Here is a 288,358-nt window from a genome sequence, read left to right on the forward strand (position 1 = left end):
AGACCATATCTTGGGTCACAAATCAAGCCTCAGTAAATTTAAGAAAATTGAAATCACATCAAGCATCTTTTCTGACCACAATGCTATGAGATAGAAATGAATTACAGGGGAGAAAACGTAAAAAACACAAATACATGGAGGCTAAACAATACATTACTAAGTAACCGAGAGATCACTGAAGAAATCAAAGAGGAAATCAAAAAATACCTAGAGACAAATGACAATGAAAACATGATGATTCAAAACCTATGGGATGCAGCAAAAGCAGCTCCAAGAGGGAATTTTACAGCTATATAAGCCTACCTCAAGAAACAAGAAAGATCTCAAATAAACAATCTAACCTGACACCTAAAGGAACTAGATAAAGAGGAACAAACAAAACCCAAAGTTAGCAGAAGGAAAGAAGTCATAAAGATCAGAACAGACATAAATGAAATAGAAACAAAGAAAACAATAGCAAAGATCAATGAAACTAAAAGCTGGTTCTTTGAAAAGATAAACAAAATTGATAAACCATTAGCCAGACTCATCAAGAAAAAAAGGGAGAGGACAAATCAATACAATTAGAAATGAAAAAGGAGAAGTTACAGCAGACATCGCAGAAATACAAGGCATCCTAAGAGACTACATAAGCAACTCTATGCCAACAAAATGGACAAGCTGGAAGAAACAGACAAATTCTTAGAAAGGTATAACATTCCAAGACTGAACCAGGAAGAAATAGAAAATATGAACAGACCAATCACAAGTAATGAAATTGAAACTGTGATTAAAAATCTTCCAACAAGGGCTTCCCTGGTGGCGCAGTGGTTGGGAGTCCGCCTGCCGATGCGGGGGACGCGGGTTTGTGCCCCGGTCCGGGAGGATCCCACGTGCCACGGAGCGGCTGGGCCCCTGGGCCATGGCCGCTGGGCCAGCACGTCCAGAGCCTGTGCTCTGCAGCAGGAGAGGCCACAGCAGTGACAGGCCCGCGTACCGCAAAAAAAGAAAATCTTCCCACAAACAGAAGTCCAGGACCAGATGGCTTCACAGGTGAATTCTATCAAACATTTAGACAAGAGCTAACACCCTTCCTTCTCAAACTCTTCCAAAAAATTGCAGAGGAAGGAACACTCCCAAACTCATTCTATGAGGTCACCATCACCGTGATACCAAGACCAGACAAAGATACTATAAAAAAAGGAAATTACAGACCAATATCACTGATGAATATAGATGCAAAAATCCTCAACAAAATACTAGCAAACAGAATCCAACAACACATTAAAACACCATGATACACCATGATCAAGTGGGATTTATCCCAGGGATGCAAGGATTCTTCAATATATGCAAATCAATCACTGTGATACACCATATTAACAAATTGAAGAATAAAAACTATATGATCATCTCAATAGATGCAGAAAAAGCTTTTGACAAATTTCAACACCCATTTATGATGAAAACTCTCCAGAAACTGGGCATAGAGGGAACCTACCTCAGCATAATAAAGGCCATATACAACACACCCACAGCAAACATCATTCTCAATGGTGAAAAACTGAAAGCATTTCCTCTAAGATCAGGAACAAGACAAGGATATCCACTCTCACCACTATTATTCAACATAGTTTTGGAAGTCCTAGCCATGGCAATCAGAGAAGAAAAAGAAATAAAAGGAATACAAATTGGAAAAGAAGAAGTAAAACTGTCACTGTTTGCAGATGACATGATACCATACATAGAGAATCGTAAAAGTGCCATCAGAAAACTACTAGAGCTAATCAATGAATTTGGTACAGTTGCATGATACAAAATTATTGCACAGAAATCTCTGGCATTCCTATACACTAATGATGAAATGTCTCAAAGTGAAATTAAGAAAACACTCCCATTTACCATTGCAACAAAAAGAATAAAATACCTAGGAATAAACCTACCTAGGGAGACAAAAGACCTGTATGCAGAAAACTATAAGACACTGATGAAAGAAATAAAAGATGATACCAACAGATGGAGAGATATACCATGTTCTTGGATTGGAAGAATCAACATTGTGAAAATGACTATACTACCCAAAGCAATCTACAGATTCAATGCAATCCCTATCAAATTACCAATGGCATTTTTTATGGAACTAGAACAAAAAAATCTTAAAATTTGTATGGAGACACAAAAGACACAATAATAGACAAAGCAGTCTTGAGGGAAAAAAACAGAGCTGGAGGAATCAGACCCCCTGACTTCAGACTATACTACAAAGCTACAGTAATCAAGATAATATGGTACTGGCACAAAAACAGAAACATAGATCAATGGAACAAGATAGAAAGCCCAGAGATAAACCCAAGCACCTATGGTCAACTAATCTATGACAAAGGAAGCAAGGATATACAATGGAAAAAAGACAGTCTCTTCAGTAAGTGGTGCTGGGAAAACTAGACAGCTACATGTAAAAGGATGAAATTAGAACACTCCCTAACACTATACACAAAAATAAACTCAAAATGGATTCGTGACCTAAATGTAAGACAGGACACTATAAAACTCTTAGAGGAAAACATAGGAAGAACACTCTTTGACATAAATCACAGCAAGACCTTTTTTGATCCACCTCCTAGAATAATGGAAATAAAAACAAAAATAAACAAATGGGACCTAATGAAACCTCAAAGCTTTTGCACAGCAAAAGAAACTACAAGCAAGGTGAAAAGACAACCCTCAGAATGGGAGAAAAATCAACGGACAAAGGATTAATCTCCAAAATGTATAAACAGCTCATGCAGCTCAATATTAAAGAAACAAACAACCCAATCCCAAAATGGGCAGAAGACCTAAATAGACATTTCTCCAAAGAAGACATACAGCTGGCCAAGAAGCACATGAAAAGCTGCTCAACATCACTAATTATTAGAGAAATGCAAATCAAAACTACAATGAGGTATCACCTCTCACCAGTTAGAATGGGCATCATCAGAAAATCTACAAACAACAAATGCTGGAGAGAGTGTGGAGAAAAGGGAACCCTCTTGCACTGTTAGTGGGTATGTAAATTGTTACAGTCACTGTGGAGAACAGTATGGACGTTCCTTAAAAAACTAAAAATAGAATTACCATATGATCCAGCAATCCCACTACTGGGCATATACCCAGAGAAAACCATAATTCAAAAAGACACATGCACCCCAATGTTCATTGCAGCACTATTTACAATAGACAGGTCATGGAAGCAACCTAAATGCCCACTGACAGATGAATGGATAAAGAAGATGTGATACATATATACAATGGAATATTACTCAGCCATAAAAAGGAACGAAATTGAGTCATTTGTTGAGATGTGGATGGATCTAGAGACTGTCATACAGAGTGAAGTAAGTCAGAAAGAGAAAAACAAATATCGTATATTAACATATGTATGTGGAACCTAGAATAATGTACAGATGAACCGGTTTGCAGGGCAGAAGTTGAGACACAGATGTAGAGAACAAATGTATGGACACCAAGGGGGGAAAGCCACGGCAGGGTGGGGATGGTGGTGTGCTGAATTGGGCGATTGGAATTGACATGTATACACTGATGTGTATAAAATTGATGCCTAATAAGAACCTGCTGTATAAAAAAATAAATAAAATTCAAACGAAAAAATTCAGGAAGTAAATACAAATTAATAATAAACATTTTATAATAGCTATCAAAAAAAAGCAGGCCAAAGTTAATACATCATATTTGGGGGATGAAGAATTTCATCAGATATGGAGGGTAATCAGATATCAACGATGGGAGGATTCTCTGTAAACTGACTTAGCAAGATTCTTGCTAAAACTGTGCAGTGCAGGCCCAGGAAGGACAGACACAGAAGCCCAAGGTCAAAACCTAATTGAGAAAAGGGTTCAAAGGAGCCTGACTAAAGTTCAGTCAAGGAGCCTGCCTCTGTCAATAGGTGGGTGAATAGAGAGATGATAGGTCAGATAGATAGATAGATAGATAGATAAATAGATAGATAGATAGATAGGGACATAGATAGAGACATAGATAGAGACATAGGTAGGTAGATGGATGGCTAGAGACATAGATGGGTATATAGGTAGGTGGATGGATGGATGGATGGATAGATAGGAAAATAGGTAGATAGATAGATAGATAGATAGATAGATAGATAGATAGATAGATAGATAGATAGATAGATAGATAGATAGATAGGGACATAGATAGAGACATAGGTAGGTAGATGGATGGCTAGAGACATAGATGGGTATGTAGGTAGGTGGATGGATGGATGGATGGATAGATAGGAAAATAGGTAGATAGATAGATAGATAGATAGATAGATAGATAGATAGATAGATAAATAGATAGATAGGGACATAGATAGAGACATAGGTAGGTAGATGGATGGCTAGAGACATAGATGGGTATGTAGGTAGGTAGATGGATGGATGGATGGATAGATAGGAAGATAGGTAGATAATAGATAGATAGATAGACAGGGAAATAGATAGACAGATAGATGTAGAAGTGCTTGTAAATGTTCTTTGGGAAGGGCGGGGATCCCCGATCTGTAGCATGTGTTGGTTTGCTTAGTGTAAATACCCTCACTGTAGCTGGTTTCAGGCTACCAACATGGCGTCAGGGACACAGTGCTGGGAAGAAATGCCCACAGTTGACCACAGTGGACAGTAAGAGCAGGCTCCAGCCCACCCCTGCATAATTCTTTGTGCTACTTGTGCAAATCTTCTGTAAGTCTAAAATCATTTCAAAATAAAAAGTTAAAATTTTTCACATAAATTACCTATAAAATAAATGGATTATAAAAAGTTTTCCTAGGGATGGGGTAAAGCAATCTTTTGAACCTTAGTTCTTTTTTTTTTTTTAAAGTAACAGTAGAATACAGAATAACCACAATATCTAAATTAAAGAGTAATTTTTTTAGACTAATAGACAAAAACCAAACAACAAAATGTTAAGGTCTATCACAGAGAAATACGGGTAGAATACATGCTATTGATCATTCAATTCATCAAGTGATATTGCTGAGAAAGCTTCAGTCATGGATTCAACCCACCCTGGGGCTCTCCTGATGCACAGAAAGAACACGCTGGACTGGGCTCCCACTTCCCCATCACCATCTGGATCTCATCCCGCCCCGGCATCACATTTGTATATCAAAGAAGCGAGGCAAGGGCTTCCCTGGTGGCGCAGTGGTTGAGAGTCCGCCTGCCTTTGCAGTGGACATGGTTTCGTGCCCCGGTCCGGGAAGATCCCACGTGCCGCGGAGCGGCTGGGCCCGTGAGCCATGGCCGCTGAGCCTGCGCGTCCGGAGCCTGTGCTCCGCAACGGGAGAGGCCACAGCAGTGAGAGGCCCGCGTACCGCAAAACAAAACAAAAGAAAGAGCCGAGGCAGGAGGGAGGGAATGATTCAGCACAATTTGCAACAGTAACTCTCTAAAGCTACATCTAACAGTGTGGTCAGCTGTGTCCTCTACAGATACTCCAAGGACAATATGCTTTTCTGGCCATGAAAAGATGTGAAAAGCCACCAGACATCGTGTCGTTGTTGGAACTCAAGTTTTTATTCCCAAAATTCTGCTCCTTGTAATTAAGTCTGTTTTCCCCAGATGCTGACAGAGACTTAAAAGCCCATTAAGCTTCAGTTGTGTCACAGTGACACCTAAAGAGAAAAATAACAAAATGTTGAAGTCAAAATTTTGTGACCCTGGTATCACAAACCAGACTTTGAATATCAGGCCACCCACTCAAATGCATAGCATTCTTAAGCATAATAAACATGACAAACTTCCAGCATCATTCTGGGCTATGCCTTTGGCGAGCTTAAAGGTTAACTCCAAGTGCTCGGCAAATTCTTTGGTGCTTTATAGGAAACAAGAAAATAAAGTTTAAAGTCCAAGATCTAATTTATTAGCAACGCAACCAGGCATATAAGCCCTACCACTGTGATTGCTGAATTATAATATCTAAAACCAGAATGGACTGAACATTTTAGGTGAACACAGATGTAACAGTTCTTTGGTGTAAATGAATGGACGCCACAAAGATCACATGGCTGTTTTGCACTTGGTCCAGTCTGCGTACTGTAACTCATTCAGAACATTTCTGATAGTCTCAACACAAACTTCTCCTCTGTGGTGTTTTTTTGATGCAAGATTCCATACATTTTCAAATTCATCCTCAGAAAGCTTGACACCAATTTTACATAATATCTCTGCAATCTAGGGGGAAAAAAAAACTCTTTCAAAGTCAGGCTAATATTTATGTGTTTTTCAGTTTGTATTTTTAAAAATGTCTTTATAATATCTAAGACTATGGACATTTATCCCCAAAAAAGATGTGAGGATGTGTGTGTGTGGTGGGGGAGGAGGGCTTATTACGTATAATAAGCCAATATTAAAATTCCAGGACTTTCAGCTCAGGAATCATTTTGCTAATATGAGTGAATATAGCGTGTTCAACTCTATTAGCCAATATATAAAATTACTTTCAACTCCAAGTGTTTCTGTTTATTTTAAAGGGAAGTGGCCAAATTCAAGCAGAAAGGGTAAAAGAGTTAAAGATAGAAGACTTGCTGGATTTGATTTCCGTCCCAGTCACCTCTTATATATGTTATCTAGACCCCTTGCATATTAGTTTCTCTTCTTTAAAATAAGAATATCTATGGGACTTCCCTGGCGGTCCAGTGCGCTTCCACTGCAGGGGGCACACGTTCAATCCCTGGTCGGGCAACTAAGATCCCACGAGCCACGTGGCCAAAAGATAAAGAACATTTATGGAGTGTCTCTAACTGGCCTGTTGTAAACTTTAATTATAGCTGGGGGTGTGCAAATGTTGCAGAGATAGTGCACGCGCGAGCGAGTGAGCAGACTAAAATCTGAGCATATTGAAAACCAGCAAACTTTCGTTATTAATCATCTCTCTGCAGTGATAATTAGTAAAAGAGATAAAGGGAGGGGGGAAATATGCTTTATATGTCCCAGGGAAAATATAAGAAAGGAAAGATAAGAACCAGTAGTGGGAAGAAATATTAGAATGAGTAGAGGGAAGAAAAGATTTGAGAAAAAAAAAAAAGAAACTAAATTTAAAAGAGGAAAGACATTTACTATGAAGCATACAGGAGGGAAGCAAAGAGGGAAATGGAAAGAAAGGTTAGACAGTGAATAGGAAAGCCAAAGAAATAGAAGACCTTCAGAATACCTCTATTAAACTAAATCTTAACAATTAAAAGGTCCCCTAGATACGATGTGCCTTGTGGGAAATTAACAATATAATCAAATACACTTGAAATTCAGGAGAGCAGTGCTGTCAGCAGCAGCAGTTACACAGCAGAAGCACCTCAAGGCACCCGTGCATAGTTGCTATTTTCCTCCACCCGGTGACAGGTAAAGAAAGTCCCTGCAGGGACTTCCCTGACGGTCCAGTGGTTAAGACTCCACGCTTCCACTGTAGGGGGCTACGGTTCGATCCCTGGTCAGGGAACTGAGATCCCGCGTGCCATGTGGTGCAGCCAAAAAAAAATATGTCCCTGCAGAGTGAAGCCCTGAGGTGTGTTCTTGGGCATCCCAGCCCTTCTCCCCTGCTTCCTTCCCAACACTTTGGGAGGCATTCCTACCCTCATTCAGTTTTCCATCCTCGTGTATTGATTAGCTAACACTTTTACGGAAACCCATCCATTCTCAAGGTGACGTTATTACTCCAAGCAGGTCTCTGGGTTCCTTTTTTTTTTTTTTTAATAGACTTTATTTTTTAGAGCAGTTTTAGGTTTCTAGAAAAATCGAGCAGAAATTATCTAGAGTTCCCGTATGCTCTATCACTTGCCCCCTCTTTTCCCCTGTTAGTAACATCTTGCATGAGTGCGGTATATTTGTTACAGTTGATGAGCCAATATTGCTACATTATTGTTAACCAAAGTCCATAGTTCACATGAGGGTTCACACTCTGCGTTGCATAATCTATGGGTTTTGACAAATGTATAATAACACGTATCCACCATTATGGTATCATACAAAATAGTTTCACTGCCCTAAAGATCCTCTGTGCTACACCTATTCATCTGTCCCTTTTTCTCTCCAACCCTCTGGCAACCATCGGTCTTTCTACTTTCTCCATTGTTTTGCCTTTTCTAGAATGTCATTTAGTTGGAATAGTATATGTGCAGGCCTCTGGGTTCTTACTTCCTACCTAGAATTGTGAGATAAAGGATGACTTCCTAGTTAAAAGAATTTTAGGCATCAGGAAACAAGCAGGAGATTTTTGTTTCTTTTGGTGGCCCTAAAGCCCTATTTCATAGGCCCTTTAGAGTGACTGAGGGAAGAGAAAATACAGTCTGCGAATGTCTCTTCTCTAACCCTCTGTGGTGGATCCTGGGTTCCTTGTTTGGGACCAGCCAGGAGGCATCTTCCTCTGAGTTTCTCCCCTCCTCTACCCCCACCTCAGTGGGAATGAATCATTGGAATGAATCTGTTACTAAGTTTGCAAGTTTGCAAGCCATCAACCCTGCATGTGAAGTCCCAGAAAGCATCACACGTCTGTTCACATCATTTCTAGCTCTGGATTTGAAAGCTCGAAGAAGCACTTGCTCCCTTGATCACAGCCTGCTTTCCACAATGACAGATCTAGACAGGCTGCTCTGACCAAGACCTGCCGTTACTCCTCGGCCCTCAGAAACCCAATGGCTATTCTGGCCTAGCCGGTTGCACCTGCTTTATAACAAACCTAGGAAGAAAATCACCTGGGCCATGAAGACCATGTTTACCAAGAGAAAAAACAAGACACATGGGCTGACACGTGGCAACAGGACAGAACATTTTAAATCAGTGCTTGTTGTAGATAATCTGAGATAGCAGCTCATAAGGATGGCAGAGTGGCCCTCCTCACACTTACTCTTTGGTTATGGAGACCCAAGACTACAAGGGTACTTACACAAGGAAGGGATTGAGCCTCTTTGCTTTTACTCAACGAAGAATAGTGTTGAATATCTTAGGAAAACAGTTTTCTTTTTATACATAGGTCATAGTGAATATATGACGTGAGTGTAATGCTTCTTATTAGAGTAAATTCTACTTCAAGAATTATACCAAATATCACAACCAAATTGAACATTATCCTCAAGAATCCTAATGGGGGGGGGAACGGGGTGCTCCTGATGACTTTTGTAATATAAACGCTCAAGCAAATAAACATTTCCACCTTTGTGTGTCGTTGGCCTTTCTTTCAACCCTTTTGAAATCACATGTTGTACCTCTTTTTTGGATCTGGTCTTGAAGAAGTCTCTTTCAAACAATCCTTTCTGGCCAAAGATGGTAGGATACAGCAATGAATAGGCATTTCCCTCTTCACCATAATTGGTTCTGTCACTGATACGGCGAATTTGGGGGGCGGGAATATCGGACCGAATGGTTGGAACACCGTAGATGGGGTAACCTAGGACATGGATGGGGGAGGAAAACAGACATTCTAAATACAGCCGCCACCAACCATGTGCCTACTGAGCACTGGAAATGTGGCTGGTCCAAACTGAGCTGTGCTCTGAGTGTAAAATACACAATTTCAAAAATGTAGTACCCAAAACAAGAATGTGAGATATTTAATCATTTTATATTGATTCCTTGTTGAGATGATAGTACTTTGGAGATACATATTGTATATAAAATATATATATATACTATTAAAAAAAATTTTTTTTATTTTATCTGTGCCACGCAGCATTCAGGAACTTAGTTTCCTGACCAGGGATTGAACCTGGGCCTCGGCAGTGAAAGCACCAAGCCCTAACCACTGGACTGCCAGGGAATTCCCAATATACTATTAAAGTTAATTTCACCTGTTTCTTCTTCTTAATGTGGCTACTAAAATTTTTTAAATATATATGACACCAGGACTTCCCTGGTGGCACAGTGGTTAAGAATCCACCTGCCAATGCAGGGGACACGGGTTCGAGCCCTGGTCCAGGAAGATCCCACATGCCGCGGAGCAACTAAGCCCGTGCGCCACAACTACTGAGCCTGCGCTCTAGAGCCCGCGAGGCACAACTTCTGAAGCCCACATGCCTAGAACCTGTGCTCCGCAACAAGAGAAGCCACCGCAATGAGAAGCCCGCACACCCCAATGAAGAGTAGCCCCCTCTCGCCGCAACTAGAGAAGGGCTGCATGCAGCAAGGAAGCCCCAACGCAGCCAAAAATAAATAATAAATTAAAACAAAAAAATACATACAACACCAATTGTATTTCTATTGGGCAACACTATTCCAAAGCAAGTAGCAAGCTCTCATCACAACAGAATGTAAAGCATGTCTATGAAATCCAGTTGAGAAAAATATGTAAATCCTTAATCATGGCCTTAGTCCAAAAAAGGGATCTTGACCAATATAAAAGAGTCTTCTAAATTCATCATGCTTGATATTGAGATCTGGGCAGTTATGGGTTGAACTGTACCCTCCCCAGACTTTTACGTTAAAGTTCTAACCCTTAGTACCTCAGGAGGTGACCTTATTTGGAAAGAGGGTCATTGCAGGAATAATTAATTAAGATGAGGTTATACGGGAGAAGGGTGGACCCTTAGTCCAATATGACTGGAGTCCTTATAAAAAGGGGACATTGGGACACAGATGCTCACACAGGAGAACATCAGATGAAGACGAAGGCAGAGATCAGGCTGGTGCAGCAGAAGCTGAGTAGCACCAAAGACTGCCGGCAAACCCCCAGAATCCAGGATAGGGCCTGGAGCAGATTTTCCCTCACAGCACTCAGAAGGAAGCCACCCTGCCAACACCTTGACCTCGGACTTCCAGCCATCATGAGACGATCAATTTCTGCTGTTTAGCCATTCAGTTTGTGGTATTTGTTATGATAGCCCTAGCAGACTAACAGAGGGGGAATAAAGATGTAAGGAACCGTTCTGTAAGAGCTCATCAAATATTTGAAGGCAAATCCGTTTGTAGCTAAGAATCACGTGGTTCAAAAGTCTCCTAGCCCTTGGTGAAGTCTGAATTACGACGAGGTCTAACATTCCGGGTTCTGAGCTATGATGGTTTCAGTTTCATTGATACAGAGAGGGTCATTTTACTTGGGTCACCATGAACACTAGTTCAATTCAGCCTACATTTATTGAGCCTTCCTGGGTGCTTAGAATACAGAACTTAATGAAAGGTCCTGGGCTTTGAGAAAGTTAGAGTCTAATAGAGGCTGGGGGACAATGCAAGGACAGACAAAGGACACTCCCCTTCTGTGTTTGTTGATCCTTTTAACACTCCGCAAATTATGTGACATACTCACAAGTAGAAGGAACAGCGCCTACAACTGCACTGATCTCCGAAGAAGTGGTCTCATAGTGATTAGAAACTTTATCGCTTGGCCTCAGAAGTGTCCGCAGAGTCTTTTCTGAGCTCCCTGGCTCTTTCAAGACAATATCTTCAGGCTTTATCGGGAGAGCTGGTTCAGATTCTTCTACATTAGCCTCAGCAGGGTTTGCACAATCTGGTTTTCCACCTTCAAGCAAAGACAGAAAGGGGGAACAAAAAGTACAGCACAAAGTTACTACCTGGTGCTCGCCCTGTAACAAGATGAGTTTTCCCATTTAGCCTCTTCTTGCTGGTGGAAACAGAGGCTGAGCTGGTGTAGACCCTCCGCTGACACCAGTAGCCACTGTGGAAGCACAAGTTCAGTCCAAGGTCATACAGCAGGAAATCTGAACAAGGTCTAATGATTCTGCTCACCACTGCACTCATTTTATTCTAGAACGAAGCTTTTAAATCTGAAACACCAAATGAAAACGGAGAACTTTTTCTTTCTTTCCTCTTTTTTAAAATTAGAGCCTATTTTCATATTTGACTTGAACTGCAGGATTACCAGAGTTGTTCCTAAGACTGTGCCCTGGGGAGGGACAGGAGAAGAAATATTTGGAGCTGTAAATTCCACACATAACCTGATCGCCGCGGTAGGGAGGGAGCCCCCGTGCACTGTGACATTTGGAGAAGCGACGAGAGCTCGCTGTGAGCGCAAGAACTGATTCTATAAATAACTCCCTTCCAATCAGTGTATAAGAGAAAACCCTGTAAGAGTCTGTTCTCTTTTGCAGATTTGCTTTGCTGAGTCAGTTCTGAAGTTGAGGAGGAAATTCCTGACACAGCTTTTTCATGGAGCTGCTAAGTACACAGCTAGCACTAGGCGGCGCTGTGGTCTCTCGAGCGCTGGAGGAACTCAAGGTGCTGGGGAAGGCCCAGCACCGGTTACACAGGCGAAGAGTGCCCCAGTGCCCGATCGGGGTGGCAAACCAGAAAAGACAGACCCATCTAAAGTCTGCACCCCCCGACTCAGCCCCTGCCCATCGCTGCAGTGAAAGCGTCGGGCCCAGTGTTCCAGACCCTCTGGACCCAGTCCCTGCACCCACGAGTGGGTGGGCGCAAAAGGCAGAAATCTGGACCAAGTATGAAAAATAGTTTCTCAGAAAACTGCTCGAAAGCCCCTGCCTTAAAGGAAGCACCCCCTTTTCTCCAGCCGTCAACAGTAAGATGGAACTTGATATAAGAAAATTCCTGGCAATACATTCCCGAGTCCCTTCTGACTGACCCACCAGCCACTGTCTTAGAAGAAGAGGAAAACCTCAAGAACTCCGTTGAAAATGGAGCTCAAGTCAGGACCCCGCAACCGGGAACAATTAGAAGAACCACCTGGTTTGAAAGCAGGCTTTTGCTTCATGAATTGTTCCAAGAAGGAAAATACTCTGTCACCCTCTATTTATTTCTGAGAGAACTAGGGTAGAGTTGTTTTCTATAAAAAGCTTCATTAGGTAGAGAAGATCCTCCTGCTTTCCTAGTGGACAGCAGAGAAAAGCCATCCCAGAAACTGGTAAGGGCTCCCGTGGTCAATAAAGCCCCAAATGTGGTACTGGCTTTGCAGGAATAAAAGTGAAAACAGGAGTATCTTCACGTTTTAGAGGAGAGATATTCCAAGAGGAGGTAAGCATGTAGACAATCTTTCAAAAGTTAATCGTCTGTAAGAATCAAGACTTGAAAATTAAAGCAAACGAGGTATCATTATATAACAACTAAATCACAAGAATGTTTGAAATAACACTCAGTGGTAGCAAGATTGGAGTAAAACCTTCTCACCAACGTGACTGATAAAATTGCAATTTGGTGCAATCATTTAAAAAAGCAAAATGAAAGAGAGAGTTACTTCTGGGACAAAAATAACATTCATAAGAAATGAGATAGAAATAGAAAGCTTTCTCAGAGATGATAATCATTATAACGTCACCCATATTACTTTTTAAATATCTGGAAATAACCTAAGTTTTAAAAAGTGAGGAAATGGCTTAGTCATTCATAATACCTCAGCTTAAGGGAACTGAAAATAAAGTTTACAGAAACCATAAAAGTATCTCTTCGTTCCATAGAAATTTGAGAGCTAAGTTTTTTTTTTTAGCCAAATAAAAATGGTACAGTCCCCGTGATTTTAGCTATTTTAAAATATTTCCATACATGGACTTCCCTGGTGGCACAGTGATTAAGAAGACACCTGCCAATGCAGGGGACACAGGTTCGAGCCCTGGTCCGGGAAGATCCCACATGCCGCAGAGCAACTAAGCCCGTGCGCCACAACTACTGAGCCTGCGCTCTGGAGGCCGCGAGCCACAACTACTGAGCCTGTGTGCCACAACTACTGAAGCCTGTGCGCCTAGAGTCGGTGCTCCACAACAAGAGAAGCCACTGCAATAAGAAGCCTGTTCACCGCTATGAAGAGTAGCCCTTGCTCACCGCAACTAGAGAAAGCCTGCATGCAGCAACAAAGACCCAACACAGCCAAAAATAAATTTAATTAATTAATTAATTTTAAAAACAAAGAACAAGCTTATTAAAAAAATTTTCCATATGCTCACACACATATGTATATATGTATATCTATATATGGTTAGTGACGCAGGAAGATAATGTGTAAACATGAAGATATTTGAATAATAGTAAAGATTATGTTTTTCCTTTTAAAAATTTAACAGATCGGGCTTCCCTGGTGGCGCTGTGGTTGAGAGTCCGCCTGCCGATGCAGGGGACGCGGGTTCGTGCCCCGGTCTGGGAAGATCCCACATGCCGTGGAGCGGCTGGGCCCGTGAGCCATGGCCGCTGAGCCTGCGCGTCCGGAGCCTGTGCTCCGCAACGGGAGAGGCCACACCAGTGAGAGGCCCGCGTACCGCAAAAAAAAAAAAAATTTAACAGATCAAATTCTGTTTTACAATTGACTTTTCCTGGGGGAGGGGAGCTAATTTCTCTAAGAAAATGGTTTTCAAACAGCTTTCTGAGGAACTCTCTTTCATATTTTGGGCTTCTGTGTAAATTGTTTTGCTTGTAATTGTTTTCTTTTGAATGAGTAATACACGGTTCCAAACTTAAAAGATACAAAAACATAGATTGAAAAGTGAGTCTCGCTGCCGCTTTGACCCTCAGCAACCAGTGTCCCCTCCCCGGAAATAAGAAATGTTATCAAATTCTTTCCTAACCTTCCACAGATATTCTATGCATAAAAATAAAAACAAATATATGTATATGTATGTATCTTTAAATATATAATATTAAAGTTGACAAGAGTCAAACTCCCAAGAAAAAGAAAATACTAAAGTCCATTTAAGAATTTAGCAAGGCTTCAGAAATTAAATACCTTTAATAATGACCCTCTCTTCATACTCCTTAAGGGGGGTTTTATCTTTCCAGTTAAGAAAATTTGCAAATTCAAGGTAGTTAATCAGCCCGTCGTTATCCACATCACAGTATTCAAATAGCTGGTCCAGGAGCTTCTCATCTATGTGCACACTGGCCTGGTCACATGCTTCCCGAAGCTCAGCTTTATCTATGGCCCCATCTCCCTTCTGTTAGACACGAAGCAAAAAAAGATGACGTGAGCATTGTCTTCACGAGCAGAGTAGGCAACATCTGTTATTTCCTTTAAGAAAAAAAGAAAGAGCTCTATCACATAAATTCAAAGAATCGGTCCTATTTTTCACATAAGGAGAGTCAGATACTAAGCGAGATTGGTCCCCATCGTGTCCATCTGATATGTGCCCGGTAATTTCAACCCTGGTTGGAGTGGAGTGTGGCTCACAGCCTTTGTTCATTTTAATATCTTTCTCATTATTTTATTTTTATTTTATTTATTTTTTTTTTTGTGGTATGCGGGCCTCTCGCTGTTTTGGACTCTCCCGTTGCGGAGCACAGGCTCCGGACGCACAGGATCAGCGGCCATGGCTCACAGGCCCAGCCGCTCCACGGCATGTGGGATCCTCCCGGACCGGGGCACAAACCCGTGTCGCCTGAATCGGCAGGCGGACTCTCAACCACTACGCCACCAGGGAAGCCCCATATCTTTCTCATTAAATCATGTTGTTTACACTCGGGTTGAGAAGGCCTAAGCATGATTCATGCTTGACATTTCATTTGACCAATGTTGTGTACTTTTGACAGCTTTCTGCAATTTTCAATGCTTTCAAAGTTGGTGTTCCAACTAGGCAGTCAGGGACTTCCCTGGTGGTCCAGTGGTTAGGAATCCACAGTTTCACTCACAAGGGCCTGGGTTCAATCCCTGGTCAGGGAACTAAGATCCCACATGCCACGCAGTGTGGGAAAAAATTAAAAAGTCAACTGGGCAGTGATTGTCCTACACCCCATTGCCTGGTGAAAAGAAGAAATTAGGGAAGTGGCTGCAGGCCAAGCACAGAGAGTGGATTCAAAGGCAGCTGCCGCTGGATATTAACGCTCCCGTGGACAACAGGATTCACTCAGATTCATCCTGGAAGCGGGAGGAGGGGAAGTTTCCACCCCTTTCAGACAACAGTTAAAGACAGAAGCACCTACGCTGAGCGTGAAAGGAGGGAAATTTAGAAAGACTCTGGGCAGAACCCGGCTGATTCACTTGCAGGGTGACGGGCCGGAGCACATAATGCTTGTTAAGGAAGAATGGCCAGAGCTGGGCGTCTTACCACTCAGCCCTCCTGCAGCCCGTCAAGCCAAACTTAGATCCATCGGAGATGACAGGGAAAGGTCCCAGTGTTTTCAAAGTGGGTGCCAGCTGCTATAAGGGAGTTTGGCCCTCTCAGAGAGATTTCTCCGAGATAGTTAAACTCCCAAGGGAAAACATAAATGACTCACCAACAATCAGCTCCTAGACCCAGGGTTGGATTCACAACGCTGGTGAAGACAATCCCCTTGAGAACAAGAAACTGACCCAGTGAATTCTAGAGAAATTCCTGCAGCCAGACCCATAGGCCTGGAGAATGTTCCTAACCCTCATGTTGAAAGAGAATGAGAATTTAAAATATATTATATGGGGCTTCCCTGGTGGCGCAGTGGTTGGGAGTCCGCCTGCCGATGCAGGGGACACGAGTTCGTGCCCCAGTCTGGGATGATCCCACATGCCGCGGAGCAGCTGGGCCCGTGAGCCATGGCCGCTGATCCTGTGCGTCCGGAGCCTGTGCTCTGCAACAGGAGAGGCCACAACAGTGAGAGGCCTGCGTACCGCAAAAAAAAAAAAAGTAGACTGCTTTATGAAAGTCTCTGCTGCCAGCCCAAGTCAACCAAAACTACGAGCCCCACAGCCTTAACTGAAAAGCAAAGGTGGGGTGGTGGGCTGTTGAATCGAGGGTCCCCAAATCTGAAAAAGATGGTAGCGATAATGAAAGAAAATGCTTCTTATTCACTGGGTACAGAGCCACTCCTGCCTCTGCAGCCTTGACGTTTCCCTCCCCCCATACCCCAACCTCAACTGTTCTAAGGAGGACTAGGTATAGGACAAGATCTCCTTGTCCCCAAGGGGAATCACAGGCCACAGGTATCTGTCCCAGTATGTTGTGGAACTTCAGGGGGGTGGAGACTGAAACCACTACGGCTTCATTGGCTGTGGGTGCCAAAGTCGTCACCCTACTGAGTGTGCAGCAAGAAGAGACGTCAGGAATCAGCTGGTGGCGTTTGGGCAGGGTTTGTTCAAAGTGGAGAAGTTAACAATATATTATTTCTGTGGCTTCCACTGCTGAATGTGTCAATTGATATTGATGCTTTCCATACCTGTCTTATGAATGTTCAGGCACTTATGATCAAGAGAAGCCACATGGAGAGAATGCTAGTACCTTTGGGGCCCCTCAACCCTCATGACCCCTTTGAGCTGCAAGTCTCTATGAATAATGATTTCACCACGTAGAGACGCTGGGCCTGGTTCACTAACCTGAAACCCAATGGTCTTCACTGGTCTGCTGTGGCTTTCAACCTCAGTAAGAGCTAAGGACCAAAAAAGGGCATAGTCACTCTACTCAGTGGGCAGAACTCAAGGTTGTTCTCACAGCTCCGGCCAATCCTGCCATTGATGAATCTGTTATATTTTTACTGACTCTTGGACTGTTGCCAATGGCCTGCGTGCTTGGTTGCCACTTGGAAAACTACAGACTGGGGACTTCCCTGGTAGTCCAGTGGTTAGGACTCCATGCTTCCAATGCAGGGGGCATGGGTTCGATCCCTGGTTGGGGAACTAAGACCCCACATGCCGCCTGGCATGGCCAAAAATATAGAAAATTAAAAATTTTTAAATTTAAAAAATTTTTTAAAAGACCACTACAGATTGGAAGATTAAAGACACCTCTTTTTGAGACAGAAAACTATGGATCAACAGAGGAATGGATAAAGAAGATGTGGTACATATATACAATGGAATAAAAATGAACAAAATAATGCCATTTGCAGCAACATGGATGGACCTAGAGATTGTCATACTGAGTGACATAAATCAGACACAGAAAGACAAATATCATATGATATCACTTATATGTGGATCTGAAAAAGAAGGAGGTACAAATGAACTTATTTACAAAACAGAAATAGCATCACGAATGTAGAAAACAAACTTATGGTTACCAGGGAATGGGGGGGAAGGATAAATTGGGAGATTGGGATTGACATATACACAGTACTATATATAAAATAGATAACTAATAAGAACCTGCTGTATAGCACAGGGAACTCTACTCAATACTCTGTAATGACCTACATGGGGAAAGAATCTAAAACAAAAAGTGTGGATATATGTATATGTATAACTGACTCACTTTGCTGTACACCTGAAACCAACATATTATAAATCAACTGTACTCCAATTAAAAAAAAAAAAAAGAAAACTATGGAAACAAATCACGGCTGCTGAGTGAACCATCCAGGTAATTCACATAGATGCCCAGGATAAGGGTCCATCCTCTGATGTGGATGACAGGAATCAAGCTTTGGATTGAGTCTGCACCACCCAGGTGGCACAATCGCTGCCTGGATCCATCCTTGTAGCAGACACGACAATACACGCACCATTAGACAAAGTGCCAAAAAAGCAGTCGACGTTTCTGAGGCAGAGGCTACCACCACATGCCTAACTTGTGACTCCTGCCACAAGCTGACCCATTTGTCTCATGGTGAGGGAGGACACATCACACACAAGGCATTGTCCCATGCTCCTGGCATACTGACTACACGAACCTTTGTCCCCACTCAGAGCTATTGATGGTACATCTCTCTGTTGACACATTTTCAAGTTATAGAATCGCTATTTCAGTCCAATGAGCCAGCTCCAGACACAAAAGTGTGGCCCGTGCAATTCATCTGAGTCACATGCTTTGCTTTCTGGACCACTTTCGGTCTGACAGTGGTGTGACTTATAGCACAAAGGCTACTCAACAATGAGCTATTAGTCAAGGTATTCAATGAACCTTTTCTGCCCCCAACCATCCACAGCAGCCTGGTATTACTGAGCTTTGGAACAGCCTTGCTCACACGTCTTAGTAAACCAGTTTTGTCAATGAATGCAACTGTCCCCCAAAAGGAACCATCCCATCTCAGCTACTTCCTGGATAATAGGCAGAATAAAAGGAGCTGGAATTATATATACCTATTTTGAAAATTTGAGACTCTGCTGTGACCATTCTTGGACATGATGAGTCTTTATTTCCCCCCCCCCCCACTTTAGATTTTAAGTTCCCTGAGTTAAAAGCCTGCACATTATCTGGGATAATGTTTGATGCGCTGTCAGTGTTCAACAAATAACAGAATTAATCCTCTAAGCCAAGAAGAGTCATTTAGGAAATCACAGTTTATTTGTTCTGTTTTGTTTTGCTTTTCAATTAAATTAAATCTGGGCATTCAACAGTATAAGATTCTAATCATCAAAAACAATCCTACAGCTGTACTAGGAAGACCCACATCTTATTACCCACTCAGGAAAAAAAAAGCTCCTCAAGGGTACTGAGCACTACATTGTACATATTAAAAGTTAACTATTCAGGGGCTTCCCTGGTGGCACAGTGGTTGAGAGTCCGCCTGCCGATGCAGGGGACACAGGTTCGTGCCCTGGTCCGGGAGGATCCCACATGCCGCGGAGCGGCTGGGCCCGTGAGCCGTGGCCGCTGAGCCTGCGCGTCTGGAGCCTGTGCTCCGCAACGGGAGAGGCCACAGCGGTGAGAGGCCCGCGTGCAGAAAAAAAAAAAAAAAAATATATATATATATATATACTTGTTTTTCTTAAGTAATTTAATTCTGAAGAATAATTTTTAAATTACCTGTAAATAGCAATCGGTCTCTACTAAAAACCAGAGAAACAGTTGAATACTTACATTTTCTTTAAACACAACTTTGTGAGAAATGTCGTTGATGACTGATTGGTGTTTGTCCCAACATAATTAGTACAAACTTAACTGAGATATTTAACCCACTTTTTATTCACCAGTACATCACAGGTACACAGGCCCCTAATCTAAAATCAGATAAAACGCATGGGCTTAAAATGAATTAGCCAATGAGTGATCAAGATTTTTTCATAAGATAAAAATTGTGAGGTGTCACTTTTCTAAAACTGTAGTCAACATTGGAATGGAGATAAGAATATTATCTTTTCTTCCTTTTGAGATAAACTACAATTATTCTGCTCTTTCTTTTCTTCTCCTATCAAGATTATGATGCACTACATCATCACGGGTTTATTTATGAGCTTTTATTTGTTTATGTTAGACTTATTCTAAAACGGTTTGAGGCTGCCTAGAAAAAGAAGTACAATGAGAGCCAAAAACAGTGAGGAAGTCAGGGCAAAGAGAAAATAAAGTTGGACTAAAATAAGATGAAACCTGAAATAAAAAGAGTGCACAAATGTATACTATAAGATCACATTCACAAACTAGATGTGTTTCTCTGTATTGGCTCTAAGCTTCCCGGCAGCCAAGTCAAAAAGGTATGCACTATTGGTCCAAAGTCATGCTGTACATGAAGCAAAAACAAACCAGATACTTAGACAAAGCACAGTTATGTGCTTTAGAAAGACTGGGTTTCCTTATAAAGAGGATGCGTGTGACAAAAATAAATAACAGCCACGTGGGCGTACTAATAAAAAATGTGCCACGTTTCACAAACTGTTTGTGTAGTAGCGTTCCTTAGTGCAAGCCTAAGGCACTGTGCAGCTTGGTAAATCCTGTAATGGCCTAAAATGATGTCAGGTAATTATGGAGCCCTGGGTTGATCTGACTTGATCAAAGAATAAAATTTAGAGGAGCTTGAAAATTGAGTGATCTTACTCTCAAAACTGAAACCACACCTGGTGCCCAGGGGAGAGCGTTCTAAGTTTGACTTGGACCAGACTGACAGTACCGTGTGTACACATTCAGAATGAGGCAGAGACTGTCCATCCCCCAGGCTCCCAGCACACTCCAGTTTAATGATCTGCAACAGTGGTTCTCAAACCTCAGCCTGCATCAGAATCACTGAAAACCTTGTTAAAACACAGTTGCTAGACCCCAACCCCAAGTTCCTAATTCAGGAGGTCTGGGGTGGGCCTTAGGACCTGCATCTCTAGCATGTTCCCAAGTGACACTGATGATGGTGAAAGAACCACATTTTGACAACGCAGGTCTACTCCAGCAAACATTTTCTGTCAAGGGCCAAAAAGTAGGTATCATAGGTTTTGCAAGCCATTCAGTCTCTGCATGTGTAGTTGCAAAAGCAGCTGTGGACAATACTTAAAACAAATGGGCATGCATATGACCCAGCAATCCCACTCCTGAGCATATATCCAAAGAAAACTCTAATTCAAAGAGATACATGCACCCCAATTTTTTTAAAATATAGGCATGTAAAACTATTTACAAAAACAGGTGGTGGACTGGACTTGATCCTGATCTACACCAGCCTGCTGGGACCTGTAAGCCCATGCGTAGACCAAAAAAGCTTCACTTTACTACTGGCCTTGTCATAGTGTCTGAAGGCTGCCAGCAAAGTGTCAAAGTTTTGGTAGTTAACTTTCTTTAAGTGTTGTCGCACTGCTGCAACCAGGGCTCTCTGTCTGTCCTTGCCTCGGAGATATTCTCCCGGAAGTCTTCTGTGGGTGAGATCACCAGCTCCTATTGAAGAGAGGGGGAAAAAAAGTCTTTTATCTGAATTTAAAGCCTGTCACAATTATTCCCACACTAACTAAAACAGAGAGAGATCTAGCAACTTCTGTGAATGAAAAAACCTAACTCCAATACTATTATGCATCATGACAGAAAATTCTTTTTATAAAAAAAAGTACAAAGTAATTGATAAAAATGAATACTTCTGCTTTATGCGACTTCTTTGCTCAATGAAAAAAATCTGAAAAAATGAATTTTATGGGGGAATCGTGAGCCCACTCAGCTGTCAAATCCTTTCCTAAGACAACAAAGTCCTTGCCTGACACCCTCTTGGCAGACATTTGCCTACAAGGCTGAGGATCTGAAAGCTGGGGCTGATTCCACGTGGGGGTCACTCTGTGTGCCTCAAGGTTGACTAAACATCTGGGAAACCTTGTAAAAACTGGACACAAGTTCCCTACTCCTTCCTAATGTGAGTTTCCAGTCTGCCTTCAGTCTGCACACCAAGTCCCCATTTCTGTCCTGCTTCCCCTACACTATTACCAGCACAGAAGACCTCCATTCACAGTCCATTAAGTGAGTCCTGACCCACAACCCCGAGTAATAACCCCTCCAATCCACCTGATGCCACTGCCAGACCCAGCCCTTGCTTCTACTTTTCTTTCATGACTTAAAGGAACTTTCCTGAATTATGACACAAAGAAAGTACAAACACACTACCTCTAAACCCCATTGCTTGGATGTTAATGGTGACACAGATCAGACCAGAGTTGACCATGTTGCTTCAGGTGTGACGGCTTGGTGGATGTCACCAGAAGAAACCTTCTGCCTCTGTTCTTTTTCCCCTGGCCTGTACCCCTCCCTTCCTGCTTTCTTGCGACAGGGTCATGCTGGCAGTTGGCTGTGATATCCTGGGTAGGTTAATTTAAATTTCAACATTGATGGATGCAGCTACAGAGGATCATACTAAGTGAAGTATGTCAGAAGGAGAAAGACAAATCCCATATGATATCACTTATATGTGGAATTTCAAATAGGACACAAATGAACCTATCTATGAAACAGAAACAGAATCACAAACATAGAGAACAGACTGGTGGTTGACAAGGGGGTAAGGGGTTGGGGGAGGGAAGGATTGGGAGTTTGGGGTTAGCAGATGCAAACTGTTATATATAGAATGGATAAACAACAAAGTCCTACTATATAGCACAGGGCAGTATATTCAACAGCCTATGATAAACCATAAAGGAGAATAATTTTTTAATGTATATGTATATGTATGTATAACTTTGCTGTACCGCAGAAATTAACACATTGTAAATCAACTATACTTCAATTTTTAAAAATTGAAAAAAAATAAATTGCAACATTGGTTGCAGTTCAAGGCAACTAATATTCACACCTACTTTGTACAAGGCCCTATATTATTAGGCTCTGTCAAGGGTCTTTTTTAATAGGTGCTCGTAGCACCTCTAAGTTTATTATAAAATCAGGAGTTAATCCTGCATATTCTGACAAAAGCCTTCTTTCTAAGGGTAGACCCTAAATGTGGGTGAAAAGCCCACAACCAGTGCTAGTTCCAGGAACTGGCCAAGTGCCTCAGAACAAGATCATCTGAAACAGGGTCAGCTATTATCAGACCATCCTAACGTAGGCAAAACCCAAGTAAGGCTCTGCGAGAGGAAATCAAAGTGATTAGGGGTGATTTTTGACACATAAGTGTGGCTTCCTTTCCTCTTCCACATTTCTTCCCCTGATGTCAACCCTCTGGGGGGCTGCTCTGTATAAGGACCTCCCCCTGCCCCGGCTCTTCCACAAGATGGCTCTTGGTTGAGTTTTTTTTTCTCTTCAGAGGCCTTCACTCTCCATTAACATCCAAAAATAACCATTTGAATGGTTGTATCTCCAACTCTACCTGCACAACCCTACCAGGTATGACTGCCTAGTGGATGAGAGGTACGCTGATACCCTCTTCTGGCCTGGCCCTGAGAGAATATTTATGAAGCTCATGTCAAATCACTGACAACTACTCAAGAGCCACCTCTAAAGAGCTGAAATCAGGAGTACAAGCTGTGGCCCTAAGAGAGAGACCCATGACCTTGCTACCACGCCAGGGACATCAGAAAAGCCACGCCTGCTCCTCAGTTGCACCCTGCCTGCTACCAATTCTCATGATGCACTACTGCCTATGATTTTCCTCCACATCGCATCTGCCCTGGTGCATTCTGGGAGCCGGATTCTCCTCCACATCGCCTCTGCCCTGGTGCATTCTGGGAGCTGGACACAGCCCTTGCACTCTTCCTGGAAGCATCGTAACATAACAAACAACCCCAGGCCTGAGGGATGAGGCATTCTTTGTGCAGTTGCCTTTCTTTCCCTAAGTAAGGGTAAGGGAGCAATCCAGGCCCAGTAAAGAAACCAATATGTTCTCGGAAGCAGGCAGACCCTGAAGCTTTCCACGGAATAGATGCTGCTAGTTAACCCCAACAGTAGTCACAAAAGGCCACTGGGGTTAATCTGTGTCCATCCGTGAGCTCCAGGAAAAGTCTAGAGAGGGCTGACAGTCCCCTTACACAGTTACGCTGTACGGTGCCAAGGCCAATACTGACACATTTTTTAAACTTTTAATGTCAGTGTCCTTCCTTTTCACTTTATAGCTCTATCTTATCATTCAACTTTTAAGGGTAATGTAGCTCAACTATTAGGAAATTTGTCAATGTTGCCTAATTGTCAACATGATAAACTATGTGTTAGATACATTGATTCATGCTATGGATACCGGGGAAAATAATGTACTGTGCGCTAGACCCCAAGAATCCAACAGACAGCAAGATGGGGCGCCAACCAGCATGAACCTGCCCTCGAGTAGGCAGCTGAGCATGATTATCTACTTGTATTTCAGGCTAACTGATGGATTTCCTGAATCATCCCTTACCCACTTCTAGAGGTATGAAGAGCCTCTAAGATGGGCAGGCATCCATTAAACATGTAACAGTTGATCTAAAAACAGAACCAAAATATAATCTCCTAATGTGATGATTCATGGTGCTCTGAAACACCATGTTGCAGAAGCTCAGTAAATATGTATTTTATTTGTCAGTGAGTGGACTTTAACACATTTTTAGTAGCAGTTCTTAAAGTTTAGTATACATGAGAATATAGGAGCATGGGTCCCAGGAACCTGCATATTTAATAAATTCTCTGGGTGATTTTAATGCAGGTAGACTGCAGACTGTATTTTGAAAACCAGTAAAATACAGCCCAATCCTGATAAGTTTTGGCAGAGTTTTCCCTTTGGAAGTCTGCTGTTTAGATCCCTTAGCACTAAAAACAAAATCCTGGGAATTTTCTTCTGCCACTTTATAGGTTGATTAATTGATTGGCTGGTGGGAAGAGTGGTTCTTAAGTATGTGGTTGTAGAGTACAGTGCTTTCTGGAACTTGAATGTCCCTACAGTTCATCTGGGTATGTTGCAGTTTCTGATTCAGTAGGTCTGGGGTGGAGCCTGAGATTCTGCATTTCTAAGAACCTTGCAGGGACCACCAACACCGCCCATCTGCAACCACATTTTGAGTAACAAGGGCCTAGTACAATATTGGAATTCATTAAAAAGCTGCCTCACTTCACTTTGGCTTGTTTAATACAGGCCTTATTTATTTTCTAAATAAAATTCTGAGCCTTAAATACACTTAAGGAATTCATTACAAGGGCTTTAAACTGTTCCTATTCCAAATATAATATGAAAATTTTGTTTCTTTCTTGTGCTACAAATTGTTCTCTTTAATGTTAATGTAATATTTTAAGCCATTAAAATTAGAAGCTTTGAGAGAAGGAGACGGTGAACTTAACTGCATGATTTGGGGGGTGGGGGGGATTTTGTTGTTTGTTTTTTAAGAAGAAAGTTTGTATATTTACCATACTCCTCAGGACGGAGACAAGCCCCAAATGTGTGGTCTGGGGGAACATTCATTGTTTCTGCAATGCTATTAAAGAAAACAAATATTTTAGTGAAAATTCCCACCACATGGCATCCCTGGAATTTAAAATATGTTTGCCATATGTTTTTAATCGCCTATATTTTCTCCTATAACCAAACTATGAGAATCAAACAGAAGTTCTCCAACAGATCTTTTTCCTAATCTCCCACTCGCATTAGCAATGGCTGAATGCTTTCACTGGCTTTCAGTGAAAAAGTCCAGACTGAAAAAGAAAAAACAGAACATACTCAAAGCAGAATTATGGAAGTACATATATATACATGGGGGGGGGGGGGCAGGGACAGGGAAGAGAGAGGAAAATATAATGCAATAAGTTAAATTTCTGAGATCTCAGAAATAAAGCTTTACACAAAATTCTTCCACCCTGTTCTCCAAAGACCCTGTCCATTTTGGAGACTCAGTACTTTCCTGGAACCCCAAGCGCTATAGAGGCTAATAAGAGTTCCCTGATTAACACAAAAGGATGATCCTTATTTAATTGATAGAACCTAATAAAACACAAACCAAAATTTACCACAAGAGTAGTTTGTAAATTTGATCCAAAAACATTTTCAATTCTAAGTTAATCATGAACTTACGGATCTAAAATTCTTCCAAGTTTATGTTGAAATTTTTCTTTGAAATCATCAACTCTCTTGGATACAACCTTAGCTCCTCTTTTCCTATAAAATTAGAAAATTGTCAGGTTATCTGTATTACCTAAAGTATTCTTGGCTACCAAATATACATATGGTGAGGAATACCATAGTATCATTTGGGCCATCACAAAATAAATCCAGTTTCAAAAGAAATTATATGCTAAAAAGAAAGCTTTATGTGTTCATTCTTCTATCATGTATATTCTATTATAAAGATAAGTTTATAATAGAATATAAAATTTTGATTAAAGAATAAGACAAGCAAACAAAATTTTTTTCAGTAAACAAAAAGAGTTAATATCATTCTTATAAGTGTAACTCCTAAAACTGCTAATGGAAAAGTAAGCATAAAAGAAAGAAATAACCAAAGGATATAAACAAATAACTCAAATCTAGTAAGCAAATATATGGAGAAATTATAATACTCTCCAGTAATAAAAGAAATATAAGATAAAAGAACAACAAAGTACCACTTTTAAATAGTACATAAGTAAATATATATATATATATATACACACACACGTATATATATATAGAGAGAGAGACAAGAGACAGAGAAAGAGAATATCTAACATTGGCAAAAAGTATGGTAAAACGCTTGTAGATTGCGAGTGCAAATTGCTATAAACCTTTTGGAAATAATTTGGTAACATGATTCAAAAAGCATAAAAATGTCCATCCTCTTTTATCCACATCTGAAAACCAATCATAAGGAGATAATCCACATAATTAAGTGTGAAAAGAAGTTACATTTATAAAACTGCTTGTAGCCTCACTGTCTACGATGGGGAAAAAAAAAAAAGAAAAGAATCTAAATGTTCAATCCTAGAGGGTGATTATGTTGTATTAACAAGAACACACTTTGTGTGCATTCAAAATGTTGGTTATTTAGAATACACAGCAATATAAAATTATTTTACGTTAAGTGAAAAACCAGGATATAAAATGTTATTGCACTCTGATTAAAGCTATGCAAAAATCAACACAGGAAGCCACACTAGAAAGAAATAGATTAAAAAGATAATAAAGGTTGAATTAAGGTGACAGGATTATGGGTGATTTTATTTTGCCAATTTTCTGTAATATAATTTCATTACTTCTATCACTGTGATTAAATGACTAAGAATTTCTTTTGAGAACTGCAAAATTACAACACCGCTATTTAATAACATTAAAATTAATAAATTCTCTATTGTTTTGCTAAGACTAAAAACAATGAACATTAAACTCTTAGATTCCATTTGCTTTTAAAACTATTTCCTGTACTGGAGAAATATGGAGTTGAATAAATTTCTGGAGAAGAGTGACACTCTGTGGAGAAACAAAAGATGAAATATAAAGTAATTCATCTTTTATTTCTTCATTTACCTCCCATTAGTTCAAAAAGGGAGAAAAAGAACAATATGGGTAAAGTCAGAATAAATCAGAGGCAGTTTAAGGGCTGTAATTTGAACAAATAAAGTTGACAATCTAAAACCAGCTCCAAGGACTTCCCTGGTGGCACAGTGGTTAAGAATCCCCCTGCCAATACAGGGGACACAGGTTCGAGCCCTGGTCCAGGAAGATCCCACATGCCGCAGAGCAACTAAGCCCACACGCCACAACTACTGAGCCTACGCTCTAGAGCTCGAGAGCCACAACTACGGAGCCCGGAAGCCCACGCGCCTAGAGCCCAAGCTCCGCAACAAAGAGAAACCACTTCAATGAGAAGCCCGCGCACCGCAACAAAGAGTAGCCCCTGCTGGCCGCAGCTAGAGAAAGCCCACATGCAGCAACGAAGACCCAACGCGGCCAAAAATAAAAAATAAATAAATAAAACCAGCTCTAAGGGGCATGATTAGGAACATGCCTGGATGGTAAAGGTAAGGATTCTAAGTCATGGAGCCTTCGCTTCTCAGCCTAAAAGTGCCTGGGTTATGTTTCTGGGAGAATCGGGAAGTATTTCTGAGCAGCCAAGTATGTCAGAGTATCAATAACTGTAACATCATTACACACCTCACAGTATTCACTAACCAACTCAGAGTAAAGTCTCTGTGTGTCAATCAATTTTTTCATTCAGACACATACACCCACACACACACACACCCCATTTCAACATTCTAACTGATTCTTCAGACCAAAGGTCATAAACAGAATATAGATAGAGGTAGTTTTATGGAGGAAATATATTCCTTAAAAGTATATATCCCTAATAACTCTCAAAAGTTAAGAGTGAACCAAATTTATGTTAAAATAGTGCATATCAAAGTGAGATGTAAACAAAACAGAAAGAGACTCATAGACATAGAAGACAAACAATGGTTACCAAAGGGGAAGGTGGGGGAGAGATAAATTAGGAGTTTGGGATTAACAGTTACACACTACTATATATAAAATAAGTAACCAATATATGTAACAGGAATATATGTAACAGGAATATAGTTCCGTGTACTATACAGTAGGCCCTGTGCCATACAGTAGTCCCTGTATAGCACAGGGAACTATACTGCATATCTTATAATAACTTAGAATGGAAAAGAACCCGAAAAAGATTAAATTTATGTATATGTGAATAAATAAATCACTTTGTCGTACACCTGAAACACCTGAAACTAACACAACATTGTAAATCAACTATTCTTCAATTTAAAAATAAAGACAAAAAAAGAAGAAAATAGGAACAAAAAAAAAAGAGATGTAAACGAATATACTTCACTCCAAGTTTATAATAGAAACCACACTGAAGAATGAAGTAGTGAGTCCTTTTTGAAATACAACAAATCAAGGGAATAAAGAATCTATCATTTCAGCAATAATTTTCCAACTAAGTTCGAAATACAGAAAGTGATCAAATAAAACAGTGTTCCATAAATGATGTTTCCTTGTGGGTAGAGACAAGTTGGTGGGAAATGCATCCTGCATATGGCCTGCTTTTATAAATTCAGTGTGGTTTTTTATGACTATCCCTAATGTGCTTGTTAATGACCCAAAAGCTCTACTCTTAGGACCTCCTTAAGGACCACCTTGTGAATATGTTTATTTCATATCTTTAAGAAATGGATAGTAGGTTTAATATTTCTAAGCTTTCAGAAGTGGATAAACCATATTTGTCACCTTCTTTTAAGTATCAATTTCTATGTTATATTTAATTATAAATATCTAGTGAAATACTTAAATCATTTCTTCATGTTTTCCTTTATGTATGTTTTAACAACTTTAATAGCGATAAATTCATGAATATTTGTTTTATAAGCTCTTCTTCTATACCCTAAAGAAAAACTATCTCATATGGGTTTAGTGTAATATTGAAAGAATTTCTTCTGTGTTTGTGTTTTAACATTATTGTTTTCAATAATTCAAGTATCAGAAACTCATATAATAAGGGAGTGGGAGAAGAATGGAAATCAAAATTTCAGGCCTGGGATCACAGAATCCACTGTCTATACCCCTGGTGTAGTGGTTAAAGACAGCCCCTGGAGACACACTGCCAGGGTTGCATCCCTACCCCTAGTATTTCTCAGTTGCATGATCTTGGGCAAATGATTTCATTCTCTGTACTTCAGTTTCTTCATCGGTAAAATGGAAAGGCTAAAATTCTAGTACACCTGAAGTATAGTTGAATTACAGTGTTGTTAGTTTGCTGTATAGCAAAGTGACTCGGTTATGCATATATATACATTCTTTCTCATATTCTTTTCCATTATGGTTTATCACAGGACACTGAATATAGTTCCCTGTGCTGTACAGTAGGACCTTGTTGTTTATCCATCCTGTATATACCAGTTTGCATCTGCTAATCCTAAACTCCCAATCCTACCCTCTCCCACCCTCTCGCCCCCTTGGCAACCACCAGTCTATTCTCTGTGTCCCTGATTTTGTTTCTGTTTCATAGATAGGTTCAGTGAATAAACTTTTCCATACCCCCCTGAAAAAAAATTATAGTACACCTACCTCACAGAGGTGTTGGTAGTATTAAATTAATCATATATAAAGTACTAAGCATTTGGCCTCTATAACTGGGAGCTGTTATTTCAGCGACCAGACAGGCAAATGAGGGAGGCAGGTGAGTGCCTGTGGGAATGTGCAAACTCTGTGTGCACCCTGGGGGCCTGTGGAAACTTGGAGGGCCAGTGTATCCTTTAAAGAGGACAGAGGGTGTAAAAAATGGTACAAATGAACTTATTTACAAAACAGAAATGATGTCACAGATGTAGAAAACAAACTTATGGTTACCAAGGGGGAATGGGGGGGCGGGATAAATTGGAATATTGGGATTGACTTATACACACTACTGTATATAAAATAGATAAACAACAAGGACCTACTGTAGAGCACAGGGAACTCTACTCAATACACTGTACTGACCTATATGGGAAAAGAATCTAAAAAAGAGTGGATAGATGTACACGTACGACTGGTTCACTTTGCTGTACAGCAGAAAGTAATGCAACATTGTATTTGTTTTGTTTTGTTTTGTTTTGTTTTTGTTTTTGGCCGCACTGTGCAGTCACGTGGGATCTCAGTTCCCTGACCAGGGATCGAACCCGCAACCCCTGCAGTGGAAGCTCAGAGTGGATGGCCAGGGAAGTCCCAACACACTGTAAATCAACTATACTCCAATAAAAATTTATTTTTAAAAAGTTACAAACTAAAAAAATAAAGAGGGCAGAGAGCAAAGCAAATCCACTCTCACCATTAATGTATAGAAATGCAAGCCCAGTATATTCGTTTCCTGTGGGTGCTAGACACATTACCATGAACTTGTGGCTTAAAACAGTAGAAATGTATTCTCTCACAGTTCTAGAGACCAGAAGTCTGAGATCAAGGTGACAGCAAGGCTGCATTCCCTCCAAAGGCTCTAGGGGATAATCTGTTCATTGCTTCTTCCAACATCTGGAGGCTGTTGGCATTTTTTTTTTTTTTTTTTGGCCTTCCTTAGCTTGCTGTCACATCATCCCAGCCTCCTCCATCTTCACATCACCTTCTTCTCCTCTGAATGTCTTCTGCTTTTCTGTCTCAAACCTCCCTCTGCCTTTCCCTTATGAGGACACTTGTCATTGGATTTAGGGTCCACCCAGATCATCCAGAATGATCTCTTTATCTCAAGATCTTTAACTTAATTGCATTTACAAAGACCCTTTTCCCATATAATACAACCTTCATAGGTTTTGGGAATTAGAACATGGACATCTTTGGGGGCCACCATTCAACCCAGTACCTCAGTATTTTCAATCTTCTGATTTTTTAAACATAGTAGGAAATATAGGTTTTTATTTTGTTTGTTGGCTTAGATATAAAATGTAAGGCAGGGAATGAAAAACTAAGGAAACTTATTTTAATTTCTTAGGAAAGTAGTCAAAATGTAGAATGCAGGTGTAAAAAGGTCACAGTTTGTGAGAGTTAAGTCAGATGCTCAGGTGCCCAAATAACTATTAAAGAAAGCTGAATGATAAATGACAGGTCAATTATATGTCACATGATTGTCTTTGTCGAGACTTGAAACCCCACTATCTTTAAGAAACATAGTAGGGTTGATCCCATAGATTAAAAACATTCATGTATGTCTTCCAATCTGCTGAAAAGACATGAAATTACTTTAGAATCACAAACACACACACAGGGAATTCCATGGCAGTCCAGTGGTTAGGAGTCTGCACTTCCATTGCAGGGGGCCTAGGCTCTATACCTGCTGGAAGAACTAAGATCCTGCAAGCCACGTGGTCAAAAACAAACAAAAAGTCAAACAGAAAAAAACCCAACAACAAAAAGACAGTATCATGGTTATCTCTGGGGGAACTGGACAGTTTAGAAGACATATCACTGTGTATCTTTTTCTATTATTTTTATGTTTGAACCATGTCACTGCATTACCTCTTCCAAGAATAAACGTAATAAACTTTCAAGTCCATATGCCATATATCTAACACTTGTTCCAAGACACAACATACTTAAACTTACATTTGTAGTTCGTGAAGCCAATGTAAAGTTTTTGCCATGTTTCGTCCATCATTAAAATGTGGTGTTGGGATCCCATACAAGTTAAATCTATGAAAACTTGATGGATTATACTTTCGGTGCTTTGCTTCTCCTAAGAAAAGAAAAGGGAAGACTTCTGACTTAAGCAACACAACTTTGTGCAAGAAGTGCATGATGTTCTCACTGACAATGAAAATGAGAGTGGGAAAAAGAATGGAACTGTCACAGCGCAGGAAACTGCACACATTTGGCTACAGATGACAGACGCATTCTCCCATGTGAGCTGGGAGACTGGTGGAACAAGGGTTCCTTGTGTTAATATTTGGAAAGTAAGTAGAAAAATGATGTAGGAGAAAGACATATAACTGATGAAAAATTCAGGGCCCATCAATGTTAAAGAAATCCTTAAGATCAGGGGAGGTACTGCAAGGCTTTGTGACCCCAGCGGTGCTTTAAGCTATGCTAAGATTTGAGAGATTGGTGTTTTATACTTGCTCTCACTGAGATTTGCGTTACAACCTTCACATTTCGTTATAATCACTTGTCTCGTATTAGAGACATTCAAAGCGTGATAGAGGGCTGAGAACCCAACAGGGAGGTCTTTATTTTTAAGATCTAGTACTGTACCATGATGTGGTATTAGTTTTCTATTTGTAGTTAAGAAAGTAAGACTGAAACTAGAGATCAGCTATAAGGTTATAAAATGATGGAGAAAAGATATTCAGCCTCACCAGCAACCCAAATAATGTAAGCAAAAACAATAGCGCACAGTCATAATTCGACTCTCAGTTAAGCAAAAATAAAGAAGATGGGCAAAGTTCGCCTTTGGGGAAGATGCAGGGAAATGGAAATTCTCATACACTGTGCCTGTGAGGGCAAACTGGGGCAGCTATTCAGGTGGAGAGTTTGGCTCTAAGAGTGAAATTTTCAGATGCTCAGAAATGTAGGAATGTATCCTATGGAAACAAATCACATTCACAAAGATATATAAACAATCCATTTTTGTAATCCTGAAAAATACAATATTGATAACTGACCTGAAAAGACAACCAAGAAATTTCATATTTGGGGGGGGGCAGGGAGAAAAAGGGAAAGAAAAAAGTGTGTACAGTAGGATGCAAAACACACACATACACTCATATATGAATGAGCAAAGAAAAACATATATGAAAGTATCACCTATGGCAGACTGGGAATTGTGGGAGATTTTCTTTGCATTTCATATACTTCTATACAACCTGAATTTTATAAAAGAAAATATGTATTACTTTAGTAATAATTTAAATTAAGTGTATTTAAAAGAGGTTGTTATTGTTATTGAATGATGTCCTTGACATACTATTTCAAGTAAATGCATATAGCAGTTTCTCCAAAAGCATGAAGATTATTGTCACATTTAACTGAAGATAGCTCCATGGATGGGGGTTAGAAAGATGTTTGATGTATCAAATGTAGTTATCTCTGGCTAATGGGATTCCAAGGTTACATTTACTTTTTCTTCATTTTTCCATGATATTTACATTCTCTACAATTATATTTTTATAATAAAAAATAGTGCTTTCATTAAAGGGGAAAAGTAAAAAATAAATATTTAAAGGATTGGATTCTATTCCTTTTCAAGAGGCTAGTGAGACTTTTGTAAAAATCAGCAAATGAAAGTAATTTCAGTCATGTGATAGTCCATTAGAGTCTTCTAAATATTAAAAAAAAAAATTGGACTGGGAGTTTGGGACTAGCAGATGCAAACTACCATATATAGAATGGATAAACAACAAGGTCCTAGTGTAGAGCACAGGGAACTATATTCAATATCCTGTAATAAACCATAATGGAAAAGAATGCACATATGTATAACTGAATCACTTTGCTGTACACCAGAAACTAACACAACATTGTAAATCAACTATACTCCAATATAAATAAATAATTTTAAAACTACACTCATTTTCCTCCAAATTTTCCTCCAAATGCTAAATGCATGTAAAGGGTGTCTATATACATATTCACTGAAATAGTTCTTTCTTAAAACAATTAAATGGCATTGGATTAGATTGTGCTATCGATGCTAAACTTTTCTAAAAATGAATAAAATATTTTCACAAGAGAGGAATGGAGGGAAGGAGGAATAAAGAAAAGAAAGACTAGAAGGAGGAAAAGAAGAAAGGGAGGGGACTTCCCTGGTGGCGCAGTGGTTAAGAATCCGCCTGCCAGTGCAGGAGACACGGGTTCCGGCCCTGGTCCAGGAAGATGCCACAGAGCAGCTAAGCCCGTGTGCCACAACTACCGAGCCTACGCTCTAGAGCCCGCGAGCCACAACCACTGAGCCTGCATGCCACAACTACTGAAGCCCACGCGCCTAGAGCCCGTGCTGCACAACAAGAGAAGCCCCCGCAATGAGAAGCCCACGCACTGCAACGAAGAGTAGCCCCTGCTCACCACCACTAAAGGAAGCCCACGCGCAGCAACAAAGACCCAACTCAGCCAAAAATAAATAAAATAAAATAAATGTATATTAAAGAAGAAGAAAGGGAGGGACAGAGCCAGGGACGCGGCGGCGGAGGAGACACGGAGAGAAGCCTTGTCAAGGCTGTGAAAAAGCGCGGTGGAAGCAGCCGTGGGAGGATGGAGATGATCTCAGGACCGGGGTGTACCGGCAGCGTAAGGAACCAGCAAAGACTGGTCATGGGAGAAGGGAATGGCTGACTCCAGCCGGGGAGCAATGGGCATAGCACACAAGCCCCAGAAGGAGTATGATGTGAGGGGGCGGTGGAGGAGAAAAGTAAAGAAATAAAGACGGAGAGAGGGGTCTTGTGCTGCAGTGAAGGGCTAGTCTTACTTCTAACTAATGCAGATTAGTTCGTGAATCATGCACAGGCCATCGGCTTTCTCAGGACAGGTATCAGAGTCTAATTGTCAATCCTCTGTTAGATCAAGATTCTACTTAGCACCCACACGTCAACAATTAAATTGTAGTTTACAGCAAACATCCAATGCCTTTTAGTTATGCTATAGAATAATTCTAGTAATAAGGCTTTTAGTCAAGATCACTTAATAATAATAATAATAATAATGATAATAGTTACTGAGCCCTCACTATGTTCCAAAATGCTTGGCATTTTGCAGGCACTCACTTCATCCTCGCAACATTATTATCCCTATTTAATAAATTTAAAATAGATGGTGATAAGTAAAATATTCAAGGTCTAAAAGATAATAAATGGACAAGCTAGGCCTTGAACTTGATCTGACTCGAAAATTTCTGCACTTGACCATTATCTAATATTCCTCGTGTAAAGCAAAGCACTTAGAATAATCCTATTTGAATAAAAAACAAGATTAGACTACCCAACATTTAATCTTACTTAGCTATTTTTTTCATTTTAATGAAACATATCTTTCTACATTTTACACCCAAAATGCATAAGTGTATGTGTTCCCAGCTATCGGGGTTTATAACCTTATAAGTAATAAGTTATTATTTATTGATCACCTATTATATGCCAGGCATTTTAACTTTAAGCACATCATCTCCCTTATTCCTCTTCACAAATCTGAGTCTCATATTCTCAGGCCCATTTTACACTGGAGGAGACTTACCTGCATAATAATCATTGTGAGATACAATATACAGATCGTGTCCTGCCTGTCCTTCTTCAAATACTTCTTGATAGGATTTTGGTGGATTCACCACCTCTCTAGCAGATAATTCTGAAGGAAGAATTAATGAAATCAGTTTTAAGGCATTTTTCAGCTCTTTATAACATATTTAAGTTGACTAGAGCAAATGACAAACTGGTATGCTAACTACATAAGCTACATGGGCAAAAAGCCAACATACATAGAGATTTATCACCAAAGACAGGAATAGCCCAGGCATCATTGTCTTGAGGATCCCACTTGAACAGATTCAATCCCTAGAATTCTGAAGAACTCCATACTGGTTAACCATTTGGTTGTCCTGAGCTATGTGCCAAGCCCAGTTAAATTCCCAGTTTTGAGGATCTCAAAAGGATACTTTTTATTTTAGTTTGCTCCAGACTTCCCAAGATGATCTAGGCAAATTTGAATCACAAATCAGTTTCAGAAACCCTGATGCCCTGTGGGGAAGACTTGATGCAAATGTTGGCAGCTGTAGACAACAGCACACACCCTGAATCTGTTTAGATGTGAATATCCATCTTCAAAGTAGCCCGAAGTGCCGGGGAAATCACTGGCATCAGAAAGAAATTCTTCTTCTTACTGCTCCCAAACCTAGAGCTAGAAGATCTTTGTTGAACAGCTGCTTTCCCAGGACTGGTGGTCCCTGGTTTTATATATAGCGAATTATTTTCTTTTTATTGTTTCATGTAATGATTTTTAAATATAATTCCATTTACAATTTCACTCTTCTCTTTCAACCTAACAACATACATTAAGATGTTTTCTTTTGGACTTTCTGCCAAGAAGTGGGGTCTGTAAACAGTTAAGAATACCAGAAGGTAGCCCTACTCAGAATAATCCTGTAAAGCAGTGCTTCTTTTTGATGTGGGAACCATTACACCTATTAATACACATATATACATTTTAGAACATTCTTTCTATTACATATTTAAATGAGGCACACCTAGGCAGTACTTTGCATATTAAATTCTTGATAGCGGTTATGATATAATTACTGTAATTCTGTAATGCCTGGTGTACTTAAATACAATTTTTAATCCTATTTAAAAGAAAAAAAGATATTTTATCTGTTCTAAAATACATTTTTCATGTTTCAAGTTTTAACAAGTTTTAACTTTAGATCTGATAAACTAAAGTACAACTGCAGATTTTGCATTCCAAGAGAAAGGCATAATTTATCTCCAGAACGGATGTTACTATGTTAAGGAAAGTAATCTAATGGACATTTTGGTGAAAAAAAGATAAGTTCCTGGTGCAGAGCTGCAGTGGGTGCAGAAAGATAAAGAAAGAAGCGAATTCCTCTGCAGGATGATAAAAAGATGGGATTTGAGTTTTCCTGTAATAAGATCCCTGGAAGGAGAGGGTAAGAGACCAGAAAAGGCTAAACGTGAGAAGGTGTAAAGGGAAAGCACCCAACAACATGGCAGGATGCTGGGGCTGCAGAAGAAAAAATGGCCTGTGACCAATTCTATTCTAAGTCATTTGTTGAAAGATTGCTTCACTCCCTCTCAAGATGAGAGGGGAATCTGCTCTGATACTGCCTGTTAGGTTAATAAGCAAGTGTACACATCATGGATCTTCATGAATGAGTGCTGTACACAGCATTTACCTAACATCTGTTTTGTGGTCTTTGTATGAAACAGAATTTCATAAAGAGTTAAGCACAGACGTAGAGAACAAACTGGTGGTTGCCAAGGGAGAGGGTGGGTGGAGGAGGGATGGATGGGGAGTTTGGGGCTAGCAGTTGCAAACCGGTATATATAGAATGGATAAACAATACGGTCCTACTGTATAGCACAGGGAACTAACTATATTTAACATCCTGGGATAAACCATCACAGAGAAGAATACAAAAAATTATGTATATATGTGCATTACTGAGTCACTTTGCTGTACAGCAGAAATTTACACAATATTGTACATCAACTATACTTCAACACAAAAAAATTTTTTTAAAAGAATTAAAAGTTATGAACACATTAGAGGTTTTGGTGGAAATAAAACACACAAATAGATGTCCAGGGGAAAGAGATAGCAACCCTCACAGCTGGTCCCAAGATCAACTTCCCGGAGTCTTTTTCCTGTCTTTACACCATCTCTACTCTGCTCCCTGAATCTCCTCTCCAAACCCTGAACTCTTACTGCCTTGACATACATCAACTCTAAGGCTTCTGGGTCTGAGAGTAACTTTCTTGCTATGATTCCCACCTTTCATTCTGGGATCAACATTTACACCAGCACTAAATAAATCCCAACAGGATATTTAATCCCATTTTCTAAGAAGACATTTTATCACTCCTGCCCCACCCTTTATTTTCACTACCTCTGATGACTGCCGTCCCAAATGTCGTGTTGAGTATATCCAGGCCTTTAGGTAATCCTGGCGTCTGATCATGAGATTTTCCTAATGGTGCCCGTTGATTGCTAAAATATACTGATTCCTTCTTATCTTTCATTTTCTGTTGAAAGGTTGTAATAGGCTGTGGGTTGATCAGTACCTTTGCCTAAAGAAATCGTACAAAGCAAAGATGTAACAACCAAAAAAAGGAAAAAAGTCTGAACACTGAAACTCAATAGCTGGGGAGAAGACAATATGATTGTGGGAAAACATTTCATGATAGTTGTCTGGGCTCACCTTCAAATGAACCATCAGAATTGGGGTTATGCAGCTTAGACATATCTAAACATGACTTTTCATTGGGGCTAAAGCATTTATGAGGGCAACTCCCTGGTTACTTGACTCAAAGGTTCCAGAAAAGTAGGAATGACAAGTGCAAGAGCCACGTGATTCCCACCAGCTCCCTCCAGGTATAAGATCAGGTCTTCTGACCCTTGACTGTCCATTCAATCTGTAGCAGGGAACACCGGGACCCTGCGTGCACACAATGCATGTACAAGCGCTCTTAGCATCTCCAGCAATATCACCCAGCCTTTGTCCCCACCATGCTTTAACAAACCTTGACAGCACTTCTCTTTACTGTGAGAAAATTAAGTGCAGCTTGGCTTTTATTATCTGAGGGGAGAATATTAGTCTGTGGCTTAAACCATTGACTTTTCTACACTCACCCTCTTGGCTGCGGCTGCTTGGATTTTTTTCACTGCCCAAGATTAAGAGTGGGAAGGAGATATTTCACTAATACCTCATTTGTTCATTTTCACCTTGGTAAGTGAATAATGTACAGGGAAAAATAGAAAAGACGTTACCGGTGTTGAAATTTTAGATCTGATTCCATGTGTCAAAGAAGGTGCAATTTGGGGATCATTTGCTCTGCCGTAAAATACTCTTTCGGCTCCAGCAGGTGGATATCTGAAGTTGAAAAATTTTTTTGCTTCAGGTGGGGTCATTAGCTACCAACAGGGAGAGAAGAAAATAGAATTATTAAGTACAGTCGATTAGATATTAGCAAGACTGATCTATACCAATCAATGAACACCCTTCATTACATGAGTTTAATCAGTACCTGGGGATCTACAGCTCCAAAAAATGAAACATCCTGAAAATTTTTTAATAGAAATAAACAACATATTTTAAAAGTTATATTTAGAAAACAGCCAAGAAGTATCCAGGTTAGGAAGCATACCATAAATGACTATTTCCCATCGAAATAAATGGAATCTTCTGTAGTTTTTGTAGAGCTGGAAATTGTAAGCCTGGAATTTTCACTTCCTCGGACAAACTCAATAGAAGGCCCCAAAATACAGTAAAAATAATCCAAATTGACCACGTTAAATTTATGCAACTCTCAGAAGGAATGTTGAGCGTTGTTTATCTTATGTTCACACAAATGCATTTTTTTTTTTTTTTTTCAGTATGCGGGCCTCTCACTGTTGTGGCCTCTCCCGTTGCAGAGCACAGGCTCCGGACGCCCAGGCTCAGCGGCCATGGCTCACGGGCCCAGCCGCTCCGCGGCATGTGGGATCTTCCCGGACCGGGGCACGAACCCGTGTCCCCTGCACCGGCAGGCGGACCCTCAACCACTGCACCACCAGGGAAGCCCCACACACAAATGCATTTTGAAAACACTCACCCTGGGAAGTTTTTCAGTCAAGCAGTTTGCAGCTCTGTATCCAATCGGAAGAACTTTCCCTGCCTAAAGAGAAAAAAAGCAATAATTGGTCATTGTCAGGTCCAGGGGTAGTGTTTTGAAGAATGGAATGTATTTCAAATTTGGCCTATGTATCTAATGCTAAAAAGTTACTTTCAACTACTTAACACAATTAAGAAAAGTAGTAAGAACAATTAGCAAATCTAAGACAATCCTGATGTATAATATAAACGTTAGATGCTACATATATTCAAGCATACCTTTTTTTTTTACAGTGCAGCATTATTAGTGATCCATCAATTATAGGACCTCTGCAACATGCTGAGGGATTCAACTTTCAGAAATAATCCCGTCATAGTTCACAGGTTAATTATCGGCTGTCCTATTGTCATCAGTACAATGAGTGTGTGGCTGAATTCAAGCTAAACTCAAAGTATTAAGTATTTCTGAGTGGGTGTGGGTGTGTTTGCACTGTGGGTGTGTTTCACCAACACCCTTTTTTTTTTTTTTTTTTTTGCGGTACGTGGGCCTCTCACTGTTGTGGCCTCTCCGGTTGCGGAGCACAGGCTCCAGACGCGCAGGCTCAGCGGCCATGGCTCACGGGCCCAGCCGCTCCGCGGCATGTGGGATCTTCCCGGACCGGGGCACGAACCCGTGTCCCCTGCATCAGCAGGCGGACTCTCAACCACTGCGCCACCAGGGAAGCCCACCCTAACTTTTGATATATGCGAACATGTCACCCCTGGCCAAGCTCCTTCAGTGAATGGCCCAAACCTCACTTGGTTTTGTTCACTTAATTCTAATTTGGGTCTTATCTGCCCTTCCCTTGCCCAAGCAAAGATTATAAGAGTTCATTCCCAGCAATGCACCTCTCATCTATTTCCCGTTTATCATTTCAAGCCAGCTGATAGTTGTTTCTGCAAAGCATAAGTTTCTCTTTAAAAAAATGAGAGAAAGAAACTTCCCATACAGAATGTTCTAGGTCTCTGGAGGAGGATGGAGGAAATCAGTGAAAAGCAGAGAGGCTGAGAGCTGGGTGAATGGATGAATGTGTAGGTGTTGGCAGGGGGATGGATTAATTAGACAAATGAGGGATGACTGGATGACAGTAAAGACGGATGGATATAGGTGGGTAGGTGAAAGTTTTTTATTATGTTAAATGTTAACTGAGGAATTCCTCTTAGAGGGAGAACCATCAAGGATTAAGAGAGTAAGGACTTCCCTGGTGGCTCAGTGGCTAAGAATCCACCTGCCAATGTAGGGGACACGGGTTAGAGCCCTGGTCCAGGAAGATCCCACACGCCACAGAGCAACAAAGGCTGTGCACCACAACTATTGAGCCCACGTGCCACAACTACTGAGCCCGTGTGCCACAACTACTGAAGCCTGTGCACCTAAAATCCGTGTTCCACAACAAGAGAAGCTACAGCAATGAGAAGCCTGTACACTGCTACAAAGAGTAGCCCCTGCTCTCCGCAACCAGAGAAAGCCCGTGCGCAGCAACAAAAACCCTACACAGCCAAAAATTAATTAATTGATTGATTGATTGAAAAAAAGAGATTAAGAGAGTATCTTGATGACACCTCTGTGTATAAAAGAGGAAGCCCATAGACATGGTCAGACAGAGAAGTTAATTGCTTTGCTAAAAAATGGGAGAAAATATGAACTCTTGATGGGATAGACTAAAGAAGGATTAAGAGAGATGAGAGAAAGGCTGAGAAAGAGGTGGGAGGAGGGAATGATCTAGCAACAAGGTCAGAGGCCGGGGGGCCCAAGATGCGAAACTGGCCAGTCACAAGCAATCCAACCTTAATGCCAAATCTTGGGTAAATTCTACTTACACAACTACACAATGGGAGAAGAACCTTAGGTTAAAAAGGAAAGGGGCTGTGCTCTAACGTGAGCGGAACCAGGGTGGGGAAAAGAGAGGAGGGATGCAAGTGATTTTTTTAAATTTCTTTTTGTTTGTTTTTTATTTTATTTATTTGTTTGTTTGTTTGTTTTTTGAGATACAAGTGATTTTTAATTCAGCTGGAGATTGTAAGAAATCTCAGAGATATCAGGGAACGTAAAGTCTCTCTTGCTATACATGTTATAGAAGCTCCAGCCATTCTTTTAAATATTTAATGTAAAGATTAACTCATAAGGAATGGAGATGTGGTACATATATACAATGGAATATTACTCAGCCATTAAAAGGAATGAAATCATGCCATTTGCAGCGACATGGGTGGACCTAGAGATTGTCATACTGAGTGAAGTAAGTCAGACAGAGAAAGAGAAAGAGAAAGGAATCTAAAAAGAAGTGATACAAATGAACTTATTTACAAAATGGAAACAGACTTGCAGAGTTAAAGAACAAACTTATGGTTACCAGGGGGAAGGGTTGGGGGAAGGGATAGTTAGGGAGTTTGGGATTAACATGTACACACTGCTCTATTTAAAATGTATAACCAACAAGGACCTACTGTATAGCACAGGGAACTCTTGTTCAATATTATGTAACAACCTAAATGGGAAAAGAATTTGAAAAAGAATAGATACATGCATATACATAACTGAATCAGTTTGCTCTACACCTGAAACGATATATCACAACCTTGTTAATCAACTATACTCCAATATAAAATAAAAAGTTAAAAAGAAAAAAGACTAATTCCTAAGGCTGGGGGTACCCAGGGCAGCTACTCGCCAGGTGCTACATGATGAGAGAGATGGAAGGAAGATGACTTTACTTGTCCGTCATCTGCTGACTTTCCAAGTGTTTGACATTGGATATTCCAGGTTTCTATCACTGTAAACATTCTGTTGGACAGAAATGCCTTTGGTATTCCTCATCGAGTTGCCTACTTGAAAAGCAATTTGATTCCAAATCAGTAGCTGTAATCAGGTTTGGATGTTCTCAGGCCATTTGATTGGGGACACAAAGATGGAAGCCATTATGTCTGATTTCTATCTACAGTGTCATGTTATGTGTGACAAGTCTCGCTCCAGTCATGGATCTCTTTTTGTCTCTTTTTATTTCAGTTGTTTTCAAGGATGCCTGTTCATCAATTTGAGATGTGAAGGATAGCAGAATTTGCCACCCCCAAATATGCCTCTTTGGCATAAGGATTGTTTTCAACCAATTATTTTAAGAAACAGCAGAAGCTCTGAAAACAGAGTAGAAGTTACCCTTTTGTAAGGGACATGTACATTTTACAAAGGAAATCTCTTGTAAAGGTGTTTCCCTCTCTGTACTAGAAGAGAAGGTTGACTCTAAATGTCCAGGAACTCTTATCAATGGAGAAGGCACTGATGTAACCTGCATAATAAACCTTACCCTTGTTTACCATGCTTTCCGTGGTAACCTCCCATAGCTGGCCTTCTTTTTGCCCCAACATCTTTTTTTTTTTTTTCATAGTTAGATGAGTTTTCTTCTTTTGTTGAAGTATAGTTGATTTATAATGTTGTGTTAATTTCTGCTGTACAGCAAAGTGATTCAGTTATTTTTTTAATATTCTTTTCCATTGTGGTTAATATAGTTCTCTGTCAACATCCTATTTTTTATAAGATTTTTTTTTTGATGTGGGCCATTTTTAAAGTCTTTATTGAATTTGTTACAATACTGCTTCTGTTTTATGTTTTTGGTTTTTTGGCCTCAAAGCATGTGGGATCTTAGCTCCTCGATCTGGGATCGAACCTGCACCCCCTGCATTGGAAGATGAAGTCTTAACCACTGGACCGTCAGGGAAGTCCACCAACATCCTTTTTTGTCTGTAGCTAAAGATGGTATTTAAGGTGGTGACTTGGGCCATCTTGGGACTTACTCAATTTTCCTGGGTATCTTCCATGTATACATGAGGTATACGTGTTAATAAATGTGTTTGCTTTTCTCTTGTTAATCTGCCTTTTGTCACAGGACGTCTCAGCCAAGAACTCAGAAAGGTAGAGGGAAAATTATTTTCCCTCCCCTATTATTTCTCCATCAAGCTTCACAACATGGATATACTCTATTCTTCATAGCCTACACTTTGAATCTGGCTATCGCAAACATGCTTCCCAAGTTTGATGAAAATCTGTTGTGTAATTTTTCATGTGGTCCAGTAAGAAACAAACGGGGGCTTCCCTGGTGGCGCAGTGGTTGAGAGTCCGCCTGCCGATGCAGGGGACACGGGTTCGTGCCCCGGTCCGGGAAGATCCCACATGCCGCGGAGTGGCTGGGCCGGTAAGCCATGGCCACTGAGCCTGCGCGTCCGGAGCCTGTGCTCCGCAACAGGAGAGGCCACAACAGTGAGAGGCCCGCGTACCGCAAAAAAAAAAAAAAAAAAAAAAAAAAAAAAGAGAGACAAACGGAATGAACTTTTGTTTTATTTATATAGATATAAACACACTAAATACGCAACAACAGGCAAATGGTTAAATAAAATATGGTACCTTCAAAAGATATGCTATTGTGGAATCATTTAAAATGATGTATATACATCATTTTAATGGTATAGGAAAATGTTCATGAATTTAAAACAAAGACGTAAATTTGCATCGTACAAATTCAAAGAATCACTAACTGCAATATGCACAGGACACCATAGACAAAAAGTTGTTAGTTGTGATCGCCATTTCTGAGTGGTGAGATTCCATGTGCTTTTATTTCCTTCTTTGTACTGTTTTCTCAATATTTTACTGCGTACTGCTTTATTACGCAAAAGAAAGCAATGAAGGCGTTCAAAAAATCTATAAACAGTATCAAATAGAAGGGAAACAGCTGCAAGAGCACTAGAAATAAGAATGAGAATCAAGTATATGCAGAGCCAAGATGGAACTTAAGAGCAGCTTTAACGGTCACCTTAAGTTCTACTTCCTGAGCTCTAAAGGGGGGACCTCTGCTGATCCTAGGGACCCCTTAACCCGAGAAAGGGAACAATGATCTTTTCTGAGTCTTTTTCCTTTTGCCTCAAGGGCATTTGTTTTAATGTCTCGGAAATGTCTTTGATTTCATCCTTCAATCCTCTACTGAATTTTTATTTAGACTCTCTAAATAACTGATATTTAAGTTCTAAAATGTCGTTTCTTCTTCTCTGGCTGTTCTTTCCTTTTTATTATATTTATTTATTTATTTATTATTAATTTTTATTGGAGTATAGTTGCTTTACAATGTTGTGTTAGTTTCTGGCTGTTCTTTTAAAAGTTCCAAGCTTGTCTTACGAATGCAACATCTTTTATCTCTCAAATAACTTTCCTGTGTGCTTACATTTCCCCTGCTCTCTCTGGGTTTTCTGTTAGCTTGTTTCGGCCCCTCTCTTCAAGCTGGCATCTGATCATCACAAAGTTTAAGACTCCACAGAGATGATTATGGAGCTCCGTGTGTTACAGGGCTTGTTGACTCTCAGGCTTTCCTATAAGATGATCAGTTAATGAGGCAGCCTTTATTTTGGTAGAGTCCCCGTATAAATTTTTTTTTTCCTCTAGGCTATTCAGAATTTCCAGAGACTAATAATAATGGTAATAAAAACTGACGATAATAAAGCACATCACATAGGCTGGATACCATTCTAAGGGCTTCCTATGTATTATTTCATTTAATACTCATAATGGTTTCCACAAGGTAGGTACTATTATCATCTCCCTCGTAAGCAAACTGAGGCACAGAGAGGTTGAGTAACAGGGTTACACTGCTCATATATTGGCAGATATCTGAGCCCAAGCAGGCTGGCTTCTGAGTCTCTACTCTTATGTGTCATGCCCTCCTATCTCTCTAGTCACTGCCTACTGGTGAGAGGGTGGGCTTTACCCCCCAGCTGCTGGCCCTTGAAGGGCCCACTGGAAGAGGAAGCTAGGGAAACTGCACTACAGAAACTACACTTTTACTTACTAATGTCCCATTTTCAGCCTGGAGCTACCCTCCTGCCTTATCTTTGGCTTGGAGTCTTTTGACAGTTTTGGTAGAATGGAGTGGGAGCTGGTGGAGAGAGGTGGGAATCATGGGAGCATAGAATGGAGGAGGGGAACTGGAAACCCAGCTACACTGAATTTGGACCTCCAACCAATCCTTCAGTTTTCAGATCCAAGTTTTACTACATCTTCTTCCACGGGCTGAGCTTCTCAGGGATTATTCCAGGCAAATGGGATCATTTCTGGTGGAAATTACCACCTGATTTTCCCTCATTTCTGGTGGAAATTACCACCTGATTTCATTTCCCCCTGCAAAATCAGTGGCCATGTCTCCATCTTCTTATTTTCTAAAATTTATTGAAATTTTTAAACTGTTGTGTCCTCTTCTATTTTCTTTTTCCTCATGGTTTATTATCTTAAGAAAAAAAATACAACAATTACAGGCCACAAAAGTCAGGAAATTAGCATGGATATAATTCTAGTATCTAATATAAGGACCACATTCAAATATCACCAGTTGCCCCAGTACAGTCCTTCCTAGAAAAAGGAGTAAATCCAAGGTCACAGCGTAAGTGCTTGGTTCCTCTGAAAATCAGACACCCCCGTTAGCCATACAAGAGATTTATGAAGGGAAACACCTGTGAAAGATGAAGGGGGAGGCGGAGGGTAGGCAGGGAGAGCTTTCAGACCATGTGACCTGTGAAGGGAGAGCAGGAAGGAAGTATTAAGAAGAGCTTCAGGCCACAGCACAGTTCTGAGAACACTTTGGCCAGGCCAGTGTGTGGTCTCTGAGACTACGTTTCCCATTAAAGGAATCTGTGTTGGCCAAACAAGTTCAGTTCTAGAGTCCCTGCCTTGCTCTGTCCTGGGGAGTGTGGCCTGGTGAAGGAATGCTGCAGGGAATCCATGGGGCAGCAGGTGGAGGCTGTCAACTGGCTACACTCTTCTCCCCACCCCCGACCCCGGCCCAGACCCCCACCCAGCAGGTCTTCTTGAGGGGATTCAGGATCCAAGTGCCTCGGTAACCAGCACACATGCATAGCATTTACTTGTCATGTCTGTTCTGTCTTCTTTGGTCAGGAACAGTTCCTAATGTTCTCTTGTCTTTTATGACCTTGACAATTTTTGAGTATAGGTCAGTTATTTTGTTAAATGATCCTCAGTTTGGGTTTGACTAGTGTTCTTTTATGATGAAAGTTATACATCGTTGTCAGGGCTATCAGAGAAACAATGCTGTGTTTTTCTATCAGGAAGCACACACTGTCAATTTGTCCTATTAGTGTTAACTTTGATCACTAAAGGAAGGTAAAGCCAGCTAGGTTTCTCCACTGTAAAGTTTGTAATCAATAATTATTCTATGTAATGTATAAACAACAAGGTCCTACTGTAAAGCACAGGGAACTATATTCAATATCCTGTGATAAATGTAACGGGAAAGAATATAAAAAAGATTTATATGTGTAACTGAATCACACTGCTGTACGGCAGAAATTAACACAACATTGTAAATCAACTATGCATCAATTTAAAAAGTTATTCTGTGTAAATATCCAGTTCCTCACTAAACTTTTACCTACTGTTTTAATATCCACTGATGACTCTGACCTAAATCATTACTACTATGACGGTTGCCAAATGGTGACTTTCTAATTCCATCATTCCATCTGCACTATACTGCAAGGAAATTTTTTTTTCTTGCTATTTTTTCAATCACTCGTGTATTTATATCAGTATGGGCTCATGGATTTCTGTTTTATTCAATGGTAATTTCTTAATTGAAGTACAGTTCATTTACAATATTGTGTTAGTTTCCGGTTTACAGCAAAGTGATTTGGTTATTTTTTTTCAATTTTTTTCCATAGTTTATTACAAGATATTGAATATAGTTCCCTGTGCTATACAGTAGGTCCTTGTTCATCTATTTTATATATGGCAGCGTGTATCTGTTAATCCCAAACTCCTAATTTATCTCTCCCTCCCTTCCCCTTTTATTCAATGTTAATTTTATTCAGTGCTCAAAGTATAACAGTTTAGGCCACTGGGAGCTTCTTCAAGCTTGTTTCTGCACCCCTTTGACATATCTGCATTATTCTTTAAGCACTTTCTTACTTTATAGTTCTCAAAGGTGTTCCAAGTTCATATCGTACTACACCAGCCCTAGAGTCAGCCATTCTCCCAAAGAGTCCTGATTCCTTTTAGTAGAGAATGATATTTAGAAATCAAGATCCCGGTTCTGGTGTGCTCATTGCTACTAAGTAAACATTGTTTCTAGATCCTCTTAGAGGATGGAGCTAGGAAATGTGTGGTGTATACACACCCCACACATTTGCATCTATATCAATTCTATGATACTCTGTTTAGTTAAATGTTTAGATATGGACATAGATGATATAGATATAGATATAGATATAGATATAGATATAGATGATATAGACATAGACATAGACATAATACCATGAGTTTCCACCAATACCTCCAATCACAATCCAACACAACAGGATTCCTTCTATCCTTCTCCTTTTCGTATTAGTAAGTTTTTTCTCTACCAGTAAGAAACCTGGCTTCTACTGTCCTCGGTCTTTACTTATCGGCTCAGGCCCCCTGTCTGTAATCAAACTCCCAACTGCACTGACCACCTCCTCACTCAGGCACCTCCTTCCTCAGTTCCCAGCCACAGCAGTGCCACCTCCCTTGGCCAGCTCGTCAGTTGGTCCCCAATATTACAGGTTTCAGTGACCAAGTATGATTCAAGTTAACTCAGGAAGGTTGATATGAGACCATTTTCAGCTGCTAAAGACCCACTGACCCATAATCATCTACTCTCCAAACTCCGTGTGGGCTGGCATAATGGTCCGATCTCTCCCTTGGTCAAGATCACTCTGTTTTGCTCATAGATATCCCTAACTCGGAAAATCTCAGCAAAAGTTTAGGAATGATGGCATCAATCTTTCTGCCCAGAAGGCCCTGAACCCGTTAGGCAAATAAAACCACCCACTTCGCAGAATTCTGCAGAGATTGGCTCTTTGCAAATTCAGACAAAATGAATCTTTGTGACTTTTTTTTTTTTTTGAGTATCAGGGCTTGCATGACTATCAGGTTCTCACAAGATTTACAAATAGGTGACCCCTTTGCCTCTACCCATCCCCCAAATAGCTATCAGGGTCTCTTTGTGTAGAAGAGGAAAAAAATAAGGCATCCCATTGCATGACATTTACCACATTGTAAAATCATTGGTCTATTGGTCTCAAGTCTCTAGACTGTAAGGTTTTTGGAAAGCCAGTACTGTATCATTTTTCATCTTTGTAGCCCTAACGCCTAACATACTGTCTAGTCATTGTGGACAATATTATCTTTTTAAAACCTTTCTTTGAAACTTTCCTTCCTTCCTCCCTCCTCTTTGTACTTCAGGCTTCAATACCATTTATCAATGCACTTTGTAAGGTTCAGTTGTTTAGTCTTAATAACCCCAAGGTTTCTGCCATAGTCAGTGCATTAATGTCAATCAAGGGACAGTGTCAGGATGTCTTGGAGAAATGACCATTAGAGAGATTTTGATCTCTACCAGAGTGCTGTCCAAGAGCCCTTCCAAGGGTCTACACAGAGAGGACCTCGTTTTACCAGACTCTTTAGTTCTTGAAGAGCACTCCAAAAATCTCCTCTTGGGCCACCATTTCTTGGCTTTTCCTGAATACAGGTCCTTGCTGCTATGTCAATGACTGTACCAGCAGTCATTGCTGCTATACCAATGCTGCTATACCAATGACTGTACCAGCAGTCATTGCTGCTATACCAATGCTGCTATACCAATGACTATACCAGCAGGACTAGAAGGCCTAATGGGGTCTCATAAATCCATCAGAGCAGACCTTCACTTGCAGCCAACTCTGGGCAGCAACTTCAAACCACAGGATGAGTGTCCTTACAATGAGATGCAGCTGTTCCCCTCCCTCCAACACTGGAACGGCCTCTCGTGGAGATGACAGTTTCCTGAGTGCACCCTGATGAAAAGCTAGTGTCCTCGCAGGTTGATTTTAGCAGGTTCTTCACAGAGGTATTTCCATCTGAACTCTGCTCACTGTCATACTTGAAAATGGGTTTTGACCTCTCCCAAATGAACTTCTTCCCTTCTCTGAAACTGGATGAACTCAGGGGCACCAAATACTTCACCATCCCATCCCTTGATCAGGATGCTGGGGATCTCCTATTCTTTTCCTTTCAGTTGTACGCGTTCCACTAAGCCTATGAGAAGTAGATAATGCACACAATATCTAAACTCTTACAAGCATAAAGAAAATGAAAATATGGAAGTCTTCTCAATTCTTTTCATGTGCGAGCATTCCCCTAATACCAAACTCCAAGAAAGATAACCCAAAAAGGAAAACTGTGTCCAATATTACATGGGATCGTAGATGCAAAAATCCCACTAAAAAACTGGCAAATCAAACCCTAGAATATATTATAATAATAGTATATCACAACCAAGTAGGGTTTAGCCCCAAAATATGAAGATGGTTTGTTATTAGAAAGTTAACCATATTAATTCAGAAAAAGATATATTTCAACAAATGTGGGGAAAGCTCTTCATAGTTCAAGCTCTATTCCTGACTTTTAAACATACTTAGCAAACTGGGAATGGATATGGCAAAAATAATACTTAATGGTGAACCGTTAGAATCATTCCCATTAAAGTCTGAAAAGCGACCTTTCAATATTGTATTATTGATCGTAGGCAATGCAGTGAGATAGGAAATTGAAATGAGAGTTATATATATTAAAGAAGGAAAGACAAAATTGTCAATATGATTGTCTACCTAGTAAATCCAAAAGAAATAATAAGCAATTAAGACCAATCAGAGTTCAGCAAGATGACCAGATATAAGAATTAAAAAAAAACAAAACAATGAAAACAAACATATGAAACAATTTTCAATCTCATTATAAATCAAAGAAATGTGAATTAAAACAATGCCTTACAAATCATTATTAATTTTTAAAACTTAGTGGTACAATCTTTTAGGAAGGGATTTGGCAACAAGAACTAGAGAAAGATTCATCGTTTGGCTTCTGTTGAAACTCTATCCTAAGGAAATATTCTAAGACATATACATAAAGAAGTTCATAGACTATTTTTACAGAAAAACCTGGAAAAAAATCTATTGTCCAAAAAAAAAAAAAAAATCTATTGTCCAAAAAGAGAGGGAATGAGTTATCTAAAGAATCATATATGGTATACACTACCAAGCGTAAGATAGATAGCTAGTGGGAGGCAGCTGCATAGCACAGGGAGATCAGCTCAGTGCTTTGTGACCACCTGGAGGGGTGGGATAGGGAGGGTGGGAGGGAGGGAGATGCAGGAGGGAGGAGATATGGGGACATATGTATATGTATAACTGATTCACTTTGTTATAAAGCAGAAACTAACACACCATTGTAAAGCAATTATACTCCAATAAAGATAAAAAAAAAAAAAGGAAGCATATATGGGCTTAAAGAAATATTGCTTTTATCACTAAAACATCTTTTAAGTTCTCTGTAATAACACTGAAAAATTTATTAAATAATAGTAAGTGAAAAGTCAAGACAATTTTTATGCTTGCTGTAACAACTACGTAAAAATGATTAGGAGAAAAGTGTCATAGGAAGTATAGTACAGTCTAGAACTCAGACTCTTAAATTGGAAGTGGTGACTTCAAATCCTGGGGCTACTACTTCTTAGCTGTAAGACTTTGGCCAAATTATTTAAGTTTCCTCAGTTTCCTCACCGGTAAAGAGTTAATACCTGCAAAGCTCCATGGGTAGCGATGTTGATATAGTAAAGCCACTGATAACAATTAATGTGAGGGCAGCAAAGTGCCAGTAGGCATAGTGTTAGGGTGATAAGATTATTGTGTTTTCATTCCTGTTTTCTAAATTTTCCATGTTATTATCTTTGTTTTATAGTGAAAGTAGATATTTTAATATTTAAGAAATTATTTTAAAAGGAACCTTGTTTCTAATCTAGGCTAATCTCTCCTCTGGCCTGTGATCCTGTTTCCACTCCCTCCTGCTTATCTGGGGTCTGGTTACACCCATTATCTCGTTTGTGTTATCTCAAACTTCCCTACTGATTCACTAAATAAATAAAATTATTCCTAAATGGAATCTTTACTCTGTTCTCTTCACTGTCACACTTCTTAGGGGAAAAAAAAAGTTACAATAGTTTTCTCCAATTCTAATTTCACTCTTCAGTATATTGGAATCTGCATTCTCACTATGTTGCTAATTCCCTTAATGCCCAAAGCTAATTCATCTTTATTCTATTTACCCTATCGGAGACGTTTTAACACTGCTGGTCACTTTCTCCTTGAAGCTCTCTTCCCTGTCCTCTCACATTTTTTTTTTTTTTTTTCCTCTCACATTTAGAAAGGAGGACGTGAGAGGTAGCAGGAAGCAGAGGTTTTAGAACTGCCTGTATTGGAAACCGGAAGCTGGTTTCTGCTTGTACGTGAGATCAGGTCTGAAGCCATAGACCCATAGACTGCAGAACCGATCCAGAAAGGAGAAGCAGGTATGGTCAAGTGAGAAGAGAGTGGCTGGGGAAATCCAATAACGGAACCAGAAAGCAAAGTGGGTCAAAGACAAAAGAACACCCTGACTCCCAAGGGGAACAAAAGTCTGCAGATGCCAAAAAAAAAGTTCTGCAGAATCCCTGTGACCACTTCAGCAGAATTGTGTTCTCTAACGCCTCCTTTACTCCCAGAATACTTTAAGGATGCTCCCTTTACGTTGCTCAATACCACCCTCTCAGACTCACCTCTTTCTTCTCTGACTGTTTTTTCTCCCACTTAATCATCCAGCCTTCCTTCCACTTATCAAACATATATTTACTGAATGACCAGTATAAGCTGGACATCATGATATGCCATGAAGCTACATGATAAATAAGAGAAAATCCTTGTCCTCAAGAACTCACCTAGTTGACATTTCTTTCTCTGATCATCTCATGTGTTTCCCAAGGTAAGATCTTGCCTAGACCTTCTTTGTCCCATTTCCACCCATGGCTCCAACTGTCTGCCTGGCTTTTTCATCTGATACCCTGTAAATAACTGAAACTCAGGATGGCCAACACCAGATATTCATGTGTCACCAAACCAGAAGATGTCTCATTATCAAACTAGAAACTCCTAAGTCATCCATCAACTTCCCTCTCTTTTACCACATCGATCCACAACTGGATGGCAATTCTTAACAATACCATCTCCTAAAAGGTTCTCAGAATTGCTCTCTCCTCTCCAATTCTTTCCAACTCTACGTTAATTTCAGGCCATCATTACCTTGAAATAGCCTTCTAACTTTTTCCTGTCATCCAATATCTTCCCCTTGCAGTCCACCATTATTATTGATATCAGAATAATCTTTCCAAAAGGCAAATTTTATTCATTTCTTCCCTCATGAAGATCCACCATTGCTTCTGTACCCATACGTTTTACCCCTGCATTCGGGACCTTTAGATTTCTTCTTCATCTCTTACCACCATGCTGGCTAAACAGAATTGCTTATACCTCCCAACACAAGAAGCTTTGGTCATACTCCATGCCATTCTTTGCCCAAGATGCTCCAACCGTTTCCATCTGACAAATACTGACACCTTTCTAAATTAGCTGAAATATTACTTGCTCTGTAAAGCCTTTCCTATCTCCTCCAAAACAATTGTCCAAACTCTCCATTGCGCTTCATATTTAGAGTGTACTTCTATTAAGGAAGAATTTGTTTTCTATGCATTTAGACATCTATATAATATTTGTTTAGTTATTGCCTCCAACATTGGAGTGAGAGCCTAAACCCATGGGATTAGAATCATGTGCTTCTCATTTGATAGTGCCCTGGACCCAGCATAAGGACCACCACAAGTCTTTGCTGAAAGAATAAATAACTCACAGAATAATGAATAGAAAAAGCAAACTGTTTTTGAAAAAAGTACATGAATATTAGGATATAACATGTATTACAGTTGGAGGGTTGAGAAAATGCAGATTGAGGAATGAAATGTAGGTCAAAGGAGAAAGGAGGGAGAAATCAAGAGGACCCATGCGTGTGCACAGAAAACAAAGCTGACATTAGAAAAGAAGGCAGAGAGTCAGAGGAGATCGGACAGAATAACAGCTGGAAAGAGTCTCTTGGGACAAGGAATATCAGAATCTCAACAAAATCTCTGCAATTTGACTCTGCAAATCCAAACAACTCTCACTCGTTTATCATCTTGATAGAGACATGGCTATACATAGTTCCTACGGAAAGTACTAGGAAAAAACTTACACTTGGCCAGCAAGGCAACCGATCAAAAAATTTCCCAGAGTATATGGGTCTGATGCGATCTGGAGGTTCTACTCCTGGTTCAATGTTCTCAGTCTCCCTTTGCTCTTCAGGTTGTTGAGCCAACTGGCACTCAGAAGGTTCTATCACCAAGCCCATTTGGGGTTCTGTAGGCTTAGTTTCATCTGGATCCTCTGGTTGGGGGAACCCCATGTCCACCTCCACAGGAGGCTGCATCTCCATGCTGGGCTTCATCACCACACAGGTGGACTCTTTTTCCAGTCCCTGTCTAGGTTCCATACCCAAAGTAGGTTGCTTCCCCACTGAAGCCCCTAACTCTTCAGAGTCACCAGCCACAGGACATCTCCTGCTGCCTAGAGCCTGTGAACTTTCACACACCAGGCCCAGTGGAGACTGTGTTACCCTTCCAGGACAACACCCTGCCAGAAAACGCTCATTTTCTAAACCTGCTCTTCCTGGCAACATTCTCAGAGGACATTTTGTTTCCTGTGAGGCTGAGACCCTGCTGACTCCTAAATTACTCCCGTCCATGAAAGTCCTAGAAATATTCTGTCTTTTTAATCTTATATCAAGCCCATTGCTCGATGGATATTTCGTTTCCGGTGAAGCCATCCTCTCCTCATATTTATTACTGCATGGAGAATCTTCTTTTCCTAATCCCACTCTGAGCCCCAACTCCGTGGGAGATGTTGTTCCCATGAAGACCCTTCTCTCTCCTAAGTCATCTTTTCCTTCCCGGGTGAGTGCCACGTCCATGCTCAGGGGAGATTTCCTCTCAGATACCCTCATTCCTCCAAGGGCACTCATCTCTAAGGGGTAAGCTGCACCTGGCTCGAGGGAAGATCCCAATCCCTTGGAGCGCCCCAAGCCTTTGGGGGACCCCACTCTTACGAAAGAGCACATCTCCACTCGGACTTCCTGCCCACTGCTTCCTGCCCGCCACTTCACACCTAGCAGAATTCCCTGGGGAAAAGAAGATGGAGGTCTGTTTACCCAGTTACCAGGGAAACGGGGGCGGGGCTTGGAGCGCAGCTCTTTCCAGGGCAGGACCCCACCCATCTCTCTCCCTCTTTCTCCTCTCCCCCACTCTCTCCTCTTCCTCTCTCCCTCTCTCCCTCATTCCCCCTATTCTCCCTTATTCCTTCTCTCTTTTTTCCCCCTTCTTTAGTAGATTTGGAGGGCAGGAGAACTTGAAGGATGTGGTCTTGGGATCCAGATCAAATGACCCCATACTTCTCTTTGGTTTCCCAAGCAACGCAGTCCCGTTAGGATGGGTTCAGCCAGGGGCCTACTCCTGGCCACGGGCCTATTAATTTTACTGGCGATCAGAGAATAAATAACCCTCTTTCTGGTGGTGACCACCAATTTTAGATCCTTCCTTGTGAAAGTACATGCACACTGCATGTAGTTCTTTCAGCACTTAAGACATCCTTTAAAAATTCTGTAAAGTTACTATATTTGGCAGCTGTGGTAAGGAACATCTTAAAGTCTTTGAAAACACACTCCAATAAATAGGCTTTAAATAGCATTTCAAGTAAATATATTAAAATTTGAAATGCGTTACACAATAATGCATATTGACTTTTTAAAATAATGTGGCGAACTCAAAATTAAGTACGGGATTTTTTTTAAACTCAAGTTTTAATGAATGTGTATTTGGTGAATATTTGTCATGTTCTACACATACAGGGGATACAGAACACCTCGCTTAGAATTTGAATGAAATTTATGAGATTCCACTTTTTTAAGAAAGCCTCATGAAAAACTTGCAGAATCCAAATTTTTTTTTTTTTTTTTTTTGCTGTACGCGGGCCTCTCACTGTTGTGGCCTCTCCCGTTGCTGAGCACAGGCTCCGGACGCGCAGGCTCAGCAGCCATGGCTCACGGGCCCAGCCGCTCCGCGGCATGTGGGATCCTCCCAGACCGGGGCAAGAACCTGTGTTTCCTGCATCGGCAGGCGGACTCTCAACCACTGCGCCACCAGGGAAGCCCCCAAATTTTTTAAAAAAGTGGTTAAGGGATACTATTTTACATTTGTAAAAACAGTGTACTGTAATTTTCTAGATAGCTAGTATACATATTCTTCTCCCCCTAAGCAATTTAAATGACTTGATTGTGTGTAAATCAAGGTATGTCTGTATAAGTGTTCATTCGATTCTTTTGTTTACAACTATCTACAGTACTGAGTCCTCATTTTGTGTCAGTTCTGGGAATACAATGGACTAAGCCAATCCCTACCTCATAGAATTTATATTCTAATAGGGATAGATAACCATCAAGTAAAGCAATAAATAAGATCATTTCACATGATGAGCGATGAGTACCATGAAGAAAACAGAACACTTTGATATGGAGGGAAGCTACTTTAGAATTGATGGGCTTAGAAATCCCTTAGGTATGTGACATTGAGCTGAGGCTTTCATGATGCCCTACAAAGACACTAGCTTTTAAACCTGAATAGCTCAAGTTTCCATAGCCTTTTTCTCACTGCCTTGCCACCATGCCTACAATTCCTTATGCCAGAATTACCTTTCGGTTTGTCTCCAGACAGTCCCATTTAAAAGTGAATGTTACCATTCATTACCATCTATGCAGAGTCATTCTTCAACTACACAATGGAAAGATTTCCTGGAGGAGAAGGTAGAAGACATGGAGTGTTGTGGATGATTGAGAGATGCAAGGTGCTGGGAATTCCTGAGTCGGTGTTTAGAGATTTGAGGGCAAAGGCAGCACTAAGGGCAGTGTTCAGTTCTGCATGACTTTATTTAGGCTCCATCCATTTTGTAGCTTCCTTAAGAAATTTTACCACCTAGTAGTTAAACAGGAGAGAAGCGGGCCAGGGCACAACCTTTAAAAGAATAACATAGCCCAAGGACACGACATAAACAGATTAGAACCAAATAGGTCCAAGATGGTGGACAAGTCGACTTCCACTAGACCTAGAGCCTCAGTATATGATCATTGTAACACATCAGCAAGCTGATGACACACCCACAGGCGCCATGACAGTTCCAAGACCAACCATAAAGGTCAAAAAGTGGGCGGTGGCCCCATTCCTAGAAATCCCCACCCCTTCCCCAAAATAGCTGGAATACTCCTCCCACTCTTTAGCCTATGAAATTACCCACCCCTATAAAAACTGACAACCCCCCTACCCTGGTGCTCTTCTCACCTTCTGAGATGGCCCACACTCTGTCTGTGGAGTGTGTTTCTCTCTAAATAAATCCACTTCTTACCTATCACTTTGTCTCTCACTGAATTCTTTCTGCGATGTGACATCAAGAACATGAGCTTCATTAAGTCCTGAGACTAGGTGTGATCTCCGTTAAAAGACCATGGGTTCAAGTCCCAATCTGGGTTTTGGCTGGGTTTGGATCCCGGCCTGTGGGTTCAAGTCCCACTCCAAGTTACACGGTTTCAGTAGGATCTCCCATTTGCCAATAGAATGTATCCAATTATCAGTCCTCCTCAGTTATCCAGAGTTAGGGGGAAAAAAACACAGGCCTATTGTGAGTGGCAGTACAAGAGCAAAGCTTTACTGTGGCATTTCCATCTCTCCAAAATTACTACTGGATCTTAGAGGTACCAGCCACTGGAGCAGAACTCCCCAGGCAAACATTATGACTAAACTATAAAATACTGTGGAATATATTCATGAATACAGAGAATTGGGGTTTTTTGGCCTTGCCTCACAGCTTGCAGGATCTTAGTTCCCCGACCATTGAACCCAGGCCCCAGCAATGAAAGCACTGCTAACCTCTGGAAAGCCAGGAATTCCCTCACGAAGGAAGTGAATTAAAAGACAAAATTGGTAGAAAGTCGGACTCCCCTGCTGGTCCAGTGGGTAAGACTCTGCTCTGCGCTCCCAACGCAGAGAGCCCGGTTTCGACCTCTGGTCGGGGAACTAGATCCTGCATGCATGCCACAACTAAGAAATCTGCATGCCTCAACAAAGATCCTGTGTGCCTCACCTAAGACGCGGCACAGCCAAAATAAATAAATATTTTAAAAATTGGTAGAAAGAAATGAATGAGGAAGCAATACCCTAGAACAATGATGGGGAGTTCCTAACAATGTATAAATTTCAGCATCCAGGTGTTATTTGTGAGGACTTAAGTCAAATGTTCACCATTCTAAATGTAATTAAGCTTGGGAATTCCCTGGTGGTTCAGTAGTTAGTGACTCAGTGCTTTCACTGCGGAAGGCGGGGTTTGATCCCTGGTCAGGGAACTAAGATTGCACAAGCTGCATGGTGTGGCAAAAAAAAAAAAAAAAAAAAAAAATGCAATTAAGCTCACAAATTTGGGGGAGTCCCTATGATATCAATCAAAGTTCCTCTGAAAGGAAGTTAAATCATGAATAAATTATGGTCCTGGTCCTTAAGAACTTTAAAATCCTGATGGGAATGAAAGCCTGAGGAGGAAAGTCTAGGCAGGTACTAACTGTAAAATAAGGCAGATACATATTAGAACTATTACAGACAGTAAAGTATCATGAAACTACAGGAAAAAGATCACTAAATCCAGTAGAAGTAGCCTCAGATGCCATCCAGAGGAGTTGGCATCCTGGCCAAGGTGAGACCTACAGTGATGAGAGGTAGTGGTATTCCAAGGTGCAGAGAACAAAGTGATCAAAGATGCCAAGATGGAAACACACAGGCGACACTCTGGGAACACAGAGTAGACTGGTATGATTAGGTCACAAGGCAAGAGTTTGGGGAGAGGGAGGCTTTAGAAACAGAATGAAAGAAACATGGGTTGGGACCAGAGTTGAAGAACTTTGTACTCTATTTAGCAATTGCATATTTTTGAGTAGGAGAGTGACTGGCCAAAGTGTAAAGAATGGGTTGAAAAGGCAGAAGTGTGCATTAATTTCAGCTTGTACAAATACTACTATGGCCCAGGCTTTGGGATTAGAGCTTAGATTTGGGATTAGAGAATTTTGGGTGACAGAATGGGACAACGAAGAGCTGAAGATGATTCTGCTCTTTCAAGTCTAGGTGACTGGGAGGCTGTTAATACCAGTCACCAAGCAGAAGCACGTTTGGGATGGAATAGGTTTGGTTTGGGGCATACTGCTGACATGCCAAAACTGATGTGACATATCCTATTTCCTGATTATTCCTGGGATTGTCCGAGAGGTATCACCATGACTAACATACCATATTGGAACCACCCCTTGGGATAAAGTGCCACAGACACCGTTTGCACATGACACATAATGTTCTTGGGGTAACTGGGAGGTTGATCTGAAAGGCTGGCTGTTCAAGGGTTCAAATCACCTTCATTGCAAAATGTTGACTGAGTATCACCATGACTAACATAGCATATTGGAACCACCCCTTGGGATAAAGTGCCACAGACACCGTTTGCACATGACACATAATGTTCTTGGGGTAACTGGGAGGTTGATCTGAAAGGCTGGCTGTTCAAGGGTTCAAATCACCTTCATTGCAAAATGTTGACTGAGCACCGACAGGATACCTTAGGCCAAGTACACATCTAGACGATCAATACTGATGGCCACACGGCAGGGCTATAAATAGTAAACAGCAAACTGAAAAAGCAACCCTCATCCTGAGGAAAAATCGATTTAACATTCTCCCAAATTCCGAAAGGAATTTTGTTTTGTTTTGTTTCAGATGCCCAGCCAGGGACTGTTGTGTGAGATGGAGCCAAAACAGCTTGCCTTAAGTAGGTCTGCAATGGAGGCTAATGAATGTCTTGGGTTCTTTTACTGGAACTGTGCTTAAGAACTCAGGTTCTGGAGCCAGCCTGCAGGTTAGAACACAATTTCATCACCTACTCCGCGGTGATTTTGGACAAGTTACACAATCTCTGTGCCTCAAATTCTTTACCTGTAAAACAGGCACGGCACATTCGTGAATTCCACAGCCACGACTGAAGACTCCTGGCTGCCAGCCGCTGTGCTAGACAGCGGCGAGGACCACTTTGGGTAGGTAATATTCCAATGTTGAGGGAGGCGGACGATAGAGCTAGTTTCAGAGTGAGAGCCTCATAGCGTAGGAAGAAAATGGGATAATTCCTGTAAAGCGTTTAGTGCAGTAAACCGCGACGGGAAATTCTTTATAAAAGCTACCTATTATTTTATAACTTGCCCCTTCGCACCCAAAACAGGTAGGCTCTCAAGAAAAGCAAGTTATTATTGAAAATGTCCCCGCCTAAAGACAACTTTCGGGGGTCGGGGGAGGATCGCATCCTCCTCCCTGGAGTCAATGCCCCTTACCTATCCACCCATCCCTAGGGACGTGTTGGAAGGCTCTCTTGTGCTAGAAAAGCCCCCACAAAAAAGTCCCTGAGCCGAGCTGGCATTGTTGGGGTGTTGCAGAGGTAGGGGAAGGGGAACTGGCAGCTAATATTCACAGAAGAAACTTCGCCGCCCCACACCGCCCTGGAGTAGCAAACCCAAGCTCTCCTGGGCTCCCCCTAGAGCAGGCCGGCCAACGAGTGCCCCCGCCCCGTCCCCGCCCTCGGCCATGGGGAGCCACCGACCGCCGCCCAGATAACAATGGCGCCGACGGGGGCGGGGCCGCACGCGCCCCGGGGAAGCGGGTAAGGGGAGGCGGCCCGCGGCCGTAGCCGACCCCGCGGCTCGCTGGGGTCACGTGACGCGGCCGCCCCGCCCCGCGGCCCAGCCCGGACTCTTAAGGCTCTGAGAGGGGGCGGGGGAACGGATGGAACGGGCGGACGGGGAACGACCGGAAGTGACGAAGGAGCGTAGTCCGCGACGTGCGGCGACGTGGCGGCGAGGCCGGCGCCGGGCGGCGGAAGTGGCTACCGCGCTGGGACTGGAGTGTTTGTGTTTTGGTTAGCGAAGGAGCCGGCGGCCGGCCTGAGGGGAGGAGGGAGGAGGAGGAAGATTTAGTGGGAACTCGAGCGCCGGCGGCGGCGGAGGAGGAGAAAGCAAAGAGGAAGGCGGAGCGGCGAGAGGCGGAGACGGAGACCGACGGGGGCGGCACCGCGGCACGAGCCCCGCACCGTCCAGTCTGAGGGGAGCGGCGAGACGAGGAGACGCGCCACCACCGCCGCCTCAGCCTCAGCCTCCTCTCGGGCTCCGCCTGGGACCTGCAGCCGGAAGCTTCGGCGCCGCGGCCCCGCGAGCTGCGGACTCAGGTAACCGAGCCGGCCCTCCGCCTGCGCGGAGCGGGTCGGGACCCCGGGTGGTCCGCGGGCCCTGCTGGCGCGGAGTCCTCCGCCCTTCCCTCTCGCGCGTCGGGGCCCGAGACTGGAGATGGGCCGAACCCGGCGTCTCGACCCGCCGGCCCTGGTGACTCATCCTTCGAGGGGCTCCGGAGGCCAGGATTTGGGGACCGGCCGAGGGAGCGACGGGTGTCACCCTGTTCCCTTCTCAAGATGGCGCCGCGCGAGAGGGCCGGAGGCCGCGGTTCCGCCTGCTCCGTCCTGGCAGCCCGGAGTTGGGGGGGGGGGTGGTCTCCGGCCAGAAGCAGGCCGGATTCCGGGGAGGAGGATGGGAGAGACGGCCCAGGGGCCTGGCGGAGCCTGCCTGCTCGAGCGATCGGAGCTGGGTGTTAGTTGCTCAGGTGCTCTCGGAGGAGGAACTGGGGCTTCCAGCAGGTGTGAATTTGGGGAGCTCCGCCTACCCCCCGACTCCCTGAGCCGGGTAATGGAGGGAGGAGGCGGCTCGGGAAGCCGGGCTGTCTAGGGACTCTTGTCTCATCGTTGGAAGGTGGTGAAGCGCAGCCTTAAACAACTCGGCACAACTAGGTCGCTGAACACACTCAGTGGGTAGAGCCCTTTAAACGTGCTCTGTTGTTCGCCTCCCTGGAAGCTGGTTATCCTCCTGAGACTCAGACTTTTTCAAGCTCTGAACGTCATAATTCACATATTTGGTTTTTGTTTTTTGCTGAAGTGGTGCCTAAGTGTCCAGTCAATTGCCTTTCACATAACTAGTAGGGGAAAAACCCACATGGACACCACTGCGGTAATTCAGGACAGCTCAGAAACTTTATTCTTAGTGTAAAATGGGGATAATAAAAAGAGCTCGTAGGGTTGCTGTGAGCAATTCATAGGATGGTGCTTGGCACAAAATAAGTACCCAGAAATGTAAGCTGCTGTTAGTTTTCATCAAAGAGCACCCAGGAGGACTTTAATTCTAGAATGCCAGGTGTTTTCAAAAGATGTAAAATGCACTTTGTGCAAAATCTTGTGCTTTTGTGAAACAAAAGTTTTAAGTAGTGAATGCAGCTATTACAAAATGTAACTTTTAACCTTAATGTTATGCTAACTGTATATTTATAATTAGATTTAGGTATGTTTTGTTTGAGATCCTTGGAGGGAACTATAATGCAAGGCTTTAAACCTTAAAAGACAAAGCTAAATCATAATCTTTTTTAATGGGCATCTGATGTTTTCCGTGCAGTTTTGGGAGGAGGACTGTGGAAATTCGGAGCATGTTGTCCTTGATGAGTAATTCAGTTTGCTGTTTTGTAGGTAATCAGACAGTTGGGAAGTGTTTTAGTTGCTATCGTATGTACTATCTGAAGGTGTGTTGGTGCATTTTCAGTCTACCTGACTTTCTTTTGATACTTGGTCATTATTTCATCAAAGGGGCACTTTAATTGCCAATTTTAAATCCCTGCTGTGTGTTGACCACTGTATTAGAAACTTTTTACATATATAGTCTCTTGTTTACTTCCCACAGCAGTTATGAAGGTTAGGTATACTGGAAATAGAGGCTTTGAAATGAAAGCACTTGCTCCAGCAGAAATTGGTATAGCTAGCCAGGATTAGATCCCCAAATCTGATATGTTTTTGGGGTGGTAGGAGGGTGGATGTGGGGTTGGAGCATTTTTTTATTACAGAAAATTTTTTAAATGTACAGAAGTAGGAAGAATAGTATAATGAACCCATCACCCTAGCTTCAGTTATTTTATGGCCAATCTTGTTTTATTTACGCCCCCATTGTTTGGAAGCAACTCAGCCCTATTATTTCATTTGTCAGTATTTCAATACGTATTACTAAAAGGTAAGGACTCTTCAAAGCTGCCGTTTAGGTAAGGCAGAGGTGATTTTATTGCCATGAATGTAAGGTCTCATGGATATGTTTATTAATGAGTTCGTGGTCAAGAGGGATTCTTGTATAAACTAATTTCATGGGTAAGGCAAATATCTTATTAGGTACCTAAATGAAATAGAACAGTGATTTGAGAAGGGGAATAATCAGATTTAATGTTATTAGCACATGATCAGGTTTTGATTAAAGATAGAAGAAAACTATTATGATTGATTTGTGAATAGATTGGAAAAGAGTTCTTTGAAAGTTCCCTAATTCTTTGAGAGTGAAAATTAGCGTTCTTAGATAATAGTAGAAGACATAGAAGTTGCCGTTCAGGCTAGTTTTTTCTAAATGTGTTAAATAGAAAGTAACGACACATTTGTTAGCTCCAGAACTACAGAAAAGTATAACTAAATAAGACACTAATTCACTCACCACATAGAGAACCACAGTTAACAGTTCCACGTCTGATGTACTTGAGCACATCAGAAAACAGTTTTAAGTCTTTTAGGCACCAGACACACCACCTACTTAATATATTTGTTGCTCCAAAACTACCGTTAAATAAACAAAAAACATGTACTGTTTAACAGAAGCCTTCAAATAATAATGGCCAACATTTATTGAGCTGTTACTGCGTTCTAAGATCTATTCTAAGAGCTTTCCACTTATTAACTTAATTTTACTCAAAACTGTTTTAACCTAAGTACTTGAGTCACCTTTCAGGTTGCCAGGGTTTGAAACTCAGCTCTGTTGAAGCTCTGTCACAGTAACTGTGTGACCTCAAGTTACTTAACCTCTCTGTGCCTGTTTTCCTCATTCTTGAGGATTGTAATAGTCAACTTTATAGGATTGTTGAGTGGCTGTGTTAAGTACTTAAAACCAGCTGGCACAAAATTGAGTCTTTGATAAAGGTTAGCTTTAAAATGTTTTAAAAGCCTTGATTACAGCATGATTTTAGGCTCAAATCTCATGCCTTTACAGTACTGACAAAGGTAGTGAATTAAACTAAATGACACTCAGTGTTTATTAGAGGTTATAATTGTCATGCAATAATGTGTTACAGGCAGAATTTACCAAAGTGATTAATAGTAGATTTGCTTTGTTTTGCTGATTTGTATACTTAATTACTTCTTTTTTTTTTTTTTTTTTTTAACAGGTTTCTCTACCTCCAGAAAGAAAAAAATTGACATCTTGCATCCTGGAAGTTCATTTAAGAGACTGAAATTAGGGACTTCTTTCAAATTTGGACATGGCTAATCGAGGAGCAACAAGACCCAATGGGCCAAATACTGGAAATAAAATATGCCAGTTCAAATTAGTACTTCTGGGAGAGTCTGCTGTTGGCAAATCGAGCCTGGTGCTTCGTTTTGTGAAGGGCCAATTTCATGAATTTCAAGAGAGTACCATTGGGGGTAAGATTTTCTTTTATCCCTTCTTCATTTAATTGAATCATACGTTGACAAATAAGATTTTGCTGTTCTGATTGTATGATGATGGGTACTGAGTAGGTCACAGAGTGAAGAGCTGAGCAGCAGGCTCAAGCTTTATAACTTGGTTTTTGTTAAGGTAATGTTGTTTAATATTTCGATTTACTGGTTATCCCCAAGATGGTTATATGGAAGCTAAAACACAGATGCAAACATGAGTGGAATCAGTGTCCCCAAGTATAAGATTTGATTGATATCTTTCTTGATAATGATTAGAAGCTTCTTCAAGTTAATACATGTTTGTGCTGAATTATACTGGCTTTAGAATGAATAGTGAAAATAGTAAAAGTAAATCGTAAAAGAGTTAACATTAAAATTCTAATTCTAAATAACTGAGGGAAGAGAAAAAGTGAGTGATTAATGAAGAGGGACATGAAAGGGAAATGGGAGCTGGAGAGAAAGATGGAAGGAGAGGGGAAAGAGGTAGAGTAAGCACTGCTTACAGTGTTTTTGGTAAGACTGAGGCAAGGGGACAGTAAGATACAGGACAAAGAGGAGACAACTAACAGAGCATTGCTGTGAATAGAAGACAAGAAATTAGATAATTGAACCTCATCAGAGAAATCCACAACTGTATATAGCAGCGGGGCAAAACAGCCTTTTTTGGGCGTCAGTTTCATCTGCCAAATGAAGCTTTTGAATTAGGTACTGTGTGGACAGCTTTAAGATTCGCGGTATTTTGCAAGGGGTGTGTAACTAAGCAGTACCATATTTTTTCCAGGTATTTTATACGTTTTAAAGTCTTTTGAAATATGTAAGGCAGATACCCATTGGCATGTAGCAACTTCTTGGAGTCCGTCTTTCAGGAGCATAACTTTATGCTATACATTGACTATATGTTCTCAAGTAAGTACACTTGAGAATTTTATTTGTAGTTTCAGATCCTCCCAATAAGATAAATTACAGAGCTCTAGTATCTCCTGGCTTTTCCCTACATACAAGAAATGTAGTAGATAAGTGGTATTTCCACTTTAATAGACTCAGCAGTATAACAGTGATTGTCAGCCCCCTCCATTTGTATATCATGTTACAGTGTGATCCCATTTTAGTATTTTATGGTTTTTATAATGGATGAGCATCAAAAGTATAGTCCATACCATGCAGCTTTTATTTTGATTCAGAAATCTTGGTATTTTAAAAAACTTTAATGAAGTGTATCACACGTTCTTTGTGGTTTCTTTGTGAATACATTTGTGTGTGTGTATACCGTTTAATAATGAAATATAAAAATATGTATACGTATGATTTAATAATGAAGTATTACCTCTCAAGCTTTAGCCTCCTCCAGAAAGCAAATTGGGCCAAAGTTAACTAGCCCACATGGTAGGAAGAGTTTTAAAGAGTTTGAGGTTATGTCTACCCACCTTAAACTGGTGCAAAAAGTTAGTCATTATAACTGCTTTTTGGCAAGTGATTGTCAGTTGCAGCATTTTCCAAAGTACATATGCATCGTAGGCAAAATACCTGGGCCGACATGTTTGGGACTTGCTATGTGCTAACCCTGCCCCCCTTCACAGTGCATATTAAAATAACAAAAACACTGAAGTACTGTAGTAAAGAACTTAACTCCTGGGAAATGTAGCCTAAAACGAGAACTTTGTTTTTGTTTTGGTTACTCCCAGTTATCTTCGAAATGTATTTTTTCCTAATGACATCTAAGGAAGGACATTTAAAAGAGAAATTTAACCCCTTATCAGTTCATCAACATAAATATACATATTCTCTGATATGTGTGTATGGGAGTGTGTATATATATATATATATATATATATAATCTCCATTTCCATTTAATACCAATTAGATTGTCTACATTTCATTAATGAAATTGTCAAAAGGTTTTCATTCTAACACATAAAACTTCCTTAATATTTTCTATGAGTACAGATTGAGCTGGCTTTTTAAACCAACTTTAGAAGGACTTTACATCCCAATTTCTATGTTCATGGTTACTGGCTGGATACCTTTCCACTATGTTGACCACATATTAATATCCTTAGGAGGTATGACAGTGCCATTATGATTACAGCTGTGAGGCCTGGTTTTTTTGTTTGTTTTTTAGAGATAACTGACATAATATTGTGTAAGTTTAAGGTGTAAGACGTATTGGTTTAACTTGCCTACAATTGAGCACTGTTTTTTTTTATGCTTTTTGCTAGCAGCTCTTCACCCTTAAGGACTAGAGTAGAATCTAAGCATTTAAGGATCTCAAGGTGTGAGGTATTTAAGGTCTATAACTTGTAGGTAATATGTCTTTTTGTTTTGGCTGATGTGTGGTAGGAGCTATCTAAAAATGAACCTGGCCAGATGTTTTACATTTCATCTGTTCTTTATTTTTCACTTAACTGTTGATGTTTAATAACATTAGTTGCGGTCTGAAGAGCTCACTTAAAATTTTAATCTCTGGTTGTGTTGTAAGGTGGAAATCATATACTGCACTCTTGAATTTGTGTATTCTAGAACCTTATATTCATCAAGAACATCAAGGTTTCTTTAGTTTATGTGGTTCTTCCTAAACACGATAGCTTGATTTAAGAATCCATGTTGTCTCACAGTACCCCACACCCCTGCCCCTTGGCTCTATAGCACTCATAATGAGATAGGTAGTTAGGTGGTGGGTTTAGCGCTTTGGGGAGTTCTAGCTTATTTGTAGGGGTTTAAAGTCTGCATGACATTTACGTTCCCATTGTTTGTCTAAGACTAGCCCATAAGATTAGCAGGGAGCTTTAGGCTCACAGGGTTGTCATCCTTCCTGCTATTTCATCTGGAGGCGCATAGCTCTTCAGTAAATGCTTGTTGGGTGTTTGGACTGGCCATCTTTCATTTAACACCTTGAACACCTAAAGATTTATCTTAAGTTTTAACAAGTCTTCCACGTGATTCTAGTACATGCCAAAGTTTGAGAACCTCTGCTTTCTGTGTTCTGAGGAGCCAGTATTACATTTACACTACATATTAAAGTTCTCCCACAAATGGAATAATTGCTTTTCTTTTTTTTAAACTGTAGGATTTTTTAAAAACTTACTGTTCATCTAACTCCTCCAGTTTGAGAATTTCAGGTATTATGTACTTGGTTATATTACGTATTAACCTGTTATTTCTTTGTATGGGAACCCCTTCCTGTTAACCTGCTAGGCCTCTTTAAGAGAGCATGGCTCCTTCTCTGTTCCATCAAGGATACCCTGCCTTGTCTTTACTTACGGGAGTTAGAATATCCATAGTTTTCAGTTATCTGTACCGATGCTGCTCCCTTTTATTGCCACAAATAATCAAGGACTGGTTATACACGAAATTAAAGAAATAAGTGCCTTCTTTTTAAAGCTATTTTCAGCAGTTATTAACCCTAAGTAGAGTTGTCTAAAATAATTATTTCAGGGTTGTTTTTACTGGAAGAACAAAGTTTATTCTATATTTAACATCCGTCCAGTTTCCTCGAAGGGGCTACCAGGACTTGTTTTTCTATTCAGATTCAAAAACATCTGGGGGAAAAATTATTAAAATTAAGAAAAACAAGGTTGGTTTCAAAGTTATTATTAACAGTCTTTTACCTTACCTTATCAATTTACAACCAGGACCTTCTTAAGAGTCGAGCATTGTGGTTAAGAAAGGGGTGGCAAGCGGCTCTATATCCACATTGTTTGATTTAAAATTCTAGCTCCAGCACATACCACGTATCATCTGAGGCAAGTCATACCCAGCTTTATTTGCGTCTTACATGAAATGGAAATAATAGTACCTTACTTGAGGTTTTTGGTAAGGATTAAATGAAAGTGCATATACATTTCTTGGCACAATGCCTAGCATTGAGTAAAATGCTTATTAAATATTAGCTATTACCATCACCACCATTACTTTTTGCTGAGTCATTTTTATCACTGTTGATATTTTTGTTGTATTGTCATGACATGACATTATTTTAGAACCGTGACTTTTCCACCTAGTGCAGAGCATTCAATTTAGGATTTGACAGTGTTAAAGAATTTTATGTCCAGATTTTCTCCTCTTGGAAGATAAAGTTTCTTATTAAAATTTATAGGAACAAATAAGATGTAAAAAACTTAATGAGCAGGTACTTCTTAAATTTGACCCTTTCCAAAAATGGAGTTTTTGCAGATTCCTTCAAGTAAATAGCATGAACATATACAACTAAGTTTCTTTAAGTTCTGTATGGTAGATTCTTGCTTAACCCTCCCACCATTTGTTGATTTTCAAAAAAGCAGTTATTTATGTATGTTATATTAAATGCCTGCTCCCCACATCAACTAAGATATTTTGGAAGTTTTCTCAGAGAGAGAAATTACACAGTTAGATAGAATATGACATGTATGTAGATACTAAATTTGCTTCCTAAACTGAAAAATAAAAGCAGCTAGAAAACTTAAATCTGAATAACTCATGTTTTTCCTGTAGTAGTAAGCTTTCTACTATTGCCCTTCACTTGTTAACTGTAAGAAAGACTTGTTTGTGTAATTGTAATCTGTGCATTTACTTCCTTTATCTTTTTGTATCTGCATATTGTTTTCAATTAAAAGTTCTTTTGAGAAAGGATAGAAGACCTAGGGACAAACCACCAGCATATAGTTTTCAATTCATGACAAAAATGCTTTTTGAAATGTTCATTATTCTTTCTCTTACAGTGAGAGTTAAAATTTGTGGGAGTTTATCTTTTGGTTCTAATTGAAAGAATATTACCTTTCTGCATAATAATATTTCCTTCTAGAAAGTACATATTCAGTATTTGAGATAGGTTGTATTACTAGGAGAAATCGGTAAAGATTTGGTATTTTATATGTTTGTACCAGTTCTGACCTAAAAAATTTTAATAGTCTTAACATCAGTTATATACCCCAGTGTTCCAGTTTAAAATGTTATCATGTGTGGCTACTGAAGCATTGCTGTGAATTAGGAGCCAATAAGCTTAGCTTCAATCCTGGCTTCCTTTTACAAACAGCACTGTTTACACATTTATAAAATGAGAAGAGTAAGCTAAATAAGGATTCTTTTAGGGCAGACTTTTTTTTAAAGTGTGTACTCTCCTCCACATTAAACAATGCAATCAGTATAGTTAAACCTTTTCTTCCTCTTAAAATTTATTCCACAATTTGGGATCATGAACGTCTGTTTTTGCCCTGTCTTACTTAATTCATCGATGCCCTCTGGTGTTGCTGAAGTGTTCAAAGCTGTTTGGTAGAATGATTTTGCAAATTAGCTCTAAGTATGGTGAACTACTTCTGTGGATTCACTGATTTGCTGCTTTTATTCTCTTATTGCTGGGAAATAAGATTATCAGGCTTTTCAGAAATTCATTTACTCAACAAATTTACCAAGCTCCTAGCACTGTGCTAAATATTAGAAATCAGAGTTAACCTTTCCACCTTTTGGGTCTTACACCATAGTAATCTGAGGTTACTTATATGCAGTCTTCCTTACGATGCATGCTGAATTAATTCATCATTTGGAGTTATCATTGAGAGCCTTTTGTTACCAGGCCTCTTGGTGGCAAATAGGGATGTATTAGAGTGAGAAAGGCAACAGGAGTAATTCCAGAGGCATTTGATTTTTGATCATTGGCTATTTTGATGTAAACATGAACTGCAACTACCAAATTACTAAATTCCTGGAGATGAGAGTGAAGTCACATATTGGATTTTGAAAATAAGAAATAATCCTTAGAATTTTACAAGTGTTGCAAAACAGTATTTGAGGGAAGTGCTGGTAAACAACATTCACCCTCTTTTCCAGGTAATATAGATGAGGAAGGGTAACAGCAGGATGAGGAGCAGTCATTCGTGGTTTTTTAGCCTGTTTGCAAAGCTGAAGATAGCAGTCACTCTTTGGATTCAAAAAGAAGAGATACCTTGATGATATGGGACTGTAGTCACTCTAATGATCAGACACCTTCAGCGTTTCTCAGTTAAAAAAATAGTTACTTAGGGATTTCAGTGGTTCAGTGGTTAGGACTCCTGCTTCAACAGCCAGGGGGTGCGGGTTCGATCCCTAGTTGGGGAATTAAGATCCCACGTGCCATGTAGCACGGCCAAAAAAAAAAAAAAAAAAGTTATTTATCCTCACATAGAACGAGAGCCAAGAGGGTTTCTACTTAGTTGATACCAATTCTATTTGAGGTGTAATATGAATGTATCTTGGACACATAGGGTCCTTTAATATTAGAGGGCTTGAACTTGAACTTAAGACAATCCTAACTTTCTCATCTATTGTATTCATAAGTAATTTGTAAATTAGAAAAATGTGACTTCAAGGAAGTACAGGGTAATTTTAGGGTAGCTTGTAAGGTAATTTTTAAGTTAGCTACATGTCATATGATGCAGTCATAGAGCTTATACAGCATTCTCACAGTGTCATCTGGACCTTACCATAGCTATATGAGGAAATACTAATCTTATAGATGAGGAAACTGAGGCAACAAAAGTGATTTGCCTGAGGTTTTGCAACTAAGTGACAGCTGGGATTAAAGACAGATCTTTCTGGGCTTCCCTGGTGGCGCAGTGGTTGAAAGTCCGCCTGCCGATGCAGGGGACACGGGTTCATGCCCTGGTCCAGGAAGATCCCACATGGCACGGAGCGGCTGGGCCCGTGAGCCATGGCCGCTGAGCCATGGCCGCTGAGCCTGTGCTCCGCAACGGGAGAGGCCAAAACAGTGAGAGGCCCACGTACCGCAAAAAAAAAAGACAGATCTTTCTTCATTTCCACCTGTATTCTGGAATTGATAAAGTTTAGGGTCAGGATATGCATGACATAAGCATTCTGTTATAAAATATGTGGTACTTGGCAGGTACAGAGCCCCTTATATATCGATTTATTGATATAAGGAAAATAATGTGAAAGTATTTTTAAATAAAAATTCAAATCACCCATGTTCCAAAGTGAGCACCACTGTGTTCATTTTTATGCCCTCCACATGTATCACATTTTTATTATTTCATTGATTTGTTCTTATAAGTCAAATCTCAAATGGTTGACATCGAAAAGTCTCCCTCCTGTCTTCTACCCACTTAGTTCTTTTTCCCAGAGGTAGTGTTACTTTGTCCTTGCAAAGTTACTATTATATTTAAATCTGTGTATTTTCTCCTTTTTATGCAATTTGAAACATACCAGACCTACTGTAGTATACTTTTCATTTTTCACTTTAATACTGTCCCAGTTATCTACGGCTCAGAAACAAATGAACCCAAAGCTTAGTCATTTAAAACAATTATTATCTCTTTTGTTTCTGGGGGTTGAGTGGGCTTAGGTGATTTTCTGATGTCATGGGTGGCAGTCAGTGCTGGGGCTAGAATCATCTCAACACATCTGGCAGCTCATTCTGGCTATTGGTTGGGACCTCAGCTGGGGCTGTCAGCCAGAACACCTGCATGTGGCCTTGCCACCTGGTTTGGGTTTCCTTACAGCATGATGGCTGGGTTCAAACATGAATATCCCCAAAATACCAGGCAGAGGCTGGGTAGCTTTTTATGACCTACCTCCCAGAAGTTCACATAGATAGCATCAATTATGTTCATATCACAGGCTTGTACAGATTTGAGGAAAGAATGTCAGTGTCATGTTGTCACAAGAATGTGTGTGAAATCTTCTGGCCATCTTGGAAAATACAGTCTGATTTTTCATATTATTTTATGAAGAGCATCCTCATTTTTTTCTTGACTGTATCAGCATTCCTTTGAATGGATCATAATCAATATGCTTTATCAGTTCTAGTTTCAGATTTGCACATTGTTTTATATTTTGGGGCGTTAACAGTGCTGCATTGAATAATTTAATTCATAGTCATTTCTCACATATTCCAAGTATTTCTGTAACATAAATTCCTCGAAGTTGATTGCTGTGTCTTAGGTTATATACTTTTGTAATTCTGATACATTTTTCCACACTGCCCTCCAACCAGCAACACACAGAATGCCTGTTATCCTATTTTACTAACTCAGGGTAGCGTCATACTTACAGATCTTTGCCATGCTTATGTACATTGATCTCTGCATTTTTGGTTTTTTTTTTTTTTTTTTTTTTTTTTTCAGTATGCGGGCTTCTCACTGCTGTGGCCTCTCCCGCCGCGGAGCACAGGCTCTGGACGCTCAGGCTCAGCGGCCATGGCTCACGGGCCCAGCCGCTCCGCGGCATGTGGGATTTTCCTGAACTGGGGCACGAACCCGTGTCCCCTGCATCGGCAGGCGGACTCTCAACCACTGCGCCACCAGGGAAGCCCTCTGCATTTTTTAACGTATATTTTTCCCATAATAGGGGCGTGGTCAAGCATCTTTTCATATTTTTAGAGCCCATTATGTTTCCATTCTCTGTGAACTATTTATAACTTCATAATATTTTTATATAGAATCATTTATAATAGTCACACTATTGTATTGTTTCATTTATTGATGATAATACTCAATATCTGTATTCTATTGTATTCATACTAATTTTAGTAACTGGCAGTCTCCTATTTTTTAACCATACCCTTATTGTTAGACATTTAATGTTTGCATTTTTGTTTGCTGTTTTAGGTAATCATCTAATAGTGGATGTATTCTTGGAATTTTTTCTCCTCTGGACTTATTTCTGTAGGATCAATTTCTAGATGTGGTTACTGAACCAAAGTAACTTTATTTAATGATTATGGAATCAAAGGGATTCCAGTCTCTTCATCACTTTTTTCTTCCCTTAAAGATAGATATTTGCAATTTCTTTGGGCCTTGCTTGGCATAAATAATTATATTCTGGGATTACAGGTTTCCTGTAATTGTTACTCTGGGGCTTAGTCTTCTCTGTCTCTTCTGCCTTCTTTAGCTTGCCCTTTTCCAGTCTTATATTGTAAAATACTCAGATATCAGAACTTTTTTTTTTTTTTTTTTTTTGCGGTACGCGGGCCTCTCACTGTTGTGGCCTCTCCCGTTGCGGAGCACAGGCTCCGGATGCGCAGGCTCAGCGGCCATGGCTCACGGGCCCAGCCACTCCACGGCATGTGGGATCCTCCCAGACCGGGGCATGAACTCGCGTCCCCTGCATCGGCAGGCGGACTCAACCACTGCGCCACCAGGGAAGCCCCAGAACTTTTATTTTAAGCTCACTTAGTGGATAGGCTTATTGCTAAGCATTAAAAGAGTCACTTTCAAGGCCAGTAATTTTTTTAAAGTCTGGTAGATTTCCTTGAGACTTGGGAAGTATTAAGTGCTAGGTTCTTAAACCAAATGGAGAAGGGATATCACTAAGGAGAAGGGGGAAAGAGGCCTCCTTTGCAAAATAGGCAGGGCACAATCCTTGCACATTATCTTTGATTTTCTTTAGTTTGAAAATTATATGCCTGGGAGTAGAATTTTCAGCATTTCTCTTTCTTGGTGTTCTCTGAGCTTTTTGGATCTGTAATTTGGTGTCTGACATTTTGGGGAAATTCTCAGTCTTTATTGCTTCACATATTCTATTCCTTTCTTCTCCTTCTGGTATTCCCATTATGAATATAGTACACCTTTTGTAGTTGTCCCACAGTCCTTGGATATTCTGTTCAGTGTTTTTCAGTCTTTATTCTCTTTATATTTCAGTTTTGGAGGTTACTATTGATAGACCTCAAGGTCTGAGGTTCTTTCCTCAGTCATGTGCAGTCATCTAATAAGCCCATCAAAGGCATTCTTTATTTCTCTTATGGTATTTTTGACCTCTGGCAATTTTGGGGTGTTCTTAAGATTTCCATTTCTCTGCTGACATTGTCCATCTATTCTTGTATTCTGTCTTTACCATTAGGGTCCTTAGCACATTAATCCTAGTTGTTTTAAATTCCCGGTCTGGTAATTCCAGCATCTCTGCTGTTCCTGGTTCTGTTGCTTGCTCTGTCTCTTCAAACTGTGTTTTGCCTTTTAGTATGCCTTGTGATTTTTCTTGCTAGCTGGATATGATATACTGGGTAAAAGCAAGTGCCATAAATAGGCCTTTAGTAGCGCAGTAAAGAGGTGTGTGTGTGGTGGGAGGAACCATTCTATAGTCCTGTGATTAGGTCTGTCTTTTAGTGAGCCTGTTTGTCTAAACAGTGAACTTCACAAGTGGTCATCAGTTTTTTTCTACCCCCCTTGGATTGAGACAGGATGGCTAGAATGGACTGGAATTAGAGATTTCCCTTCTCCCACATGGAAGGATAGAACTGGCTTGAGTTGGATATTTCTTCCCCCACGTCAGTTAAGAGTCTGATAATACTCCAACAGGTTAACTAGTTAACTAGTTTCTCATGGGGACAGGCTTTGTTAAGAACATGCTAGTCTGGTTTATTTCAAAATGGTTCCTTTTCCTCTTACCTTGCCAGGAGCAGGCAGGGATTTTTCTCTGATATGTACTGTGAGAACCTGATCAAGTTCCTGGATGTAAAACTCACAAAAGTCTGGTGCCCCCCTCCTCCCCCATGTCTGGTGGGTTCCCCTGGGGTTTTTAACTCAGATTTGTCCATACCTAACCTCCAGCAATTTGTCAATTACAGTTTCCTACACCAGCACTGGTTTCCTCAGGTTTCTGCCCTTACATGTTGTGGTTTTCTGTATCCACCTGGCTTGTCTCTCCAATTTGGGGGACAACAGATTGCCCGGTGACCTCACTTCTTTTTCAGGTCTAAGAACAACTGTTGATTTTTCAGTTTACTTAGGTTTTCATTTGTCAGGATGGAGTGGCGACTTCTAAGTTCCTTATATGCAGAACCAGAAGTCATCTTTGCTTGCACATTATAGGAATTTTTAAAAATACTGTTTAAACTATTTAACAAAGTATCTGTTAAATGTCTTTCATGGACATATATCCCTTAAAGCTGAGTTAATTTCATTAACTTTTTCTCTTGATGTTTGTTGGGGAGCATTTGTCTGATACTAGCTAATAGCTTTTAACAACCTCTCCCCTTTCTCCCATTTCTTCACCTTTCCTCTTTGTGACGTGTGCCTTCATTCTGCTTCCCAGTTTAGTATTTGGAACATGATTGTTATATAAAACCCATCAGGTGAGTAAAGACTTTAAGGATTGTGCCCTTGGTGTGGTAACCACAGACTCTCAGCCTTGAAGGTTCAAATATTGGTTTTATCAGTTCATTCTAGGGTGATTGGGTTTGGGATACTAACTTAATACTAACCAAGTTCAAACTCCTACGACTAATTTTAAAACAGTGTACATTAATGTACTATCAGAAATATTAGTATGATAATGTTCAACTAGTGACATGTGACTAGCTTATGTCCTGGCTAGTGATACCCTTAGAAGAGTTGGGTGTCCTTTAAGAGTAACTGTCAAGCTATAATAGTAAAAGAAAAACACATTGACCTCTGTTACTCCCATATTATTTCTGAAAAACATTGCATGAATTAGTCTTTTAAAAAGTATATCTTGCTCCTAGATAATGTTGGAGAAAAACTGATCCTCATTTTGCATGACTTCATGCAGACTTCCCTACGTATCATTAATATTTTCCAAGATTGCGTTCATTTGGCAACAATTATCTTTAGATGTTGCTTGAATGATTTTTGTTGTGGTAAAATACATGTAATAAAAATTTTACAGTTTTAACCATTTTAAGTGTGCAGTTTTATGGCATTAGGTGTATTCACATTGTTGTGCAAACATCATGTCCATCTTCAGAACTTTTTTATCTTGCCCAACTGAAACCCTATCCATTAAACAATAAGTCCCTATTTCCCCACTCCGCCCCCCACCTGTGGCAAATACCATCCTACTTTCTGTCTCTGAATTTGACTACTCTAGGAACCTCACTCATATAAGAGAAATTACATGATAGTGTCCTTTTATGACTGGCTTTTTTCACTTAGCGTGTCATCAAGGTTCATCCATCTTGTAAACGTGTCAAAATTTTCTTCCTTTTTAAGGCAGAATAATATTCCATTTTATGTATATACAACATTTTGCTTATTTTATCCTTTGATGGACTCCTGGGTCTCTTCCACCTTTTGGCTATTGTGAATAACGCTGCTGTGAACATTGGTGTACAAATATCTTTCACATCGTTTGGACATATATCTGGAAGTGGAATTGTTGGATCATATGGAAATTCTGTGTTTAGTATTTTTGAAGAATTTCTATACCGTTTTCCACAGTGGCTGCACCATTTTACGTTCCCGCCATCAGTGCACAAGGGTTTCAATTTCTCCATATCCTGGGAACTCTTGTTTTCCGTTTTGATAATAGATATTCTAATGGGTGTGAAGTGGTATCTCATTGTGGTATTGATTTGCATTTTCCTGTTAGTGATGTTGAGCATCGTTTCATGTGCTTCTTGGCCATGTGGTTGTGTGTGTGTGTGTGTGTGTGTGTGTGCGCGCGCGCGCGCGCGTATGTTTTTTGGTTTTTTGGCCATGCTGCATGGCTTGTGGGATCTTAGTTCCCTGGCCAGGGATCGAACCTGGGCCTCAGCAGTTAAAGTGCCAAGCCTTAACCACTGGACCACCAGGGAATTCCCAGCCATTTATCTTTGGAGAAATGTTTATTAAAGTCCTTTGTCCATTTTTTTAATTGGGTAGTTTGGGTTTTTGTGTTGCTAAGTTGTAGGAGTTTTGTGTATATTCTGGATATCAATCCTTATCAGATGCTTATTGGTCTTTAAGAATGAGTTCAATGTGATGAGTATTTATATAGATCATCTCATAAGTTGGATTTACTTTGGGAATATGGCCATCTTTTTATTTTTTGTTTGATTAATTTATGCCATCTTTATTTATTTTTGAATTTTTGAATTTTAGTTTATTAAATTTTTTATAGAGCAGGTTCTTATTAGTTATCCATTTAATACATATTAGTGTATATATGTCAGTCCCAATCTCCCAATTCATTTCACCACCATGACCCCCTGCACCACTTTCCCCCCTAGTTGTCCATACGTTTGTTCTCTACATCTGTGTCTCTGTTTCTGCCCTGCAAGCCGGTTCATCTCTACCATTTTTCTAGGTTCCACATAAATGCGTTAATATATGATATTTGTTTTTCTCTTTCTGACTTACTTCACTCTGTATGACAGTCTAGATCTATCCACGTCTCTACAAATGACCCAATTTCGTCCCTTTTTATGGCTGAGTAATATTCCATTGTATATATGTATCACATCTTCTTTATCCATTCATCTGTTGATGGACATTTAGGTTGCTTCCATGTCCTGGCTATTGTAAATAGAGCTGCAGTGAACATTGTGGTACATGACTCTTATTGAATTATGGTTTTCTCAGGGTATATGCCCAGTAGTGGGATTGCTGGGTCATATGGTAATTCTGTTTTTAGTTTTTTAAGGAACGTCCATACTGTTCTCCATAGTGGCTGTATCAATTTACATTCCCACCAACAGTGCAAGAAGGTTCCCTTTTCTCCACACCCTCTCCAGCATTTGTTGTTTGTAGATTTTCTGATGGTGCCCATTCTAACTCGTGTGAGGTGATACCTCATTGTAGTTTTGATTTGTATTTCTCTAATAATTAGTGATGGTAAGCAGCTTTTCATGTGCTTCTTGGCCATCTGTATGGCCATCTTTTTTCTTTCTTTTTTTTTTTTTTTTGGTGGTACGCAGGCCTTGCACTGTTGCAGCCTCTCCCGTTGTGGAGCACAGACTCCGGACGCGCAGGCCCAGCGGCCATGGCTCATGGGCCTAGCCGCTCCGTGGCATGTGGGATCTTCCCGGACCGGGGCACGAACCCGCGTCCCCTGCCTCAGCAGGCGGACTCTCAACCATTGCGCCACCAGGGAAGCCCATGTATGGCCATCTTTTATATATGATCTCTATATTAAATTTTTACTTTGTTGCCAGGCTTTTGGAGTGTTTTCTGTTTGGGCTTAATGACTGTGTACGCTTTCCTTTCTGCCCCAATCTATTTTTATCCCCTTTCTTACCTTCCTCCTTGCGTTAGTTGAACTGTAACTCTTCCAAGAATACGTGGTCTTCATCTTCTTTGCTGCCATGGTCTACTGGGTACTCTCTTCTATACACATATACAGTTGAAAATAAAAAATGGCCGCAGCTTTTATTTTGGCCGTTGTTGGCTTTTAGACCATCCATATATTCTTTTTTTTAAAGATTTATCATTTATTATTTATTTATTTTATTTATTCTTGGCTGCTTTGGGTCTTAGTTGCGGCATGCAGGATCTTTCGTTGCGGCTTGCAGGCTCTTCATTGTGGCGCGTGAGCTTCTCTCTAGCTGCGGCACACAGGTTCCAGAGCGCGTGAGCCCTGTAGTTTGCAGCACACGTGCTCTCTTGTTGAGGCGTGTGAGTTCAGTAGTTGTGGCGTGCGGGCTTAGTTGCCCTGCGGCATGTGGGATCTTAGTTCTCTTACCAAGGATCGAACCCACCTACCCTGCATCGTAAGGTGGATTCTTGCCACTGCACCACCAGGGAAGTCCCATAGACCAGGGGTCCCCAACCCCCCGGGCCGCAAACTGGTAACGGTCCGTGACCTGTTAGGAACCGAGCCACACAGCAGGAGGTGAGCGGCAGGCAAGCAAGCGAAGCTTCATCTGCTGCTCCCCATCTTTCCCCATGGCTCGCATTACCTCCTGAACCCCTCTCCCCCAGTCTGTGGAAAAATTGTCTTCCATGAAACTGGTCCCCAGAGCCAAAATGGTTGGGGACCACTGCCATAGACCATCCATATCTTTGTCTGTGTACGATTTTATCATCTGAAGTCAGTGCTCATCTGTCTGATAAAATTCATTATGTTGCATTATAATACTACTGCCACTGATACTCATTTTCCCAACAAACCAATTTCTACCTTCACAGATAACTTTGATACCTTGTTCTTGATGCCAGTTGGTCAGTTTCTGCCATCTTTCTCCCTGAAGTTTGATCCAGATCCATCGAACTCAACCATTGAATTACTTGGCTCTAAAAACCTTTGCTTCCCCTACACCTCACCTCCAAACAACCTCTAACTTGGATTTTATGTTCACAAGCCCCTGATCAGCATCTGAGATGTTGAACAAGGCTCTTCCCCTCTCTAACAACTATATCCTTTCAGTTTTAATAGGGCATCAAATCCACCACTTCCATGAAAGTTTTATGTAAGGGAGAACGTAGTCATGGAAAAAAAATATTTTTTATATATATATGTATGTATATATATGTATATATATTTGTGTGTGTGTGTATGTATGTGGGGTTTTTTGTTTTTCTTTTTTTTACTTTTTGGCAATTAAGAGGTCATTTTATTAGTATTTTAAATTTAGTTGCATCTTAATACTTAACCAAACCATCAGTGCCTTTTCACTTATATACATTAGGTTATTTCTTATTATTAAATACAAAAATACTTTGAACTTAAAGGTGTGCTCTCCCTACGTTCCTGCTCCCATATCATCTTTTAGAGATTCCATGAGATACTAGGTTAACAAATAGAGTTTTCATGGCTTTGCCACATGTTGGCAAAATTATTTCAAAACAGTTATACAGTATCTCCAGCAGAGCATGAGTTTTTGCTACACTCTTTTATTTTCATTTTTTAATTTTGCTAAGTTAAGGGATAATACTTAACTATTTTTGCTATGAGGATGATTTCATTGATTACTAGTGGTGTTGATTTTTTTCTGTGTTACATGCCTTTTGTGGATTTTCTTACACATTTATCTTTGATGCTTTTGGAGTTAAGATTTATATGAGCTTTCTACATATTAAAAATTAATCTCATAATATCCACTATAGAAATTTTTCTAAATGACTTTGTCCTTGTGTTTTGAGTGTATGATACATGTTTTACAAACCTGAAGTCTTTAATTTTTATATAATCAAACCTGATAGTCTTACAGGATTTTTGGTCAGTTCTAATAAAGTAATTCTTTCCTATCAAATTTGATAAAATAATAAGTTGAGGGTTGGGGTGATATTGGTTCCTTGGTTTTTCCTTTTTTGCCCTTCTGTTTAGTTCATGTAGAATCATTTTAGGTGTTAGTTTAAACTTTTTTTTATGAGTGGTTAACCTTTGGTTAATGCTATTGATTTTGGATGTTCTTTCCCTTGCCCAGTGTATTGCAGTGTCTCCTCCTTGCTTACTATTTATCGAGGTCTTACACATTATAGGCCTTTGGTATTTGCAGGTTTAACATTTACAGTTTCACCAACTCTCAGCTGACCCCAAGGTCTGTCATTCAGTAATTTGTAGTTTTGCTGAGACTGAAGTGTTACTTGCTTACTGCCAAGCTTGCAAATAGAAACTGATCGTGGAAGCCCAAAGAGGAAGCCTATTAGGCCAGCACCTGCATCTCAACGCAGCTTTGTTTTTCTTTACTTGTCGTCGCGTACACAGTAACTCTCGAAGTGGTAAAAGCTGTTTCTTTGTGAAATGTGGGCCCGAAAAGAAAACCAACTGCTAGTGCTGGTGATGGAAGTGAAGAGAAAATGAAGAGGTCTAAGAAAGTGATGGTTCTTAGCCAGAAAATAGACGTTTTGGATAAATTAAAGTGGTTTTGCAGATTCAGGTAAGTTGGTGGTTGGTTAATATTGCTACAGTATTTATGTAGTAGTTTATATTTTGAGTGCTAGAATTTATTTTTACAACTTTGTAAAGGACTAGTAATGTACTTTTAGAAGCACTGAGGATTTGAAGATGTCAGCTGTACTTCACTGACTTTTATGGGGGAAGTTAAATACTTTGGTAGTATTTGAAACCTTGAGAACTTTGGGATATCTTGATGGTCTTTGTGTTATATAATGTTTATAATACTGGGTTATCCTATTCCCATATTTCTGCCCTTGTGGCACTACAGCACTTCTAAGTAGTTCTAATGTGTTTTTGACTGTACCCTAAAACTCATTCCACTGGCCTCTAATATTGGTCTTTTTTCTCCTCCCCCCCTAATTATGCTCTTTTTATCATATCACATTAACAGTATGGTGTTACCCAGGTAAAAAGATCTTGTTGGTACTTTGAGATTGTGTTTATTACATAATAACTTGAGTAGAGAGAGGCCTTTTGAAATACCTATTTTTTTCCATTTGGGAACTGTATCTAGTCAAAATAGCCCCCAAATAGTTGTACATATCTTTCATGGACTTCAGCAAACTTTTTGGACATCTATATGAACTGAGATTTATTTTAGATATTGAATATGGACAAGAATAGCTAGTTTCTCAAGGAACTTCCTAGTCTAGGAGAAGATAATGTAAACCAGTGATTATAAGGTGTGAAACATGTTCTTGCATAGGGAACTCTGGGAGCACAAAGGTAGGACCTGCTTAAAAGGGTGTGATGAAGGATGGCTTCTGAGAGGAGTTGAGTGAATTGATTGTTCTTATTCTTTGTTAATTTGATAGGGATCCAGTCTCCTCCCAGCATAACACTGAAATCTGGTCACTGCCTGTGTATTGTAAGGCTGTTTCTTTGATCTGTTCTGGCCAATTTAAGGAATTTACTATCTGCTTTATTTTAGCTGACGCCTTTGGATTTTCATTTCAGGCTTCTTGCCTCTTCCAAATAATGTCTCTTTCCAATAATTTATTACTTTAATTATTATAAGAATATCTGAAGTGATATTACATAATCGTGATGGTGGACATTCTCTTCTGGTTTCTAGGTTTAGAGAGATTGCCTAAGAGCTTTGTGCAAAATGCAGGTTTCAGGCTTAAGGATGGAATGGACACTTGATACATTTTTTTAAAATTTATTTTATTATTTTTGGCTGTGTTGGGTCTTCGTTGCTGCATGCAGGCTTTCTCTAGTTGCGGTGAGTGGGGGCTACTCTTCGTTGCGGTGCGCAGGCTTCTCATTGCGGTGGCTTCTCTTGCTGTGGAGCACGGGCTCTAGGCGGGCGGGCTTCAGTAGTTGTGGCACGTGGGCTTCAGTTGTTGTGGCTCGCGGGCTCCAGAGCGCAGGCTCAGTAGTTGCGGCGCATGGGCTTAGTTGTTCTGCAGCATGTGGGATCTTCCTGGACCAGGGCTAGAACCCATGTCCCCAGCACTGGCAGGCGGATTCTTAACTGCCTGGTGGTGCAGTGGTTGAGAGTCCACCTGCCGATGCTGGGGACACGGGTTCGTGCCCCGGTCCAGGAAGATCCCACATGCCGCGGAGCGGCTGGGCCCGTGAGCCATGGCCGCTGAGCCTGCACGTCCGGAGCCTGTGCTCTGCAACGGGAGAGGCCGCAGCAGTGAGAGGCTCGTGTACCGCAAAAAAAAAAAAAAAAAAAAAAAAAAGTAAATAAATAAATAAAAATACTGATTCTGCATGAGAACTTTTCGTGACTGGGAAAAAGTGACATAGTACTTTCTCGGTATCCTTTATCATAAATACAGGATTTTAAAAAATGGATATTTTTGCTAATTTTGGATGGTAAAAGAAGTTTGAATTGGAGTATATTTTAAATATGACTAGCCAATTGTGAGAATTCACAGAACCCTAATAGAATTAACTCAAAATAAAGAAATTTCCAATCATGATGGTTGCAAAATTGAGAAGATTATAGTTTGTTGATACCAAAGCCAGTACAGCAGTCAGTTGACCTAATAAAAATAGCACAGAAAATAAATGTTATGTCTAATATAGAAGAGATGTAAATCAAATTAGACTTGGTTTTCTCAGCACATTGGTATTAACTAATAAATCTCTTAAGATTAACATCACTCATAAACTGCTACAATTTACAGGATTGGATCATAATTCTCTTGCATGGGAGGACAGAGTTTTTGAAAACTTTATAACTTAATTCTATGCCAGTTTCAGAGGAGTTGAATACATCTTGAGCCGAAAGAAAAAGGAAAGAGCTTACCAACTAAAATTGAGTGATAGAGCAGCAGGGTTTAACTACCAAAGTTAATGAAGGAAAGGAACTGTAAGGTGTTCTTACTGTTGGCCAGCATGCTGGGGAAAACGGCTGTGTGTAGGTCTTTGGTGCAGCTAACAACATCTAAAAACTTACTCTAAGAGTTATATTTTAAAGTTCAATTCACTTGATTATAATGTACCTCTTATAAGTCAATTTCTTATTTTCAGAAGCATCCATGTGGTGTTTTTCCTGATGTTTATTCTTAGAGCCAAGAGAATCATACTTATAATAGACATTTTACTTCATATTGTTCTCAGGAAGCAATTGAGAAAATAAATGATACAGTAATTCTTTGCAGGATGTGACAGCAACCTCTTAATTTTAAAAGGAGGAATATCATTATAAAATGCTACTTTATTATTAAGATTAAAATCTCAGAAAAGAACAGATGGAAAAAGTACAAATAACAAAATCCATAAGGCAAGGAATGAAAGCTAGGAGTTAATATTGAATCTCTATTAAACAAATTAAGTCTAGGTTGAGGTAATAACGATTATAAAAATTAGTGTCGATGTTTTGATGGAATAATATAAAAAATATATTGATTTAGTGGTAATGGACTGGGAATAAATTCCCAGATTATGCCAATTAAACCCAGGAGAATGGAGCAAGAGGTATGCTGTTGTCAGTATAGATGGTAGTTATAGGTATGCTGATCCACCTTCCCCCCAGTTTTTCAAGAATATCAATGGGCTTCCCTGGTGGCGCAGTGGTTGAGAATCCGCCTGCCGGTGCAGGGGACGCGGGTTCTGTGCCCCGGTCCGGGAGGATCCCACGTGCCGCGGAGCGTCTGGGCCTGTGAGCCATGGCCGGAGCCTGTGCTCCGCAACGGGAGAGGCCACAACAGTGAGAGGCCCGCGTACCACAAAAAAAAAATAATAATAAAGAAAGAAAGAAAGAAGGAAAGAAAGAAAGAATATATATATATTTCTTAAGTCACGTTACAATTTAAAGTTTTTAAATACACAATTTGTAAAAATTTAAGAACTTTAAAAAACTTATTTAATATTACAACACACTTTTTAAGAATGTAGGAAACACTTTCAAGCTGTGATTTTACTATGAAGGTTTTTATATGTAAGCATATATTTATCTAGCTTTGAAGCATAGATCTTACAGGTATTTAAAGCTACTATTAACTGTGGGTATGCAGTATATCAGGTTTCTAGGTGTTTTCTGTAGTATTAAAATATTAGTAGGAAAATGATAAACTTATTGCAGACATTTTCTTCTTTCAGCTGCTTTTCTAACTCAAACGGTGTGTCTTGATGACACAACAGTAAAGTTTGAAATATGGGATACAGCTGGTCAAGAACGATACCATAGCCTAGCACCAATGTACTACAGAGGAGCACAAGCAGCCATAGTTGTATATGATATCACAAACGAGGTAAGTAGAAATGCATTCTACAAAGAAACTTGTTTGAGTATCCATTTTTGGTATTCAGAATTTCAATTATAGAAAAGGTTTTTTCTTAATCTTTTTTTGTTAGCCAAAGCATGACATTTCTGCCAAAGCTTTTATGAAATAGAGAAGCTGATTTTAAAAAATAAGATGCAATTGTCTCAGCTACTACAGTAGTGCTAAGAATTGCTTTCCAGGAGTCACACTGGACAGTCTTTAAAGCCTCGCCTCACAGACACGCTCCCTAGCCATTCTTTGAGCCTGTGCCGAATAGCTGTTTCTTTGTTTCCCAGGAGTCCTTTGCCAGAGCCAAAAACTGGGTTAAAGAGCTTCAGAGGCAGGCCAGCCCTAACATTGTTATAGCTTTGTCAGGAAACAAGGCTGACCTCGCAAATAAAAGAGCTGTCGATTTCCAGGTATGTTGAATTTAACTTTCACTTGGAGGCGCATATTTTTCTTCTGTACCCACACTTGAATTACAGTTACAATTTTAAAATGATGCAAATGATAAAAAGTTTTTAGCCAGATGTGTACTATGTAATAAAATCTCATGATAAACCTGAATTTTTTAATATCTTTATTTAATTGTAATATATAAGTTGATTCAAAGATTTTGTCGACCTAAACAATTACAAAAGAAGTAATTGTTCACAAACAGTGTGGAAATATATAAAGCAAAAGGTGATTGCCTCCTACCCTAATCCCTCAAACCCCACGTATAACTTTAGTATCCTTCCTAACTTTTTTTATCTACCTATATATATCACCACACATATACATACCCACATACACACATACATATATGTGGTGGTTCTTAAAAGGGCCTTCAAAAATAAAAGCTTTAAAAAATCCAGTGTGTATGTTACCTAATATAGCTAATTAAGAGTGTTCCCAGCTGCAAAATAAAGTACAGTCATTTAAAATAAAGCAATGTCTCTAGTTAGACATTTTAAAACTTCCCCTCCTCTTGCTCTTCAGCTTCTCTACCAGAGAAGTTTGGTTGTGGCCATTATATGTATAATATCAGTGATGGGTTAATGTTCTTTTTTGGTGATGGAGTACATGTACTGGGAGAAAGGGCACTAATATTTCTTGCACTATTAGGTAGTAAACTGAGCATCTGCACATGTGGTTTCATTTAATTCTGGTGACAACCATGTGAGGTATAGTATCTATTACTCTTTCTAAGATAGTTACCTCCTCAGCATAGAGAGGCAGATAGTGCACTTACATTATAGTCACAAGTGGCCCTGTCACATAAAATTTCAAAGGAACCTCATTTTTTTTCTTTATCAAATTGGAATGATAATTGGTTGTTCTTCACAACAGCTGTGAGGATCAAAGGCAATAATACACGTAAACTGTAAAGCATGACAACGTAAAGTAGTAATAGAATTTTCAGAGGAATGATTCATGACATACTCAAAATTAAAATGCTGCTTGTAGAATTTTCAAAGGAATGATTCATGACATTCAAAATTAAAATGTTGCTTGTAGAAGTCATTCAGAATTAAATACAAGGGTACCATTTAGTGGTTGAAGCCAGTGTTAAACATTTGGTTTCCCTTTACCTTCCTTGTAAATAACGAGCATAGGTAAAATTGCCATAAAGATCAAAGAGAGTTTTATATTTAGGATTGTCGTCCCTCTCTCCGAAACTCATCATCTGAAAGTAGATTTAATGTGAGACCAGATAAAGTAGGATGGGATAGTGCAAGAAGTTAAGGCAAAGGGGAAATTATAAACTACGCAGTGGTTACCTTTGTTTTACTTTTAACTATAAATAATTGCTTATTATACAGTTGTTGGTTGTAGGTGATCAAGTTGGAGTAGTAATAAGGAAGCCTCTTTTTTTCTATAACAAAAATAAGGCAGGTATAGTAATAGTATGTGCAAAGGATATATCTCAATTTTTGTTCTATAAACAGGAAGCACAGTCCTATGCAGATGACAACAGTTTATTATTTATGGAGACATCAGCTAAAACATCAATGAATGTAAATGAAATATTCATGGCAATAGGTAAGATTAACTTTTTTGCAAACAGTAAAAATATAGGTAGAGCAAGTTACACTGGGGGCATATTTGGTTTGACTGTCTTTTTTTTAATTCTTGGAATTTTGTTTTGTTTTGTTTTTAATGATTATACTACTATCCTAGATTTCTTCCAGAAGCATTACTTTGTTAGGCATATTGTTAAATTTGAAAAATTATTACCCATTGGGTTGCAGTGCTTTCAGTTTAGTTAAGTTTCTTCTAGGTGAGTTGAAAGCCTGAACTTGGAGCTGATAGTTCAAGCAGATAGATTTTCTAAAGATTTCACTGAAAATTTTGGATAAATACATGTTTTTCTATTAGATTATAGTTCTTATATAAAAGGAAGATGAACTCAGTAATGTTTTTCAGTGCAACATATAGACATGATGAGATTTGTTTCTTACTGATCAATAACTATTTTCATCTCTCCATTGCTCTGAACACTATTTTTGTTTATTTTTCAGGTTCTTTTTAAATCATTGATTACTGACAACTATAACACAGACAAGTACATTGTACATACAGATTTAACAAATTGTTTTAATGCAAATATTGTAATGGAGAAAGTTTCAAAGCACTGAGGCACAGAGAGAACAAGGGAAAGCAAAACAATATCCAGGCTTTCTATTGCCTCGATGGTCATTTGATCCTACACTGTGCTCTTACCTTTCCTCTAAGTACTTTTAACTAATAATGATTGCTGTTGCACAGTCGTTGATTATAGGTGATGAAGTTGAAGCCTTCTTTCTTCTATAACAACAATTAAAATATTTTTATTGACCCTAGCCGCCTCCTAGTAGTTTTCAGGTGCAGATCCCATGGGAGGGGTCTACTGTGGTGGCTCTCACAGTCTGCTGCGTCCACAATGTCCGTGTGCCAAGCGCTCATCTCATCCCACAACATCTTTTATTATACAACAGTGATTATTAACTGGGGTGTCCACATCCTTGGTTCCAAATAAGTATTCTTTTATACCGAAGTCATACAAATTAACCAGTGAACAGCTGATTCAGAGGCTAAAGAAAACCCAATAAGAGCTGCAGGTACTGTCATACTATTTTTCACTAGGTGAGAGAGTTTAGTGGCAGCTTCATTTAGGGAAAAACTTGCCTGTGTAAAATATTTTCCTGAGAAACTCAGGCTTGCATTTTATTAGGGAAATACTAGCATAGTTGTGAAGGGTTATGAGACAAATATATAGTTGTTTTGTTTTTTTTAATAAATGGGACAGATCACACCCACAACCACATCTGAAAAGTTAGGAAACAAGGAGATAATAGGGCCTTCAAATCAGGCTGAACTTTTAAACCTTTCTGATGCTATTAAGACTCCACCAGATGGGCTTTATTTAATTTGTACCTTTTATTTAGACTTGCTAATAAGGTTATTTCTTTCAGTCAGAAAGTAGCCTACGTATTAGAGCTCTTATTTACTTTTCTAAAATTAGAATGTTTCTTTCCTTGAAAGAAACTACAAGTGTAAATTGAGTTGTAACCTCTCCATTAGTAACTTAAATAAATCACACAGTGAACTCATATTTGTACTTTTTTTTTTTTTTGCGGTATGCGGGCCTCTCACTGTTGTGGCCTCTCCCGTTGCGGAGCACAGGCTCCGGACACGCAGGCTCAGCGGCCATAGCTCACGGGCCCAGCCGCTCCGTGGCATGTGGGATTCTCCAGGACCGGGGCACGAACCCGTGTCCCCTGCATTGGCAGGCGGACTCTCAACCACTGCGCCACCAGGGAAGCCCCATATTTATACTTTTGATGGGTTCCCAAGTAGAGTACACTTGTTTAGTAGGAGTCTACCATAAATTTATCATCTGCTTTTAATTTGATAAGGTCTTCAGTGGCTTTTTTCATTGCACATCTTCCTTAACTTGATTCAGGATTTTTAGCTTCTCACAGTCCTGATCAATTCAGGGTCAGGTTGGTAAGCTGCAGTTATTTATATACAAAGCAGATAGTACCAGCTTCACTTTGGGTAGCACTCACTGAGATAGGAGACAGGAGACTACTTCTTTTGAGACCCCCTGAAGATATGTTGTAGTTCATCTTCACACAATAAAAATTAACCAATACAAGTTAAAGGTTCCTCATTCCAGTTTAATTCTTTCAACCTCCTAATTTCACTCAGATCTAATTACAAAAAGCCCTTGCCGGAAGTATGCCAAAGGGAGAGATGACCACTTAGTCCAAAACCTAATTTGGTATTAATTATAATAAAGTTTGTAATGTTAGCCTACTCTTTGTCCTGTCGGGGCTTTGTTTGTAAATACATTTGACTGGAAATTTACCATTTTATTACCATTTACAGTACCATTCCTAGAGCCATTCCTAGAGAAGTGGCCCAAGGGAACGCTTTTCTTCCCAAACCTCAGTGCTCCTGGCTCCCAGATCCATTGCCCAGCCCATATTCTAGGATTCTAAAGATGATTAATGCTATTGTGGAATATTACAACAAAGAAACTGTAAAAGATCCAGAACACAACTAGGCATTTAGATTTTGAGGTAGATCTTGTTCAGCTTTTGTGTAACCTCACAGCTAAGGTAAAGCTAGAGTCTTACCTCAATGATGTATCCCCAAGGCTGATAGAAACCAGTGTGTCTAGCCACCCTTACAGTCGGTGCTCTTAGAGATATTTAATGTTTAATGAATCCCAACACATCAAGGATCTTTGGGATCCAAGCAGACTACATCTAGCTGGTACATTTTCTCATCAGTGGGAGCCATACTCCAGAGAACAGCTGTTAAGCTCCATAGAACTTAGCAAAGCTAAAGCCATAACTACCAGTTGTGGGGCTTTGTCCAAATGTGTGGCAGGCCATGCTTATCTGGCTCAAGATTGGAAAATGTTTTTTTGAGATAGTGCCTTCAGGATCAAGTCCCTGTTAATGAGAGGGACACTGTCTCAAAAGAGCTGCTAATGAATCAGATTAGGATTCTTAATCAGCCACAAGAGAGGAAAATGATAGATGTTTGAAGCGTAAAGTGTATAAGTGAAGAAAATAGGAGGTACAGTCTGTTGTGATGTGGGGTAATAATTTGCACAGTAGAGGACAAGTTCTCTTGGGGTGATGGTATTCGTTTATATCCTGACTTGTTCAAAGTTTGTGGCAGTCCAGAGAACATTGATGGGTTGGAGCTGAGCTTCTTTATTATAAACATAATGGCTGGCCATTATCTTTAGGAACTTACTTAGATTTTCTTTAAAGTACAACTTTTCTGGTATTGTTAAGTGAATCTATATAAAGAATTAAATACAGCTATTCTAATTGTGTTTATTCTGATAATTTATCTCTCAGCTAAAAAGTTGCCGAAGAATGAACCACAGAATCCAGGAGCAAATTCTGCCAGAGGAAGAGGAGTAGACCTTACTGAACCCACGCAGCCAACCAGGAGTCAGTGCTGTAGTAACTAAACCTCCAGTTTAAACTAACTGGAATGTTCTTCTGCTTCCTAATTGTTAATAACAGTGGAATTGGAGCATTTAACCAGCCCAGTATGACTTCCAAAAAGAAGAGACTTAACGATAGTCAAGTTTCTAATACAGAATTATTTTAAGTGTTTTGAACTTAATTTTTAATAACATGCATGTGACCCTCTGACTAATGTTTCAGCAGTGAAAGGGGAAGATGAGAGCTGTGTGTACACTTATTTCCTTGGAATGTTAGCGGGACTCATTTCTCTTCACCAGGGATATAAACAGATGACTCTGAACCCACAGTTAACCAGCCAGTTCTGTGAAAAAGATTTGGAACTCACTCATTTGGGCTTTCCAAAAAAAGTTCTTTCTTGGAAGGAGGTTCTAAAGATATTTATGCTTAACTACGATATTCAAGCCACCTGTAATTTCACTTAGTATCCTTATTTAAAGTACACATTCCACGTTTTAACAAATTAGCCACAAGGAAACATTCCCACATCTTCAGGAGAAAAAAATGAACATCAGTGGCATCTAAATTATAGCTAGTCCTGTTATTTTTTAAATGGGGTAAAAAAAAAAAAATCATATGTAACCCTGTCTTATTTTAGGAATATGAAAACTGATAAAATGCATCTTAAAGAATAGTGTTCCCTTCAAACATGTAAGTTCTTCAACAGAAATGAAACAAACCAGGTGTCTGTGATTTCTGTTTAATCACTGCTGGCCATTACATAGCTTTTGTTGTTTGGGAGTAGGGAGGGGCTTTTGTGCCCTTTGGACATAGAAATAGTCAATGCACTAACAATTATGTACATTCAAACTTGATTATTTCAAATTCGATCTTCAGCTGTACTGTAAATAGGGTACTGCATTGTAGTCTCCATATATGTTTATTACTTTTCTGTAATATTTAAGAGTTGCTTAAAAGTATACAAAATGTACAGTTACTAAAACAGCTAATTTTTTCCTTCTCTCCCCCTTTGAAAGGAAGGGGCTTGAATTGTTCCTACCTGGCTAGAACCATAATAAACAATGTACCAGTAATTTGTAACATAAGTATTGGATATGTTAGTAACAATCTTGCAGCCTTGTTTTCCAAAGTTCATTTTATTTTGATCAGTTCAGTATATTGCACTAATTGTTTTAGGTATTTTCATTATATGAAATCTACCATGTGTCAGAGATGATTTAATCTATTTAAATGTTGAACTGCTAGCAGAACTTGTACATTTACAGTAATTCAAAATTAGTAAGGAAAACAGTTCACCAGTGTTTAGTTTTATATTGAGGTGCTCAGGTTGGAATAAAGTGGTACAAAAAGCAGGTACTGGTTTTTCTCTTTTTTGGCATGAAACGGTGAACATATATAAATGGTACTGTATAACCCACAATCTGCTTTTATATTTCCTTTACTACATTCTTAAAAATGATTTGTGTGGTGTTGATGTTATCCTAGCATCTGGTTCACTAAAGAATTGTCTTCATGTTTTTGCTCTCTGGAGATACTCGCTTCCATTGAAAAGTGTGACCATGACTGTAATGTTGTCTCTGGAGCCAGCCGCCAAAGCAGCACTTACAAGTTCACGGCTGATATACTCAGCAGCACCTCCATAGAAACTCTTAGTGCATGATCCTTTCTCTTTTTCACTTGAGTCTTTTGGCACACCATCTACACTGGTTGGCCCATCAGCTTCTTTCTCACTGCAAGGATCACGCTTAGTCATTTTTGGTGGAAATGTTCCTATATTTTTAAGGTTATGAATAGAATATTTTGAATCTGACAAATTTTCTCTTGAATTTATAGTTGACACACGTTCTTCAGATTTGCACTGAAACACTATGTGGATGTTAGTTTCTGGTTTAGATGTGTTTTGTTCATCGATTGGGAAAAGCAGAGACCCTTTGGATGGTGACAATTTGTTTCCTGTGATAGAACACTGTGCTTCTTTATATACTTGAAAAGCTGTCATTGTCAGTGCAGTGACTTCCTTTGTATCCAGAACTTCCCAGAGTCCATTAGTAGCTAAGATAAGGAATTGACATAAGTCATCTATAGGCACAGAAATAGTTTGAGGTGCTGGAATAATGAATTTTTTCAGTTTGAGATTTCCATGAAATCCAAGTCCTCGTGTGGTTTTTATTTGCCCTTGTAGGAGCCCGTATGGTTCATGTGAACTAATTATTGCTCCATTCTGAAGTACTCTTCTTCTTTCATCTGTGTTTCGTGTAGTGTGTTCTTTGGTTAGGCAGAAGCCTTTCCCATTTCTGCATAAGACTACTTGCACATTACCTAAAAGATTATTTTTAAAAATTGATCCTCGAGATTTATAACCATTTATATCAAAGCATGCTGTTAACTTCATAAATAGAAATCAGGCCGCTTAAAAATATTTTTAAAATATATGTAGTATTGATATCATTATTAGAAGATTTACAGTAATTCAGATTTCAAACGGGGGGGCTAATTTATTCATTTTTAAGCAATTTAGTGTTTAAAATACTGAATTTAGTACTAAAATAACAAACTACAGATAATGAAAAATAAGTAATTTTTTTATGAAGCAGCTTCTGAGTGTTACATATTTGTAGAATCAAGAATTGAACTTTTTTATAACCAACATATATTCCATAGAGCAGACATTTTAAAAATGTTTTAATAAATGCCTTTTCAATTAAAAATACAAACTTTGATTTTTTTCTAAGAGTGCAGTTAGGTAAATTTTTAACTGGTCAAAGTTAAAACCTGAATATATTATAGGTATGGGTGATTAAAAAATTAGAAAGCCACTGTTAATGCCCATCTTATTAGGTTTGTTATGTGTGTTAAAAAGAAATTGTCAGCCCCGTGAAGAAAAATACGTGTTATTAATGTATTAAATGGATAATAGCTAACCAACATTAAACCCTTTGATTGAAAACTGAGGTATTAAAAATCTGATTGTAGTTTGTTCATGATTCAGATGAACCTATGATGTGTGCTTTATTAAAATCTTAAGAAAATCTTAACATAATGCTCTGAACAGATTGAAGGATGGTTGTATTACCAAAATTTTCTTTGGTATACGAAAAAGGACTCAGAATCCTTTAGTTTGTTAGGAAAAATTGACTTTCCCAAGTTTTTAGGAACATAATTGTATATTTATAATACCTATGAGAGTTAATATTGCTGGAATCATAGGCAAAATTTACGTTAGAATATTCTGATTTCAAACATGGCACTGTACCTGGAATCAGAATTTTGTTGTTGCAGGTCTTCATTTCTAATCCCCTAACGTTTTAGGTAAAGGGATTTAGGTTTCAGAAGGTAAGGTTCACACACCTAATATGTTGGACAGAGCCTGAGCTGGTGAAGCATTAGTGTCAGGCATAGAGTGAGCCTGTTGGCTCATTTACATAATGGGAATTGTTAATATCTGAGTTATTGGATGGGACCGAAAGATGACTGTGTGGAAAATATTTTAGAAACCTGATAGCTGTATAAATGATAGTCCTCAAAACTGAATGACCTCTTTTATTTGCGGTTTGGTTATTAATATATTCTGTTAACTTTTTTGCTGGTCATTCTGTTTACACTCTGCAGAAGAGAAATCAGTAAAATAATTCTTGACTTCTGCTGAGTTTTAAATTATTGTACCAGCAAAGCAGCATGGGTTGGTATTGAACATGCCAACTGGGTAGACTGAATTGTTCTCTTAGGAGAACATATGGTTCAGTTCCTCTTTTAAATTAGAAAATTTCTTTGTGTACCTACACATACAAATAGTGCGACCATAGCTCTGGAAACACAGGGGCTCAGAATAGTCAATCCACTGACTTCTAAATGTTTTATTTGCATGTAGCAAGCCAAAGCTCACTCAGCAAAAAGAAAAAGCATTGTGTTTCTCCTGTGTGATTTGAAAAGCATTTAATGTGATTATGTAGTTACAGTGGAAGGGTAATACGTTGGTATTTTGATTTTAGTTGCCTCTGCAGAGAGCTTGGTAAACATCTTAGGTACTACTGTTTGCCTTTTTTTTTTAATTGCTGTGCTACAGAGTAGGAAATGCCATTTTCGTTGATTTTATTATTGTGAACATCCCTTAAGCTCAGCACAATAAAATTTTCTAGAAAATGAGGACAGTAAGTAATGGCTGCAGGTTTTGCCCTGCCATTGACTTGCTATCTGATTTGAGTTATTTAATTACTTGGACAGTTGATTCATCCTGATAAATGGTGCCTTCTGACTAACTCACATCCTTAACCTTTGTGAATTTGCATGAAGGAAGAAGAAAATGAAGGGGAAGTACCCAGTGTTTCTCAACTATTCGTGCATAGCTCAGGAAATAGAGGATGATAAGAGGCCCTGGGAGAGTATCAATGGAATAGAAATGGCGAAAAAGTGGATATGCAGAGTTAATAGTTCTATTTCCTGGACCTCGGGTTGCATGTGCTGTCAGCTGCAGTCGGGGTTGTTGAAAGTGGTTGTCTACATTAAGCTGAAAGCTAGAATAGAATAATGAACAAAGCTTCAAGGAAGATCGGAAATTGGAGGGAGATTTAAAAATAACACTGTATATCCATGTGTCTTGGAGAACTGAAGGAAGAGAGAGGAGCAAGACATGACAGTTTGAGAGATTGGCTTTAAAGAAGGGTTCCTGTAATATCTGTTTGGAGGAAATGAGAATAAGCAGTGAACTGTGATGAAGAAGACCTTTACACAAAAACATAATGAATCTGAGCATAAATAAGTATTCAAATTCCTAGACATAAAGTTACCAGCTTTCAGTAGTTAGAGAGATGGTGCTGTTCGGAAAAATGTTATCAAACAAAAGTGGAACCTGAAACTAACAACACTGTAAATCAGCTGTACTCCAATTTAAAAAAAAAAAGGAACAGTGTTACTGGAAGGGCAACATGTTTAAGGACATTAATGGGAACTAAAATGAACTGCTTTGAGATGATATTTAAGCCTTTTTAAGATGACACGTATGGGGGCTTCCCTGGTGGCGCAGTGGTTAAGAATCCGCCTGCCAATGTAGGGGACATGGGTTTGAACCCTGCGCCAGGAAGATCCCACATGCTGAGGAGCAACTAAGCCTGTGTGCCACAACTACTGAGCCTGCTCTAGAGCCCACGAGCCACAACTACTGAAGCCCGCATACCTGGAGCCAGTGCTCCACAACAATAGATGCCACCGCAATAAGAAGCCCGCACACTGCCACGAGTAGCCCCCACTTGCCGCAACTAGAGAAAGCCTGTGCGCAGTAACAAAGACCCAACTCAGCAATAAAATAAATAATAAATAAAATAGACGACACGTATAGTCAGGCAAAGTGTTCCTTATGCAGAAGGCAATGACATAACTGCCTTCTGCAATTGCTGGGTTGTCTCTAGTTTGTGAAAAGGAGGAGTGTCCCCGTCAACTTCAGAATGACCTCTAGAATCAATCCCAAACGGAATTCTAGATCTGAATGAGCAAGATCTTTTTTTTTTTTTTTTTTTCCAGATGGGGCCATGAAGGTCATTTAAACGGAAGTTTTAGGAAAGGACTGGAGGAAAGAGTAAGAGAAATGTTATATGGTGGTGAGAAAAGGAAACATCCCTAAGGTGCACGAGTGCCCTGGATAAAAAGATGGCTTGACTTAGAAGCAGCAGCATGGGGAAGAGGAAAGTCTTGAGAGCTTGCTACTTGGTACTTCAGTCCCAGTTTTGTCTGTGTGACTTTCATTAAGTCACTTTATTTCCGTGAGTAACAATTTACCACCTGCAATATTTTTTGTCGAGTTTAAGAAGGTAATTTAATAAGTAGACGCTTGACAAAGGTTATTTTCCTTTCTGTTCCATGAAGGGGAAAAGCAGCTGAAGAGAGTCTATCCAAAAGAGATTGAGATGAAGCTATGAATGTTTCATTTCAGACCCATTAAAAAAAAAACTATAAGAAAATCCTTAAAAAGAGTTATAGGCTTAAGGGAGTAGGGAGCAGGAACTTGGAACTTGCGAAATGAGGAAATAGTTATTGGAGAAAGAAAAGGGAGCAGTTGAAAAGCAGCATAAACAAACAGGAAATTTAAACCCTAGTGAAGTATCCCTAAAATGGAAGCATAGTAGAAACACCTGTAGATGAGGTTAGGAAAACAACTTACATCCAGTTTTTTTCAGGATTCTAATTTTGGCAAAAGGCTGAAATTGTATTCATGGGTGCCATGTATTGACTCTTCCTACTGGTGATTAGCATGAGAGCCTTATTGATGTGGAGCTAGTTTTCACTGTATGTTCAAAAGATTCCTTCGATTGTTTTGTAAGATGTGTGAGCATGAAACTCAAGTTCACCATTTTCCAACTGGAGCCTAACAGTACTTCACACATCAGTCTCAACTATCTGTCAAATATTTGTTGATTATATTCTCAGAATCCAGTTTGTATGTATGTGAGTCCACATATATACAAACCAACATACCCCAAAAAAGGGAGATGGGGAAGGAAAAGTCTATAAAAGGTCAGTGTTGTTTAAGAATATGTATATGTGTGTGTGTGTATATATATATATTTTTTTTTTTTTTTTTTTAATTTTCCCCCCTGCTTAAGGTGATTCTGGAGTTGAATTAGGTTTTAGGGGAAAAAGATGGGGCTGGAAGTAATTATAAAAGCAACTTATTTAACCACTAAGGACAATCACATCTAGATAGGAAAATCACAACAAATTAAAAGATCTGCATACACAGCATCAGTTGTGAATGAGGAAGGTGAAGACACATAAGAATGAAGGGACACCTTAGAAGCAGGAAGCTGCTGGTGTTCATTTGAAGTAATGAGACTTTAAAGGACATGGGCTCTGGCTCACTAATGATATAACCATATATAATAAGGCTTTGGTGAGCCTCAAGCTTCTATTAAAATGGGATTATTCTTACCTCACAGGTTGTGAGGATTAGATAAAGGAGTCATTGTTAACCTTAAGAAGAGAGAAGAAAGGGGGCTGGAGGAACAAAGAATTGTGAGTAATAGGGAAGTAGTGGGTAAAGTCATGCTTGGCCTCTGGATCTAGAGTGAGCTCACAGGACAGAGAACAAGGACACTAGGAAAAAAAGGTAGTTTCTGGGGCCTCATTAAAAGAAGGTATTAACAAATATGTACAATCTAGACATAAAGATACTGGAATAGCAGATACACTAAAACACTCAAATATTACAAAGGAGCAGTAATGTGCCAGTGTGGGTCTTGGATTGACTCCCACTGAGAATAGGAAAATATCCTGGATAATGTATATACTTTTAAGTCATGTACATTGTTGAGCTAGTAAGAAAGTAAAGAATTCTCCCATCAAAAGAATAATGGCTGAATCCCAGAGTATGCCAAGAGCAAAAGCCAGTTTTTACCTGAGAGCTGAATAAATGAGCTTAGACTTTTCACGGGGTTATGGAACAGGAAACAAAACCTAGGGCTTGTTCAAGGTGGGGAAAACTAGTGGTTCTCCCCAACAAAGCTAGGAGCCCAAAGAACCACGCCCTCACTGCAACACTGAACCAAAAATAAATATATGCCTCTCACCCACCACGCAGACTGCCAGAATAATGGACTATTTCAAACTGATGCTGAACAGGGGAGGAAAGAAATATGGCCTTGCAAACACCTTGATTTTGGTCAACTAGCCTCCAGAACTGTGAGAATGGATTTTCGTTGTTTTAAGCTGCCAAGTTTCAGCTAATTTGTTATGGCAGCCCTAAGAAACTAAAACAGCAAGCATGCAAATAAGCAGGGAAATACTACCCATAATAAAATGAAAAATCAATTGAAACCAGCCCAGAACTGATGCAGATGTTGGAATTAGTAGGCAAGAACTCTCAATGTTATAAGTGCATTGCCTGTGTTCAAAAAGTTAAATTCAGACATGGAAGATAATTTTAAAAATCAAACTTCTGAAGATGAAAATACAAAATTTAAAATGAACAGTACACTGGATGTGATTAACAGCAGGTTCAATATTGCAGAAGAAATGATTAGATATTGCAGAGTAAGGATCTCTGAAAATCTACTCCTCAGGAAAAGGAATGAGAACACTGACAAGAATTGTTAAAGTCAACTTTTCTAAAATGCTGGAAATTAACCAAAGGCTTGCAAAAATCTGAGAAACATTGAAGAGAAACAACTTAAAGTAGGTAAAACCAAGTGGTCATGGCCTTGTAACTTGGCCTACTTCCAGCCACTTGTCTTCAGCTCTGCAGTAGCCTTGAAAACCAAGCGTTTTATAGTGATGCTAGCTCTGCAATCAACAGTCTAGCAGCCTCTGCAGGAGAAAGGATGGCTTTAGACCTCCCTAAAATTATCTATCCCCGGAGAATTGTCTTTATGTGAACTATCTTGCAAGTCCCTGAGGAAAGCTCCATTCTCAAATCTTGTCATCATTTGACTTGACTCAGAGCTTACTCCATGCAAATAACTCATCCTCAGTGTGTTTGCCAAAACCAATCAGCAGCAGTTGTTTAAAATCACACTTGCCTGAGGCAGTGAAAGCATCTGGGGATGACAAGAGGATCAAAGCATCCTAAGAGACTACTACAAAAAATATAAGAAAGAGCTGAAGAATGAGAACTTATAGAGGGTTTTGAAAAGCTCAAACATACTCCTGGGGAAACAGAAGAGCATGCACATGTGCAGGCTGTATACATGCCCAGGACCCGAACAAGCCTTAATTTCTCACCTGTGACTAATCTTGATGATTAACACAAGTAGGAAGTAAAAGCATAGGCAGAATTTTAAACTGCCTGCCATGTTTTACAAGACAAGCCTCAAAAAAGACAGAGCCTCAGCAAAGACTGGAAGACATGCATATTAGTAGTAGGTATTTAAGGAAATCTCCATCTAGTCCTTAGCTGAACACTAAGATAACCACCCAAGCACAGGCTTTTTGTCTGCACATGACAGAATATAGACTCTACAGAATTAGTTCATAAAAGTCACAAGACAAACAGTAGCAACAACAAACCCTGGAGAGGGAGGGCATCTATATTATTTTAAATGTCCAGTTTTCAACAAAAAAAGAGTAATGAGAGAGTAATGAAACAGTAATGAAAGCATAGCCAATATACAGGAAAGAAAGTAAGTCAATAGAAACTGTGAGGAAGTCTAGGCATTAGAATTAACTGGATGAAAAATGTTTTAAAATTTATCAATAGGGCTTCCCTGGTGGTGCAGTGGTTGGGAGTCCGCCTGCTGATGCAGGGAACACGGGTTTGTGCCCCGGTCCGGGAAGATCCCACATGCCACAGAGCGGCTGGGCCCATGAGCCATGGCCACTGAGCCTGCACGTCCGGAGCCTGTGCTCCGCAATGGGAGAGGCCACAACAGTGAGAGGCCCGTGTACCTCAAAAAAAAAAAAAAAAAGCAAAACTATCCTTTTAAAAATGAAAAAATTAACACATTCCCAGTTAAAAAAGACTGAGAGAATTCATCATTAGTAGACTTTCCATACAAGAAATGCTAAAGGGAGTCTTTCAGGCAAAAATGAAAACACTAGATTGTAACTCAAACCCACACAAAAAAAGAAAGGTAACTACAGTTGTCTTTCAGTATCTGGGGAGCACTGTTCAGGACACACAACAGATCTGTGGATATTCAAGTCCAATAGACAGCCCTCCATATCTGCAGTTCCATATTCACAGATTCAGTCAACCATGGATTCTGTAATAGTGTGTTTACTATTGAAAACATTCAGCATATAAGGGGACCCACACAGTTCAAACTCATGTTGTTCAGGAGTCAACTGTATACAGGTAAATATAAAACAGTAAAAAATGTATTTTATTTTTAACACTTTTATTTTCCTGTCTTATTTAGAAGAAAGCTGCATAAAACAATAATATAAAACTTTATAGGCTTATAATGTGTAAAGATGTAATTCTATAAAGTAAAAAGAAGGCTGCAGGAAATAGAGCTATAGTGGAGCAAAGATGCCATATATATCCTGAAGTTAAGTTGGCATTAATGCAAGCCAAATTGTTTTTAAGTTAAGATTTTATTATAATCCTCAGAATAGCCACTAAAAATATATATTTTAAAAATATATATAGTAAGAGGGGGCTTCCCTGGTGGCACAGTGGTTGAGAGTCTGCCTGCCAATGCAGGGGACACGGGTTCGTGCCCCAGTCCGGGAAGATCCTACATGCCGCAGAGCAGCTGGGCCCCGTGAGCCATGGCCACTGAGCCTGTGCGTCCAGAGCCTGTGCTCCACAACCAGAGAGGCCACAGCAGTGAGAGGCCCGCATACCGCAAAAAAAAAAAAAAAAAAATATATATATATATATATATAGTAAAAGAAATACAGGAATTAAAATGATGTACTAGAAACTATCTAATACAAAATAATACTCATCAAGAAAAAGAGGGAGAGGACTCCAATCAGTAAAATTAGAAAAGGAAAAAGGAGAATTTACAACAGACACCACAGAAATACAAAGCATCCTAAGAGATTACTACAAGCAACTCAATGCCAATAAAATGGACAACCTGGAAGAAATGGACAAATTCTTAGAAAGGTATAACTTCCCAAGACTGAACCAGGAAGAAATAGAAAACATGAACAGACCAATCACAAGTAATGAAATTGAAACTGTGATTAAAAACCTTCCAACAAACAAAAGTCCAGGACCAGATGGCTTCACAGGTGAATTCTATCAAACATTTAGAGAAGAGCTAACACCTATCCTCAAACTCTTCCAAAATATAGCAGAGGGAGGAACACTCCCAAACTCATTCTAAGAGGCCGCCATCACCCTGATAGCAAAACCAGACAAAGACACTACAAAAAAGGAAAATTACAGACCAATATCACTGATGAATACAGATGCAAAAATCCTCAACAAACTACTAGCAAACAGAATCCAACAACACATTAAAAGGATCATACAACATGATCAAGTGAGATTTATCCCAGGGATGCAAGGATTCTTCAATATATGCAAATCAATCAATGTGATAACACTGTATTAACAAATTGAAGAAGAAAAACCATATGATCATCTCAATAGATGCAGAGAAAGCTTTTGACAAAATTCAACACCCATTTATGATAAAAACTCTCCAGAAAGTGGGCATAGAGGGAAGCTACCTCAACATAATAAAGGCCATATATGACAAACCCACAGCAAACATCATTCTCAATGGTGAAAAACTGAAAGCATTTCCTCTAAGATCAGGAACAAGACAAGGATGTCCACTCTCACCATTATTATTCAACATAGTTTTGCAAGTCCTAGCCATGGCAATCAGAGAAGAAAAAGAAATAAGAGGAATACAAGTATGAAAAGAAGAAGTAAAACTGTCACAGTTTGCAGATGACATGATACTATACATAGAGAATCCTAAAAATGCCACCAGAAAACTACTAGAACTAATCAATGAATTTGATAAAGTTGCAAGATACAAAATTAATGCACAGAAATATCTTGCATTCCTATACTCTAATGATGAAAAATCAGAAAGAGAAATTAAGGAAACACTCCCATTTACCATTGCAACAAAAAGAATAAACCTACCTAGGGAGACAAAAGACCTGTATGCAGAAAACTATAAGACACTGATGAAAGTAACTAAAGATGATACCAAGAGATGGAGAGATATACCATGTTCTTGGATTGGAAGAATCAATATTGTGAAAATGACTATACTATCCAAAGCAATCTACAGATTCAATGTGATCCCTATCAAATTGCCAATGGTAATTTTTATGGAACTAGAACAAAATATCTTAAAATTTGTATGGAGACACAAAAGACCCCGAATAGCCAAAGCAGTCTTGAGGGAAAAAAAAACGGAGCTGGAGGAACCAGACTCCCTAACTTCAGACAATACTACAAAGCTACAGTAATCAAGACAACATTGTACTGGCACAAAAACAGAAACATAGGTCAATGGAACAAGATAGAATGCCCAGAGATAAACCCACACACCTATGGTCAACTAATCTATGACAAAGGAGGCAAGGATATACAATGGAGAAAAGACAGTCTCTTCAATAAGTGGTGCTGGGAAAACTGGACAGCTACATGTAAAAGAATGAAATTAGAACACTCCCTAACACCATACACAAAAATAAATTCAAAATGGATTAGAGACCTAAACATAAGACCAGACACTATAAAACTCTAAGAGGAAAACATAGGAAGAACAATCTTTGACATAAATCACAGTAAGATCGTTTTTGATCCACCTCCTAGAGTAATGGAAATAAAAACAAAAATAAACATATGGGACCTAATGAAACCTCAAAGCTTTTGCACAGCAAAGGAAACCATAAAGAAGACGAAAAGACAACCCTCAGAATGGGAGAAAATATTTGCCAATAAATCATTGGACAAAGGATTAATCTCCAAAATATACAAACAGCTCAGGCAGCTCAAAATTAAAGAAACAAACGACCCAATCCAAAAATGGGCAGAAGACCTAAATAGACATTTCTCCAAAGAAGACATACAGATGGCCAAGAAGCACATGAAAAGCTGCTCAACATCATTAATTATTAGAGAAATGCAAATCAAAACTACAATGAGGTATCACCTCACACCAATTAGAATGGGCATCATCAGAAAATCTACAAACAACAAATGCTGGAGAGGGTGTGGAGAAAAGGGGACCCTCTTGCACTGTTGGTGGGAATGTAAATTGATACAGCCACTATGGAGAACAGTATGGACGTTCCTTAAAAAACTAAAAATAGAATTACCATATGATCCAGCAATCTCACTACTGGGCATATACCCAGAGAAAACCATAATTCAAAAAGAGAAACCATAATTCAAAAAGAGAAACCATAATTGAAAAAGACACATGCACCCCAGTGTTCATTGCAGCACTATTTACAATAGCCAGGTCATGGAACTAACCTAAATGCCCATCGACAGATGAATGGATAAAGAAGATGTGGTACATATATACAATGGAACATTACTCAGCCATAAAAAGGAACGAAACTGAGTTATTTGTTGAGACATGGATGGATCTAGAGACTGTCATACAGAGTGAAGTAAGTCAGAAAGAGAAAAACAAATATCATATATTAACGCATTATGTGGAACCTAGAAAAATGGTACAGGTGAACTGGTTTGCAGGACAGAAATTGAGACACAGATGTAGAGAACAAACATATGGACACCAAGGGGGGAAAGCGGCGGGGGGTGGGGGGGTTGGTGTGATGAATTCGGAGCTTGGGATTGACATGTATACACTGATGTGTATAAAATGGATGACTAATAAGAACCTGCTGTATAAAAAAATAAATAAAATTAAAATTTAAAAAAAAGGATGACTAATCTTAGTTGAAAAAAAAGAAAGCAGTAACGGAGGAATAGAAAAACAAAAGATGTATATATAGGAAACAAACAGCAAAATGTCAGACATATATCCTACCCTATAATTAATTACCTTAAATGTAAATAAATTAAATACTTGAATCAAAAGGCAACGTTTGGCAGAATGGAAAAACAAACAAACAAACATGGTGGCTGGCTGAATAAAATCCCCAAAGATATCAGAACCTAATCTCTGGAGCCTGTAAATGTTACCTTATATGGCAAAGACTTTGAAGATGTGATTAATGATCCTGAGATGCTTAACACTGGATTGTCTGGGTGGGTTCTAAATTCAACCACAAGAGGGAGATTTGGCTACAGACACAGAAGAAGGAAATGTGCACATGGAGGCACATTTGAGATCAGAGTGATGTGGCCACAACCCAAGGAATACTGGCAGCCAAGCAGAAGGTGGAAGGAGCAGGGAACAAATTCTTTCCCACATCCTCTGGAGGGAGCACTGACATGAAGACATTGGGCCAGTTATGCTGGTTTAGAACTTCTTGAACTGTAAGAGAATAAATTTCTGTTGTGTGAGCCACCAAATCTATGGTAAATTTGTAACAACAACCACAGTAAATGAATACAAACAAGATCCAACTATATGTTCTCTAAGAAGACACTTGATTCAAAGATAAAAAGATGGGGAGAAAAGGCTGTATCAGTGAATATACTAAAAATCATTGAGCTGTAGACTTTACCTGGATGAACTGTGTGCTTTGTGAGTTGTATCTCAATAAAGCTATTAAATATAAAATCACTGGGGAAAAGAATTTAAGGGATCAAATAAGAATCCCATATGTTTATAAGGAACTAGTGTGGTTAATTAGAAATGTAAAAATTTGTGGTTTATTTGATGTTGTGAAAAAAGTGTAATTGGTTAATTAGAAATGTAAAAATTTGTGGTTTATTTGATGTTGTGAAAAAAGTGTAATTATGTATGCTGTATCAATATGTTTGAGTTTTAATCCTGTGAGGATTAAGTGAAGTAAAATAAGAGAGCACCAGGAGAAGTGATAAAATGCAATATAAATGAGAAGTACTAAGAACAAAAAGTCAGGAATGTCTGTCTGGAAGGACCTTTTTCCACATGCACAAATTCAACACTTATTCAATGACTGTATCACCACACTAATGTTTCATTATAAAGTGAGGTGGAGGTTTTTCTTGGTTTTAATTCCAGAGTTGTGATGATACTGGTATTTGACAAATTTTAAACAAGAAAAATGAATTCCCTTGCTGTCTTTGTAGGTCTTGTTTTATAAAATACAAAACATGCCCTTGATAAATTTGTGTGAACATTTATTTTTTGTAACTCATTTAAATTACTTTCTTTTAGGAGCACTTTTGTATCATAAATCATGACCTCCCTTTCACAAGTTGGATTTTTTCCCCCTACTTATTTGTTTCTATTAGAATGAAGGATGCCCAAATGAAAACATTTTAACACAGTTATGTATGTAAGCCTGTAAATTAGATCCAAAAAAATGTTTGACCTGGAAATTGGAACCTGCCAAACAACAGTGGGCTTGGAAGTAATGAATCATAGTAAAGTGAATATTTGATGATAGTATCTACTTATTGAGTATCTCGTATATTTTCCTTTAATTTCCCAGGAACCATGATATCAAATGATATTTTCTAATAGAGGTCCAAAGTCCAAGGATATGGGTCAGTTCCCAGATTAGTTTGAAATCTGAAAACTCTCCATCCATGAAGTAGGCCTGCTCTGAAGCACTTTGGAACCTCAGGGTAGGGCCTGAGAAATGGCAAATGCTCCAAGGGAATTGGCATTGCACTTGGCTCCATGGTATTGCTTAATCTGGTGTCCTCATTTTGGGCTTACAACCAGAGTTAGATCAGAAACAGGCCGGCTTCCAGGGACCTTGACATTGTAATGGTCTTGGTGAGTATATCTGGCCCTGGTGTGGGCCAAAGTCCCACTCCCTGAGGCCCAGACCCCTCAGAATTTGGAAGCAACCCCCTTCAGAGGCAGTTTGATTTCCAGCTCCAATTTCTATTACCTCTGACACCTTGAACAAATAATTTCACCTCTCCGAGCTTCTATTTTCTCATCTGGACAATTGGGTCAACACCACTTAGAAATGGCGGCAGGGGTTGGGAAGGAGAACAGATGTGGTTTAAGGGTCCAAACTTGCAATGAGCAGTAAATACGTCTTAGAGGTCTAATGCACAATATTGGGAACAGAGAGAACGTATATATTTTAATCATCAAACTTGCTAAGAGACTAGAACTTAATTTTTTCAACCGCTATAAAGAAATGATGATTATGTAATGTGATAGAAGTGGTAATTATCGCTACAATGGCAATCATGTTACAATATAAAAATGTATCAAATTAACATGTTTTGCTTCTTACACAGTGTTACATGTCGAATATATATTTTTTAAAACAATACTTAGATATCTTTAGATATCAGAGTTCTTGGAAGACTACATGAGAAATTACTCTGTGTGCAATATTCAGTAAGTGGACACTGTCATTAATAATAATTCTACCGAGGAAAGGGGTGGTGGAACCCTAGTTAAGCATCTCATGGAAATGAGCATGGAACTCGGGTTAACTTGGCTAAAACTGTTTTACCTCTGGGCTTTCGATTTTGGCAAGCTCCTTAGCTAGAACTTTAGCACAGCATGTCAAAAGAATTGCTTCTTGAAATAAAATTAAAAGAATCCAGCCAAAATTTTTGGAGAAGGAAATACACGCCTATAAAACTGAATCACGAACGATTGTTTTTCCTAAGATGAAATCGATGCAACTTGGCCAGTGAGCACAAGAGTGACCTGTTGCAAATATGTTAGTTACCAGAAAAACTGACCAGTTTAGCAGCTATACTAACAACACTCAAAGAACTTTCCATTCTCCCGAAAAAGGGAAGTGTGGGAAATGTTTTGGTTTCATTCCGATCTGAGCAAATGTAATAGATTTGCTTTGCCTTTATCAATAGCTGTGTTGCTACCCCATTTAGAAAACGTCATGTTTTGGTCACATTATTTCATGTACGTGCCTCCTTGAGACATAATTACAATTCATTTTGTGCCTGCAAATCTACATTTAAACTGTGGTTATTGGTTGTTTCTTAAATTGGTCAGTGAAATATCTAGGCACTAGTAAGTCATTAAATAATAGGTCACTAGATAATTCTGGAAGCAAGAGAGGTTTTGCTGCCAGGAATAAAACATGTTAAGGTGTAACCTGGTACCATTCAATATACATACCAGTGTTTGCAATATGTAGCACTCCAGAAATTATTTTCGGCATCCCCAAAGAAGCATCAAGGTCATTGAATCTTCTCGAAGACTTCTTAGCTTTGGAACTTTTAATGTTGCCTTCCAATATGCAAGTAACTGCAGAACAGCCGCTCCATCGAGCCCTGGACACTTCTTTCCTTCCAAGACGTAAAAGCCTGTCCATTCTCCAAAATGCTTTTGCAAAGGCTTTGTGTATGTTCTCATACTCACTTTTCAATGCTTTTGCCTTTTTCTTTATGGAGGAGAAGGTGTCTTCTATAGCTCTGTAGTCTTCTCTAAACACTGTGTGAAAAGAATTGATTACTTTTTGCTCTTCAGGGGTCATTTGGTAGGAAGGATCAAGTCTGGAAAGTTGGTGGAGAAGTAAAACTGGGAGTTCCACTGATGTCAAGTCTGCTGCCGAGGCACCGTGATGTCCGTCAAACAAACCAAAAAAACACACATTGGGTTTGTTGCCAAAATTATTCACGACAGTGAATTTATCATTCATGTCAGCTCTCCATGTAGAATTCCTGTCTTCGCAAATGGCTGCTCCTTTAATTAATAGGTGACAGATTTTTTGAGGATATATTGAACTCTTGGGAATGTTATCAATAATCTTATAGTATGCTGGTATTTGTTTCTTGCAAAGGAGCTCAAAAGCATTATTAATGCTCTGTAAGATTTTTTCAGTAAATGCAAAAGATGACAATAGTTTAGCAATGATGGACTGCCTCTGATCAGCAATCGCTGAGAGCCCTGGTTTCTTCCCACCCATCCACTGAAAGCCCAATGTAGCCAGAGCTACATGCTGCTTTTTATGGAGGAATATTCCAGGTAGGTCCATTTCATGCTTGCATATGGAACAGGGAAATGTTATCATCTCATTGTAGACCTGCACTTCGTGATGGTCTCTTCTTTTTCCTTTTAAAATGCTTTCTTCTCCAGGTAAGTGGGACTCCCTCATCTGAATCATATGTCAGTTTTCTTGTGTACAATTGCCTTGATTTCCAAAACACTCTGCAAACAGGATAAAAGATATTTACATGCCTGGAATGATGCACTGAAAATCTCTTCAAGCAGGCCCCTATCTTTGCAATTTGTTTTGGATCCTGAGATTTTATATTGGCCTAGAATATTTTTATTCCTCTTTCTGTGATTCCCCCCCAAAACACATAGTAAGTACTTAAGGAATTGGTGATTGGCCTGTGTAGGCCCAAATGAAATTCAGCAAAATCTCCAGAAAGTCAGCTAGACTTCTAAGAACAAATACTCAGATAAATCAGCACAATATTTTATCTAGGCAAGTGAAGGTATATGCTTGAGATCTAGGAATGTGATTTCAAATATAAAGCATAATTGTTTTTGTATTTGATTTTGTCCTAATAATAAAATAATTTTATTTATATAATATTATATAAAGAAATATAATAATTAAAAAAAACGCTTTTGTCCTAATTAAAGAGTTCTCAAGAAAATGAAAGGGAGATGCCAAAACCAAGCAGAATGATGAAAAGAATGGATAGTAAGGACAGAAATTTTTAGGGCTGCAAAGGGAAAGAGGTATGGCCTGAGGAAAGAAAAGGAGCTGGATGATAAATTTCCAGAAAGCAGACACCCTTTCTTACATTCCTTCCTATCTGAAGCATCTACAACAGTACTCAGCCTATGAAGCCATTTGTATCCATTTTTATGGGCAATTCCTACGGCAGGAGATCTTTGAAAGGGCCTGTGGAGGTATGAGAGACCTGAAAAAAAATGCTTTGGTTACAAAATATTTTAAAACCTGAAAAATCAAAGTTAGTGACTTTAAATGTTTATGAAATGTGATATCTTAAAACCAGCTAACTTCCAGATGCAAACTAGTATTATATATATAGGATGGATAAACAACAAGGTCCTACTGTACAGCACAGGGAACTATATTCAGTATCCTGTGATAAACATAATGGAAAAGAATATGAAAAAGAGTGTATGTATGTATAACTGAGTCACTCTGCTGTACAGCAGAAATTAACACAACATTGTAAATCAACTATACTTCAATAAAATAAATTTAAAAAATGAAAACAAACTTATGGTTACCAAAGGGAAAAGGAGGTGGGGGAGGGATAAATGAGGAGTTTGGGATTAACAGATACAAACTACTATATATAAAACAGAGAAACAACAAGGTCCTACTGTAGAGCACAGGGAACTATATTCAATATCCTGTGATAAACCACAATGGAAAAGAATATGAAAAAAGTATACAGGGGCTTCCCTGGTGGCGCAGTGGTTGGGAGTCCGCCTGCCGATGCAGGGGACCCGGGTTCGTGCCCCGGTCCGGGAGGATCCCGCGTGCCGCGGAGCGGCTGGGCCCGTGGGCCATGGCCGCTGAGCCTGCGCGTCCGGAGCCTGTGCTCCGCAACGGGAGAGGCCACGGTAGTGAGAGGCCCGCGTACCGCAAAAAAAAAAAAAAGTATACATATGTATAACTGAATTACTTTGCTGTACAGCAGAAACTTAACATTGTAAATCAACTATACTTCAATTTAATTTTAAAAAATTAGCTAACTTCAACTCAACTCATATATGAATTGTATTTGATATGGGTATATTTAGTCTGCTCCTTTCCTTATGTGTATTTAATTCCCTGATGTGCGCAACTCTATTGGATACAGCTACTCATCCCTACAGTAAAATTTCATTTACAAATTTCCACTCCATAAATGCTCATTGAACTATTAGCCTAGTAGCAAGCTTTCCTGGCTTTGCCTCACCAACCAATTTTGGTTTCTTTTTTTGTTTTGTTTTTCTATTTTTAACTTTTTCTTTACTCAGTTATCTTAATTAAAACAATATATTTTATTAATGTTGTCTATAAAATGTACAAATATTTGGATTTAGCAGCAGAAAACCACCATAAGAATCTAAAAGAAACTTGTTTCTTTTTTTAATGGAAAATTTTAAAATCACACAAAAATGGAAACATATAATGAGGCCCCATATACCCATCACCAGCTTCAACCATTACCAACATTTTCTCACTCTCGTTTCCACTGTGTCCTCAGCCACGTTATTTCATTTTACTCATTTTTACTGGAGTATTTTAAAGCAAATCCCCCAGTTCTATCAATCTCACTCATCGATATTTCAGTATTTAGTCAGCATCCATTCACTTCTTCAATACCTACAACAGGCCAGCTACTGTGCAGCTACAGTGCAGCTTACGAATAAGGCTGGTGTCTTGCCCTTGAAGCTATGAGGGGAGGAGTCTGTAGTCCCACCCATGTGCTCATACAAAGAACCAGACAGGTCAGATGAAGCCAGGACAGAGCCCCATGACAGGGCTCAACCAGGGGCCCAAACTTCATCTGGCTAGGAATGGCACCATGACACTTGAGAAGCTGACCTAGAAAAACGCTCAGTTGAGAAAGCAGCAAGGGCTCCAAGGCCAAACCAAAGGGATGACCAGCTAGCAGGCAGAAGGATGAAGACGACCCAGCCGAGGAGGTGGACAGGCACACAGAGAAGTAGTGGAAAAAATGGGTAAAGCTTTTCAGCTCTCTGACCAAAATGTATATCAAATATTTTAAAATTGCTATTATTTGGTAATATTCATATAAAGGATACAGTTATTCTGAGGCTTGTAGAACTGTTGGGACAATATATAAGGCATACCAATTCTATAGTTAGACCTAGAGTCATCAGATAAAAATAAAGTTATATCAGAATTTTATTTTCCTATATAGAGCCATAATACAACTCTCTCACGTGGAGCCATTCTTAGAATGTAATGCATCTTCATATATTTGTTCATTCATTCATTCATTCAACAAACACTTGGATGTCTGCAATTTGCCAGGTACTGGTTTATTTGCTTGGGATAGAGATGCGAACAAAGGCATTTTCTGTAATGAAACTTATATTCTGATATGAAAGACAGACAGTAAATAAAGGAAACATGGGGCTTCCCTAGTGGCGCAGTGGTTGAGAGTCCACCTGCCGATGCAGGGGACACGGGTTCATGCCCCAGTCTGGGAGGGTCCCACGTGCCACGGAGCGGCTGGGCCCGTGAGCCATGGCCGCTGAGCCTGCGCATCCGGAGCCTGTGCTCCGCAACGGGAGAGGCCACAACAGTGAGAGGCCCGCGTACCGCAAAAAATAATAATAATAATAAAAAAAAAAGGAAACATGGAAACACATAATATCAGAGATAAGTACTATCATGAAAAATATAGCAGAACAAAAGGAGAGAGAGAGAGACAGAAGCCCTTTCTGTATAAGGTAGTCGGAGGAATATACCACTCCTCCACGTACATAGTCTAACAGGAAGCCAAAGTTTCATTTGATGACTGAGAAAGTGGAGGAAAAAGAAAGCTGCAGATATAATTGTTCATTGACTACATTTGTTATCCAATACAAATGAAGAAACGTTACCTGAGAGCGCTATTAACTTCCATGTTCCTTTGGGATTGCCACCATCCTTTACCCTCTCTTTACCACCTTTCCCAGCCTCTGTTCCTCCAACCTGGCTAGTGTTGGCAGTGGTAGGAGTGGAGGGGTGGGTGATAGTGGTGATGGTGGTGATGCCGGTGGGAGGGTCCCCTGACTTGCTGGTGGACCTCTCTGCTTGGAATGTTTACTACATCACCTGGAACCTCAGTCAGAACTCACTCTATGATTCTGAAGAACTGTGAAGCAATAAGGTCACAAATTGTGTTAAGTAACAAACTTGTCTTTGAAATTTCTGAAATAAGGATCATTCATTGAATAGACTGCCTTATGCCTGTATAATAAGACTTTAAAAATGAAAAGAGTGGGCTTCCCTGGTGGCGCAGTGGTTGAGAGTCCGCCTGCCGATGCAGGGGACACGGGTTCGTGCCCTGGTCCGGGAAGATCCCACATGCCGTGGAGCAGCTGGGCCCGTGAGCCATGGCCACTGAGCCTGCGCGTCCGGAGCCTGTGCTCCGCGACGGGAGAGGTCACAACAGTGAGAGGCCCGTGTACCGCAAAAAGAAAAGAAAAGAGTGACTCTCAATTAATGTACAGTTGTCTTCCCACTCAGGGGTAAGGTATCTCAAGCCATCTCTCCAGCACCCCTTCCTACCTGCCCTGGAGAGTCTTGCCATCCCCACTCCCATCCTGCCACCCCAAGTCACTGCTTGAAAGGTACAGGCTTTTTGGTTTTTGCACTGTATTTCTTGAGGCTAACTTTATTCCTGGTCGATATCTTTAGTTCCTAGGTTCTTAATCCACAGCGGCCTTCCACTTTCTCACCCCAGGCCTGTATTAGAACTAGAGTCTTAGAACAGCTTGTTTGCATATTGAAGAAGATTGGACAAGCCCGACTACTTACTGGACATCACCACGAGCACGTATTCCAGTCAACCCCAAATTAACATGTCCAAAATGGAACTCACCACCTTTCCTCCAGAATCATCTCCCACCATTAACTTGGTTAGGCTAGAAACTATGTTTTCCAGAATCCTTTTCCCTGTGTGGTTCCAGGTTAGACTTGCAAGAAAGGAATTTGGGGGCAGTACATCTGAACGCTGCCATGGAAAATGAGATGACCCCAGATGCAGAGGTGCCTAGCAGGTCCAGCTTGTCCTCGCTCCCTCTACGTTGCCAACAGCAGCCCCAGATCCACCAGCAAGTGGACCCCCAAAGGCAAATACTCCCTCCAGATTCCTCCATCAGCATGCCTTCTGTGGTCCTACTTCAGTGGCTGGATATCCTTGGCTTCTCAGACTGGCTACGGACTCCTCTGGTCCTTCCAGCTTCCTTTCCCAGATGTTCAGTTGCCCGGCTCCTTCCACAAATTGTGTGAGGTCACATTTCAACAATGAACTCTTTTTTTTTTTTTTTTTTTTGCCGTGGCGAACGGCATGTGGCATCTTAGTTCCCCAACCAGGGATCAAACCCACACCTCCTGTATTGGAAGGGCACAGTCTTAACCACTGGACCTCCAGGGAAGCCCCCCAGAATGAATTCCTTATTCCATAATTCCTTCACACCACTCATGCAGGTGTACTGCCTGATCACTCCCAGCAGCTGTATCACACCCATGCCACGTCAGTGTGGGAAGGTTACTGAGGCAGTTCTTTCAAGCAAGTCCTGAGTCTCCTGTCAGCTCCAGCTCCCGAGCGGGGTCAGGTATCTCTCTTAGGGTGGCTGAGTGTTCATATCTCCACATGCAGCCCTCAGGCCCGCTGGTGATTAGAGTTGTAGGAAAACCTCCTTAGAAAAGTGACTTAGGGTCAACTTCTTTCCAGAGAGGCAAAAAATAGAGAAAACATATTGGTGAAATACTTTGCAAGGGAGCAGTTGGGTCTATCTCTACATGGATTCTCAGTAGCTTCTTTTCTTCCAAAGCGTATTTGCTGTCTGTTAATTTTGTCTATGAATTGATTAATTATTTTATGTTATTTCTTTTATTGACAAAAACATGTACTTCTATGTATTTATTAGACACCCAATGACACCTTTTTAAAATATTCAAACAATACAGAAGTATGTAGAGGAAAAGAAGAGATCTTCCTTTCCCCAAAGTTACCACTGCCAAAAATTGGGTGTAAATTGTTCCAGACCGGTTTCTATGTATTTTCATATGTATGTGCATGAAAACATAGACACAGTCTAATTTGAAATTCAGATTTAATTTACTTACAGTCAGTTGCAGAAATTCTAAATGTACAGCTTGATGAATTTTTATACAGGAATACACTTGTAGACTCCATTAAGTCTTGTTTTCTGTATCTTAAAAAATAACATGGCAGCATAATCATAATATTATTCTGTAAATGTTTCCCGTCACTTACTAGTACGGGGTCTAGTACGGGGTGATGATTTTTTAGGTTGATAGTCAGTACCTATCAACCTACTCCATTTTTTTTTTTTTTTTCCCATTCTGCATGGCTTGTGGGATCTTAGTTCCCCGACCAGAGATCAAAGCTTGGTCCTTGGCAGTGAGAGTGCTGACCCCTAACCGCTGGACCGCCAAGGAATTCCCCCTACCCCATTCTTTTTAACCACTGTATTATATTCTACCGTAAGTGTAAACATGTAACGTAGATTATTGAACCATTTACCTGTAATGAAGTGGTTGTTTCTGTTTTGTTTGCTATAATAACATCACAATAAACACGAACACAGAGGTCCAGGCCTCTTCATGTGGATGCTGCTACTTGCGGGATATCCGACCCACGGAAAGTCAACACGGCAGAATGGAAGTAGCAAAGGCTTAGGAGCACGCCGGCTGGACTCGAATCCCAGCTTGCTGCTGGTTTGTTGGTGCTCTTAGGTTATCTAGCCATTTGGGACCCCAAGTTTGTCAGCGGTGAAATAGAGATAATACTAGGAACCTTGCTGGTTGACGTGAAATGAGCGATGTCTGTCAAACACTGAGCACAGTGTACAGCGTAGATGCTCAATACGTAATTGTTATTATCATTAATATTAACATAGTAACATTATTTAGTCTCCCCACGTTCCACAACCACCTTTGCATAAACATTTCCATTAAATTCTCTCCCTATGATCCACTTTCACCTATTTGTTTCTTTCTGCTCACTTTCGGCCCTGCTTATGTCTATATCCATCCTCACCACCCTAGCTCCATGTCACCTTTACACACACACACACACACACACACACACACACATACACTCACATATGTAATATGTACATATACATGTTTCAAAAGCAACTTAAAAGAGTGGGCAGGAAACGATGCAAAGCTATTTCAGGGTCTTAAGACTTTGTCCTTTTTTTAAAATTTATTTTTGGCTGTGTCAGGTCTTAGTTGCGGCATGCAGTCTCTCTGTTGTCGCGTGCAGGCCTCAACTCCAGTTGTGTGGGCTTAGTTGCCCCGCAGCATGTGGGATCTTTCCAGACCAGGGATTGAACCCGCATCCCCTGCATTGGAAGGTGGACTCTTAACCACTGGACCACCAGGGATGTCCCAAGCCTTTAATATTCTTGAGAATATCATGTGTCCACTAAAATGACAACTTGTACTACGTTTGCCCAAATATAAAGAAAAAATAAAGAAACCTTCTAAGGTGGAGGATTACATAATTAATGTACAAAAAATAATTTGAAATACAAGAGAAAAAAGAACCCACTAGATATTACAACAAGAAAATAATTTAATTAGAAATAAACCCGGGACTTCCCTGGTTGTGTAGTGGTTAAGAATCAGCCTGCCAATACAGGAGACACGGTTTTGATCCCTGGTCCGGGAAGATCCCACATGCCGCAGAGTAACTAAGCCCATGAGCCACAACTACTGAGCCTGTGAGCCACAGCTACTGAAGCCTGCGCGCCTAGAGCCCATGCTCCGCAACAAGAGAAGCCACCGCAATGAGACGCACGCTCACCGCAGTGAAGAGTAGCCCCCGCTCGCCACAACTAGAGAACGCTCACACGCAGAAATGAAGACCCAATGCAGCGTTTAAAAAAGAATGTTTTAAAAAAAAGAAACTCAAAAAAAGTATGAGGGAAAAATTCATATGAAAAAAACTGTAAAACACTACCAAGAACATAAAAGAAAATATGAATAAAGGCAAAGACTCATCTGTGTTTTGGATTGGAAAACTCAATATTGCATAGATGTCACAAATATGGGCAAGGATGTGGAGCCATGAGAACTCCTAAACATTACACTACTGATGGGAGGGAAAATCAGGACCATCACTTCAGAAAACGATGTTGCCCTATCCGGTAAGTTGAAAATCCCAAGAACCTGCAAACTATGGCCTGTGGGCCCATCTGGCCTCTACCTGTTTCTATGTAGTCTGCAAGCTAAGAATGGTTTTTACATTTTTAATTGGTTGAAACAAACCAGAAATACAATATTTTGTAGCATGTGAAAATTATTCAAAATTCACATATCAGTGTTCACAAATGAAATACTAAAACACAGCCATGCTCATTCTCACATGGATTGTCTTTGGCACTTTCGTAATACGATTTCAGAATTGAATAGTTGCAACAGAGACTACAGGGCCTTCAGAGCTTAAAACAGTTACTACCTGGTCCTTCCCAGAAAAAGTTTGCCACCCTCTGTCTTGCCCAATGCCTTATGCTTACGAGTCCATTTCGAGTAATTTGCTCTATAGAAACAATTGTGGGTATGCACCAAGGAGACGTGCATCAGAGCAGTTATATTAGCATAGTTGATAGTCAGGAAAAACTGGAAACAACCCAAATATCTCTCAACAAGAGTATATTAGTTATCTATTGCTGCATAGTAAACTACCACGATTTAGTAACTTAAATCAACATATATTTATTACCTCATGATTTCTGTGCAGCACAGCTTGGGTGGGTCTTCTGTAAGGCTGCCATTAGATATTGGTCAGGGCTAGGTTCTCATCAGGAGGCTCAGCTAGGGAAGGATACACTCACAAGTTCACTCATGTCGATAGCAGAGTTCATTTCCTTGCATTTCCAAGTCGGAGGACCCTGGCTTCCTGCTGACTGTTCACTGGAGGTAGCCCTCAGTTTCCAGAGGCTGCCCTCAACCTCCTAGCCATGTGGGCCTCCCAACATTGCATCCATGGATAAATCTTAAATGCATGTTACTAGGTAAAAGATGCCAATCTGAAAGGGCAACATATTGTATGATTCCGGCTACACAACTTCTGGAAAAGACAAAACTACGGAGATAGTAAAACGATCAGTGGTTTCTAGGGGTTGGGGGGGTGGGGTGGGAGGGATAAATGGGTGGGTACAGGGGCTTTTTAGAGCAGCAAAACTATTCTGTATGAAACTGTAATGGTGGCTACATGCCATTGTACATTTGTCAAAACTCACAGAATGTACAAAGAGTGAACTTTAATGTAAACTATGGACTTTGTCAATAACAACGTATCATTGCTGGCTCATTAGTTGTAATAAATGTACCACACTATTGCCAGATGTTAATACAGTAGAGGGAAGGGAGTGAAGGGGCATGTGAGAAATCTCTGTACTTTCTGCTCGATTTTTCTGTAACCCTAAAACTGCTTTAAAAATAAAGTTATTTAATTTAAAATATGTATGTGTATGTGTAAGTAGAAACATTGTAGGAAACTATCTTTCTGGAAGTGTATTCACTAATTTTATTTTCCCAATTTGTGTCTAAATAAACAGTCAAGGGTGTAGGAAATTAGAAGATTGACCATCTTGGGCAGGAAGAGAGGAATTCCTTCACTATTAGATAACTACATCAACCATTCATTTTATATCTTGAGCACTTGCAGGAGTAGGTAGTAGATATAAAGGCCAGTGAGAGTTCTTTGCACTTGAGGAACTCAGTGTCATGGGGAAGAGAGACACGCAGACGCATTACTGGATAATAACAAAGCCGGTGCTTATTTATATTTCTTTTTCTGTTTTTTTTTTTTGGCTGTGCTGCACAGCTTGCAGGATCTCAGTTCCTGGACCAGGGATCGAACCCACGTCCCCGACATTGGAAGTGCGGAGTCCTTGGACCACCAGGGAAGTCCCTGCTTATTTCTAAGCATTCCATCCACATTGTCTCACAGTCACACAACCCTGCAAACAAGCACCATTAACCCATTTTACAGACAAGGACCCTGAAGCTCTGGGTGGTGAGTTACCTTGCCCCGAGTAAGCAACAGAGCTGGGAGTCAAGGTCAAGTGTGTTAAACAACAAAATGGGGGACTTTTCTACGATGCCAGGCAAGGAGGTAAAATCAATTCATTTTGGAAGACGAGGACCGTAACAGGTGCATTTTGTGAAGGAAGTTGGAGTCTCATTACTTTGAAGTTCAAATACACTCACAAGTCCTTCCTCTCCTTTTCACTCTTCTTGCCCTTCTCTCACTGGAATAAATTCTTTCACTTGTCATTCTCCCCCCTGAAGGCCAATCCATGACCTGTGGCTCAATGGAAAGGTGGCCAGAAAAGAAAATACTGAAAGTCACCCCACCTCCCCAGTGACACCCCTCTTCCCTGGTTTGGTGTAAACCGCCCGTCAAGTTCAAGTTTCCTGGATGTTCCACAGCTAGGATCGTAAAAGTGGAGACGACAGACACCAGCCTGTGTGGGAGAGAGTTATATTTAGCTGTCCTTTAGGAGCTGGATCTCTGGATATCACAGAGATTCTGGTACAGCCTGTTACTGTTTGAGGGCTTCTGGGCCTGAGGCAGAGAAAAGGGAGTGGGTGGCTTGCTGACAGTTTTTATAAATACCCAGTATTTATTCAATGGCAGAAACACACAGAACACACAGAGCATGAGAGGAAAGAACACAGCTCAGCTCCATTCATCCACTGGGCCCACGACCAAGCTCTTCTAGTCTGTCCTGAGCCAGCTGCAGCCCTGTGTCTGGGGAAGTCACCTGCCTGCCTGCTGGAGAGGGAAGGAAGGAACAGGGAACAATGACGCCCTTGTGAAAAGCCAAGGTTTTTGTGTGTTTGGTTTTGTTTTTTAAGTTTATTTTCTAATCAGGTCACTCCTCTGCTTAAATCCTTTCAGTAGCCAGCCACTGCTTTTAGGATAAAGGTCAGAAGCCCTGATATGGCAGATGAAGCTGTGTAGAAAGCCTCAGCCTGTCTCTTCCCACTGTCCCCTTCTTTTTTTTCTTTTTCTTTTCTTTTCTTTTCTTTTCTTTTTTTTTTGCCACACTGCATGCAGCTTGTGGGATCTTAGTTCCCCGACCAGGAATTGAACCTGGAACCTCAGCAGTGGAAGCGCAGAGTACTAACCACTGGATTGCCAGGGAATTCCCCCACTGGCCCTTTCTTTAAAGTTCCTCAATCATGTCCACACTCTGCACACCTCAGGCCTGTACATGCTATTCCCTCCACCCTGAATGCTTTTCCTTCCTTGTCACTCAGTTAATTCTAACTCATTCTTAATCTCTCAGCTAAAACATCACTTCCACAAGCTGAATTTGAGCACCATCAGAAAAGTGTTTCCCAGGGCTTCCCTTGTGGCACAGTGGTTAAGAATCTTCCTGCCAATGCAGGGGACAGGGGTTCGAGCCTGGGTCAGGGAAGATCCCACATGCCGTGGAGCAACTAAGCCCCTGCGCCACAACTACTGAGCCTGCGAGCCACAATTACTGAAGCCCGCACACCTAGAGGCCGTGTTCCACAAGACAAGCCACCGCAATGAGAAGCCCACGCACCGCAATGAAGAGTAGCTCCTGTTCTCCGCAGCTAGAGAAAGGCCCGTGCGCAGCAACGAAGAGCCAACGCAGCCAAAAAAAAAAAAAAAAAAAAAAAATTAAAGTGTTTCCCAATGCCTCACGTGAATCCTCTGTCCTTAAAAACCTTCACAACTCCTGATACTTTCCCTTTATTTGAGTGAGTTTCTAATGATGCATTTGTGTGATGATTTAATTAATGTCTGTCTCTCCAGTCCTGCCTTGCTTGCTGTTTTAACCCAGGGGCCAATGCATAGACTTATAATAAGCAGATATACCTGCCATGTGGGGAGAGCTCCATAAATATTTGTTAGATAAATAAATGAACACGTGAAATAAGTGTTTGCACACTTAAATATTTAGGATTTTTTTGTCTGTGCCCGCACAGTTTGCAGGATCTTAGTTCCCCGACTAGGGATTGAACCTGTGCCCTCAGCAGTGAAAAGCCCAGAGTCCTAACCACTGGACCGCCAGGGAATTCCCTATAAATATTTCGTTTTGAATAAAGGGAGTAAGAAAGATCCTGATCCTTTTCCCTCTTCCTCAGTTCTTAGCAGTGCCTTAGTCTGAGGATCCTGCCCCAGAAGCTAACCAATAGTAGAGCTAAGAGAAAGAAGAGTGGAGTGTGAGAAACTCTTAGACTCTGTTGGGAACTTGGCCACCAAGCGGTTTTACCCTCTACAGCTGTGCTGCCCAAACTGGTAGCCACTAGCCACGTGTGCTATTTAAATTTAACTAGTTAAAAGAAAATTAAAATTTTAGTTCATCAGTGTCATCGGCCACGTTTTACATGCTCAATGGCCACATGTGGTCAGTAGCTACCATATTGGACAGCACCGATGTAAAACATTTTCATTATCACAGAAAGCTATATTGACTAGTACGGCCCTAGAATGAAAAATAGCCTCTTCTGCACAGAAAAGAGGAGGTGGGGAAGAGACTCTGCACCTATTATTATCATCGTCTGTATTCCACATAATTCCAGGTGCTGCAGCTGGATGCTCTTTATCTGTAGCTGGGACTCCTAAATGCTTCCCATTAGAGTTTTTACAAAGATGAAATTTGTTATAACACATGTTCAGGCCCTTAGTCAGCTCTCAGTAAACAGTAGCCACCATCAAGGAATCCTCCCACACTGCTGGTGGGAATGTAAATTGGTACCACCTCTATGGAGAATAGTATGGAGGTTCTTTAAAAAACTAAAAATACAGCTACCATATGACCCAGGAATCCCACTCCTAGGCACATACCTGGAGAAAGCCATAATTCGAAAAGATACGCGCACCCCATGTTCACTGAAGCACTATTTACAATAGCCAAGACATGGAAGCAACCTACATGTCCATTGACAGAGGAATGGACCAAGATGTGGTACATATATACACTGGAATATTACTCAGCCATAAAAAAGAACGAAATAATGTCACATGCAGCAACATGGATGAACCTAGAGATTGTCATACTGAGCGAAGTAAGTCAGACAAAGACAAATATATGATATCGCTTATATGTGGAATCTTAAAAAAGGGTACAAATGAACTTATTTACAAAACAGAAATAAAGTCACAGATGTAGAAAACAGACTTACGGTTACCAGGGGGTAAGGGGGAGGAGGGATAAATTGGGAGATTGAATTGACATATACACACTACTATATATAAAACAGATAACTAATAAGGACCTACTGTATAGCACAGGGAACTCTACTCAATACTCTGTAATGGCCTATACAGGAAAAGAATCTAAAAAAATTGCAGATATATATATATATAGATATATAGACATATAGATATATACACACACATATGTATATGTGTATACCCATATGTACGTATAACTGATTCAATTTACTGTACACCTGAAACTAACACAACATTGTAAATCGACTATACTCCAATAAAAATTTAAAAAAACAAAAACAAGCAAACAAAAAAACAGTAGCCACCATTGTCATCAGCTGTAAGTTAAAGTGGTTAAAATCAGGAGAGAGTCTGGTGTAAGTTACTTAACTTCTCTGAGCCCCAAGTTCCTCATCTCTATGATGGAGATAATAGCCCTCACGTCCTGGTAAGGATTAGATGGAACATTTTGCAGAAAGGGATTAGTGCAGTGCCTACCATGTAGTAGGTACCCCCAACCTGTTAGTTATTCTTCTTTTATTATTGTTGAGTGCTACAACAAATTTGATTTTCTCATAGATCAACTCAGAAATTGGATTCCAGCTGTTAAAACGTTCCAGGTGTGTGTCTAAAGCTGTGAGGATGTGGCCAGCAGTGCTAACTTCCTGAAGCTTTCATTCGGTTTGCTGAGGGCTGGCAGCCCAACCTGTAAGTCAAATGATTAGCAAGAATCGATTAAATTCCCTTTGGTCTGACCCACATTTCTGAGATGCCCAAAACTCCTCACTAGGCTGAGAAGTGCCTGACATATGTGGTATGTCAGAATTCTTCAAAAAGAATTGGGTATCTTTAACAACTGAGCTTTTAATTTGGCCTCAACGAGATTCCCCTAATGTCTCCTGTCAATTCTGCTGGCTCTGTTTTCTTCCAAATTTTAGACTTGTTTCCATAAGGCAACCACATTCCAAACAGGATATGTATGTTTGTATTTGGAGGGTGGAGAGTGGGAAAAAGAGGGAGGGAAAGGATGTTTAATCTGATATCAAGTTAAAACCAAGAGAGGAAAAGGGTGGGTGGCAGACAGGGATCCCTAATATTTATGGAATACCCATTATTTGCCAGACAATATTCTAAGCACATTTTTCTCATGGACTTTTTTTTTCTTCTTTTTCTTTATTATTTTGAATTCAAAATTATACATAACTACCCGGTCAAAATGTAATCGTATTTAAAGTGTACAAAATTTAAATGTATGTTCATCCAAAAAAAGGTGAATGACATGAATGTAAAAAAATTTAAAAATTCAAATTATTTTTTACATTTTAAAAAATGCTCTTTCTTCTACCATAGTCAAAGTGCCCTTTCAAAACTAAAAGGCAAAATGAAGTTATAGTTAATCACTATCAAATTTTTAGTCAAAGATATTAAAATAAGCTGAATGTTTTGTTAGCTTTTTAGAGAATTCCGTGACGTCTTCCTAAATAATTTTATAAAACTGTTCACACCCTTTGCATTCAATGTTCATCTATTTGCCAGTGAAAAAGTCTATTTCGTGCTTCCCGGAGATAATGTTTGGATCTCTGTACATATACATTTAAGGGTAAAATGAATTCCTTAACATTACAAAATGTTCCTCAGACACTGGGCAGCGTTAGTGAATGTGGTGCTGGTTGACGAGGATCCTCAGAACCATGAATTGGAACACAAAGAGAAGCAAGAAAACGGCTGCTTGGTACTCTGGGAAAGAATACTTTGTTATGCAAGAATCTTTTGCATTCACGCTTAGAAGGAGGATTTGACAAGTTAATTAATTTGTCTTTTCTCTTACCTAAGCATTCCTGCCACTCAAATCCTTCCTGCACTCCCAGACTGTGCCTCTTTCACATGCAAAACTTCTCAGTATTCCTATGCAGGCGCCTTCTGTTTCCAGGCTCAAGGACAACAGATGCGAGGAAGTGCGTCTCAGACAAGGGCTTGATCCTGCTGGGTAGAAGGGTGAAGTCCAGGTTTACGGGGTTGCCCTGTCTGAAGCTCATACCAGGTGACAAGTGACAAGTGACAGAGATGCCCTCGCCTCCACTCTGTCTTTGAGCGTTTATGACACGAGGGATTCTTTAAACTGTGGACCCCAGTGTAGGGGCTCCTTTGCCCTGAGGCCAAGGGTGATCCTGCTTTAAAAATGAATTAAAGAGCATGCAGTCTTTAATGGGAGTATCAAGACTATTCTTAAAAGGCAATATTACAGTGAACTCTCAGTAAAGATTGAGCTAGAAGGCCATGTTATAAGGCAATCCTTCTGCTCCAAACATTTCATATGATAGTTTAGAAATAAAATACAAAGAGAAAGTTTAATAAGATGGTGACCATGACCACTGCCATCTCACATTATACTCAGTAATTGACTGAGTTGCAAAAGAGTCGTACATGTGAGAGATAAGGTCAATAAAACTCAAAGAACGCATAGGAGAGTATCTTTACAAACACGGGCTAGGCAGAGTTTTTAAACGGGACACATGGAAACACTAAACATAAAATAAAATACAGACAAATCAAACCCGTAAAAGTAAAAGCTTCTGATCATCAAAGGACACTCAAAAGAGTGAAAAAGCAAGTCACAGACTAAGAGATTTGCAACATATATATCCATCGAAGGATTCAAATCCAGACTGTACAGTAAAAATCTACCACAAAACAATCAAAAATGGGTAAAAGACTAGCACAGACATTTATTTCACAAAAGATGGACATCCTAGATGCCAAGACGCAAATGAAAATGTGCTCAATGTTATTATGCATGTTGTAAATGCTAATGAAAACCACAAAGAAATATACTACTCGACAACCACCAAAATGGTGAAAATTAAAGAGATCGACGGTACCAAAGCTTTATGAGGAGGGCGGTGCTGTCATCCTCACACACCGTGGGCAGGAGTATAAATTGGTACAATTATTTTGGGAGGGACAGGACCTATTAAAGCTTGACATACACTTTCCCTATGATTTAGCAACTGTCCCCCCTAGGTATATACCCTGGAGAAATAAGCATATACGACAACGAAAAGGCATTATAAGAATATTCATAGCAACTTTATTCATAGTAGTAAAAAACTGGAAATGTTCATCAACAAGAGAACGAATAAACAAACTGTGATAGTCATATAATAGAATACTACACCACCATAAAAATAAGTGACATATGGCACATGGAACAACATGACAGACATCATCAACATAACGGTATTCCAAAGAAGAGCCTGACAACATGAGTCCATGCTCTATGGGCATATTTACATGAAGTTCAAGAACAGACAAGACTAATCTATGATGATGAAGCCAGAGTAATGGTTACCTTAGGGCACTGACTAGAAAGGGGCCAAAAGCAGCCTCCTTGGGTGTTGGGAATATATTGTTATATCAGTCTGGATGGCGGATGACCAAGTATATGCATATATAAACATTCATTGAGCTAGACAATAAGAGCATGCTTGCTCCAATGTTTCTAGCAGCACTATTCACAATAGCCAAGGCATGGAAGCAACCTAAATGTCCATCGACAGAGGAATGGATAAAGATGTGGCACTTATATACAATGGAATATTACTCAGCCGTAAAAAGGAATGAAATAATGCCAATTGCAGCAACATGGATGGACCCAGAGATGATCATACTAAGTGAAGTAACGCAGACAGAGAAAGACAAATACCATATGCTATCACTTATATGTAGAATCTTAAAAAATGATACAAATGAACTTATTTACAAAACAGAAACAGACTTACAGACATAGAAAACAAACTTATGGTTACCAAAGGAGATGAGAGATGGAGAGATAAATAAGGAGCTTGGGATTAACATACATACCTTACACTACTATGTATAAAATAGATAAACAACAAGGACCTACTGTATACCACAGGGAACTATAATCAGTATCTTGTAATAACCTATAATGGAAAAGAATCTGAAAAAGAATTGATATTTATGTACAACTGAATCACTGTGCTGTACACCAGAAACTAACACAACATTGTAAATCAACTCTATTTTAATAAAAAAATTTTTTTAAATTAGTGTGTTTACTACAGGCTTTATTTTGTAAATGTTGAAAAACATGAACAAGAAGGAAACAGCCTGCCTTAGAGTGTTTACTTCTGTGGAGGCAGGCACTGGGAAACTGAGATAAAGGGACTTAGGAAGGAGGATTTCTTAAACTAATAATATATATCTCGCCGGCAAATGAAAACATTAAGAAAATGTGGCTGGTGAATGTACAGAAATTAAATCACTCCCTTTATTTTTCTATATGTTTGAAATATTTTATAACAACATACACATTTTTGTGCTTTGGGAGGATGTTCTGTTACTATGCTTCACACTTTTGTTTGTTTGTTGCTTTCATCCAAAGTGGTTGCCCATGTATAGCACCTACTTTATAAATTTTGAAACACTCCACTCTGAGCTTTGATTTTAGACCCAGAGGGTCAGCCAGCCAGGACTTAAGATTAAGGACTTGAGGAAACAGATTTTCCCTTGATAAGGAGACCCTAAACTAGAAAACCTGTCCTAAAAATCTTTTTCTTAATTTGTGAAATTATGTGCATGAACACTTTTATAGAGTTAGGGAATTAGACTCCCTCTTACCTTTATTTTAAAAAATAATCTGGCACTAACATTAGTAAAATTCATGATATTCAGATTGTGAGAGAAAATCTAGGTCGTACCAAAGTTTGGTTCCTTGGAAATTTGATTTTCTTATATAATTTTCAAGTTGCTCAAACAGATAGATACTCACATATTGCTTTAGAAAAGCAGTCAGCCATTTAGCCGGAGTTCAGAAGAAGGAGACTTCATTTCTTTTACTTACTTTGTACCTTCATTGTAAATGGTAGGTAGGCTGGTAAAACAGTCATATGTGTTAGTAATTATAAACAGAAACAAAAGGGAAAAAACCCTCTCTCTTTACAAGGGCAGTGCTCAGCCAAACACATTTAGGCCTATTCACATTAGATATGAAAATTGCTATTAAGAACAACTAAAAATAAAAATGAAAAAAATAGCACTAATGGTATTTGCTGCAGAGTTAAGACTCACACTGGAAATCATGATTTAATTGCAAAGATGCTTGAAAACCAGGGACGGAGATTTTATGTTTCCCCATCCTAGGATTCATTTCCTAATTGTTTTCCAGTAATTTTTCCTTAGACAGATAGATTTTATTTTAGAGGTTATTAAAATAAATGTCCATTGATCACAGCCACTTTCTCCAGTGGGAAGTTGGCCCAAGCCTAAGGCATCTGTCTCCTCCTTCTTTATTTTATATTCTCATCGAGCTGTTGTCTCTAAATAAGCAGGTGGCTGTGCTGGGAGGGAAGGATGCCAGTCATTGGCCACACACTGGGCCAAACCTGCTGTGATACCCCCTTGTCCAGACTAGTCCTCAGAGTCTGCATCCTCAGTGGGGACAATTTCAATCCATCTGTGGGCTTCAGGATGTTGGTGTATTATAGAAGGTGGGTAAGAAGGAATATGGCAAAGAGGTACTAGATGTTGGAGTAGCAGAAGATGGTCCCCATCCTTCCTTTCTTAGATGGGAAGGCATCTCCAGACAAAGGATACTAGATGAATAGGGCCAGCCATGCTGTCTGGGGGAAGGTGTCAGGCAAGACAGCAAATGCAAAGGCCCTGAGGCAGGAAAAAGCTTCCTGAGTTAGGCTGGAGTAAACCACACACCTGGGAGAAGGGCCTGGAGAGGTAGGCCTTGCCAATCAGGTTATGGGGTTGTGATTGTATTTTCAATGTTATGAGAAGCCCTTGGAGGGTTTCAAGCAGGGGGTTGTGGGATCAGGTTTGCACTTACAATTGTTTTTTTTTTTTTTTGGGTGCATGGGGTCTTAGTTGCTGCGCGCGGGCTTTCTCTAGTTACAGCGAGTGGGGGCTACTCTTTGTTGTGGTGCACGGGTTTCTCATTGTGGTGGCTTCTCTTGTTGCAGAGCACAGGCTCTAGGCGCGTGGGCTTCAGTAGTTGTGGCTCACGGGCTCTAGAGCACGGGCTCAATAGTTGTGGCGCATGGGCTTAGTTGCTCCGCGGCAGAGCTTGAACCCGTGTCCCCTGCGTTGGCAGGTGGATTCTTAACCACTGCACCACCAGGGAAGCCCCTGCACTTACAATTTAAAAACTCTACCATGAAGAGGGGGATCATGGTAGAGCAAGGGAAGCAGAGTCCAGTTTGCATGTAGAAAGAACTACTACTATTTATTGAGAACTTTCTTTGAGTGAGGCACTGGGAATATAAAAATGAGAAAAAGAAGTTTTACTCTCAAGGGAGCCCAGTAAAGGCAAGGACATTTAGGAGTCGGCTGCATATCTTTCTAAATCTTTCTCTGGCTTTTGCATTTTTATATGCATTGACTGAACACATAGAGAATTGTACTTATATGCCAGTGTGAGTTTGCTTTTAATATAGATGGTATTGTACTGTACAGGGTTCATTCAGCAGCATTTCCTGGAGATCCACCTATGCTATTACATTTGTATAATGGTCATTCTTTGTGATAGCTGCATACTATTCTATAGTATTAATAAGCCAGAACTAACCTCCAAGGGTCAACCTGCTCCCTCAATTCCTACTCCCCAAGCCTTTTCTTTCCTAATTGTGGTTTGCTTACCTCAGCAAGTTGTGTTAAACTAAATGAAGAGGTAAATTGAGGTAAGCTTGAACTATGAGAAATTGAGATTACTCAGGAATAGCATGGGAATTGCAGTTTAAGGAAATGCAAACCACAGCAAGCTAAGGGCGGCTGTGCTGGTGTGTGGGTGGGCTGTATTTATGGGGTGGGGGGAGAGCAAAGACGGGGAGTCTGGTTGCAGTCCAAGCAGTAAGTTCATTGGCTTGAGGACGGGAAGAGACTCTTGGCGCTTTTTCATTGGTCAGGAGGTAAATCTGGGTCTTCTGTATAACAGCCTTTAGGGCAAATCAGTCTCTCAGTTCTTAAGTTCCAAGTTCCGTTCTTTTCAGGGCACATGCATGAGATTTCCATTTTAGATGGACATCCTTTCACAGTTGTGAATACTTTGTAAATGAACACATTGCCTTTTCTTTTGTTGGTGCTCACTTCATAAAAGGACTGCACACAGGAGCTCACTAAATGCTCACAGCAGCCTGATTATGCAGAGGCAACAAGCCTCCTGAATCCTTTGCCCTTGAACTGTCCTTGCCTGCTGCTCATAACACTTTGAATAGGGCCTTGAAACTGTGGGCCTTCAGCCTAAGGCAGTATGTCATCTGGGTGCTCTGAGCAGGGAAATAATGAAAAATAATGTTCAGTCGATGTCACAAGCCATTCACCATTCAGACAGTGATGGTTTTCAGGGTCGGTTGAAATGAGGTTGTTTTCTTCTGCTTCAGAACATCCTGGAAATAGCCTGCCTCCTGAATTCTGGGGACAGCTTGGGAGGAAGGGGTGATAGGTGAGTTAATATTGAAGCTGGGCTCCCCCCTGAACATTTTATGATGAAAATTTCAAACATAGAAGATTTTAAAAACCGCACAGTGAACACCCATATACCTACTACCTAGATTCAACTCTTAACATTTCACATGTCACTCTACTTGCTTTATCGTGTTCATCTGCCTATTAGCGCATTCACAGATGCATCAATCCATCTTTTTTTTTAAACATCTTTATTAGAGTATAATTGCTTTACAATGGTGTCTTAGTTTCTGCTTTATAACAAAGTGAATCAGTTATACATATACATATGTCCCCATATCTCTTCCCTCTTGCATCTCCCTCCCTCCCAGCCTCCCTATCCCACCCCATCTTTTTTTTTAATGCTTCTTAAAGCATACTGCATATATCATGACACTGCACCCCTAAACTTTCAGCAGGAGCACCACCAACTAGACTTTAATATTTAAAATTTTTTTTAATATATGAGGGATATTTTTATCCACTGAAATGCACAGATCCCAAGGGGCCCATCAGTTTGACAAATGCCTACACTGTGGAACCTAAACCCCTATCAATATCTGCTGACATCATGATATTGGACTGTGTTCATGGGATCTCAGTCTTTAAGACTCCCATCCAGCTTAGGCAAGAATCATAAAAATCTGCAAAACACCTCAGTGGGGCCAGAAGCGAGTAACAGTGGTAAAGAAGAGCACATCAAGCTAAGAAAAGAAGCCCCAGGTAACTGTCCTGGTGGAACCAGAGAGTCCACAATTTCAGACCTTGAGATGGAACTCAAGTTGGGAGAGGTTATTTCCTTTTGTGCTAATGTCACTGTCTGGATCTACAAACTTAAAAAAAAAAAAGTTCATTTTTACATACCGCTTTGCATTCAAAGTCAAAAGAACACAGAGGATCTAGAAAAAGGATAGAGAAAATTAACTGGAAAAAACGGGATGGGAAGGGGAATATTTTCAGGGAAAAGCACATTTCTGCAGGCGGTCTGGCCGGAGCTGGGCAAGAGCTTTAGGGTATGTAAAGAATTTGATAATACACACATTATGACCCATATTATACAGAAATTGTGACTCACATTACAAAAGCAGGGCACTTGGGAAGGGTCCTGAGATACAGTGCTGGGCTTTTCAAAAACTGCTTTAGAGAGGCCAACCAAAGGTGTACAATTTCAAATGAAAAAAACTGAAACGTGGTCTCCGAATTACTAAACACCACCTTCATTGTCATCAACAATGAAAACGACAGTTAGCAACAGTTTCAACAAAGTTGAAAACGCTGAGTCGAGTTTTTTTCTTTTTTCTTTTTTTTAAGTTTGAGGCCAAAATCAACACATTCTTTTGGATGCTGCTTAATTTTTTTTTCATGGTTAATATGCATGCTGGTGATATCAAAATTGAAAACTATGCAACATTATAGAAAAGAAAGTAGTGAGGTTATACTCCCACTCTGCAGAGATGAGACCTATTAGCAAACTTTTCCCACTGCACTTAGTTTTCATTGTGACCCTGCTTTTGGGACGACAGTTCTTTTAACAACCAGCACTTTCAAACAAAAATTACAGAAAATATCGATTAACAGTCTTTTCCTTCCTCTGGCAGATGCAATCCAGAAATTGATTACAGGATGAAAGCGTTCTCAATTAAAAGAGAGAAGGTGGACGGAAAAGTATCTAAAAAGAGAAATGGAAAACATCACGCCTTTATTTTGGTGAATTGGCAACAAAGAAAAGGATTAGCATGGTCGGGTACTTTTCAAAAATATTTTTTTTTTCTCTGGCTCCCGCTAGGGTGGAGGAAGTTGCCTCTGTTCCGAATGAGGGTGGAAGGGAGCGGAGGAACAAATGATGGGAGTCTCCCCCGCGCTCCTCCCGCGCCCCCTCCCTCCGCCGGGTCAGCTTGCGGGGGCGCGGGGTGGGCTGCCGAGACGGAGGCGGCCAGCAGGTGCCTGGGCCCCGGCCCCTGCCCCTCTCCCCCTCCCCCTTCCCCCGGGGTTGGCCTCGCCCCCTGGCGGGCGAGCGCAGGGTGCCAGGCGCGGGGTGGGGGGCGCGCGTCCGGCAGGCAGGAGGAAAGAGCCGGGGGCCGGGGGGCTGGCCCCCAACCCTACCGAGAGGCCGGCACCCGCCGCCCGCACCCCAGGACCATGTCGGCGGCCCGGGCGCCGAGCGGGGCCCCGGGGAGGAGAGCCGGGGTAGGGCGTGTGCAGTGGCGGCGCCGGCCGCGGAGCCGCTAGTCCCCTCCCTCCTGGGGTAGCAGCTGCTGCCGCTGCCGCCGCTGCCGCCGCCGCCGCCGCCGCCGCCGCCACCGTCAGCGCGCGGGCCGCGGCCGGAGCGAGCCGGGCGGGTGGCGCGCGGGGGAGGGCGGGGGCGGGGAGGGGGGTGGGCGCTGGGGCGGGAGGGCGCGGGGGGAGGGTCTCGCGCTCCTGGCTACCAGAGCCCGAGAGGGAGACCCTGGCGGCGGCGGCGGTGGCAGCGGCGGCGGCGCCTGACACTCGGCGTCTCCTGCCGTGCTCCGGAGCGGCATGTCCGAGGCTGGCGGGGCCGGGCCGGGCGGCGGCGTGGCGGGGGCCGGGCTCGGGGCGCTGGCCCCCCCGCCCCCCGCGCCCCCGCCCGCGCCGCCGCAGGGCTCCCCTGGCGCCGCCGCCGCCGGGGGCTCGGGCGCCTGCGGACCGGCGACGGCGGTGGCGGCGGCGGGCACGGCCGAGGGGCCGGGAGGCGGCGGCTCGGCCCGGATCGCAGTGAAGAAGGCGCAGCTGCGCTCCGCTCCGCGGGCCAAGAAACTGGAGAAACTCGGCGTGTACTCCGCCTGCAAGGTACGCGCTCGGCGCCCGGCCCGCCCGAGGGGCAGCGGCCGGGCCCGCGGGACCCCCTCCCCCTCCCGCCCCCGCCTCCCGCCCGGGGCCGCGGCACCGCGGAAGTGCTGATGTCGCCCGCGCCCAATTAGCTGCTTCTCGGACCAGAGTGCTGTCGGGTGGGAAGGAGGGATCGCCGGGACCGAGAGCCTTTCCTTCCTCCCCCTTGGAAGGAGTTGCCTCCGCCTCCGAGCTCCTGGGCTGCCCTGGGGCTTTGTTGCTCTGTAGGAGCTCGCCGGAGGCGCCTCCCAGGGAGTGGAGCGGGGCCAAGGCAACATCTTTTGGGGGACCTGAGCGCCCTCCTCTCCCCGAGCCCCACTGGGCGGAGCTGGGTGGAAGGAGTGAGGCTGGAATAGGATTCTGGACTCCCGGCGCTTTGGGAGCTCGAAGGGGCGGATTGCGCGGGCTGGGCGGCGCAGCCCCAAGCTAGGGTCCTGGAGCTCCGGGCGCCCTCGGCCGGGGGCGGAGGCGCTGCGGCGCGCGGTGACAGCCCGGTCATTACTGTATTTTTACTTGTTTAGTTGAAACGCTGCCCCAGCCTCTCGGGGTGTAAACAGGATTTGGCAAGGTGACGGCCCAGCGCGGCGGGCGCTACTGCTTAGTTTGAGGGCGCGCGTTTCTGGCCATCCCCTCTCCACCCCAGCTCCGGGCACCCCGTCGCCCCTTAGCTGCGGATCCAGATGTGGGCGCCGTGCTCCCGGGGTGGGAGCACTGCCCGAGGCCGCGGGGCAGGCTGGCCCTGCGCTGTCAGCAGCGGCTTTGTTTTGACAGGGTGACAGCTGAGGGGGGCGGGGACTTGGCCTTGTCAGCTCCTGCGGCCTGTGGCTGAAGCGGGGAAGAGACACACACACTCACACACCTCCCCTGTGCTCCTCCCGCCTGCTGCAAACAGGGTCAAGTTCCCAGATTCCAGTTTCCCACAACCCAGATGCAGTTGGCCACGTCTGAATTTGGGCATAAAGGTTATTAATCCTGCTAGAACCTCGCACCCCGGTGATGCTGTTTTTAGTATTTACAGGAGCTTCTCAACCTCAGTGGAATATCTGTACTTCCTTTCTCCACGTCATTCACATCCTCTTGTGTATGTTGAGCACCTACTGTAGACCCTGCACTGGTTCAATACATACTTGTTGAGTGAACGTAGGATCTAGCCCAGTGCTTCTAAAACTTTTGTGTGCACAGGACTCTTCTGGGGAGCTGGTTAAATGCTGATTCTGCATCAGGAGGTCTGGGATAGGGCTGAGAGACTGCATTTCTAACAGACTGTCAGGTGATGCGATGTTAGTCCACCGACCACACTCCAAGTAGCAAGACCCTGGTTCAGACCTGGACAATATAAGATTATCCCATTTGAATTCAGCCAAGAAAGTGAAACTGTGAAACAGTAATGCCACATGGTTGGCGTTTCTGAAGACAGAATGCAAAAATGATCCAGTGGGGAGTGTGCTTTTAAGAAAGGTGAAGGGGTAGGAATTGGCTATGAAGGGCATTTGACAAATGAGGACAAGGCCGGGAGAGTAGTGGGCCGAAGAGAGAACTGTACGGAGATAAGAACGGGGTCAGTTACTCGGTTGACGTGGCATTTTGCAGCCAGAGTGGGCTCAGGTGGGAGCCGTGTCAGCTCTGTGTTTCTGTTCTGGCTTTCTATTGGGTTCCCATCATGAGCATCTTCTTTCCCTGCTACCACCTTAACGTCTGAAAACTTTCCGCAGTTTTGGTCCTGTCTAAAACCATGAGCGTGTGTGTCCTGCTTTGATATTTTTGATCCTTTCAAATTTCCGTGAGTGAAATGTAGCGCCTTTTCTAAAATTTGTAACTTCAGTGTTTCATGTTCACATTCACAACCAAACCTATAGGAAGGGAAAACCTCTCTCATTTAAGGTCTCTCTTCCTGCCCCTGGGAGACTTTGAATGTGTCCACTTCTATTTGCTCATTCATTCAGTAAGGATCCCAACCGGATGCCAGGCATTGTGCTAGATGCTGGGACAGTGACACCCAGAATCTGTCCTTCTGGAGCTACTGACCGTGTGTGTGCATGCACTTGCATGCATGTGTTGGGTGAACCAATTACAATGAAGTTCGAAGAACCTGCTTTCTTAGAGCACTGTTGGAACTCAGAGCAGGGCATTCACGGGCAGGAGGCACGAAGGGTGGGTGGGGTAGGACGGGCTTCCTGGAAGAAGTGTCAGTGGCTGCTAAGGACTCTTAGCGGGGCAGGGTGCGGTCAGCTGAAGCTTCTTGTCGTGGAGAAACTGAAAGTAATTATGAAAGCTTGGAGTTGGGCCAGCGGGAGCTAAAGTCCATTGGCGGCGGCCACTAGATTGGTGGAGGCGGGTGTGCGTGGCCAAGAGGGAATCCAGGAATCTTAACATTATCTCAGATTTGCTTTTGTTTTTTTTTTTCTTCCAACTGTGCTTGATTGAGTGTGAGGAGGTGCAAGCAAGTAGAATCTGTATTTCTTTCTCAGCTTGTCTCTACCCTCTATGTAAGAATGCCCCAAAGGACAGATTCTCCTACCTTTTGTCATTGACTGGCCACTTAGCAAGTTGGAGAGAATAGAGAGGTTAGGGAGTGGGGAGGAATCTGGGAAGAGATGAAGTACTTTACTGGGGGGGTTACTGAAAGAAAACAGGTCCCAGACTTGATAAAAGATCTGGCCTTTAAACTTCACAAATGAAACAGAGAAAGAAGGGAGCTAGCTCACAGCCAGGGAGGTGCACCACAGCCCGGAGAGAAGGAAAAAAAAAAAAAGAAACAAACAGACTTGTTTTGCAGGATCCAGAGTAGAGCTCTTTGAACTGTGTCCTGGCACAGATTGCTCATGTGACACAGCCAGACTGCTCATTAAAATTGTAAACCTGACCATGCTCTGCCCCTACTTAGGACCCTTAATTTCTCTTTACGAGGGGTCCACAAGACCCTGTGTGGCCTGGCCACTGCTATCTCTGGCCCCCTTTCAGGGCCTTGCATGCATGGTTCCTTTCTACCTCAGGGCCTTTGCACACACTGTTTACTAGCACCAAAAGCTCCTCTCGCCTCACTTTCTTTTTTCCTTTTTTCTTTATTTTTGGCCGCACTGCGCGGCATGTGGGATCTTAGTTCCCCAACCAGGAATTGAACCTGCACCCCCTGCAGTGGAAGCACGGAGTCTTAACCACTGGACCGCCAGGAAAGTCCCTTGCCTCACTTTCAAACGAACTCCCAGCTCTTCCTGCAAATCTCAGATTCCTTGCGTGTCCTTTACAACCCTGGCCAGCCTTCCCATTCTAAATGTTTGGAACCGCCTCTGTACTTACTTTTCCTAACTGGTGCTTTCATCATGATTTTTAATTGTGTGATTATTTGATATGTGTTTGTCACTCTGAATAGATCCTAAGTGATGTGGTTATTGACTGGATGAATGAATGAGAGAAGAGAAAACGGAGGAAATGATTAACTGTTAGAAGAGCAGTAGTGAAATTTTAGCCTGACCACTTCTTGACAACTGGGCAGAGAGGATTTTTTCTCACGGATGTGCATAGGACTGGATTTTTAGTGTTATAAAAGGAGCCCCGAGTAAATTATGAGTAGCCCAAATCCACATCTATTTGAATGAAAATGTAATATAGGTAGTAAAAAACCAAAAACCAATGACCGACTCTTCCTAGTGAAATAGGCCATTTTTACAGAAGGGGAGGCCGGGGGGTGTAGTGGCCAAGAGCCACCTGAGTTCACATTTCAGGTCCAGCTGTGTGACCTTGGACAAGGACTTCACCTCAGCCTCCATTTCCTTGTCTGTAAAGTAGGAATAATAACCCTCACCTCACAGCCTAACGGTGAGGATTTCAAATGAGCTTCTGTGTATGAGGCATCCAGCAGGTGTCTAGTCCACCCTACGTTTTCTCAGCAGCTCAGAGTAGGGGATACCCTGTAAACTTGGGAGTCAAGAAAGCACATGGGGCTTAGTCTCCTATCCCAGCTCTGCCGCTTTATGGTCTTGGGCACAAGTTACTTAGTTTTCCTCTGAGCCTGGATTGCTTCATCTCTAAGATGGAGACCATGACTTCAACCTTGAAGTTCAAAGGTGGAAAGTTCCCCAGAGTTCCTGGAACCTAAACGTGTTGGGTTCATGCTGGCGAAATGAAATTGCCTGGTGCTAAAACAGAGCTAGAGTTACCGATGTAGAAAACAAACTTATCGTTACCGGGGGGAAAGGGTGGGGAGGTATAAATTGGGAGATTGGGATTGACCTATACACACTCTACTGTATATAAAATAGATAACTAATAAGGACCTACTGTATAGCACAGGGAACTCTATTCAGTGATCTGTAATGAGCTATATGGGAAAAGAATCTAAAAAAGAGTGGATATGTGTCTATGTATAACTGATTCACTTTGCTGTACAGCAGGAAACTAGCACAACGTTTGTAAATTCACTACACTCCAATAAAAATTAAAAGAAAAGAAAAGAAAAATTGCCTGCTGCCGTACTCAGTGTTCCAGTCAGGGGCTGCAAAGCAGTTATGGAGAACTTTGATTCTGGGCTGAGTGCCTTACTTAGAGACTGACATAGGCACAGGACTAGAAAATTAGTCTTCATTTAAAAAATAATGGTTTATAATCTAGAAGTGACACTGGCTGTTGAATATGCAGCGAGCACAGGCAGAGGCACCACCATAAGAGAAAAAGCTTCCTACGTTGGCCAGGGGGCTGCGAATGGGGCACTAGACCCAGCCTTCACGTTAGGGGGGGTCCTGAACGCCTGTGTTTGTATTTGTCAGTCACTCCTCCCGAGAGCAAGTTTCCAGTGTTCAGTGTCTAGAGCAGTGGCTCTTACCCAGGAGCTGTTTTGCCCCCCAGGGGATGTTTGGCAAGGTCTGGAGACATTTTGGGGTGAGGGAGCGCTACTGGCGGCTAGTGAACAGAGGCCAGGGATGCTGCTAAACACCCCCGGATGCACAGGCCAGCCCACGATAGCCCTGCCGACACAAAGAATGATCTGGCCCCCATGACAGTAGTGCCGAAGTTGAGAAACTCTGCCTTGGAAGAAAATCGTATTGCCCCCAAATACCATAAATACATTTGCAGTGGAGAAGAAACGAATGCTTTTCATGTTAATTTGAATAACAGAACCTGAAAAATCTCGCTTTGTGAATCCTGGGCATATTTTTAAACAGCTTTATTGTGGTATAATTTATAGATCATAAAACTCAGCAACTGTAAGTGTGCAGTTAGATGCTCTTGAGTAAATGTGTACAATTGTGCGTGCATTACCACAGTCCAGTTTTATAACTCTACCATTCCCCCCGCCCCGCTACCTCCGCAGAGGTCTGGTGGTTCCCCCCCACCAGTTCCCCCCACCGTGGGCAACTTTTTAAGGTGATATTTTATAGCAGTTGATTGTTGGTTTGCAAACAGAAACCCAATTGAAAGTATCTTTCTGGAGACTCTTAGATCATCAGTATTGTTACGGCAAAGCACAACACGGGGGGGGGTAGATTAAATGTTTTTAAAAACTCAGTCTCTAGCCACATAAATCTAATGCAGACGATTATTTCACGTGTGGTAACTTCTCTAAAAGGTGGTATCATGGAGCCAGGCACACAGGCAAAATGCTTCACTTGGCAGGCACCATGCGGAAAGCCAGAAAGATGACCAAATTGAATTATGTGTCCTCCTAAACTTTCAGGGAAGATGGAAAAATGCAAGCCTGCAAAGCCTTTGGATTGCAGTTTGCAGTTTTCTGTAACTGGAAAAAGTAGTTTATAGGGCAAAACAGTACAAAATCTGCTGAGGACTGTTTTGTTTTAGGAAGCTCGTGCTTGCGTATAGCATTTTGTGACGCAGTGCTCGTGGGGTTTTGTTTGTTTGTTTTTACCATTCAGTAGATCTCAACCTAGTTACCCGTCCACATGGGCAGGATTTAGTTCTGTGTCCATTTAATTCTGTAAATCCACAGGTCTGACCCGTCATAGGGAACGTTGAGGCTAAAAGGGTGAAATGTACAGTTTCACGCCAGGTACCTTGGAACAATCAGAACGTCTGCTTCTCAGATGAAAGACCTGGATACTCAGCACAGTGCCAATAAAACTTGGATTTCCAAGGCTCTGCGGCTTCCGATGGAGTTCGTTTGTTTCTCCATGAGAGGAAGATAGCTATTTAGGAACGGTTGTCGATGGCTTCCGGCTCTGGATGGTTTCCTACACTCCTAATCTGATTCGATTCGAGGATTCGAATCTGCCACGGCACCTGTGGTAGAACTGCAGGCGTGCCGACCACCTGGCGACCTGGAGAAAACCTGGAGGATCACTCCTCCCACCCCACCGGCCGGCGGGTGCCCCTGGGCAGTGTCTTAACTGCCTATCTTTCAGTTTCCTCATTGGTGAAGCGGGAGGCGAGGTGCCACCTCATCCATTTACCGTGAAGATGAAATCATCTAGCATATGTGACGGTTCTTGGAGCACAGGCATTCCACAGATGTCTCTTTAATTTTTAAAAACTTTCCATTGGTATCAGCAGTTTTGTCGTTAGTGTTTTGCCACTCCACCTGGGGTAAGAGAAAGGCAGGCGAGGTCATTTTACTAGCAGGGAACCGGGACCCAAAGAAGTTCAGCAGCTTCATCCAGCTGCAGGGGTGGCTCACGGGGAAGCTGCCCACAGAGGCTCTCTTTCCAACGTGTCCTCTGCATCCTCTTCCCAGGCATTCTCATGGGGCGGAGAGGATGCTGTCCTTCCAAATGGTTTACAGAGGGGACTTCACTTGTGGCAGGCATTCTCCTGCTCTCATTTGATGTTTATTGTACTCCTATTGAGAGGCATGTTCAAAGGCTTTTCTAGTTCATTGAAACTGCAGGCCATAAGGCAGACAAAATGTTTTCTTTATGACTGGCCCAGGGCAGACAGATGCATGCCCTTGATGGTTTTAAAGCTGACAATCAAGAATGGTCACTGGGCTGGCCCGAGAGAGTTCCCTGCTGAAAGAAGATGAAACAGACATCTACTCGGGGTGTCGAAGGTGCCAGATGTGCCAGAGAGGTAAGGAATTGCCGTCCTGGGTATTTAGAAGTCCCCAGATAGCTCTGTATAAGACTGCTCACACAGCAGTATTTCAGCGCAATCCAGAGGAGTCATTTTTTTAAAAACTTTGATTATGCAGACAGTAAAGTGCTCAAATCATCACTATGTATGAGGATCTGGGGGATGAATTTTTACATATGCGTGCGTCTGTGCAACTGCCGTCCAGATAAAGCACCTGTAGAGTGTTTCCAGCACCTCAGGGGCCCCCTTGTGCCCCCTCCCCACCTCTGGTAACCCTTATTCTGATGTTTATCGCCAGAGATCAGCTTTGCCTCTCTGAAACTTCACATCAGTGGCATCGCACGGTTTGGGCTCCTTTGCCTCCGGCTTCTGTCACTCCACGTGGTGTCTGTGCGCTGCGTGTGCGTTGTTTCCTATAGCCCTGGTTTGTCAAGACACATGTGTTTAAGCTAAAAAACAAGTTAAAAATTGCTAACCATTTCCAGAATGGAAGTCATTGGATGTGGACAGCTTCCTAAGATGAATTTTAATTAGGCTTTTGAAAGAAAAGATGGGAATTTGATCTCCGGGTGTACTGGGAAGAACCCACGAGGGCAGGAAGGTGGACAGGAAATCCAGGAGGCGTACTGGCCGAGCAGACATAGAGAAGGATCGGAAAGGAGAGGCAGAATGTTGGGGGCTGTGATGTCACAGCTGCGGAATGCCCAGCCTGAGTCCTTTCTTCTCCCCATGAGTCTGCGTTGGTGAGCCCTTACTGGTAAATACCATGCTAAGTCCTGCTGGAAGTTGACTGGAGTTATACACTGTGTCCTGTAAACCACGCAGAGTCATACGTGTTGGGTGCAGTGGCGGGGTTCCTAGAAGGCTGGCTGGAGACAGGTCCAGAAAGCTCCAGTGGGTGCTGACACCTCTGTTATTGGCCTAGGGGATGGAGATGCAGGACAGAGAATGTTTCTTCCGGTTTATCCCCACACCATCTCCAGAACTGTGTGCTGAGGCCACTAAGGGCAACCTTCTCCCCAGGAGTGGCAGTGAGGGACACAGATTACTATACAGCCTACAGTTTTTCCATAACAGCTCATCCTTGAAAACTTGTATTAAATATTTAAGATGAGCTTACTATTTAATGGGATCCTATGGACCATAAAGCAATCTTTTCTGTAATTGATATAGTTAACACAACGGGAGTTTCATCTTTTTTACTTGTGTGTGCCTGTACATGGAGGTGTTATACCTATACCATGTAGTTATTCATGTAACATTTGCTCCTGCCCAAACCCCTTATGACAACTCATCACCTAGTTATCATCGAAATAGAATCAAATCCTTTATAATGATGAATTGCTTTCACCTCGGGCTTCTAATTGGCATGCTGGTACCCCCTGCATCACACAATTTTCTTCTCCAGGTATTGGTGTGGCTTGTTGTTAAAACTCATTCTGGTCTGTTCTCAAATGCCAGCTTCTCAGAGACGCCTCCTGACCACTCCCCCACCCCGCCAAAGTAGCGGTACCCCATCACTCCATAATTTTACCTTGGTTTGCTTTCCTTTATTGCATTTGTCAATACTTGGAAATCACATATAGTTTCTTGTCTGTTTCCCTTACGACAGTGGAAGTTCCCTGAAGCAGGGACTTTGGTTCATTCCATATCCCAGGTCCACGGACCATGTACACAGTGGGTGTTCAATCCATATTTGTTGACTAAGTGGGTCATATTCACAGGCTTTGTGAGGTTGGAGGAGAGGAAGTTTTGTTTTAAAGACAAGGAAACTGGCGCCCAGGGAGGTTTCATAACTTGCCCACAGCCGTGTGGTCAGCAGCAGGGCAGCCCTGAGCTGGGGCTGGAACAGCATCTCCGGGTACTCAGCTCCCGGGGACCTGATGACACACGGTACTTGTCTGATGGCCTGGACTTCTGCTCAAAACAGAGCAAGAAGGAATCAAACCCACTTTTAATCCTCCTCTGAGTGAGTGATGTGAATTTCTCTAACCCGCATTTCCTCGTCTGCAAATTAAAATGAAATTTGCACAAGGGGATTGTGAATATTGTAAGACCAGCGGGTTAAAACCTATGGGGCGTGGGGGGAAAGGCCCTACCGTATATTCTAAAAGTTATGCTAGTGAACAAAAAAGATTGCCTATAAAGGTATGTTTTCTAACTACTATTTATATTTTTTGTTCCTTTGCTGTCCACTTAAACTAAAGGCTACAACAGGCTTTCTTTAATTTGTTCTTCTGTTTGTACCCAGAGGCCTAGACACAGGGCTTATAATTATAATTTTAGTTAATTAATTAATTTTTGCCTGCATTGGGTCTTCGTTGCTGCGCGCGGGTTTTCTCTAGTTGCAGCGAGCGGGGGCTACTCTTTGTTGCAGTGCACGGACTTCTCACTGTGATGGCTTCTCTTGTTCTGGAGCATGGGCTCTAGGCATGCAGGCTTCAGTAGTTGTGGCACGCTGGCTCAGTAGTTGTGGCTCGCAGGCTCTAGAGCACAGGCTCAGTAGTTGTGGCGCATGGGCTTAGTTGCTCCGTGGCATGTAGTATCTTCCCGGACCAGGGCTCGAACCCGTGTCCCCTGCATTGGCAGGCGGATTCTTAACCACTGTGCCATGAGGGAAGCCCTGGGCTTATTTTTTTAAATCAGGAGACAAATGTATTGATTTTGGAAAAAAGTGGGAACGATGTCGCTAGTGATCCTTGGCCTGACACACCACCTAACCTTAGGAGGAGGCCTTCTGTAATCTCTTCAGTGACCTCAGGTGTGTGGAGATACTTCCATGAACTCTACACCATCCTAACCAGCCCCCGCGTGCCCTGGGCCTGTGCAGCCGTCTACAAGGCTTTTGTGGTACACAGGAGATTCCAGAAGTACAGGGTTGATACCTGACTAATACCCTAGTGGTTGATGGCAGCGGCAGCCCTATCTATTGTTTGCATTCGCTCTAACAAGCTGGTGTTGAAACTGGCTGGCAGAATGCCAGGGAAGCCAAGGTCAGCGTACTTTGAAACAGCGAAGTGAGTCATGGGAGCCAGGACTTGCACATTGCACATACCCACAGGAGCACCTGACTCACCCACCTCCAGGGGAACATGTATTGGCTAGGTGCCTGTGCCCGGCTCTGTCCTAGGTGTGTAGTGAGTGACAAAAGGACGTGCAAGCCACAGGGAGTCCTCATCTTGCTGGGGAGACAGACGTGAACGGAAAGAAAAATGGAAGCGAATAATCAGGCATGAAGCCCGTGCAAAGAGAAAGCGTCACAAGCTGGGGTGGGTGGGAGCGGAGGTGAGGGGCCCAGCCCAGGTGGAGTGAACGGTAGAAAGCAGAGTGGAAGGGAGCAAGGCATCAGAGCGGTATAGAACGCAGACCTGGGCAACAGGTTGGCCCAGTTGGAATCCTGATGTGCTGCTATCTTGCTCTGAGACTGTGGGGAGATTCTGTACCCTTCACAAGCCTCAATTTCAGAGCTGTAAAGTGGAGAGAGTGTTACTGTCAACTTTTCCCATTCATCCAACAACTTGTTCTTGAATGTGTCAGGCGTTGGTTTAGATGCTGGGGATACAGTGACAGATGGGTCCTCGCTCTTAGAGAGCTTGCTTTCTGGTAGCAGAAGGAGACAGTAAACAAGAAAATAACAGAAAGTGGTAAGTGCCACACACACAGAGAATGAAAACAGAGACATAGATGAGAGCCCTTGGGGAGCTCCTTCAGATGTGTGCCTGGAAAGCTCTCTCTGAAGAGGGGACACATCCTGGGCCAGAACGATGACAGGAAGCCAGCTCTGCGTGGGGTGCGAGGGGAGAGGGAGGTGCAAAGACCCTGGGCCCTGAGAGGCCTTGGCAGGGTCAAGGGCAGCCAGGCGACCAGCGTGGCTGGATGGGGGTGGGCGTGGGATGAGCATAGATGAGGTGAAGAAGGAGTAGATGGGGCCAGATTGCCAGAGTATAATTTTCACCCAGTGAAATGATCTGATCTCCACCTCTGAGCAGTTTCAACAAATGCATATCAAGACCCAAACAGTTTCGTCACCCTAGAAAGTTCCCTACTGCTCCTTGACCTTCATATCCCTCTACTCCCAGAAGCAACCACTGATCTACTTTGTGTCACCGCAGGTTAGTTTTGATATTCTAGCATTTCTTATAAATGATACCACATAGTACACACACTATTCTTTTTTCACTCCGCTTAGGATTTTGGGGATTCATCCATGTTGTCGCATGCATCAGTAGTTAATTTCTTTTTATTGCTCAGAAATACTCCACTGTACGGATGTACCACAGTTTATCTGTCTACCTGTTGATGGACATCTGGGCTGTTTCGAGTAGATTCAGAGAAAACCTGCATTTTCAAGCATCTCCTTTTGGCTGCTCTGAGAAGAATAAAGTGTTTAAGAGAAAGAGTGGAAAAAGAGGGCCACTTGAAGTTTTTGCAGTCTAGGTATAAGTGGATGGTGGCTTGGAGAAGTTATTGCAGTCTAGGTATAAGTGGATGGTGGCTTGGAGAAGTTATTGCAGTCTAGGTATAAGTGGATGGTGGCTTGGAGAAGTTATTGCAGTCTAGGTATAAGTGGATGGTGGCTTGGATGAGGGTGGTAGCAGTGGAGGGGTGAGAAGGAGACAGTTTGGGGCTATGAGTTTAGAAGCAACAGGATTTGATTTATTGGCAGGGTGGGTGGGAGGCATGCGAAGAAAAGACAGAAGTGAACGTAATGTCTGGGTTGCTGGCCTGAGCAGCTGAAAGGATGGTAGTTTCATTTATCAAGATTTGTGACCACCTAGAGGGGTGGGATAGGGAGGGTGGGAGGGAGAAACAAGAGGGAGGGAATATGGGGATATATGTATACGTATAGCTGATTCACTTTGCTATACAGCAGCAACTAACACAGCATTGTAAAGCAATTATACTCCAATAAAGATGTTTAAAAAAAAAAAAGGGTGAGACCGTGGGAGAAGCATATTGGGGTGGGTGAGAGTCAAGAATTCTTTCACGGATGTGTTAACATATATCTCTTAGCCAAGTGTTTTTTTTTTTTTTTTTTTTTTTTTTTGCGGTACGTGGGCCTCTCACTGTTGTGGCCTCTCCCACTGTGGAGCACAGGTTCCGGACGCACAGGCTCAGCAGCCATGGCTCACGGGCCCATCCACTCTGTGGTGGGATCTTCCCGGACTGGGGCACGAACCCGTGTCCCCTGCATCAGCAGGCGGACTCTCAACCACTGCGCCACCAGGGAAGCCCCCAAGTGTTGTTTTGATGATAAAGTGAGGTAATCCATTTAGCAGTTGTGTATAATATCTGGAACATTCTTTTTTTAAATAAATTTATTTATTTAATTTATTTTTGGCTGCATTGGGTCTTCGTTGCTGTGCCCAGGCTTTCTCTAGTTGCAGCGAGTGGGGGCTACTCTTCATTGTGGTGTGTGGGCTTCTCATCATGGTGGCTTCTCTTGTTGTGGAGCACAGGCTCTAGGCGCACGGGCTTCAGTAGTTGTAGCACGTGGCCTCAGTAGTTGTGGCTCGTGGGCTCTAGAGCGCAGGCTCAGCAGTTGTGGCACATGGGCTAAGTTGCTCTGTGGCATGTGGGATCTTCCCGGATCAGGGCTTGAACCCATGTCCCCTGCGTTGGCAGGTGGATTCTTAACCACTGCGCCACGAGGGAAGCCCAATATCTGGAACATTCTAAATGCTCAGCAAATGGTATCTACTATTATAGTTAAAAGCAATGCTAAGTAAACCTAAGTGTCCATCAACAGAGGAATGGATAAAGAAGATGTGGTATATTATACAATGGAATATTACTTAGCCATAAAAAAATGAAATAATGCCATTTGCAGCAACATGGATGGACCTGGAGATTGTCATACTAAGTGAAGTAAGTCAGACAAGGACAAATATCGTATGATATCACTTATACGTGGAATCTGAAAAATAGTACCCGTGAACTTATTTACAAAACAAACTCACAGACATAGAAAACAAACTTATGGTTACCAAGGCAGGGGGAGGGATAAACTGTGAGTATGGTTTTAACATATACACACTACTATATATAAAATAGATGAACAACCAGGACCTACTGTATAGCACAGGGAACTATATTCAATATCTTGTGATAACCTATAGTGGAAAAGAATAGAAAAAAAGACTATAGATATATACATATATATGTATAACTGAATTACTTTTCTGTACACCTGAAACTAACACAGTATTGTAAGTCAACCATACTTAAAAAAACAAAACAAAACAAAAAAGCAGTGCAAAGTGATAATGATTGATCTTAATAAAGCAACTAGCCCAACTGGAGAAAAAGGAAAAGCGAGTAAATGGAAATCATGGGAAATAGGATCCACTGGGTAAAGAAGAAAACAGTTGATAGAAGGTCTTGAATTTCAAGTAGAAAAAGTCAAACTGAATCCACTTACTAATAGTGAGTCTTTGCACTTTAAGACAGAGGAGACATGAGATATTTTAGAGCAAGGAGGTCTAGGTTTTGGTCTTCGCTCCTCTGCCAGCTGGGTGAATGCAAAGCCACACCCTTCTCTAAGGACTGAATCACTGGCCCTTCCTACAGGGCTATTGGGTGGGGAAAATAGGATGATGTAGGCGAAAATTGCCTTGGGAAGTATCAGAAGTGTTTGACATTATTCAATGTCATTTTAGAGTAGAGCCATGTGTGCAGTAGGTGTTATATGGAGGGTGGGAGTGGGAACAGATTGAAGGTAGGGAGGAGGCTGTTCCTTCTAACTGGCTAGTAAGGGCCTGACCTAGGGCCTTGGCAGTGAGAAAGGAGAAGGTATAAATCTGGCAAAGACTTTGAAAGGAGAATCAGGTGGCCTTGGGTGAGGGCCTTGAATGCAGATGTATCAGGAGCTGGGAGAAAAGCCTAATGCCTGTGTAGGGAATAGCATAGTTGAAAAGGGGGTGTGTTGGAGTTGAGGGCAAGCCTTCAAGTAAAACCTGGGCCGAGATGCCAGGTGTGGGCAGTTGGGAATGTGGGCTGGACGCTCTGCCCTGCAGGTTGTGCTGGTTAAGGGGACTTGCGAGGCATCAGCCCAGATACTGGCTGATACTCTAAGAGCGTGAGCCGGCCCAGGATGCAGCGTACGCGGCACTGTTTATTTTGCTCGTCATGATTGATTTGGTGCCAAGACAGCAGGCTGAGGAGTGAGACATTCTGTCAGTCAGCTGGTTGCCCGGGCTGCTCAGTGCCAGCCAAGCAATTTGAGGAATCTTCCCACTGCGTTGGAGGCTGAGCTGACTGCTTTGGCAGGTTCACCGGTGAAGTCCAAGATGGACGGTGTGTGTATGAAAAGACTCCAGGAATTGTCTGGGCTTCAGGGTTCCGGGGCACCAGTTTCTTGGCCCTGGTGTCACTCAGGACCTCTTGAGGCCCTTCCAAGGGTGATGCATGTTTCGGTTTGGTCCTGGAGAGGTGACTCAGACATAAGGAAGGGGCTGGCCCACCCCTAGGCCGTTTGGTAGCACTGGAGTCATTCTAGCACCTTCTGAGACCATGCCTGAGGGTCCTGGGCCTTGGGTTCAGTCGGATCTGATTATTTAGCATAAAGAGTGCAGTTCCTTATTGAAGTCCAGCACAGACACAGGGATTTCTTCCAGACCCAGAGGTCTCCTCCTGAAGGTTTTCTGTGGATTGGATGTTGGTGCCTCGTGGAGGGCCTGCAAGGATGTTGTTTGACTAGGGTGTCCGTACCTGCTTGTCTTGTCCTGGGTCATTTCCTCAGGTTGACCACTCTCTTCTCCTCTGTACCCTGGACCTCTCTCTTCAATATTTGTTTTTTTTTGGTTCCTTGTGGCTTTCCAGACCAAAATGGCACCCTTAATTAAGGTCTTCAGAGACGCTTCTGCTCTGAGTTACCTCGCCGGTTATCTAGTCTCCCCTTCCGATTCTGTTTTCACTCTCAATTCCAGGCAAATTTGATCTCCTGAGGGAAGACTCCCTCCCCCACTGCCACTTTATTCTTTTCACTTGTACTAAAAGTCACCAAAATTTAAAAATCCCAGTTTCCAGTCATAACTTTATGGTGTCTGCTGGCTGTCTGTGGGCAACTGTGTCAACTGGAAGTATTATCACACAGTGAAGAGAGAAAAAGTGTTCATGTCCCAGAAAGGATTACTTAGCCCGTGAAATTTAAACTGTATGTGGAAAGCTCACGTTAATCCAGGGAGAAGAGAGAGGTATTAACACCCACATCCCCGAGACCATCTTTTTCCTTCACACCTTTGCTACTCTGAGTGGGGTCCTCACCTGGGAATTTCTTCCAAATGCAGCATCTTGGACCCCGCCCTGGCCCTACTGATCCTGAATCTGCATTTTAACAAGATTGCCTAGGTAATTCAGGAGCAGAGTAAAGTTTGAGAGGCACTGCTGCAAATCCCACGAGCATTAGTCAGACTACTTCCACAGCAGTTCACTTCTAAAGAGAACATTTATTGGGATCACAGCTCATACAGCAGACTCTGGGTGTTGTTGCTGTTTTAAAATAGGATTAAAAGAATTTTCTTCCCGAAGGAATACAGGCACACAGTTAAGAGCAAACTTCAGACTGCTCGCAATGGTGGCCAGAGAAAATTTAGACACTCTCACCCCAGTCTTCCCCAACCCCAGGCTCACTCCTCATTCCTTTGGACTTATTTCCAGAAATTGTTGGTCTCCCCTCCGCCACCCTCCTGAGGTTGCATCTTACATTTTCTACTAGAATTCGAGGAGGGGAACTAGAGTCACTGTACAGAAATCCATTTTCGATTCCGACGAGGCTCGAATGAAATTGTGAACAGGCCAGAAAGCTGCATGGCAGCAGGTCAAAGGTGTTGGGTGAGGGAGTCCGAAAGGGACGCCAGCAACATGGCTTTATTATTAGCAAGTTTTAATTGTTTCACACTCTCCACTAATTTTAAAAACAGGGCAGCCTACTTAATGACTTATTTCTGTCATTTACTATTTCTCTTTTGCTGGGACAGATTCTGCCGGCAGAGGTGTGGCCACCTAGATGCTCTGACTTCTTTTGCTTTTTTCTATCTGAAAGGACAGAGATGGAGACCCCCATGTGCCGGTCTTTTATTATGATGATGATTTTTGATGTAGTGTATTAAGCTTCTTTAATTTGTATTTGAGAAAATAAGCCTCAATTTTGGGACGCGCTTTGGGGAAACTTCGTAGAAGACTCATATTTGAAGTGATAATTTAATAGCAAGTTCTTGCCCTTTTAAAAGACAGTTTTATTGAGGTATCATTTGCATGCCATAAATTCCTCTGGTTTTAGGCATGCAATTCAGTGATTTTTAGGAAATTGAGTTGTACAGTCATCACCAAAATCCAGGTTTCCATTACCCCAAAAAAGATCCTTGTGTCCATTTGCAGTCAACCCTGTTTGCACCTCCCAGCCCCAGACTACTAATTGACTTTCTATCTCTATACATTTGCCTTTTCTGGACATTTATATAAATGGAATTGTACAATACATGGTCTTTTATGACTGGCTTCTTACACTTAGGATAATGTTTTGTTTTTTTTTTTGCGGTACGCGGGCCCCTCACTGTTGTGGCCTCTCCCCTTGCAGAGCACAGGCTCCGGACGTGCAGGCTCAGCGGCCGTGGCTCACGGGCCCAGCTGCTCCACGGCATGTGCGATCTTCCCGGACCGGGGCACGAACCCGTGTCCCCTGCATCGGCAGGCGGACTCTCAACCACTGTGCCACCAGGGAAGCCCAGCATAATGTTTTTGAAGTTCATCCATGCAGTAGCTTGTATCAACACTTCATTCTTCTTTACTGCCAAGTAACATTCCAATGTATGGATATGCCCCATTTTGTTTATGAACCAGTTCACCAGTTGATGGACTTTTGTTTTCTTTCCACTCTTTGGCTAGTATGAATCACGTTACTGTGGACATCTGCATGCAGCTCTTCGTGTGGATATTTTCATTTCTGTTGGGTAGATACCCATGGGTGGGTTTGCTGGGTCATGTGATAAATTTATGCTTAACTTTAAAAGGATTGCTTTTTAAAGTTGTGGCAGAATGCACATCACATAAACTTTATCAACTTAACCATTTTTAAGTGTAAAGTTCAGCGGCACAGAGAAATTCCCTATGCTGTGCAGCCATCACCACCGTCTCTGCTTAGAATTCATTTCATCCTGCAAAACTGAAACTGCCCACTGAACCGTAACTCCCCATGGCTCTGTCCACTCAGCTCCTGCCAGCCTCCATTATTCTCTCTGTCTCTATGATTTGACTACTTTTCAGTCTGTTGATTATGTTCTTTTGATGCACAGAAGTTTAAAATTTTGATTAAGTCCTTTTTTTTTTTTTTTTTTGCTGCATTGTGCGGTGTGTGGGATCTTATTTCCCCAACCAGGGATCGAACCCGGGCCACCTGCAGTGGAAGTGCCAAGTTCCAATCACTGGACCCCCAGATTAAATCCTATTTTTTGTTGTTGTTGCCTTTGCTTTTGGTGTCATATCCAAGAAGTCATTGCCAAATCGAATGTCATGCAGCTTTCCCCCCCTGTATTTTCTCCTAAGAGTCTTATAGTTTTAGGTTTTATGTTTAGGCCTTTGATCCATTTGAAGTTAGTTTTTGTATATGGTGTAAGGTAAGGGTCCAACAATTTCATTCTTTTGCATGTGAATGTCCAGTTTTTCCAGCATCGTTTGTCGAAAAGACTGTCCTTTTCCCATTGAATGGTCTTGGCACCCTTGTCGAGAATCATTTGACCATATATGTGAGGGTTTATTTTGGGGTTTTCTATTGGTTTAACTTTTTAAGAAACCGCCAAACGGTTTCCAAAGCAACTGTGCCGTGTTACAATCCCCTCCAACAACGTGTGAGGATTCCCATTTCCTCATATCCTTGACAAAATTTATTACCTGCTCTTTTTTTTTTTTTTAATTTTGTTGCGCTGGGTCTTAGTTGCAGCAGGCAGGCTCCTTAGTTGTGGCTCGAGGACTCCTTAGTTGTAGCAGGTGGGCTCCTTAGTTGCGGCATGCATGTGGGATCTAGTTCCCTGACCAGGGATCGAACCCGGGTCCCCTGCATTGGGAGCACAGAGTCTTAACCACTGCGCCACCAGGGAAGTCCCCTTACCTGCTCTTTTGATTATAGCCATCCTCGTAGGTGTGAAGTTGTATCTCATTGTGGTTTTGGTTCTAGACCTTTGAACATTCTGCCTTTGTCCAGCCTGGAACAGAGAGGTAGTAAGACAGAGTGAGGACACCCTCCCTCCCTCTCCCCGACATACACACAACCACAGGACCAGTTACCTGCCTGAACGCACTTAGTCCTTCTGCAGGGTAGACTGAATAAGCTCGGGCAAGTGTCTTAACATCTTAGAGCCTCAGCTTTCTCTTCTGAATAACGGGAATAATAAATCCCTTTCTCGAGACTTCCCTGGCAGTCCAATGGTTAAGACTCCGAGCTTCCACTGCTGGGGGCAAGGGTTCGATCCCTGGCTGGGGAACTAAGATCCCACATGCCATGTGGTACGGCCAAAAAAAAAAAACCAACAAATCGCTTTCTCACACGAGGTGAGATAAGAACAAGTATACAAGTGCCTTTTTTTTCTGGTTCTTAATAAATGTTGGATTCACAGTTTCACTCCCTACATTTCCCATCTGTGTGATTTTGCTGTAGGACATCCCTGTCACTGATTTAACTTTTCCAGCAAATATGACTTTCCAGCATTTTAAGCATAATAGAGCCCTGCTAGCAGCTTGGCCATCTCTCTCCGGTTCCTCTGGATGCCACCCAAATATCTTCACGCTCACGTCTCTCATCGACGCTGAGTGAACTGGGAAGCACCCTGCCCCCTTGCCTGCCTGTCATCTGGGTCATGATCACTTGTTTATCCAGTTTTGCTTCCTTATCATCCGTCCTGGCTTTTGTGTAGTCTGACAAAATCTGGTGCATTCTCCTGACCTCTCACTCTGGATCCTGTTGGGGCAAAAAACATGTTTATCCTAGGCCTGTCGAAAGCAGTGAGGTGGCCTTTGCTTTCTCGGTGCTGCTGCCACGTCTGCAGAGACTTGCCCCCGGGTGGGGGGTGGGGAGGGGAGATGCACTCCCCCTGGCAGCCTCCCCGCCTGTGCCTGGGTTGCTAGCTGTGGTGGTAATTGGCTTGGCAGTGCACGCCCTAAAAGGTTGTCCTGCAGCCGATACTTTGTTGAAGCTGCGAGGCCAACCCCCTTGGGAGTTCCCTGCAACAGCAGCTGTCTTGTCTTATTAAGGAGAGACATGGGAAAGGTGTTTTGAAGGGAGACGTCTTATCTCAAAGCACAGTGGCTGGGCCTGAACATCTGGAAGGGAGATAGGAAGGCCAAGGCAGAGGGCAGGGTGGCAGCAGCTTGGGACACTTGGCAGAAAATGCTTCGCTGGCAGTTGAGGATAATGGTTGAATGTTTTCCAAGGACGTAATACGTCCCCTTCAGTAAACTGGGCAATAAGTCCCATACCTATTAAAAATGTCGTGCACTCAGGTTCTGAGTGTCCCATGATGCTTGTACACATGTTAGGAAGTATTTTTCATATCCTACCAACATGAAACATTTAGAAACAAGTGAGCATAAGCTGTTAGGGTCCATAGTGAAGACTTGGGTTTGAGGGGGTGAATTCCCTTTAAACTGTAGTGCAGCAGTGTCACCAGAAGTGGAATGTGAGCCCACATCTGTAACTTGACATTTCCTTATAGCTACTTGTATATTTTCTTTTAAATTTTCGTTGGAGTATAGTTGATTTACAATGTTGTTAGTTTCTGCTGTACAGCAAAGTGAATCAGTTATACATATAGATGTATCCACTCTTTTTGAGATTCTTTTCCCATATAGGCCATTCATTACAGAGTATTGAGTAGAGTTCCCTGTGCTATAAAGTAGGTCCTTATTAGTTATCTATTTTATGCCACTTGTATTTATTTCCTCGGGCTGCCGTAACAAATGATCACAAACAAATTGTCAGAAAGTTCCTTTAATTCAGTTCTGGAGGCCAGAGGTCTGAAATCAAGGTGTCAGCAGGGCCATGCTCCCTTTGAAGGGTCTGGAAAGAATCCTTCCTTGCCTTTTCTAGCATCTGGTGATTCCTGGCAACGCTTGGCCTTTCTTGTTTTTGTTTTTGTTTTTGTTTTCTCCCCCGTGACTTTTGGGATCTTAGTTCCCCGACCAGGGGTTGAACCCACACCCACGGTAGTGAAAGCGCGGACTCCTAACCACTGGACCGCCAAGGAATTCCCCTTCCTTGGTTTTATAGTTGTGTCTCTCCAGTCTCCACCTCCGTTCTCACATGGCATCTTCCCTGAGTGTCGGTGACTCGGCTTCCAAATCTCCCTCTCTCCTTTCTCTTATAAAAATACCAGTTATTGGGCTTCCCTGGTGGCGCAGTGGTCGAGAGTCCGCCTGCCGATGCAGGGGACTCGGGTTCATGCCCCGGTCTGGGAAGGTCCCGCATGCCGTGGAGCGGCTGGGCCCGTGAGCCATGGCCGCTGAGCCAGCGTGTCCGGAGCCTGTGCTCCGCAATGGGAGAGGCCACAACAGTGAGAGGCCCGCGTATTGCAAAAAAACAAACAAACCATTTATTGGTTTCAGGGCCCAGTCTAAACCAGGATAATTTAATCTCAAGATCCTTAAGTAGGACTTCCCTGGTGGTGCAGTGGTGAAGAATTCACCTGTCAATGCAGGGGACCTGGGTTTAAGCCCTGGTCCGGGAAGATCCCACATGCCACGGAGCAGCTAAGCCCATGCATCACAACTACTGAGCCTGCATGCTGCAGCTACTGAAGCCCATGTGCCTAGAGCCCGTGGTCTGCAACAAGAGGAGCCACCGCAGTGAGAAGCCCGCGCACTGCAACAAAGAGTAGCCCCTGCTCACCACAACTAGAGAAAGCCCGCGCACAGCAACAGAAACCCAACGCAGCCAAAAATAAGTTTTTTTTTAAAAAAAAAAGATACTTAAGTAATCCTATTGCCAAATAAGTTCCCTTTGTGAGGTTCCAGGTGGTCCTAAACTTTGGGGGGACACTATTCCACCCACCACACCACATTAAAAAAAAGGAGAGAAAACAATTCCATTTCGTTAATTTTAATGTTTTATGTAATATTCCAAAATATCATTATAAGATGTAATCAATATAACAGAATTCTTAGCGAGATATTTTAACATTCTTTTTTCCCCCTTGGACACTAAGTCTTTGAAATTCAGTGCATATCTTACAGTTACAGCACATCTCAACTTGGACTTTCTCTGAGGGCTGCATAGCGGCTTGTGGCGGACTGCCATGTGCTGGCCAACACGCTGACAAAGCTTTTATGCTTCTCAGTGTTTTGCCCTGCACTTTCGCCCTCTCTCCTCTCTTCTCGCCCTCCCTTTACCCTCCTCTTAGCTTAAGAAATAAAAACCTACTTTGTAAAAGCTACTGGGTCCCCAAGACTCAGTGGAGGAAGCCGAGTTAGCCAGTTTTGAAAGAAAAGTCCTTTTATTCAGTTACATTTTTAAGCATCAGGGTTCATTGTTGTACAGTTTATTAAGCACTTCTATCACAAGTGGCTTAAATAAATGTGGTTAATATTTGGGATGTAACATTTTTTATCGAGTAGGCTATTGGGAGGAATCTCCCTGCCATGAGATTTGTGACCCACCCATTTAGCAGCCCCTCCATGAACGTGGCATTATTCTGTCCTGTTAAGACAAGAAGAGGCACAAACTTTTCTTTCTGGGCTGATTGCTCTGAGTCTTTTGCAGTCATGAAGTTAAGATTAATATCTCTAAAAATCTGTATTGTCTTCTCCAAGAGTTGCAAGCTTGTTACTTTTTGGCTTGAACCTCAGTGAGGGGAGGGGTTGGTTTATAAGCAGACCCACAGGGAGAAGAGTTTTGGATCCTTGAATTCTTAAATGTGGTCTGTGATAAGAAGGTGGTTTCCACCCTCCTTCACACAACTGATGTATACTGAGCCTCTGTTATTGTTGTTGGAATCTCTCCAGAATTATGTTTTCCCTTCAGAGGAATCAATGTTAAAGAAAATTAGCAAGCAACCCATGAATATGAATACCACAGAGAAGAATATAGAGTACAGTGGGAATGTCCCTTCCCCTCCCCAACTTTTGTCCCATCCCCCATAAGCATGTATCTGTCTAGGTCCTCTGTATACCCACCCACATTCATATATATATATATATATATATATATATATACACACACACACACACACACACACACACACACACACACACATTTTTTTGGCTGCGTCGCCTGCCTTGCGGGATCTTAGTTCCCCCACCAGGGATCGAACCTAGGCCCTTGGCAGTGGAAGTGCAGAGTCCTTACCACTGGACCACCATGGAATTCCCCACATTGTTATATATTTAAATTGCTTATTCATTTATTTTTAAAAAACATATATCAGATTATGGTATATATTGTTCTGTGGTTTGCCTTTTCTGCCATTTACCAGGACCTAGAGAGGTTCCACATCAGCACAAATAGTTAGCCGCCTTCTTTTTTTTTTAAACCATTTAAAAAAAAATTGAAGTATAGTTAATTTACAATGTTGTGTTAGTTTCAGGTATACAGCAAAGTGATTCAGTTTGTATTGTACATACATACATATATACTTTTTAAAATAAACTTATTTATTTTTGCCTGCGTTGGGTCTTCGTTGTGGTGTGCGGGCTTCTCATTGTGGTGGCTTCTCATTTCAGGTCACGGGTTCTAGGAGCGGGCTCCAGTAGTGGTGGCTCATGGGCTCAGTAGTTGTGGCTCACGGGCTTAGTTGCTGCACAGCATGTGGGATCTTCCTGGACCAGGGATCAAACCTGTGTCCCCTGCATTGGCAGGAGGATTCTTAACCACTGCGCCCCCAGGGAAGTCCCTATATTCTTTTTCAGATTCTTTTCCCTTATAGGTTATTACAAGGTATTGAATATAGTTCCCTGTGCTATACAGTAGGTCCTTGTTTATCTGTTTTATATATAGTAGTGTGTATATGTTAATCCCAAACTCCTCATTTATCCCCTGCTCCCTGCTATCCCCACTGGTAACTTTGTTTGTTTTCTATATCTGTGAGTCTATTTCTGTTTTGTAAATAAGTTCATTTGTATCATTATTTAGATTGCACATATAAGTGATATCATATGATACTTGTCTTTGAGTTACTTCACTTAGTATTATAATCTCTAGGTCCATCCATGTTGCTGCAAATGGCATTATTTCATTCTTTCTTATGCCTGAGTAATATTCCATTGTATATGTAATATATATACATACACAATGGAATATTACTTTATATATATATTTATAAATATATATATAGTATCTCACATCTTTATCCATTCATCTGTCGATGGACACTTAGGTTGCTTTCATGTCTTGAGTTAGCCTTTTTTTTTTTTTTTAATTTGGCCACAACTACACGGCATGTGGGATCTTAGTTCCCTGACCAGGGTTCGAACCTGCTGCTTCCGAATGTGGCCCCTGCATTGGAAGCACAGAGTCTTAACCACTGGACCTCCAGAGAAGTCCCTAGCGTGTGATAAAGGTGGTACAATAGTCGGTAGTAACAAGCTACATAATTTAATAAATTCTTCTCTTGATCAAATTTTAGATGACATATATATGATATATATAAGATGACATATATATTTTGCTTTAATAAACAGTATATACAAATATCATTGAGCACATGTGAATATTTCTGTAGGTGCCCTTCCTAATTGTGCTGTTGGGCCAAAGGGCAGGAACATTCCAATTTGACTTCCAAAAGGCTGCACCAGTGTTTCCTCCCACACATGTGTGTGAGGTGCATGTTTCCCCTGCAAGATGTCAACCTTTTATTTTTATTTTTTGGCAAACTGATTAGTGTGAGGAAATATATCACAGGGTTTGTATCTTTTATTTATTTATTTTTCTTGTTTTTGCTTTTTAAAAATTTCATCACAGGGCTTTTAATTTTTTATTTCCCCATTAATAGTTACTTTGACCACTTTGTACAGGTTTGTTTGTAATTAGCATTCATTTTTCTTGGAATCACTGGGATTTGCCATTTTGTTTCTATCAGACTGCCTTTTCAAATTGTTTTGTAGATGATCTATATATGCTCTGGATCTTAATACTTTGATTATGGGTTGTAAGTGTATGCCCTCTCAACTGATCCTGATTTACAACATTTATAGATTAAGGAGAATTGATATCTTTACACTGTTCAGTCTTCCTATCAAGAACAATGCATATTTCTTCATTTATTCATCTTTAGTAGACAGTTGTAGTTTTTTGAATATAGGTCTTACTCATCTTGAAGTTTTGTCCCTAAGTATTTGATGGCTCTTGCTATTAGGATCTTTTTTTTCCTGTTACATTTTCTGAGTGGCTATTGGTGATGGAAAAGCTTCTGAGTTTTATGTTGCTCTTATATCCAGCCAGTTTATTAATTTCTTTATTAGTTTTGATAATCTTTAAGAATTGCCTACCAATATTCATAGTTTTTGTGTACTACTAGTGTAGTGTTGAACTCTGGGCATATTCAGGACTTTCTTGTTTTGGTGACTTTAATAGGAATGCTTTTTTTTTTTGGCTGCGCTGCGTGGCATGTGGGATCTTAATTCACTGACCAGGGATCGAACCTGTGCCCCCTGCATTGGAAGTGCGGAGTCTTAAGCACTGGACCACCAGGGAAGTCCCAGTAGGAATGATTTTATGTCTATTTAGTATAATGTTTGCTTTCAAGTTAATATAATTTTCTTCTATACCGAATTTGCTATTTTTTTAAAAATCACAAATTAATTTTGAATGCTTTGAAAAGCTTTTTTGGCATCAGTCGTAATGATTTTCTCTTCCTTTAATTTGTTAATGTATGAATTAATTTGTTTCAAATGATCTATCTTTGCATTCCTGTAATAAAGTTTAGTTATTATGTACTAGTCAAGATGCATGATGTTGGATTGTGTAGTGTCAAATTTTAAAAAAATATTTACTTACTTTGGCTGTGCCAGGTCTTAGTTGTGGCACGCAGGATCTTGGTTGCAGCAAGCGGACTTCTTAGTTCCGGCACGAGGGCTTCTTAGTTGTGGCATGTAGGATCTAGTTCCCCAACCAGGGATCGAACCCGGCCCCCTGCATTGGGAGTGTGGAGTCTTACCCACTGGACCACCAGGGAAGTCCCCCTGTATTGTTGAATTTGATTTACAAGTATTTCATTTTTGTTGTTGTGAGGTTGGGCTGGTGACTTTTTCTATGTTTTTTTGCTCTCTGTATTTTGTTTTACTGTTAGGGTTATACTGAATTCATAGAATGATATGTGGTTTTTAATCTTTTTATAATGCTTTGGCACAGTTTTCAATACCAATGACTGGTTTCCTGCTGTCCAATATGGTAGCCACTAGCCACAAATGACAATTGACTATCTGAAACATGGCTTGTTTGAGTTGAGATGTGCCATGTCAGATATCCCTTGGGTTTTGAAGACTTAGCATAAAAAACTATGTAAAATATCTTATTTATAATATTTTTATACCAATCCCATGTTAAAATGGTAACATTTTAGACGTTATATGAAATAAATTTATTATTTAAATTGATCTCACCTACTTTTACTTTTTGAAATCTGGCTACTAGAAAATTTTAAATTTTGTCTGTGGTTCACATAATATTTATGTTGGATGACCCTTGAGAATTAACTAGAATGTTCCTATAAAACTATCTGGACCTGGGTCCTTTTTTAGGAGTAGATTTTTGACGCCCTTTTCACTTCTTTTAGGATTGTTAGAAACTTTACTACTTAGTAAATCAGGTTTGATAATTTATATTTTCTGAGGGAAGTCAGGAAGTCACCTGTTTCATCTAGTTTTTCAAATTTATTGGTATAAAGTTCTACAGAGTACTTATTTAGGCTATAAAATAAATCTGTAGTTTTATGTCCTTTCTCATTTCTTTCTTTCCCCCTTGATTAGACTTGCCAAGAGTTTGTTTAATTTAATGTTCTTTTCAAAAACCAACCATTTATAATACTGGCTAGGTATATGCTTTTGTTCATTACTGAGTTCCTTAAATATTTTTTGCATTAATTTCTTCTGTCTATTTTGCTTGAGTTTTTAAAAATTTTCCTGATTTTTTTCTAGATTATTAAATTTTTTTCTAGATTATTGAGTTGAATGATTAGTTCATTTATTTTTAATCTTTCTGTTTTTTCCCATAAATGCATTTAAGGGTCTTTGTTTTCCTTTATGTGTTGCCTTAACCATATCCTATAGGTTTTGATATATTGTGTTCTTACTGAGTGATTGTGTATATGTAACCTTGCCATTTCTTTCTCTTCACATCCACTCTGTTATAAAAATGTCCACCAAGGTCACCCCATGAGCCTTTTGAGTGACTCTCCATTGTTCTCACATGTGGTGGGAATGGAGCTGATTGATTCTGCAAGGAGCATCACTTTTTTTTTTTTTTTTAATTTTTATTGGAGTATAGTTGATCTACAATGTTGTGTTAGTTTCTGCTGTACAGTGAAGTGATTCAGTTATACGTATACGTATGTCCAGTCTTTTAAAATTTTCTTTACCCATATAGGTCATTACAGAGTATTGAGTAGAGTTCCTTGTAGGTCCTTATTAGTTATCTATTTTACGTATAGTAATGTGTATGTGTCAATCCCAATCTCCCAGTTTATCCCTCCCCCCCTTCCCCCTTGGTAACCATAAGTTTGTTTTCAACATCTGTGACTCTCTGTTTTGTAGATAAGTTGATTTGTGTCATATTTTAGATTCCACATATAAGTGATATCATGTGATATTTGTCTTTCTCTGTCTGACTTACTTCACTTAGTATGAGTCTCTAGGTCCATTCATGTTGCTGCAAATGGCATTATTTCATTCCTTTTTATGGCTGAGTAATATTCCATTGTGTGTGTGTGTGTGTGTGTGTGTGTGTGTGTATGTGTATATATCCCACATTTTCTTTATCCATTCATCTGTCGAAGAACATTTAGGTTGCTTCCATGTCTTGGCTATTGTGAATAGTGCTGCTGTGAACATAGGGGTGCATATATCTTTTCAAATTAAGAGTTTTGTCTGGATAATGCCCAGGAGTGGGGTTGCTGGATCATATGTGTGAGGGGCATAACTTTTCATTTGTAAGCTGTCCAATCTTTTGTTCAGTAAGAGCTGTGATTCTCTAGTGATTGGGGCCAATATCCTGAAGCTCCTTTCATCGGCTGCATCCTCTTCAGGTCCTTGCTTTGAAGCATTAACTGTTGTAGTTCATCATGACTTACAGAGCTCTTGTTCCAGCTCATCCTTCACCTAACAGGGCACTCCTAGCATATTACCATCATCTTTATAACCACTTGTGTTCACTCTAGCGCCTACCCACATTCATTACTTAATGCCCCCACCAGTCTTGTGAGATAGGTATTTTATACTCATTTTATAGCTTGGGAAGCTTAGGGAGGTTAAGGGGTTTACCCCGGGTTCATACAGTTAGTAAATGTTGGAGCTAAGATTTGAAACCACATTTATATCACTGTGAGGCCCACCCTTCTGACCACGGCTTTGATACTGTGTACCTGCAGCCTTTCTACCAGCTTCAACCTAAGATGGAACATTTTGCTGACCATGAGTTTGCCTCCCTTCCTTCCCCTATTGTTGCTGTGGGTTGGTCGAGGGCAGGTGCTGAAGGGCTGCGGAGGAAGGGGACAAGTCCTTGCGGGAGGGCTCAGAAAGGACCCCTTCCCCAGTCTCCTGCCAGCCTCTTGTGATGGAGGATTGCCTCAGCCTTCCCGGCTCCCTTTTCCTCTGCCCCTTTTCTCCATCCCTGCCCTCTCGGCCGCTCCAGAGTCTGAGGAAGCAATATATCATGAAAGAACATCCTAGTCCTAGGGCTTTGCTGCAGGAACATCCAGTCTCATTCTCCCAGGTTATCTGGGAAAATTTCCAGGAATCTAGTTGCTAAGCAGAGTTTCAGGAGGAATAGGTATGCATTACCTATCTGATTCAATCCCAAAGTCTTATCTATTTTAGGCCAATGGTTCAACCTTTTGTTTGTAATTTAGGTTGAATTTTTAAGGTAAATATTATGACATAAAAAAAGCAAGGGCGGACTTCCTTGGTGGTGCAGTGGTTAAGAATCCGCCTGCCTTTTTTTTTTTTTTTTTTTTTTTTTGCGGTACGTGGGCCTCTCACTGTTGTGGCCTCTCCCGTTGCGGAGCACAAGCTCCGGACGCGCAGGCTCAGCGGCCATGGCCCACGGGCCCAGCCGCTCCGCGGCACGTGGGATCTTCCCAGACTGGGGTACGAACCCGTGTCCCCTGCATCGGCAGGCAGACTCTCAACCACTGCGCCACCAGGGAAGCCCCCGCCTGCCATTTTTTTTTGAGGTAGTGTGGGGGATAGTGTGGTCTCTGTGAGTTTCCACCATGGCGTACCGGGGCCAGGGCCAGGAGGTGCAGAAGGTGATGGTGCAGCCCATCAATCTCATCTTCAGATACTTGCCAAATAGATCTCGGATTCAGGTGTGGCTTTATGAGCAAGTGAATATGTGGATAGAGGGCTGTGTCATTGGTACTGATGAGTATATGAACCTCGTATTAGATGATGCAGAAGAGATCCATTCTAAAACAAAGTCAAGAAAACAACTGGGTCGGATCATGCTAACATTACTCTGCTCCAAAGTGTCTCCAACTAGAAATGATCAGTGAAGTGAGAAGTTGTTGAGAGGCAATACAGTTTTTTTAGGTGTCCTTTGTTAGAGTGTAGTTCTAAAGCATTTATTTATATTGTTTTGCTCACCTTTATGTTATTACCAGATGACAATAAATGCTGTGGAATTGTTTTTATTAAAATATTTAGGGCTTCCCTGGTGGCGCAGTGGTTGAGAGTCCGCCTGCCGATGCAGGGGACGCGGGTTCGTGTCCCGGTCCGGGGGGATCCCACATGCCGCAGAGCGGCTGGGCCCGTGAGCCATGGCCGCTGAGTCTGCGCGTCCGGAGCCTGTGCTCTGCAAAGGGAGAGGCCACAACAGTGAGAGGCCCGCGTACCGCAAAAAAAAAAGTACATTGTTTCCTTCTAAAAAAAAAAAAAGAATCCACCTGCCAATGCAGGGGACATGGGTTCGACCCCTGGTCCGGGAAGATCCTACATGCCGTGGAGCAACTAAGCCCGTGAGCCACAACTACTGAGCCCATGTGCCACAACTGCTGAAGCCTGTGTGCCTAGAGCCCGTGTTCCACAGAGATTTCTTGTGTCTCAGTATCCAGGCCTGTGAGTGTCGTGCAGTGGGCACTCATGGTTTGAAGAATGGATAGGTTGCGCAGGAAAGAAAGCAGGAAAAGCTCGTGTTTTATCTACCCTTTATTTTATTTATTTATTTATTTATTTATTTATTTATTTATTTATTTATTTATGGCTGTGTTGGGTCTTTGTTGCCGCACGTGGGCTTTCTCTAGTTGTGGTGCGCGGGTTTCTCATTGCGGTGGCTTCTCTTGCGGAGCACAGGCTGTAGGTGCACGGACTTCAGTAGTTGCGGCTCGTGGGCTCAGTAGTTGTGGCTTGCGGGCTCTAGAGCACAGGCTCAGCAGTTGTGGTGCATGGGCTTAGTTGCTCCGTGGCCTGTGGGATCTTCTTGGACCAGGGATCGAAGCCACATCCCCTGCGCTGGCAGGCGGATTCTTAACCACTGTGCCACCAGGGAAGTCCCTTATCTACTCTTTGCCTTCTCCTCCCTGTGCATTCTTCCCACCACCCTGCAAATGCAGAGAGAACCCACCCCATTAGCAGTGTCTTCTGAGCTAATCCAGTCCGCACACTGTGTGAAAAGCAGTGGGGAGTTCCCATCAGACCCAAGCACATACCGAGGGGTTTCTTACCTGTGGACTCAGACCTTTTTTTGTCCAGCCTCTTTTGTCCAGGCTGATGGCTCTTCTCGTAGATGTGGAGTGTATGGGATTGATTCAGAGGACGCTGGCTTCTCAGCTTCCTGTAATGAGGAACTTCATGCTTAACTAGGTCACCGTCTCTCTGAGAATCTGGAGTCACAGATGCTGGCTCTGGTGGGTTTAATTCTGGTCTATACAGAGTTCCTGCCAGTTTTACTTCCTGCCCCGAGCCAGCCTGCCAAAGAAGGAGACTTAGGCTGTGGTTGCTAACCTGCCAAGATGCAAAATCCATCACGTTTGTCAAAAGCTAAAGGGGTTGCTGAGGCAAGTTGAGGACTCCCAAGTCACATGATTCCTCAGCGTTCTGAACTTTAGTCCTTATCCAGTTGACCCCAAACCCTAACATAAATCCTCGGCCTTACTAAGTTAGGAAACCCTTGACTAGGCAACTCAGCACATTTATGACAATCCTGTGTTCCCTCGGTGGGCCTCGGTGAAGGTGTTGGCGTTCCTTCCTATCCAGATAGCACAGATTTATCAAGTTCTGGATTGTATTAGGAATTATGGTGTTTCTCCATGTGATAGAATGCATCATTGGTCCTGGACTGGAAGTTAACAGAAGAAGGAAGTAGGACGATTTGCTCATGTAATTTAGGGACAGGAAAATGGATGGACCTTTTTTTTTTTTTTTTTTTTTTTGCCTTAGTGATTGCCATTAAAGAAAAAGAAAAAAGCAAGTGGGGATGGTTGACCCTAATGACTAAAGGAAAAAGTGAAAGAGAAAGAAATGAGTTTGGAGACACCCTGCCTCATGTCTTTGCGCTCCATTCCTGTCCCTGCTTCAAGCCTGGAGGATCCTGTTTGAGAGGAAGGGAAGAGATCAAGTAACCAGGCTAAAGTCTTTATCATCGCCCTGGAGGCCTTGTAGGATTCCCTGCCACGTCCACCTTACCTCGCTGTCTGCGGCTCTTTCCTTTGCTTGCTGTGCTCTAGCTGTGCTGGCCTTTGTGTTGAGCAGACCAGGCATGCTCGCCTTTTCGAGCCTGGGATGCTCTTCCGCCAGGTCCCTAATGGTCAAGCCTTTGGTTGAATGCCACCTTCTCTAAAAGGCCTGGTTGAAATTGCACATTCGATCTCACTGTTCCCCGAACCCCCCTGTATCCATCGCTCCATCTTTCTTTCCGAACGCCATCACTCTCTGACATACTGTATGATGTGCTTATTGGTTTTGCCCGTTTGCCCTCTCCTGCAGCACCCCAGTGTCAGCTCCTTGGGGACAGGCAGGATCTTTCTTCGTTCCCTTCCATACCCAGCAAAAGTACCCGGCCCATGGTAGGCCCTCAGCACACACTGTGGTAGTGAGTGACTCAGTATGCATAGTAGTCTTTGTCTGGCTTAGAATGTAGCTCTCCGAACTCAGGGCTTCTGGCTATCACTGTTTTCTCTTCTTAGGTTTGTCCTGCTCTCCTTAATTAACTTGTTTCGGCATCACTTTTCTTTTTCCAACCAAAGGTCATTTCGGAGAGGGCAGCGGGATCAGACCAAGCGCTCAGAGAAGCTGGGGGCTGTGGGAGTCCCTTCAAGTAGCTCTCCCACGATTAGAAGAGGAGAGGTCCACGGGGGGTGGTGGTCTCCCCCAGCCCTCCGGAGACTGTCGGGCTGCTTTGCGGGGAGCAGGTTCTCATGAGTTTCCCCCTCAAGAACATGGCCTCGGAGACCTTTCCAAGTCTCTAAGGAGGCGGATGGCTCACGGCAGAGAATTTCAGGGCCCGGCTCAGCTTAGTAGCAGAGCAATGAGGGTAACGGTAGGTCCTGCCTAGGTCCTGCCTGGTGCCTGGCCAAACAGAGGAGGGTGACTGGGGCTACTCGTGGGGGGCTGCTCTGTTGGGGTACCTGGTGTAAGGTCCTTCCTCGGGCCCATCCTTCCCCATCCGCGCTGTGATGAAATGTGAGGCGCCATCGGGTTGGGCTTGCCAGGTTCACGGGGCCCCCTGGAGAGGACTTACCATCCAAAGCAGATTTTTCTTCTTCCACCTTGACCCTTCCTGCCTTACCAATTATTTATTCTTTCTTTCTTACTCTCCTATACACGCCTGTACTTCAGAAACTGTTCCTCTCTTGGAGAGTTTTCTGTGTGAGGTCAAGGCAGCAGCCATTCTGGAATTTTCTAACTCCTGTTAACTTCAGCCATCTGGTACACGAGGGGATGGAGGGTGGGGTGGGGGGCAAGATCCAAAGCAGGGAGGAGAGACGTCTGAGGGAACAAAAGATCTAACACGAAGCCCAAGCACAGAAATCTACTGCGATTTGTTTCAAGGCCAGTGCTGTCCGGTGGAAGTGTAATGTGAACCACATGTGTAATTTTAAATGTTCTGGTGGCCACATTAAGAAAAGTAAAAAAGAAACAGGTCAAATGAATTTTAATATCTCTTATTTAACTCCCATGTATCTAAACTACTGACATTTCAACATGTAATGAATATGAAAATTACTGAGACTTTTTTTCCCTCGCGCCCGTCTTCTAACTGTGTATTTTAAGCCTACAATGCATTTCAACGTGCACAAGCCACATTTCAAGTGCGCAATAGCCACACATGGCTTGTGACTCCCGTATTGGACAGAGCACGTAGAAGGCCCAGAATGAATCTGCCTGTGTCTCATGTTGTTCTAACAATTAATTTTTTGGTTTCCCAGCCACAGCAGATTTGAAGCAGTAAATAAGAGAGGGATGGAGTGGCGAAGGATACACCAGAAGTGGGCAGAATTCTAAGCGGCTTGAGTCATTCAGTGCAAGCCTTCCACAACTTACGACCCCTGAATACCCAGCATGGTAGCTTGGTAGCGTAGTTGGGAATAATCGATGTCTTTCTATCCTTGTCCTCTGCTTCACAACCCAAGTCATCACTGAAATGCTCAGTCCTATTCGCTGTTCTCTAAGAAGGTGGGGAAGTGTGAAGTGAGTGGAAGAAGTTAAGGAAGATTTCTATCAAGCGTTGCTAAAATAATAGTATTCTAGTACAGGAGGCCTGGGAAATACACAGAGGTAAAAATCCCAGACGATGTGGCGAGCCCTGTCCACTTCTACAGCTGGGGCCCTCCAAAGGACTTGGAGGACCCTGCACGTGTGGCTTCAACGGCTGTGTCCCTCCTCATGTCCCCAAGATTGCTGACTTCTTCAGTTACGTGGGGCAGAGTTGCAGCTGGAGCCCCAGCTGTGTTGCAGGGACCTCAGGAGTCTGGCTCATCCCTTTGGGAAGCTTCATGGATGGACTCCCTTGGAATTGACCCCCCATGGAGGCTCGCTTGGGGTGGTGTTACCTAAGTGAAGTGTATGGGACGGTCCTTTTTCTGAGGCAGTACTTGGATTCCAGCCAGCAGAAAAGAAACCCAAACCAAAAACTCAACAAAAAACCCAAAGGCCCAAGTCACACACCTTCCTTGCTTTCTTTCTGTATTCGTTTCTTGTGAATATAGAGAATATTATTAAGTCTGGAGTCGGAAGGGTAGCTGTCACATGACTAGAGTGTATATTATTCGCGTGTAATACATTCAGTCCATGGCTGCCTGTTACATAACGTTGTTTCTCTATTCATTTTTTTTTAGGCTGAGGAATCTTGTAAATGTAATGGCTGGAAAAACCCCAACCCTTCTCCCACTCCCCCCAGAGCCGACCTGCAGCAAATAATTGTCAGTCTGACGGAATCCTGCCGGAGTTGTAGCCATGCCCTCGGTAAGTTCCTAAATCTTCAAGGAGACCAGCGATGTCGTTGTTGCCTGCAGGTTCTAACTTACTGAATTCGTGGGTTAACCAGACTTGCACACCTCACCTTCTTATGAGGCAACAAAAGAGACTCTTTAGCTTCATGAATCTGCTGGGGAGGCTTCACGTGGGAGACAAATCCTGCACTGTTTGCATGGATTCCTCATCTGTCTCTTCCCGGGTTTTCCCTAAGAGCTGGTTGACTGGGACGGAGTTGGCGGGGGAGTGAGGGAGACGGGGATTGCCAAATAAGATGAAACGTGGCAGCCAAGCTACTTAGATGAACACGTAACATGTCCTGATTCTGATTCTCATTTTTCTTATTATTTTCTGATTCCCTGAACTTTCTGGGAATGCTTCATTTTATCTTCATATTCTTTAGTTTCCTGTGTCTGCTAGCTCTTTTCTTCCTTGGGGTTGTGCTTGGTAAATATTTACTTGTGTTTTCCCTTTCAACTTTCTTATCTGTCCCTGCAAGATAATCATTGTCAGCCTGGCCATATAGACTCTGCCAGAATTAGTCAACAGGCCTGTGCTAATATGTTCTGTGTCCTGATCCTACTTTTAGGATACAGGTTTTCTTTTTCAATTGTATTTTGTTTGAGTGGGTAAGGTTACTGAGAAATTCGTTTTCCCGAGATATTAAAATTCCAGTTCCCAGGGGATCTGGGACTCCTGTACTTATTTTATTTACTTTTCTGCCTTCAGCTATCTGGTCTCCCAAAGAACGTCTCTGTGTCCAGTTTACTGTCCAGTGTTGCAAGGACGCAGTGCCAGACATTCTCACTAACGTACTTTGGCCTTTTCCATTCTGACCCTTTATAAGGGGGTGGCTCCATTTGTTTATTTATTTATTTAATTTAAACTTTATTTATTTATTTTTGGCTGTGTCGGGTCTTAGTTGCGGCACACAGGATCTTTCATTGTGGCACAAGGGCTTCTCTCTAGGTGTGGCGCATTGGCTCCAGAGTGCCTGGGCTCTGTAGTTGCAGTGCTCTGTCTTAGTTGCCCTGTGGCATGTGGGATCTTAGTTCCCCTACCAGCAATTGAACCTGCGTCCCCTGCATTAGAAGGTGGATTCTCAACTGCTGGACCACCAGGGAAGTCTCTGTTTATTTAGACTTTTTATTTTATATTGGAGTATAGTTGATTAACAATGGCATGTTAGTTTCAGGTGTACAGCAAAGTGATTCAGTTATACTTATACATGTATCTATTCTTTTTCAAATTCTTTTGCCATTTAGGTTGCTACATAATATTGAGCAGAGTTCCCTGTGCTGTACAGTAGATCCTTGTTGGTTATCCATTTTAAATATAACGTGGGTACATGTCAATCCCAAACTCCCTAACTATCCCTCTCTCACACCCTTCCCCCCCTGGTAACCATAAGTTCATTCTCTACGTCTGTGAGTCTGTTTTGGTTTTGTAAATTAGTTCATTTGTATCATTTTTTTAAGATTCTGCCTATAAGCGATACCATATGGTATTTGTCTTTGTCTGATTTACTTCACTCAGTATGACAATGTCTAGGTCCATCCATGTTGCTACAAATGGCATTATTTCATTCTTTTTTTATGGCTGAGTAATATTCCATTGTATACATGTGCCACATCTTCTTTATCTATTCATCTGTCAATGGGCATTCAGGTTGTTTTCGTGTCTTGGCTATTGTGAATAGTGCTGCTATGAACACTGGGGTGCGTGCATCATGTTTTTCTCCAGATATATGCCCAGGAGTGGGATTGCAGGGTCATATGGTATGGGTGGCTCCTTTTAGCCATCATCTTTCTCTAAAGCTTCCTGCTGATATCAGATGGTGGAGCATCAGCCTTCGTTAGCCTGGAGTTAGGTCTAGTCTGTGGGATCGGCAGGCGGACTCTCAACCACTGCACCACCTGGGAAGCCCAGAGGAATATCTTTGCTTTTAACTCACCTTTTCCACTATGGATCCCTGAGTGATGCCCTTTAGAATTGCCTCAGGAAATATGATGCAGTAGAGAACTCCTTAAACACTGGACTTGAACTGTATTTGGTATTGATTGGGAAATCCTATTATCCTACACCAATTAACATTTAAAAACAGAGTCCTTTTTCTTTGTTAGCTGCACAGATTGTCTCCTTTCTGAGCAGGTCAACACACAGGAATGCCCAAAGGCGGAAACAGCCTTTCTCAAAGAAGAGCCAACTTTGTTCCCTTTTATATTTCTTAACAAGCTTTGAAAACAAGTACCCTTATTTGACAGTACATAATTGAGAATGGAAAAAAAGGGTACATATCCTTTGACCTGACAAATCCATGCCAGAAAGTTAACATAAATATAAATTAAGGTTATAAATATATATAAATATATAATATATATAATATATATATTATATATATATAATATATATTATATATATAATATAATATATAATATATATTATATTATATATATATTATAAATATAAATTCAGATTAAAAGGACAGCTATTATAGCCATATTCATGCTATTAAAAAAATTAGAAACAATCTAAATATTCCAATGGAGGAGATCCTTGGTTGAATTATGAAAATATATATTATGAAATTCAATATGGCTGTTAACAAAAGATGTGTTTTCCAGCATGGAAAGATATTCTTAATGTATTATTAATGAAAAAAGCAGGTCAGAAAGCAGCTTAATTGGAGGACTAAATGACAAGATCCACCAGCTCAAGTTCAAATCCTTGCTCAACAGCCAGGAGCTGTGAGTTGCGGTATATTATGTAATCAGCCTGGCCTTCCAGTTTTTCAGTTCTGAAATGGAGTTAATAATAGTATTTACCTCATGGGATTGTCGTGAGGATTAAGTGAATGAATGCCTATCAGAATTTTAGCACAATACCTGGAAGATTAATGTGTTCTTATTACTCTTATTAGGGTTCTTTACTTCAAACAACACATGGGAACTCTGTCCAGTTTGAATGAGAAAACCGTATTCATAAGAAGAGTACTGGTCGCTTCCACAAGCCGGAAACAGAGGGAAACCCGGTATCAGTCAGGTCCTGGGATCCCAGCTGCAGGAATTCATGGGCCTTCTGTCCAGGACCCTGTATGATTCAGGGCCATTAACCTCTGTCCCTGGGAGTATTGGTTCAAGATTTAAATCCTCAGAGGAGGGGCTGATTAGTGTGGTATCTGTCACTAGCCCAGCCCTGAGTTTCACCCTGTGAGAACTACCCGGAAGGTGGTCAGTCCCAAATGCAGGGCTGCTGACTTGAGAACAGCACCATGAGGATAATCTCATTTCTTTAGGTTAGATAATATTTTAATACATACGAACAGGAGATGATCTGGAAGGACACGTGTTGCATTGCTGACAGTGATTTTCTCAGGGTATTGGGGTTGTAGGCGTGTTAAAAATATTTTCCCCCTGTCCGTTTCTTTCTCTTCTCTATTCAGTTTGCTTTCTTAGAATTGGGATGTCTGCATATTTTCAAGTGCTCTTGGAATTATTGCCCGAATGCCATAGATTATTTACTGGTCTTAGTGCCGGGGCTCGAGAAAAATTTTTCCTCTTCTAGAAGGAGGATTATGCCTCCTCCCCAACCCCTTTTCTTAAAGACCCCTTTTTTTTTTTTTTTTGGCTGGGCCGCAAGGCTTGCGGGATCTTAGTTCCCTGACCAGAGATTCAACCCGGGCCCCCAGCAGTGGGAGCCTGGAGTCCTAACCACTGGACCGCCAGGGAATTCCCTTTAAAAACTTTTTATTGTGGAAACTTCCACATATGCATCAAGGTAGGAAGAATCATTTAATAAACAGCCTTGTATCCATCAGCCAGCTTTAACAATGATTAACATTTGACAATTTCCCTCCCCACTTTTTTTTTTTTTTTTTTGCCAGACATCTTTTCTTATTCCTCCACATGACTTCTTAAATATTACCAACAAAGTAGAGGTCGGGGTCTAGGTAATTCTGTCCAGTGTCACGCAAGCTTGAATTCTCAAAAACATTTCGATTTGTGTGCACTGTGCTATTTTCACAGTTACTCTTCTGAGTATGATGAATTCAGATCCTACAATATATGTAGTGTTCTTAGACTTGTCAAAACAAAACACTCAGGCGTATCGATTGAGATGGTGTCTGTTCTGTTGATTTGCTGTTGGGTGTCCTTTGGCTCAGCCATACACGGTCTTTTGACAGTGAGCTCTGGTTTCACGCGGTCTCCTGACAGCGACTTGCATCCCAGGCGTCCTTGGCCTGCCTTAATTTGATACTCTTCTGTGTCTCCTGGGTGTCAAACGCAGGGCTACTGCAGGGCTGATGGGCTGATTAAATAGAAAGAACGTTCGGGCAGGAGCTAGAAACTAACAATTCTACGCCTGGCTTGGCAGTTTACCAGTCCCCTAACCGCTTTGCTGTTCAGTATCTTCATCCACAGAATGCAATTGTTAGTCTAGACCTACGCTGTCTAATACTATAGCCACTTGCTACATTTGGCTAAGGAGCCCTTGAATTGTAGCTGCTCTAGATTGAGATGAGCTGTGGGTGTGAAACACAGGCCAGATTTTGAAAGCTTAGTATGAAAAAGAAGCGAGATATCTCATTAATTCTGATTACATGTTGAAATGATAATATTTTGGATATTTTGGGTTAATAAAATGTATTATTCAAATTAATTTCACCTGTTTCTCTTTTCAGTGTTGCTACTGGAAAACTTAAAATTACATGTGTGGCTTGCATTATATATCTGTTGGATAGTGCTGGCCTAGAACATTCTACTCCATTCTCTGAAATTATTTGATATTTGGGATTGGTACAAGTACATTCAGCTTATAAAAACTTGGCGAAGGATACTAACAAAGTACTTCAGTTGGCCCAAACACGTCTCCTTACTTTAGTATTAATCAACATTTCTTATTTTGGGACTGCTTGTTTAAATAGCAACCTCCTTTTATGACCGGGACAGTAGGAAACACCACTGTGATCAAAACACAATTGGAATTTTTGTTGTCATTTTGGAGTCCATTGCTCTGAACTGTGCCTGAACATACTGATTATTAAATTTGACTACTGATCATTTTTTGCGGTTTTAGGAAGGTCTCTGATTTTTTTTCCCTTTTTTTAAAATTTAATTTAAAAAATATTTTTGGCTGCATTGGGTCTTCGTTGCTGTGCGCGGGCTTTCTCTAGTTGCGGCGAGCAGTGGCTACTCTTCGTTGTGGTACGCAGGCTTCGCTTTGCAGTGGCTTCTCTTGTTGCAGAGCACGGGCTCTAGGTGCACGGGTTTCAGTAGTTGCAGCACGTGGGTTCAGTAGTTGTGGCTCACGGGCTCTAGAGCCCAGGCTCAGTAGTTGTGGCGCATGGGCTTAGCTGCTCCGCGGCATGTGGGATCTTCCGGGACCAGGGATCAAACTGGTGTCCCTTGCATTGGCAGGCAGATTCTTAACCACTGTGCCACCAGGGAAGTCCCGGTTTCTGACTTTTTTAATGTCATCAGTTTTTTTCTGATACACACACATATATTTAAACATCACAGAAGTGGAAATTGGTATATATTCCTATGGTTACCTCTGCTTACCTGCTTATTTACGGTAGAAACTTTCCAAGGAAAGTAAAGACCAGCATTAACAGTTACACCAGAGCTTATTTCTTGAACAGTATGAAGTGTCTTACCAGTATTTTTCTCATGGACTATTGATCCAACATCTCTTCTCTGGCTTTGCCGCATTTGCAAACCCCTTCACCACTTAGTCGTACCTGGTCCCCATTTACACATGTCCCGGGCAGATGCCAAGCGACAGAAGTATGGGGCCCGGCCAGCACATGGACACAGCCGCCTGGGTCAGGTCTGCATATTCCTCTTGGCTGGGGGTCCTCTGTTTTTCTACACGGGCTTCAGAGTGGTCAGGACCTGTGAGTCTGGTACAGACGCAATCAGGGGATAAACCTGGTAGCATTTTTCGTGCTCACCTGACGTAGGTTATTACTTTTCCCTGTGTTCCTCCGGCCACGAAGTCCTGTGGATGTTGTCTGAGTGCACCTCCCGCCAGCTCTGCCTGGATACAGGCTGCTTCTCTGCCTTCTGTGGTCGCATCTGCAGCAGCACCTGGAGGCCCCATCTCCACCTGACTTCCCAAGAAAGCACTAGCGACCTAATGTGGTCACATTCTCCTGCTTCAGCCCACTGGGCGGTCTCTCATTCTCAGGATGAAGGCCCACTTCAGCTGAGCATGCGAGGTGGGTCAGGCCTTTCCTCCTCCTGGGTTGCATTTTGGTCCCCGGGCCGCTCCACCTTCTCTGAAGGGTCTGCACACTTTCTCCCACCTCTGCCTTGGATGTGGAGGTGCACAGCACCTGCCATGCCGCTCCTTCTTTCTCTGCTGGGGGAACCCTACTCACCTCCAAGGCCTGACTCCCCCAGCCCTCGGTACAGACAATAAAGGACTTTCTGGAGCTGCAATGCAGTGTTGCTGCTTGTATAACTATAGTTCTCTCTACCCTTATTGGTTTTCTGTACTGGACTGAGATGAAGGACTGACTTTTTCTCTAGTTCCTAATACATTTAGTTCCTTGGGTGTAATTGGATTGTTTCATTAGTAGATATCCATTACATTTAGTAATACTAAAGAGACGTCTGGTTGCATTTATTTGCAGAGGAGGTTTCATGGTTTATGATGGGTACCTGCCCTGTGCAACATCATAGCCACCTGTGGCTGCTCGAGTTAAAATGTGCTGCCCTTGGAAAATGCACACCAATTTTGAAGACTTAGTATGAGAAAAGAATGTAAAATATTTTTAATATTGAGTACATGTTGAAATAATTTAGTATATATTAGGTTAGATAAAATATATTAAAACGAATTTCACCTATTTCTTTTTACCTTTTTTTTGCGGTACGCGGGCCTCTCACTGTTGTGGCCTCTCCCGTTGCGGAGCACAGGCTCCGGACGCGCAGGCTCAGCGGCCATGGCTCACGGGCCCAGCCGCTCCGCGGAATGTGGGATCTTCCCGGACCGGGGCACGAACCCGTGTCCTCTGCATCGGCAGGCAGACCCTCAACCACTGCGCCACCAGGGAAGCCCCACTTTTATTTATTTAATTTAAAAAAATTCCTTTTAAAAAATTTATTTTTTTATTGAAGTATAGATGATTTACAATGTCGAGTTAGTTTCAGGTGTACAGCAAAGTGATTCAGTTTATCTATCTGTGCTTTTTCAGATTCGTTTCCATTTTAGGAAACTACCGTTAAATTATAAGCCTTTTGCACATAGTCAATTCAGAAGCTTTCATTGAAAGACTTCATTTGACCTCTTCTAGCCTTGACCTCAAATTCCCATGAACAAAAACCATGTTTGAACAGCTCACAGATCCTACAGATGCTGTGCCCTTTGCTTTCTTTCCGGTCCAGAGGAGCGGAGCTGTGGTAGCAGCCTGCCCAGCAGCCGCCTGTTCCCGCCGCAGGGTGTGTGAGGACCGGCAGGCTGTCTGCAGGAGAAGTGCGGGACAGGTCTACGGGGCCAGAGCTGAGTGAGTGAAGGTCACAGCCTGCGGTGACAGTGCGCTTCCTGTTCCCAGCGAGGCCACAGCTGCACTGTGATTCCTGGCAGCAGGCTTTGGCAGGTCGCTCTGGCACCCTGGGTGTTTGCAAGTCTGACTCAGCCCTGCGGGGTAGTAGGGTCCACCCTGCTGGGAGATGCAAGGCGGTGGCCGCCCAGTCCTTGACGCACCGCGTCCCCCGCGTCCCCCTGCGCCCCCATGCCCTGGACACTGTGGGCAACAGCGCTCAGCAGAAGGGAGCTTTTCCCACAGGTCAAGGGTTGGCCATTCTTGGGTAATTATATGGATGCTTTGTACCAGGCTCTTGGAAGACAATTTGAAATGAAAGTAGGGTCCTTTTACATCTGATCATCAAATTCTAGATAGAAGAATGATTTTTTAAAAAAACTATTTATTTGAAAATAATTTCAAACTTACAGAAAAGTCATGATGAGAATAGTAACAAGGAGCATCCCGTGTATCTTTTGCCCGGATTTACCTATTGGTAACATTTTGCCCTATTTGCTTTGTCATTTGCTCTCATATGTATGTTTGCGTGTGCATGCGTGTGCACACACACACAGCTACACACACAGACTGATATCATATATACGAGTCTGTGTGTGTGTGTGTGTATTTGTATGTATTATACTTTTTTCCTGGACCATATGAGAATAAGTTGCATTTACATCCTGGTTTTTTCCTCTTAAATACATAAGTATGTATTTTCTAAATTTAAGGATATTCTTTTTTTTTTTTTTAATTTTTAGTTTTTTTGGCCACACTGCACTGCATGCAAGATCTTAGTTCCCCGGCCGGGGATCAAACCTGGACCACAGCAGTGAGAGCGCCGAGTCCCAACCACAGGACCGCCAGGGAATTCCCAGATATTCTTTTACATAACCTCCATTTAGTTACCAACTTCAGTAAATATTAACATTAATGTAATACTTAATCTACCGCTTGTATTCCAGTTTTATAGTTGACCCCAAAATGTCTTTGCGAGCGTATTTTCCTCTCCATTAAGCACCCAGTCTAGAATTACATATGTATTTAGTTGTCATGTGAACGGAAAACAGTGAGTCTTCTCACACCAAGCACTTGTGGAAGGCTTCTGACACCAGATGTGCAGGTTTTTCCACACTGAGTGGTTCTCCAGCTCTCCAGCAGACACTGACTGGGTGTCCTGCGACTTAACTGGATTCTGCTACGATCTGCCTGTAGTTAGCACAGACCCCACAGGGTAAGGGCTCAGATGCCGATCCCAAGCTCAGGTCCTAACCCGTCCTTCTGACTGATCGGCTGTGTATCAGAGGTTCCTACGGCCCCCTCCTCGAGTTGGATAATTTTCTAGAGTGGCTCAGAGTTCTCAGGAAAACAGTTTACTTACTAGATTTCTGGCTTTCTATAAAAAGGATGCAAGTCAGGAACAGCCAGATGGAAGAGATGCACAGAGCAGGGTGGGGTGGAAGGAGCCCAAAGCTCCTCTGCTGTGTCCAAGCGAGCTGCCCTCCCAGCACCTCCAGGCTTCAGCTACTGGAACCTTTACATGCCCTTCAGTTAGGGGTTTTAAGGGAGGTCTTGTTTACATAGGCATAGTGATTGATTAGTGATTAGCTCAGCCTCCAGACCCCCCTTCTCTCCTGGGGAGGTGGAGGGGGCTGGCTGAGTTCCAACCTTCTCATCACGGGTTTGGTTCCCCTGGCAACCAATCCCCATCAGTAGGGGCTTTCCAAAAGCCCATTCACAGAAGCTCAGGTGTGGTCGAAAGGGACACGTTAGGAATAACAACAGACACTCCTTTCACCTTTACTTATGAAATTCCAAGAGATTTGGAAAGTTTACTAGGAAACTGTGCTAGGAAAGGAGACAAAGACCAAATATATGTTTCTTTATATAAATCACAACATCACAGCCGGCCTCTTTAGTCTTTTCCGACATGGAACGGTTCCTCTGCCTTTTTTTTTTCTTTTTTTTGGTCTTTTATGATATTGATGTTTCAGTGGAGGAATGTTTTAAATGTTGAGAACAAACCTGTTGAAGAGCTAGGAGAAAATACATTTTTGTCATCTTTTGGTTCTATGGGAAAGACCTTTGCAAGCAAGACCTTAAAGAAATGCCAGACGTAGATTTGACTTTCTGAAAAATGTAAAATTCCTATATAACCAAACCACAACCTAACAAACAAAAACCCCAATGAAATCCAGGAGGATAGACAGAAAGCTCTTTCAAGCAATTAGAAAAAGACCCACATCCTAAAAAAGCAGGCAGAGGGCGTGAATAGGTAGTGCACAAAAGAACAAATACAAATGGCCAGTAACATGAAAAACAAACAACTCCAAGGGCGTTCCAGCGAATGCAAATCAAAACAGTGGGGGACCCTGATTAATTTTCAAAAGACTGATGAAATGACGGAGCATGATTCTTCACTGTTGGCAAGCGTGGGGAAAGGGGTATTCTAGCACACTGCTGATAGGATGCACATGGATGCAAACTTTATTGGGAGGATGCATTAGGGAACATGTATCAAAGCTTTCAATGGCATTGACTCAGTGTTATGAGTTCTGTGGCTGATAAACTGCTATAGATTTGTACATTGTAGTTTACAGATTTTTATTATTATTATTTTTTGCGGTACGCGGGCCTCTCGCTGTTGTGGCCTCTCCCGTTGCGGAGCGCAGGCTCCGGACGCGCAGGCTCAGCGGCCATGGCTCACGGGCCCAGCCGCTCCGTGGCATGTGGGATCTTCCTGGACCGGGGCTGGAACCCGCGTCCCCAGCATCGGCAGGCGGACTCTCAACCACTGTGCCACCAGGGAAGCCCGATTTTTATTTTTTTAATATATGCCTCCAGGCTTGTAAATAATAGAGGCATATCTCTTCAAGAAAATATGCTTTTGGTTCATCGAAGGGAGCTTATTTGCATCAAAAAGGTTTCTTTGGAAAACATTAAGAGGTTTTTTTTTTTCTTTCAATAATAAGTGGCTCTTTTTAGTTAAATACGAGTTCAGTAAGTAGTTTCGCTTTACAGTTAGAGTGAAGTGTATCTGGGTGTTGGCATGACGTGGTGTTGACTGTGGGGTCTATCTAATTCTGCTCAGCAGCCCCCAGGAGTCAGGAGACGTCTCTGGATTTGGTGGAGATGGGGTTGATGAGGACAGTGGGGCTTTAGGGAGACTCCCATGGCAGCAGAGCAGTCTGGGGGTTGTTTTGTGCCGTGGGCTTGAGATCCCAGTGATCACAGAGGTAGGGGTGGGAAAGCTTAGCTGCGTCCATCCGGTGGTGGCACTGGTTGCGGGAAGAAGGACAGTGAAGGAGTGCCAGGTTCCTTGGCAAGAGGGAGTTGCTGTTTTGAGGATGGCCTTGAGGATTTTAATCCTGGAGTCAAGTTTGCCAGGATGGTGGTGCACTGGTTGTTGGGATGGCGAGGTGGTGAGGTAGGGTGTGGGGATGGATGATTCGGGTTGGAGGAGACCTTAGCTGGTGATGTGGATTTGATGAGAGGGAAAAGCTGAGTGCTAGATGCTCAGAGACTGAAAAGGAGTGTTGGTGAAAGGGGCCCATGCTTGGAGAGTCTGAGAACGGGCAGGTGCAGACGACTGCACATTGATGCAGGGTGGTTGTATCTGCCCGTGCCGGCTTTCTCACTATACGGAAGCTTCTCTTTCATGGCAACTTGTCCAGAGCTGCTTTTTTCCTTCTCAAGTAGATGGTCCACTCTCTCTGTTTTCATCTAATCTTCCCCCCACCCCACCCCATCCATCATTCATTCTAGGAAGCTTAACCCTTTTCGTGCACTGTCATCCTTCTGCCTCAGTATAGCTCCCTTCACCCCCCGACCCACCCTTCCTTTATTCTTGGAGGAAGATTCCTACCCTCTCGGCTGTGAGGAACACCCCCATTTGTCCAGCACAGCCTCGCCCTTCCTCCCTCTGGGAACCTGCAGCTTCCTTTCCATTTCCCCATATCTCCAGCTCTAGTCCTCTGTACTTGGGGTCACACACAGAGCTTGGAGGAGAGATTATGGATTTCCTTATGCACAGAATCAGAAGGAAATGGACCTCCTCAGGTCTCATGTCTTAAGCATTTTAAGTTTTATCTAGTCTCTTCAGAATATCGTGGTTTTCAAGCCATGCAGCTTAGAGCCCCAACAAGGGGAGGGGATGCTGGGCCCCACCCACCTCCCACTCCATTTTGAAAATTGGAGCTTCCAACCTCTGTTTCAACCTCTGTTTAGAAAGAGCAACTCTTTCTAAATTCTGATTAAGGATTTATCTGGGCAAAGCGTTTGTGGCTTAAAGAAAGTGAACCACTGGTTTCAAAAGTGAATCATGGCGTATATTTTTACGAGTTAAAGCCACTATATGTTAGCACCTTAATTAGACTGTTTCATATTTTGGAGAATCTGAAGGCATTTATATTATATTGGAGACTGATTGCTTTCATAACTTATCACTGGAAAGAGATTAAAACATTACAAGACCAAAACAGTCTTAAATAAAATTGTTTCTGTAAATAAGTGACATAAAAATTTTGACCTACTTGTCAGAATAAGGCCTGTGTCCCAAAGGCTTCAGACTAACCTCAAAGAAAATTTTGCATTCCTGAGAAAACAAGATGACCCAGCCAATGTTCTACCTAAAAGGGCATCTGTTAGAAAGTGATGAAGCCACATATTGTAGAGCCAAGTAGAAAGTAATAGATTTGAATACTGACGTTCGTGTGTACATAATGTAGTAATATAGTGTTGGCGTTGTCAAGTTGAGATGTATCTGTGGATGTATCTATGGTACCTAAGGCAGACCTCACCAGATTTCCTTCCTCCCCTCTTCCCTGTTAGAAACGCTGTCTAGAGGTGCACACCCGTGCACATGTAGGTGTGTGCACACCTACGCTCATCACCAATGGCCCGTGACTTGGGCCCTTCCCTCTGCCTTTCCATTGCTTTTCTGCATTAGAAAGGAATGGAAGGTGGGTGGCCTCTGCCCCTCTAACTTGAACCCCTTTAATCTGGCTTCCTCATGAACGCGTGGAAGGCCCACCCTCTTGGTATGTAATCCTCTTACCTCTCTGAAAATGCTTTTGATTGGATATCTTCATTTGAGGTCCCACAGACGCAGAGTCAAAGACAAGGATCTGAGTGCAAGTCCTAGTTTATTTGGGATGGAGGTAGGGGAGTGGGAAAGTGAGACCAGGAGGAGAAGGTGGCCGATATGGGTGCATTATTAAGCCAGTTCCCGCTGTGGGCAACAGGTGGGTAATTCTGTGGGGAAGATGTGAGAGCTGGAGCACTTAGCTCAGAGTTCTTCCCCCCGAGGGGCGAGGCAACTGGGGTCTTTATACGCTAACTTGAAGGCTGCTCTTGAGGGGCGTGTAGGTGGCAGAGCAGATTCTAGTGACAGGAGGGAATAGAGCTGCTGGCAGTTGGAGGCCAGGAGATGTGCTCTGAGGTGGTAAGGGAAGGGGATCTGGGTGGGGTACCAGCTGCGTTCTCTATCCCAGACTTCGGACTGGGCTTCATGGTTTGGTCTCTGGAGTAGTCTGACCCATGCTTGATACCTGGATTGTTCCTCGAGAATCTTTAGTTCCAACTCCCTTTAAAAAGGCAAGGAAAAGCCTACCCTTCTCCATAGTTTAATCTTTCCTTAGAAGTCATCTCAAGCGCTTCTAGGTCCAAGCATTTTCAGTCAACATACCTGAAATGGATCGCTCTTGAAGGGCAGTGCCTATTAGCACAGTGAGCATAGTGATTAGTTCTGGGGACACAGACCTGAGAGCCACGGTCCCGCCCAAGGTGCTCCTGGGCTCCTGGTTGGGTACTGGATGGCTTACCTAGAGAGAGTCCCTTTCAAGTGAAAGGGGCTTGAAGTGAATCACCTAATCATCCAAAAAATATGTGTGTGGGTACTTCAGAATTTGGGTCAAACATCCTTTGCTTTCAGACCCCAGCTCTGCCTTGTTGGCCAATTGACATTGGAGGAAACAGCATTCAGTCTCTGTGAGCCTCAGTTTCCTCAACCGTAAAATGGGGCTACTCATCCCTCCTTCATAGGATTATTTTGAGGATAAAACATGTTCATCTTGAAAAATGGGCTGGATTTGGGAAGAAGAGAGGACAGGGGTGTGGGAGGGGAGGAGGGTGATGGATATGCCACTTAATGATAGTGAGACAACAGAATAAAGGTAGGAAAGGTGGGTTTGGAGCGTGACCGTGCAGGACGTTGAAATCTCAAACTCAGGCCTTGGGGCTTTGCTGCAGAGATAGTGAGGTTTCACAGCATCTCAGGAGGGCTGAGGAAAAAGGCCTTCATTCAGTTTTTACTGATACTCTTTTTTGGTCTTTCCTGATATATGATATTCCTGGCCACCAGAACTGTTCACAGGACTTAGAGCTAAACCTTTAGGGAGCCTGGTTTTGGGGTCCTTCTGAACCCGCAGTCCTCAAATCCTGGATCCAGCCTGTAGGACCACAGGACCCTCTTGGCACGATGAAAATCGGCTTATTTGGAAACATATAAGAATTTAACACCGTCATACCCAGACTTGGTGCCAACAAGTTCCAGATCTTAAAACCGTACATTAGCCGCTCGTCATTTTCAGTGTTGGAGGGGGAGGCTCGTGCTTAACAAGGTGGTGGTCTCTTACAATTATAAGTAGATTTTGTGTGAAGATATCAGTCTTATGGGGGTTCAGAAAGTTCCTCTATTGACAGTGCAGTCTGATGGGTTGACATTCCAGAAGGTTCCTGGGAGAGGATGTTCTATTTTATTTTATTATTATTATTTTTAAAATTTATTTATTTTTGGCTGTGTTGGCTCTTCGTTGCTGCGCGCGGGCTTTCTCTCTAGTTGTGGCCAGCAGGGGCTACTCTTCGTTGTGGTGCACGGGCTTCTCATCGCGGTGGCTTCTCTTGTTGTGGAGCACGGGCTCTAGGCACGCAGGCTTCAGTAGTTGTGGCACGCAGGCTCAGTAGTTGTGGCTCGCAGCCTCTAGAGTGCAGGCTCAGTAGTTGTGGCACACGGGCTTAGTTGCTCCGTGGCATGTGGGATCTTCCCGGACCAGGGCTCGAACCCATGTCCCCGGCATTGGCAGGAAGATTCTTAACCACTTTGCCACCCAGGAAGTCCAATTTTTATTTTATTTTTATTTTATTTTTATTTTTTGGCTGCACCACTCGGCTTGTGGGATCTTAGTTCCCCAGCCAGGGATCAAACTCGGGCCCTCTGCAGTGAAAGCACGGAGTCCTAACCACTGGACTGCCAGAGAATTCCCAAATGTTCCATTTTAAAATGGAGACTGTTCGTGGTTTCCATCTACTTCTCACCTGTGTTCCTTTGATCTTTCTCTTAAGCCGCTCACGTTTCCCACCTGGAGAACGTGTCAGAGGAAGAAGTGAACAGACTCCTGGGAATCGTGTTGGATGTGGAATATCTCTTTACCTGTGTCCACAAGGAAGAAGATGCAGATACCAAACAAGTATATTTCTACCTATTCAAGGTGAGACTTCCACATTTTGAAGGGCTTTTCTTCTTTCTCTCACTGTTCAAATATGCTCTTTATCAATGGGCCAGGTCACGTGGGAACGCTTTCAGCTTAGGTATGTCTTCTGGCCCTCGGGTTTGCAGAAGCATGTGTTTCTCCGTGAGGGACTCTCTAAAATGACCCACCGTACTTTGAGCACATCACTCTCCTCGAGAGCCTTCCTACTTGTACACAGAGTTGAATATCTTAATGTGCTTATAGATTTCTTTCCATTGCCTATCCATCCATCGAACAAGGACTTAGCAAATACCTGCTCTATGCATGGTGCTCGTATAGGCATGAGAGATAGATCAGTGGGCAAAACAAAGTCCTTGCCCTCATGGAGTTTACATTTCAGTAAGAGAGGCAGACAATCAACAAGTCAACAGTATGTTTGCAGGTGGTGATAAGTGCTGTCAAGAGAGACAAAGCAGGGTAAGTGGCATCAGAATGGCAGGGATGCTGGGGGGCTGCGGCAGCCTGGTGCTAAGGAAGAGCAGTTAGGAAAGGCCTGTCTGCGATGACAGTTGAGCAGAAACCACAGCGGGGGCATGAGAGCCATCCCTGAAAAGGGCCAGGGAAGCGCCTTCCAGGCAGGGGGTGTAGACCATGTTACCAGTGAGCTGGACGTGGCCCCTCAGCATGGTGGGGCCCAGGCGGCAGGGGGAGGCAGGAGAAGTGGCTGGAGGGATGCTGCTAAGACCTCGACTCTTCAAGGGGAGGAATCAAGAATTTCCAGATTTGTTTTGGCGTCTTACCGCTGTTCTCTGTGCCTGTTGACACCAGTCACCTAGCACTGCTGCCACTCCCCGCCTCTGCCTCTTCATGCCTCTGCCTCAGCTCCATTGGGTCCCAAGCCCCTCCTTTCCCACTGATATGGGTCTCCCCACGCTGGTGATGGTGATCAAGACTGACAGATTGGGGAGGGAAACCGGGGGTGGGAAAATGGAGAGAGGAAATTCAGGTTGCCAAAAATAGATTCACAAAGGAGGCCGACAGAAGGAATAATTTAAAAAGCCCCAGAACCTGCTACTGAGGGCACTGTTGATTATGTTGTATTGTGTAACCCTTATAAGGATCTCTAAAAACAAAAACAAAACCCCAAACACTCCCCTTCCCCTCGGGGCTTACAGCCAGGAAAAGTTTGCCTCTCCTAATGAGGGCTGGGCTTCATTTTGTATGACAAGGAGAGATCCATTTTCCTTTGAGTTTCCTCTTTTGCTTTGGCTGCTAGGAATCTCAGAGCAAATTTTATACCCAATTCTTAGAATGTTGGTGAGGGCAGAGGGGTCTGAATTTACTTGAAATATGTAATTTTCCCTTTTCCCCTTTTATTAACTTTTGTTTTTTATTGTACTAGGGTTTTGGGGGTCGATGGGGGACAGGAGTGGGAGAGGGAATTCTATTTTCAACTTTTGGAGTCACGTGGGGCTGTTAACACTAAAACGGTAAATGTTGGGGTGGGGTGTAGGGGGAGGGAGGAGAAGGCAAGGGAGAGAGACCACAGCCATTAGCAGGCGCCAGGCTGCTCCAGGTGACAACTTGTTGACATGACCGTGAGGCCTGAGTCATCTGGACTGAACCCTGGCAGGTTCATACTGTTTAGAGCTTCTTTGGAAAAAGGCCTTAGTTGAAGGAAAACAACGTCTGCATGACTGCAGCTATTATTTGTCTTGGAACTCGGCTCCCTGGCGGGTGGTTCCTCACCGCCCTGCTGGAAGGGAAGGTTTCCATCCTGTCGGCCTCCTCTAGGTTCTGTTTATAACCAACCAACAGGCCAGAAAACACTGCTCCGCTTTGAAGTATGTTTTCTCTCTCCCTTTCTTACCTCTCTCATCTTTAGCCATGCAAATATCTTTGCTCTTGAGAACAAAATCCAGAATATTCAGCATTATCCCCTCTCCTCCCCCAAAGTCATTCTTGGGGCAAATAAGTTATAAATCATCCGTTTCTTAGTTTTGGAAGAGGAGTTCCTGTGTCTCTTATGTCTCCATAATTAAATTAAATTAAAATGTTATTGTGCATTTTAGTAGCATTTTGGAAGCTTCTTCTGCCTTAGAGGTTGCAAACGAACTCGGTGAAAAGCTGCTTCCTGAAGCTCATTTTATCCTAGTGTTTGTCAGCGTGGTTCTGGAGCTCAGCTATAGCTGGGTCCCAATCCTGGCTTCATCACTTAGTGAATGTGACCTCAGGCAAGTTGAGTTTCCTTATCTATAGACAATGATAGCACCTACTTCAAGAGGAGGATTAATGAGGTAATACAGATAAAGAACCACAGAGAGTGCCTGGCAAAAGTCAGGAAGCAAATGCTTGCTGCTATTATTAAAGTCTTCGTATACGCCTATTTATCCCAGCTTCATCCTTTTGTAGATGAAGAAGCGGAGATTCGACACCTCGTCAGTTCATCCGTCTACCTCCAAATTGAAACCCTCAGTGGGTCAAGTTCCCAAATGGTCTTACTTTAACTGGACAAAAACGTAGGCAGCCAGAATTATTTGTATCTAAATTTGATAATCAGTCTTTTTATATCCTTAGAAACACATACAACAACTTATCATTTGGCACCTTTATTTTTGTAAAGATGGGCATGATACATTGATAAGATCAGCAAATACTACATGTGAGTAATTTATATGGCACCTCTAGAAGGAAATGAGGCCCTTATAAGACCCAGCTCAGGGGGCATACAGGGTGTTCTTCAACCTTGGGGGTTCGTCTGTTTCCACTAACTCCTGGGAGAAAGTTTGCAATGTTTTGTTTCTGTTGAAAAGGCAATCAGTGGAGAAAGGAGAGAAAGATGTAAATAATGTGTAATAAATAAATAAATATGTAATAAATACATGAATAAATGAGTGAGTGAATGAATGAATGCATGGTCGTATATCATAACTGGCCCATGTGTAAAGGTTACTGAAGGTTCAAGCAAAGGTTGAAGGTGAAGAATTTCAAGATCAAATTTATTTTCAAACTAGGTCTTAACGAGTGGTTCTGCGTTCTTTTTACTCTCTGATATTTGCTCTTTGAGGGCTTTAAATTCCAATGGCAGGGATTAAGAGCGACGTTTTTGTTTTATGGGCGTTGAGATGCCAGAACACTTGGCCTGCATTCTGTGGACGGAGAGGAAATGAAAAAAGACCTCAACAGTGGAAGTTGCCAATTGAGAGCCCTACGGAATTCCTTCCGGAAGAGCCTGGGCCCTGGACTATGTGTGCGACACACAGCCGTCACACACAGCCCCTGCGCACACAGTGGACCTCGGCCTTTCAGGGGTTTGAATCAGGCCATCCAGAGCATGAGCACACCTGCAGTGGCCTGGACGGGCGTGTGCAGAGAGTGCAGTGCCCATCAGCCTCCGGGTCAGCAGAAGGCACGAACAGAGTGGGGAAGGGCGAGTGAGCAGGAAAGGTGTGGCGCTGCTGTGTGCTCCCGGCTGCCCAGAACACGAAAAGTGTTTAGCTTCTCCCAGCTCTGGTCATTGGCGTGAAGGCAAATTGCATTACCTGGTAGTCACCCATGTTGTTGACCTAAGGATTTACTAACATGTAATTAAGATAAATAGAATATGGTAGCTTCCCTTTGAAGGCTGTGTGTGTGTGTGTGTGTGTGTGTGGGTGGGTGGGTGGGTGGGTGGGTGGGTGGGTGTGTGCTGTGAGATACTGTGTATTTCAGAGAAAAGCCTAAGCTTAAAATGTCTCAAAATAAGATGTTAAAATGAATTCCCTGGTGGTCCAGTGGAATTCATTCCACTGCAGGGGGCGCGGATTTAATCCCTGGTCAGGGAACTAAGATTTTTCTTTCGCACGTCATGATTGCAGCGTGCATGCAGAAGGCACCACCAAAAACAAAAAGACAAAAACAAACAAACAAAAAAGAATGCTAAATTTGTTACTCTTACGTATTACCTTTAATCCACATCTTGGTTGATTAAATATCTTAGGAAAAAAATAACATCAAAGTTTCAGTGGGGCTTCTAACCTCCAACTGATGCAGCCTCAACTGTACTGAGCCCTTAAACTCCCTCCAAGGCTGACCTCCTACCTCACCTTCCTGCAAATGCTTTTCCATCCTCTTGTTTTGTTTCATGTTTGTCCTCCCTTCCAGACTCAGTTTATACCCTTCCTCTTCTGTGACATCTTCCCTCGGTAAGGCAGACTTCTGAGCTCTCATCCTCTGGGCTTTATACTGCACTTACTGCTTTTGCAACTTATTTGGAATTTCTCTTCTGCCAACCTTTTTTTTTTTTTTCCTTTTGTATGTGGGAAGACAGCATGGTATGGCCTGGCCCAGCTCCATTATGTGGCCTCTTTTTTTTTTTTAAGGTTTTGTAATACTTTTATGATATTATTAGTATTAAGCAAGACAACATTATTAATATTATTTAGAAATATCGTTAAGACCTAAATTCTGATAAACAAAAAGAGGAAGAGTTGACACATTAAGTAAATTAAAATAAAAAAAATTATAGACACCATAAATAAAGCTAAAAGGCAAACAACAGAATGGGAGAAAATATTTGTAATCTTTTTTCTTTTTCAATTGGGGTGTAGTTGTTTTACAATGTTGTGTTAATTTCCACTGTACAGCGAAGTGAAGTAGAGTTCCCTGGGCTATATAGCAAGTTCTCATTAGTAGTTCTCATTAGTAATCTGTTTTATACATATTAGTGTATATATGTTAATCCCAATCTCCCAATTCATTCCATCCCCCTTTTCCCCCCTTGGTGTCCATAAGTTTGTTCTCTACATCTGTGTCTCTGTTTCTGCCTTGCAAACCAGTTCATCTGTACCATTTTTCTAGATTAATGTGGCCTTTTTTTCCCAGCAAGATTGTAAGCTTGGAGAGTCCATAGTGTCTGTGTGTGTGTGTGTGTGTGTGTGTGTGTGTGTACGTGTGTGACACTGACTGATTTTTTTTTTTAATGATTTCCTTACAGCTCTTGAGAAAGTCTATTTTACAAAGAGGAAAACCTGTGGTTGAAGGCTCTTTGGAGAAGAAACCCCCATTTGAGAAACCTAGCATCGAACAGGTAAAGAGATACAAGAGAAGCCCCTTTCTTAGTGCTTTAAGGCTGAACAAACGTTCTCATTTTCATCTTCATTGCTGGCTTAGAGATGTTCAAGTCTGTAGGAATTGTCTTGGGCCCTTTGGATCGGAAGTGAATACTTAATGTAATAAATGATCTAGCTTGTGTCTCTTAGGGTTGCTGAACGCTCAGAATTCACTGTGTGTTCGGGAAAGAAAAAAATTAATAGAGCATGTAGTTCGTCAGAACACATGAAATGGGCTTTTTCTTGGTGTTGATTTTTTTTTTTTTTTTTTTGCGGTTCACGGGCCTCTCGCTGTTGTGGCCTCCCCCGTTGCGGAGCACAGGCTCCGGACGCGCAGGCTCAGTGGCCATGGATCACGGGCCTAGCCGCTCCACGGCATGTGGTATCTTCCTGGACCGGGGCACGAACCCATGTCCCCTGCATCGGCAGGCGGACCCTCAACCACTGCACCACCAGGGAAGCCCCGGTGTTGATGTTTTAAAATTAAATCTTTGTCCCTCTGGTTGCACTGTTGAAAAGTCTATTGAGGCGAGGGAATTCAGGAGCAATGTGAAAAACATTGTAAGTCAAGTAAAAAGCACAGAAAAGAAATGAGATTTTGTTTCCAGAAACTGGCTTCTTGGTACATTATGATTCCTGCAAAGAAGCTGAGATTTACTTGGGGAATCTGTTGATATGTATAGACCTTTTCTATTAGGTGTTGTCAGGATTTCTCATCAGTATCAATTTTTTGGCCCATCATTGTTCGCCTAAGTAAATCTCAGATACTCTGGACTGAATTTTTTGATGAGAATAATTACAGAAGACATGATATCAGAAACAAATAAATGTATTTTATCAGTTTTTCATAGAAAAAAATGTTGTCTTCAATCCCTACGAAATAAGAATTCATTGTTCCTTTATTTGAAATTAAATTAGATGGGAGTGTGCTGAAGAAAGATTAAATTAATCCACAAATCCACAGATTATTTTAAAAGGCCATAATTTTGAATAAGAATTTTCTTTTGGTAGGTTTACTAAAACCGAAAGAGTGATAGTAAAAGTTCAAATTCTAGTGGTTTAGTTCAAAAATTAAAATTTTATGAATGTAAAAACATTATATTTATCCAAGAATCTCATTATTTGTGAGCTACTGTGTTGACAGTACAGCAAGAGTTATGCTGCAAAATAGCCATATTTTATTGTTTATGGGGTTTTGACTTTTTCGGTCCGTGATTTTGAATTTTTCTTTAGCACGTCACGATTGCAGCAGGCATAGAATTGCAACTCACAGCCTCTGTGTCTTGTCACTTTTCATAGACTGTGATCTGGGGCATGATTCCTTCTGGGCATTCCTGTTTTCTAAGAGGGAAAAGGAAGAGGTTTTTGTGGATAGAGAAATGTCTTTTCTTTTGCTAATGACCACCAACGGGGCTGACTATGTGAGTGTTCAGGATTGCACAGCTGCGTGAATAAATTGCCTTTCCTCTTTTTAAGGGTGTGAATAACTTTGTACAGTACAAATTTAGTCACCTGCCATCCAAAGAAAGGCAAACAATAGTTGAGTTGGCAAAAATGTTCCTGAACCGCATCAACTATTGGCATCTGGAGGCTCCATCTCAACGAAGACTGCGCTCTCCCAACGATGATATTTCTGGATACAAGGAGAACTATACAAGGTAAGCAGATGGCCGGTTCTTCTTCTTTGGCCCATAAAGTACATTGCAGACATAACACTGCTCCTTGCCTCTGCAAGCAGAGGGTTGCCCAGTTATCACGGGACCCCATCAGTTAGAGAGAACGTCTAATTTAACTCCCCAGATTCCTACTCTTCATTCATAGCATGATGTTTTTGGAGGGTGAGGGATCCAAATCATCTAGGCCTGAACTCTTTAATACGATAGTTGCCAGCCACATGTGGTCACTGAGCCCTTGAAGTGTGGCTGGCATGAATGGAGATTTCTAAGACTGTACAAAAAAAAAAAAAAAAGAATGTTAAGTATTTCATTAATAGTTTAATAGATTTTTATATTGATTACGGGTTGAAATGGTAATATTTTGGAAATATTGAATTAAATAAAATATATTAAAGTTAATTTCACCTGTTTCTTTTTACTTTTTTAATGTGACTTACTGGGAAATTTAAACGTGTGGCTTACATTTACATGTGTGGCTTGCATGGTATTTCTCTCGAGCACTGCTGATCTAGATAATTATACTGACTCTGTAATTATTATATAGAGACATCATTAAAAAAAATAAGCAAAGACCGTTAATATAATAGTGTTAAAATTTTTTTTTAAAGAAGGAAAGATCACCATAGTCCCAGCAGCATGGTATAAATAGTATCATTATATATATTGTCTTACAGTCACTGTCCCTTTAAACAGATATTTTACATTTGTTAGAATGAAAGAAAATACAAAATTTGCATCCTTTTTGCCCCCCATTCAGACGTTTTACTGGTTGTATTATAGTCTGTTGAATTGATGTACTGTAATTTACCTAATCATGTCCCTATTGGTGGACATCAAACATATTCTTGGATTACACATCCAAGAATTACACATTTTTCTAAAGTGGGAATTTATTTTTATTACTTACGACTTGCAGAATAATAGAATTGACTTAAGAGTCATAAACATCGGCCCTACAAGGCAGAATGACTTACATTTATTTTTATTTAAGTAAGACAGTGACTTGTATTATCCATTCTGTTCACCTTTTTTATAACTTTTCCCATTTATATTTTATAGGCACATCAAGCTTGCTTCAGGGTCCCCCCCAACCCCGATTTAAAATAGGCAGTGTTTTTCGACAGCTTGTAAAGACCACTTGTACCAAGGTTATTTTCTGTAACAGCGGATGACAAAGAGGAATGGGTGTAGTTGAAGATAAGCTTTTCTCTCTGATCACTGACCTGATTTCATGAGTAAAACCCCCTTTCCCTCTTTTCTCCCCTTTTACAATATATACAATTTGAGTTATAAAGTATTTTATCTTAATAATTGTAAAGATTTACAGATTTCTTCAAAATCAACTTTTTAAATTATGTCTTCATTTTCACACCTTCATTTCAGAGTTTTATATTAACAGTAGTTCCTATAGCATCGTTACTCCTGTTTATAATGAGTTGAGATAATAGAACTCTCAAAAATATGTGTCTTTTAACTCCATCTGAACGACTGACAAAGCTGAATATCTGTCAAAGCCAAACCCCTGAAAATATTTGCCTCTCTTTTTGTTTGTTTTTGTCATTTTTTGTCTGTCTTTGTGTTTTTTTCCTTTGGTCGTGCCAGCTTGTGGGATCTTAGTTCCCTGAACAGGGATTGAACCCGTGACCCCTGCAGTGGCAGCACGGAGTTCTAACCACTGGACCGCCAGGGAATTCCCAATATTTGCCGCCCTTAAGAGAGGAAAAATTGTTTCATCAAGAAGGAGAATTAATTGTGAAGCAGCACGGGAGTTAATGCTGTATTTTAGAAAACAGAATAAAAATACTGTGTAGCACTTGGGAATTACCAAGAAATGGGCGGCACTTATGAAGACTCAAGGAGTCGTAAAAAATAGAAGTCGAGCTCTGGAATGAGCGATGGGTTTGAACCATGGCTCCATCCCTCCCCAGTTCTGTGTGTGTGTTAGAGCTCTCACCTCGCCTCCTGGACCTTCTGTTTCTTCCTCTGCCCGGTCCCATGGCTGTTGTGTGTCCCCTGAGGTGGCCCGTGCCTGGCGTCTGGCGCACAGCACAGGCGCTGGGAAGATGCTACTCATTCTTTCCCCCCAACACACGCCCTCCAAAACTCAGTCACTGCCAGCGCGCAACTCTTCAGCTGGAGCGTGCGCAGTGGGATGAGAGGGTAGGATTTGAGGGTCGCTTTAGAAAGGGCACCGAGAGACAGCCGCAGGGTCCTGGCTGGCCCCGCCTCCTCGCCCCAGCCGAGGGCGGAAGGGTGGAGTCCGATGTGGGGAAGGGAAGCAGCGAGGGGCTTGAGTGAGCCTGTCCTGCAACCTGCCGATTTCTAGGCCGGACGGAGATCAGGAGCCTCTGTAAATAATAAATAAGGGAATGAAGGTAGATATGCCTCCCACCTACCCCCCCTCCCCCGCTCCCCCACCCCCGGGCTTCCCCACCACCGCTGTGTTGAGGAAGAAAGGGAAGCAGAGAGGAACAACCTGTGAACATTATCACAAGCGAGACTTGTTTCGACCACGTGGGAATTTAAAAAACCACACGCCGCTGCGGCATGGTGTCTCACTGATACCATCTTCTCCAAAATAGGTCCTGTTACAGCTGCAGGCACCACGTGGCGTGTCAGTGAACCGCAGGAGCTGGACTGTTGGTTCAGCATGTAATTTACAGCAGTTGTAGCCATTAGGACCGAGGGGCGGAAAACTCGTGGAGTGCACATCAGCATGAAGATGGGGAGAAACAGGATTCTCTGTGGAAGAGAATAGACTCAGAAAACGATTATGTTCCTCACAAAGCTAACCTGTGAGGATCTAGCCAATAAAAATTTAAATGCAGACTGAACAGTAGAACTGCTTAAATTACTTATCTTCTCTGTTCTGACTTAAGGAAAAACGTAAATATTTTATGTTAAAAATATCTGGTATATTAATGTTAATATACTTAACCTTAATAATTTATATAAGTATATATTAAATATACCTTTATATGTCCCCCAGAAATCACTGTGGTGTTGGAAAAAAATCTGGACAAATATTTTGAAATTCCTTGAATTCCATGATGGTGTGCTAATATAATTTCACGAGGAAATAACTGGAAAATAAAGTGTCAAAGGAATACGACTTCTTACAATACATCTGACCAACAGAATATGCTAAAGGAAAGTGACAAATAATTAGCCTTAGATTCTCAGTTGTGCAGACCTCAAAATTAGAGGTCATGCCTCTACTGGGGAGATGGCATTGTAAGAATACTGAGCAAGTTAGATATAACTAAATTGATTTTGGTGAAACAGTTGTTTATAACTACTGCTGTATGAGGTTACAGCCTGTCACCATGCTTCCTGGGCATTCATAATTAGGTGTGTAAATCTAGGGCAGTATTTATCACAGAGCGTGGCAAGAACAGTGGATTGGCGCTCGGGAGACCTAGCTTCTTGTGTGGTTTCTAAAAGTAACTAGCCTTTAGTTTGGGAGAACTGGGAGAGGCCACTTAATTGCTGAAAACCTTAGGATTTTCAGTCCAGCAAGTAGGTAGGATGACATGGTCTTCTGCAGTCAAGTTCTCCAATTCTGTTCACGTTTTAAAGAAAGCAAACTGGTTGCAAATCACCACGATGCTGTTAAGAAGTCAGAGACAGTTGTTTGAACCATCAGTCAGTTGCACGCCCATGCCGTCACCGTTAGGCATACAAAGATCCCTGAGCTGTCCTTTCACTTCTTTGGAGAAGACCTGAAACCAGTCGTTTAGGTATAATCTTTTCCTCCAGGTTAGTCTTTGTGGGAGTGTGTGAGCAGTGACAAGGCACACATTCATTCCCGTTTCCTTCTTTCTGTCTCACCACATGCCTGGACTGTGTCATTTACTAGAGCAGTCCCCCAAACACCACATGCAGACTCATCTTCTGTCTTTTCATACTGTGCCCTTACAGATTTATAAAATAAGATTAGTCTTGCAAGTAAAAACAAAACTAAACTACAAAGTGTAAACTGAGGTCTATAAAAATGATTCTCAGAGGAAATGAATGGCAACCTATTATTTGAAAATTTTTACTAGATAATAATCTATGCTGCCTTCCTCTACTCTGGGGAGAGTGAATGACCTGTTAAGCACTTTGGGACATTTTATGAGTTTATGATAGTATTTATAACCTATCATTGCCATAGCAGAAAGAGCATCTGTCTTTAAGTAGGGTCTCCGACATCTGTGACCCCTATAGATGGAAATGCTCTTTTAGACACAAAATCAGCACTGCCAAATAGGATATAATATGATCCACAAAAGTGAGCCGCATATGTGATTTAACATTTCCTCGTAGCTACATTAAAAAAATAAACACAGGACATTAATTTTAATAATGTTTTCTTCACCCAGTATATAAAAATATTATCACTTCACCATGGAATCAATATGAACAATTATTAATGATGTATTTTACTTTTGTATTTTTGGTACTAAGTCTTCCAAGTCCAGTGTGTGTTTTATACTTAAAGCACATTTTAATTCATTCACTAAATTTTAAGTGGTTAAAGATAAATGGGGTTCTACCAAAACAGTAAAGTTTTGTTTAATGGAAAAATATTTCACAGCGTTTCCATTTGAAAGTAAATTTTATTTATTTTATTTTTATTTTTTCCTTTATGTATTTTTAAATTTCAGTATAGTTGATTTACAATGGTGTGTTAGTTTCAGGTGTACAGCAGAGTGATTCAGATATATTGATATATATAAATCTATTCTTTTTCAGATTCTTTTCCATTATGGTTTATCATAGGCTAGTTCCCTGTGCTCTACAGTAGGCCCTTGTTGGTTGAAAGTAAATGTTAAGTTGATTAAAATTAAGTAACATTAAAAATGAAGCTCTTCGGGACTTCCCTGGTGGCGCAGTGGTTAATAATCCTCCTACCAATGCAGAGGGACACAGGGTTTGAGCCCTGGTCTGGGAAGATCCCACATGCCGTGGAGCAACTAAGCCGATGCGCCACAACTACTGAGCCTGCGCTCTAGAGCCCGCAAGCCACAAGTACTGAGCCTGTGTGCCACAACTATTGAAGCCTGCGTGCCTAGAGCCCGTGCTCCGCAACAAGAGAAGCCACCACAATGAGAAGCCTGCGCACCACAACAAAGAGTAGCCCCCTCTCGCCGCAACTAGAGAAAGCCCGCACACAGCAACGAAGACCCAACACAGCCCAAAATTAAATAAATAAATTTATTAAAAAAAAAAAAATTAAGCTCTTCAAGAAAACAAACTTATGGTTACCAAAGGGGAATGGAGTGGGAGGGATAAATTATAAGTTTGGGATTAACATATACACACTACTATATATAAAATAGATAAATAACAAAGTCCTACTGCATAGCACAGGGAACTGTGTTCAATATTTTGTGATAACGTATAAGGGAAAAGAACCTGAAGAAGAATTATATATTCACATGTATGTATATACACATATATGTGTATATATAAAACTGAATCACTTTGCTGTGCATCTGAAACTAATATAATATTGTAACCCAACTGTACTTCAATTAAAAAAAAAAAGAAGAAAGAAAAACAATTAAGCTCTTCATTTGTACAAGTGCTGAGTAGTTACACGTGGCTGCTGGCTACTGTATCAGCACAGGTGTACAACAGTCTCATCGTCGTGGCGGCTTTATTGGACAGTACTGGTCTGAGTCCTTAAATCCTTATATATCTTCCACTGCAGCAGACTGGACATACTTTTCATATTATTAACATTTACAAACAATCTTATGATAGCCTAAGCCTCGTGCAACTGAACTGATAATTATGGTTTGCGATTACATTTGTAGTTTCATAATTAGTTCCCTGGGAGCTGGCCTCCCTTCAACTCCAAATATTTTAACTTCACTTAGGGGCCACAGGCTAACTTCCAGCAAAGATTGGCTCCGAAGGTGATGCATTTCTATGTGAAGTGCCTTATGGATTACAAAATCAATGCACCTCCTAGCTCTTTCTGCTCCCAAGGTCACTGCCTCCGACTTGACAAGATACAGTGCAGCCCTTAAGATGCCCGTCTGGGTATTGTGTCATAAAATGACATTTGGGTGTGAATTATTAGTACAGGAAAGTTGAGAGGAGAGCAGAAATAGTAGCAGGGTTTTAAGGTTAATTTTGTATCTAGGTAGATGAACTAACACTAATGAAAGGTTTCTTCCCCAATACACCCCATACACAGGAGAACTAAGAAGTCATACAGAATAAGATAAAAAAATAAGCCAAGAAGCATAAGTGAATATTGTTCCACTCTTTATTGAGGGGCTGACAGTTCATTGGGGCGTCCTTCAGCAGTTTGGGCGCATTGGAGCACGGCCCCCCATCTTAAACAAGATCAGGAAGGCACACAGGGAGGAGAGGGGTTTTATTTGGGGAAAGCAGTCCTGTCCTGGAAGAGGATGTTTGGGTCTGCTACCAAGGAGCGGGACCTGGGCAGTGAAGCCTCGACCCTTGACCCTGGTCTCTGCGCCCCACTGTGTGCCCATGTTGCTGGGAATTTCAGGGCTTGCATCTCCGGGTGACCCTGGAGAAGGTGGGTCCATTGTGGGTGGACGCTCATTTTTTGGCTTCTCTTGGCTGAACGAGCTTTCTAAATCATATGCTCTGCGTAGCCCGTGTGCCCCAGAACTGTGATCAGGTTTCAGGAAAGCCCTGGTTTCCCTCTGGGAACTCCTCCAGCCCTGTGCGACGCTGAAATGCATTTTTGACTTTGGGTCTGAGTCATTGAAAACGTACCTAAGCAACAGATGGTGGAAGCTCATTACTTCCTGCGTTTTGACTGAGTTTTGAACAGTCTTGAAGAATGGAATGATTCTAGTAGAATTGGGCCCAAGTGGCTATGGCAGGGTGAGCTCACCGAATTCCCACGTTTTACTAGCTGGTGGTGATACTTCTGCTTGTCACTGCAGACCTGGCTTCTCCTGCTGAGGTTGATGATACAGAGTAGCCGTCCTTGGGTGTTCCACATGGTCTGGGGCTTAAGGGATACTGATGGCGTGCTCTCCTCTGGTTGCAGGTGGCTGTGTTACTGCAACGTGCCCCAGTTCTGTGACAGTCTGCCTCGGTACGAGACTGCCCAGGTGTTCGGGAGAACCTTGCTCCGCTCTGTCTTCACCGTGATGAGACGACAGCTCCTGGAACAGGCGAGGCAGGAAAAAGACAAACTGCCACTGGAGAAACGGACTCTAATCCTCACCCATTTCCCAAAGTAAGGGAGTGCTCTTGTGGGTCTTTGATGCAAGGGCTTAAGACTGATGGATACACAGCAAAGCCTGCCTCAGTGACACAATCAGGAGGGGTAGGAAAGAGGGACCCCATCTTTCTCAGCTCCCTCTGGGAGCCTCCATGGGTACTTTCCAGCCCATCTGAGATGAGCTTGACTCTGTACGACTGGTCCCTTAGCCTCGCCTCATCCCACCTGAGTCTCATGGGGCGTGGGGGCGAATGCTTTGTTTTGTATATTCAGCTGCCAGGATGCTAGTGGGGAGTGGGAAAGGTGGTGCAGAAGCCATTTCCATCTTCCCAGAAGTGGTGCAGGAGAAGTCAGGTGGCTGTTTCTTCCGTCCCACGTCTCCAGCCATTTCCTTTTTTAAATTTTTTGGCCCACCATGCGGCATGTGGGATCTTAGTTCCCCGACCAGGGATTGAACCCGCGCCCCTTGCATTGGAAGCACGGAGTCTTAACCACTGGACCTCCAGGGAAGTCCCATCCAGCCCTTGCTAAGATTGGCGGATCAGTCCCGTCTCAGCTAGAGTGAACTAGACCCCAAGAGCGGGGCTGGCCGGGAATAGAGAGGCCTCCTTCAGAATGATCCTTGTTCCTGTGTACTCAGTTTCTTGTGGAATGTGCATGCTCTTGTGCACCTTGCTTCTCACACCTGCCAGAACTCCAACACGTGAATAATCATTTAAATGTTTTTCAAATACATGCAGCGTGTCAAAGGGATAGGAAGTTGCAGTGCCACACCATTGGCCTTGGAAATGAATTTTCAGTGCGAAGAACCCAACATTTAAGCTAAGAGGCTGGGTGCTGGTGAGAGGCTGGGGGTGCAGGTGATGGCTTGCCATGGAGCAGTGACAGCAAGACAGGAAGGAGGCAGTTCATTCTGCCTGGAAGCACCGGTCTGCGGGGGTGGAAGGTATCATTTGAAAAGGCATTCTAGGTCTGATAGAGTTCTGCCATGGAGAACTGCGAGAGAGCAGAGTTTCAGAGAGGAGCCGTTATAGTCTTTGAGCAAAGATTGATGAAATCCTGTTTTATCTGAGAAACTGGATTTTTATTATTATTACTATTTCTGGTTTACCCAATTTGTATCTCAGGAAAGATGATAGTTTTAATTTTTAAAAATAAGTGAGGCCCAGGGCTTCCCTGGTGGCGCAGTGGTTGAGAGTCCGCCTGCCGATGCAGGGGCCACGGGTTCGTGCCCCGGTCCGGGAAGTCCCACATGCCGCGGAGTGGCGGGGCCCGTGAGCCATGGCCGCTGAACCTGTGCGTCCGGAGCCTGTGCTCTGCAACGGGAGAGGCCACAACGGTGAGAGGCCCGTGTACGGCAAAAAAAAAAAAAAAAAAAAGTGAGGCCCAAAACAAACAACAACAAAAATGGTTTTCTGATGAAAATGGACTGAACAATTTTTTTTTTTTTTTTTTTTTTGCAGTTTAACACGAATCTCAAACATTAGGTAGAGGATAATTCTAATGAGCTTTAGCTGAACGTCCAATATTTGAACATAAGTCCTAGCCACCTGATTTTCAGTATTTCCTGAAGGCAACCAGCACACGAGCCTGAGGCAGGACATGGACCCTTTGGTATCCTCCAGGGAGGAAGGTTCAGAAGCACTTACACTGCAGTTTGAATGTTGCCCCTCAATGGGTAATGAACTCTGGGCAAGCTCATGTATTTCAGTGGCTGCCTTTTAACTGTTCTAAGCTTCTTTCCATAGAGATTAAAGCAGTTTTCTTATTTCTCTATTACGTTTGCCACATAAGTAGCATTTCATGTGTTCAGATTATAGTAGTCGTTCTGTCTCTAAGCCAAGGGACAAAGAGGACCCCTCTCCCCTCCCCCCTCACACCTTTTGTGATGCTTAAAGAGAAATTTTAATTACCTTGCATAGTAGCAATTTTTTTTCCCCCATAGCAAACTCAGTTTGCTTCTTGCAGGTATTTGCTAATTATCGTGTTATGTTCGTTCAGCCCATAGTTCTGGCATGCTTATGCTGTTCAGCTGAAAAATCAGTGTTGCTTTCTTTTTATCTCTGTTACTAATGGTAGGGTAGAACTACCACCCACTTCTCCTTTTAAATCCCTTTTCATTGAATCTGACAACATTTGAGGCTGTTAGGGATTTATACCTGCAGGTTTGGCGGCAGAATCTCATACTGAAGTCGGAGGTGCCATTTGCATCTTGGGCACCAGCTCAGGGGGAGGGCTGCAGACTGCTTCTCACACCTGGTGAGGTCGCCGTGCTTCTCAGATGCATCTTCAGAGCTTACATCCTTATCTTCCTGCTCTTCACATGTTGCCGCTTCTTCTGCTTGGCTTTAACGTGTGCCTTTCCCCGACGCCACCCCCATCCACCTATTTACATGGTTGTTTTTAAAAACTTTAGTATCTGCATTTCATTCTAAAAGTGATAAATGGACATGTTGATGAAAATTTGATGCACAGGGAACAAAGAAGCAAAAGACCACTATAACCCTACCACTGTGATATACTTTTTGTGCTTTTAGATATTTCAGTTTTTTCTCCGTGTACTGCGTTCTTTTATTCTACATATAATTTTGTATCCTCTGTATATAAAACAAGAGTTTTCTCATAGCATTAGATGAGCCTGTTCTTTATTTTTTTGAAATAACTAAATATATGTATGTGTATATATATACAATATAACACACACATGATTATTTTCCTAAATTATTAATGGCATTCTTCTTTGGTGAGTCTCTTTAGGGCTTTGTGAAGTGTTCCCATTATATAATTACTGATAAAGAAGGAGCCTGGAAAAGGAAAGGAAATTTACTTCTGTGATAAAGGGCAGTTGGGGAAATCTTGAGGGCTGTGTGAGGTTAAGGCAGGGTCTGCTTAGCAAAAGGGGGAAATGCATCGAGAACCTTCCGTCTTGTCGGCAAGGTCAGAATGTGACCTTGGTAAGGATTTTACCTCCTGTTGCTGTCAGTCTTTCTGTGTTAGATAAGAAACATACTAAAGTGTTTTAAAGCATAAGTTAATGGTGGCTTGCTTGGCAAAAGGCGACTCGTGTCGTTTCCGTAAACCACGAATTACACAACTGAGTGCAGGTAGATGTTCACGCAAATGGTACCTTATTCTTAAATCTTCTGAGTATGAACAGCAAGTCAGAAGACCCTCAGGACCTTTCCCCACCTGTCCTCACTTCCAAAAACGCAACCTCTCCCACCCCGAGACCTTCTAAAGTCTTGCGGGATTTGATTAATGAGAAGACTAGTGGCACTTTCAGTAACTGTGATGATGATGATGTTAATGTAGGTCCTTGATCAGCTGTCCATACTTGGTCTGTTTCTCAGTTCAAGTTTTAACGTAACTTGACACCTTTATAAAGGTAACATAACACATGGGCTATACATTATCATAGCTTTAGGGGTGGGGGCAGGTCCCCCAAAGCAAATTCATTTATAAAGACTGTAAGTAGTCTTACGTATGGCTTGTTGCCAAACGGATTAGGGAAAATACTTTTTTTAAGGGCTTTTGGATTTCAAAATTTCAGAGACAGGATAGTAGACATATATACTAGCTAACCTTTATTACATCATTGCAGTGTAAACTTCTTGAGGGCAAGACGAGGTTGTGTTCCCTCTACCCTCCAGCACCTGGCATGTGGTGGGCATTCAGTGTTTGTTGAGTGAATGAATGAGCACTTCCTAAGGGGCCATCACCATTTGAAGCATGACATTAGTGTGCTCCTCACTACCATCTTCTGCAGGAGTTACTGTTGATATTTCCATTTTATAAAAGTGGAACCAAGGAAGAGGAAAGTTAAGAACTTGTTCCAAGGTCACACAAATAATAAGTGGTGAGCTTGGTAATTGGATTTTAGAACCCAAGCTCTTAGTCATTATTCTGTACCCCTCCATGAGAATTAATGTGCCTTAAAAAGAGGCTTTCAGGAAGACATTCCAGTACTAGAAGTATAGATTTGTGTTGGTATTTTCATCATAGTTCTTCTATTTTGGGGCACATAAGAACTGTCCAAGGTACTTATCAAAAATCAGTTGCCCAGACCATTCTCCTAGACTCCGATTCAGTAAGCTTAGGTGGGGTTTGGGTATCTATACTCTTACCAAGGTATTCGGGTGATTTCTGTGGGCCCCTAAAACTTGAGATCTGTTTGTTTATAACACGACAGGAAATATAACGTAGTAATTAATCACACGTTCTGATCTTGGCCCTGCAATTTACTGGTTGTGGGACTTTGTACCAGTTATTGAGCCTCTCTGTGCCCTAAGTTTTTCCATCTGTAAAATGGGTACAATAATGGATCCTATCTCATAGGGTTGTTAGGAAGATCAAATGAGTTAATATACATCAACTACTTAGAGCAGTGTCTATCCTATAGTAAGAGCTATGTATGTGTGTGATAAATAAAAATAAAATACGTAACTCGTTGGGTTGATGTGAAGATTCAATAAGAAGTTCTTACCCAGAGAAAACCATAATTCAAAAAGACACATGCACCCCAATGTTCATAGCAGTACTGTTTACAATAGCCAGGACATGGAAGCAACCTAAATGTCCATCAACAGAGGAATGGATAAAGGAGATGTGGTACATATATCCAATGGAATATTACTCAGCCATAAAAAGGAACAAAATTGGGTCATTTGTAGAGTCATGGATGGACCTACAGAGTGTCATACTGAGTGAAGTAAGTCAGAAAGAGAAAAACAAAATACTGTATATTAACGCATATATGTGGAATCTAGAAAAATGGTGTAGATGATCTTATTTGCAAAGCAGAAATAGAGACACAGAAGTAGAGAACAAATGTATGGATACCAAGGGGGAAAAGGGGGGCTGGTGGGAGGAATTGGGAGATTGGGATTGACACATATACACTATTGATATTATGTATAAAATAGGTAACTAATGAGAACATACTGTGTAGCACAGGGAACTCTACTTAATGCACTGTGGTGACCTAAATGGGAAGGAAATCCAAAAAAGAGGGGATATATGTATATGTATAGCTGATTCATTTTGCTGTACAGTAGAAACTAACATAACATTGTAAAGCAACTATACTCCGGTAAAGATTAATTAAAAAAAAAAAAGTTCTTAGGACAGTGCAGGCACATGGCAAGGATTCCGTAAATACTGTAGTGGCTTTTGTGATGGAAATGACGGTGACAGTGACCGCTCTGTGGAGGACTGGAATCTGGTTCTGAGATTCCCTGAGGGGGGCTGGGGGGAATCCATTTCCACTGATATAATGCTCTGTGTAGTCCAGCTCGTATCTATCTATGCAGAGCCCAAAGAGAATACATCTGTAGAAATGCATTCTGTTATTAGAATATATGAGGGCTGCCCAACTAAATCATCACTTGAGTCATAATTGACTAGCATATTTCTTTTTTTTTTTTTGCGGTACACAGGCCTTTCACTGTTGTGGCCTCTCGCGTTGCGGAGCACAGGCTCCGGACGCGCAGGCTCAGTGGCCATGGCTCACGGGCCCAGCCGCTCCGCGGCGTGTGGGATCCTCCCGGACCGGAGCACGAACCCGTGTCCCCTGCATTGGCAGGCGGACTCTCAACCACTGCGCCACCAGGGAAGCCCCTTGACTAGCATATTTCTAAATTGAAGATGGGATGCTGGTGTTCATGTGATTGCCATGGGTGGTCAGGGCTTTTGTCCCTCTAGTAATGCATTAGTTTTGACCTCATGCTTGCCTTTACTCTTGTGCCTAGGTTTCTGTCCATGTTAGAAGAAGAAGTTTATAGTCAAAACTCTCCCATCTGGGATCAGGATTTTCTCTCAGCTTCATCCAGAACCAGCCAGCTAGGAATCCAAACAGGTAAAAAAAATATTTTTTTTTTTGCATAAATCAGAAAACAACCAGGAAGTGTTCGTTACAGTTCACTCTGCATTTATTTGTGTTTTTCATCAAGAATTGAAGACTAGCACCAGCAAAAAAAAAGTAAAAGCTCTGGCAAATCTTGCATCTACATCTCTGTTGGTGAGGAGAGCAGGTGCAAACCAAACAGTTAAAATAACAACAGCTGCTGCGCCTGCTATGGGAGTTTGCTCAGCCCGCGCCCCACAGCTGTACGGGAGGTTTAAACCCAGGCGGCTCAGGTCTGCAGTCAATGCTGGATCTTTTTGAAGACACTTAGACAGTCTCAGTCAATGGCCACATATGCCCAGGAATCATGTCTCCGTCTGGTTTCTGAATCTGTGGGGTCTGGTTTGGGCATCAAGTTGCTCTCATGGATAATGGTAGGATGGTGAGTCTCAGGACGTGAAGTGGGGTCAGGGCGTCAGTTGGCATTGCCTCGGGTCAGCCAGTGGCCTCAGCAAGCATTTTGTGAGGAAGGAAGATGTGTAACTTCTGGAGTCACACTGACCCTAGAAAGAGGGTCTGAATTCCTGCCTTGGATGCTCGGAAAATTTGGAGAAGTTTGGCAAGAGATGCCAAAGCAGTAATTTGTATGTGGCCTTGGGGAAAGATAGAATGCAGAATTTTGATGTCGAGTTTTTTAGTAGATCTAGTTCAATGTGTCATACGGGGGCTCTTAAGTATTGCCTCCAGCAAAGGGTAATTTTATTCTCGCCTTTCCCCCACCCCCCAATTTTTTAAATTGAATACATACAGTGAAAGGCAACCTTTTTAGTATGTGGTTCTGTGAATGTTGGCAAACACACATAGTTAGTTGTGTAACTACCACTGCCATCAGAATATAGAAAAAAAAATATATAGGACAACTGCATCACCCCAGAAAATTCCCTTGTACCCCTTCTGTAGTCCATTCAGTGCTCTAACCCCCAGCTTCGGCAACCACTGATTTGTTTTTTGTCCCTGTAGTTTTGCCTTTTCTAGAATGCCGTATGAGTGGAATCCTAGCGTTCTGACTGGCTTCTTTCACTCAGCATACTGCATTTGAGAAGGTGATTAAAACATTTTTTTTTTCATCTAGACCCCAAGTTTGGATGCATATAATTAAATCCTTCCAAGCAGAGTACTTAGGGAATGAGGTATTTTGGTTTGGATCAAACCATCTTTGCTTGGCTTCTTGTTACCAGAAACATCTTTTGTGCTGTTTTTTCACCTTAGGTCATAGAATATAATTTCATGTTTCTCTGGTTCAAAACCTGTAGCGCTCTGGGGCTTTTCTGTGCATGGACAGAACTCCAGACCTGAGTGTCAGCATTTCCTGGACATGCTCTGTGTAGCACCTGGGCATGTGTTCCGTATTTCTCTCTCTGTCCCCATGTTGTTCACTTTGTCTCTGTCTTTATCTTACCTAACTTTCAAATGGCATCTCTCCCACAAACTCTTCCCTAATTCTCCCCATGCATTCTAGTAAGGGCTGGATCTCCTTTCTTCCGAATGTTCGTGGAAGCTTGATAATATCCTATCGCCGGTTGTTTAACTTGGCTGCACCGTGGCATCACCCATGTGATGTAAAATACTACTGGTTTCGAATAGTGTTATTTATTTATGGTATGATTAATTATAGAACTTTATTAATTTGGGATGCTGTCAAGGAAGGGAAGAAAATATATTAAAAATTCAGAAGAATAAAAAAAAAAAGTTTAGAAACCACCTAAATTTATAGCCTGACTCTTAGTGACTCAGTTAAATATGCCATATAGAGATTCTTGTTTCAATAAATAGTTAAGAATTGCTTCTATCAGTTTTTGCCAGTAGATGCTTCTGTATGTTTGAAAATAATTTCCTTCTTTCCCACAATTATCTCCTGATTTTCTACAATATTTATGGCACTGGTTTAGATACTGAGAATAGCTATAAATAAAACAAAATGATTTATTTTAAGTAAAAAAAAAATACTACTGATCTCTGAGGCCCGTCCCAAGAGGGTGTGATGCAACTGGCCAAGGGCATGGCCTGGACGTGGCCAAGGACGTGGCCTGGACATCGAGACTTTAAAAACTCCTCAGGTGACCTGATGTGCAGCAGCCTGAGTCACACAGCACTCACCTCATGCTACCCTCGCCCCCTTTTCTCTGTACGTCTCTGTCTCCTATGAGTGTGACTGCTGCATGGTCAGAGACCCAGTTTTGCCATGAGAATAGCTGATACTTCCAGTAAGTGCTTGCCCTGAGGTTTGCTTCCTGTCTTTGAGCCTTAGCACAAACCATGAGAAGTTGGTGTGATTATCCCCTTTATGTGGATGAGAAATGAGAGCTCAGAGAGGAGCAACCAGTTGCCTAAAAGCAGAGCTCGTGAGTGATGGGACTGGGCTTCACACTGGGTCTAATTCCTGTCCCTTGCCCTGTGTTAAGAGCCAGAGCTCTAACCGCTGCTCTGCACGGCCCCAGTGTGCTTTGCAAATGTGCAGGCGAGCACATGTGGAAGGAATGAGTGAAGAACATGGGCCGGGGACACCAGAGCTATTTGTCAGGGTCATCTTAGTTCTTTTCTGGAGGGACTTCTGGAGAGGATTCCTCTCTGGGTGAAGACTTCCCTTGACCCTCACCTGCTCAAGATGCCTCCCAGTCTGTCCCACTTCCATTGTGTTGTCTGTCATCACACAAGATGGAGAAGGCGGGACGTCTCTGACCCTCTGGGAATTTCAGATTCATCTCTGTGTCTCAGGTTGTCACCCAGTTCAGCTGGATTGTCAGTATTACCTGCTGCCGTCGGAAGCAGGCTGTCTTCTCCTGTTCTGCTGTAATTGCAGTGTGTTCTCTGGGGGAAAAGAAAAGTGTAATCACCTACTTAATTGGCATGTCTGCACATCTATGCAGCTGTGATAAATGACATTCATAATGATGGCTCTGAACTTTTGCAAGGTACTCAGATGTCTTCTGAATCACCAGAGCTTCCCCTTTGTGTAGAATCGCTCCAGTGTACTTAGAAATTCAGAAGGCTTGTTTGCTGGGAGGAGAGCCATACAGCCTGGTGCTTTAGTATATTCTGATCCCCCGTTTTTTTCTTTTTCTTCTAGGGGTGGTGGTTTCCTCACCTATGTTTTATTTAAAAAAAATGTTTATCGTAATGACCTATATGGGAAAAGGATCTAAAAAAGAGTGGGGATATGTACATGTATAACTGATGCACTTTGCTGTACACCTGAAACTAACACAACATTGTAAATCAGTATATTCTGATTCTTTACATACCAGTTGCTGTTCCGTTAGGATTGCTATGGGTCCATTGTCTCTCCGTGGCTCGGTTTACTTACTCCATCACTCTTGGCTACGGGGAAAGTCCCCCGTAAACCACACTGTGGCTGCCTTGACACCAAGATGAATGTGCTCTCTGGGCATCTGTCTGCACTGAGAATGTCCGTGTCCCTCATGAGTCTCGTCTCGTCAGCTACGGATCAGCAATCACACTAGCAAACAACGTCCTACTTCCTATGATGGCTTTTTTGAAAAAAGGCAAAACAGAAAGGTTTTCTTTGGAAATACTCTCGAACTTACAGAAAAGTTACGAAACTAGGACAAAGCAGTCCTGTGTGCTGTATGTTCTTTGTTTAATTGTTAACATTTGCCGTACTTGCTTTATCATTTCTCCTGTTTCTCTGTCTCTGCCTCGCTCCATAAATATGTGTGCATATATGTATGTTTTTTGTCTTCTAAACTATTTGAAAGTTACAAACGTCATGCCCCTTTACCGACTTCAGTGGGTATCTCTTAAGAGCAAGGACGTTTTCTTATTTAACCGCAGTATAGTTATCAAAGTAAGGGATTTTAACCTTGATGCAATATTATTATCTAAACTATGTGCTATTTTCCATTTTGCCCCGCATCTCAGTGATGTGGTTTATGGCAATTTTTGTGTCACATCGGGAGGCACGTAACGTTGACCTCTCCCATTATTGCTGGTGTGCAGTTTGATCACTGGCTTAGGGTGGGCTTTATGAGGTTTCTCCACTGTAGTGTTACCATTTCTCCTTTTGTAATAAAAAGAACAAAAGTACTTTTGTGGGGAGATACTTTGAGACTATCCTGTCTTTATCAAAATTATATTCATTGGGACTTCCCTGGTGGTGCAGTGGTTAAGAATCCGCCTGCCAATGCAGGGGACGTGGGTTTGAGCCCTGGTCGGGGAAGATCCCACATGCCGTGGAACAACTAAGCCCGTGCGCCACAACTACTGAGCCTGCGCTCTGGAGCCCGCAAGCCACAACTACTGAGCCCACGTGCCACAACTACTGAAGCCCGCGCACCTAGAGCCCGTGCTGCACAACAAGAGAAGCCACCGCAATGAGAAGCCCATGCACTGCAACGAAGAGTAGCCCCCACTTGCCACAACTAGAGAAAGCCCGAGCGCAGCAACGAAGCCTCAGCGCAGCCAAAAATAAATAAAAATAAATATTAAAAAAATTATATTCACAGGGTTTAGACTGTACAGATGATTCTTCCCTGAATCAATTATTATATACTGGCTGCTTCCCCCAGCCCCTGCCAACTTCCATCATTCCCTTCTTATTTGTTGGCATTCTCCTGTACGAAGAGTTTCACCTTCTCCCCACTTATTTATTTATGATTTTATCAGTTTGGACTCGGATATCTTTATTCTATCCAATGGGTTATAATCCAACCCTGTCTTTCTTACCATGCTCACATTGGCCCCATAGTTTTTATTTTAAAGATGACTTCTTTGGGGTGATGGGCAGGAATGGGATGGTGTCATGTGCACTTGGTTCTTTATTGCCTAAGAAAGAAGTCATTTAATACCTTCTTTTCCTTTTCCTGGGGGCAGTTATCAATCCACCTCCTGTGGCCGGGACAGTTACCTTCAATTCAAACTCAGCTTCCCTTGAGCAACAGAATGGAGGGAGCAACAGTCCTTCCTGTAAAGGTGCTTCGGGGCTTGAGGCAAACCCAGGTAAGCTCTTTGAGGGCATCATAGAGGACTGCGATTTGCCCTAGAAGCTTTATTATCTGAGGAGTGCCAAAGGTAGACTTCGAACAGATTGTACATGTCCAGGATCTCAATGGTTGGAACTCACTTTGAGCTGTATTGGTTAGTTACTGCTGTGTAACAAACCCACTCAAAATTCAGAGTCTTTAAACTGTAATCTTTTATTATCATAGCTCACTCATCCTGTGTGTTGCCTGGGAGGTGGCTAATCTCGGCTAGTCTCCTTCAGGCTGGGCTTGCATATTTCTCATCCTCCTTCTAGGACCATTGGGTTATCTTCACCTTCCCTTGGGGCAGAATATGTTCCTATTATGGTGGCAGAAGCAGCAGAAAGCAAGAAGAAATACACTTTCTTGAAGCCTAAGCTCGGAACTGGTACCCCATCACACCTGCCTCATTTTGTCATCTAAAGCTAATCATATGGTCAAACTCAAGAGTAAAGGGGTGGGGAACTGTACCCTACTCCTTTTATAGGAAGAACTGCAAAATCACATGGCAGAGCATGGATACAGGAGGGGAAAGAATTTGGCCTTGAATGTAATCTGCCATGTGGGCAAAAACATCTCTTAATCCTAAAGGCATTTCACAGTTACAGGATGTTTTGAAGGTTGCATTTCTGTCCACAGGCTTGACCTCAGACAAATCTTGGGCATGACCAAAGTTTGACATTAAAGAAATGACATAAAAGGGGGAGAGAAGAGGATTTTGAATGAAGTACTAAGCATTTAGCATTGGTGCCACCATTGTCTCTCCCACGTCCAAGGGAGACATCACTAATTAATCTGGAAACTCTTTGCCAGTGAACTTGGATGCAGCCTAAGGTGCTTTCTTATCACATCACTATTAGCAATCTATCAAGTTTGGGGCATATTGGGTATAAGCCTCAGCTCCAAAATAAATAGTTCACAATGTTAATCTTGGGGAATCTTGGAATTTGAAGGCTTCTTGGTCAAATGACTGAAAATATTCTCACTCACCTCCAATCACAACAAGTAAAAAGTTATGAAAACAAGAACTCAACCAAAACTGTTTAGTAAGTAACATATAATATTTGGAGAAGCATCTTGTATAGACGAGATACTTGACATTGCTGTGCTCCTTTTTAGCTAAAGTTGACGGGAATGCTCTATGGAACATGCTTAGTGGGATTCACACCTGAGGAATAAATTAGATTTGAACATCTAAAAATTAAAAAAATTTAATTGTAAAAATAAATGCATTATGACAGAAGGAAAAAAAAGAAAGAAAGAAAAACCAAACATGATAATAGAAGGGACAGAAAGCCACCATGTAATCTAAGGAGGAAGGTGGGAGAGAGTTCTCCTTGCCTTCGCCTGGCCTTTCCCAGCATGTAACATATTGAGAGTATACCTACTTCAAAGGCCAGTGGCCCTACTCACTTTGTGAGGCATCATTTTAAGGCAAAAAAGCATTGTGAGAGATAGTGAGGGTCATTTTGTGATGAAAAAATTAAATTCACCAGGAAAATAAAACAGTTCATGGGCTTCCCTGGTGGCGCAGTGGTTGAGAGTCCACCTGCCGATGCAGGGGACACGGGTTCGTGCCCCAGTCTGGGAAGATCCCACATGCCACGGAGCGGCTGGGCCCGTGAGCCATGGCCGCTGAACCTGCGCGTCCGGAGCCTGTGCTCCGCAACGGGAGAGGCCACAGCAGTGAGAGGCCCGCGTACCGCAAAAATAAAACAACAACAACAACAACAACAAAAAAACCAGTTCATGAGTATATTTCAAATATATAGACATATATACATGGCATGCATATGACCACGTATATCTATACATACATACATGCAAACATATATGAAGAGGGAGAATTAACAGAACTGCAAAGAGAAATAATCACTTCAAACCAACCAACAGTTGAAGTCTGGAAGAAACATCTCTGATTCATTCATAGATCAAGCAGACAAAACTGTCAGTAAGGACAGAAGCCCTGCAAACACGATCAACAAGATTAATCTAACATATGTGTAGAGAGCACTCAAAATCGGAAAAATGCACATTCTTTCCAAGAAGACACTTAATTTACAAATAATTGGTCAAGTCTTAGTCCATAAAGCAAGTTTCGAAAAATTTTGACCTTTGGTATCATATGGACCATGTTCTCTGACCACAAAGTGATAACTAGACTCACCCCTTAATATGCAAATGAAGAGACACATGCTTTAATAACTCATATATCAAGTTAAAAAATTATCATGGAAAATAGAAACTATTTAGAATAGATCTACGGTTGGCAGTTACTGTGAGACCTCCTCCCTTCTCTCTCCTGCCTTCCACTGTGCCCCTCCCCTGGTACATGGAGGGTTGACGTCCACACCTGTCAGTGTTATTAGAAAATTAGTTGGATTGGTTGGCATGTGCTTTGTGGTCAAAATAACCCATCGTTTACCCTTTTATTTTGATCTTCAAGGAGAAAAGAGGAAAATGAATGACTCTCATGTTTTGGAGGAGGCCAAGAAACCCCGAGTGATGGGCGATATTCCACTGGAATTAATCCACGAGGTCATGTCCACCATCACGGACCCTGCAGCGATGCTCGGGCCAGAGGTCAGCAGGGTGAACCTAGGCAGCCAGCTGGTGGACCCCTTCTACTCTCCGGGCCACTCCAGCTGTTGGGAATGGGGATGGTATTGCCAAGAGAGAGCATGTCACGCTACCCTGGTTTGCATTTTGCCTGGTGGTCAGGGTCGGAAAGGGAAGAAAAGCTGATGGAGAGCTGATTCCCCTTGATGACTGTCAGATCACGGGAAAACACAATCTCACGCAGTTGAAGGCATTTCTCCTTCAACTTTTTATCTTGAAAAATTTAAACCCTCATAAATGTTGCAAAAAACTCCACGATAAAGATCCAGAGACTCTTTATTTAGATTCACCAATTGTTAACATGCCTCATTTACTTTCCCTCTGTGGTGCTCTCTCTCCTGTGAAGCATTAGGAACCATTTCAGAATTCAATACAGATGTCATAACACTTCACCCCTAACTATATTTGCATGTATCTCCTAAGACTGAGACTGTTCATTCACATTACCTCAATGCAGTTATCACCTCCAGCAAATTTAGCCAGGTTACAGTATTATTTAATGTATGGGTTGGCAGTCTACAGCCTGCGGGCCAAATCCAACCCACTTGCTGGTTTTGTAAATAAAGTTTAATTGAAGTGTATTGTCTGTGTCTGCCTTGCATTACAAAAGCAGATCTGAATTATTAAGATAGGGGAAGACTGACTGCAAAGCCTAAGATAGTTGTCCCCTGGCCCTTTATAGAAAAGCTTGCTTAGACAAAGTTATAGTAGACCGTTGGCCTAATATACAGCCCATATCCAAATTTCCCGTATATCCAAATTCTGTCCATTATAACATTTGCTGCTGTTGTTGGAAGATCAGTCAGGGATCACGCACTGCATTTAGTTCTTATCTCTTCACCTCTTTTTTTTTTTTTTTTTTTTGGTCACGCTGTGTGGCTTCCGGGATCTTAGTTCCCTGACCAGGGATTGAACCTGTGCCCCCGGCAGTGGAAGCATGGAGTCTTAACCACCAGACCACCAGGGACTTCCCCACTTCACCTCTTTAGTCTCCTTTATTCTAGAACAGTTCCCCAGCCCTCTTTTGGTCTTTTGTGGCAGCACTGTTGTTGCAGAGTCCTGGTCACTGGTTTTGCATAATGTCCCTCTACCTGGATTTGTCTGTTTACCCATGATTAGATTCAAGTAAAGCAATTCTGGTAAAAGTACTGCTGTCAGTCTCATTGTGTCCTATCCAGGGGCAAAGCAGTTTAAGACGTTTCTGACAGCTTCCAGAAAATGAAGAAATGCCTCGGAGATTATTTTGCAAAACATCTTTAAAAATTTTTTTACTATGGCTCTGCTAGATCAAAATATCCATTTTTAATGTGTCATGTTTCCTTAGAGGTTTATTTCATGGTAGTGAGATAAGTCAGAGAACCAGAATGTTGTTAAGAGAGAGATCTTCTTATAAAATTGTTCTTTCCATTTCCTTCTAGATATCCAGACCTGGGGACTTATGACTGTAGTACCTTTTGTGTACTTGTCTTCTGGGGATTTAGTAACTTCATGGATTAGTTTAGCTCAGTTTTTTTCAACTATAAAATGTGGATGTAGTCACACATTTCAGGATGTGTTGGGTGGCTTTAGCAGTGTCCTGGAGTTGACTTGTACTGGTGTGCGCAAGGCAACCGTTACCTTTTCAGGAATTTTGTGTGCTGGTTGTTAAATATGTTGGTAGCTTGACAGTGGCATCCAGGCAACCTGGGCAACACCATAGACCAGTGAAATGAGCATGTGCCGCCAATGGGCTTTTCTCCCATGGGGAGCTGTTGTTTGAACACTGACCTGCACCCCACTGAGTGCTGGCACAAGGTTGTGCTGCGAGCTGTGGTTGAGCGTGGTCAACGGAGACTCCCGTGCAAAGAAAACCATCTTCCAAGAAGAGGTGCTGACAGTATAAATAAGACTGCCACTACTGGGCCTGTACTGGGATCTGTCATCCCGAGGGTGCTATAATGCTCAGCCAGATGGAGTTCCTAAAAACCAGGGACTGGCAAACTGTAGCCCTCAGGCCAGATCCAGTCTGCCTTCCCCCCTCTTAAGTAAAGTTTTATTGGAATTCTGCTTCACCCAGTCATTTATGTGTTGTCTACAGCAGCTTTCGCCCTGCAGCAGTGTTGGCCAGTTGCCACAGAGGCCTTATGACTTGCAGATGTAAAATATGAGCTCCCTGGCCCTTTACAGAAAGTTTGGGGACTCCTTATCTACACCAAACCTCCGTGTACACGTAGAATACTCTGGTCCCTCCAGATGCTCTACCTACCTATTTTGTTTTCGTAACTTGTGTGCGTTGGTTGGGACCCTGAAAATCCACAAATGTGTGTCTTATGAGAACACAGAAGAGAGGCATTGCTATGTCCTATCCCTCCTGTCTTAAGAGGAGAGCTCTCTGTGTAATGTTTTCCTGTCTCCTGCGTCCCAGACCAATTTTCTGTCAGCACACTCAGCCAGAGACGAAGCGGCAAGGCTGGAGGAGCGCAGGGGCGTGATTGAATTTCACGTAGTGGGCAATTCCCTGAACCAGAAGCCCAACAAGAAGATACTGATTTGGCTGGTGGGGCTGCAGAATGTGTTTTCCCATCAGCTGCCCCGGATGCCAAAGGAGTACATCACGCGGCTTGTCTTTGACCCGTAAGTTGTGCTCTGCTCTTTCTCCTCCCTTTTTTCCCTCTTCTTTCTTTCTTTTTTTTTTAAATTTTTTGGCCACGCCACATGGCACATGCGATCTTTGTTCCCCGACCAGGGATTGAACCTGTGCCCCTTGCAGTGGAAGCGCCGAGTCTGAACCATTGGATCACCAGGGATCACCTGTCCCCTTTTTTCCCTTTTAAATGAAAGAGGAACTACTCAGATAGCTGTAGTCACCCACCGAGTCCTGCTGCCTCTCGTCACACTGTGGATACAGAGTGGCATCACGATAATTGCCACGGCTAAAGGCATTAAGATTAATTTTTCAACAGTTCGTCAATTTTTTGTTAATGAGGCTTTATATTTTAAGTTGCTGGTGACCATCCTGTGCGTCATTCATTATAGCAATGAAGGAATATATAAACACTAAGAAGGCGTCCCACTTTTTTCACAGTCAAAATATTCTTGATTTTGGTATCTTATCTAGGTACCATTGTTGCCAGGGTCTGTAAGCCCTGAGAAGATTACTGGGGTATTAGACAGGTTAACTTTGACAATCCATTACATTAAAAAAAATAATAATAAAGCAAAAAACCAAAAAGTAAACTTCCCTACTTGAATGTATTTTAACACATGGAACCCAGTAGCCTATGTGCATTGTGATCCATGCATGGGACTATTCAGAGTGACGTTTTAGACAGAAGGCCTGATAGGATTCTGGAATGCAGGTTTTAGCAAATTGTACCTGTGGATTTGGTTTTCTTTTCACGTTGTTTCCGTGCTGTTTTTGAGTGAGACTAAACTCTTCAGAAACACATACCATGTTTGTCCCTGCCTTTGTGTTCTCCCTCTGGACTCCCACTGTGGGTCCGTGGGCATCAGTCAGCACCTCCCCACACGCTCTGTTCTTTTTTTTTTTTTTTTTTTTTTTTTTTTTGCAGTACGCGGGCCTCTCACTGCCGCGGCCTCTCCCGTTGCGGAGCACAGGCTCCGGAGGCGCAGCCCCAGCGGCCATGGCTCACGGGCCCAGCCACTCCGTGGCATGTGGGATCTTCCCGTACCAGGGCACGAACCCGTGTCCCCTGCATCTGCAGGCGGACTCCCAACCACTGCGCCACCAGGGAAGACCCGCTCTGTTCTTTATTTGTAACCTCAGAGCCTCCTTAGGTGGCTGGCCTTTGTCACCACGGAAGCTCTGGTGCCATCTCCGGCAGGCAAGCTTGCTCTAAAAGTCCACAGTAAAGAATGGTCTGGCGAGATGGAGGAGGTTTCCGTGGAAAAATCAAGAAGAAACAACCCCCTGCTTTTCCTGGCTGGTTCATGAGGAACACCCCAAACAGTATATTTGTATAACCAAGAGAAGTAAAACTTTGACATAATCTTATTCTTTCAGGAAACACAAAACCCTTGCCTTAATTAAAGACGGCCGTGTTATTGGTGGTATCTGTTTCCGAATGTTCCCATCCCAAGGATTCACAGAGATTGTTTTCTGCGCTGTAACCTCCAATGAGCAAGTCAAGGTAAGCGTGACCCAGGAGCATCCTCTCACTGCGTGTGTGTGTGTGTGTGTGTGTGTGTGTGTGTAGTGTACACGCTTCCTTGTATCCACAGCCAGGCTCTACCGGGCTTTGTTGGACCTGGGCGCAGGGTCTGGGGACACCACACAGCCCCTGGTGCAACTCAGGCAAAGTTTACAGCAAGTGAAGAGATGTTTGAAAACACATCTCAGTGTTACTGATCATTTCCACGTGCAGACATGTCTACACACACCTGGGGACAGTGCACCACCAGAAGGGGTGTGGTGCGACGTGGATTAGGGAGATGATTTAGGTGGCTCACACCTCAGAAAGACTTCTTATGACCTTATGCCTAATGGGGGACAAGGACTAAAGAAATTCTGTCGGGGAAGTCATGACATTTGAATAAATTTATTACTGAGTTTCAGAAATATTCATGCAGGTTTGGAATGTGGGTCTTTCTGGAGTGTGTGTGTGTGTGTGTGTGTGTGTGTGTGTGTGTGTGTATGTGTGTGTGGCTGGTTTGCCTTCCCGATTGTACTTGGCATGGGTCCCTTCCTCCCCAGGAGCCAGACTGTCTTATTGATAGTGTGCTTGGCATTGCAGTCTGACTGGAATAAATCAGATTCTCAATTGTCAGAAAGATTTAGATTGTGTTGTGTCGTCCTCTGCTGCTTTTGTGAAAGTGGAACCAGAAATGTGTCTTCAGGCTATAATTCATTTGGTACTTTGGGAGCCCTAAAATCATGCAAAAATACGGCAATTGGTGGAAAGATAAGTAGCTCAGGATTTGATGGCTGCTGAGAAAAATTATTGGCAGGTCTAAGGCAACGTTGTCCAGTGATATATAATGCAATGGGCAAGTGTGAGCCATGTATGTGATTTTGAATTTTCTAGTAGCTACATTAAAAGAAAAAAAGAAAATAGGCAAAAATAATTCTAAAAAATTATACTTTATTTTACTCAGTACATCCAAAGTGTTGTCATTGCGACAGGTACTCGGCATCCAAGAATTATTGAGACATTTTACATTCTTTGATTTGTACTAAGTCTCAGAAATCAAGAGTGTTTTCTGCACTCACACCTGTGTCAGTTTGGACTAGCCACGTTTCAGGTGCTCACTGGGCTTGGACAGTGCGGGCCTAAGGACATTGTTGCCTTCTTCAGCTACAATGAAGCAATGCCAGTTACAGAAACCAAAAATGGGTCTCTGGAAGGAATCATGACCTGCCTGCCGGCTGAAACCAGGGCCATGGGTGCTTTTGGCTTCATTAACAGCTCTCCTCTGTGTAATGGTCACGGTGCCAATTAACAGCTGCTGTGGTTTCCTCTCACAAAGCACAAATGGGGCTTTTGTCTTTGACTCACAGCACTCAGCATCCAAGGACAGACAAAATTCATCAGTATCAAATTCATCATTCTGACCGGAGAAGGTGAGGGCCCACATTTGCCTGAAACCGGTCTCTGGCTCTTTTTCAAGGAACTTTGACTCTGTGTCTTTAGATGGTACTGTTGCTGTGCTTATCACAGGTTTATTTCCCCCTAGCCAAAGTGAGAAACAGTAAGTGTCCAGAATTTAGGAACTTACTTAAAAGAAGAATTTGGTTTGGCTTTTCATAGGGAGAGGAACTGGAAAATATGTCCTTGGTTTATAATTTCAGAAGATTGCCTAATTTTTGTTTGCAAAGAAAGCTACACCAAGCAGCTTGTTTGGAAAGGTTGGTTAAGGTTGCCTTGGACACGTTTAGGATACCAGAGGGAAACTAAAGCTGTTTAATATGAATTGGATGCTTTGTCTTATTACTTCCCAGAAGGGCAGTGTATATTTTTTCCCCCAAACCATGTAATTTTCTAAAGACTTGAAGGAAGGTGGCCAAACATTACAAACTGAGTAGGGAAAACTACAAGAAAAGCCACCTTTTGTAAATGATTTAACTGGTTTTAGAAAATGAAGATTAATCTTTCAAAACTGGATAGAATGGATGCATGTGATGGGAGTCAATTGTGATAGCACTTATTTGTGAAAACAAAGTTCGTAAGTGGAGGTTTACAATTTTGATTTGAGATATTAAAAATCTTGGCTAAATGATACTTTAAAATTTGCACGCACTCATTTTGGAGACTAAGCTTATATACAGATTCCTGTGAATGCTTTAAATAAGATTTGTATATGAATTTATCTTGCTCAAAACACATGCAAGATAACATTTGAGAATTTACTTAAAGCTCCTCACCTGGTTTTAGAATAGCTTATCTAAGAACTGTTTGGGTTTGACATAATATGCAACTTTAAAGTTACATGGCTAATACTTATTTACCATAGTCAGTATTTAAATAAACACTGAAGTTACCAGGTGGATTTGGAAAGGAATCCTTTTGGTGATAGTTGAAAATAAAGGCATACAAAGGAGGGAAATAGTTCTGGGGTGAAAAATCTAAACATTTGCATATAATAGCTTAACACTGTTAGTGCCTCTTTAACCAAGGAAATACACAGAGAGGATTCAAGTTAAAAGGCACAGTCCCTACTCACAAGCAGTTGGAATCTGGAAAATTTCTTTGGAGAAATGACAAAGAATGGAGTGGCTGTTGATGAAGAATACCTTATGCAGGTTTTGAGAAGCTATTTACAAAAAAACCATTATTCTTCTGCTTGAGTAAAATCCTTGGATTGTGGGTGAAGGGGAGAAAATGTATAGTTCTATTAGCTGCTTCCAAGGTGGTGTATACAGTGAAAGCCTAACTCTCTTCCATCAACCACATCTAGGTTAAACTCACTTCTAGGTTAAAGTGAGTTTCATCAGAGGACACATTTCTTACTGATTCCTAGATATTACTATTCTTGTGCACATGCAGTAGCCAACCCTTCCCTTTTCTCCAGTTTTTTTCCCCCCACTTTTCTTTAAAAATTATATTTAATTACATACATCATGCACAGATACATTTTCAGAGAAAGCAAAAATCCCATCCCCCCTTCCCCCTGCTGTCCAGTCATTGTCAGCCTGCTGTGCATCCTTCTAGGTGCTCCCCTCTGTGTGGTGTGTTGTTTACATAACTAGAATTCTTACTGTACATGATTGAAAAAAAACCTTTCCATTATATCTTGGGGATCTTTCAACTTTAGTACATAAACGTGGTTATTTAAATTTATATTTAGATCAATTAAAATTAAATAAAATTTAAAATTCAGTTCCTTAGTCACTCAAGTCCTCGGTAGCTGCATGTGACTAATGGCTGCCATATTGGATAGCATAGATGAAGAATATCTCCATCATTGCAGAAATCCCTATTGGACAGGGCTAATATGGAACTATTTTATTCCTTTTATATAGATTTGCCTAATGTAGATGGACCATAATTTATGTAACTGTTCCCTCTGGAAGACATTCATGTTTATTTCCAGTTATTTTCTATCACTAACAGTGCTCTGTTTGGAAATGATTTCTAGACACTGAAAAGTGGCATCGCTGTAGGAATGGCTATGGCCAGAGTCTCAATTTAAAACCTTACTTCCAGATCACCCTTCTGAGTGGGTTTACCAGTTTACACTTTCACCAGTGGTGCTGGAGGGTACCATTTCCCTGGGTACTGTCAACCTTAAAGAAACTTGCACATTGCAGAGTGAAATATTGCATCTCGTGATGGAGTGCTCTGATTACTATTGGGATCAAACGTCTTTTTTTTTTTTAATTTCTTGGTTATATTTATTGCTTGTTCCTTTGATGATTTATCTTTTTTTGTATTGATCCTATCAAAGGTATTATTTATGCATTCTTGATGTTAATTTTTTATAATATCTTGTATATCTATACCATCCCATTTTGTCATTTTGTTTATGGTATCTTAAATTGCTTATGAAATCTGTAAAAGAAGTTTTAAACTTTGAAGTAGTCTATCTACTTAATAATCAGTCTTTTGTGCTTTCGCATTTTATATTTTCTTTAGGAAGCCTTTCTATATCCCTAGGTTATAAACCCACTTTCCTGTATCTTTTTATAATACTTTTGTATAGGTTTATTTTTTCCTTACATTTAGATTTCCAGTCCGTCTTCTTGCCACTTGACAAAACTTCTTTAAGGCTTAGCTTACACATCTTTTTTTCCTTCTCCCTCTTAAATATCTTATAGCCTTTTTCTCTATTATAGGTACAAATACATGACTCTGTACCAGTGCTGTGCAATAAAAATACATCTGTGAGCCTCAAATGCAAGCCACATGTGTAATTTAAAAATCGCCAATAGTCGTATTAAAAAAAAAGTAAAACGAAACAGGTGAAATTAATTTTGATATTTTCTATTAAACCTAGTGTGTCCAAAATACTGCCATTTCAACATGTAATAAGTTTAAAAGTCATTAATGAGAGTTTTTTCCCCTGGTGTGTATTTTACGCTTGTATGTCTCATTTGGACTTGTCACATTTTCATCGCTCAAAAGCTACACATGGCTAGTGGCTACCATATTAAACAGCCAGTTGTATATGTAATTATGAGTTCTATATGTCTATCTTCCCCATTTTACTATCTTCTCAAGAAGAGAGAGATTTCATTCGTCTTTTTATCCGAGTTTTATTCAAACTCACAATGTGTCAATGTTGTGACATGTTTGGGAAAAGCTAACATGTCCATGGGTAATATCAATGGAAGAATAATTTCCAGAATAGGGAGATGGTAATACGCTTCTCCTATGTACTGGGCAGACTGTCCCCTGAATATTATTATGCTTGGTCTTGGGATCCATGCTTTAGAAGGGTATTGTTATGCAGCTGCGGTCCCCAACCTTTTTGGCACCAGGGACCAGTTTCGTGGAAGACAAGTTTTCCACGGACCGTGGGAGGGGTGGGGGGACTGTTCAGGCGGTAATGCGAGTGATGGGGTGCGGCAGATGAAGCTTCGCTTTCTCGCCCGCCGCTCACCTCCTGCCGTGCGGCCCGGTTCCTAACAGGCCGCGGACAGGTACCAGTCCGCGGCCCAGGGGTTGGAGACCCCTGTTGTACAGGAGAAAACCCTGAAAAGTGTGACTAGATTGAGAAAGGGTCTTCCGATCATGCCATATGAAGAACAGCTGAAGCTTGGCTTAGTACCTGGGAGGTAGGAATGGGCATGGGTGAGGGAGGATAATTTTCAAGGGTTTGGAGAGTTGTTAAAAGCAGAGACCAGCCTTTGTTATTCTAGGAGTAGAACTAAGGTCAATAGGTAGAAGGAACAAGGGGTCAGATTCTCAGGTGAACATAGGAAAAACTTCCCAACCATAACAGTGGCTGAAAATTAATTGGTCTAAGGACTGAGCGAGCACCCTAAACTGGAGGTGTTCTAGCAGCTCACGTTTCCAAGGTAGATGGCAGGAGACTTCTAGTGTCACATGGGATAGAATTAGACCAGATGACTTCCAAAGATCCTTCTCCCCTGTGGGCCTGTAGTTCCATGATAACATACCTATGAGCATGTTTGAGTTCTTTAGAAAAGTGTGTCACCAAATTCTAAAATATTGATGTGAAGGTATTTGTATGTGGATGCTTGGGTTTACCTTCATCTTCTTTTTATGAGATTCTAAAACCATCCCTTTAAATTTATAGATTTTTCTTTAAGCATTGTACATCACCAAAAAATCTGGTTCTTACTTTTTTTTTTCATATTTCAGTCATTAATTTATTTAACATTGTTCACTATTTTTAGTTACTTCCTAATGTCTTCTGGTTCACTCAGAGGTTCGGGGCTTCTCAGACTTTGCTTGGAAAGGTCTGATAAGACCAAGTTGGAAACCCTATGTACGTGATGATACAGTTCTTTGGAAGGACTGCTGATTTGTTGTATGCAGGAAACACCTGGATTAGTTAATATTCTAGTAGAGATTAGCCCTTCTCATTTACATTGCTCTTTTCATCTCAGGTTCTCAAATACTTTAAACATAAGCAGAAATTCATAATCAGTATTTATTCCAAAAACCTCTTTATTAATATTCAATGTGTAATCTCTAGGACTGAATGAGCAGCTTGTAGCCTTGGTGTGTTCTTTTCGAAGAGCCAGAAACTTGTATTTTCAAAATATGATTGTATCTCCATTCAGGGATTTTGAATTTGTTTGGTTTTACAGCTCATTTTCAAAGTTCAGAAATGCAAGACGGGTGTTGGTGTTATATTGGCAATACATACTCCTAAATTTGCCAGTATTTCCCAGTGAAAATATGGGACTTTCTTTTCTCCAGAACCTAATATATTTGTCTGCATACTGACTTGCCCACAGGGCTATGGAACACACCTGATGAACCATTTGAAGGAATATCACATAAAACATGACATCCTGAACTTTCTCACCTATGCAGATGAATATGCAATTGGATATTTCAAGAAGCAGGTGGGTTTTTTCACATGCAACCCTGTTCTGTCGTTCCTTTTCTTAATATGCACTCAGGTAGCTTTCATGCAAATAAGTACCCACCCTCCGCCCCCCCACTGTTTTCTGCTTATAAGAGGGGCATCCATTTATTTTGCAAGCCTTAAGCCAGAGGTAAGCTTCAGTCTGGACTAGAGGGTATGACCAACACATTGTAAGTACTAAATAAATGTTTGTTGAGTGAATGAATGAACGTCATCTATAATGTGCTATCCCCAGGCTAAGGAGAAATTCCCATTGCTGGGGGACTAGAGTTCTCCATGAATGAGAGAAATAGATTCAGTCTCTGGAAGACCTTCATTTATGACAGCAGAGAGGAAATTCTGAGGTTTACAAAGGGTTCCAGACAATCCTGGTCCAACAGCACACAGGCAGCTGGGAGCTTGGCTGCATCTTAGTTCTTTCTGTCAGAAGCTCCCATCTCAGCACTCTGAGGATTATACTTTGCTACATATTTTTTAATAGTGCTTTGTAATTCTAAATTCCTAAACATTTTCCATTTGCTTTTCTGATGACAAAAGTAATGTGTAGTTACTGTAGAAATTTTGGAAAATGAAATGATGCACAAAGAAAAGAAGAAAAATTGCATGTAATTCTACCACCCAGAGAAATTTACTGTTAACGTTTTGACAGATACCCTTCTAATATTTTTTCTGTGTGTGTTTGTCTGTATATAAACACAAAAATTGGCTCATTATTGCATGTAATTTAATCACTTACGTTTTTAACTTAATATAGTCTCATTTTTCAAATATGATTTTTGATGCTTCTCTGAAATTTTGTTGTATAAGTGGAGAATAATTTATTAAACCAATACCACATTTGGGGGACATTTAGGTATTTTTTTAAGTAAGTGTCCATGTGTGAATGTGCGCTTCCAGAAGTATTTAAGGTTTTGTTATGCACTGCCAAATAATTTCTCCTCTTGTCAGCAATGTATAAGGGAGCTCAGGAAACAAGTTCATAATTGAAAAAATATATTTTTTTTTACCCCTTTCCTAGGTGACAAATTGTGCATGTTTGCATTTATTTGATTATTGTGAAGTTTGACTTGTTTTTCCTTATTCATTGACCCTTTGTATTTCTTCTTTTTTTGAATTGCCAATTCATTGCATTTTGCCTCTTCTTCTATTAAAATATTTATTTTTATATTGATCTATGAGAACTCAGATATATAAAGATAGTAACCTTTTATTTTATGATTTTTCTCCCATTTGTCATTTGTTTTTCCACATTGCTTATGGATTTTTTTTTAATGTACAGAATTTTAAAGATTTTATTACATAAAATCTATTAACCTCTTTTTAAAATATAAGTCCTTATATGACTAGAAAGCTTTCACTCCTCTGATGTCAGATAAGTAACCTCCTATTTATTTTCTTCTCATTCTTTAGGATGCCTTTGTGACTTTCGTAATAAAACTCACTAGAGAGAACTCAGTGGGTTTGTTTTACTGGGGGCTTGAGTGTCAACTTTCCTAGGCAGTAATGACATTGTAGAGATGAAATCTCAGGCATGCTTCTTAAATGACTTGTCTGTGGTCCTCTTTGAGGCTGATGTCAATAATTGCTTGGAAAATAAGTTTTTGCTAAAAGAGGAGGCAAGAAATTTAAAGTCCAAGTAATTTTCTGCAAAAATTTGAAATAGGCACCATAAAGAAAGTCATTAAAGATATATGACTATATGCCCTGTATAACTATATTATTACAGCTTAAAGTATGTAAATGAATATACTGCAAAGCGTTAATATCACTGAAACAACCACTGTTGTGATGGTCTGGAAGTTTTTCTGTTTTTTAATAAATTTTTAAATTTTATTTTATTTTTGGCTACGTTGGGTCTTCGTTGCTGCGCGTGGGCTTTTTCTAGCTGCAGGGAGCCGAGCTACTCTTCGTTGCGGTACGCAGGCTTCTCATTGCGGTGGCTTTTCTTGTTGCGGAGCACGGGCTCTAGTCACGTGGGCTCAGTAGTTGTGGCTCGCGAGCTCTAGAGCGCAGGCTCAGTAGTTGTGGCGCACGGGCTTAGTTGCTCCGTGGCATGTGGGATCTTCCTGGACCAGGGCTCGAACCCGTGTCCCTTGCATTGGCAGGCAGATTCTTAACCACTGTGCCACCAGGGAAGCCCGTCTGGAATTTTTTTGCCTGTCAAGTAGGTGTTTCATTTCCTCAACATCAAGGTTCTTATTGCTATATTTTTGGACAAATTTTGCTTTCAGAATTTAGATCAATGTTAGTTATTGATTTGTGGAGCATCCTAGAGACCCCCTGTCTACTTTGGGAGAAATTGTGCAGTTTAATGCAAAATTAAACCTTATTTTTACTTAATAGCTATTTTTGTTAAAGACTTTTTAATATTATTTGTGTTTTACTAGGCTTATTTTTTATGTTGAATTGCTTCCTATTTGCACAGTTGATTTTTGATGTTTCTGAACTTCTTGGAAGGGTTTCATGCTAATTCTCCCCAGGATAATAGGATGAGAGCTTGGACCTGTGCTGGGCACCAAGACAGGCCTAGCACATAGTTAGCACTCAGAGAGGATGTTTGATGCACAGACCTCTGTATAAATGAAATTATTGACTTTGCAGGGTTTCTCCAAAGAAATTAAAATCCCTAAAACCAAATACGTTGGCTACATCAAGGATTATGAGGGAGCCACTTTAATGGGATGTGAGTTAAATCCACAGATCCCATACACAGAATTTTCTGTCATCATTAAGAAGCAGAAGGAGGTAAGTACGTGACTGACTCGGGGGAACCAGACTGGTCTGTGCAGACCAGTCTCTTTTGGGGTGAAGTGTGCATCACTGGGCTCTGTGGGTGTGGGTCTGCTGGGTACCATAACCTCGGTTTGCTCTGTTTTGTCTAGATTTCTTCTTTGAAGGTATCCTTTATCTTCTCTCTAAATCACCACTTCTAAGGGGGTCAGTACCTGTTAAATTGGTGTAAAATACAAAACTTGTAAAATATGATAGTAAATCTTAATTTCACCTTCAAGGCCTCTTACATGCTGGCCTCATGCATCCTTCTCAAACCCACCTCTTTCTTTCCCTTTGTAAACTAATCTCCAAAGGCTGTTACTGATGCTTTAACCCTCTTGCTTGGTATCTTCATCCTTTACCCACTTCCTCTCCCAATGCATGTACACACACACACACACACACACACACACACATAGATGGGACCACTTCCGCCTGTTTTCCATTCCTCTTCGAACTTCTTGAGCACTAGTTTGATCCACTCATTTGAATTTCAGTTAGTCATTACCTTCCATATTTATCTTAGTTTGTATTCACCTCTCCTTCGGCATTGCAAGTTCTGAAGGCTTATACTTCCAGATAGTAAGTGATTTGTTATCTGGAGAGGACTCTTTTTTTTGGCCGCACTGCATGGCATGCGGGATCTTAGTTCCCCGACCAGGGATCGAACCCACGCCCCCTGCAGTAGAAGCGCAGAATCTTAACTACTGGACTGCCAAGGGAAGTACCAAGTGATTTGGTATCTAATGCTGGGATGAAGTCTTTTATGCATATGAACTAAAAGAGAAGCAGTAAAGGGAAACGTTGATAGATTTGACTACATAGTAATTTTTATATTTCTCTCAGTCAGGGAAAAGAAACATACGGAGATCATAATTAGGGGAGTGTAACAGAAGCTGTTTATTAAATGAGTGAACTTTATGTGTTAAGCCCAGGATCATCCCCTTGGTCCCCCTAGTTCTTGGAGTTCAAAAACTGGGAATTTGCACCTGGGTCACCCCACATCAGTCCCACTTGATACTTCAGTTATTCATTCGAGTGTACTTTTCTCTAGCGAGTAACAAAAAAGACCTCTGCCTTAAACCTGTCTTTGTTTTCTGGTTTCTGCTTACTTCCCTGATCCCAGTTCTTAGTTACTTGTCAGATGTCACTGACATAACATATGTAAAGCTCCTTACGCAGTGTCTGGTGTATAGTAGGTGCTCAGTGAGTATTTTCCTTTTACTTAAAGTAGCTCAGAGTTGTTCTTATGCTTCCCGTGGAAGTGAGCAAAAGGCTTTTATTAAATTAGAAAATAAAAACAACCTCTGTTGTTTCTTGGTCAGAGACGTCAGCCTAAGACAGAATTCCACATAGGGTGCTTGGAGAGTTAATACAAGCACAGCAGGCTCCTCTCCCTGTTTTCCTCTGGGCTTAATGAGCAGGTCTGAATTCGCAGCCCGTTGTGCAGAGCTATTTTAGATGGCAGCAAAGCCTCAGCTTTTGAGAAGACAGCGCCCCATCCCCTTCCCCTTTCTCTCCCCTTGGATTCCTCCCCCGCCACCTCCCTCTCTGCCTCCAGCCTTCCGTAACAGGTGCACCACTGAATGCATGAGAGATCGGAGGTCGCCCTAAGAAGGTATTTGGATTCACGTAATATCTTCTTCCACAGAATTCAAGTGATTTTTACAAGTATCATTTATTCCAGCTCTGGAAACCCCCTTGGGGAAGGTAGGGGCGAATAGTGGGAAGGAACAAATTGTAGGGAGATGGAGGGTCTTCCCCGCCGTGGAAGCGTACAGAGCAGTCACTTGTGGTTGTGGTTAGCGGGGGTGGAGAGAGAACCAGTGTAGTTGCACAGGTGGAGCGGCGGGTGGGAGCTGAGTGCTGTGGGGAGTGAGGACTCCAAGGCAGGGTGGGATGCAGCGGCCCTAGCATCATCTCGCATCTTCGGAGGTGGCGTCATGGGACACGTGTCTAGAACGGGGTGGCCTGGAAGGGAATCAAGCATGAGCAGAGATTCAGAGTCCAACATAAGTGGATTCACGGGTATCTGCACACCTGGGACCATAGGCGTGTGGGTGATGAAGGCCACTACTTGAGAAAGTGTGAACAGGCTGTGAGCAGGCAGGACTGAGCGTGGGTGTGTCTGGGGGGCTGGGAAGTGGGGGTAATTCTTAAACCTCCATTCACATGTGAGGCTATGTGAGACTGGGCTTGGAGGGGCCAAAGTAAGAGTGAGGAAAAGCAATGGGATCTTTGTAGGAAGACATGTTAAAACTTGGTGAAATATTAAAGATGGGGGAGTTGCCCCCAATTTTCTGTTTGGGAAGACTAACACCAACAGCAGTGGAATGAGAGACGGATTTGAGTAGAGAAAGATGACAACATGGTGATGAAGTGAAGACATTTTCTAGGGAGGTGAAGATAAGAGACTGGAACGGAAGTGAAATGTCTTCTTTCTCCAAAGTGATCCTCAGAGGCGCAGAGAGGTTGCGAAGCCCCCCGCGCCCCACCTCCATTACCAGTCACCTCAGGGTGCTACCTGAGGGTATGGAAGCCACCTGCTAGGCTGTCACATTTGAGGGCATCCTTGGTGAAGAGAAAAAACTTTCAAAATTATATTTGAAATTATATTTTCTGAAGGCCTTCATATAAGAAATTGTCATTGGGATTCTTTCTTTAAAAAACTTTTTTACTGAAATGTAGTTGGTTTACAATGTTGTGTTGGTTTCAGGTGTACAGCAAAGTGAGTTATACACATCTGTTCTTTTTTAGATTCTTTTCCATTATAGGTTATTGCAGAATATTAAGTATAGTTCCCTGTGCTATGCAATAGGACCTTGCTGTTTATCTATTTTATATATAGTAGTGTGTATATGTTAACCCCAAACTCCTAGTTTATCACTCCCCCCCTTCCCCTTTGGTAACCATCAGTTTTTTTTCTAAGTCTGTGAGTCTGTTTCTGTTTTGCAAATAAGTTCATTTGTATCATTTTTTAAGATTCCACATATAAGCGATATCATATATTTGTCTTTCTCTGTCTGACTTACTTCACTTAGTGTAATCTCTAGGTCCATCCATGTTGATGCAAATGGCATTATTTTATGCTTTTTTATGGCTGAGTAATATTCCATTGTATGTATGTACCACATTTTCTTTATCCATTCATCTGTCAATGGACATTTAGGTCGTTTCCAGGGATTCTTTTTTAAAAAGACTTGGACTTACAAATAAATGCAGAGCATCGTTTTAGATATGCTCTGTCCCAGGTGGTAGCCACTGGCCACACGTGGCTATGGGTGCTTGCCACATGGCCAGTCAAAACTGAGATGTGCCGTAAGTGTAAAATACACTCTGATTTTGAAGACCTAGTGTGAATAAAAACATGTAAAATACCTCATAATTTTTTTCTCTTGAGCATATGCTGCAATGATAATATTTTAGATATATTGGATTAAATAAAAATATATTGTTAAAATTACACCTGTTTCTTTTTACTTTTTTTTTCTTTTTTTTAAAGTAGTTACTGGAAGATTTTAAATTACATGAGTGGTTTACATGATATTTCTATTGGACAGCCCTGAGTAGATTTACCAGGAATATATTTTGCCAGAGTCCCATTCATTTTATGAAGTCCTGTGTTTAATTGTTAAGATTATGCATTCATGCTATGGCATTTACCAGCCTTATGTCTGAGATCAAGCAGTTAGGAACTAGAATTTTTTTTGTTTTCCTTTGTGAATTCGATTAATGACTGCTACTGTTTTGTGTTTCCCAAAATTCAGTTATGATATGGTTAATCTCAAGATGGTGATTTTTGAGGGCTATTTTATTTTATTTTTTCCTTTCCTTTTTTAAAGGGAAACTGCTCTGGAAATAGTTACCTCAGGGCATTAGGAATTATTTTATAAAACAAACGGACACCTCTCAAAATTCCCTAATCAGTTCTGGTGGCCCCCATCCTGGTTGTGTTGCCTTTGCTCATTAGAGCTGTGTTTTGGATGCAGACAGCATAGGTTGGGGCTCAAGCCTTGAAAAATGTGAATAATAGGAAAGCCGTCCTCCCAGGCTTTGGGGACTTCGTGAGTTTGTCTGCCCCTCGAGTAGAAGGGAACAGTTCCTGGTCATGGGATGTGAAGAGGTTCTGACGTTGCCTGGGCTGCTGCGGCTGAGGCTCCCAGGGGAGGGGGCAAAACATTTGGCGCTTATGCTAAAGAGGACAGTGGGCCCTTGGGGCAGTGTGTTCTCTCAGTATTGGCTTCTTTTCAATGGAAGGGAACAAGTATTCAAAGGCGGCTGGGTGAATGACATTAAAGGCATGGTATAATAGAATGCTTTCATGTCTTACTGTTTAATAGCATTCACCCTTTTGTTTCCTGAAGACTTAATTTTGTTAGGAAAATGACTCCATAGACTGACTTAAACTGTAGCCACAGACTTCTGTCACTAAACATATTTTCTTCTTGTGCTTTACAGATCATTAAAAAGCTGATAGAAAGAAAACAAGCCCAGATTCGGAAAGTCTACCCGGGACTTTCCTGTTTTAAAGATGGAGTCCGGCAGATCCCGATAGAAAGCATTCCTGGAATTCGTATGTATAGATCTTCTTCTAAAAGCAAAACCTTTTGGTAATGCCATGACAGTGTTGGAAACAATTATACCAGAATGCAGTGATTTGGAAAGCTTCTTCCCCTGTCTGTCTCCATTTGTGTTATTGTAGTCTTTAAGAAGGGAGCAAATGCTTTCCTTTTACATCTTTTCTCTGTTTCCCAGTGCAAACAAACCGGAAGAGAACTTAGTTGACCTCTTGTTGTAGCTGTTAATGCCCATCGTTTATGAGAGCCTGTTATTTGTGGCACTGTGCTGGACACTCCCCATATGTGACCTTGATGGCAGAGAATTCTACTCAGAGGGGAAGGTTGAGTCTCAGGATGGTTAAGCCCTTTAACCTTAAACAGCACATGGCCAGTGAATGTCAGGAATAGTAGCAGCCCTATCCTGGCCTCCTCGAGACATCTTGCTGTTGGTACCCTGCCTCACTGCCCTCCTGGGTGCAGCCTGCATAGAACTGTGCTTGGGCTGAATTAGTTTCCACAAACCTCTAAACAAGATGATTGCAAAGCATATACTTTGTTTCAAGTTCCCTATTTTAGAGTAGTTTTCCCAAGGGCTCTTCTCTGTGAGTATATTAGAGGTGAGTTGTATTGGGTTAAAACAGCTGTTTTTGTAGATCAAAAGCTATGAATATCGGTACTTTCATTCGGTTCAAATCCAGGATCGTCCAGTATATTGAAGATTTAATATAAACAAAACCAAAGCAAACAAACTAAAATTCTCCAGAGAAAATAAGACATTATATGGGCAAGATATATTTCTTCATTACAGAGTATACCCTACAGCAGATCTTAATTTCCTTGTCAGACCTGGAAATTTTGCTTCCATGTATTATCCTTATTAATAGCTCCCCTGTCACTGGATGCCTACATGTGCCAGGCATTCTTCTGTTTGTTTGTTTGTTTGTTTTGTGTGTTTTTACATATATCAACTAATCTCAAAAGGAATCACATCAGCTCACTTTTGGAGTTCTGTTTTATAGGTTGATAAACAGAGGCAAAGGTTGACTAACTTATCTCGGGTACATTAGCTTTTAAGGAGAGAACAAGAAATCAGTCCTGGTCGATTGGACTCCAGGCTGTGTCTTCTTTCTGCTACAGTAAACCATCTTGCATTACAAGCAGGGTCTGCCCCAAATAAACTCGAGACCAGGACAGAGTTTGTTCCAACCTAAAACAACAGCTTAACTCTTTCACAGGGTGATTAGCAAAAACCGTGACTTAGGGTTTTAAAAAAATACACACCCACAGTACCAGACATATTTGTTTTTTATGCCTTCCTCTGAGAGGTTGAAGTTCCTGCTTTAAAAAGTACTAACAGACAGAGCAATGTCAGTCTTAGAAATGTTTTGTATTGTTAGGTGTATGAGGAAGTAAAGAATTGTAGTTAAGTTCAGACTCTTCAGATATAGACATTTATTGAGTCGTGGCTATAATTTATTGTATTTTTGATAACTATTAAATATGTTATTCTCTTGACCAAAAGCAGTTCTCATTCAGTGTTTAATTTTGTTGATATATAGGAGAGACAGGCTGGAAACCGAGTGGAAAAGAGAAGAGGTAAGTGTGATGGGCCAGAGGATATTAATGCAAGTGTTCTTTTTCCCCTCCCAGAAACTTAGAGAAAACAGGCAAACTGATTGTAGTCACCATCACAACACTTGTTAGGTTTCAGTTTTCATAAAAAATTCTGGAATGGTTCTAATTTTAAGTTTCTGTAAAAATGAGCTGGAATCACTTGGCAAGAGAAGAGAAAACTAATCATTGTTCCTTCTTGTTTATTCTTTTCCTTTCAAGTAAAGAGCCCAAAGACCCCGACCAGCTTTATAGCACCCTCAAGAGCATCCTCCAGCAGGTGAAGGTGGGTGTTTTGTTTTCCTTCACCTCATGCAAATATTTTGAAATGATTTCCCACATGGCATTTCCATATTAGATACCTTACTTTTTTCTTTACCCAAGAGCCATCAAAGCGCTTGGCCCTTCATGGAACCCGTGAAGAGAACAGAAGCTCCGGGATATTATGAAGTTATAAGGTTCCCCATGGGTAATGCCATTAACATTTTCTAAGTATAGATTTAAAACTCTCTGGATGGCGGTGTGGGGGACAAAGGGGTGCCGAGGTTGATGTGCGCTCTTCTGTTGTAGGGTGGAGGGCCGGTGGAATCAGAGCAGGAGGGTAAAGGGGAGGGGATGGCCGTGTTCATTAGGCTCCCGCTGCTGCCCTGTAGCGCCCACACCATCAATGCGAGCTGCAGACAGCACTGGAGATGAGAGTCAGCTGTGTGGACATAACCTTGATTATATTCAGTTTGGTTGCAAATGGAAAAACATCAGCTTGTCCTCTTGATATGCTTGGAGAGTCTGAGAATTTTTTGAAGGTAAACAGACGAAGCTAGATCAAGCCGCTTGACTGCTGTACTCTTAGATGGAGAAATAATCATTAATGCAGCTCTTGATTTTCCACGCTCTTGAAGGAGACTGAGTGTCACTAATTATACTCCTATTTTAAGCTTGGTCCCACATCCCCAAACAAACAAAAGAAATGCCTTTAGAAATGTAGAATTGTGGAATTTGCTGCTGTGTCTGCACCAGGCTAAAAGGAATGATTAATTGAGTCAATTGAGAATCCCCAAATTAAACTAATTTGGCATTGTGCAGATGACAGACCACGAGCTGAATTTTTTTTTTTTTTTTTCCAATCAGCTGTGTGGCCATTTTTCTGGAGAGGGCCTGTATCTTCTGTCCCTTTTCTACCTGGTGCTAAGAAGGTATTAAGATGTGAAAGGAAGAGTGAAAGGGATCCATTAGCTCCCCGATAACAGAGTTATTTGTAGATTTTTCTGTGGCATTATCACACGAATGTTCTACACAGTGGTGGTAATGATTTCAGTAGTCTCTGGTCCTTAAGGTGGACACACATCCGTACGCTTTTCTTTCCCTTTTCTATCTGCCTCGCTTCTGTGTATTTCAGTACATGAAAATCAGAGTAAGGGTTGAAGGAGTGTAGAATTCTGAATGGAAGGCTGACTTGGGAATCAGTATTTCCCCGGATGTGAAAAATATGCTAAAACCCTTTAAGTCCATTTCCAAACTTACCTGACCTTGGCATCCTCGTCACCTGGGCTGCCTCAAGTTCTTTTGTGAAATGCTCAAGGGAGGTTGCATGAGCCTGGGGAGAACGGTTTTCGGCCCTGTCCGTGTGCACTCTGAAGCCCTGCGGTGGCAGGTCCAGTGGGTCCTGTCGGGTCATAGCCGACTCCCAGCCTGCCCTCTGGAAGCTTTCTGCTTGGTCCAGCCAGAGGAGGGTGGGAACCTCGCCAGCCGGACACCACTTGTGCGCACAGCTGAATGCTCGTGAGGGGACAATTGACCCCACTGAGCAAGGCCAGTGGTGGGCTGAGGTGTGCGTAAGCAGCGTTAATGAAAACAGTAGATGGTGCTCTTTGGTTGGAGCCATGCTTTGTTTTCTTGGGATGCCCTTGCCCCAAGATGGTCATGTCTTTGAGGACAAGACTGACAATCGGTAATTTCACTTTTTCTGCCATTGCCTTCATGGCTTTTTCAAAAAACATTTCTTCTCTTCCCCCCCACCCCCATGCCCTAAAAAAACCTCTTTTCTTCCATATGGATGAGATCCAACCTGTTTCATTAAGGAAATGGCATTCAGTACAGCGTCTGAGGAGTGGCCCAAGCTTCCCACACATGGGTAGCTAGGCAGGTAGGCAGGGCTTTCCTATTTACCCAGAATTCCCAACTTTTGGGGATTTAATGAGTAATTTAGTGTTGTCTCCATGTTTGTTTTCACTAGTGTTCAGTTACCTTCTTTTGTAACCCAGGCCATTTGGTCAACCAAAAGCTTCTAAGAAGGCCAGAGGAAGGAAGCTGTTATCTATAACTTTAGAATGGAAAGGAAATAGAGAAAGGAAACATGCAGAGTTGGTTGTAATTATTCAGAAAGCTCCAAACCCTTTCATGATTTGTTTCTGCTGTATTTGAGGCTCTCCCCATCACTCCTTTCCTCCTGCCTTCCAAAAACTAGTGGGGAGAGCTTTTGCGTAAACTTCTTTGTGTCAAGTTTCATTCTTTTTCCCCCTTTACTTTTTTTTTTTTTTTTTTTCTCTTTTGGTCACACGTCTCTTCCTTCTAAACATCGTAAATATGATATCAGGCAGCACATCCTAAGTGGTGGGCATTTAGGTGGGAGGAGGGTAAGCATCCAGTTTTACCCAGAGAGGCCGGTTCCACTGCTCTTTCTTTATTCAACGAGAGCACCTCTTCAGTTGTTCAGTTACACTCAAGGTGACACGTTTACTGGGCTATTTGTCAAGCCTTTGTGTAGCTTAATACTTTTCAGTTTTTCTCTCCCTCCAAACTGTTTCAGTTAGAGAAGAAAGAAAATGGAAAGTTGAATTCACAGATGTGATGACATACTTCGAACCAAGATAGGCTTTATTTAAAAAAAAAAAAAAAAAAGGCTTTAGTCAAAGGAAATAGGTGAACGCAGATATTTCCTATTTTTCCTTTGGAGTTTTGTGGTAGATTTAGGATTTTGCTGCAAATGAATTTCTCCCCATTTTGGGATGTTGCACATACGTTTATTTATCTTATTAAATGATAATCTCAGTGTATTTGGTTGTCAGTTTCTCTCCCTCTGGAAAATTTGATAATATAGTGGGAATTTGGGTTGTTGGTAGTCAGAAGTATTTCTTTAGTGATTTTGACTTATTTTTTCATGCAGAGTTTATATAATTTTTTTCGTATTCTTTTCCATTTTGGTTTATGACAGTTCCCTGTGCTATACAATAGGACCTTGTTGTTTATTTTATATATAGTAGTATGTATCTGCTAATCCAATTTAATAGTTGATATAATTTTTTTTTTTTTTTTTTTTTTTTTGGTATGCGGGCCTCTCACTGTTGTGGCCTCTCCCGTTGCGGAGCACAGGCTCCGGACGCGCAGGCTCAGCGGCCATGGCCCACGGGCCCAGCCGCTCCACGGCATGTGGGATCTTCCCAGACCGGGGCACGAACCCGTGTCCCCTGCATCGGCAGGCGGACTCTCAACCACTGTGCCACCAGGGAGGCCCTAGTTGATATAATTTTTAATGATAGAACCAGACTTAGAGACAACTAGGGACCTATAAGTAGACAAATGTTAGCATCTTCTAATCTTCGTGGAATTCTTTAAATTGGTTCTGAGAGTGAAGATTAAAGAAGCCTCATTATATTCTTACAAGTTTAGATGAAGCACTGTTTTCCTTTGTAAAATAATTTAAAGCAAGTAGATATATTGGGAGAATATTCTTTTTGACAATTGTCTCGCAAGGCTTACTTGCTTTAGAAAATAGATTATTAAGTAAAGTTTGTCATTCTTATTTCATTGATGGAGCATGAAACTAAATTCACTGGAACCATTTTACATGCAAGGTCACTGGTATATTTGCAGATGTATTTATGATCTGTTTCTCCATTTTAGTTCTATCTCTACAGCACCAGAACAACTGTGAATTTAGAGAAACAAACTCAGTCTGATTGTTCTGATTTAAGTAATGAAATGATTCGATACAAATGTTCCACCTGCTGTGCTCCATGTATAGACAAAGCCTCTTCTGTATAATTCTGAATGAAGAGCTAACAGTACTTAGTTCATCGTACTTATTGCTGCTAATCTACTTAGCTTCCTCGTGCTGAAGAGGGGATTGGGCCAGATGACTAATAATGGTCCCTTCAATGTTAAAACACTGTGATTTTGCACAGGATACCCTCACAAAAGGAAGAACATAAGGCTCAAGAACTGTTTTCCTTGATCATATGAATTTCTCTTAAAGAAAGACATTGGGATGGTGAAAATGTGATCAAACTGATGACATAGATTTCTTTCCCCATCTCACTTTTGTCAGCTGGTTGGTTTAAAAGGAGTCAAAGATGGCTAATATTTTTTTTTCCTGTGCAGATCTGAAAACCATGAGCGAACGCCTCAAGAATAGGTACTACGTGTCTAAGAAATTATTCATGGCAGACTTACAGCGCGTCTTTACCAATTGCAAAGAGTACAACCCCCCTGAGAGTGAATACTACAAATGTGCCAATATCCTGGAGAAATTCTTCTTCAGTAAAATTAAGGAAGCTGGATTAATTGAAAAGTGATATTTTTTTTCCTCTGCTTCTTAGAAACTCATCAAGCAGTGTGCCTAAAGCATGGTTTAGTTTTACAAAGCATTGGACATAATGTATTGAAGATACTTGTAATAATTAGCACTTTTAAAAAACAAACAGAAAACCTCCTCTTAGCTTTTCAGATATGTATTTAAATTGAAGTCATAGAACATTTTTATTTTATGGAATAGATTTTAATCTATTCACTACAATTAATGTCAACTTTCTATGGCATGTCCATTAGCTGAATATTCAATGATAGATGATCAGGGGTTTCCTCAAAATTTGTATATGAGGAAATTGCACATAGTACCAAGATTTGGGGGAATGCAGAAAATTTTCAGACCATGAATGTTTCCCTTTTTTTCTAATGGAATGTGAGAGTTTATTTTTATTTTATTCTGAAGGACTTTAAAGGAAGGGATGCATGATAGAAAGCCCGTAAAAGGTGAAATATGTGATGTTTGAAGTCTCATGGTAGACTTTTTATATATATTTTTAAAAAACACTCATCTAGGTGAGGTGCTTTGAGCAGTTCTGAAAAAAATGCAGTTCCAGAAAGCAACTGCTTTGATTCCTAAGGAAGAAATTCTAAATAGTGCAAACTTTTATAAGCATCTGGGTTTTTGATAATTCTATCTACCTACAACAAACTTGTGAGTGCATAACCACTATTTTAATGATTACTTTCTCTACACGAGTGTGTAATACTATATTTGACTTTGCTTATGCAGGCCGTAAGTTCCAAAAGGCAATTTCCTGGGCCACAAAGGCATCCATTTGAAAACACTTGAGATGGAATCAACGTACTTTAACAAAAAAAGATGCATAATCTATTTAATGTATCAAATTTAGTGAATCCTTGTTCTATTAAATAAGGATTTTTTGCCCTTTCTACAATACACACAACCCCACTGATAATGTATTTATGAACATTTTTCCTTTTGCATCTCCAGATTGTATTCATTGTCGGAGATGAATTAAATTACCACCAAGATTTGCTGTCAGTATTTTAATACCTACGTTGGTATATATACCCAGGGTAATACTATCCCACTAGAATCCATCATACAACCTTATTAATCCATCTTGGGATTCCAGCTTAGTGCTTGGATTTATTTCCTGATTAACACTACATTGAAAAGTGGGACGTCCGCCATCCCAACTCTGGGAGTACCAACTCATATAAAACAAACGAAGGCCACCTTGATGGTCTCGACACTAATTTTTATGACACAAATTTATAAACTGATTTTTGTAAAGGACTAGGTTTAAAGGTGTATTTAACTTGATGTTTTCTATCAGCATAAAAGAATTGAAATGATTATTTGATAGACATTAAACACAGTTGCCAGAGATAATCTGCATGAAGGAAAAAACCCTGCAGATGGCTGTGAAGTTGGAAGGATTGTTTTTAATGTGTAAGGTATATTCAGAATGCTCACAACTGAGAAATGCCTCAACTTTTTAAAGTATAAGAAACCACCTTGTGTGGCATCTGGATTTCTAATGAAGAAGGATGATACAGTTTGGATTAAGTAACTTGGACTGGTTTTCAACAGTGCTTTGTACTGGATCTGCTGAAGCATCTGGCCAGCTTGGTATCCTGTGAAAGTTTGTTATTTTCTGGGTAGACATTCTTATAGAGTATTGTCTTTAAAATCAGATTGTCTCTTCTATATTGAAAGCATTTTTATGTTTTCTAATTTAAAAATTAATATTTTCTTATAGATATTGTGCAATAAAGCTGAAGTAGGATGTGTGGTTTTTGCAAATGCTTTAACAGCGGATAAAATTTTACATTTGTAAAATTAATATATTGTACTGGTACAAAATAGTTTTAAATTATATTTTAAAAAGCTCTTAATCTGGTGGTGTGTTTTCTTCTTCTGGCAGATTGAGTTTACAGGGCAAATGCATGACCTGTTTGATGACTGATTACATCCTTAGTTCTTAGGTCGTAAGCATGTCGAGGAAGGTGTTCAGAATTGTTGCATTTGTGTGAAGTTTCAAAAAAATTCACAGCCCATCAGTGAGAGATTTTCAAGAGGAGAGACACTTATTGTGTCTCTGGAGTGATCCACTGCATCTTGCCCATTGGCACTCAGGAAAAAAATCCAGCTAAAGAAGAGTGTTATGGTTTTAGAAACAGTCCCGCACTCGCCCCCAGTTTTTCTACTTTGCATCTGTGAGATAGATGAATGAGGAGAGGGACAGAAAAAAATACAGCAGATTTTTAGACATCTCCCATATGAGCTTCTACTCTTACTCAAAGTGCTGAGTGTAGGAAAGTAAACTTTATCCTGTTGGGGTATGAGTACCCACCAAAGAGCACACCGCTTCCTTTCTGAATTTTGAACCAGCTAAGCAGTCAACAGATTAAGGCACATGATGGCCAAAACATCTTTATAAATAATAAAATGCATTTTGGAGGTTGTGACTTGTGTATCTATGGAAAATGGGCTTTCTGATACGGAAGCCCAGGATGTGGTTGACTCACCAGTTGCCAGCAGCTCCGCACCACTGCAGACGTCCCCCTACCAAGGCAGGGCCTTTTACCCTTAAGCTTAGTGCACGGCCCAGGACAGTGATGCTGTCTGAAGGCAGGTCAACTCCAAAGAGGTACAGGTGAGGAAGGAACAGAGCTAGGCCACTTCCTTCCCTTAACTCATCAATGAGGCAGGTTCCTCCCGGGGGAGGGAGGCATGAGGGGCAGAGGGAAGCCAGGGCTGAGGGATGTCCTTCTACAGAAAAGTAAACAATCCAGAGCAAAGACTAGGTTGCCCTCCCATCCCAGCCCATGTATCCATGGTCAAAAATCTCAACTCTGGTTGTATTCATCAGAAGAAAAGAGTGAAAAGACGACTTTGTGGTTTTCATGTTACCTGGAAGTAAAATTTATAATTTTGCAACCTAAGGAGTAGAAACAGGATCAGACTGAGGTACTATGGACAGGTTAATAATGTACCACCCCTTTAAGCTGATATTCTTCAGACCAGCCCCTTGGTGTTTATTTAAAAGCTTCTAAGAGCTTTGGAGGAGGACTCTCGACAAAGTAAGCAGAGGACTTCAGAGGTGAGACAACACCCGTAGGTATCACGAAAAGTTTTCAAATGTAATTCATGTATTTATGCCTTGGTTTCTGTGTGGGGGCATCTTTGCATTTTTGGGGAAAAAGGAAGCTAACAATTTCAAAGCTGGAGATTGTCTTTGGATTTATTAAAAGCGGAGATTTTCTTTGGGTTTATTAAAAGCAATAATTTCAACAAAGCAGAGAAAAGCCAGGAAAGCCCAAGTCAATCTTCCTGCCTCCCTCTTGTTACTGGGAAGCCCAGTACCACCACCTTGGCAGAGTGAGCTTAAAAAACGTTATTTGTGTGTGTGTGTAATTTTCTGAGCTGAAACGAAGGTTTATCAGTTTTTGTTTATCTAGGTTTGAAGTTCTTTTAAAGAAATCCCTTAGAAAATTTGTCGCACCAAAGGACCTTCCCAAAATAATGCACATGTTCACAAGCTTTCTGCACACTGGCTCACTTGGTCCTTGGACCCGTCCTGAAATTCACTGGTCTCTGTTCTTTGCTCTGTTAACTTCCCATTTTGGACAATTATTAGGTGGATATCTAGCTTATGCTAAAAATATCTAGGAACAGAGAATCTGCCTTTTTGTTTGATAGGGCAGTCCGACAACAAACACAGGCAAAGGTAATGAAGTCCTTAGGTTGGGTTGACGTTGGCTGTTTTAGAGTCGAGTAGAACACACACTTGGTTCATACTGAGCTTGTGATCAAGCTCTGATTCACATCTTTTCCCACAGAGTGCTATTAAGTCGGTGCATCAGCACTGCTTCTCCTCAACATACCCAAACACACTTGTATAGTTGTAGCTCTGTGCACAACTTAACATCCCATATATGTGTGTATATATATATATATATATATAGTATATATATTATATATATTTATATATATATTTTAAATTGAAGTATAGTTGATTTACAATGTTGTGTTAATTTCTGCTGTACAGCAAAGTGATTCAGTTATATCTATATATATAGATAGATGCTTTTTTTTTTGGCTGCATTGGGTCTTCGTTGCTATGCATGGGCTTTCTCTAATTGCGGCAAGCTGGGGCTACTCATTGTTGCAGTGCGCGGGCATCTCATTGCGGCGGCTTTTCTTGATGCGGAGCACAGGCTCTAGGCACGTGGGCTTCAGTAGTTGCAGCACACAGGCTCAATAGTTGCAGTGCACGGGCTCTAGGGTGCGCAGGCTTCAGTAGTTGTGGCACAACGGGCTTAGTTGCTCCGCGGCATGTGGGATCTTCCTGGACCACGAATGGAACTCGTGTCCCCTGCATTGTCAGGCAGATTCTTAACCACTGTGCCACCAGGGAAGTCCCATATACATTTTTAATACTCTTTTCCATTATGGTTATCACAGCATATTGAACGTAGTTCCCTGTGCTATAGAGTAGGACCTTGTTGTTTATCCATCCTGTATATTATAGTTTGCATCTGCTTACCCCAAACTCCCACACCATCCCTCCCCCACACCCCCTTGCCCTTGGCAACGACAAGTCTGTTCTCTATATCTGTGAGTCTCTTTCTGTTCCATAGATAAGTTCATTTGTGTCATATTTTAGATTCCCCATATGAGTGATATGGTATTTGTCCTCTCTTTTTGACTTACTTCACTTAGTATGATAATCTCTGGTTCCATCCATGTTGCTAAAAATGGCATTATTTCATTGTATTGGGTTGGCCAAAAGGTTCGTTCAGTTTTTTTCTGTAAGATGGCTGTAGTAGCACTTAGTTGTCTTTTTTAAATAATTAATTAATTTTTGGCTGAGTTGGATCTTTGTTGCTGCGCAGGGACTTTCTCTAGTTGTGGCGAGCGGGGCCACTCTTCATTGTGGTGCGCGGGCTTCTCATTGCAGTGGCTTCTCTTGTTGCAGAGCATGGGCTCTAGGTGCGCGGGCTTCGGTAGTTGTGGCTCACAGGCTCTAGAGCACAGGCTCAGTAGTGGTGGCGCACGGGCTTAGTTGCTCTGCGGCATGTGGGATCTTCCTGAACCAGGGCTCGAACCCGTGTCCCCAGCATTGGCAAGCGCATCCTTAACCACTGCGCCACCAGGGAAGCCCCACTTAGTTGTCTTTAACTTCACTTGAAACGGTTTTGTTAGACTGTAGTGACAGCTGTCATATCAGTGTGCATTTTAAAAAGTCATCAGGACTTCCCTGGTGGCGCAGTGGTTAAGAATCCACCTGCCAATGCAGGGGACATGGGTTCAAGCCCTGGTACGGGAAGATCCCACATGCCACAGAGCAACTAAGCCCATGCGCCACAACTACTGAGCCTGTGCTCTAGAGCCTGTGAGCCACAACTACTGAAGCCCATGTGCCGAGAGCCCGTGCTCCACAACAACAGAAGCCCTGCTTGCTGCAACTAGAGAAAAACCCACACACAGCAACAAAGACCCAACACAGCCAAATAAATAAATAAATTTAAAAAATAAATAAAAAAATTTTTTAAAATAAAAAAGTCATCAAAATTGGTGAATTTTTGTGTAGCCATTTTAATATTGAAGATCAAAGAAAAGAACATTTTTCGCATATTATGCTTTATTATTTCAAGAAAGGTAAAAACACACCGAAACACAAAAAAAGATTTGTGCAGAAGGTGCTGTGACTGACTGAATGTGTCAAAAGTGGTTGCAAAGTTTCGTGCTGGAGATTTCTCGCTGGACGATGCTCAACCATCAGGTAAATCAGTTGAAGTTGATAGCAATCAAATAAAGACATTGAGAACAGTCAACGTTATACCATGCGGGAGATAGCCAACATATTCAAAATATCCAAATCAAGTGTTGAAAATCATTTGCACCAGCTTGGTTATATTCATTCCTTTGATGTTTGGTTTCCACGTAGGTAAAGCGAAAAAAATCTTTTTGACTATTTCCACATGCAATTCTCTACGTAAACGTAATGAAAATGTTCTATTTTTAAAACAAGTTGTGACAGGCAATGAAAAGTGGATACTGTACAATAATGTGGAATGGAAGAAATTGTGGAGCAAGCGAAATGAACCACCACCAACCACACCAAAGGCCAGTCTTCATCCAAAGAAGGTGATGTTGAGTATATATTGGGATTGGAAGGGAGTCCTCTATGATGAGCTCCTTCCAGAAAACCAAATGATTAATTCCAAGTACTGCTCCCAGTTAGACCAGCAGAAAGCAGCCCGTGATGAAAAGCGTCCAGAATTAGTCAACAGAAAATGCATAATCTTCCATCAGAATAACACAAGACTGCAAGTTTCTTTGATGACCAGGCAAAAACTGTTACAGCCTGGCTGGGAAGTTCTGATTCATCTGCCATATTCACTGGACATTGCACCTTTGGATTTCCATTTATTTAGGTCTTTACAAAATTGTCTTAATGAAAAAAATTTCAATTCCCTGGAAGACTATAAAAGGCACCTGGAAGAGTTCTTTGCTCAAAAAGGTAAAAAGTTTTGGAAAGATGGAATTATGATGTTGCCTGAGAAATGGCAGAAGGTAGTGGAACAAAAGGGTGAATATGTTGTTCAATAAAGTTCTTGGCGAAAATGAAAAATGTGTCTTTTATTTTTACTTAAAAACCAAAGGCACATTTTGGCCAACCCAATATATAAACTACATCTTCTTTATCCATTCATCTGTCGATGGACTTTTGTGTTGCTTCCATGTCTTGGCTATTGAAAATAGTGCTGCTATGAACATAGGGATGCATGTATCTTTTTGAATTAATAGTTTTGTCTGGATATATGCACAGGAGTGGGATTTCAGGATCATATGGTAGCTCTTTTTAGTTTTTTGAGGGACCTCCATGCCGTTTTCCATAGTGGCTGCAGCAACTTGCATTCCCACCAACAGTGTAGGAGGGTTCCCTTTTCTCCACACCCTCTCCAGCATTTGTTATTTGTCGACTTTTTAATGATGGCCATTCTGACTGGTATGAAGTGGTACTTCATTATTGTTTAGATTTGCATTTCTCTAATAATTAGCAATGTTGAGCATCTTTTCATGTGCCTGTTGGCCATCTGTACATCTTCTTTGGAGAAATGTCTATTTAGGTTTTTGGCCCATTTTTTCGATTGGGTTTTTTTGTTGTTGTTGTGTTGTATGAGCTCTTTGTATATTTTGGAAATCAAGCCTTTGTAGGCCAAATTGTTTGCAAATATTTTCTCCTGTTCCATAGGTTGTCTTTTCCTTTTGTTTATGGTTTCCTTTGCTGTGCAAAAGCTTGCAGGTTTGATTAGGTCCCATTTGTTTATTTTTGCTATTATTTCTATCGACTTGGGAGACTGACCTAAGAAAACATTGGTACGATTTATGTCAGAGAATGTTTTGTCTATGTTCTCTTCTAGGAGTTTTATGGTTTCATGCCTTCCTTTTAAGTCTTTAAGCCATTTTGAGTTTATTTTTGTGTATGGTGTGAGGGTGTGTTCTAAGTTCATGGATTTACATGTGGCTCTTCAACTTTCCCAACACCACTTGCTGAAGAGACCGTTTCCCATTGTATATTCTTGCTTTCTTTGTCAAAGATTAATTGACCATAGGTGTGTGGGTTTATTTCTGGCTCTCTATTCTGTTTCATTGATCCATGTCTGTTTTTGTGCCAATACCATGCTGTTTGATTACTGTAGATATGTAGTATTGTCTGAAGACTGAGATGGTTATGCCTCCTGCTTTGCTCTTTTCCCTCAGGATTGTTTTGGCAATTCTGGATCTTTTATGGTTCCATATAAATTTTAGGATTTTTTGTTCCAGTTCTGTGAAAAATGTCATGGGTAATTTGATAGGGATCTCGTTAAATCTGTAGATTGCTTTGGGTAGTATGGCTGTTTTAACAATAACAATTTTTCGAATCCAAGAGCATGAGATATCTTTCCATTTCTTTGAATCATTTAAAATTTTCTTTATTAATGTCTTATAGTTCTCAGTATATAAGTCTTTCACCTCCTCAGTCAGGTTTATTCCTTAGTATTTTATTTTTTGGGGTGCAATTTTAAAAGGTATTTTTTTCTTACATTCCCTTTCTGATAATTCATTGTTAATGTAAAGAAATGCAATTGATTTCCGTATGTTAATCGTGTACCATGCTACCTTGCTTAATTTGTTTATCAGTTCTAGTAGTTTTTGTGTGGAGTTTATAGGGTTATCTATATATAGTATCATGTTATCTGCAAATAATGACAGTTTTACCTCTTCCTTTCCAATCTGGATAAATTTTATGTCTTTTTCTTGCCTGATTGCTGGGGCTAGGACTTCCAACACTATGTTGAACAGAAGTGGTGAGAGTGGGCATTCTTGTTCCAGATTTTAGTGGGAAGGCTTTCAGCTTTTCACTGTTGAGTATTATATTGGCTGTGGGTTTGTCATAAATAGCTTTTATTATGTTGAGATATGTTCCCTCTATACCCCCTTTGGTAAGAGTTTTTATCATGAATCGATGATGAATTTTATCAAACGCTTTTTCTGCATCTGTTGAGATGATCACTTTTTTTTTTCTTTTGTTAATGTGGTGTATCACATTGATTTTGCATATGTTGAACCATCCTTGTGAACTTGGGATGAATCCAACTTGGTCGTAGTATATGGTCTTTTTTGTGTGTTTGTTGGATTCAGTTTGCTGAATTTTTGCATCTATGTTCATCAAAGATATTGGACTGTAATTTTCTTTTTTGGTGGTATCTTTGTCTGGTTTTGTATCAGGGTGGTGGTGGCTTCATAGAATGTCTTTGGGAGTGTTCCCTCCTCTTCAGTCTTTTGGAAGAGTTTGAGAAGGATCAGTATAAGTTCTTCTTTTTATGTTTGGAAGAATTCGCCTGTGAGGCTATCTGGTCCTGGACTTTTGTTTGTAGGGAGCATTTTTAAATTACAGATTCTATTTCACTTCTAGTGACTGGTCTGTTCAAATTATTTTTTCTTGATTCAATTTTGGTGGGCTGTATGTTTCTAGAAACTTGTCCATTTCTTCTAGGTTGGTAAATACGTTGGCATGTAACTGTTCATAGTATTCTTTTATGTTTTTTTGTATTTCTGGAGTATTGTTTGTTATTTCATCTTTTTCATTTCTTATTTTGTCTATTTGGGTTCTCTCTCTTTTCTTCTCGGTGAGCCTGGCCAGACGTTTGTCAATATTGTTTACCCTTTCAAAAAAATCACCTCTTGACTTTAATTTCTATTTATTTCCTCTCTAATCTTTATTATTTCCTTCCTTCTGCTGACTTTAGGTTTCTGTTGTTCTTCTTTTTCTAATTCTTTTAGATGGTAGGTTAGGTTGTTTATTTGAGATTTTTCTTGTTTTGTGTAGAAGGCCTGTGTCACTATGAACTTCCCTCTAAAAACTGCTTTTGCTGCATCCCACAGCTTTTGTATGGTTGTCTTTTCATTGTCATTTGTCTCAAGGTATTTTTTAATTGATAATTTCCTCTTGATTTCAACACTGACCCATTCGTTTTTTTATTAGCATGTTGTTTCTTTCTCATTTCATTTTCTGTGGTTGATTTCCTAGTTTCATGCTGTTGTGGTCAGAAAAGATGCTTGAAATAATTTCTATACTCTTAGATTTGTTGAGGCTTGTTTTGTGCCCTAGTATGTGATCAGTCCTAGAGAGTGTTCCATGTGCATTTGAAAAGAATGTGTATTCTGGTTTTTTGGGGTGTAATATCCTGAAAATATCAATTAAGTCTAACTGTTCTGTCGTATCCTTTAGGATCTCTGTTGCCTTATTGATTTTCTGTCTCGAGGATCTGTCCATTGATGTGAGTGGGGTGTTAAAATCTCCTACCATTATTGTATACCGATCAGTTTCTCCCTTTATTTCTGTAGTATTTGTTTTATGTATTTGGGTGTTCCTATATTAGGTGCATATACATTGACGAGTGTAATATCCTCTTCTTGTATTGATCCTTTTATCATTATATAGTGTTCTTCTTTGTCTTTATGGCCTTTAAGTCTATTTTGTCTCATATGAGTATTGTGACCCCCTCTTTCATGTCATTTCTGTTTTGCATGAAATACCTTTTTCCATCCCCTCAGTTTCAATTTATGTGTGTCCTTTGCCCTAAAGTGGGTCTCTTGTAGGCAGCATATTGTAGGTTCTTATTTTTTTAATCCAACCTGCCACTCTGTGTCTTTTGATTGGAGCATTTAGTCCATTGACATTTTTTTTTAATATTCTTTTTATTTTACTTTTTATTTTTTGGCTGTGTTGGGTCTTCGTTGCTGTGCACGGGCTTTCTCTAGTTGCGGTGGGTAGGGGCTACTCTTCGTTGTGGTGCGTGGGCTTCTTATTGCAGTGGCTTCTCTTGTTGTGGAGCATGGGCTCTAGGCACGCGGGATTCAGTAGTTGTAGCACACAGGCTCAGTAGTTGTGGCTTGCAGGCTCTAGAGTGCAGGCTCAGTAGTTGTGTTGCAAGGGCTTAGTTGCTCTGTGGCATGTGGGATCTTCCCAGACCAGGGCTTAAACCTGTGTCCCCTGCATTGACAGGTGGATTCTTAACCACTGCACCACCAGGGAAGTCCCTAGTCCACTGAAATTTAAGGTAATTAGTGATAGATATGTATTTATTGCCATTTTAAACCTTGTTTTCCAGTTGATTGTGTTTCTTTTTTTTTTTTTTTTGCCTTTTGTGGTTTGATTTCCTCTTATTTTATGCTTTTGTTCTCTTCTTTTTGGTTTTGTGAATCTGTATGTTTCTGATTTGTGGTTACCCTGTTTTTCAAGCGTGTTAACCCCTTCCTATATCTACTTGCTTTAGACTGATGGTCATATAGGCTCAAATACATTCTAAAAAAAATAAAAAACAGCACTTTCTTACTCTCCTCCTCTACATTTTATGATTTTTATGTCCTCTTTTACATCTTCATGTTCATCCTTTTGCTGTTCATTGCGGTTATCACTTTTAAAAAAGTAAAAAAAAATTTTTTTTCCTTTTTAATCTGTATACTGGCTTATTTAAGTGATTTGCTTTTCAGTTGTGATTTTTCTCTTTCCTATATCTTCTTGCTTTTCTATTTAGAGAAGACCTTTCAATATTTCTTTTAGGATAGGTTTAGTATTGCTGTATTCTTTTAGTTTTTTCTTGTCTGAGAAATTATTTATCTCTCCTTTTATTCTAAATGATAGTCTTGCTGGGTGGAGTATCCAAGGTTGCAGATTTTTCCCCTTTCAGGATTTTGAATATATCTTGTCTCTTCCTTCTGGCCTGCAAAGTTTCTGTAGAGAAATCAGCTGATAGCCTTGTGGGGGTTCCCTTATAATTAATTCTTTGCTTTTCTCTTGCTGCCTTTAGAATCCTCTCTTTAACTTTTGCCATTTTAATATGTTTTAGTTTAGGTCTGTTTGGGTTCATCTTGTTTTGGAACTTTGGTGCTTCCTGTACCTGGATATCTGTTTCCTTCTTTAGGTTTGGGAAGTTTTTAGCCATAATTTCTTTCAATACATTTTTGATCACCTTTTCTTTTTCTTCTCCTTTTGGAATCCCTATTATTTGTAGGTTGGCATGCTTTATATTATCCCATAGATCTCTTGTATTGCTTTCATTTTGCTTTTTTTTTTTGCTATTCATTGGCTTTAGCTCAGCTTTTGTCTTGGTGAATGAGTTTTCTAATTTTCTTGGCTCCTCTTTATAGTTTCTAGTTCCTTTTTACAACAATCTGCATTTCTGTCAATAGCCTTTCTTAATCCCTTCATTATTTTTATTATCTCCTTTTGATCTCTGTGTCTATTAGACTGAAGGGGTCTGTTTCATTGTTGTTCTTTCAGGGGAATTCTCTTGGTCTTTTAACTGGGAGTGTTCCTCTGCTCCTCAGTTTTATTTTATTTTGTTTTTATATTTTTCTCCCATTGGGAGGGTTGTCTTTTCGTTTTGTTTATGGTTTCCTTTGCTGTGCAAAAGCTGTTTTTTTTTTTAATATTTATTTTGCTGTGTTGGGTCTTAGTTGCGATACGTGGGATCTCTGTTGCGGCATGCAGGATCTTTCGTTGCAGTGCACAGGCTTCTCTCTAGTTGTGGCGTGTGGGCTCTAGAGCATGCAGGCTCAGTAGTTGCAGTGTGTGGGCTCTCTAGTTGTGGTGCGTGGGCTCCAGAGCGCATGGGCTCAGTAGTTGTGGCACACGAGCTCTCTGGTTGTGGTGCACGGGCTATAGAGCACACAGGCTTAGTTGCCCCATGGCATGTGGGATCTTAGTTCCCCAACCAGGGATCGAAATCGTGTCCCCTTCATTGGAAGGTGAATTCTTAACCACTGGACCACCAGGGAAGTCCCTCTCACTTTTACTTTTATTTCCCTTATTCTGTGAGTGTCGGAGAAAAAATTACCTACTGTGGTCTTGGAGGGCTATTTTTATGTGGCAGTGTCCCTGTGCAGCTTGTGTGGGTTTAATATTTTTGGTGTGAGGACTGTTTAGTGGATGCCTGCCACTGTTTCCTCAGCCTGTGCTGGCCGTTATCCCCTTGATGGGGATGTGCAGAGGTGGGAGCTGGTGCCCTCTCCTGGAGCCCCCAGTAGTGGTGGTGGCAGCAGTTTGTGCCTGCTCTTGGAGCCCATGGCAGTGGTGGCGGCTGGCATCAGCTCCTGGAGTCCAAGGAGGCAACAGCTGGTGGGCACTCCTTGAGCTCGTGGAGGTGGTGCCCTGTTGGCTGCGTGTGTGTTGAGAGAGAGGCTGCTGTGGTGGGCCCCGGCCCTCCCTTTGTGCACCCAACAATGGTACCTTGCCTCTGTGGTGGGTCCCAGCTCCCTCTGTGTACCCTCCTGTTTGCGGTTGCATCACACTCCAGCCCCTTCAGGCTGTCTCCGCACAGCCGACCCCAGTCCTCTCCCCAGGTCTGTCCTCTGAAGCCTGAGCTTCAGCACCCAGACCCCGCCCATCCTTGCAGATGTACGTCTCAGGCTGGGGAGTGCCAGGCAGCAGCACAGACCCTCTGTGCAGGTCTCTCTCCATTCTGCCTGCCACAAACTGGTTGCTGCACTCTCCTCTGAGGCTCTGAAACTCCCCCTCTGTCGTGGCTGATCTCTCTGCCAGTGAGGGGCCTTCCCAGGGTACACGAACTTTTAGTCTTTCATAGCTCCCTCCCAGGGACGCAGGTACTCTCCTGATTCCTCTCTCTCTTGTTTTATTCTTTTTTCCTACCCAGTTATGTGGAGATCTTTTTTTTTTTTTTTTTGCGGTACGCGGGCCCCTCAGTGTTGTGGCCTCTCCCGTCGCGGAGCACAGGCTCTGGACACGCAGGCTCAGCGGCCATGGCCCACGGGTCCAGCCGCTCTGTGGCATGTGGGATGCCCCTGGACTACAGCAGGAACCTGTGTCCCCTGCATCAGCAGGCGGACTCTCAACCACTGCGCCACCAGGGAAGCCCCTGGAGATCTTTCTTGCCCTTTCAGAATTCTGAAGTCCTCTGCCAGCTTTCAGTAGGTATTCTATGAGAATTGTTCCATGTGTAGATGTGTTTCTGATGTATTTGTGGAAGGAGGTGAGCTCCACATCCTTCTACTCTGCCATCTCGATCATCCCCCCTCCTGTATCTTTTTAACATTAAAAAAAGTCAAAGCATAATTAACAATACAATATTATACATAGATTTTAGGTGTTCAGGCTGATGACTTTTAACAGCTGTATACATTACTGTAATCACTACACTAAAGAAGACACAACATTTCAATTCACTGAAGGAAAGTTTCCTTGTGCCCCTTTCCAGTCAATTCTCAACCCCATCTCCAGTTACCATAGGTCACTTTTGTCTGTTCTTTGAGTCACATAAATGGACTACTTTTCAGCACACTTCCTATATGCAGCACAATGTATAGCTCTGGGGAAGCCAATTCACCTTCCTGTGTCTATTGCCTTACTAGACACATACCTTTTTGTTCAAAGCTGTAGTGAGGATGTGTTTAAATAATGTACGTGAAGATGTTTTGAAATAAATGTGAAACATGTAATGTTTAAACTAATACTACAAATTTACAAATTAGAAAGACCTTTTACCTAAAACAGTTTTAAAATATTGTTAATATAATGCGAATTTTTAAAAAATCTGCATTGGTACAAAGTAGGTTTGAACTAGCAGATTGTCAATCTGTGAATACTACTTGGCTTCATATAATCAAGTAATTTCCTTACCATGTACCACTTATGAAGCACTGACTAGGTGTCAGGCACTCTTCTTAGCATTTTACTTAAGCATATTAAGTCACTGAATCCTGGCAAAATTTTAATAAAAACAGATACAGAGACACAATTTTGCTAAGAAGTAGCATACTGGGATTCTTGATCGAGTCAGTATTCTTAAACTCTGTGCAACACCAACCACATCTACAGCTAAAGAGTAATTATCCTCGTTTGTTGCATGAAGTAAGTTTCTAGATATTATGTATCTAGATAGTAACTGTAGTCCCAATCCCTTTTATACTATGAATTCTTACTATATTCCACATTAATTAAACATCTCTGGTGTATAAAATGACAAGGATACAAAGGTGAGTTGCCAGATTTTTAAGACTAAAATCTATTACTGCACAAGAAATGTAAGCCATGTGACAGGGTATAACATCTGTGAATTCAGAGGTGATATTAATGTGGAAATTAAGGAAACACTCCCATTTACCACTGCAACAAAAAGAATAAAATACCTAGGAATAAACCTACCTAGGGAGACAAAAGACCTGTATGCAGGAAACTATAAGACACTGATGAAAGAAATTAAAGATGATACCAACAGATGGACAGATATACCATGTTCTTGGATTGGAAGAATCAACATTGTGAAATGACTGTACTACCCAAAGCAATCTACAGATTCAGTGCAATCCCTATCAAATTACCAATGGCATGTTTTTACAGAACTAGAACAAAAAATCTTAAAATTTGTATGGAGACACAAAATACCCCAAATAGCCAAAGTGCTCCTTTTTTTAAAAAAATTTTATTTTATCTTTATTTATTTATTTTTGGCTGCATTGGGTCTTCCTTGCTGCTTGCAGGCTTTCTCTAGTTGCGGCGAGTGGGGGCTACTCTGTTGTGGTGCATGGGTTTCTCATTGCGGTGACTTCTCTTGTTGCAGAGCATGGGCTCTAGGCACGCGGGCTTCAGTAGTTGTGGCATGTGGGCTCAGTAGTTGTGGCTTGTGAGCTCTAGACCGCAGCCTCAGAAGTTGTGGCGCTTGGGCTTAGTTGCTCTGTGGCATGTGGGATCTTCCCTGAGCAGGGCTCGAACCTGTGTCCCCTGCATTGGCAGGTGGATTCTTAACCACTGCACCACCAGGGAAGTCGCCAAAGTGGTCTTGAAGGAAAAAAAATGGAGCTGGAGGAATCAGACTCCCTGACTTCAGACTATACTACAAAGCTACAGTAATCAAGACAATATGGTACTGGCCCCAAAACAGAAATATAGATCAATGGAACAGGATAGCAAGCCCAGAGGTAAACCCATGCACCTATGGTCAACTAATCTATGACAGAGGAGGCAAGGATATACAATGCAGAAAAGACAGTCTCTTCAATAAGTGGTGCTGGGAAAACTGGACAGCTACATGTAAAAGAATGAAATTAGAACACTCCCTAACATCATACACAAAAATAAACTCAAAATGGATTAGAGATCTAAATGTAATACCAGACACTATAAACCTTTTAGAGGAAAACATAGGAAGAACACTCTTTGACATAAATCACAGCAATATCTTTTTTGACACACCTCCTAGAGTAATAGAAGTAAAAACAAAAATAAACAAATGGGACCTAATGAAACTTAAAAGCTTTTGCACAATAAAGGAAGCCGTAAAGAAGACGAAAAGACAACCCTCAGAATGGGAGAAAATATTTGCAAACGAATCAGTGGACAAAGGATTAAACTCCAAAATATATAAACAGCTCATGCAGCTCAATATTAAAAAAACAAACAACCCAATCCAAAAATGGGCAGAAGTCCTAAACAGACATTTCTCCAAAGAAGAGATACAGATGGCCAAGAAGCATGTGAGAAACTGCTGAACATTGCTAATTATTAGAGAAATGCAAATCAAAACTACAATGAGGTATCACCTCACACCAGTTAGAATGGGCATCATCAGAAAATCTACAAACAACAAATGCTGGAAAGGATGTGGAGAAAAGGGAACCGTCTTGCATTGTTGGTGGGAATGTAAATTGATACAGCCACTATGGACAACATTATGGAGGTTCCTTAAAAATGTAAAAATAGAATTACCATATGACCCAGCAATCCCACTACTGGACATATACCCAGAGAAAACCATAATTCAAAAAGACACATACACCCCAATGTTCATTGCAGCACTATTTATAATATTTAGGACATGGAAGCAACCTAAATGCGCATTGACAGATGAATGGATAAAGAAGATGTGGTACACATATACAATGGAATATTACTCAACCATAAAAGGGACGAAATTGGGTCATTTGTAGAAACGTGGATGGATCTAGAGACTGTCATATATAGTGAAGTAAGTCACAAAGAGAAAAACAAATATCGTATATTAACGCATATATGTGGAAGTTGGAAAAATGGTACAGATGAACCAGTTTGCAGGGCAGAAACTGAGACACAGATGTAGAGAACAAACGTATGGACACCAAGGGGGGAAGTGGCAGGGGTTGGTGGTGGGATGAATTGGGAGATTGGGATTTTCATATATATATTAATATGTATTAAATGGATAACTAATAAGAACCTGCTGTATAAAAAAAAATAAATCAAAAAAATAGATAAACAACAAGGACCTACTGTATAGCACAGGGAACTATATTCAGTATCTTTTGATAAACCTTAATGGAAAAGAATCTGAAAAAGAATATATACATATTCATAAAATGGAATCACTTTGCTGTACACCTAAAACTAACACAACAATAAAAAAAAAATACAATTTAAAAAGATACCTGTAAAGCAAATGTGACTTCACCCCCAACCTCACAAAACCATCTCCTCTGGGCCCCATGTACAGAGAAATTCTGGAGCTTCCACTAGTATACTGCTATGAGGCTATGGAAAGGAAGGCACAGTCTGCTAAGTGGGGATTAAGGGAGAGCTTCCCAGAGGATGTGTCTTTTAAGTTGTGTACTGAGGTGAATGGGGAGTGAATGAGGCACAATCTGGAGGAAGGCAGGTGGAAACAATACAGGGTGAGAAATCCTCGAGGGAGTCAACAATCAACTGAGAAAATCCAACAGGACAGGAATGTGAGGAGCAAAGAGGAGTGGTGTGGGATGGTATAGGACCACGATAGGCCATGGGAAGAAGATGGGATTTAATTTCACAGGAAATAGGAAATAGCTGTTAAAATGATCAAATTTTGTGATTAAAAAGAAAATCTTCACAGTGGATCAGAGACTTCTGATTGCAAGAGAGCAAAGAATAACTTAAAACCCTTGCTCTTACACAGACAAGATGGTTAAGTAGAAGGATCTTGAGCTCACTTCCTCACACAAGAAACACCAAACTTACATCTGACTGCTGAACAACCATCAAAAGAAAGACTGGAGCCTACCAAAAAAGATATTCTACATCCAAGACATAAACAAGAAACCTATGAGGCTAGTAGGGGCACACTCACGATATAATCAAATCCCATACACCCCCCCAGATGGGCAACCCACAAACTGGAGAACAATTATATCACAGAGGTTCTCGCACAGGAGTGAGAGTTCTGAGCCCCACGTCAGGCTCCCAAGCCTGGGGGTCCAGCAACAGGAGGAGGAGCCCTAGAGCATTTAGCTTTGAAGGCCAGTGGGGATTGAGTGCAGGAGCTCCACAGGACTGGAGGAAACAGAAACACCACTTTTGGAGGGCACACAGAAGGTCTCGTATGTACCAGGACCCAAGGCAAAAGCAGTGATTTCATGGAAGCCTGGGCCAGACTTACCTGCTGGTATTGGAGGGTCTCCTGGGGAGGTGGGGGTAGCTGTGATGACCTGTGGGGACAAGGCAGTTAGTGGCAGAGGTAATTTGCAATATTCATCAGTGTGAGATCTCCTGGATGCCACCATTTTGGCACCAAGGCCTGGCCCCATCCAATAGCCTGTAGGCTCAAGTGCTGGCATGCCTCAGGCCAAACAATGAACAGGGTGGGAACACAGCCCAATGCATCAGTAGACAGGCTGCCTAAAGACTTCCTGAGCCCACAGCCAATTCTAGGCATGGCCCTGGCCACCATAGGGCCAAGAACCAGCTACACCAGTGGACAGGCACCAAGCCCTTCCACCTGTAAAGCTTGCACAAGCCTCTAGACCAGCCTCGCCCACCATGGGCCAGACACCAGAAGCAAGAAAACTACATTCCAGTTGCCTGCAGAACTGAGGCTGCAACACAGATCAGAACCTACTGCGAGACCAGTTGGGACAGACATGTGGAGGCTAAATGATATTTTACTAAACAACCAATGGATTACTGAAGAAATCAATCAAAGAAGAAAAGGAAATAAAAGGAACCCAAATTGGAAAGGAAGAAGTAAAACTGTCACTGTTTGCAGATGTCAAGATACTGTATATAGAAAATTCTAAAGACGTGACCAGAAAACTATTAGAGCTCTTCAATGAACTCGGTAGAGTCACAGGATACAAAATATACAGAAATGTATTGCATTCCTGTAAACTAACAATGAGCTATCAGAAAGAGAAATTAAGGAAACAGTCCCATTTACCATCACATGAAAAAGAACAAAACATCTAGGGATAAACTTACCTAAGGAGGCAAAAATTGGTATTCTGAAAACTATAATATGCTGATGAAAGAAATCAAAGATGACACAAACAGATGGAAAGATATACCGTGTTCTTGGATTGGAGGAATCAATATTGTCAAAATGACTATAATGCCCAAGGCAATCTACAAATTCAATGCAATCCCTATCAAATTACCAATGGCATTCTTTACAAAACTAGAACAAATATTTTTTTAAATTTGTATGGAAACACAAAAGACCCTGAATAACGAAAGTAATCTTGAGAAGGAAAAACAGAGCTTGAGGAATCAGGCTGTCTTCAGACTATACTACAAAGCTACAGTAATCAAAGCAGTATGGTACTGGCACAACAACAGAAATACAGCTCAATGGAACAGGATAGAAAGCCCAGAAATAAACCCATTCACTTATGGTCAATTAATCGACAGTAAAGGAGGTAAGAATATACAATAGAGAAAAGGCAGTCTCTTCAATAAGTGGTGCTGGGAAAACTGGACCACTACAGGTAAAAGAATGAAATTAGAACATTCTCTAACACCGCACAAGAAAATAAACTCAAAATGGATTAAAGACGAAAATTAAATTCCTAGAGGAAAACATAGGCAGGACACTCTTTGACATAAACCACAGCAGTATCTTTTTAGATCTGTCTCCTAGAGTAATGGAAATAAAAACAAAGATAAACAAATGGGACCCAATTAAACTTAAAAGCTTTTGCACAGCAAAGAAAACCATAAACAAAATGAAAAGACAGCCCACAGAATTGGAGAAAATATTTTCAAATGATGTGACCAACAAGGGATTAATTTCCAAAATATACAAACAGCTCATACAGCTCTATATCAAAAAACAAAAAGACCAAACTCAAACAACCCAATCAAAAAATGGGAGAAGACCTAAATAGACATTTCTCAAAGAAGACATACAGATGGCCAACAGGCACATGAGAAGTGCTCAACTGGCTAACTGTTAGAAAAATGGAAATCAAAACTACAAGGAGATACCACCTTACACTCGTCAGAATGGCCATCATTAAAAAGTCTATAAATAATAAATGCTGGAGAGGGTGTGGAGAAAAGGGAATCCTCCCACACTATTGGTGGGAATGTAAATTGGTGCAGCCACTATGGCGAACAGTATGGAGTTTCCTTGAAAAACTAAAAATAGAGCTACCATATGATCCAGCAAACCCACTCCTGGGCATATATAAGGGGAAAACTCTAACTCAAAAAGACACATGTACCCCAATGTTCATATCAGTATATTTACAATAGCCAAGACATGGAAGCAACCTAAATGTCCATTGACAGATGAATGGATAAAGAAGATGTAGTATATATGTACAATGGAATATGACAAATACATTAAAAAGAATGAAATAATGCCATTTGCAGCAACATGGCTGGACCTAGAGATTATCATACAAAGTGAAGTAAGGTAGACAGATAAGGAGAAATATGATATCACTTATATGTGGAATCCCACCCCCCAAAAATTAATGATACACATGAACTTATATACAAAACTGAAACAGACCCACAGACATAGAAAACAAATTTATGGTTACCAAAGGGGAAAGTGAGGGGTATAAATTAGCAGTTGGGATTAACATATACACACTACTGTGTATAAAATAAGTAATCAACAAGGACCTATTGTATAGCACAGGGAACTCTACTTAATATTCTGTAATAACCTATATGGGAAAAGAGTCTATAAATGAGTGACTACATGTATATGTATAACTGAATCACTTTGCTGTACACCTGAAACTAACACAACACTGTAAATCAACTATACTTCAAAAACGAAAGCCCTTGACCCCTAAAAATACCTGGAAATGCTGGATAAAAATGAAATAAATTTAAGGACATAGCTGAGTTTACAAGGAAGAAAAGGCAATCATGAAGTGACATAACTAATAGGAAATTAAAAACAGGGGCATCAACACTGGTACTAATTCTCTGGTCACTCTGGGAAAGTTGATATCTCTGTAATTAAGGGTCTTAGGTTTTAATATGTCTGTGAATTGATCAAAACAAGCTATTACCACCAACACCACCCTAGACACATAAAGACAGAATCTATAAAGGTCTGCACATACTAGTGAAAGCATGGGCTAAAAAGTTTCCTAAGGATCTGAAGCCCTAAGACTGTACCTCAGCCAGGCTTGGGCTTCAAGTTTACTTTTCCTACCTGATCTAGGAATCCCTAAAAAATCCCCAAGCATAACATAAAGTAAAAATTGGTTCTTGGGCAGATGATATCTCTAAGGGCTCCTGGTCAAACACAAACTCAGTCTACAGGGATGTTTCCACAACCTAGTCCACAAATTTTCCTCAGAACGAAAAAATAAGTCCCTTGAAAGATGAGCTCACAAAGAATTGGGAAACGTGCAAAGAAATCATAATCAAAAGTCAGAAGATCAAACAAATACCAGGTTTAGACACCTAAAGTGAGAAAACACACCAATGCTCTGAAATAAAATAAGTGTTTATAATTGTTAAAACGAGAAGAAAATATTAAGGGACTGGTTAAATAGACTATGATACAGCCAAGAATAGAGTGAGTGAATTAGAATGCAGAGCTGATAAAATATTACAGAAAGAACACAGCTAAAGTGATGAAAATAGGAGAAAGGAGTTAAGGGGCAGGATAGGCTGTAAACAATGTGAATTCCATTAGAGCAGAGTATGTGCTTTGCTCACTGAAGTATCCTGAATGCCTAGAACAGTGTCTGGCATAGGTGGTGCTGAATATCAGTTAAATCAAAGTCCAGCAATTATTAGAGGTAAGGAGAGAACGGGGAAAAGGCAATATTTAATGAACTAAGAATATTTTTTTTTTCGTTACGCGGGCCTCTCACTGTTGTGGCCTCTCCCGTTGCGGAGCACAGGCTCCGGACGCGCAGGCTCAGCGGCCATGGCTCACGGGCCCAGCCGCTCCGCGGCATGTGGGATCCTCCCGGACCGGGGCACGAACCCGCGTCCCGTGCATTGGCAGAAGGACTCCCAACCACTGCGCCACCAGGGAAGCCCAAGAATTTTTTTTACAATCAATAAAAGGCATGAATATTTATAATCAGTTGAATCCATTATGTCATTATGAAGACATAATGACTATAGGACTTCTTCACCCACTATAAATGAGCAAATTGGACTTAGTATATTAATCAATTGTTTTCATAAATTGGGCAATAGGTATTACAGGATTATGACCCTAGAGAGACGGCAAATAAGGAGGGCAAGCCCTATGAATTTCTTCCCAAAGCAGTTTCCCAAATTATAGCAAAGGAGGGGGAGTCCAAATAGTCCAGTACTATCGCTGGGTTGAGGAGACAGAGACTGAAGTTTCAAGGAAGCTAGAATTTGCTAGCAAAGTATTGGAGACGAAGGAGCTATGCAGAGACAGAGCCCCAGTGTTCTGCTCAGGGGTCCTTGAGTCTTAGTTGAATACTAGTCTGCATATGTGTAGGATGAAACTTCATGAAGCTAGAGAAAGAACAGCTGTGGCGTAAAGAACAGTTACATAAGCTGAATCACTCTAAGAGCTCACACAGGCCTGGGAGTCATTCATGCATTCAGCAGACAGACGGGACAGATCTTGTTGGATACATGGCACATTCAGTGGAGACCTTAGATGCTTCAAAGCTTAGTATTGGGGCTAAAGGAACCCTAGAGTAAAAGCTACCCTAGACCTGCCCCCCAAAGCCTAAAACCAAGCCTACAAAGATCAAGCTGATCTTCAAGTAACTTAATTGCCCAACAAAACAAAGTTCAAAACTCTTTAAAGGTCTATAATAAAATACAGTTTATAAGGATGTTTAATTCCCAATGTACAGTATCCAATAAAAGAAAATTACAAGATAGAAGCAGGAAACTGTGATACATAACTAAAAGAGACATCGACCAATAAAAACTGATCCAGTAATGACAGAGATAATTGAATTAGCAGAGAAGGATGTTAAAACAGCTTTTATAAACATTATAAATATGCTCAAGGATATAAAGAAAAACATGAATATAATGAGGAGGAAAATAGAATATATATATAAAGATCCATATGGAGTTTCTAGAGGTGAAAAAATATGGTGTCAAACATAAAAAATTTACTGGGTGGGATCAATGGAAGATTTGACAAAGCAGAAAATAGAGGTAAACTTGAAGAAGCAGCAATAGAAGGTATACAAAATGAAGCATAGAGGGAAAAATGACTAAAAGTCATAAACAAAATTAGAAAATATCTTGAACTAAATGAAAGTGAAAGCACAACATATCAACTTTGTGGGATGCAGCTAATATAGTGCTTAAAAGAAAAATTACAGAATTAAAATACTAAAATAAGAGAGGTCTTAATTCTGCCTACCTTAAGGTAGGAAAAAAGCAAATTAAACCCAAATAAGAAGGAAGAATAATGAAAGAGTACAAGTCAATGAAATAGGAAATGAATGAACAAAAAAGAGATTAATCAATGAAATTAATAACTAGTTCTTTGAAAAATTGATAAACTTCTAGTTAGACTGATGATAAAAAAAGAGCACAAATTACCAATATCAGGAATGAAAGAGGATATTACTAGGGTCTTTCATGCAAGATGTTAAAAGGATAAGGAAATACTGTCAACAACATAATGCCAGTGTATTTGATAACTTAGATGAAGCGAACAAATACCTTGTGTGACACAAATTAGCAAAACTGATTAAAGAAGAAATTAAAACCTAAAAATCCCTATAACAATTAAAGAAACTGAATTCATAATGAAAAACTTTTCTTCAAAGATAACTTAAGGCACAGATGACTTCACTAGTCTGCCAAACAGTTAAGGAAAAAGTATCAATCCTACACAAAAGCTTTCAGAAGACAGAGGTGGAAAGACTTCTGAATTTATTTTATGAAGCCAGCATTATTACCCTGGTACCAAAGCCATTAAAAAAGAAATTATAAGAAAACAGTACAGCAATAACCATCACAAACATAGGTGAGAAGATCTTTTAACAAATATTAGCAAATGGAACTCAGCAATATACAAAAAGGATAATAGACTGTGAGCAAGTGGGGTTCATTACATTAAATGAAGGTTGGTTTACCAGTGGAAATCCATTAATGTAATTAACTATATGAATGAATTAAGGAGAAATAAACATGTTCATCTCAATAGATGCAGATTAATTAATTAAATAAGCATCGACAAAATTCAATCCATTCATGATTTAGAAGAAAGAAGAAAAAAACTCTCCTGGTAAACAATGAATAAAAGGAAACTTCCTCAATATGATAAAGATTATCAATAAAAACTTACAGCCAACGTCATAGTAATGCTGAAGGACCAAATGCCTCCATGGTGGAGATCAAAACAAAGATGTCCACTCTCATCACTTCTACTAAACATTATAGCAGAGGGTCTAGTCAACACAATAAGGCAAGAAAAGGCATAAACTTAAAAATACGGAAATGAACTATATTTGTAGACTATAAAATCAGGTACATAAAAACAATTACAAGAAATCTACAAAGAAAGGTACTAGAACAAGTGAGTAAATTTACCAAGTTCTATAAATAAAAGTCAACTGCATTTCTACAAACTAGCAGCAAACAAGTGAAAGCAAATTTTAAAAATACTTTTATAATAAGTCAAGAACATGAAATGCTTAGGATAAATTGACAAAAATCTAAGTAAAGATAAGACTGACAAAAACTTCTCAACCAGAAGATCCAGACCATAAGAAAATGAAATACTGGGGGAGGTAATGGTCAACCTACACTCAACAATCAAGACCGAGGGCAAAGAACTGAGACCAAGATGGCGGAGTAAAAAGACCCTGAACTCACCTCTCACAAGCACACCAAAATCACAACTCTCAGCAGAACAACGACTGAAGAAAAAGACTGGAACCTACCAAAAAAGGTATTCTACATCCAAGACATAAACAAGAAACCTATGAGACTGTAGTAGGGGCACACTCACGATATAATCAAATCCCATACCCCCTGCCCCCACCCCCAGATGGGCAACCCACAAACTGGAGAACAATTATATCACAGAAGTTCTCGCACAGGAGTTAAATTTCTGAGCCCCACGTCAGGCTCCCAAGCCTGGGGGTCCAGCAACAGGAGGAGGAGCCCTAGAGCATTTAGCTTTGAAGGCCAGAGGGGATTGAGTGCAGCAGCTCCACAGGACTGGGGGAAACAGAAACTGGGGTCCCAGAAAGAGAAGAGAGAAAGGGTCAAGAAAATATTTGAAGAGAAAAAAGCTGAAAAGTTCCCTAACATGGGAAAGGAAACAGTGAACCACATCTAGGAAGTGCAGAGTCCCATACAGGATCAAACTAAAGAGGAACACACCAAGATACATTGTAATAAAAATGATAAGAATTAAAGATAAAGGTAGAATACTAAAAGCAGCAAGGGAAAAGCAACAAATAACATACAAAGGAATCCCCAGAAGACTATCAGCTGATTTTTCCGGTGAAACTCAGCAGGCCAGAAGGGAGTGGCACAATATATTTGACGAAAGGAAAAACCTACAACCAAGAATACTCTACCCATAAGGCTCTCACTGAGATTGGACAGAGAAATCAAAAGCTTTCTAGAAAAACAAAAGCTGAAAGAATTCAGCACCATCAAACCAGCTTTATAATGAATGTTAAAGGAACTTCTCTAGGCAAAAAAGAAAAGGCCACGACTAGAAACAAGAAAATCATGGAATGAAAAACTCACTGGTAAAGCAAACATACAGTAAAAGTAGGAAATCATCCACAAAGAAAGCTAGTATGCAGGTTAAAAGACAAAAGCAGTAAAATCATCCGTATCCACAATAAGCAGTTAAGGGATACAGAAAACAATTAGATGTAAAATATGATATAGAAAACAGTAACTGTGAGTGGAGGAGAGTACAAATGCAAGGTATTTAAATGCATTTGAAATAAAGAGATCAGCAATTTAAAACAAAAATGTATATATACAGAGAGAGACTTCTATACAAAAACCTCAAGGTAAACAAAAGCCAAATATTTAAAATAAATATACACACAAAAAGGAAAAAGGAATCCAAACACAACACTAAAGAGAGTCATCAAATCACGAGAAGAGACCAAAGTAAGAAAGGCAAAAAAAGACCTACAAAAACAAATCCAAAACAATTAACAAACTGAAAATAAGAACACAAATATGGATAATTACCTTAAATGTAAATGGATTAAATGGTCCAAACAAAAGACACAGACTGGGTGAATGGATATAAAAACTAGATTCGTGTATATGCTGCCTAAAAGAGACTCATTTTAGATTTAGAGACACAAACAGACCAAAAGTGAGGGGATGGAAAAGGTATTCCATTCTAATCGAAATCAAAGGAAAATTGGAGTAGCAATACTTATATCAGACAAAACAGACTTTAAAATAAAGACTGTTACAAGAGACAAAGAAAGACCCTATATACTGATGAAGAAAAAGCAGGACACTACATAATGATAAATCCAAGAAGATATAATAATTGTAAACACAGATGCACATCAATATATAAGGCAAATGTTAACAGACATAAAAGAAGAAATTGACAATAACATGATAACAGTGAGGGCTTTAAAACCCTACTCACATCAATGGCCAGATCATCCAGACAGAAAATCAATACAGAAACAAAGGCCTTAAATAACACATCAGAACAAATGGACTTAACTGATATTTATAGAGAATTCCACTTGAAAGCAGCAGAATACACATTCTTCTCAAGTGCACATGGAACATTGTCCAGGATCGATCACATGCTAGACCACAAAACAAGCCTCAGTAAATTTAGGAAACCTGAAATCATATCAAGCATCTTTTCTGATGAAAACACTATGAGATTAGAAATCAACTACAAAAAACCCCTGCAAAAACCATAAACATAAGTAGGCTAGAAAACATGCTAATAAACCACCAATGGGTCACAGAAGAAATCAAAAAGAGAATTAAAAAAAATACCTAGAGACAACTGAAAATGAAAACACGATGATCCAAAACCTATGGGATGCAGCAAAAGCAGTTCCCAGAGGGAAGTATTTAGAGATACAAGCTTACCCTAAGCAACAAGAAAAAACCTCAAATAAACAACCTGAACTTACACCTAAAGCAACTACAGAAAGAAGAACAATCAAAACTCAAAGTTAGTAGAAGGAAATATATAAAAACAGCAGAAATAACTGAAAGAGAGATGAAGAAAACAATAAAAAGGATCAATGAAACTAAAACCTGGAGCCTTCTAAATATAAACAAAATTGATAAACCTTTAGCTAGATTCATCAAGAAAAAAAGGGAAGTGGGCCCGAATCAATAAAAGGAGAAATGAAAAGCAGGAGTTACAACCACCACCACAGAAATACAAAGAATCTTAAGAGACTACCTAGAGCAACCACATGCCAATTAAATGGACAACCTAGAAGAAATGGACAAATTCTTAGAAAGGTACAATCGTCAAGACTGAACCATAAAGAAATAGAAAATATGAACAGACGAATTACCAGTACTGCTATTGAGTCAATAATTTCAAAAGTCCAGAACCAGGGAGTTACTTGGTGGTCTAGTGGTCAGGATTTGGTGCTTTCAACCCGTGGCCCGGGTTCAATCCCTGGTCTGGGAACTGAGATCCTGCAAGCTGCGTGGTGCAGCCAAAAATAAAACCAAAACAAACAAACAAAATAACCAAAAAAACTCCAGGACCAGATGGCTTCACAAGTGAATTCTACAAAACATTTAGAGAAGAGTTAACACTTACCCTTCTGAAATTATTCCAATAAATTAGAGGAAGGAACACTTCTGAACTCATTTTATGATGCTACCATCATGCTGATACCAAAACCAAACAAAGATACCACAAAAAAATAAAATTATAGGCCATTATGTTCAATGATGAACATAGATGCAAAAATCCTCAACAAAATACTAGCAAACTGACTCCAACAATACATTAAAAGGATCATATACCATGATCAACTGGGATTTATCCCAGGGATGCAAGGATTTTTCATATCCACAAATCAATGAATGGGATACACCACATTAACAAATTGAAAAATAAAAACCATATGATCATCTCAATAGATGTAGAAAAGCTTTTGATAAAATTCAATACCCATTTATGATAAAAACTCTCCACAATGTGAGCACAGAGGGAACAATCCCAACATAATAAAGGCCATATATGACAAATCCACAGCTAACATCATACTCAATGGTGAAAAGCTGAAAGCATTTTCTCTAAGATTAGGAAAAAGACAAGGATGTGCACTCTCACCACTTTTATTCAATATAGTTTTGGAAGTACTAGCCACAGCAACCAGATAAGAAAAGGCAATAAAAGGAATCCAAATGGGAAAGAAGTAAAACTGTCATTGTTTACAGGTGACACAATACTATATATACATAGAAAATTCTAAACATGCCACCAGAAAACTGCTAGAGCTCATCAATAAATGTAGTAAGTTTGCAAGATACAAAATTATACAGACACCTGTTGCATTCCTACATACTAACGACAAAATACAGAAAGAGAAATTTTAAAAAACAATCCCATTTATGATTGCATCAAAAAGAATAAAATACCTAGGAATAAACCTACCTAAGGAGGCAAAAGAGCTGTACTCTGAAAACTAATGAAAGAAACTAAAGACAACACAAACAGATGGAAAGATATACCGTGTTCTTGCATGGGAAGAATAAATATTGTTAAAATGACCATACTCCCAAGGCAACCTACAGATTCACTGCAATTCCTAAAAAATTAGAAATGGCATTTTTCACAAAACTGGAAGAAAAATTTTAAAAAGCTGTATAGAAACACAAAAGACCACAAATAGGCAAAACAATCTTGAGAACGAAGAATGGAGAAGGAGATATCATGCCCCCTGACTATACTACAAAGCTATAGTCATCAAAACAGTATGGTACTGGCACAAAAACAGACACACAGATCAATGGAACAGGATAGAAAGCCCAGAAATAAACCCATGAACTTATGATCAATTAATCAACAGTAAAGGAGGTAAGAATATACAAAAGAGAAAAGATAGTCTCTTCAATAAATGGTGCTGGGAAAACTGGACAGTGACATGTAAAAAAATGAAATTAGAATATTCTCTAACAGGATATACAAAAATAAACTCAAAATGAATTAAAGATCTAAATGTAAGACCAGATATTATAAAACTCCTAGAGGGAAATACAGGCAGAACATATTTTTACATAAACCACAGCAATATTTTCTTGGATCCATCTCCTAGAGTAATGGAAAGAAAAGTAAAACTAAACAAATAGGACCGAATTAAATTTAAGTTTTTTCACAGCAAAGAGAACCATAAACAAAACAAAAAGACAACCTACTGAATTGGAGAAAATATTTGCAAATGATGTGAGAACAAGGGATTAATTTCCAAAATATACAAACAGCTCATACAGCTCAATAGGAAAAACAAACAAACAAAAAACTGAACAATCCAATCAAAAAATGGGAGAAGACCTAAATAGACATTTCTCCAAAAAAGACAGATGGCCAAAAGGTACAGGCTAAGATTCTCAAAATTGTTAATTGTTAGAGAAATGGAAAGCAAAACTACAAGGAGGTATCACCTCACACCAGTCAGAATGTCCAGAGTTGGTGTGGAGAAAAGGGAACCCTCCTACCCTGTTGGTGGGAATGTAAATTGGTGAAGCCACTATGGAGAACACTCACCACAACTACTGAAGCCCGCGTGCCTAGAGCCTGTGCTCTGCAACAAGAGAAGCCACTGCAATTAGAACCCCACACACCGTAATGAAGAGTAGCCCCTGCTCTCTGCAACTAGAGAAAGCCCACACAGCAATGAAGACACAATGCAGGCCAAAAAAACCCCCAAAAAACAAAAACTAGTTTTAGTAAAGAAGGCTAGACATCATCAATGGGCTAGGTTATAAGTTATAAAAATAACAATGTAGGCACAAAGAATGTGAACAAAGAAAACTAACAATGGCAGAAAGTAATAAAGTAGGAAATTAAGAAAAAACTGAGGATCGACAAAAGCTCGTCCTTTGAAAAGATTAAGAAAACAGAAAAGATTAAGAATGATTAACAACAATGAAAAAAATGGATCAAATACAAGAGAAAGCAGGCACAAATAGGCAATTTTTAAAAATGACATAATTACAGAGAGTATAGAGATTAGAAAATATCTAAGTATGATAAATAACTTATACCATTAAATAGAACAATGAAATACATTTCATTTCCTGATAAAATTAATTTAATTAAAATAAAAAAAGCATTAGAGAAACTGTAAGACTTCTAATTTAAAAAATGAGGCAAAAATTTTCTCACAAAAGCTACAGGATAAAATAATTTTAGTGGTAGGTTTTACCAGATCTTCAATAAGTCCCATTTGTTCCATAAAGCAAAAAGAAAAGATTCTCAACTAATTTTATGAGGCTAGTAGTCTTGCTACCAGAAATACAAGATATATATGGGAAAGGATATGGGCAAATTTTACTTATGATCATACATACAAAAAATTCTAAACACAATACTAGCAAACCAACTCCATCTATGTATTTTTTTTTAAATGTGACTTACAAGAAAACATAGGTGAAAAGCTCCATGATGTTGGATTAGGCAATGATTTCTTGGGTATGACAAGCAAAAGCACAGGTGACAAAAGGAAAAATAGATAAACTGCAGTTAATTAAAATTAAAAACTTTTGTGCATCAAAGGAAAACAGAGTAAAAAGGCAACCCATATAGTGGGGGAAACATTTGTAAATCATACATCTGATAAGGGATTAATATCCAAAATATATAAGGAACTCCTAAGACTTAAGAACAAAAATAAACAACCTAATTCAAAAATGGGCATAGGACTTGCATAGACATTTCTCCAAGGAACGTATACAAATAGACAATGAGCACAGGAAAAGATGCTCAACATCATTAATCACTAGGGAAATGCAAGTCAACCACAATGAGACACCACTTCACACACATTAGAATAATTATTATTAAAAAAACAGAAAACAATAAGTATTAGGAAGAATGTGGAGAAATTGGAACACTTGTGCATTGCTGGTGGAAATATAAAATGGTACAGTTGCTCTGAAAAACAGTATGGTGGTTCATCAAATATTAAACAGAATTAACATATGATATAGCAATTGTACTTCAAGGTATATATCCAAAAGAATTGAAGGCAGGGACTCAGATATTTGTACATCCATGTTCATTGCAACATTATTTCCAACACCAAAACTGGGGAAACAACTCAAATACCCATTGATGGATGAATGAATAAACAAAATGTGATATATACATACAATGAAATATTATCCAGGCTTAAAAAGTAATGAAATTGTGATACATTCTATGACATGGATGAACCCTGAAGATGCCATGTTAAGTAAAATAAGCCAGACACAAAAGGACAAACATTGTCTAATTCCATTTATGTGAGGCATCTGGAATAAATAGTCAAATGCATAGAAACAGAAAGTAGAATAGTGGTTACCAGGGAATGGGGAAAGGAGAGAGGGGTGAATGGGGAGTTACTGTTTAATGGGTACAGAGTTTCAATTTGGGATGATGAAAAAGTTTGAGATGGGTAATGATGATTGCACAACAATGTGAGTGTACTTAATGTCACTGAACTGTACACTTAAACAGGATCCAAATAATAAAATAGATTTTAAGTTAGTTATCTATGACTGCCAAAAAAAAAAAAAGTTGTCACCATACAGTACCCAACCCAAAGGTAAACAAACCAATGGAAAGAAACTTGGTATATGACAAAGGTGGCAATATTCACCAGTGGGGAAAGGATAGATTAGTCAATGGATAGGGCTGGGACAACTGGCTATTCCCATGGGCGGAAAAAAACTAGATCCCTACTCCTCAAAATGCCATGTGGTTTAAAGACCCAAGTGAAAAGCAAAGCAATACAAATTTTAGACAAAAACCTTAATGAAAGAGGTAATAGAGGATATTAATATTTAAAACTCCTGGGACTTCCCTGGTGGCTCAGTGTTTAAGAATCTGCCTGCCAATGCAGGGGACACGGGTTCGATCCCTGGTCTGGGAAGATCTCACATGCTGCAGAGCAACTAAGCCCACGCTCCACAACTACTGAAGGCTGCGTGCCCTACAGCCCATGTGCTGAAAATACTGAAGCCCGTGTGCCTAGAGCCTTTGCTCCACAACAAGAGACGCCACCACAATGAGAAGCCCGAGCGCTGCAATGAAGGGTAGCCCCCACTCACCGCAACTACTGAAAGCCCACATGCAGCAACGAAGACCCAACATAGCCAAAAATAAAATAAATAAAACTCCTGAACGTCAAAAAACATTATAAACAAGGTAAAAAAAAAAAAAAAGGTAAAAACTGAGGATAGACAGTTATAACCCATGTAAACAAAGACAAGGAACAGTACCTAGAATATATAAAGAAAGCATACAATTTATTAAGAAAAATACATTCTAGTAGAATAGTAGGCAAGAGTTATAATAAGCAATTCATAGAAGGAATGAGAATGACCATTGACACTTGCATTGTCACAAATAATTAATTCAATGAGATAAAAATCTCATAAGTAATTAATGAGAAATCATTTCACACTCGCTGGGCTAATTTTATTGTTCAATAATACCAAGTGATTGTGCCTAGGGGAAACTGGAACTTACAAATTGCTATTAGGGACAGTGGCCAAGATGGTGGAGTAGAAAGACCATGATCTCATCTCCTCTCACAAGCATGCCAAAATCACAAGTATCAGCAGAACCATCAATGAAAAAGACTGGAACCTACAAGAAAACATCTTCTACAGCTAAAGACATAAAGAAGGAACCACAAGACAGGTAGGAGGGGCACACTCATGATATAATCAAATGCAATACCCCCTGGGTGGGTGACCCACAAACTAGAGAACAATTATATCACAAGTTTTCCCACAGGACTGAGAGTTCTGAGCCCCATGTCAGGCTCCCCAGCCTGGGGGTCTGGCACCAGGAAGACAAACCCCCAGAACATTTGGTTCTGAAGGCCAGCAGGACTTGATAGCACGAACTCCAAAAGACTGGGGAAAACAGAGACTCCATTCTTGGAGGGTGCACACAAGATCTCGCACACACCAGGACCCAGGGCAAAAGCAGTGACTTAATAAGAGCCTGGGACAGATCTACCTGCTGGTCTCGGTAGAGTCTCCTGGCAAGGCAGGGGCTGCCACGACTCACCCTGGGGACATAGACACTGGTGGCAGATACATTTAGGAACATTCAACCATATGAACTCTCCTGGTGGCTGACGTCTTGGCTTATTAGTGCCAAGACCTGGCCCCACCCAACAGCCTGTAGGTGCCAGTGCTAGGATGCCTCATGCCAAATTACTAACATAGCCGCACCCATAAGCAGAAAGCCTGCATAAAGACTTCCTAGGCACACAGCCTCCTCTAGAAAGGCCCCTAGACATGGCCTGGCCCACCAGAGGGCCAGGACCCAGCTCCACCCACCAATGGGCAGGCACTGGCTCTTCCTGCCAGGAAGCCTACTAAAGCCTCTATTTCAGCCTCAACCATGAGGGGGTAGAACCAGAAGAAAGAAAAGTATGACCCCACAGCCTGTGCAACCAGTCTGCCAATTCAGGCCAGACCCTTCCCTGGGACCAGCTGGGCCGTGGCTCTGCCCACTAGCAGGCCAAAGCAACCTTCAGGATACCCTGGACTTCATACCCAAGTGTCAGGAACTGTTCCCTCCCCCAACGATCTGAAATGAGTTTGGGGACCCCAGGGTCTGGCTTCAACTGCCAGTGTGTGGGCAAAAGTCCCAGAGTCTTTGGGATCCTAACTCCGCCCACCAGTGAACCAGTACTAGGCCTGGGGCACCCTAGTGTTCTACAACCAGCCTCCCTGTAACCAGGACCCTGAAGAGCAGCCAGTAGCATCCTCACAAGGCAAGGCCTGGCAACCAGAGGGGGGACCAACCAAGCCTACCAGACCACCCACATAGTCAGCCCGCCACAACATAAGGACCCAGGCAGCCCTCTTAGAGGGACCCCTAGAGCTTATCGCTTGGGGGATGAGGGGGGGTGCCCTGCTGGGACGCATAGGATGCCTCCTATAGAGGGCCACTTCTCCAAGGCTGAGAACCATAATCAACCTACCACATACATAAAAATAGAAACAGCAACTTAAACAAAATGAGGTGGGTAAGGAATATGTTCCAGATAAAGGAGTGAGATAAAACTCCAGAAGAACTAAGCAAGGTGGAGATAGGCAATTTACTGGAGAAAGTGTTCAGAGTAATGATCATAAAGATGATTAAAGAACTGAGGAGGAGGATGGATGCACAGAGTGAGAAGTTAGAAGTTTTTAACAAAGAGTTAGAAATCATAAAAAACAACCAGAGATGAAGAATAAAATCACTGAAATGAAACATACACTAGAAGGAATCAATAGTAGACTAAATGACACAGAAGAACAGATCAGTGAGTTGGAAGACAGAATAGTGGAATTCAATGCTGCTGTACATAAAAACGAGAAAAGAATGAAAAGAAATGAGGACAGTTTGAGAGACTCCTGGCACAACATCAAGCTCACTAATATCTGCATTATAGGGGTCCCAGAAAGAGAAGAGAGAAAGGGTTGAGAAGATATTTCAAAGAGAAGAGATAAAGCTGAAAACTTCCCTAACCAGGGAATGGAAAGTCAGCCAAGTCCAGGAAGCACAGAGTCCCATACTGGATTAACCCGAAGAGGGGCACACCAAGACAAATGGTAATCAAAATGACAAAGATGAAAGATAAAGGGAGAATAGGAAAAGCAACAAATAACATACAAGGGAACCCTCATAAGGCTATCAGCTGATTTTTCAGCAGAAACTCTGCAGGCCAGAAAGTGGGTGGCATGATACATTTACAGTGATGAAGGAGAAAAACCTATAAACAAGAATACTCCGCTCAGCAAGGCGCTAATTCAGATTTGATAGAGAAATCAAAAGCTTTACAGACAAGCAAAAGCTGAAAGAATTCAGCACCACCAAACCAGCTTTATAAAAATGCTAAAGGAACTTCTCTAGGAAAAAAGAAAAGGCCACAAATAGAAACAGGAAAATTACTCAATGAAAACGTTCACTGGTAAAGGCCAACATAAAGGTAGGAAATCATCCACATACAAAGCTAGTAGGGAGGTTAAAAGACAAAAGCAGAAAAATCATCTGTATCCACAATAAGCAGTTAAGGGATACAGAAAACAATTAGATTTAAAATATAATATAGAAAACAGTAATCGTGAGGGGAGGTGAGTACAAATGCAGGATTTTAAAATGCATTTTAAATTAAGAGAACAGCAACGTAAAACAAAAACCTCACAGTAAGGTTTTTACACAAAAAAGGAAAGGAATCCAAAGGTAAAGACAGTTATCCGATCGTAAGAGAATAAAAGAAGAAAGGGTGAAAAAAAAACCTACAAAAAGAAATCTAAAACAATTAAAAATGTCATAAGAACATATATATCAATAATTACCTTAAATGTAAATGGACTAAATGCTCCAACCAAAAGACACAGACTGTCAGAATGGATACAAAAATAAGACCCATATATATGCTGCTTACAAGAGACTTATTCAGATCTAGAGACACATACAGACTGAAAGTTGAGGGGATGGAAAAAGATATTAGATGCAAATGGAAATCAAAAGAAAGTATATAAAAATATTTATATCAGACAAAACAGACTTTAAAATAAAGACTGTTACAAGAGACAAAGAAGGACATTGCATAATGACCAAGAGATCAATTCAAGAAGATATAACAACTGTAAGTATATATGCACCCAACATAGGAGCACCTTAATATATAAGGTAGATATTAATGGACATAAAAGGAGAAATCAACAGTAACATAATAATAGTAGGGGACTTTAACACCCCACTTACATCAATGGACAGATCATTCAGACAGAAAATCAATAAGGGAACACAGACCTTTACTGACATATTAGATCAAATGTATTTAATTGCTATTTATAGGGCACTCCACCTGAAAGCAGCAGAATATGCATTCTTTTCAAGTGCACATGGAACACTCTCCAGGACAGATCACAGGCTAGGCCACAAAACAGTCTTCAGTAAACTTAGAAAAATTTAAAACATATCAAGCATCTTTTCCGACTGCAACACTAGGAGACTAGGAATCAACTACAAGAAAAAAAACTGCAGAAAACACAAAAGCATATAGGCTAAACAATATGCTACTAAACAACAAATGTATCACTGAAGAAATTAAAAAGGAAATCAAAAAGTACCTAGAGACAAATGAAAATGGAAACATGACAATACAAAACCTATGGGATAGAGCAAAAACAGTTGTAAGAGGGAAATTTAGAGATACAATCTCAAACAAACAACCTAACCTTACAACCTAAAGCAACTACAGAAAGAACAAACAAAACCCAAAGTTAGCAGAAGGAAAGACATCACAATATCAGAGCAGAAATAAACGAAATAGAGACTAACAAAACAATTAAAAAATCAATAAAACTAAAAGCTGGTTCTTTGAAAAGATAAACAAAATTGATAAACCTTTAGCCAGAATCATCAAGAAAAAAAGGGAGAGGGCCCAAATCAATAAAATCATAAATGAAAACGGAGTTACAACCAACACCAGAGAAATACAAAGGACCATAAGAGAGTACTACAAGCAACCATAAGCCAATAAAATGGACAACCTATAAAAAATGGACAAATTCTTAGAAAGGTACAATCTCCCAAGACTACACTGGGAAGAAATAAAAAATCTGAACAGACCATTTACCATACTGAAATTGAGTCAGTAATAAAAAAAACTCCCAAGAAAGAAAAGTCCAGGACTAGATGGCTTCACAGGTGACTCCTACCAAACATTTAGAGTTAATGCCTATCGTTCTGAAATTATTCCAAAAAGTTGCAGAGGAAGGAACATTTCCAAACTCATTCTATGAGGCTACCAAAACCAGACAAGATATCACAAGAAAAGAAAATTACAGGCCAATATCACTCATGAACACAGATGCAAAAATCCTCAACAAAATATTAGCAAACTGAATCCAACAATACATTAAAAGAATCATACACCATGGTCAAGTGGGATTTATCCCAGGGATGCAAGGATTTTTCAATATCCGGAAATCAATCAATGCAATACACCACAGTAAGAAAAGCCATACGATCATCTCAATAGGTGCAGAAAGAGCTTTTGACAAAATTCAATATCCACTTATGATAAAAACTCTCCAGAAAGTGGGCATAGAGGGAAACAACCTCAACATAACAAAGGCCAGATAAGACAAAGTCACACCTAACAACATACTCACATGGTGAAGAGTTTAAAACATTCCCTCTAAGATCAGAAACAAGACAAGGATGCCCACTCTCACCATTTTTTTTTTGTTTTTTTTTGGCTGCACCACGTGGCATGCGGAACTTCCCCAACCAGAGATCAAACCCATGCCCCCTACAGTGGAAGCATGGAGTCTTAACCACTGGACCACCAGGGAAGTCCTCTCGTCACTTTTATTCAACATAATTTTGGAAGCCCTAGCCACACCAATCAGAGAAAAAAAGAAAAAGAATCCAACTGGGAAAGGAAGAGGTAAAACCGTCACTGTTTGCAGATGACATGATACTATACATAGAAAATCCTAACATGCCACCTGAAAACTACTAGAGCTCATCAATGAATTTGGTAAAGTTGCAGGATACAAAAATTAATATACAGAAATCTGTTGCATTTCTATAAACTAAGAAGGAACTATCAGAAAGAGAAATTAAGGAAACAATCCCATTTAGAATTGCATCAAAAAGAATAAAGTGCCTAGGAATAAACCTACTTAGGGAGGCAAAAGACCCATACTTTGAAAACTATAAGACGCTGATGAAAGCAACTGAAGGTGACACAACAGATGGAATGATATACCATGTTCTTGGATTGGAACAATCAATATTGCTAAAATGACATACTGCCTAAGGCAATATACAGATTCAATGCAATCTCTATCAAATTACCAATGGCATTTTTCACAGAACTAGAACAAAAAATTTATAAGTTTTTGTGGAAACAAAAAAGAATCTAAATAGCCAAAACAATCTTGAGACAGAAAAATGAAGCTGGACGAACGAAGCTGGACGAGCAAACTACAATGCTACAGTAATCAAAACCGTATGGTACTGGAACAGAAACATATATCAATGAAACAGGATAGAAAGCCCACATATAAACCCATGCACTTATGTTCAATTAATCTATGACAAAGGAAGCAATAACATACAATGGAGAAAAGACAGGCTCTTCAATAAGTGGTGCTGGGAAAGCTGGACAGTTACATGTACAAGAATGAAATTAGAACACTCTCTAACACCATACACAAAAATAAACTCAAAGTGGATTAAGGACCTAAATGTAAGAATGGAAACTATAAAACTCCTAGAGGAAAACATAGGCAGAACACTCTCTGATATAAACTGCAGCAATATTTTTTTGGATCAGTCTCCTAGAGCAGTGGTCCCCAACCTTTTTGGCACCAGGGACCAGTTTCGTGGAAGACAATTTTTCCACAGACTGAGGCGGGGTGCATGGAGATAGTTCAGGCGGTAATGTGAGCAATGGGGAGCGGCAGATGAAGCTCTGCTCGCTCACCACTCACCTCCTGCTGCGCAGCCTGGGGGGGTTGGGGACCCCTGTCCTAGAGTAATGGAAACAAAAGCAAAAATAAACAAATGGGCCCTAATTAAACTTAAAAACCTTTTGTACAGCAAAGGAAACCATAAACAAAACAAAAAGACAACCTACGGAATGGGAGAAAATAGTTGCAAAGGATGCCTCAGACAAGGTCTTAATTTCCAAAATATAGAAACAGCTCATGCAGCTAAATATCAAGAAAAAAAAACAAACAACCCAATCAAAAAATGGGAAGACAACCTAAATAGACATTTCTCCAAAGAAGACATACAGATGGCCAAAAGGCACATGAAAAGATGCTCAACATCGCTAAGTACAAGAGAAATGCAAATCAAAACTACAATGGGGTATCACCTCACACCAGTCAGAATGGCCATCATCAAAGTGTCTACAAACAATAAATGCTGGGGAGGCTATGGAGAAAAAGGAGCCCTCCTACACTGTTGGTGGGAATGTAAATTGGTGCAGCCAATATAGAGAACAGTATGGAGATTCCTTAAAAAACTAAAAACAGAATTACCATATGATCTAGCAATTCCACTCTTGGGCATATATCCAGACAAAAGTCTAACTCAAAAAGACGTGCACCCCAACATTCATAGCAGCACTATTTTGTAACAGCCAAGATATGGAAGCAACGTAAATGTGCACTGACGGATGAATGGATAAAGAAGATGTGGTACATATATACAATGGAATATTACTCAGCCATAAAACAGAACGAAATAATGCCATTTGCAGCAACATGGATGGACCTAGAGATTATCATACTGAGTGAAGTCAGTCAGAGAAACACAAATACCATATGATATCACTTACATGTGGAATCTAAAAAGTGATACAAATGAACTTATTTACAAAATAGAAATAGACTCGTGGTCAAAGAAAACAAACTTATGGTTACCAAAAGGGAAAGGTGGGGGAGGGAGGGTTAAATTAGGAGTTTGTGATTAACAGATACATACTATATATAAAATAAACAAGAAGGACCTACTGTATAGCACAGGGAACTATGTTCAATATCTCGTAATAACCTATAAGAAGAATCTCCATTATAGGTTATATATATAGCTGAATCACTTTGCTGTACACCTGAAACTAACACAACATTGTAAATCAAGTATACTGCAAAAAAAAGAAAAGTAAATACATATTTAAATTAAAAAAAATTTGCTGTTTGGAAAATGATATACTCCTTGTGTCTGGAGAATTGGTACCAACCATTTAGAAAGCAACCCTACTTCTAGGTACTAACTCCACGGAAACTTATTTACACACATACAAGAATATAGAATATTCAGTGCAGCACTAATTTATGATAATGAAAAAGTGGAAGCAAAATGTTTATCAAAAGAAGAATAAGTCTGGTTTATTTATATAATAAAATTCTGTACACCGATGAAAATAATCTATATCTGCCAATGTGGACAAATCTAAAAACACAATGTTGAGCTAAAAGTAGTTGCAAAAAGATATATACAATATAACATTCATGTAAAAATGTTAAAACACAAAACAATCTTAATAGTCTATGGATAAACGCTACAATAAGAATATTAAAATACAAAAACTGTAAAAGTATAAAACCACCACATTTAGAAAAATAATTGATTTTGGAGATGAAGGGAAGGTGAGGAACAAAGATAGATGAAAAAACATCAGAAGAGAAAGATCTATAAAGTCATAGGAAAGGCAGTCAAAGGTAGCAGGAGTTGGCAAGCTTTTGGGGTAAAGGGCTCAAGAGTAAATATTTTAGACTTCGCAAGCCTTTGCAAGAGGCAAAATGAAGGATATTATGTAAGTACTAATAGGGGTTCAAAGTTAGTGTTTTCTATCATCAGAATCGATAGCAAGTTTTTTTTTTTTTTTGTGGTACGCGGGCCTCTCACTGTTGTGGCCTCTCCGGTTGCGGAGCACAGGCTCCAGATGCGCAGGCTCAGCGGCCATGGCTCACAAGCCCAGCCGCTCCGCGGCATGTGGGATCTTCCCGGACCGGGGCACGAACCCGTGTCCCCTGCATCGGCAGGCGGACTCTCAACCACTCCGCCACCAGGGAAGCCCCCGATAGCAAGTTTTTGATTTAAAGACATAAAAAACATTTTCAGACCATATGAAAGCAGGCAGAGGGCTGAATTCGGTCCGTAGTCTGCAGTTTGCACAGTGCTGGCCTAAAGCAACGTCATGCAATAGAACTTTCTGGGGTGACGGGAATGTTGTACATCTGCATTGTCCCCAGTATGGTAACCACTGGAGCCACATGTGGCTACTAAGCACTTGAAATGCAGCAACTGTGACTGAGAAATTAAACTTTACATTGTATTCAATCTTAATTAAGATAGCCATTCTAGAGTTTCTGTGAATTCAAAGAACAGCTGTAAGAGCAGTGGCTGAACAAACAAACTAGAAAAATAAGAGACTGTGATGGGAGAGTAGGGCATATGAACCAGTGATTCCTTCAGGGACAGGAAAACTTGGGCTGATGGAAAGGATTTTGGGTGTGACTGGCATGGCATGCAGGAAGATGTGGAGTCGCAGTCAAGAAAATTTGAGGTCGGGGTTAGAAGAGTCACCCAGTAAAACAGAAATTGTTGATCATGGACAGGGCGGTTCCACAACGAGAAGCTGAAAGAGAAGAGACGTGTGAGGATGGGAGACCTATGGGGGCGAGGACTACAGAGAAAACCAAGGTTTGGGAGAGAAATGTCCAACAAGGGCGAGAGTGGTGAAGGCTGGAGAGAAAGATGACCAGGGAGATATGCTACCTCTGATATTTAAAGAACGGAAGAAAAACACAAGCACTAATCTTATACAAACTTTATTGCTCTTTAAAAATGAATAACTTTAAATTTTACAGAGGTATATACAAATGTAGTCTTCAAACTCTCAGAACTGAACTAATTCCCTCTCACTGAATTAATTTTTTTTTAAACTAGTTAAAATTTTACTCTTCAATTAGGAACCTTGGGGAAAAGAAGTCACATCATGATTTAAAGGCAAAGGCAGAGACCCAAAACCAGCTGGTTTTTCCTTGTTAGGCTGGAGCACAGTTTAAGCCAGGCCAGACCCACTCCAGCTCTGGCCACAGTCTGCTCTCTACAGCCTGGTCCCAGGTTTGTTTGGTTGCAAACTGGCTTCACTTCTCTGAAGACCTAGCTTGAGCGAATTCATGGCTTCCTCAAGTTTGAGCATCCCTCATTTCTGTCATTGGTGGTGCCACCGGCCATGGCCTTAGGAATTGATCAAAAATACAAAAAAGCCCTTGGCATTCACACATTTAACATTTGGCATTTTTGACTAAACAAGTAACTATACTGAAAGGCCATGACACAATAATTTGTGATTTTGCTGAGGTATCCTTATGAACAATGTATGCCTGGAGCTGGGGGTTCAGAGCCAATCACTTACCTGGTCCCTGAGCCTAAGCAACCATCAATTTTCTGATCATGATCTAATACACATTTTATCTGAAAAACCAAATACAACTATAGTATAAGGGATCCACAAACAGCTTAGGGTACATGCTACTGTGAATGACAAGGATTTATTTTGTTCAAATATTGTACAAAGAGTTTCAAAAGATCCTCAGCCTGTCTTCAAAAATCATTCATTCAATCATAGTATTACCTACTTAAGGGAAAAATAAAGATGCCTTATAATTAACACATCTTAATCTGAAGAAACATTAATTTCCAAATGTTGGTATAAGATACATTTTGGCAAAAATTAGGCAGTATAAAAAATCTAAACTATTATAGTGCTTAAGTCCAATTATTTATACCTAAAAGAAAAAATAAACCAAATGTATCAAAGGTTTAAGAAAAACCACCACATTTGAAGCATAGTTTTGAAGAAATGTTCACGATCTAGAGTCCTGTCAAGAGAATATTCTATGGCAGTAGTTAAACCCACTTGAACAGTATCTTACAGATTCTCTCGGCACCACAGAAGAGGGTGTAGGATGAATTTAAACAACATCCAACAAACGCTTCATTGTACTTGCTTCATGCTTTTTTTTTTTTAGAACTGCGTCTGGAATCCTTTTTCTGCTTAAAAATAGGCGAATTCAAGAAACACAAATCTGTAAAAGGGTCCCCTCTTCTCAGTTTCCTGTAAGAGTAACGAGAACTCGTAGGCATAATTATAAGCATCCCAATACTAACTTACTCTTCAGTATAAATTTACTGTAGAGTATGCCATTGTTAATATTCCTGGTTCAGATTTTCATCAAAATGGTGTATTTCAAATAAGGCTCCATAACCTTAATCCCCCCATGTGTATCATTAAAAGTTAGCTCCCACAAGCCAAATACTTACGAAGCGAGCGTGGGTTCCTTATAGTTCACACTGGCTGTGCACCTACGTTTATGCAAAGACACTGGTGGGCTTTCTACATTCTTTTTTGGAGAAAGAGAAAGTTTTCTGGTTTTCACTACAGGATACAAGGGGACATTTGTGATATCCTTCAGGTGAAAATGAGGTGACTGGTGAGTTTCAGGTAGTGTACCTACAGAAAACAAGTTTTATTGAATATGGTTCCAAAAAACAAACAAGCAAACACAGGAACTAAAACTGTATGCAATTACACATCTTAAAAGTATACAAAATCCAGCATTTTATAACACAGAATTTTAAAAACTTGTTCACCATTTTTTCCTCCCAGATAACACTGAAATATTAATTATTGTAGCTGTGAAGAACTGACTAAAACAATAGTTTACTAAAACTTAAAATTCTTAAAAATTAAAGAAAAAATTAAAATTCTTCTAGGATAGCTTGGGCACAATGAATTAGTTTAAACTACGCAATTTCATTTAGTCACACCTTGCTCTTTAGAATCATCCAGGCCTCAATCTCTTTCAATTCCTAAGTTTATCATCAAGTGACTTCTTATTGTCTTATAAAGCCACTCAAACTCATTCTATTAAATAAATGAGAATTCTAAACCGTATTCTCTGGGTAAACCAGGAGAAAAGGTGTTCCCTCTAGTAAAGCTAGTCGGTTAAACAGTTACCCAATGTTTTTCCTGTCATAAACATCCAAGTTATTCTACTTGGGGCTACATCTATATTGGGAGGCAGCTACCCAGCACACAGGTAAGAACACTATAAGACAAACAAGCTCTTAAAATAGTTTTAAAAAGCCAATCATTTCCCAAGAAAAACTAAATTGTAACTGTAAAATGACTTTATACTTATTAACCATTGTCCAGGGTTATTTGGGATTCAAATAGTCTGTCTTTCTTGTCCCTACATAAGCATCTTGTACCATACTAATTATTCCAACTTTTGGTTTGGAAAATATGGTTAAACAACAACATCAGATCAGTTGCTATATTCCGGAATAAAGCTTCTAAAACTTCAAAGCATATACAGATCTTCTGGGGATTTTGTTAGAGAGATACAGATTCTGAATCAAGGATGTGACGTATGGCCTGAGATTCTGCTTTTCTAAGAAGTTTCCAGGTAATGCTGATGCTGATGGTCTGGGGACCAAATTCTGAGTAACACTATCTTAGAGTGTATTTTTTTTTTCTTTTAAAAACTTATTATGAAATATTTCAGGTATACACAAAGACGGGGACGCCAGTATAATAAGCCCCCAGTTACCCAGCTTCAATAATTATCAATATTTTGCCAATCTTGTTTGATTTACTCTAAAATCATTACAGCATTTTTTTTTTTTTTTTTGCGGTACACGGGCCTCTCGCTGTTGTGGCCTCTCCCGTTGCAGAGCACAGCCTCCGGACGTGTAGGCTCAGCGGCCATGGCTCACAGGCCCAGCCGCTCCGCGGCATGTGGGATCTTCCTGGACCGGGGCACGAACCCGTGTCCCCTGCATCGGCAGGCGGACTCTCAACCACTGCGCCACCAGCGAAGCCCCCATGCCTACTTTTTGATCTAACCAATAAAAGCAAGATTTTTCTAAGCCACAGTTTTTAGATGTTTTACAAATGTCTTACAAAAGAATACTAAGCCCATCAATTGAGGAAAAGGTTTTCTTGGTCTAATTAGGCCACCTTCACTAAATAGAAAATTATTTTAAATTGTGGTTCCTGTCAAGTTGACTATATAAAGCAAAGCCATTAAAATTACAGGTCACTGGATTCAAGTTTGATTTCATTTTCAACAGGATGTTTCAGGGGAGTGTGTAATAGGCATTTAAATTCAACTTAAACTCCACAAAAGTTTTTTCCTCGCCTTGGAAGCTTTCATTTACTGAAAGTAAAATTGCTTTCTCCATAACAAGTAGTATTTGTTCTTAAAGAGGATTTAAATTAGCTTAAAGCATGTCGAAGCAACACAACTGTGATTTCCACCCCACAGCCCCCCACTATTTAATCTGACTGTAACTTTCCCCAAAGAGACAGATGGTAAGTCTGTAACCTCCTCCAGAGAAACAGATGGTAAGTATAGTATATAAGCACCGGGAGTGATCATTTATCATAAACATTAAAAATGCAGGCAAACAAGTAAATCACTTACTAGGAGGAGTTTTTGTTGGCTCAGAACCCTCTGTCTCCTTTTCACCCCTATGTTTCAGTGCTCTTTTAGATCGAGGCCTGGTGACTGGACTCCTATCCGATTCACTGATGAGATCTTGACTGTACTTGCACGTGGGCAGATAGAGGTCATCAGAATCATCTCCTGAACCACTTGTTTCACAGATGCTCACTTCAGATTCATTGTTGTTTTCTTCTCTTTTAGAATCATTGCTCATTTTTTGTCGGAAAGGAGTGAGATGAACACCCTCTTGCAAATTAAAATTGTAAGCATCCCTAGAGGTAACAGATTTATCCAACTTTTTTTGGGAAACAGTTTTTTTTTTGCTCCCTTTATATTTTGAGACAGATTTTGTTTTTTTCCTTTTGTTAGCTTTTCTTTTCTCTTCTCTTTTTCTTCCTTGGGCAGCTCTGTGCTTACTTTTAGTTTGGTCTAATTTATACTCTAAAATGTCTTCTTTTGTCTTAGTAGGTCGTCCTGGGTGAATTAGCCTTGGTGATAAGTAAATTTGATCCTTGTTCCATTGACAAAAATTTTGTTCTACATTTTCAGGTATGTGCGTGTTTACTAGTGGGTCTACAAATCTAATTCTTTCCAGTTCCAAAAACTGCTCTGACAAATGACTGATTCCAAAATCATCCAAGGCATTGAACTGACATGGATTGTTGACATGTTTCTTTAAACTGCGACGGAGAGATACAGTTCTAGGTAAGACATTATCAGTTGACTTATCTTCACCTGAATCCAAATCGAATCCCAGTCTGTCTTGAGAAATATTAGGTACTGGCTCTGAGAATTTAAAAAAACAAATGAGAAAGATAGTTTTACTTTATGGAAATTTAAATTTCAAGAATCTTAGAATTCAAAGTTAAAAATGGAACTAATGAAAATTCATCCTGTAGTTTTCCCACATTTACTATAAATAAATAAAAATCTGGGGAGCATAATATTTACTTCCTTCCGACTGTCTGTACCTATATATTCCAAGGTCGTTATGAGGGTTAACTGCAGTAACATATGTTAAATGCCTAACACTGAGCGTAACACATAGTAGGCTCAGTAAACTGCAGCCACAGTTATTGGCAAGGTTTCTGACTATAGATTTGGAAAAATAAATGGATGTGTTTTAAAACTCTTGTTATTCTGTGTAAAATAAACAGATATTTGCTTTGAGCAGAATATCAGACGAGAAGATTTAAAAAGGTAAACAAATAAAAATTAGAGAAATGTAATTATGTTACTTGTTCACAAAAATCTCATCTTGCCTTTAGCAGTATTTTTAGATTTTCATTTGTATTACCTTCTATTTGGAACAATTCTTCTTGTCCTGGAAAGTCAGCGTCCTGAAGAGGAACTTGCCTTAGAAAATACCAATAAAAAACAAAAATTTATTTAACAATTATGTAATAAAAACAAATTTTAAGATTTTCTACAAAGCAAGTTTTTTTCTTTAGTATCATTTCATAATTCATTAGTATTAGTATTTCATAATTCTTTAGTATCATTTCATAATTCCGCTCTAAATCAGTACATCTCTTCTATATCAAAGGAAACCAAAAAACACTTATGCTGATTACGTGGAGGCTGATTTGTTACGACTGACATTCAACTGCCACTGGAGGAACTAACGTATCAAATTGGACAGTTCCTCCTGAAAACGTTCCATAACTCACCATTTCATTTAACTGGAGAAACAGCCAATCAGATCGACTTATAAAATACATTAAAGAAATTCAGTTAGATCCTTCTTTAGGAGCCTGCATTATCACTAGCCGAGCTGTGATTTGTGGGCAGTGAACACTTCTACGGTGCTTACCTACTGACTCCTCTGAAGTTAATACTGTTCATTTTTTTAAAAAATTTTGTTCCCCTTTGGTTCATGGAACAAGAAATTTCCATTCTTTATGCTTTAATATGGCTGTTTCATTCTAATTATAATTTTATTCTCTATTTTCTCTAGAGAATTTTCCCCTATGGACATCAAAACTTAAGTACAAGTTTAGGTAACAGAGTTATGGCAACCAACTAATAACAATTTTAGAAACCTTATAAAAACTCAATTACCTCATCTTGCTTTTTGATCACCACATAAATATTTCGTCATATCTTAACATTCAACTGTTTAAAAACTATTCATGATTAAAATTAATATGGGGATAGGAATCATATTAGTGATTACTTCTGCAAGGAGGGGGCACAGACTCGAAAGGGACATGAGGGAATGGCTTATGGCAGTAGCTCTCACCTAGGGACAGTTAACCTCCCCCTCCCCCCAACACCCCCAGGATATCTGGCAATGTTGAGAGACATTTTGGTTCTTATAACTGTTCGAGGGGGGCTGCTATTGGCCTCTAGTGGGTGGAGACCAGGGACGCTGCTAAACATCCCACAATGCTTGGGACAGCCCCACAAGCAAGAATGATGTAGCCCAAAATGTCAGAGGTGCTTAGACTGAGAAACCCTGGGCCAGAGTGACAGCAATGCTCTGCATCTTAACTCAGGTTTTGGTTCACGGGTGTATACATTAGTCCAATTCACTGAACTGTGTAATTAAGATCTGTGCATTTTACTGTATCTAATTATATCTCAGTAATTCATAAGCAAACAAATAAAGTACACTTAATCCAAGAGAAGAAGAAGGTATATATGGTCTGATGGTATTTAAGAATGAATTGGATTAGCAAGACAGTGTGAAAGCTGTGTTAAATGATATTTTATTAGATTTCTTTTCTAAACCAGACTATTTGTAGTACTGGCAAAATACCATCATTTGAATAACCAATCCTTAGAATAAAAACACAATACAAGAAAAATATAACTGAAGGGCATAGTTTAAAAATTCAGGAGAAGCTTTTTATTCCTAGACATCAAAAAAGTAACTAAATAGAAGAAAGCTTTGGCTTGGCTACATAGCACAGAATTTCAACATATAAAATTTCTTAAATACATTCTTAGAACATCAGACCCAAATATAAGAGTCAATATAATGCTAATTTCCTTTCATAAATGGAGCACAGAATTAAATACTTCTTGGCATTAATAATCATAATAATGAATTTGATACTAACGGTAAATCCTCCACGAGTAAATTCCTGGAGTTGCTGTCGCTACTGGAGTCCATTCCAGAGGGACATACTTCCCGGTCCTGTCAATGTATTAAAACAAAGAAAACACTGGTACAATGGAAATATTCATAACAAAGCATTCATTTATTCAACAGTACTTATTGACAGTCTGCTATGGTGCCAGGGACTGTTCTAGGAACTGAATCTATAGCTACAAAATAGATTAAGTACTACTCTTTTAAAGCTTACATGCTAGTGTAGGGAGATGAAATGTAAAAAAGCTGACGGTGATAAATGCAATGAAGGAAATACTCAGGTTGAAATGACAGAGAGTAACTGATGTTGGAGGTCTCTTTTAGATGGGATGACTTTCATCTGAAATCTGAAGAACACAAAGAGCCAGCCATTGAAGGAGGAAGAAGTGGAAACAGCAGATACAAAAGTCATGATATAGGAAAACCTTGCTGTGCTCAGAAAAGAAAGGCCACTGGGGCTGGAACATAGTCACTGAAAAGACCAGTGAGAGGTGGGCACACAGAGGCCAGATAATGTAGGGCCTTGAGAACCATGAGTTTGGATTTTAGTCTATGTGTGATGGGAAGTCATTTGAATATTAAGCAGGGAAGTAAAATGATCTGAGTTTTAAAGAGATCAGTCTGGCCACTGTGTGAAACATGGATTGAAAAGGGCCAAGGGCACAGGCTGTTAGGAAGTCATCATAGTAAATCAAGCAAGACATATCAGCTTGGACAGGATTCCTATGGCTGTGGAGGTGAAGCCCAGGGGAAGGCTTTGCGATAACAGTGCAATCACATTGAATAGGGGTGGAGGTAGGGACACAGAGTGAGAAGGAAGCTTCTTATGCTTCTGACTTGAGCAAACGGGTGGGTTGCCTTATTGAGCTGAGTAAGACTTACAGAGGGAGGCAGAAGTCCAATGTCTTGGGAAGGGGGAAATAAAGAGTTGTGCTTTGTACGCAATATATTTGAGATCCTTTATAAATATTTAAGTGAATATATCAAGTAGTAAATGTGTGTGTGTGTGTGTGTGTGTGTGTTTGTGTAGGTCTTGAGCTACAAATTTGGAAGCCACCAGCAGGCAGACAATATTTAAAGCTATGGGAGTGGATGAGATGGGCCTAGGACAACTGATGTTTAAAAGTAAAGAAGCCAGCAGAAGAGATGGACATAGAACAGTCAGAAAGGGTATGATGGTAAGAAAGCTAAGAGATCAAAGTATTTCTAGCAAAGAGTCATCCCTGTACTATGTTTTACTTCAAGGCCAACAAAAAAGAGAAGTGACCCCTGAATTTGGTAACACGGAGGTTTTGGTGACCTTGACACACAGTGACAACAGAATGGTGGGGATGAAAGCCTGGTAAGAGTGAGTTCAAATGTTAGGAGACGCTGAGGAAGGGAAGACAGTAAGTGCTCTGTTCTCTCTGGAAAAGTTCTGCTGTGAATGGAAGCAGAGAGATGAGATGGAGGAATGAGATCAGGAGAGGTTCCATTTATTTTCTTTTCCTCTTAAGATGAGAGATACTGAAGCACATTTGTATGTAGCTAGAACAATTCAGTAGAGGGAGGTAAATGTTCGAGAAGGGTGCAAAGTCCTAGAGGAGATGAAAAGAAGGGAATCTGATGCACAAGGGGAGGGACTGGCCTTGGATAGGAGCAGAGACACTTCTGCCAATGGCACAGGAAGGAAGACAGAGAACACAGTGTAGACACAGGAAGGTGTATAGATCTCTGTTAGGAAGACGAGTGGCCCAGTCTGATTCCTTAAAAGTCATTCCAATTCAGTGCAGTTGTTTTATGAAATTTGATGTACATATAATATGAAGACATTATAATGAACAGGTTAAAACTGTTCATCAGAAACAACTAGAAATTTAATCCTGTTAAAAGTTTTAAATTTATTATCAATATAACTAATGTTCTAAAGCTAGTATTATTACTGAAGATAAGTAAAGGAGGATATTTAACTACGGAGTGATATAAAAATTATTTAAAAGAGCCATGATAAAACTTAGGGAACAAAATGCTACTAGAAATTACTTTCTGATTAATCCTTACAAGGTAAGTTAATTATTGGCAAGCAAGAAAAACATTCTTTTTTTTTTTTTGCGGTACGTGAGCCTCTCACTGTTGTGGCCTCTCCCGTTGCGGAGCACAGGCTCCAGACGTGCAGGCTCAGCGGCCATGGCTCACGGGCCCAGCCGCTCCACGGCATGTGGGATCTTCCTGGACCGGAGCATGAACCTGTGTCCCCTGCATTGGCAGGCAGACTCTCAACCACTGCGCCACCAGGGAAGCCCAAGAAAAACATTCTTATTAAAGCATTTTAAGTTCTCCAGTACTGCAAAATTGACTTGATAAACAAGGATGCACACGTATACAATGATGGTTGAGAATGAGTGATACATACAGCGAGTACGTGGCAGAAAACTCTGATGTTTTAAATGCTAAGAATACTTTCACCCAGCAACTAACGATATCTTTTAGTAAATATTCAAAAATCACTGATAAATGTCAAAAGGCCTACAATAACAGAATTTTTTCACCACTGTTTTTGTGATTATCTCATTGAGTACTCACTTGACACCACTCTGTGTGATTTCAGCAAAAATTTGGAAAGGGAAAAGAAAGATTCAAATGTCTTTGGAGAAATTTTTTTCCTCACTAGTTGACCAAACAAGGAAAAGAAAAAAAATTAGGAAAGATTGTATTCTGAAGGAAAAATATTTCAAATAACCTTTACATGAAGGTAAAAAAAAAAAAAAAAATCGTATCTAATCTTTATAGACAATTTTCTACTATATTATGTATGTATATGTTGCTATATGTGTACATATGTGTGTGTATACACACACATGTTCTATATATGTCATACACAGAAAAAATATGGAATTACCTTAGTTGCAGGGAAGCAAGAACTCTTTCACTGACTCTAACTCTCAATGGAGAGGTGACTTAATTCCTTTCTGGAGTCCAGACCCCTACCCTAATCACTAGGCTCTGGCTTCTTCTCCTGCCCTAGGTGCCAACACAACTGTCTTCACTGGCGTGGCAAACAGATGGACACCCAAGTGTTAACACCTGACACTCACCACTGCTCTTTTCTTTCTCTGCCCCATGCAGTTTTCCTGGCAGTGGCCTCTGCGAAAAGGAGAGAAACTGGCTTGTCCTCTCTCTTCTAGGGATTAATGTGTGACGAGACCCAGATAAGACCCTAAATCAAAATTTCTCCCCATCTCTTATGTTTCAGCTGGCCTTTCTATACATTCCTGGACACAAACTGAATCAGACTGAAAAACAGACAGCAAAATGTTCAGGATATTTCTTGTTTGGGAGTTAATATATAGTTGTCCTTATTTAGCGAACTAGTGGGTAAAAATGATTCTCCATAAAGCGCTTAAATACTTCCCATCTCCCCAGTCAATGTAGTCCTTTCAAAACCCCACTGGTGTAGCAAAACTACATAGAAAAGCTAAGATTAATAGCACTGATTAAAACTTTTGGACTAGTCTGCTTCCACAACCACTTTTAGACCTTTGGCTTGGTTGCCCCTACCTTTGACTCACATCGCTGCCATTCAAAGGGTCTGGCCGTGCAAGAGGCTAAACTATTTCTTTTATACGTTGTCTTGCTACCTGCTTTCAGAAGCAAGTTATACGAGTATAAGCCTCAATCAGCTACAGGTATATGCTTGAAGCTTTCTCAACTGGCCCACATACAACTGGGCTGCAGCGCTGAAGAAAGATGTTCTATAACTTCACTAATAACAGAGCTATCAGTAATTAATTTAAAAAACAAAATTGACCTAAACTACTAATTCATGGCTTTAACATTTTTCCCAAGAAATTGAGCCTTTGTGATCAAAATACCTGAGCAGGTTCTTCTGTCTGTTGTGAAGTAAGTTTTTCTTTCAGTGTGTGCAGCTGACACATGAGGTAGTAACATTCTTTCCTCAGCTGTAAGATGATATCCTGGGCTTCTCTCACTTTGGACTTTTCATTTTCCAAAGCTAAGACTAACATTCTGTTGTTGTCTTGGTAGTTTTTTAGCAGTGTGGAAGTGTTGGCTAAAAGAGAATAAAATGTTTTTTATCAGTTATTAAATCTAATCTTAAACAGTGATGGAAAGGACAACATGAAAATCTCTTACTGATTATTTGGCATGGTGCAGCTATCAAAGACTTTCGTTTGCCAATCTCTGCCAAGTTTTTACTCCTTTTCTCTTTCATTCGTTTCTTTATGTCTTCAAGACTATCTTGAAAGGACTTTTTGAGGCACCTTTCCTTGGCCATCTTCTGCCTAGGACTTTAAAACAATGGAAAATATTTAATTTTTCAAGGGGTGATATCAAATATAAAACAAAACTGAAAACACAGGTTATTCATAAAAAACGGATTAGAGACTTTGTAGCTGTAGAATTAGCCCAAAGTAGATAGCCAATCTGGTAATAACCTACATTTGCAGCTTTTAAATTACATTAATATTTGTGGCATAATTTTATCCTCCTCGGGTACTTTATACGGAAGCCTTAATAAATATGGATTTCCAACACAAAGGCTCTATAATATGCCACTTATTTATTCTTTAACAAATACTCATTGGGGGCTTACTATACATTGGGTTGGCCAAAAGGTTCGTTCAGTTTTTTCCATAAGATGATTCTAGTAGCACTTAGTTGTCTTTAACTTCATTGGAAACAATTTTGTTAGATCGTTATGTGACGGCTGTCATATCAGCGTGCATTAAAAAAAATACATAAAAAAAACATCAAAATTGGTGATTTTTTTTTTTTTTTTTTTTTTGCGGTATGCGGGACTCTCACTGTTGTGGCCTCTCCTGTTGCAGAGCACAGGCTCCGGACGCGCGGGCTCAGCGGCCATGGCTCACAGGCCCAGCCGCTCCGTGGCATGTGGGATCTTCCCGGACCGGGGCATGAACCTGTGTCCCCTACATCGGCAGGTGGACTCTCAACCACTGCGCCACCAGGGAAGCCCATAATTGGTGAATTTTTATGTAGCTATTTTAATACTGAAGATGGAAGAAAAAAAGCAACATTTTCAGCATATTATGCTTTATTATTTCAAGAAAGGTAAAAATGCAACCGAAACTCAAAAAAAGATTTGTGCAGTGTATGGAGAAGGTGCTGTGACTGATCGAACGTGTAAAAAGTGGTTTGCAAAGTTTTCTGCTGGAGATTTCTCGCTGGACGATGCTTCACGGTCGGGTAGACCAGTTGAAGTTGATAGCGATCAAATAGAAACAGTAATTGAGAACAATCAACGTTATACCACACAGGAGATAGCTGACATATTCAAAATATCCAAATCAAAAGTTGAAAATCATTTGCACCCGCCTGGTTATGTGAATCACTTTGATTCTTGGGTTCCACATAAGTTAAGTGAAAAAAACCTTCTTGACCGTATTTCCACATGAGATTCTCTACTTAAACGTCACGAAAACATTCCATTTTTAAAACAAATTGTGATGGGCAATGAAAACGGGATACTGTACAACAATGTGGAACAGAAGAGATTGTGGGGCAAGGGAAATGAACCACCACCAACCACACCAAAGGCCAGTCTTCATCCAAAGAAGGTGATGTTGTATATATGGTGGGATTGGAAGGGAGTCCTCTATTATGAGCTCCTTCTGGAAAACCATGATTAATTCCAACAAGTACTGCTCCCAATTAGACCAACTGAAAGCAGCACTCGACGAAAAGTGTCCAGAATTAATGAACAGAAAATGCATAATCTTCCATCAGAATAACGTAAGATCTCATGTTTTTGTTTTTGTTTTTTTTGGGTACGCAGGCCTCTCACTGTCGTGGCCTCTCCCGTTGCGGAGCACAGGCTCCGGACACGCAGGCTCATTGGCCATGGCTCATGGGCCCAGCCGCTCTGCGGCATGTGGGATCACTCCCGGACCCGGGCACGAACCCACGTCCCCTGCATTGGCAGGCGGACTCTCAACCACTGCGCCACCAGGGAAGCCCCCAGATCTCATGTTTCTTTGATGACAAGGCAAAAACTGTTACAGCTTGGCTGGGAAGTTCTGATTCATCCGCTAAATTCACCAGACATTGCAACTTCGGATTTCCATTTATTTCAGTTTTTACAAAATTCTCTTAATGGAAAAAATTTCAATTCCCTGGAAGACTGTACAATGCACTTGGAACAGATCTTTGCTCAAAAAGTTTTGGGAAGATGGAATTACGAAGTTGCTTGAAAAATGGCAGAAGGTAGCGGAACAAAAGGGTGAATACGTTGTTCAATAAAGTTCTTGGTGAAAACGAAAAACGTGTCTTTTCTTTTTACTTAAAAAACCGAAGGCACTTTTTGGCCAACCCAATACTAGGCATTAAGGGAAATGCTTAATATATTTTGATGTTATTATTATTTATGTTTCCTATGACAATATTTATGACCAACTTTTAATGTTTATTAGGCTTACAGCATTAGTTCAGAGGTAAACACGTATCTGGGCTTTGCTTTCCAGTTACTTAAGATATGCACACATGCTCAAGAAAGTCAGGTGATCTTGAGAGGTTTAGTTATACTATGTAACACTATATACAATTTCACTAGGCTGTTATAACAATCACAGAGCTAGAAAAAGCAGGAACTGGGGCAGAGGAACATGCCAATTTTCTCATAGTTATTTTTAAAACTCAGATCATGCATACAGCAGACATTATATAATTACTGTTCTACATACAGTTGAAAGTAGCAAAATATGCACTGCCAGGAGACCATACCATTGAGTGTATTAGTACATAAGTATATGTAAATCTTTCAGTGCTGCAAATCAGATGGCTTCAGTATTTTGCTACTAAGCATGTCAAACTACTTTTCATGAACCTCTTTTGCCCTAGACTTGTACTTTGCAGATATTAAAATTGCAAAAAATAATTCTTGTTTCCTACCACAATCTACGTATACAAATTTCACTGCAAAAGGACACCTTCATCTCCTCTTAGTCAAATATTTTCCTGAATCTTACATTTTCTTGAGTGTTTTCTCCAGGCCTTCCTTATTTTCCTCTGGGGTCTTAAATATAGATATTGTAGATTTCATTAAATATTTTCTTTCTGCCAATACAGATACAATATATACTGGGATGCTTCCAGTAGAGCAAGCACAACTATTATTTTTAAACACTAATGTTAAGTAGGTTTTATAAAATACCCTACCACAATGGAGTTTTTGGAGTTCAAACCTGTAGATGTTTGAGAGCCAGGCAGATTATGTAACTAAGCAAGTTGGTTTGGTTATTTTAAAAGCAGAGCTTATATAAAAAACTTTCGTTCTTACATTTAATCAACTTAAAATTACAAAAGAAATATGCCCTATCATTCCCGTCTAGGCTGATGGTCTTAAAAGGGGGTGTGGTGGAGAGAAGGAATGAAAACAGTCACAGCGCGGAGGGCAGTCTCAATCTGTACAGTATTCGGGTAAGGGGCCTAGGTTCAAAAGAACCTAGAATATTTGATCTCCATCATAATTCTTTCATCACTCTTGCTGTAGGACACTGGCCAGTGCCGGCTTTTCCAGGGTAAAAGAAGCAGCAAAAGAAAAGGACGTCAAAGGCATCGCGCCACACAAAAAACAGCTGCCAGTTTGTGTGCCCTCACGTTGAGCCTGGCTTTTAACTACTGTAAACGCTTTACCTTCACATCACTTACGCCACACAGTTCCGCGAGGCGCGAGGTTCCGGGCCCACTGAACAGAAGAGGAAATAAGAGTATCGCAAAGCGCAGGTCGGGGGACTGAGCAGAGAGAGGCCCCTGGTCAGGCCGACGCCACAGCCTGAGTTTTTGGCCACCGAACTCAGAACAGAGAGACCCAGAGGGAAGGGGAACAGGGGTCAAGACGCCCCTGTGTCACACCCGAAAAACCTGCAGCCTCCTCTTGAGAAAGCGGGACGGGGTGGAGGCTCCCGGAAGAGGCCCGGAGACCCGCCTCCAGCAGGGACGTCCACCACAGTACCTTGGCCACGGCTTCTGCCACAGCTGTCGCCCTCCTCCTCACATTCCAAGGCTCCGCGAGGCTGTGTGGCCGTGCGCGTCCCGAGCTCCGAGCCCCCTTAGCCTCAGGGACCCTCTCTCACCGCCGCTGACCGCTGCAACCACATTCGAAATTCTCCGCCGCGCTCACCCATTGGCTGGCTGGACGAGGTCACGTGACGCTGCGGCGCAGCGCAAGGCGCAGGCAGAGCCCCGCCCCTCCGGGCGGCCTCATGAGACGCAATCCCTCCAAGAATCCGCATCCGGGCATCCGTCGCCCCCTCCCGCGGGGGCGGAGCCAGTTGTCCGGCGCTTTTCGGCTCGGAGTTATTGCTGTTTAGGGGCGGAGCCCCTCCGACACCCTTCAGGGCGGGTATTTTAGGGAGTTCAAAAGATTTCTGTTTCTCTAGTCTTACAGCTGTCCGTCTTCGAGGTTATGCGCAAGGGCTCCCTCTTGTGAGACGAATCTTCTCGGTTGTTTGCCCGCCCAAGCAGTCAACCGGCCGCACGGAGGCGGTTAAAGGGATATTCAAACCAAAATAAGGAGCAGCTTTTGGATTAGTGGGTTTTTTGTAAGGAAGGTTGCAGATATCTGAAATATTCAGATCCAGGTTCTTTCTCTTTGCCCGACTACCTCTGGCTCTTTTCCTCTCAGGCAGTGACACCAGCATCCATCCAGTTACCTGCCCAGAAGACTGGGGAAACTTCCTAATTTTTTATTCTCCCTTAGCTTCTCCACGTCCAGTTACCCAGTCCGGTCGCTTCTACTTTCTAAGTAGTATTCAGGTCCAGACTCCACTAATTTCCATCTTCTAATCCAGGCACCTACCTAATCCCTTTCTACGAAGTGCGTTAGTACCCGCTCTGACTGCGGAGTCCATCCTGTTATACTGTCACAGTGATTTCCCCAAAATACTGGCTCTGACCTTAAAGAAAATTTAAGCTTTCTTCATGTTAGTGTGACCTTACCACTAACATGTTAATGTTAGTGACTGGTTTGTAGCCCATCAGCTCAAACAAGTAAGTTTAATAATTCTGCTACTCTAAAAAAATGGAAGTTTTTAGTAACTAATCACATTAAAAAATGTTAACTCCTTCATTCATGCTTTACGAACTGAGCTGTAACTGCTGAAAGCTGAGCTTCTAACCACTTCTAGTTTGAAGTCTCCTGACTCGCAGTTTGATTCGCCTAATAAAATGTTCACATCAAGTAATGCTGTCTGAATTTACTTTTGAGAATGCTTTGTGGGTCCACTGGAATTCTATGAGCAGGTTCCATATCAGTACCTCTATAACTGGGGTCACAGGGGTGCTGACAGCGCTGAGAGGCCTTTCTGGTTCCTTTTGAGCCAGAACTTGCTTTGGACCTAGAATGGCAATGGTGTTCTATGAATAACTGAGGAACATTATTATTTTCTAACTGTACTTTCTAACCACTCACTCTAAAAAGGATGACATAGAAGGAAAATGAATGATAGGACAATTCATAATTCCTTTTCTTTTCAGTCCATCTCATTAGTAA

At 41.0% G+C, this 288,358-nt stretch overlaps 5 protein-coding genes and 1 pseudogene across 11 annotated transcripts; 3 read left to right on the forward strand and 3 right to left on the reverse strand.

Annotated features, from left to right (window-relative positions):
• Positions 1-5,997: 5,997 nt before the first annotated feature.
• Positions 5,998-55,095, reverse strand: EFHB (EF-hand domain family member B). Its single transcript, XM_022554695.2, has 13 exons — positions 53,849-55,095; positions 39,665-39,727; positions 38,841-38,984; positions 37,960-38,140; positions 35,574-35,684; positions 31,959-32,088; positions 25,962-26,045; positions 25,301-25,368; positions 21,240-21,394; positions 14,647-14,854; positions 11,269-11,481; positions 9,236-9,417; positions 5,998-6,212 (listed from the first exon to the last, which is right to left on the reverse strand). Exons 1-13 carry the CDS (start codon positions 54,923-54,925, stop codon positions 6,039-6,041), a joined length of 2,790 nt encoding a protein of 929 aa, XP_022410403.2. The 5' UTR covers positions 54,926-55,095; the 3' UTR covers positions 5,998-6,038.
• A 4,626-nt stretch (positions 55,096-59,721) lies between these two features.
• RAB5A (RAB5A, member RAS oncogene family) lies at positions 59,722-91,362 on the forward strand. 3 transcript variants are annotated; one of them, XM_089911201.1, is made up of 6 exons: positions 59,722-59,821; positions 64,062-64,317; positions 84,409-84,560; positions 84,869-84,991; positions 86,504-86,597; positions 89,918-91,362. In XM_089911201.1, the coding sequence occupies exons 2-6, from the start codon at positions 64,155-64,157 to the stop codon at positions 90,031-90,033; spliced, it is 648 nt and encodes a 215-aa protein (XP_089767327.1). In that variant the 5' UTR covers positions 59,722-59,821; positions 64,062-64,154; the 3' UTR covers positions 90,034-91,362. The 3 variants fall into 3 exon arrangements, with proteins under 3 accessions (XP_089767327.1, XP_022410389.1, XP_022410388.1); XM_022554680.3 differs by lacking the exon at positions 59,722-59,821 and adding an exon at positions 60,610-60,999; XM_022554681.3 differs by lacking the exons at positions 59,722-59,821; positions 84,869-84,991 and adding an exon at positions 60,584-60,999.
• Positions 91,309-109,887, reverse strand: PP2D1 (protein phosphatase 2C like domain containing 1). Its single transcript, XM_089909938.1, is given in 4 exon segments — positions 91,309-92,329; positions 106,603-107,525; positions 107,527-107,726; positions 109,828-109,887. Coding segments are annotated over 4 exon segments (1,992 nt in total). The 3' UTR covers positions 91,309-91,520.
• A 20,452-nt stretch (positions 109,888-130,339) lies between these two features.
• Positions 130,340-232,671, forward strand: KAT2B (lysine acetyltransferase 2B). Of its 5 annotated transcripts, none has more exons than XM_022554706.3 (18): positions 130,340-130,655; positions 164,183-164,309; positions 179,188-179,333; positions 184,291-184,383; positions 185,882-186,063; positions 193,106-193,297; positions 199,030-199,136; positions 204,015-204,140; positions 206,610-206,746; positions 209,187-209,395; positions 210,786-210,912; positions 217,149-217,259; positions 219,884-220,027; positions 224,513-224,627; positions 226,173-226,209; positions 226,447-226,510; positions 226,609-226,693; positions 230,602-232,671. In XM_022554706.3, the coding sequence occupies exons 1-18, from the start codon at positions 130,365-130,367 to the stop codon at positions 230,793-230,795; spliced, it is 2,487 nt and encodes an 828-aa protein (XP_022410414.2). In that variant the 5' UTR covers positions 130,340-130,364; the 3' UTR covers positions 230,796-232,671. The 5 variants fall into 5 exon arrangements, with proteins under 5 accessions (XP_022410414.2, XP_089767322.1, XP_089767321.1 ...); XM_089911196.1 differs by having other exon boundaries at positions 130,350-130,655; positions 226,583-226,693; positions 230,602-230,780; XM_089911195.1 differs by lacking the exon at positions 204,015-204,140 and having other exon boundaries at positions 130,350-130,655.
• LOC149749452 (small nuclear ribonucleoprotein E pseudogene) lies at positions 145,017-161,290 on the forward strand (annotated as a pseudogene).
• Positions 232,672-264,520: 31,849 nt separating the features above from the next.
• SGO1 (shugoshin 1) lies at positions 264,521-287,150 on the reverse strand. The gene is given in 8 exon segments (XM_089911200.1): positions 264,521-273,265; positions 273,268-273,358; positions 273,565-273,754; positions 275,733-276,539; positions 277,051-277,109; positions 278,819-278,895; positions 282,702-282,898; positions 282,982-287,150. Coding segments are annotated over 8 exon segments (1,590 nt in total). The 5' UTR covers positions 283,124-287,150; the 3' UTR covers positions 264,521-273,238.
• Between the last annotated feature and the right edge of the window lie 1,208 nt (positions 287,151-288,358).

This window comes from Delphinapterus leucas, chromosome 4, assembly GCF_059928025.1.
Source record: "Delphinapterus leucas isolate spDelLeu-1000000601 "Yukka" chromosome 4, BTC_Dleu_Yukka2, whole genome shotgun sequence".
NCBI classification, from domain to species: domain Eukaryota; kingdom Metazoa; phylum Chordata; class Mammalia; order Artiodactyla; family Monodontidae; genus Delphinapterus; species Delphinapterus leucas.

Bases quoted from the DNA above. Each gene is read 5' to 3' on its own strand.
- EFHB (XM_022554695.2), bottom strand. From the start codon at position 54,925: ATGGGTGGGGTCCTGCCCTGGAAAGAGCTGCGCTCCAAGCCCCGCCCC. The intron at 14,855-21,239 runs GCCAGTAGTAAA...CGTGTCTAACAG, and splicing joins CCTTCAGACACTATGACAAG to AAGGGAGATGGGGCCATAGA. The intron at 9,418-11,268 runs GTGAGTATGTCA...TCCATGTCCTAG, and splicing joins AGGCGCTGTTCCTTCTACTT to GTTACCCCATCTACGGTGTT.
- RAB5A (XM_089911201.1), top strand. From the start codon at position 64,155: ATGGCTAATCGAGGAGCAACAAGACCCAATGGGCCAAATACTGGAAAT. The intron at 64,318-84,408 runs GTAAGATTTTCT...TTCTTCTTTCAG, and splicing joins TCAAGAGAGTACCATTGGGG to CTGCTTTTCTAACTCAAACG. The intron at 86,598-89,917 runs GTAAGATTAACT...TTTATCTCTCAG, and splicing joins TGAAATATTCATGGCAATAG to CTAAAAAGTTGCCGAAGAAT.
- KAT2B (XM_022554706.3), top strand. From the start codon at position 130,365: ATGTCCGAGGCTGGCGGGGCCGGGCCGGGCGGCGGCGTGGCGGGGGCC. The intron at 224,628-226,172 runs GTATGTATAGAT...GTTGATATATAG, and splicing joins AGAAAGCATTCCTGGAATTC to GAGAGACAGGCTGGAAACCG. The intron at 226,511-226,608 runs GTGGGTGTTTTG...TCTTTACCCAAG, and splicing joins GCATCCTCCAGCAGGTGAAG to AGCCATCAAAGCGCTTGGCC.